General features: G+C 43.0%; 8 protein-coding genes across 26 annotated transcripts in view; 6 read left to right on the top strand and 2 right to left on the bottom strand.

Moving 5' to 3' along the window:
• fhit (fragile histidine triad diadenosine triphosphatase) overlaps nt 1-31,708 on the top strand; it is a 296,326-nt gene extending 264,618 nt beyond the window's left edge. For both annotated transcript variants that reach the window (XM_061688132.1, XM_061688131.1), the window contains 3 exons: nt 8,637-8,705; nt 31,442-31,549; nt 31,629-31,708. In XM_061688132.1, coding sequence (XP_061544116.1) covers nt 8,637-8,705; nt 31,442-31,546 — 174 coding nt within the window. In that variant the 3' untranslated portion in view covers nt 31,547-31,549; nt 31,629-31,708. The remainder of the gene's footprint in view (nt 1-8,636; nt 8,706-31,441; nt 31,550-31,628) is intronic.
• Nucleotides 31,709-40,783: 9,075 nt separating this feature from the next.
• Nucleotides 40,784-43,479, top strand: apobec2a (apolipoprotein B mRNA editing enzyme, catalytic polypeptide-like 2a). The gene is made up of 3 exons (XM_061688130.1): nt 40,784-41,105; nt 41,865-42,089; nt 42,918-43,479. The coding sequence occupies exons 1-3, from the start codon at nt 40,879-40,881 to the stop codon at nt 43,219-43,221; spliced, it is 756 nt and encodes a 251-aa protein (XP_061544114.1). The 5' UTR covers nt 40,784-40,878; the 3' UTR covers nt 43,222-43,479.
• A 21,985-nt stretch (nt 43,480-65,464) lies between these two features.
• Nucleotides 65,465-68,823, bottom strand: elf3 (E74-like factor 3 (ets domain transcription factor, epithelial-specific)). Its single transcript, XM_061687781.1, has 9 exons — nt 68,669-68,823; nt 68,368-68,515; nt 67,550-67,783; nt 67,289-67,414; nt 67,070-67,213; nt 66,896-66,982; nt 66,690-66,806; nt 66,335-66,530; nt 65,465-65,995 (listed from the first exon to the last, which is right to left on the bottom strand). The coding sequence occupies exons 2-9, from the start codon at nt 68,504-68,506 to the stop codon at nt 65,884-65,886; spliced, it is 1,155 nt and encodes a 384-aa protein (XP_061543765.1). The 5' UTR covers nt 68,507-68,515; nt 68,669-68,823; the 3' UTR covers nt 65,465-65,883.
• Nucleotides 68,824-76,005: 7,182 nt separating this feature from the next.
• LOC133408293 (zinc finger protein 135-like) lies at nt 76,006-79,555 on the bottom strand. 2 transcript variants are annotated; one of them, XM_061686980.1, is made up of 2 exons: nt 79,302-79,555; nt 76,006-77,379 (listed from the first exon to the last, which is right to left on the bottom strand). In XM_061686980.1, exons 1-2 carry the CDS (start codon nt 79,381-79,383, stop codon nt 76,580-76,582), a joined length of 882 nt encoding a protein of 293 aa, XP_061542964.1. In that variant the 5' UTR covers nt 79,384-79,555; the 3' UTR covers nt 76,006-76,579. The 2 variants fall into 2 exon arrangements, with proteins under 2 accessions (XP_061542964.1, XP_061542962.1); XM_061686978.1 differs by lacking the exon at nt 79,302-79,555 and adding an exon at nt 78,157-78,484.
• plekha6 (pleckstrin homology domain containing, family A member 6) lies at nt 78,891-188,105 on the top strand. Of its 14 annotated transcripts, XM_061686967.1 has the most exons (27): nt 78,891-79,153; nt 89,710-89,819; nt 130,522-130,605; nt 133,422-133,536; nt 134,137-134,241; nt 135,880-135,952; nt 147,052-147,152; nt 160,243-160,430; nt 160,987-161,523; nt 163,462-163,942; nt 164,229-164,315; nt 165,965-166,018; nt 168,988-169,056; nt 169,508-169,588; nt 169,766-169,915; nt 170,107-170,202; nt 170,454-170,565; nt 170,647-170,786; nt 172,176-172,343; nt 175,613-175,688; nt 175,969-176,072; nt 177,288-177,446; nt 182,183-182,335; nt 182,726-182,859; nt 183,702-183,850; nt 184,225-184,328; nt 186,012-188,103. In XM_061686967.1, the coding sequence occupies exons 3-26, from the start codon at nt 130,556-130,558 to the stop codon at nt 184,308-184,310; spliced, it is 3,468 nt and encodes a 1,155-aa protein (XP_061542951.1). In that variant the 5' UTR covers nt 78,891-79,153; nt 89,710-89,819; nt 130,522-130,555; the 3' UTR covers nt 184,311-184,328; nt 186,012-188,103. The 14 variants fall into 14 exon arrangements, with proteins under 14 accessions (XP_061542951.1, XP_061542953.1, XP_061542957.1 ...); XM_061686969.1 differs by lacking the exon at nt 89,710-89,819; XM_061686970.1 differs by lacking the exons at nt 78,891-79,153; nt 89,710-89,819 and adding an exon at nt 89,870-90,069.
• A 1,020-nt stretch (nt 188,106-189,125) lies between these two features.
• On the top strand, nt 189,126-195,279 carry golt1a (golgi transport 1A). Its single transcript, XM_061686981.1, has 5 exons — nt 189,126-189,192; nt 194,551-194,642; nt 194,768-194,946; nt 195,078-195,141; nt 195,250-195,279. The coding sequence occupies exons 1-5, from the start codon at nt 189,168-189,170 to the stop codon at nt 195,277-195,279; spliced, it is 390 nt and encodes a 129-aa protein (XP_061542965.1). The 5' UTR covers nt 189,126-189,167.
• Nucleotides 195,280-209,761: 14,482 nt separating this feature from the next.
• LOC133408737 (uncharacterized) lies at nt 209,762-262,214 on the top strand. 4 transcript variants are annotated; one of them, XR_009769318.1, is made up of 7 exons: nt 209,762-210,044; nt 227,999-228,112; nt 228,506-228,568; nt 240,693-240,863; nt 242,601-242,793; nt 261,535-261,729; nt 261,839-261,872. XR_009769318.1 is itself a non-coding variant. In XM_061687915.1 (6 exons), the coding sequence occupies exons 1-6, from the start codon at nt 209,790-209,792 to the stop codon at nt 261,564-261,566; spliced, it is 828 nt and encodes a 275-aa protein (XP_061543899.1). In that variant the 5' UTR covers nt 209,762-209,789; the 3' UTR covers nt 261,567-262,214. The 4 variants fall into 4 exon arrangements, 3 of the variants coding, with proteins under 3 accessions (XP_061543899.1, XP_061543900.1, XP_061543901.1); XM_061687915.1 differs by having other exon boundaries at nt 261,535-262,214; XM_061687916.1 differs by lacking the exons at nt 261,535-261,729; nt 261,839-261,872 and adding an exon at nt 244,788-245,290.
• Nucleotides 262,215-272,072: 9,858 nt separating this feature from the next.
• optc (opticin) lies at nt 272,073-284,685 on the top strand. Its single transcript, XM_061688817.1, has 7 exons — nt 272,073-272,215; nt 274,440-274,661; nt 276,120-276,276; nt 276,398-276,556; nt 276,653-276,855; nt 278,516-278,611; nt 281,649-284,685. Exons 2-7 carry the CDS (start codon nt 274,458-274,460, stop codon nt 281,814-281,816), a joined length of 987 nt encoding a protein of 328 aa, XP_061544801.1. The 5' UTR covers nt 272,073-272,215; nt 274,440-274,457; the 3' UTR covers nt 281,817-284,685.
• Nucleotides 284,686-288,358: the final 3,673 nt, after the last annotated feature.

Below are 288,358 nucleotides of genomic sequence, written 5' to 3'. Positions count from 1 at the left end.
AAGAAAATGAGAGAGAAGGAAGAGTAGAAGAGGCAAGTGTGGTTGACCAGGAAGTAGCAATGATTAGCCAGGGAGGGGTTAGAAAGGCACTGAAGAGTATGAAAAACGGAAAGGCAGTTGGTCCTGATGTGCCGCTACTCCATTCACCAGTTGACTAACATGCATGTGATATGGTGTTCATTCACTAATAAGCTCAATAAAAACACTATAGACTTTAATTACTTATGCTGGAATCACTTAGAACAACACAGGTTATACTAACATATCACCTCACAGGTTCTTACAGGTGTGTTTAGACACTAAAAAAAGAATCCCACCACACCACTCAACAGTAGCACTGCCTCCCTCATTTTACCACATCCTGTCCTGCCCTCTTATCTGTTCCTCTTGGTTAGTTATTGCATGTCCTCACCAAGTGTGCCTCCCCACGAATCTACAAATAACTGTTGCAATATTACTTATGTTCAAATATGTAGACTGTCTCACTATTGTTCTGCTGTGGTTTTCACCCCTCGTCCCTTTGTACCTCTGTCTGTCCCCTAAACCCCTTTTCTGTCCGGCTGCATTGTCAATAAACATCATCATAATAATAAAAATTAGCAGAGGGAGTATTTCAAACTCCCCTGTTGCACAGCAAAACTGTTGCAGCACAAAGGCATACAGTTCCACCATTCTGCAAGGCCATGCAGCTGACAGGTTTAAAATAAAGAAAGAAAAGGACGTGTGATGGCAGCAAAACAGTGATGAAGTGTGCTGTAGGTGTGACAGAGGAGTTGAAGGTGGAGGTGAGACTGCATCAGGGATCAACCCTGATCCCCTTCCTGTTGGCAGTGGTAATGGATAGGTTGACAGATGAGGTTAGACTGGAATCCCCGTGGACCACGATGTTCGCAGATGTCCTTGTGATCTGCAGTGAAAGCAGAGAGCAGGTGGAGGAACAGTTGGAATGAAGGAGGCATGCGATGGAAAGGAGAGGAATGAAGATTAGCCTATGTCAAACAGAATATATGTGCATGAATGAGAGGGGTGGTGGGGGAAGAGTGAGGCTACAGGGAGAAGAGATAGCAAGGGTGGAGGACTTTAAATACTTGGGGTCAACCCTCCAGAGCAATGGTGAGTGTGGTCAGGAAGTGAAGAAACGGGTCCAAGCAGGTTGGAACGTGTGGAGGAACGTGTCAGGTGTGTTATGTGACAGAAAAGTCTGTGCTCGGATGAAGGGCAAAGTTTATAAAACAGTGGTGAGGCCAGCCATGATGGACGGATTTGAGACAGTGGCACTGAAGAGACAACGGGAAGCAGAGCTGGGGGTGGCGAAAATGAAGATGTTGAGTTTCTCTCTAGGAATGACCACGTTTGACAGCATTAGAAATAAGCTCATCAGAGGGATGGCCAAGGTTAGATGTTTTGGAGACAAAATTAGAGATAGCAGACTTTGGACACATCCAGAGGAGAGATCGTGAGTTCATTGGTAGAAAGATGATGGGATCATTGCACTTGCATCACTTTAAAATTGAAAAATTCTAATTGTAAAAAAACTATGGTCGCGGGCGTGCTGGACCCTATCCCAGCTATCTTCGGGCGAGAGGGGGAGTACATCCTGAACTGGTCGCCAGCCATTCACAGGGCACACAGAAACAAACAACCATTCACACTCACATTCACACCCACGTCCAATTTAGTCTTCAATCAACCTACCACCTATGTTCATGGGATGTGGGAGGAAACCGGAATATCTGGAGAAAACCCACGCAGGCACGGGGAGAACATGCAAACTCCACACAGGCGGGGCCAGGATTTGAACCCCAGTCCTCAGAACTGCAAGGGAGATGTGCTAACCAGTCGTCCACCGTGCCTTATTATTATTATTGTATAAAATGATACTATATATATATATATATATATATATATATATATATATATATATATATATATATATAGTATCATATATATATATATATATATATATATATATATATATATATATATATATATATATATATATATATATATAGTATTTATTTATTTATTTATTGGTTTATTTTTGGGGTGTCTGGAAATACGGTCATATTACAGCGGGCGAACCCAACCAACGCTAAAGCTATGGTCTTCTAACTTGTATTTTTTGCACTAAGTTGGTGTATGAGTTGTCCATTGTCAATGAATGTAGATTATTATATAATATATTATCAATGTATGTAATCTACGTAGGTTGTCATCATTTGAAGATACCAAATAAATAGAACAAAATAATCGTATTATAAAGGTTTTTTTCTAGCTGCTCTGAAAACATGGAACATATAGAAGATGGATAGAGAGATCATTATGTGATTTTAATCACAATGAATAGTTATTATGCACAGGCAAGTACATCATTATCATGGAGACAGCTTTCGTTTTAAAGCCTTTTCACGTCATAGTACAGTACAAGCAATTCAGTCACCATGATAAATAATCGTACATCGTACATATGCAGTACAAATAAAAAATACAAATATTGTCATGTACTGCCCTGCAGTATAATTTTTGGCGCCTAGATGGCTCTTTGCGCCCTCTCGCTCTCCCCTCTCTCTTTGAGCACCCTCCTCAAGCCGCACACCTGTCTCCAACTAGCCCTCATCTCCACCTACATATAAGCCTGCCTGTTCCTGGAAATCCTCGCCAAAGTATTGCAGTTACTTCCACGGCCCATTGACCTCACGTAAACCACTCTATTCCTCGTTCCCTTTTTGACTCCTGTGTCTCTCCTTGTTCTCAGTGTTTTTACCCCGTGTTCCTGACAGCCACCTGTCCTCACCACTGCCTGCTACCTGTCCGCGCCGCTGCTTGCCAACCCACCTAGGACCACCTCCATTACCTTTCCTAAATATACTGTTCATCATAGTCTATCTGCCTCCGCCTGCTCTTGGGTCCAGCTCCTCTCCATACATGAAAAATAGTACATTAATTTAGGTTTAATTTTAATTTAGACGTGTTCTATCTGCCAAATTGGTATGTTGTGGCTGGAATATTGAATGAGAATCATTAATAATTTTCTTTCTTTCTTGTTGTCAACCGAGCCTAATCTGTGGGCTGTTTGCGAGAGAGAGTCATGACTTCTAAAAATTTTCATAAAAAAAGATAATCCCAAAACATGGGCCTTTCGTGGGTATAGGGTTCCTACATGTGCATGGGTTCTGGGTGCAAATCTTGGCTCGGACCACTCTATGTACCCTTTGCAGTTTATGAGAAAGTGTACTTGATTGCTTGTCATGCAAGAGTCCACCTATGTTCCTTAAGATTATGTGGCGGTTTGATTTTGACATTTGTTTCTGGTGCTACGGCATTGCAGTTGTGCCTTGAGATACGAGTTTAATTTGTTCCGTGACCATGCTAGTAATTCAAAACAATGTTATCTCAAATCATCTTTTCCCATTGAAATAAATGGTAATGTCACTCATCAGTTTCAGCTTTCCCCCAAAAAAACAAACATGTTTGTAGTGTGTAGTTTAATTACGAAAAAGCGCACTCCATAACATTGTATTAAATATACACTAATGACATAATCTGGTTGAATTAAAAAGAAGTGAACAGTTTTTGTCAAATTCTATGAAATGAATGCTGCTCCTTCCGGTGTGTGTGCTTTGACCACATGGAAGCAGTATAAGACAGACAGAAGAATATAAGGAAAAGCAGGAAAAGCCTGGTTCCAATACAACTGGCCTCTGCATGCAGTACTACCTGGATCTAGGATCTTGGGCAAAAGGGTGGAGTACACTCTGGACTGATCGCCAGTCAATCACAGGGCATATTAAATAAAGTTTGTGTTAAAAGATAAAGTGCTTCGAACAAAGCATCCGAGAATGCCAGGAAATGGGGAAAATAGAATACTGTGACTTTTAAAGAAAGCGTAAGGTGAACTTTTGATTTTTAACATCATGTCTTCAGTTTAAAAGAACCTCGTGTGAAAAAACTTCATTATTAATGAATTTATTTTTAGCAGATGACTGACAAAGGGTGTCAGGCGACCCAAGTCTCATGTTTGGAGATCAAAATTGGGTGGCTATGGTCCCTATTAAATGCATTTTTTATCCTAATGTTGGCAGGAGGCATCATCCAAAGAATGCCATGTGTCACATGTGGGGAGTAGCTGGACCCAAGACCAGGTGGGGGCAGATGTAAAATGATGAACTGTTTATTGAGGAACGGTTATGGAGGTGGCCCTGGATGCGGCGGCATGGACAGGTGGCAGGCAGTGGACAGAGCAGGCGGCTGGCTTGGTGGCAGGAATGACGTGGGTCAGGAGCACTGGGAACAAGGAGACAGAAGAGTTAACAAGGGAAGCGAGGAAGAGCATAGCTTACTTGACATAAGGTGGGCCGTAGTACCGCTAGGAGAGGCTGCTATACTTTGTCGAGGATTTCCGGAAACGGGCAGGCTTATATACCCCGGTGGTGATGAGGCTGATTGAAGACAGGTGCTGAAAACAGAGAGGGGAGGGGGGAGAGAGAGGACACAAAGCGCCCTCCTACCTCCAATAATGGAACTGCAGGGCAGTATATGACAGTACCCCCCTTCTCAATGCACGCCTCCCGGCGTGTTGCCAGTCTTCCCTGGGTGAGCCGCGTAGAAGTTGTCCAAAAGAGTAGGATCGAGGATGAGCTTCCGGGAAATCGGGCAGGTGTGAAGACTTCCCTCGGGCACAGACAGAGAAGGCTTGGACAAACTCCTTGGTGTCTTTAAGAAGGCTGGGCCACCAGAAGTGCTGCTGGAAGTGAATGGTGCGGGTGATGCCAGAATGACAGGTGAGTTTGGAGTTGTGGGCCCACTGAAGGACGTCAGAGCGTGCAGAATCGGGTACGAACGGGTGGTTTGGAGGCCCGGTCTTGGGATCTTGTCAGGGCTGGAGGGGGGTGAGTAAATTTGAGACAGGCCATCTGGTTTGCTGTTTTTGGAGCCAGGACGGAAGGAGAGACTGAAATTAAACCTGCTCAAAAGAGAGCCCAGCGAGCTTGTTGCGGGTTAAGGCGTTTGGGGGAGCGGAGGTAAGAGAGATTCTTGTCGTCTGTCCAAATGATGAATGGTAGTTCAGTCCCCTCCAGCCAGTGCCTCCACTCTTCTAAGGCCCATACAACGGCCAGCAGCTCTCGGTTGCCGACGTCGTAGTTCCTCTTAGCAGGGGACAAACGACAGAAATAAAAGGCACAGGGGTGAAGTTTCTGGGTTGTGGGGTCCCGCGGTGAGAGGACAGCCCCTGCCCCCGTGTCCGAGGCGTCAACCTCGACCACGAACTGGAGGAATGGGTCGGGGTGGCGAAGAATGGGCGCACTGATCAACAGGGTCTTGAGTTGACTAAATGCTTGGGATGCTGCTGGGGTCCACTGAAAGGGGGATCTGGTGGATGTGAGGCTAGTGAGGGGAATTGCGACCTTGCTGTAATTACGGATGAATCGACTGGGTCGAAATTGTTTTGAACTTTGCAGTTCTTTGCGGGTGGTGGGAGTGGGCCAGTTAACGACGGCTTGGATCTTGGATCTTGGTTCACGGAGGACGTCGTTAATGAAGGTCTGGAAGACAGCGGGGGCATTAGTCAATCCAAACGATTTATCAGAGGGCGGTATAGCTAAGAGCAGGCAGTGTGAGTGGCAGTGAGGGCTCCATCCGGTGATGGCTAAGTGTGTCCAGTCGATGGTGGGGTTGTGTTTTTTGAGCCAGGGAATTCCAAGGACTAATGGGGTATCAATGGAAGGGACAACAAAAAGTGAGATGTTCTCACAGAGATTAGCCGAAATGAGCAAGGTGAATGGCACAGTTTGGTGGGTAACGGGGAAGATGATTTGCCCATCCAGGGCTGTGACTTTCTTCGGGAACGGAAATGGTTGGAGAGGGATTTGGAGCTGGTGAATTATTGCTTCATGAATGAAGTTGTCATCAGCACCGTAATCTACAAGGGCAGTAACGGGGGTGTTCTGAGCAGAAACTATAATGCAAGCGGGAACAGTCATGCGAGAGGGAGAGCTTGAGGGAATGGAGGTTTGGCTGCAATACTTTATCTAGGATTTCCGGAAACAGGCAGGCTTATATACACCGGTGGTGATGAGGCTGATTGAAGACAGGTGCTGAAAACAGAGAGGGGAGTGGGGAGAGCGAGGACACAAAGCGCCCTTCCGGCTCCAATAATGGAACTGCTGGGCAGTATATGACACCATGTTCGACAAAAAAGATCGGAACGTTGTCATTTAAATCGTGTCTTGTAAATCCTAATTTCCGAATATCATCTCTACAATAGCCATACATTCACCACTTCATTCACACACATAAAGGCAGCCTCTGAGAAGAATCACTTTTTTCTGATTCAGAAGGTTTTTTTCAAGGTTGGTCAATGCAACAATGCAGATTTCATGCAAATGATCTCATTAAATAGAAAATGCACATGAAAAGGCAGATGTCGCCAACATGATATCTTTTTTTATAGCATTTATAAATATTGTTTCAGCCCGCCTCGCAAATTCATCATCTTGTCGCAATGACAAACAATGCTTACATTTTTTTTTAGAATGTCCTCGGTGATGAATACACCCACCGAAAATGTTTTATATGACCACATTACGTTAGGAAATGTAAAGCATGCAGTGCAGGTGATGTTCAAAATATATTTTGTGAATATCCTGAATCATAGCCAGATTATCATACAGTACATTGGTGATGCTATATAATAATATATATAAAGAAGAAAAAAACAGCCAAATCTTTATGTAATGTCCTGTTGATGGTTTGCGCAGATGTTTAACCTTTCTTTGTGATAAATGAAATATATTTCAGGGGTAGTTATTCAAATCAACCTTATTTGATATTCTATCTTTTATTTCTATTAAGACAAATATTGTCTGTCGACAGTGCCAATATGGATGTCAAATTAGCAATGCAATCACAGTAATTCTTTTTCCTTGTAAAATCAATGTAAACTGCCGTTATTACGCTCAAAGTTACCTGACTAATGACGGTAACGACTTCTTTTCAAAAATGTTTGTGTCAATCATCTGCTGCATAAATCATGTTGACAAAACCACGTGATCAAGTAATTTAGCACCGTCAGGTTGATGTTTTGGCAGCACGGTGACCGAGTGGTCCCCATCTTGTCCAAAGTGAGCTGCGATGGTGTCCAGCTTACTCATGCATGACAAGCGGTATAGAAAATGGATGGATAGATGGATGGAAGTAGCTGTTTGGACTACTAATTAAAGCACAAGAGCAGAAAATATTCAGTCTTATGCATATCCACACACTGTACCAAATGTGACTGTAGTGAGACTCTACAAGGGGTAGCAGCTATTAATTTAAAAGATCAACAAATGAAAATTTGTGAGGAAGAAAAGTGACATTTAAATAAATGCTCGGTGCGACCTAATCTCTTGAATTCAAAACAGGCAGACAACAGCAAGACACCTTGCTTACTTGTCATTTTCTTTCTTACTGTATCTTCATCATGGCTTTATTCCCTGTACTGCCAAGCACTGACTGTAGAAATGTGTTCCGTAGAATATAGTCTCAGTAACCCCCTTTTTTTTTCTTTAGTGACTTTTATATTGTATGTGCCATTTCTACACAAACGTCGACAACCCCCCTCCCCCACCCAGAAAACAACAACAACAAAAACATGCCCTTTGGCATTTTTGTATGTTTTGGGGCGAAGAAATCTCTGTCTAGTGTCTGCAGATGAGGAAATATGTGTGTGTGTTCGTGTTTTTAGCTTGTGTCACATATTGTGGGTGCTGAGTTCCTTTTTTGCAATGATAGAATCGAGTGCAGCTTATGACATGCATGGGAAAACACATATTACATCGTTAAAATGGTAACACACAGCGACGCTATTAAACAGTGGCCAGAAAAAGAAAAATGCGACTTGTCAGTGTCACTGCTTCAACTCTCAGTTTTTTTTTTTTTGTATTCCCAATACGAGTTCCAATACGTTAATTTATTTTGTCTAAGTGGCTCAACATAGAAGAACACTGTATGTATACATACACCCCGAAATAATAAAAAAACAGAAGCATCATATGCCACAAGCTGCTGATGTTGCTTTTTCAATTGTCGGATTGACTAACGTGCTCAACAGCCAATGAATGTGTTTTCATGTGGACAGAATCCCATTATGTGTGGGCATTGCATACGTTTTCACCCTGGAGGTAGGAAGATCTAAGTTTTGGAAAATATACATGTACTGGTGGGCTTAACCTCAGTATTTAGTCAATTAAAATGGTGTCTTGAGGACATTATCATACCATCCATGCAGAGAAGCAAATCACAGTTAATCATACAGGCTGCCAGGTTTTTGACAGCAAGGGAATTGTCACCGGAAACAGTTGGATAGGAGCGTTCTGGTGAAAGAAAGTCAATTACATCCTTAAAAGTGGAAGATTAAGGAGTCTCTGTGGTGTCCACACAGCATGCATGGTAGAATTTACGGTTACTCTCCTGTGATTTGTGGCAAAGCCGTACCGCTGTTTTGCTTGTCTAACATTCTGTGAATTAATGACGAGTCTCTACGGAAACACTCTGTCATATCAGTCAGTCAAACAACTCCCAGGTGTTAAAAATGTCTCCCTCTAAACACAGCACAGCACCTAACCAGTTGGCTTTTCTTTTTTGTTTGCTTTCAGCATGTCCATGTCCATGTGCTTCCAAGGAAAGCAGGCGACTTTGAACACAATGATAATGTCTATGATGAGGTATGGCATTTCTGTTTTGTGCTTTTAGATTTGCATGTCTGTATCGTATGTTTGATGGACAACTCTAAATTGCCCATAGGTGTGAAAAATGTTTATAGAAAATGCAGAAAAGGGTTTTAGAGTACAGACAGGGACAGAACGGACAAGGGGGATAAGGGTGTGAAGCACAGCTGAACGATAATTAGACAGTCGAGATAATTGACTAAAATGAACTGTAGCAAGCCATGAATGGGGTTATACCGGTAGCAGAGCTAGTGAGGGAGTTGTGAACGTATTCGATCCACGGGAGGAATGTACACCATGAGGAGGGGTTGCATGCAGCCACACAGTGGAGAGCCGATTCCAGGCATTAATTGGCCTGCTCCGTCTGGCCGTTGGTCTTCGGATGATACCCCGAGGATAAGCTGGCTGCTACGCCTGCCGTCTTGCAGAATTCCTTCCAGACCTGAGAAGAAAACTGGGGACCTCGATCGGAGACAATGTCAATGGGAATACCATGGAGTTTAAACACATGCAAGACAAGGAGGTTAGCAGTTTCCAGGGCGGACGGGAGTTTGGGGAGGGGCACATAATGGACACATTTGGAAAAGCGATCGATGATAGTGAGAATGACTGAGTTACCTTCTGAGGGGGGCAGGCCGGTAATGAAGTCCACGGCGATGTGAGACCGAGGGCGACTTGGAATCGGCAAGGGGTGCAACAGACCAGCTGGGGGCAGGTGTGACGACTTCCCTTGGGCGCAGACGGAGCAGGCCTGGACGAATTCACGGGTGTCTTTGATGAGGCTGGGCCACCAGAAGTGCTGCTGGATGAACTCGGTAGTACGGGTGATGCCAGGGTGACAGGTGAGTTTAGAGTTGTGGGCCCACTGTAGGACTTCAGAATGTGCAGAATCCGCTACAAACAGGCAGTTTGGAGGCCCGGTCTTGGGATCAGGTTGGTTCTTTTGCGCCTCCTTGACCACCTGCTCGATCTTCCATGTGGCTGCTCCAATGAAACAGGATGACGGGAGAATGGGTTTGGGTTCTGCTGAGCTGGAGGGTGGTGAGTGAATACGGGATAGGGCATCTGCCTTGGTGTTACAGGAACCGGGATGGAAGGAGAGACTGAAATTGAACCTACTAAGGAATAGTGCCAAGCGAGCTTGTCGGGGGTTGAGACATTTAGCGGAACGGAGGTAAGCAAGGTTTTTGTGGTCGGTCCAAATGTGAACTGGGTGTTCAGTCCCTTCCAGCCAGTGCCTCCATTCCTCCAGGGTCCATATTATGGCTAGTAGCTCTCGGTTGTCGACGTCATAATTCCTCTCCGCAGGGAATAGGCAACGGGGGTGTAGTTTCTTGGTCGTGGGGTCCCGCTGCAAGAGGACAGCTCCAGCTCCGGAGTCTGAGGCCTCAACCTCCACCACGAACTGGAGGGAGGGGTCAGGGTGGCGCAGAATGGGAGCATTGGTGAACAGGGATTTGAGTTTGCTGAATGCTTGGGAGGCTGCTGGGGTCCACTGAAAGGGGGAGCGGGTGGATGTGAGTTCTGGTGAGCGGGATTGCGGCCTTGCTGTAGTTGCGGATAAATCGATGGTAGAAGTTGACAAATACGAGGAATTCTTCCATTCATCCCCCTCTCGGATACGGATGAGATGGTGTTTGGAGGTCCAATTTGGTGAAAATCTGAGCTTTCCAGAGGGGTTCGAAGGACGGGTCAATCAGGGGTAGCAGTGACATATAGTTATGTTGTTGAGTCCACGGTAGTCTATGCATGGGCAGTGGTGTCTTTTTGTTCCACGAAGAACCCGGCCCCGACTGGAGAAGAGGAGGGGCGTATGAGTCCAGCAGCCAGTGAGTCCCTGATGTAATCCTAGATTGCTTTTTTTCTCCGGACGGGAGAGATTGGACAGTCGGCTGGTGGGAAGTGGTGCTCCCAGCAAGAGGTCAATGGGACAGTTGTACGGGCGGTGGGGGGGTGGAGATTGCCAAGTCCTTGTTGAATACTGGGGAGAGGTCATAATACTCTTCAGGGACTCGGGAGAGGTCAACGGGCGTGGCAGAGGGTGTTAGGTTTCCAGAGGGGGGTGTAGCAGAATGCAGGCAGTGTGAGTGGTAGCGAGGGCTCCATCCGGTTATAGCTAAACGTGTCCAGTCTGTGTGTTGTGAGCGGAATCTAGAATGCAAGCAGGGATAGTCATACGGGAGGGAGAGCTAGAGGAAGTAGAGGTGTGGCTCACGACGGTGCTCTCGGTTCGTGGTCTTTTAGGCCGCAGGGGACATGTGACAATGAAGTGACCTGATTTACCACAATAGATGCGCAGCCGCTGGATGACACGGCGCTGGCGTTCCTGGGGGTCTAGCCGGGTGTTACCAATTTGCATGGGATCATCAGGTGTAATCGGGGGTCACGGAGGGGCAGTACGTGGTGCCGAAGGCGGGTGAGATGCTGCCGGCGCGGAGCTCACGGTGGGAGTGAGCTTGCACGCACGAACCCCTCTCTCTCTCATGCTCTCTCACATAGTCTGTTATCTAGGCGGATGGCGAGTGCTACGAGAGCCTCGAGAGAGGAGGGCTGGTACTGGGCAACAAGCTCATCCTTGAGTTGCTGGGAAAGTCCATTAAGAAAGATGTTCCTAACCGCCGCATCATCCCACCCGCATTCTCCCATCATCCCACCCGCATTCTCCCACAAGGATCCGAAATTCGATGGAATATGCTGCTATGGAACTTGCGCCCTGAGTGAGCGTAAGGAGACGGCGAGTGGCTCCTCTGCCCTGAACGGGGTGATCGAATACTTTTTTGAGTTCAGCGGAAAACGAATCGAATGACTGGAGTACCAGGGAGGAGTTGTGCCATAGCGCCATGGACCATTTGGCTGCTTTGCCGCAGAGAAGGTTAGTGACAAATGCAGCCTTTGATTGTTCGGTGGCATAACTGTATGGTTGGAGGTTGAATACGAGTGAGCAATATAGTAAAAATTGGTTACATGTACCTAGGTCCCTGGAGTAGGGCTCGGGCAGAGGGACATGAGATTCTTTGTACGGGAGGCGGGGTGGCTCGGAGGCTGCGGGCTCGGAAGGAGTATTTACGGGACGAAGGTTGGATTGCATTTTAGAAGACAGGAGGGAGACTTGTTGCGTGACGGAGTGTAGAGATTCTATGACATGCACTCACCCTCCAAGGTGAGTGCATGTCAATGCATGTGAATCGCCTCCGAGGTTGCTGGGTCCATTTGTGGCCAAAGTATTCTGTCACGTATGGAGAAGAGCTGGACCCAAGAGCAGGCGGAGGCAGATAGATAGTGATGAACAGTTTATTTAGGAAGGTAATGGACGTGGTCCTGGGTGCGTTGGTATGCAGTGGTCTGGACAGGTGGCAGGCAGTGGAGAGGACAGGCGGCAGGAATGACATGGATCAGGAACACAGGGAAATACTGGGAACGAGGAAAGACACAGGAGTCAAAAAAGGGAAACAAGGAACAGTGTGGCTTACATGAGGTAAGTGGGTCGTGGTACCGCTGGAATAAGCTGCAATACTTTGGCGAGGCTTATATGTAGGTGGTGACGAGGGCTGATTGGAGACAGGTGTGCGGTTTGAGGAAGGTGCTGAAAGAGAAAGTGGAGGGGAGCGAGAGAGATGACGCAAAGCGCCATCCAGGATCCAGAAACGGTACTGCAGGCCAGTACATGACAAGTGGTTCGATAAATAGTGCGAATAGCAGGGGTGAGAATGGGCATCCTTGTCTTGTTCCTCTTTGTAAAGTGAAACTTTGTGATGTGACCCCATTTGTGGTGAAAGTTGCTTTGGGTGAGTTGTATAACGTTGTGATCCAGTGAACCAATGAGTAACCAAAACCAAATTTATGAAATATTGCAAAAAGAAAAGACCAGTTAACTTTGTATTGCTTTTTCTGCATCTTGAGAGATGACAATTGCTTTTATGTTATTACGCAGAGACATACTTATTATGTTTATTAGTTGCCTGACATTACTCCACCAATAGTCTGACCTTTAATGAAGCCTGTTTGGTCACAGTGTATTATCGATGGGGGAATTTTTTTTCTAGTCTGTTGGCCAGGGTCTTAGAAATCAATTTGATATCCTTATTAATTAGTAACAACGGTCGGTAATTCGCGAGGTGAGAGGAGTCTTTCCCTGGTTTCCATAGTAACGAGGCCTCTTTTTCTCCGTCACCATTCTGAAAAAATAGTGGCTCTAGTATAGACCAGAAATGTTCATAAAACTGCGGAAAATCCGTCATTGCCTGAAGCTCTACCCATTGGCAAAGCCTCATGCAATTCTGCAAGAGTTAATGGGGCGACTTTTTACTTTCTGAAGTTACTTGACGGATGTCTAGGTTATTGATAAAAGTTCCAATGTCCTTTTTATTTGGCTTATTGGGAGATGAATATAAGTTTCTGTCGTAGTTGTCCAATATATTTATTTCCTGAGGTGATTGAGTAAATTTGCCATTTAAATCTTGTATGGTTGTGATTAGTGTTTTTTCTTTCTTCAAATCTAGAAAATCTTTCCATTCTTTCTTTTCAAATGTATCAAACTGGAAAAAAGAGACAAATTGGGGCATGATTGCTGATTGTTATTGGATTTATTTTGAGGTATGGCAGTTTCTGTCTTGTGCTTTTAGATTTGCATCTGTATGTTACGAAAAGCTACATCTGACTTGCAGGTGATCTTCAGCCTCCACTATTTGTTATAAAGGCATCAAAACACTTAATTTATTGATGTATTATTATGGTGCAAATGTAATGATTATATCTTAATTTATGGCACTCAAATCATCCGATTAAAATCTAATTACTGGCAAAAAGGCCCAATAGGACTCCTTCTTCAGCTTGACGGCATGCCCGACCGCTGGTGTCCAGTTCTGCCAAAGGTGGGAGTTAAAACTCCTTTTGACGGGACTCTGCCAGACATTCCCAGCAGACCATCACAATAAATTTGGGTCTGCCAGGTCGGACTGGCATTTTACTCCACCATCGGAGCCAACTTGCCACCAGGTAGTGATCGGTTGACAGCTCCACCCCGCTCTTCACCCGAGTGTGCAAGACATGCGGCTGCAAGTCCGATGACACAACCACAAAGTCGATCAACTGCGGCCTAGAGTGTCTTGGTACCAAGTGCACATGTGAACACCCTTATGTCTGAACATGGTGTTCGTTATGGACAGTCCAATAACAGAACACTGCTCAGGTTCCGATCAGGGGGGCCATTTTTTGCAATCACGCCCCTTCATGGTCACTGTCATTGCCCACATGACCGTTGAAGTCCCCCCAGCAGACCGAGGGAGTCCCCAATGGGAGCACTCTCCAGCACCCCTCCAAGGACTCCAAAAAGGATGGGTACTCTGAGCTCTTGTTTGGTGCATAGGCACAAACAACATTCAGGACCAGTCCTCCCACCCGAAGGCGGAGAGAGGAGTTGTGTAAATTGCCTCATTTGCAATCTTGTCTCAACATACTAAGAAGGACAGCCAATATTTTCCCTGAAGTACAGCCTTCTTTTTCATGGCAGTTTTATGCTCTTTTTATGTCTTATTCTTTGGCCTATTCCCCTTTTCAAAGAAGCTCTCCAAACCCTTTTTTTTTTACTGATTTTTGCTAGCTTGTGGGCTTACTTTTTACCCTTCTCATGTGACCGAGATGAGCATTTTGAACGAGGTACAGGCAGATAGACGTTATTTTCTAAATAAAACTGTTATGAGAGTTTGATGATCGATACAATATTTTTTCTTCAATCTCTCTGTGCTGCTCGGTACCAAATGGTCTGGGCTCGGCACCGGTCCACATCCCAGTGGTTGGCGTCCCATGACGCAGATGACATGTTGCTTTCTTCAATGTAATGTCTTGCTTCCTCTCTGTGGTCTGAACAATTGTTTTATCCAAGGTCATAGCACTAAATTCTGGGGCCCCATACCATACATAAGCCTTCTGAATGGCCCTCCACACACGCACACATGATCACACACACACACACACACACACACACACACACGCACACTCTCACACACATATTCTATCCTAAAGTTGTTTTACTTTGGATTTTTAATTGTGTTGTTTTCTGTTTGAGCTTAAAGTATTGGCTTAAAGTATTGGCATTAAAATGATCAGCATCAATATTATCAATAATAACTAATACTGCAAGCTTGTGTTTAATGATGTTAGTCATTTCACATAATTTCTATTTCGCCTTCCCCAAAAGGGGCTGTTAGATGCGTTAATGGGTTCAAAGCAGTGTTTTAAAATCAGACCTCACTCTTCTCACCGCTGACCAGGTGGGGTGGGGGTTGGGAATGGGGTCAGTTATTGGTCAACAACAGCAAGTGTCCGAATTTGATCAAAAGGGCTTATTGTTATTATTTCTATTTTTTTTTATCTATTATATTCTCTCATGTATCTTGTTTTGAGTGGTTTTCTTCATTTTTGCTTATTTGTTTTTCTTTTTAGCCAAAACAATAATAATAATAATTTTATTTACATTTAAATACCAACTTAAAAATTGGAAGGTGGGTTTACGTCGTCATGTATTTGACCCTTTTTGTTGAATAAACTGGAGTTGTTTTTGGGGAGTTAAAATTTCCTTGACTCTGCATTGTGCTGTTTTTTTTTGGTTTTTTTCTTTTGTTTTTTTTTAAATAAATGATCGACGGGATACTTGATGGGCCTGGACTCATTTGTTGTACTTCCTGAGGAAATAGGGCATCTACGGGTCATTACAATTGGGCGCTTATCGACACACTCTAGAGAATAAAACGTTAAATTACCATCGTGGCTAATTAGCAAGTAGAAAGAGGCTCCCCAACTCACACATGAAGTGGCGGCCCCGGTGACACACACTTTTGAGCCATGAAATAAACTCATTTAAATAAATGGAATCACCCATGTACTACAATAACCCGATACTCAGTGACAGTCGTAATTTGAATTAAGCAACCTTATAATTGAAGTTTCACAGCAAAATGCATTTTATCTGAATATTTATGATGTTTGGTTGTTTAACTGACATATTTGATTAAAAGAAAAAATAAATAAATCTTCAAAACTTTCCAAAAGCCCAGGGTCCCCCTGTGCTTGGGGGACCCTGGTACCCTGGTACAATTCACTACTCATGAAGTAATACACCTGTGGTACCTAATAATTTTAATTAAACATCTGACTTTGAACAAATATGATAGGTGCTATACAGCCTTGAGGAACAAGACTCTCCAAACCAATGAACCACAACATTTCAATAAGAAAATAATGAACATGCCTTTCAGGGTGTTTTAAATTTCAGTGTGACATTTTGAATTTGTAACAAGAGTCTGCAGCAAATGAATATCAATGACTTGCAAGTTTGATATGAATATTCTAATAACCGTGGCTTACAAAAAAAAAAATGATTCTGCTATACTCGCTTATTGTGCCCGAGGGGAGATATTAAATGTGCCATTCCACGGAAGTCCCAGTTGAAAATGGGTTTGTTTTTAATTTGCATGTGATCATAAGGGTTATCGGGGGAACAGTGGCCCGTTTACCATTTATATTTTTTATGTCGTGCCTTCTAAATGAGAGTATTTTTCTTTAGTATGAATAATTGTCTCATGTTTGGAGCGCTCGTACCTGATCAAGTGTTCTAAAGCCCACATTCACCATGTTTCATGTAATTTGTTTATGAAGACTACTGAAGAGGTTAATGAGAGAGTGGATCATTTGTCTACCCACTGTGAACAAATGGAATTGGGGATTTTGGGGGTGTTAATACCTATGTCAGTGTATAAGCTGTATGCACACTGCTCTTGCACAAGAAGACAATTGTTTGTCTCCATGTATGATTATCACAAGCTTTCTTGACAGTTCTAAAAATGCCTTAACTCAATAGCCCGCTCTTGTGGAGCAACTTGGCTAATGTGGAGTGATATCTATCTATTGCATTACCTTGTCCTCTTCCCTGAACGCTGCCTTTTTTTGATTGAGGAGTCTTTTGATGTTGCAGCTGATCTAGGGCTTATTGTTTGAAAAAACAACAACAACCCATGACCGGTACAACCAAATCCTGCAGACGGTCATATGGCCAGTGAAAGAGTCACCCTTCCTGTAAGAGATTGGGGCTCTCAACCCAAACGTTATGTGCTTGATCTTGTCAAATTATCCTTGAAGAAGATATTGAAGCCCCAGTTCCTCCTGTTGCTGGGTCATTCATGTTATTAATATTTCTTCCATTAGAAAATAGTCCATTAATTTTTCCTCTCGTTAGGTTACACTTTAAAGTGCTTTGAGTGCATAAAAAGGTAGAAAAGCACTATCGACTGTAATTGGAATCTGTTTACCATTCTGGTATTTTGGAACAATTGCTTTTTTTTTTCTTCTTCTCTCTCTCCTCTCTCTCAACACCACCGCTCAAGTTGAAAACCACTCTAGATATTGACTGATACCTAAAAAGTACCCACTACTGCCACTGCCGCAGTTACAAACATGAGACGTATTGTGGCTCAGTCGGTGGTCACTGACATCTGTAGCACAGCATAGCATGTATGTTAAACCTTTGCTGGCAATCTAAAATTGTGAGTTTGAGATATCTACTGAACAAAGATACAGTAAAGTGGTTCATATTTGATTATGCAGTAATTCATATCATGCAAGAAAGTCCAAACATGTTTTCCAGTTGCTCCATCAATGTTTTTGGCAGATGTATGGATGCTAAGCACATCAAGAGCACTCAAGAATTTATTTATATATTTTTTTTAAAAACTGCCTGCATCACACATGAAGCTTGTGCTTGCCTGTATTGCACTCTTTCACGTCAACACTGAGTGGTGCTGTTTTCACAAAGCACGAGCAATCATTTGAAGAGTAAGTATGACATGAGCTCAAAATGAAGGCGGAATGGAATTTATTTCCCAACTGAAGTCAAGATGTGCCTGTTTAATGCGCGAGGAAGCCGTTGCATGAATGAAAGAGTATGTTTGAAGAAAATTTGGAAACAAACCTTGGGCAACACGTCCTACGCTGGTGACGTTCAAGCGCATCGTCGGTTTTTTATAGCACGTCCACTTCAAGATTGATATATCTTCAATGTGTGAATTTTAATCCTTTCTGCCTTAAACTGAACTGCAGCTGTAGCTTAGGTGCAGCAGAAGTGCTTTGGAATAACTACATTGTCTCTGAAGATGCAGATTCATCGGGTCATTACAGGGCATTCTTGGTTTACGATGGCGACGTAACCTGAAATTGCACGCAAGTCGGAACCCGTTATAGTCTGTCACTAAATTATGTTAAATGCAGTAGTAAAGTAAAAATGACAGGAAATATTTTGATGAAAACTCTAGGTCATAAATATACCAATCAAATGAAAACAGTAAGTACCGCCTGAACCTGCCTTCTTGGGCTGCGTGATGACGTACAGTATTTTTACAACGCTGCACAAACTAGTTCATTTTACGTCATTCACAACCTCAAAACCTCCTGTGTGCCGGGATTGTCACTGATAACTCCCTGTATTGGCCAAACTTTAGTATGTATCATAGAATCCTTGGTCTCTGTCAAGGTAAAGCCACAATTTTGAAATCAGTAATTACTCAATCACTGTAAAAGCCCTACGATTGGCTGGCAACCAGTTCAGGGTGCACCCCGCCTCCTGCCGGATGATAGCTGGGATAGGATCCAGCACGCCCGCGGCCCTAGTGAGGAGAAGCGGCTCAGAAAATGGATGGATGGACTGCAAAAGACTGGACTGTCTGGGTTTCATTCTCCCGAAAATCACAAATTACCTTCATCTCTCATCTGATGGAAAATTAGGCATCAGACAATATTTTACTTCTGGTAAGAAAAAAACACGTGAAAATTTGTGTCAACAAACATAAATTAAGTTAACGTGACCTACAAATAAAATCTCAAATTAGTGACTTCAACACTGCAAAATCAAACAACCTTAGCTCCCTTTCTTATGTAATGCTGCTATATTTCTCATTCCCCCCCCCCCCCCCCCCCCAGTCGAGTTCCTCGTGAGAGTGTCCACATTTCCATCCCTCAATGTGTAGTATTGTGAACTTTAAAAGCATCCATGTATGTCATTGTCCAGTGGGGACTGTCACACTTGCACAGGAGCATGGATGAGGACATGATCATTATTTATTTGATTTTATTTCTTCAGGGAATCTGGAGGCAACATGCTGAATCAGGGGGGTATTTTAAACACGTCTTTCCCCCATTTTATAACATATCTATGGATTGCAAAATGACTTTGATCACGTACAAAAGGTAGCTGGGAGAAAGGCTTTGGGAAAATCTTCCGTCTTTGGTCCCAAATGGGAGTGGAAATAGAATAGTAAACAGTGGGACAGCGAGAGGGATGTCCTGGGATGGGTTGTTGAAGACAGTGACAAACTCCCGAGCTGATCACTGTCCTCTCCGTATTCTCAAATAGCAATACTCCTGTGGTGTAATTGGGAAAATTCAAGGGAACGAGTATGATACAGAGAAAGCCCCCACATATAGCAAGATAGTAGATTCAAGAAGAAAGTCATACAACAAAGGGAAAGTGAAGGTCAAAAGTATTTTTGTAAAGTCAAATTCCAAGCGGTTTAAAAAAAAAACCAAAAAAACTTACGATCAAGATTTGATTTCATGGTTTCTGGTTCGAGAACCAATTTTAAATTTAACTTTAATCACGGGTTTCATAATTTGAGGTTAATTCACATTGACCTCAAGATTGTGTCCCGAGAGTGGTGGGAAAGTCATTTAATAATCTGAACCTTACTTAGCAGAACTTTGCATTTCCCCATCATCAAGATATGGAAAAAGATCTCACAGTCTGACTCATTCCCACACGAATACATATTTGAATAATTTACTAATAAAAAGTATAGTTGCAGGCTAGAGTATTTTGAAAAAATACATTGATTGTATTCATGGATAAGTGATGTAATTGGGATTTTGTTCATCTGATTGAATAAGGTTTCTTCAAAAAAGGAGCTAAAATTTGGTTAAGCATTATAAGGACACTGGTCTGTAGAGATGTGTCTTCCCTTGAATTAAAAAAAATAAATAACAATAACTAACTGTATTATCAGTGAGAACAACAGTATGTTTATGATAAACATCCATCCATCCATCCATTTTCTACCGCTTAGGGTAAATAACGGGTCGCGGGGGCAGTAGCTTTAGCAGGGACGCCCAGACTTCCCTCTCCCCAGCCACTTCATCCAGCTCTTCCGGGGGGATCCCGAGGCGTTCCCAGGCCAGCCGAAGGACATAGTCTCTCCAGCATGCCCTGGGTCGTCCCCGGGGTCTCCCGGAACACCTCACCAGGGAGCCGTCCGGGAGGCATCTGAGATCCTCCCGGATGACCGAGCTTCACACCCTATCTCTAAGGGAGAGCCCGGACACCTTGCGGAGGAAACCCATTTCGGCCGCTTGTATCCGGGATCTTGCTCTTTCGGTCACGACACACAGCTCGTGATCATAGGTGAGAGTAGGAACGTCGATCGACCGGTAAATCGAGAGCGTCGGCTTCCGGCTTAGCTCCTTCTTTACCACAACGGATCAATACAAAGTCCGCATCACTGCAGACACTGCACAGATCCGCCTGTCGATCTCCCGTTCCATTCTTCCCTCACTCGTGAACAAGACCCCAAGATACTCGAACTTGAACACCCATTTCCGACTGAGGACCCCCGTCTCAGATTTGGAGGTGCTGATTCTCATCCCAGCCGCTTCACACTCGGGTGCGAACTGCTCCAGTGAGAGTTGGAGGTCACGGCTTGATGAAGGCAACAGAACCACATCATCTGCAAAAAGCAGAGATGCAATACTGAGGGACCAAACCGGACGCCCTTGGCTGCGCCTATAAATTCTGTCCATAAAAGTTATGAACAGAATCGGTGACAAAGGGCACCTTGGCGGAGTCCAACCTTCACCGGGAACGAGTCCAACTTACTGCCGGATATGCGGACCAAACTCTGACTCCGGTCGCACAGGGGCCGAACAGCCCGTATCAGGGGGTTCGGTACCCCATACTCCCGAAGCACCCTCCACAGGACTCCCCGAGGGACACGGTCAAACACCTTCTCCAAGTCCACAAAACACATGTAGACTGGTTGGGCGAACTCCCATGCACCCTCGAGGACCCTGCCGAGGGTGTAGAGCTGGTCCACTGTTCCACGGCCAGGACGAAAACCACACTGCTCCTCCTGAATCTGAGATTTGACTTCCCGACGGACCCTCCTCTCCAGCACCCCTGAATAGACCTTACCAGGGAGGCTGAGGAGTGTGATCCCCCTGTAGTTGGAACACACCCCCTTCTTAAAAAGGGGGACCACCACCCCAGTCTGCCAATCCAGAGGCACTGTCCCCGATGTCCACGCGATGTTGTAGAGGCTTGTAAACCAGGACAGCCCCACAACATCCAGAGCCTTTAAGAACTCCGGGAGAATCTCATCCACCCCCGGGGCCCTGCCGCCGAGGACCTTTTTAACTACCTCGGTGACCTCAAACCCAGAGATAGGAGAGCCCGCCTGAGAGAACCCAGACTCTGCTTCCTCATCGGAAGGCGTGTCAGTGAAATTGAGGAGGTCTTCAAAGTATTCTCCCCACCAACTCACAACGTCCCGAGTCGAGGTCAGCAGCGCCCCATTCCCACTATACACAGTGTTGATGGTGCACTGCTTCCCCATCCTGAGACGCTGGATGGTGGACCAGAATTTCCTCGAAGCCGTCCGGAAGTCTTTCTCCATGGCCTCACCGAACTCCTCCCATACCCGAGTTTTTGCTTCAGCGACCACCAGAGCTGCATTCTGCTTGGCCAGCCGGTATCCATCAGCTTCCTCAGAAGTCCCACAGGCCAAAAAGGCCCGATAGGACTCCTTCTTCAGCTTGACGGCACACCAACGGGTTGACGGCACACCAACGGGTTCGGGGATTGCCTCCACGACAGGCACCGACCACCTTACGGCCACACACAGTCGGCCGCCTCAGCAATGGAGGCGCGGTACATGGTCCACTCGGACTCGATATACCCCGCCTCACCCGGAACATGAAAAGTTCTGTCGGAGGTGGGAGTTGAAACTCCTTCTGACAGGGAATTCTGCCAGACGTTCCCAGCAGACCCTCACAATACGTTTGGGCCTGCCACGTCGGACCGGCATCTTCCCCCACCATCGGAGCAAACTCACCACCAGGTGGTGATCAGTTGACAGCTCCCCCCCTCTCTTCACCCGAGTGTCCAAGACATGCGGCCGCAAGTCCGATGACATGACCACAAAGTCGCTCATCGAACTGCGACCTACGGTGTCCTGGTGCCAAGTGCACGTGTGGACACCCTTATGCTTGAAGATGGTGTTCGTTATGGACAATCCGTGATGAGCACAGAAGTCCAATAACAGAACAGCGCTCGGGTTCTGATGGGGGGGGGGCTGTTCCTCCCAATCACGCCCTTCCAGGTCTCACTGTCATTGCCCACGTGAGCATTGAAGTCCCCCAGAAGGACGATGGAGTCCCCAGCGGGAGCGCTCTCCAGCACCCCTTCCAAGGACTCCAAAAAGGGTGGGTACTCTGAACTACTGTTTGGTGCACAGGGACAAACAACAGTCAGGACCCGTCCCCCCACCCGAAGGCAGAGGGAGGCTACCCTCTCGTCCACCGGGGTGAACCCCATCGTACTGGCGCCAAGCCGGGGGGCAAGAAGTATACCCACACCTGCTCTGCACCTCTCACCGTGGGCAACTCCAGAGTGGAAGAGAGTCCAACCCCTCTCGAGAGGACTGGTACCAGAGCCCAAGCTGTGTGTGGAGGCGGGTCCGACTGTATCTAGTCTGAACTTCTCGACCTCACACACCAGCTCGGGCTCCTTCCCTACCAGAGAGGTGACATTCCATGTCCCGAGAGCCAGCTTCTGTAGCCGGGGATCGGATCACCAAGGTCCCTGTCTTCGGCCACCGCCCAGCTCACACTGTACCCGACCCCTATGGCCCACAGGTGGTGAGCCCATGGGAAGGGGGGCCCACGTTACCCTTTCAGGCTGTGCCCAGTCGGGCCCCATGGGTGCAGGCTCGGCCACCAGGCGCTCGCCTTCGAGCCCCACCACCAGACCTGGCTCCAGTGGGGGACCCCTGTGACACGCGTCCGGGCAAGGGAAAACGAAGTCCATTGTTTGTCGTCATCATTCGGGGTCTTTGAGCCGTGCTTTGTCTGGTCCCTCACCTAGGACCTGTTTGCCATGGGTGACCCTGCCAGGGGCATAAAGCCCCAGACAACATAGCTCCTAGGATCACTGGGACACACAAACCCCTCCACCACGACAAGGTGACGGCTCAAGGAGGGGATGATAAATATATATATTTTTAAAATGTCTCCAGGTATCGCCTCATACAGTAGCTTTGCATGTGCTCCCAAGGCGAATAGTGCATCATAATTTCTCAGTGAGGTCTTGCACTTCTGTTAAAGATCAGGAAACTGAGAAATTATTAATTTCCGTAAATACCCACCTACCAGCTGTGTTTTTACAAATTGAATTAGTCTTTTGGTATTAGATAGGTCTTGGCCCTGTTTCTAATCTCGACAGAAATATTTAATATTATTTCCAACTGTTTTTACTGTAGTTGTCAAACTACTAGAATTTCAGACTGCCTGTTTCTTTTATTTTATTTTAAGACAGAGTAGGTATATAGTTCGAGCCAGAAGTATTTCAGAAGTAGAATCACCTTAATTGTCATTGCCTCTAAAAAAAATGTCAAGACGAACTTTCCTTGTACAGCTCACACAATGTATCAATAAATAATACCAAAAACAACAACGTGTCAATACACAAAATCAATAAGTATCTATAATAGTGCCCGTAAAGTGATCCTTGCTCTTCTCCTTGTGGGCCATTTTCACCTGTCGGATGACTTTTTCAGGTTTTGTCTGGCTGCGCTGTACCGTGTACAGTCCTGTCACCTCATTCGAAAGGCATGTCCTGTTCCTCTATAGAATATATAAGTTTCACTTTTTAAATTGAACTACTGAGGTAAATTGATAACTGCTGTCAAGGTAGCTTGCCTTGATGAAACAATAATACAGACAGTATGTTTTTAGTTATTTATTTGTCGCTTATTCGCATTTGAGCTGATGAGTTACTCACAAAAATTCTTAAATAAGGATAAAGTGGGTGGCGTTAGCTCATCTGTAATGACTTGAGGCTCTCGGTTTAAGTTCCGCTACGGCCAAATGAAAATGGAAATTTGTTGGAGAGATCCTTGTCTGCTTTCTGACTACCAAGTGCCCTTGAGCAAGGCACCGACCCCATCATCTATAGCTCAAGAGGTTCAGCTCTCTTCGTGTGCCCGTTTCTGACATCTCTCCTTACATGCCTGCATGTGTGGGATCTGGTTCACTGTGTGGTCTGCAAAACAAATATAGAGCAGAGTATAAGCTATTTTGGGGGGAGATTTGAATAAGTCATTAAATTAGCTTGCTGCTACATGGAGACCACTTGGAAGATGATGAATAAACCACACAGGGTCCTCGGTTTGCGTCACATTTCTTTTCCTATAACGGCAGCATAATGTGAATTTATACATGTCTGATTCCGTAGTCTATTGCTATTCTACACTAAGGCAGTAGTACAGTCATAATTACAGTAAATATTTGCATGAAAAACAATAAATATTAAACAATCAACAGCAATGCTCACCGTCTGGAACCTTGCACCTTATATGTCGGGACCGTCATAAACTAAGGACCCCCTGTAATTGCTTTTATGTTTATGCCAAGAGCGTTGTGTATTAAAAGCAAGAAGGCTTAAATGTAGCTGTATACATCGCTGTTTTCACCACCTTAAAGATTTTATCCTGCATAAGCAAAATGTCAGCAACTGTTGTGTGTTCACTGAATCCCACAGCACCTTGTGGTAATCCAGTGATTAATATGGAGGAAGACATTGACCATGCAATTACTCATAGTGTAGTTCGAAGGACAGGGGTGGGGTTGGTTTGGGCCTTGTCCAAATGTTGTGTCATTCGGGATTCCTGCAAATAGGGATTTTCTACTCAACCCCTCCACCATGTTTGTTACCAGTATATTGATCGTTGACCACAATGCCGTGGAGACTTTTTATCTGCTTCGGTTGTAGATGGTACAGAGGTCAAGCCGACCCCTGGGTCACCATGTGGGGTCAATGCTTAATGAAAGCATATCCTGTTTGATGTATGATTGTAGTCTGGGGACTATCCAACACCCAAGCAGCAGAAGAGAAAATGGGGCTACCAAAGGTTAATCAACTGCAATTTCTTTCTCTTTCTCCTGCCTGATATTGCGTTTGCAACTGTGAACGATTGGTGCTGAGAGGGCTCCATTGCTCCATAAAGTGTGGGTATGAAATCCTGTCATTCCAATCCCAAACTACTTTGTTTTATTTTTTTTACATTGTCCTGTAAGTACCGTATTTTCACGACCATAGGGTGCACCGTATTAAAAGGCGCAGTCTCATTTACGGGGTCTTTTTCTGTATTTAACACATACATAAGGCGCACCGCATTATTGGGCGCAGGCATGGTAAAACATACGCTAGCTTAAAACATATGGTAGCATGCATTCACGCTAAAACAATGTTTTTAAAAAGGCAGCAGGAGCAAAACTGAGTTCGGTTGTACTTTATTGAAGTATTTAACAATGTACTCACGTTATTTTTTGATCAATCCTCATCCACAAATCCATTAAAGTCCTCATCTTCTGTATCCGAAATGAACAGCTGGGCAAGTTCTCCATCAAACGCGCAAGGTTCCCTCTCGTCATTGTCGGAGTCAGTCTCGTTGCCGTGCGGCTCCTCAGAAATGATGCCGCCTTTTACGAAAGCTCGAACAACAGTGCAAGCAGACATGTTAGCCCAAGCATCCACAATCCATTCACATATGGTGGCGTAACTCGCCCGGTGTTGCCTCCCAGTCTTAGTAAAGCTGTGTTCGCCATCTGTCATCCATGGCTCCAACGCCAGCTTTTCCTTGTAATCCGCCGGAAGTTGCTGCGCCACGGTAGTCCTTGCCCGGATGGATAAATGGCGCCGTTTCATAAAACGAAAGCACCAAGATGGACGTCCCTGTTAAATTTTCATTTTCTTCTGCAAGCGTTATTGCCCTCAGTCGAAACTGTCGAGACGCTTCTCCCGGCTGTTCTTTGCTCATTAATCCATTCATTAAAGCCGCCTCGCCTTGTTTCCGTGGAAACACAGCTTCGTCTTCTTGACTTGGCGAAGCTCGTTTTCTTGCTTCCTGAACCATGGATTCGTTGATCTTGAATTTTCTCGTGGCTGCTCGATTCCCATGTTCCTCCGCGTAACTGACAGCTTGCAGTTTAAACTGTGCTTGGTAAGCGTGTCTCTTCGTAGGTGCCATTTTCGGGAGTGTCATTAGCCAAACCGATGTTGTTTTACACAATGCACACCCCGGCGCTATATACCTACTGGGGGCGTGGCTTTAGCGTCCTCCTTCACGCACCCTTCCCCCTTTACGTCCGCATGCTGTCCTCAGCCACGTCCGCTTTTCCTCTGTATAAGCAGCGTGTCGGCAGGAAATGAACTGTTTCATCAGATATATGAAATATATATATATATCAGAATTTTCAGCACAAGTCCTGAAAAGTAGATTTTTAAACGTTTCGGGGGCTTCTTTGCAATGAAAATATTTTAAGAGAAAATTGCAAAAATAATTGCAACATGTACAATGGCTGTTACAGCCGGTACTAGCTCTGCTTGTATCCGAGGTGGGTAGTAACGCGTTACATTTACTCTGTTATATTTGCTTGAATAACTTTTTGGAAAAGGCGGCACGGTGGCCGACTGGTTAGAGCGTCAGCCTCACAGTTCTGAGGACCCGGGTTCAATCCCCGGTCCCGCCTGTGTGGAGTTTGCATGTTTTCTCCGGGCACTCCGGTTTCCTCCCACATCCCAAAAACATGCATTAATTGGAGACTCTAAATTACCCGTAGGTGTGAATGTGAGTGTGTATGGTTGTTTGTATGTGCCCTGCGATTGGCTGGCAACCAGTTCGGCAACCCCGCCTCCTGCCCGATGACAGCTGGGATAGGCTCCAGCGCGCCCGCGACCCTAGTGAGGAGAAGCGGCTCAGAAAATGGATGGATGGACATAGCCAAGAGGAGGGGCCTCTAAGATGAAAAGAATATGAATATACTGTGTAGTATATTAAATATTTATAATATTAGTAATTTTATTTGTTTGCACAATATAGTGCTGAGGTTTTTTTAATGAGTATTTTTTGTTATAGTCAGATGTTATGTTTTTACAAATTACAAATTAATACAAATTAATACATACATACTAGTACACGTTTACATCACCAGATATAGATAAGTACATTGTATTGACATGTACTTATTCATTCATTCAAGTGTAATCAAGTACGTATGCATTTGAAGGAGCTTTTCTGGTGTTGTGTTTGTTTTGGCTGAGACGCAAATGTTCCTGAAAAAAATCCAAATGTGATCGGGATTGGCACCTCTGGGCTCGCGCTCGTGGCTCAGCTCAGCCGAACTGAGAAAGGGAGAAATCAGTTCATAAAGTGATTCCATTCATTATTTTCCCTCCAAAGATCTGTTTGTTTGAGCACGTCATTCAGGAACAACACAACAATACTCAAGCCCATTTGATCGCTCTGCTCCCCACCCAAAAAGAAAATGCAAAAACAGAATTTTCATTCTGACTTCATGCACTGTGACTTTTTTTTCTGTGCAATACGTGGGAGGTGTTCAATTCCATGAGTGATTAAAATCCAATCCTTCAGATTGGATACGATTGCTGAAAGGTGGGAATGGTTTCACAAATAAAGTGTGAAAAAGGGCTGCTGAGGAATTACCTGCTGTTGTAGCAGCAGGAGGAGGAGGAAGATGGAGAAAAGAATAAATTAGTCCAAGACGCTTTTGAAAAGGAATTGTCGCCCTCTAAAACACACACCTCCCCCTAGGTTAATACTTTGCCGGCAGCCACAACCCATAACTGTAAAAGTATTTACATGATGATGATCGAAATGATGGGTGTAGATGGCCCATCCTCAACTCACAATAACTAGCCCTTCAACAGTATTTGTATCATGTATGCAGCCCATAGTTCAAGCCAGCCACTACACCACCAGTGACGAATGGGTGTTTTAATTTCTTTGGATTTATGTTGTCACACTGTGATTGACTGATGACCAGCCTAGGGTGTACCTTCACCTCTCGAGCAGGACAGTACTTATTCATTCATTCAAGTGTACATATGTCCTGTATGTAAAACAGGACAGTCTCAAAATTTTATTGATATTATTGGATGTGTTCAGAATGTCCACAGCACTGTTCTGTTATTTGCTAAACAATTCAGGAATCGATTATTATTCTATTTACTAAGTCCATCGAATTAATTGATTTTACCACCTCCCGTGTGTATACACATATACTGTATTCACGCAGCCATGCATTTGTTTATTTATAAAAAAAAAAATTATGTTTTTTTTATATATACATGCGTCATTTAATTATGTGAGGGGAAAAAGGCAAACAAATATACAAACAAAAACCAAAGAAAACAACAATTCGAAAGGGAGTAGGAAGAAGTATACATCATCAACATTGCAAAAGTATTGCATCATTTTCCATGTACTATTGCCATAATATATGTAATATTATATACAACGTACAATACACTATAGGCAATACACTTTGCAATCTACTAACCATATTTATATATGTATAATTATGGAAAGCATATTATTAGACTTTATGCAATAAATACAATTAGATTTAGCTGTAAGATATTTTATATATTTATTAAAAATAATAAACAATATTGTATAAGGATATACAATGGACTTTTCTCTAAGATTTTCCTAACGCCTTATTAAAGAATTTCTAAAAGAAAATATTTAAAATGGGATTGGCCAACCCGGGCCTATGTACTCAAGATAAGACTGATAATGATCTTCATGCCACTTGGTCCTGTCAACCAGTTCCTTTCTTCCCTTAAAGTCCAGAACCTATTACTTATCAAAGAGGATTTTATATGCAGTGACTTGAGTGGCAAAAATACCAAATCATGCATAATTGAGGGCCTCGGGTGGTCTGCTATCTGTCTGAGTTGCACAAAGGTTCCTGGTGCATCTGTGGCCCATTATTGTTTTGTGAATAATACACAGCAGTCCCCTGAACATTTACAGGAACAGGTGTGTCAAACTCATTTTTGTTGCAGGCCACATTGTAGTTACGGTTTCCCTTAGAGGGCCATTATGAATATGAAACCATAAATATGTTTAATTGTCTCATTATAGTATAGTATAGACCCAACAAATTGATGGATAACTAGTTTTTAAATAAGAAGTTAAGAATAATATTTTGTTCAGCTATTGTTCAAGTTCCTGTGAAAAGTTGTTTGGAGCCAAAAAAATGCTTGTTATATCTCAAAGTTATCATTTATTAGTGTAGAGTTAGTGTAGAGTTTTGGATTAAAAACAAAAATTTAGGACAAGAATACGCCGAAAGTGACACCTGCGTTGCTTCCGGTTTAGCTCGATTTTACGTTTAACGTTATAATCAAACTATTTTTGTCACCTAAAGGGGCACCACATCTCTTTTTATATTCAGAAATTTTGGAAAAAGTGACGAAAAACCTCTATGTGTCGTAATCTGTAGGTTGCTACAGGATTGAAATATGAGTTCTCGATTTCAGCAGTTTCACTGTTTCACTCAAACACACAAAAATTACGCAGGAAGTGGAATTTTATAGAAAATGTAATACTATCTAAGGGGGAAAACTACAGGGAAACAATACAGAAGGACTGGACTACAAAGATTACGAGTAAACGTACGCAAAGAATAAAATGTAGGGCGAATGACTGAACTCGTGATGTGAGGGTGGAATGAGCATGCGCAGTGACAATGCCGGAGTTGCGAACCTCTGTTACCGTTATTATAATCCAATTATGCACCAATTTGTGCTTTGGAAACCACAAGCTGTACTCGCGTTGTGTTGAATAGAATTGACCAACCAGGCTGGTTGGTCTTCCAGATAGCTGGGCCGGGTAGGCGAACAGGTGTATTTGAAGAAAAAGGAGGAAAAAAAAGAAAAACAGAACAGCAGGGGTAGGGTGGCCAAACCGCCTTGGTGACGGTGTTCGTCACAGGCTCAGAGGAAACTTGCACCGCCATTCCTTCCGGACGGATCATTTATCCGCAACTTAGCTACCCCACACACACAGAATTGTTGTTTCGGGGCGCGGTCAGACTGCTTCTGCCCTCCGCACTCGTCGACGCAGTGAGGAAGGTTACGTGCGTCTACGCAGCCTTGTGGTGAGAGGCGGGTATGCCAGTTTTTTGGGAGGTTGAAAAAAAACGAGAGGCCCAGAACAAAGGGGCTTCTGACTTTTATGCACAGGAGAGAGGGCTGGCCCAGGGACCAAAAGAAAGACAGACCGACATTAGACTAACAGACATTTAAATTTGTTCAAGTCTGTGGTACAGCTCGCGGCTTGCAGTAACTCTCCAACTCCAGCGGTCGGCATTTTAGTACTGCCCACCAAAAGGGGCTTTCTCGGTGAGCTGTTAATTAGTTTAAGGTCCGGGTGACATAAACCAGGCTCCCTGAGACCGTCTGGCTCAGCGGGGCAGCAGGGAAGAATGCAGAGTTTGTCATGGCCCTGTGTTTCAAGTTGTTTTTCTTTGTGTTGCAGTGTCTGGGTGGGCGTGGACATCGGCGACGCACCTGTCATGCATTGTAATCATCAGCCTTTTTAGGGGCCACCGTGACAGTGTGTGGGCGTCGGAATAGTCACTCGTTTTTGCCGCCGTTCTGACCGCTGTCCAAATTTAGGCTCAATACGTTTATACCACACGGACCGTTTGTCGTATCTCCCTGCGTTATCTGTTTTTGATTCTCTATGGTGGTGAGTTCCTTTAGTTTCATATGTCTCGCCATCACATGCTCTGCCATTTAAGTAAAATTGTTTGGACCTCTGACCTGGAGTCTATTTTTTTAGATCTGCCCTTACGGCATTGCCGATCGTGACAGAGTTTTAACGGCTGTGGGGCTTTAATGCTGGTACCTTGTTCTGTCAGGGCGTATTCGCTACATTAGCTTCATATGACTATTTGAAATTTGGATACAGATTTTAGCAAGAATCATGGAAGTTAATACACATGATTTGCTTTTACGGGCCACATAAAATGATGAGGCGGGTTGGATTTGGACCAAGGGCTTTGAGTTTGACCCCTGTGGACTAGACTAATGATGAGACAGAAGTAACTGCACTACACCTTTAATTTAAAATTAAAACAACTGACAACATCAAACCAATTGAGCAAATGATATGACGTTCCGGATTGTTGAGTTACTTCTCTTTGTCTTGAGAAGGGAGGATTGGGTGTGCCGGTATGCCTGACAGCCATTTTGTCCTTTGATGGAAGGTTTGGAGTTCTCTCTTTTTGGACTTGGCGATATTTTTCACAAGGATTTCCTGATCAGTTTTGTTGTATCCCTCTTTGATTTTGCAGACAAAATGTTTCTGGTGACTTCTGAGCTAATTTTGTTTATCACAAAGATTGGTCCAAGATGATTCTAAATATTGTATAAAATTGCATCTATACATAGTTTCTATTACCACTAAAGGTTCCATCTATTGGTCTCATTTTGTGACTTGAAGAGGGAACATTTTTTTCATGCCATGTGATATTTAATTTGTGGAAAATAAAACAAATCTCATTTGAAAGCAAATGTTCCAATGCTGCTCTGTCATTTGCATTTGCAGCTCCAAAAACATGACCAAGATGAACATGTGCCCTCAAAGTGGAGATCAGAGGAAGAAATGGCAGCAGAAGCCTCCATTTTGAGAAATCAAATCGAGAACTCTTAGACGGTAAATATTTAAACAATTATTTGTTTTTCATATTTTGTTTAACTCTATCACTAATTGCAAAAAATGCATTTCTCTATAGGACAGCATGTAAGGTCAGCAGGGATTGGGAAAAAACATCACATGAAGTTGAACAATGTTGGAGGAGTTTTGTTTTGGTACACAGCTTGTATGTATTTCTTCAACAAAATAAAATGCATGTAAGCTGATTGAACTCTAGCAGCTATTTAACATAATACCAATTACCTTGCCACCTGTGTATACATCAGTACGTATTTAAAGGTAAAGGTACATTATTTGCTCCGATTGCCTGGCAACCAGTCAAGCGTGCATGGACCCTAACAGCTGGGATAGGCTCCAGCTCACCAGCGACCCTCGTGAGGGCAAGCGCGAGAGAAAATGGATAGATGGTACTTTATTTGTCATATGTACAATGAACAGCAAGAAATGTTAACTACAGTTAACCCATCCCTGAGGAGCAGTGGGCAGCAGCTCGCATTAACACCGATGTACCAAATCCTTGCATCAGCATCTTGGTCAAAACAACTGGCTGGGAATTAACTTACACCTGGGGAAAAAAAAAAAAAAAAACATGTATGGTGAGAACATGTTAACGCCAAACACAAAGGCAGCCAAGTTGCGTGTTCAAAAACTGCTGACCAGTCTGTCACCATGCTGCCATGTTCTATGAGTTATTATTGTATCTCACAAGGGGACATTCATAGTTGCCTATCACCTGGTTCAGAATGTATTTTTTTCTGTCCATAACACAGGTCACAGTTTGATTTAGATCGCAATTACAGTTTTGAAATCTCAAAAGAACGTTCATTCTTCAATTTTTCTAATAGTCCTTTATCCCCCATCAATTTAAAATCCATAGTGCTTTCATTTAGCAAACAATTTTGAAATATGTGTGCAAACACTTCGAGAAGCACTGACCTTACAACCTAAATTCTAATAACTATCAATTTTCCACACCGCTTATCCTTTTCAGGGTCGCGTGTTGCTGGAGCCTATCTCAGCTAACGTCGGGCGAAAGGCGGACTACACCCTGAACTGGTCGCCAGTCAGTCGCAGGGCACATTTAAAGGTGGACAACCATTCAGACTCAAATTCACACCGTCACTGAGTGGGAACTGAACCCACACTGTCAAGCGACTGCACCACTACACCATCAATGACTAAATTCGAATATTTTCTCACACACAAAAAAAAAAAAAAACTATTCCCAACAGTCTGTTCTCTTCTATTGTTTCTCTTGGCTGCACGGTTTCCTGTAAATGTATGTGTATGTTAGGTTTCTGTCCAATCAGATTTCCGCCTCTTTGTGCTGCCATCTCACTCTTATCTGCCCAGGGGCCTCACTCATCAAACACTGCGCAGGATTCTTACTAAATGTGTACGTATGCACAAAAACTGAAAATGATGTAAGGGCAAAAACAAATCAGTCCTATCTTACCGTGCGTATGCTCACCTGTGGGAAGTCTTACCTTGATAAGTCACAGTCCACTTTGAAAAGTGTGCAGTTGGATCCCACACTTTACATGACGAAATTCAACCATATATGGGCAATATAAAGCCCCAGATGAATATAAATGAGCCAGAGATCAAAATTAAGGTGCTTACCGGCGAGGTGGAACGCGAGGAAAGGGATATTGCTCGGTAGCCGAGGCAGCACCACAACAAACAAAAAACAATCCAAGGTGTAACAGGAAGTCACTGGTGATGTGAATATGTAGTGCAGGTGTGGGCCACATCCAATCTTTGGCGGGCCGGATTGATCATTTCAATCCGGCCCGCCAAAGATTGGTGCAGAATCACCCAAATCATATCAAAATCATGACTGCGTTCATTTGACCTTGTCCTGTAATGTCGAGTGGTTCCACCAGGTTGTGCTTTAATGCCCGTGGTTCCACCAGGTGGCGCAGTCGGTACAGTGATACATTAACTTGCCTTTGGCTGTTCTGTTTTTACTCTGCTACTGCTCTGAAACCTTCTCCAACCATGAGTGGGCCAAAGAAAAGAAAGGTCGACAGTGAGGGCCGAGTGTTTAGTGTAGAATGGACTCCGAAATACTTTTTCACTGAAGTCCGGTCAAAGGCTGTATGTCTAATTTGTTATGAAACCATTGCGGTTTTAGAGGAATATGACATCAGCTCTCACTTTTCTACCAAGCATGCTGATTATGCCAATCAACAGCCAATCAATGCAGGAACTGATGACAACGGCTCAGCGGTTAAAATCAAGCTCGCAGGCTTAGCAAAACACCTTTATCTGACAAACTGCCATCCAAGATTCAGTCACACAAGATCCTGAAACAGCACCACGGGAGCTGCAGATAGAATTGATGGATCTCCAATGTGATACTGCCTTAAAAGAGAAGTTCAACTCTCAAACTGGGTGAGTTTAATGCTTCATGAAGCGCAGACTAATTTCCCAAAATCCAGAAGATGTCACAGATGATGCTGGTGGTGTTTGACTCTACATATGTGTGTGAACAGACTTTTAGTGTGATGAACACCAACAAAAGATCCTAAAGATCCTAGCTGAGTGATTAACACCTCAGATGTGTTCTGAGAACTGCCACAACAAAACTAACACCAGACTTTGATGCACTAGCAAAAACAAGGTGATCAACAAAACAACACAAAGTAAATCTAAGTATTAACACTACAATGCCTTTTTTAATTATTATTTATTTATTTATTTATTTTATATGTAAGCATTTGGTCATGGCTTGGGCCACCTGTCAAATTTTAAAAGTCAATGTGGCCCCTGAGCCAAAAAACGTGCCCACCCCTGATGTAGTGCATTCAACAAGGGAGGGCAGTAGGAATTAAATAAAAGAAAGTGGTCGGGGGACACACAAATATTGTCCATCATTAGGAATGCAAGTGTTGCTGGCGTGAAGTCTCCGATGGAAGGAGACACCAACATGGATAAGAATATCACAGACGACCCCGGTAAAGCACTGTTCAATATTTAATTGCAAACAAAAAACAATACAACATGGGGAAAAAAACATTATTAAAAAAAGAAGTAGTCTAATGTGTCCTTCGTTTCTTCCTGTATAGTGTAGGAAGCAGTGGGTGGCATGGAGCTACACGGCAATGAGCGCTCTGAAGAAGCTGCTGTGGCAGCACAGCGCCCACCTGTCCCAACCACCAGTGTGCACGGCGTGTTTGTAGGTGATTGTGGGGTTCATGAAATCATGAGGTCAAAAGAACTGCCTGAAGAGCTCTGAGACAGAATTGTGGCAAGGCACAGATCTGGCCAAGGTTACGAAAGCATTTCTGCTGCACTTAAGGTTCCTAAGAGCAGAGTGACCTCCATAATCCTTAAATGGAAGACGTTTCGGACGACCACAACCCTTCCTAGAGCTGGCCGTCCGGCCAAGCTGGGCAATTGGGCGAGAGCGGTAAGGAGGAATCCAAAGATCACTGTGGCTGACCTCCAGAGATGCAGTCGGGAGATGGGAGAAAGTTCTAGAAAGCCAACCATCACTGCAGCCCTCCACCAGTCGGGGCTTTATGGCACAGTGGCCCAATGGAAGCCACTCCTCAGTGCAAGACACATGAAAGCCCACATGGAGTTTGCTAAAGAAAACCCCTGAAGGGGTCTGATGAGACTAAGACAGAACATTTTGACCTTAAATTCTAAGCGGTATGTGTGGGGAAAACCAGGCACTGCTCTTCACCTGTCCAATACAGTCCCGACAGTGAAGCATGGTGGTGGAAGCATCATGCTGTGGGGATGTTTTTCAGCTGCAGCGACAGGGAGACTGGTTGCAATCGAAGAAAAGATTAATGCGGCCAAGTACAGGGATATCCTGGACGAAAATCTTCTCCAGAGTGCTCAGGACCTCAGACTGGGCCAAAGGTTCACGTTCCAACAAGACAATGACACTAAGCACACAACTAAAATAACGAAGGAGTGGCTTCAGAACAACTCCGTGACTTGAATGGCCCAGCCAGAGACCTGACTTAAACCCATTTGAGCATCGCTGGAGAGACCTGAAAATGGCTGTCCACCAATGTTCACCATCCAACCTGACAGAACTGGAGAGGATTTGCAAGGAGGAATGGCAGAGGATCCCCAAATCCAGGTGTGAAAAACTTGTTGCATCATTCCCAAAAAGACTCATGGTTGTATTAGCTCAAAAGGGTGCTTCTGCTAAATACTGAGCCAAGGGTCTGAATACTTACGGCCATGTGATATTTAAGTTTTTCTTTTTTAATAAATCTGCAAAAATTACAACAATTCTGTTTTTTTCTGTCAATATGGGGTGCTGTGTGTACATTAATGAGGGGGAAAAGAACTTAAATGATTTTAGCAAATGGCTGCAATATAACGCGGTGGCGGTGGCATTTTGGAATGAAAGTGTACACTTTTCTCATAACATCTAGATGGTGACATAGATTTATAAAATAAAGTATTTTTTCCCATTTTCCCCTATACCTATGTATAATGCGCACTATTGACTTCTGACAAGTTTTTTTTGGGGGGGGGGGGTGCGCCTTATACATGAGAAATCACGGTAAATGAATGCATTGTCATGACGCCTTTGTGACCATTTCTGCGATAGAGGTGGAGTGGGGCTTGATTGTCTTTTATATTTTCAAAATTTATTTGCATTTTAAGCATGAATGTTTTTCTTTACATTTATAAAAGCAAGACGAACTTGAAGCACATTTTGATCCAGACAGCTGGATTCTTCTATCAAGAAGTGTTGAGCCACCCAAAGCCAAAGAACAGAGGAACATTTCAACTCCAGTAGAGCCATCAGTCTGGCTGCATTTTCTGTGAAAGAATCACTCCAGTGGTTAGCGCATCTGACTTCACCGTCATTCTCGATTTGAATCTCAGCTCAGGCCCTCCTGTGTTAGGTTTGCATGTTCTTCCCATGCCTGTGTGTTGTTGTTTTTTTTTGTGGTACAGCTTCCTCCCACACACACACCAAAAATGCATGATAGGTTAGTTGAAGTCTACATTGTCATAGGTGTGAAAGTATCATTGTTTGTCTGTATGCGCCCCTCAGGGCCATGGGTGGGCCTAACATTATGTGCACAATTTTTGAAGTGAATCCGAGAGTATTTTGATAATTATGGCTATACGCAAGTGGTTGAAAACTCAACCACCCCTAATTGTATTAGCGGAGACTGATGTGGTTGAATCGGAATACACTCTGGCTTGTCGTTTTATTCAATCTGATTAGAAGGATGTATTGATGAGAAGGGTCAAGAAGGAGACGCCGCCTCATGCTATTTTGACATACTTCCCAAAGTGTGTTTTTAATGCATGTCCCTTTGTTGAGCCCTTAAACTGCTTTTTCAGTTCCAGAGATGCTTCTGGCGTTACATTTCTTAAGTTGAACAGTCAAAGAGTTTTGTGGATATGCATATCGTTGCCTTAAATGATGAGGATTCGTGTTGTAGCTGATCATACCTACTATTGGGTAAGTTTAACATGATTACTGTGGGTCAGTGCTTTGTGAATTGAATAGGATATAGGATTATCAAAAATATATACTGTCTGTAGTTCAATAATAACAGTGCCCCCCATGAATTTGATGTGTCCCCATTAAAACTGAGGTCTGGCAATTGGTCTGGTTAGGACCCCGGGTCACTTTGGTTGTGCTGCTGCTTGTTGCTGTCAGAGTATTTCACAGGCTGGCAGTTAATTGGTGGTGAAAAAGTATAAAATGGCTGCTGCCGGAGCTGCTCTTTATCCTCTTCTCTGGCCCTACTCCCAATTGCAACATAGGTCCTGGTTTTCTGTCGAGTTATGTTTTGGTTTGTGATTGTATTTTAGGACTGTTAACCTTAAGTGGATATTTGTCTGGGGTTGTGTCGTCTTGGATTTACGAGTGCACATTTTGTGTTTATTCAGAATCTACAACTGGGGATTTTGACGTGTTTCCGTACACCTGTCCTGGCTGAAATACTGTATTGTAAGAAACTGTTGAAATGTAAATTACACAAAACTGGCGCCTTGTATTCCATTCTGTTTTGAAAGGATGCCGTCCCACATGCAAATTGTTCGTATTGATGAAATCTAAGTTTTAGAGTAAAACAAACAAAAGAAATCTGTGAATCGGTGGATTTGATGTATTATGTTGAAAAGTTATTTTATTATGAATATTATTATTGTGAATTATGATGTTTACAATACTGATATTCATGCATGCTAATGTTTGTGATATTTTTGTTTTGTTTTTATAATTATCAAGAAAGTCGTGTAGATATGGAGAGTCAAACTGTAATACCATAGATGGCCAGCAGAGAGTCCTATCTACTAGTGAATGTCAGCAACGTATGGAAGAAGGCACACAAGGGCGTCTCCGAAGCTGTGTCTCCGTCTCGGGAATATTACAACGCGCGCTGTGCACATATGTTACAGTACACTTACTATTTACCACATACCGTTTCGTCAAATACTGTAAAGTGGTTATATGTCAATCAAATATGAAATATAGTTTCCACTGCATCATGGGAATTTAATTAAACATCAATAAACATATAAACAGAGTTACTCTATACTGTATTTTATTTTATTTTATAATTTTTTTTTTTACACTTCACTTAGCTTACAGTGTCACTCTGTCGCACTCAACCCACAGTCGGGGTTTCATGGAAACAAAATGCTCTATAAATGCAGAGATCATTTGCATTTACAATGCACATGTCATGGAAACAATGAGTCCCAGCCCTGCTCCTACTCTCTCAATATATGTTTAGGCCTGCCAAGATAGCACATTTTATATTTTCCCCAAAACGTTCAGAATAAACAATAGTGTCAATGTTTTTTTTTTTTTTAATGCCACTGTTATAATGATATTAGAGCATAATAAAGAATTGTGCACGTCTTACAAATTCTGCCCTGGTAATCAAACACCAGCAAAAATGGTGCACCCGGGAATTCAAGTGGGGTGTGTATAACTGTAAAGTGCAATGTTCTCTCATTCACAATATTTCGCAATAAGAGCACGTAAATAAATATAGGAAGTTACACGTGTTCGAATAAAGTGCTAAACTTAAGAAAAATAAAGTTGGGAGTTTGCCTTTTTCTCTTTGGCGTCTTGACACAACAGTGGAGTCTCCAACAATCGCATGTTAGAATTTAACAAATCATAGCTGAACCGTTATGGTTATGTTTGTTCAAACCCTTTGTTTTTGTTCATAATGGTGTTTCATATATTATATGTACTTTTAATAAGAGCTCCCAGTGCACTTCCCATTGGGAAGGACAAACAAAAATGACTGCCTGTTCCATTTTAATTGCCTTTTGTTCCAAATCTCTCTCTCTCTCTCTCTCTCTCTCCACTTGTCTCTGTCTGGTCTGTGCACCGTCAGTAATTACCACCTGATTGGCTGAAAGGGTGGCGGAAATCGCATACGATTGGTCGGATATAATATAATATATATTATAACCTATATAATATGTGACAATATAATGGGGGATGTGAATGTAGGGCTGGAGCTAATGAATATTTTAGTGCTGAATTATTCGACTCAAACACTCAATTATTTGGATAAACTATATTTTTGCTTGGTTAAAGGGCAATTTTGAACACAAAAGAGAAAATAAGACCTTTCACTTCATAACGTACGACTAATTGGTTTTCTTTTTTTGATATAACCAACAGTTTTTAGTTTTTGAATTCCCATTGTTCATAAAAGATAAGGCGTTTTTATGCATGAACGGCTTTTGCGTTTCAGCATTTTGTGACAAATTAATACATGAGGTTCATGGCTGTGCATTTATGAGCTTTGACTGGGAATAAGACGAATGTTCTTTTCTACTACTACACGTTTTGGAAGTGTTCAATTTGTTCAAACGAAAGGGAAGAAACCTTGAGAAAGAAAATATTTTCCTCCATCTGCGCTACGTTAACTTCATCTCTGTGTGTGTGTGTGCGTTTCGATGCCCAAAATGCGAATTTTGACCAGCAAACTGCGATGCAAGACGGCTTTATTACCAGCCTTGCAAACATACGTAAGTAAGCAACGTCGCGCGTTACTGGAAAGCAGATTCACCGTGCTTTTTTGCGCCCCTGATCATTTTTGTGCATCTTGGACGCGGGGACGCACATCAAACAAACTGTAAATGTAATGTGAGAGCTAAATAAGACGCACGTAAACACAGATTATTCATGTTACGTTAATCTTGATCGTTCATAAACGTTCATGATTAACGTCTTTATTATGGCAACAATTTAACATTTCATGACGCAATCCGTGCTGGGAGCCACGCGGCTTCTGCTAGGAAATACAATAACTCTCCGTGTAACCTTAGCCAAAATCCCATGATGCATTGGGAGCTGCAGTTAATTACTCTATAATCACTAAAGTATTTTACTGCGTGGTATGTCTTCAATAAGTGAAGCATTTACAGTCTGACAGTGTGCTACTAGTGCATAAATGGATATGTGCACAGCATTGTGTTTTTTTTTTTTACCTTTCTTCACTCAACACTTAGCAATATGATCTGGGCTAAACGGAATATTTAATTTAGAAACATGATAAATACTCATTTAGAGGTTTGTTTTATTTTTTTGGGGGGGGGGGGGGGGGGTTCCCCTAGAGAAAATAATTATTCAAATTCGTTAGTTGGAGAGATAAAAATGTAACTTTCTCGCATATGGGGGTTCCAATTTTTAGCAAGGGTAAACAAGTGTTTACAATCTGTTTTGGGGATGTTGTTCGGTACTCTTAAAACTAACGCTGTCTCCATTGTTTCCTCCCCAAAACACGACATGTAATTAACATGCAGCCGTACAGAGACACATAGTTTAAAAGGCCTACGGTCCTCACGTGGCGGACACTCTCATTACAGGCACAGGGGCTGGTCCTCTCATCTCATCTCAAATCTTTTATTAGACATGCTTGCTCTGTAGGCCGCAGCTGCTTGAGTGTCTCTACTAGTGTTTGACCCTTAGGGACCTTTAAAGGGCAATGCTATATTTTTAGACTAAAGCTGCTATAGATATTAATTTCGACTTTGCATATTTGAAGGCTTTTATTTGCGTGCCAAAATTCAACATTTAGTATCTAGAATCCTCTTTTAGTTGATATTAACTATAATGTTACAAAGAAACTGTCAAATTGCCACACCCCCAACTCAGACCCTTTACCATCCCACCTTGCCCCTCCTTTCTCCCCTGTATCTCTGTTTTTAGTTAGTCCATTGCACTGCAGACTTCCCTTTCTTGCTCTCTCCGCCATTCCACAGCTTACTTCTCACTGCCCGCATCGCGAAATTGTGTATTTTGTGCTTCTCGTCATTTGATCTTTGATTGGATTCATTCTTGAGGCCACAAGAAATCTGACACCATGGCCGACAGAAGTCGTATGCTGCGAAAAAAGGACAGACAAGAAAAAGAAGCCGGTGAAAAGACCAGGGATGGAAATGAAGTGAAGAATGAAGAAGAAAATGCTCAAGATAATAGAGGGGGGCCATCAGCTGAGCAATCCTCCACCAATGATGTAACAGCTGATGGTAAAAATGGAGATCTTCAGGTCGAGCCAATGGAACTCCCTCCGTTTGAAATCATTGCAGGGTGAGTCCATAGGAGTGAAACGTGTTTAGTGCTCGGTTAAGCTATTCATTGTTGAAATTACTGTAATTTACATTTATTAATCCAGTGCTCCAGTCACATCCAGTGATCAAAACTCCTTGTGACATGAATGTCAACAGCATTAAAAAGTGCAATCTTTTTTTTTTTTTTTTTTTAAATTGACGGTTAAAGCTTTAAAACATCACAGCTTAGGGTGAAGCTGAATAATAATAGTCTTGTCGACTGGCTTTCCTCGTAACTGATATCCTGGATAAGGACATGGGAAATGTTTAGAAAAACCTAAAATAATACCATTTGTCTGAAACATTGAGATGATGTAAAATTGGTTTGCCTACAGCAGGGTAAAAAAATAAAAACAAAAAACAAACACATGAAGTCATAGGTAAACACCCCATTTTCAATGAGGTCATTCAGCAGAACAAGTGTGGCTATCGTATCCTTTCTCTCTGCATGTTAACTGTCGTAGGCTATTGCCGCGACCACTATTGACGGTTAGTTAGTCTTAACACAAGTATACATCTGTAAATTAGAGTACAGAAGCATTTCTTTGTCTCTATCGTCATTCATGCTATTGACAATTTCGAGTCTTCAACTCTTCCACTCTACCACCGTTGAAAACAGGCCCTCAAATGATCTTTTGTGTTCCACTCATGCAAGCAGGAAACCAGTCAAACTACTAAAACAACACAGCTTGTGAAGTTTTGAGAATTTAACCTCAGAATCATTTGCTTTGTTTCGCAGTGATCGAATTGATCCTTTCGCATTCAAGTTCCAGTTCAAGAATGTGGAATACTCCTCGGGCCGCAATAAGACGTTCTTGTGTTACCTGGTGGATCAAGGGAAAACAGCTGATGGGGTCCTGAGAGGCTTTCTGGAGGATGAACACGCCGGAACTCACGCTGAAGAAGCCTTCTTCGCACAGTGCCTGTCTGACTACGACCCTTCACTCAAATACACAGTCACCTGGTGAATTGACTTTATTATCTTCGGGAAATTCAATTTGATAAGAGTGTAAACATTTCATTCTCAGGCGTTGTATACGAGGTGGGTCAACCAAAACAAACAAAATGACAATCACAGTCCATCCACGGCTTGCCGTATTGCCAAAATAGCTGAAGCAGACGGTCGTTCAACTTGTGTGAGGCCTGTTCTATCGTCATGCTATGTGGCACCGCCGCGAGGAATGTTGAGTATGAAGTGTGCTCCTCCAAGTGTGCAATGACATCATGGTTTAGATCGAAAGTTGGACATGGACAGAGCATTTATTCTGACAGCTGTGTTTTGTTATGCTCATGAGTTGAGGTAATGTTTAAATGGTATGCAATTTAACAAGAGGACTATGCAATAACCACTCTGTCTTGATGACAGCAATGCGTGCCATTGACACATTTGTCAGTGTCTACTCCCTTCCAGCTTTTTTTTTTTTTTTTTTTTTGCTCTTCAAATCATAGGGATAATTGTAGAATGCGTATCTATACGGGGCAGCAGTAGCTTACATGTAAGGACTTGGGCTTTCGAATGGGATTGTCAAGATTCAAGTTCCACTCCAGACAAATGTACGAAAAAAAATTCAATAAAAATAGCAACTAGTTGTTGTCGAAATGCTAGTTTGCTTCCTGGCTACTGTTGACGCTCCCTTTAGCAAGGCACACAGAGCTTCCAAAAGTGTATGCGCAATATTGTCTCTGACAGGTAGGTGACTAACTTTTACGATCAATTGTAATCACCATGAACTAACTGCGTCATTGGCACTGAAAGCATAAACGTAATGATATTCTCCCCTGTTTATTTCAGGTATGTGTCATCTAGTCCCTGCTCTGCTTGTGCAGCAAAGATAGCCGATGTGTTAAACGCCAAGAAAAACATCAAATTGAGCATCTTTGCTGCTCGGCTGTTTGAGTTTGAGGAAGCAGAGATTCAGGCTGGGCTAAAGGCTCTGCATACGGCCGGATGTAAGCTGAGGATGATGAAGCCTCTGGACTTTTCCTATACCTGGGATACATTTGTGGAGAATGAGGATCAACCTCTTAACCTGTGGGAAGACTGCAAAGACAACTATGAGTATTATCATGAGAAGCTGTCTGACATTCTGCAGTGAACACAGTAAACATGAGTTAAAAGAGAGAAGGGTATCTTTTTTGACAACAGGAGTCCATGGAATTTTTAGAGCGGGAAAGTTCCGAAAGGGCAATTCACAGCTGTGGAAGTGACTGCCAGATGATCTATTTCGTGTCGTAATCTGAACCTTGCAGTAGAGCAGATGTGCAACTGTGCCACATGAATTGCAACCCTATTATATGACACAAAAAGAAACCCAAATACAGAGGTGGGAAGTAACCTTCATGACTGCACTTGAGTATTTATTGTTCTGCCGACTTTTTTACTTTTACTCCTCGCTTTTTAAACACAAGCACCTGTACTGTCTACACCTCACATTCTAAAAATGAGCTCGTTACTTTTAAAACCTTCTAAAGTTAGCAATGACGTGAAACAAAAAGCAGAGCGCCGAAAAAAACGGACGTAACCTCGTTCAGCGAATTGATCATAGCTAGTGGGGGCAAAGTGTCTGCGCATTCCAAGCAGTGTTGGGAAAGTTCATTTTCTTCTCAAGCTAGTTCAAAGTTCAGTTCACCGTTTCAAAAATGAACTCGTTCATTGTTCCCTCCCCCTTGCCCCAATATGGCTATTACCTTGAAAATACTGGCATTTTGTTTCTTCATTATTGCCACCCATTCAGTCCACATAAATAGCTATCTGCAGCTTTCACCCTACAATATTCAAAACATGAGCACAAACTTGTGACTTGAATGGTCTTTATATACAACAAAAACGGGGCTTTTCTCCCGAATGTGAAAATAAATAAAATAAAATGTTAAAAAAAACACTCTACACAGTATTATAGGAATGAAGTAAAACAACATTAATAACTGAATTTCTCGCAGTTCTGGCTGACTACACGAACAAAATATTTTATCTTATCTATTATCTATACGTCCATTTCCCATACTGCTTATCCTCACTAGGGTCACGGGCGTGCTGGAGCCTATCCCAGCTATCTTCGGGCGAGAGGTACACCCCGAACTGGTCGCCAGCCAATCGCAGGGCACATATCAACAAGCAACCATTCACACTCACATTCATACCTACGGGCAATTTAGTCTTCAATTAACATACGATGCATGTTTTTGGACTATGGGAGGAAACCGGTGTACCCGGAGAAGAAGCACGCAGGCACAGGGAGAACATGCGAACTCCACACAGGCGGGGCCGGGATTTGAACCCCAGTCCTCAGAACTGTGAGGCTGATGCGCTAAGCAGTCATCCATCGTGCCGCCCATTCATATTTCCATCCATTTTCAACACCGCTTATCCTGGTTAGGGTCGCGGGACGCTGGAGCCTAGCCCAGCTGACTTCGGGCGAAAGGCGGACTACACCCTGAACTGGTCGCCAGTCAGTCGCAGGGCACATATAGACACGGACAACCATTCGCACTCACATTCACAACGTCACTGAGTGGGAACTGAGCCCACGCTGCCTGCACCAAAGTCAGGCGAGTGGACCACTACACCATCAGTGACTCCCATTCATATTTCATTTAGCTATTTTTATTTTATTTTACTTTCATGCTCTGATTTAAAAAAATAAATCAGAAGTTACTAGTTACTCAGTACTTTAGTATTTTTTTTTCATCGTGTACTTACTACTACTACTACTTTCTCATACTAAGTAATTATTTGGACTACTTTTTACTTTTAATTGAGTCATATAATTGTAAATGTCATGTACGGTACAGAGGATAGGACCCAAAAATGCACGATTCCAAAACAAATGGACAGTTTCAAAAGGAGAGGTTTAATATACAGGCAGAGGTCGGTACACAGGCAGGCAATCCAAAAAAGGCAACAGTATCCAAAAACTTGAGGCAAAAAGGCGAGGTTGATAATCGGAACAGGGTCTGGTCTTACTGTGAGTCTGTGACGTGGAAACATGGAATGCTGGAACGCGACGACAAGGTGCAACAAACTGGCGACGAGAAAGAATGAGACACGAGTTTAAATGCAAGGAGTAATTAGGGTGAACGAGGCACAGGTGGTGAAGATGCTCTCAGGAGCAGGTGTGTATGAGACAGGGGGAAGACAAAAACCGGAACACACACCCATGACAGTATTCCCCCCCCCCCCCCCCCCCTTAACGGCCGGCCCCAGATGACCCCGGAGCCCCTGGAAGCGCAACGTGGAAGTCCCGAATGAGCGAGTCATCCACGATAAAGGCATACGGCACCCATGAACGTTCCTCAGGCCCGTAGCCCTCCCAGTCCACCAGCTATTGAAACCCCCTCCCCCTCTGACGTGACGACAACAGTCGCCTCACAGTGAAGACAGGGCCCCATGCACGAACCGGGGGGTAGGAGGGGGCCTGGAAGGCGGGACCAGAGGGGACTCCCGGGCGGGCTTGAGCAGGCTGACGTGAAATGCAGGGTGGATCCGCATCGACTGAGGTCGCCTAAGCTTCACAGTGACAGGGTTGATGGTCTTTGTGATGGGGAAGGGCCCAACGAACCTGGGAGCGAGCTTCCGGGACTCCACGCGGAGTGGAATATGTTTGATAGAGAGCCAAACTCGCTGACCCACTTTGTAGTTCGGGGCCGGTGTCCTCCTACGATCAGCTGCGGTCTTGTAGGACCATCCCTGGTGCAGCAGCATCTGCCAGGCTCGCTCCCAGGTCCTCCTGCAGCGTCTCACCAATGTCAATGCCGCTGGAACTGTAGACTCTGGGGCTATGGCAGGAAATAGAGATGGTTGGTAACCATGCACAACGTGAAAAGGCGATAGACCAGTGGATGCAGAGGGGAGGGAATTGTGAGAGAACTCGACCCAAACCAGCTTCTGAGACCAGGATTGTGGCTCCTGTGAAGCGAGACATCAGAGCCCAGTCTCCAGGTCCTGGTTCAGCCTCTCGGTTTGGCTGTTGGTTTCAGGATGAAACCCGGATGACAGACTGACGGTAGCACCTATTAGACTGCAAAACTCCTTCCAAAATCGTGAAATGAATTGGGGGCCCCTATCAGATACCACATTTTTGGGAAAACCATGAAACTTGAATACCTGGTTAATCATCAACTCGGCAGTGTCTTTAGCTGAGGGGAGTTTCGGAAGTGCAATGAAGTGTGCCATCTTAGAGAACCTGTCAACAACTGTGAGAATGGTGGTATTTCCTTTAGAGGCCGGTAATCCCATCACAAAGTCTAACGGAGATGTCTGACCAAGGACGTTGTGGTATTGGCAGAGGTTGCAACTCCCCAGAAGGGCGTTGATGAGAGGGCTTGTTAGCAGCACATACCTGGCAAGCATTGACGTAATCGATAACATCCCCCCTAACATTAGGCCACCAAAAGTGCTGTTCGACCACAGATTGCGTTTTGGCAATGCCTGGGTAACATACGGTACAGTTAGTGTGAGCCCAGTGGATGACTCTTCCCCTTAAGGCCGGAACCACATAAAAGCCTGTTTTCAAGGCAATCTTAAGGGCTAAGAGTGTTCTTGAGAGCCTCTTTAACCGCAGTTTCAACGTCACAAACAAAAGCAGAAATGAAGCATGACTGAAATGAAGCAAAATAGTCTTAGGGTCGGACAAAGAATTCTCTTCCAAGAAAATACATGACAAAGCATCTGGCTTACCATTTTTAGAGCCAGGTCGGTAGGATAACATGAAATTAAATCTAGTGAAGAACAGAGCCCATCTAGCCTGCCTCGCATTTAATCTTTTAGGAGATTTAATATACTCAAGGTTCTTGTGATCTGTCCATACTAAAAACTGAGTCTGTGCCCCCTCTAGCCAGTGCCTCCACTCCACCAAAGCCACCTTGAAAAATATACATCGAGTAGTGCCCTGTTGTTCCACTGACTCTCAGCTGCGAGAATGCGAAACTAAATCGCGTCATCTGACACCCTGCGCTTGACTTGTTGTAAGGTGACAAGAGAGCGAGCTGCCTCACGATCTGGTGTGGAATACTGAAAAACTTGCTCCATCGTCTTTACGAAAGAAGCCCAAGAGTGACAACTGGCGGAATTGCGGCTCCATTCAGCAGTAGCCCACGCCTCCGCACGACCAGTCAGGTGGGAAATGACGAAAGCGATCTTTGCTTTTTGGGGAAAGCAGCTGCCTGCAGCTCAAAGTGGAGTTCGCACTGAATGATAAATGGCTTAATGTTCCCAGAATCTCCAGAGAACATCTCCGGTCGAGAGAGCTGTGGGCAGTCAGCAGCGGAGGCGGCAGGTGGCTGCATGGTGACTGCTTCACCTAGAAACGGTGTTACAGTGGCGCCATCGGGTGCTGTGTCAGCTGGTTCCTTCTTCTGAAGCATATTCATTAGCACTTCAAACTGTGAGCCCACGTGTCTCATCATAGTGTCCTGATGCTCTGACAGTCCCTTTAGATGAAGGTGGAGGGCAGCAAGCTGCTCATCCTGCTTCGAGATGCGTTGACCTTGCGCTTGAAGGGCTTTGTGCACCGGGTCTGAGTCTGCTGGGTCCATGTTATGGCCAGTTCGTTCTGTCATGAACGGAACAGAGGATAGGACCCAAAAATGCACGGCTCCAAAATAAATGGACAGTTTCAAAAAGAGAGGTTTAATATACAGGCAGAGGTCGGTACACAGGCAGGCAATCCAAAAAAGGTAACAGTATCCAAAAACGTGAGGCAAAAAGGCGAGGTCGATCATCGGAACAGGGTCTTGTCTTACTGTGAGTCTGTGACGTTCAAACATGGAATGCTGGAACGCAACGACAAGGTACAACGAATTGGTGACAAGAAAGAATGAGACACAAGGTTAAATGAAAGGGGTAATTAGGATGAGCGAGGCACAGGTGGTGAAGATGCTCTCAGGAGCAGGTTTGTATGAAACGGGGAAGACAAAAACCGGAACCCATGACAGTAAAGTAACAGAACTCTTACTTGAGTATAATATTTGGCTTTTCTACCCACCTCTGGGACTGACGTATTTCTGGGTCACAGATACAGTATGACGAGATCCAATTCCAAAAGACGTGTCTAGGGGGCCTACGTGGCAACCATAATGTCTATTATGCATAGAGGGTTGGCAGAGAGAGCGGCACAGCTGCAGTTTTTCTTTGGAGTGTGGAACATGCTGTTTTGGTACAGTAACTTTTTTTTTTTTTTGTCAAGCCATTCTTGGGAAACAGATTTAGAACTAGGATGCACACTAATTCCTCGTGGCTCATAAAAGTGATTCGCCTATGATGAGTACTGTACATCAAAATTGCCTCCATGACCAAGCACATCAGCGTGGTGAGATTGGATAAAATGTGAGACGTTCAAACATTTTAAAGCTTTTTTAAAATATATATTTACAATAACTTTGTACTGTACTTTGTACTAGGTGTTTTATGCCGCAAAAAAAAAAAAAAAAAAAAAAAAAAACACAATACTTTTTTTACTCTACAGTAATATGGGTGCATATGGCCTAAAAAAAAAGTGCTTCAATGTAACGGACAATCGGCTGCAGTATATCGGATGACACAACCCGCCCCGATTAGTCCATTCTATCAAGATTCCAGTGTAATCCATTTTTACAATTATGTAGCAAAGAACACATTCTCTCCCATTTACGCAGTATACCTGAATGCACCTTGCGCACTCACACAACTGCGATGTAAACATGAATGGCGGTCACACTGAATGGGTTGCCAAATACGGCGTTGGTCCCCTGACATACTGTATGAAGGTTCGTATATAATGTGTTCAGCCGGGTTTTGTCCAGTAAGTCCCTAACAAAACCTGGTAATCTTGAATGAAAATGAACTTTTGCTTGAAATCTGTTCACAGACGCCAGAATGAGCACGACCTCAATAATGTTCATCAGGAAGAAATTAACTAAGTTAAGTTCACGTTCGCCCAAAACATGAACTCGTTCATGAACTTTCATTCATTGAACACGTTCAGGTACAACACTGATTCCAAGTTTGTGGACGGCACTGTCGAAAACCCAAAAAACAAGGACGCCTGCACATTGTAGAATCACAACAAGGGAACTCAGACCTGGGATTAACCTTTCATGTACTTTTTTAAAGTGCATGAATGAACCATGTTAGTGTTTTAGAAAGCTTGCTTGTTCTAGTCTGGCTCCCTGGCAGTAAATTATGTCACGTTTGAGCGTTATTATTTGCCTACTGCCAAAACAAAAACATTAAAAGAAAAAAAAAAAAGAAAAACTGAAAATAGCATTAATTTGCTCATTTTCTACTAGTTTCAGTCAATCCCCACAAAAACATAGCAGCTTTCACTTACATCTTAATAATGGCTGTGGAAAATACCCTGGTTGGTGTTTAGGCATTTCAAGCAAAGCTGTCATTTAACATCAATCAGTTTATAAACAATACATTGTCATCTTCAGTACTACACCTCCACCACAAAAATGTTCAAAAGTCACAGAGAGGACACTTGAACAGGAGTTTGACCGATTTAATGACTTGGAGAAACTTGAGAACTGTGTGACATTCATTCACAAGCCCTTGATGGAGCTCGACATCTTGTAGGTTACAATTCAATACCCTCAAAAGCATGAACACACATGCTTTCGAGCACATAACTGCAGTTTTGGTGTGCTTTGTTCTTCATCAGTGCATTACAAGATTAGTGTAAATAAAAATGTAGCTTCTAAAATGGTTAGTTGTTTGATTGTGTGTAAAAGGACATCCTCCAGTCCCAATTGTTATTAGTCATATCATCACTTGTACTTAGAGAGCTAAACATGTTTTATGTTCAGATCATCCCGTTTTTTTTCAACTCCTAGTTTCTTTAACAAGAGATTCACAGCGATTCCAAATACATACTTTGTCTTTTCGGATGCTGCGTCCACAACTCGTGAGTCTTCTGTCTTCAGAGCATTTGTTTAGCCATGTGAAGCTTGACAGCATATCTCTTTTTGGGTGTTGTAACCCCATAAATAAATCAAAGCACAGTTTACCACAGGACTGTCTTTTATTTTGATGGATGTAAGTGACCATGATTTTGGCATTGCAAAAATATGTGGATTTGTCAAGTGCAATTTTGTGACAACTCATTAGTTTCATCTGAGATTGCCCTTGGGTCACTGCCATAGTCAGTGTTTTGCTTACCTTTTCGTGCTGGAAGATCCTCTTTAGGTGAGCTGCATTGTTTCATGGTACCATATTGCTGATCTGTCTTGAATGTCTGACTAAAGAAGGTTACATATCCCTGCTTACACGATAACCTGTTCTTCTCAGTGCATGTTCTCATTGTGCTATCACTCTGCGTTCCTCACACAGTCTGAAAGCATGTATGCTAAGAATTTTAACTGAAGACTAAAAAGCTTTTTGGTGTCAATGTGAATGGATTTAAGCTTCTGCTTCAGCTATTTTTCTTTTGCCATGATAAAGCAACATCAATGTAAAATATTTGACATAGATTTGACCTACGAATTCACTCATACAATGCATTACGATTTATCCATCGATCCATTTTCTATACCGCTTAGGGTCGCGGGTGAGATGTAGCTGGAGCAGAGGTTGAATGTAGACCCTGCAACCGTCGGGTCGCCAGTTCGTAAACAGCTTAACGCACGGTCAGGGAGGGAAGAATAACATTCTACAGGCTGCAAAGTATGAGCTGCTGTATGAGGCTAGCACCGTTAGGTTCAGTTGGGCTATCATATTGAGGCTAACCCGAATGTGTGCCCGATTATCCAGACAGGCGGCGCTGGTCGCGATTTCTCCTTGCGTTATCACAACATCCTGTCTTGGATGGGATCTTTCGGTGATAAAAGTATTTCAGTTCGACATTGAAAATTCAGTTTTGGGCCATTTTCAATGGGTGAAAACCTTCGGTGACTAAGAAATTTGTACTGGCCCGAGTGGGACAGTGTCTATACGTACGTAGGTGGTGGCCCGAGACAGCGGCCTAGTGGCCTGGGCCACCATTAAATTAAACCCTGTTAAACCAGATTACATAACAGATGTGTCCAATAATCCGCAGACGGCTGCTTTTGAACTAAAAGCCCATTTTCCCATTGATGTTCCTGCAAAATTACACTGTTATGACTTTTGCTGGAGGGTCTGATCAAAGATTTAAACCTAGAACATCTTGACTGTGAGGTGCTAAACCACTACCCCACTGTGGTGCATTTAACATTAACCAGGAAAAAGTTCATTTGCTCTATTTTGTTGCACCTGCAGCTTGTTAAAATGAACTGTCAGTGGGAAAATGTTATAATGAGTCATCTACACACGCTATGAAGTGAATTCAGAGATTTGTTCCGAAATACATTATGGGCTACATCTTTGTAATTATTTGTTCAAAACGTGCAAAGACTGAGAACTGTGTAGTACTCATTTGTGGATATACAGCATTTAACCATTTTTCATAATTTCAGTTTTCCTGATTATTTAGGCGTGGCTAAAACGGAGCCCAGCGACACACGTCCAGCGTCCAGCATGAGTCGCCCCTCCCCACAATATAACAACTAAGCACCGTTGTTCCATCATTGGCTATCATGCCCACTCGCAAGTTATTTAGTTCTAATTATTTGACCCATTTCTACCACTACAGCGTGCAGTTAGCTAGCTAGCTATGCCTACAACCCCAAAAAATCTTCGCCACTATTTACAGAACAGCTTGGTGTTGTTATTTAAATTGAATAAGAGTCAAGTAATAAGTGTAAAGTAAGTAAATAAAGTGTTATGTAGTTTGTGTTATTAAGGCTACCATATGTTGGAATGCAGAGCATTGTGAGGTTTATGACCAGCAAGAATTATGTCCTCAAATGTCTGTAGCGTTAGGCCTAGTACACACACAAATTTTCCACTCTTAAAACTTTTTTTTTTTATCTGCTACAGACCCCACACATAAAAATAAATAAATAGGGCATTCAACAGTATTTTCTTTTTTGTCATTAGTGTGGTGTGCAACAAACAACACATCCGATACCACACTGATAAAGATTCTATTGCACCGCCGATCTCAAAGTCTTGCATGGTCACACGTAATCTCACAAAACCAAAGGAGAAAAAAACACTTTCCCGAGTGTTTCTGAAGGTTGCCGGAGCCGAGAGCCTTGTAAAATGGTGATGTTCTGAAAAAAACGACTTGCTTTGGAAAAAATAATTCTTACTATCTGAGGAACCCAATTCGATACATAAACTGATATCGGGGCAGACATTTTTGTTTTCATTTACGGTGGCCTCCTTGTTTGTCAGTCCTGGGTGCTTCTTTGATTGGCTACATTCTGATCCACCTCACAATTCTCAGCGTCATGATTCAGGAGAAGTCGGCATTCCCCCCAAAAATGAAGAGTTTTCGTCGTAAATATTGAAAACGTTCACTGTTTAAGATTGTCGGTCCCTACCTTCTTCAGATCCTAAAAAAGAGATCCTAAAAAAAATGATGTGGATCCACACGCGCACACACCACCAAGCAACCTCGAAGTGGTCTGCGGTGCCCGGAAGCCTGTTAGCCTATGAGCGAGCTGGTGGCTAGTGGCTCTCGGCGCGGCCTGGAAAAGCCCCGCGACGAGTCGGCGGGATAGATTCCAGCCACCGGAGGCTTTAAGTGGATTTATTTTCACGGCTCAAGCATATAGGGATAGGCATATGCTCGGGCTGAGAGAACGTCTTGATATTTCACCATTTTGAAGCTTCATTTAAAATACGTTTTTTTATTCATTCAAATTTGGCAGGCTTGTTAACAAAACTCTTCTCTGTGATGTGTCCAAGACATGACATTTTATATTCACTTTACACATAGTTTAATACATTTTACTAATAAAAAAAAACATCCAAAACAATCACATAAGAAATTTATAGAAAGGATTTATGGGGTTCTTATGGAGCCTACCCGTGTGGTTGGAACCTAACACCACTATGTAATGATATGGCAATGGTATTGTTAATAGTTTCATGTTTGAATTGTGTTCATTTTCTTGGCTTGACCTCATGTGACGTGTGCTTGCAGGACATGGTTGCGATATGAATGTTTGCTTTTGTTTGCTGTTGCTACATATAGGAGGCTGCTACAATAACCATCCTCCACTGAAACATTGCCTTGTCTGGCAATCTTGTCTCGTTATTGATACAGGTGGTCCTCAGTTTACGATTGTCCCCACTTACAACATGTTGTGCTTATGCTTATCCATCCCAGAGTGCTATACAACCACAGATATAAAGGTGAATTTTATTTTTATTTTTTGGTAACTGCTTTTCTTTTGATCATTTTATATTATTGCATCTTATTCATACAAATATTTACTGTAATTATAAATTTGCCATTGCATTAGCATAGGTTAGTGGTAGAGATTACGTGTGAGCCTACGTACAAAATCGCATTAGGTCACAAACAAGGAGCCCTTCGAGCTACATTGATATTGAAAGTCTACACACCCCTGCTCAAATGAGACAAAACAATGAGGCCATTATAAGCAATTTAAAACCTTTTTCTACCATTAATTTGAACTCAGCTTCATCGTCTTGACTTGGCAAAGCTCGTTTTCCTGGTTCCTCCACTTGCGAACCATGGATTCGTTGATCTTGAATTCTCTCGCGGCTGCTCGATTCCCATGTTCCTCCGCGTAACTGATAGCTTGCAGTTTAAACTGTGGTTCGTAAGCGTGTCTCTTCATAGGTTCCATTTTCGGAGGTGCTTAGCCAAACCAATGGGCTGTCCGCCTGAGTAGACTGGATAAGCCCCATGTGCTTGGTGTTTCAGCCATTCTCCTTACTGGATTAGCCGAGCACCTTACATCTGGCAATCCAGATGCCCACCACCAGACTGGCCCTGATGTGTCTTCTCCTCCTGTTGTTCTGGAGGCTACCCAGAATAATGTGTACAAGCCCTCATTCATAAAGAGGGCCGTTATGTCATGATAATTTTTAGGGGTGTGACACTGGAACAGATCATTTATTTTTCTTTTTGTTTTGATCACGTTTTTGGATTATCTCTTTTGTGTGTCTCTGACTCTTGTCTTCATATGCTGTAAATTACTTTGCAACGATCATCACAATGATACATTCTTCAGGAAACTTTAACGGTACATATTAACTTATGGGAATTCTTCAATGTTTTGGCAAGATGACGATGCCACCTGCTCTCTGTGCACGTGCAAATTCACTCACATGGTTGCGATTTGTTTCCAGCCCAAACAAGTGTTGCTTGTTGTGACTTATTGCGTATTGTTGTTACATATTGCCAAATTCTCTGCCTTCGAAATGATCTGTGTAATATTACCTCTGTCAGTTCTATGAGAACAAAGGACAAGAAAGATGAAACTCGTTTTGAAAATTTTAGGACCAAGTTCTAAGTTTACTGCCAGTAAATGTAGTGTCCACACCTGCAATTGTCTGGCATTTTATTCACAAATGCAGTCATAGTTTCAGATTCTAGGAAGATGTAGATGATTCAGCTTCAGCCAACCAGCTAATATGTTTGGTGTACATGTGCAAGTTCATTGAAATAGATCAATAAATGTTGAGCAGGAGTTTTCTTGTAATTGTGTGGAATGTAAAATGATACTTTGTCAGGAACTTTATTCAATAATAATAGAGCATTCTGTTCCTTCACTGTGAACAATTATATTAATAATTATAAGAAACGTGCGGCCTCACGGTTCTGAGGACCAGGCTTACATTCCAGAAGTAGCGACCATATATTTGTTTATTTGTGCATAATACCAATGTGAGGTGCAGCAATCATTTTTGTCCACTTGGGGTAACCATCATCACATCATAACATCATACGGTGTACCATGTATCTTTGAATACACGCGGCTTTAAAAGTCAGGGCCTGTCCTGTTGAGTGACACGGGAGTCAGCGAATGACAGTGGAAAGTTGGCTGTTGTTGGCTCAGGATAGCGGCTAGCTGGTAACTGGTTAACCAATAGCCAGTCTGCATGTTCAGTGCGTCTTTGTGTCAGTTCTGACGGTGCAGCTAGTTTAAGAATGTTCTTCTTACGTGTTTATTTTCTTACCATTTTTCAAAAATGCGATTGAAACCACTCCAGCACGTGTGTCTATCCTTGGCCACCAGTGAAGGGATTACAATTAGCTTATGATGTTCACTTTACCATATATGTGCAGCTGTCTAAGCCAACTCTGCTTTGCAGTAGACACATTTCACTTTATCTTCTTTTTTTGAGAGAAGCAAGACAGTGGGACCACAAAAAGTAAACCACAATTTGGAGACGAATGACTGTACATGAAAAACACCTTGGAGATATTTACTATATACTTTTATTATATTTACTTTAAGTACTTAAAATATACATACAAAATAGATTTTAAAGACTGAAACCATTAAAAAAATTAATAGCATGAAGAGTAAAGAAACATATCAGCAATCTAGATAATTATTATCCAGATTGGGTACCCTGGTTTCCTCCCACGTCCCAAACACATGCGTGGTAGGTTGATTGAAGACTCTAAATTGCCCATAGGTGTGAATGTGAGTGTGAATGGTTGTATGCTTATATGTGCCCTGTGATTGGCTGGCGACCAGTTCAGGGTGTACCCCACCTCTCGCCCAAAGATAGCTGGGATAGGCTCCAGCACGCCCGCGACCCTCGTGAGGAGAAGCGGTACAGAAAATGGATAGATAGCACAGGTGTCACACAGTGTCAAAATTCTCAGTGTTTAGCCTGAAGTACACATTGAAGTGGTCTTCATGGAGCTAAACTAAGGTAAACACCACAGTATCTTATGTCTTACAAGATTATCGTATTTGATCATCCTGTGGTCTGAGATGTGTTAAGAGTGAATCTGTCCCCATAATCGGGTCCGAAATGGGTTAGAGTCGATAATCTTAAATATTAAAGGTGTTCAATATTTACGACCAAAAATCTTCATATGTGTGGGGAAAGATGACAACTCCTTTCTCATTATCCATCCATCCATCCATCGATCCATCCATTTTCTGAGCCGCTTCTCCTCACTAGGGTCGCGGGCGTGCTGGAGCCTATCCCAGCTATCATCGGGCAGGAGGCGGGGTACACCCTGAACTGGTCGCCAGCCAATCGCAGCCTTTCTCATTACTCCATGAATTGTCGTTAAACGGAATGTTGTCAATCAAAGAAGACCACTGACTGAGGAACAACAAAGTATATGTACAATAACCAAACAAACATGACATAAAAACAAATGTCCTACCCAATAGTTGTTTTGTATAAAACTGGGTTTCTCAGATGGGAATAAGTAGGCTATCATTTTTGACGACAGCGCCATTCTACAACTCTTCTACCTCCGGTCCCTTTGGAAACACTCTGGAAAAATCAGCCCAACATATCCAAAAGTGTTTTTTCTTCTTTTTGTTTGTTAGGTCACAAGGGATCAGACAAGATTTCTGCCTTGGAGGACTTGTTTCTCGCTTGGTGGTGTAACAAAATCTTTCTGTGTGTGGTGTTCTGTGTTGAGATTATCGGCGAACACCACACACAACATGACCAAAACTATTAATTTTATCTTCATGTGTGGAGTCTGTAAGAGACAAACATGATTTCAAGATTTGAGAAAGAGAGGTCAGAGTGGTGACATTCCACGTCCCTAGAGCCTGCTTCTGTAGCCGGGGATTGGATCGCCAAGGTCAGAGACTATGTCTCTCGGCTGGCCTGTGAACGCCTCGGTATCCCCCCGGAAGAGCTGGATGAAATGGCTGGGGAGAGGGAAGTCTGGGCCTCCCTACTAAAGGTACTGCTCCCGTAACTCGACCTCGGATAAACGGTAAAAAATGGATGGATGGATGGGGTGCCAGTATTTTTTAGCGCAACTATACGTATGATATATTCATATATGTTTCAGTGAAAACGGCACAAGCTTTTACATAGGATGCAGTATTCCTATATATTGTGTGCCCCTGACTCGAGTGGCGTTATAACACGCTGCACAGAAAGTCTGTTGGCTTGTCATATAGGCAAAGGTACAGACAACAGAACTGAAAAGTATTGCGTGTTTTTTTTCCCCCTACTCCCCAGTGCATAGTAACCATAATCGAGTTGTAGGTATATACAAGGAAATGCTCACCTCCCGTCTGCGCCGCTTCGCTGGTGCACCGTGGTGGCTGCGAGATTTAGTTCTCTTGCTGGCGGTTGAGGTCCCGATGGCCGTAGGAAAATTAGTTTGCACCGCAGCTGGTTTCAGCTTCTACCTCTGTATCCAACACTTTCTGGTGTGAATGTGAGTGTGAATGGTTGTTTTTTTACATGTGCCCTGCGATTGCCTGGCGGCCAGTTCAGGGTGTACCCTACTTCTCAGAGGCCCTGTGTCTTTTTTTCCCCATGTTCTTCCTCGTAAGGTTTTCATTTCCACCTGTTCTTTTGCCCCTCTTCCTTGTGTCTACCAATCAGATCCCTCCAGCTACTCGTGTCTTGTCCAGGTGTGCCTCTTTGTCTCATCAGTTTGTTTGTATTTAGTTTCCTGCTTTTATTCAGTACGTGTTGATGCATTGTCGTCAGATATGTTTCTTTCTTCCCGCCGTGTTTATTGCAGTTTGTGTTTAATTGTTACTTTGAATTTCGATTTTTGAACTTTGTTAATTTAGTGTTTGCCTTTTTGTCTATTTGAAAATAAATCCAGAGTAAATCTTGGTCCAATGTTTGCCTCAACAACACATAAACCTGCAACTGTGACAATATATACCATTAAGACCCTCAGTCCCTTTAACATTGATGTAGCCAGATGAATATTACACTATACTCTATGTTCCATTACCTTGACTGAAGTGCCCCATTGAATGTCCTTTATTGTTTCAGTAGTCATGACTGTACTGATAAGACCAAATAGTTTTATCCTATATTATGAGAGAGGCCACTCCTTGGACATAACCTGCATTATCTAGTCATTGTCGGGAAGTGTTTATAAACTTTCCTTCCAACAATAAATGATGTGTCTGTATATTTACAAGTGACCTGGCACAATGAGGCAAAATAGGTCAACCTCTATTTCAATATATCGCTGTAATTACAATGACAAAACGTAACAGCTACACATAATAGCACCTCCATCTGGGTCTCCACTGAGATCCTCAAAACAATGACGGTTATGTCGAGGGAAATAAGATGCAGCTGTATAACCTTAAGTTATTTATACTCTGCCTGTCAAACAACAATATTGTACGAGTGTAGAAAAAGTTTGTTTTTTTTGTTTTTGTTTTTTACGAATATTTTTTAAATGAATTAGTTTTTAAGTGTGTCAGAATTGAGTATTAAGGCAAGCATACGATGGTGTATTTACAGTTTCACTGGAATGGATTTGTGGTTTTCAAACCGAAAGTATTACCTTTTAGCTTAATAAGTAACTCTGGTGAAGGGCATAATGCGTCTCTTTGTGTTTATCTTGTGACAATGCAGTGAGATCACAGCAGTAAAAATCCACCCCTCCCGTCCGTCCCTTCCTGTATTTCTCTGGCACAGACTAAAACGTTTCCCGTAAAGTCACCCGCCAGACAGGTATGTTGACCTTGAAGGAGGCCTCACGTTGTGTGTATGTGCATGTGTGGTTTTGGTTGGGAGCGCTTAACACAGCAGGTGGATTAACTGGTCTAACAATGGCAGTGAATTAGAGCTATTTCTGGTGTTTTCATCAGCACTGAACAGCACTTTTTGCCAGCTATTATTGTTCCTTATGACGCTGTATCAAGTATTGATCTGACCAAATATTTGATCTGACACCTCTTTTCATGAGACATTTCAATCCAGAAGGGTGGCAAGATAAATGCAAAAGCATATGAATGAGTGACTGTGTAAATCAATACCATAAGAAGGAGCCTTATGCAGCCAAGTCGAATTGAGTGTTCAAATATTCATTTAATACTGTATACAAAGTAAAAAGGTTATAAAAATATTACCTCATATGTAAAAAAAATGTATACAGTATTATCAGGGTGAAATGTAGAAGAATAACTTTTAGGAGCGCTTCATGAACAGGAACTACATTTATTTAGTGATATACTGATAGATATCAATGGTGTGTTGACAGTTCTCAGTCCCAATATCAAGTATTTCTCTGTGTGCAGTGACATTTCAATCATCCACCCATCGATTCACAGAAAAGGTGGGGGTTAGCGACATCCTGAACGTGCAAAGTTAAGTTAAGGTTCAAGTCTTAACCTTAAATTTCAAGCACATTGCAGTAAAAAAAAAAAAAAAAAAAAAAAAAAAGCCCCCACTAAATTTCAAGTAAGTCAAGTCATCACATGGGCTCAGCAAGTCAGAAGTCTTACAGTCATACAATCTTGTTCAGTCACAACACATGTAGTGATAATAACATGTTTTATTATATTTTTTTAACTAATCATAACTCATCCCCAGACTTCCCTCTCCCCAGCCACTTCATCCAGCTTTTCTGGGGGGACACCGAGGCGTTTACAGGCCAGCCGAGAGGCATAGTCTCTCCAGCGTGTCCTGGGTCGTTCCCGGGATCTCCTCCTGGTGGGACGTGCTCGGAACACCTCACCAGGAAGGCGTCCGGGAGGCATCCGAATCAGATGCCCCAGCCACCTCATCTGTCTCCTCACGATGTGGAGGAGCAGAGGCTCTACTCTGAGATCCTCCCGTATGACCGAGCTTCTCACCCTATCTCTAAGGGAGTGCCCGGACACCCTGTGGGGGAAACTAATTTCGCCCGCTTGTATCTGGGACAAAAGCAAAAAGCAGAGATGCAATACTGAGGCCACCAAACCGGACCCCCTCTATGCCTCGGCTGTGCCTTGAGATTCAGTCCATAAAAGTTATGAACAGAATCGGTGACAAAGGGCAGCCTTGGCGGTGTCCAACCCTCACCGGGAACAGGTCCGAATTACTGCCGGATATGCGGACCAAACTCTAACTCTGGTCATACGGGGACCGAACAGCCCGTATCAAGGGGTTTGGTACCCCATACTCCGGAAGCACCACCCACAGGACAACCCAAGGGACACGGTCGAACGCCTTCTCCAAGTCCACAAAACACATGTAGACTGGTTGGGCGAACTCCCATGCACCCTTTGCCGAGGGTGTAGAGCTGGTCCACTGTTCCACGGCCAGGATAAAAAACAAAGCAATGTTGCAGAGGCGTGTCAACCAGGACAGCCCCACAACATCCAGAGCCTTTAGGAACTCTGGGGGAATCACATCCACCCTTGCCTTGCCACCGAGGAGCTTTTTAACCACCTCGGTGACCTCAACCCCAGAGATAGTAGAGCCCGCCTCAGAGAACCCAGACTCTGCTTCCTCATGGGAAGGCGTGTCGGTGGAATTGAGGAGGTCTTCGAAGTATTCTCCCCACCGGCTCACAACGTCCCGAGTCGAGGTCAGCAGCGCCCCCATCTCCACTATACACAGTGTTGATGGTGCACTGCTTCCCTCTCCTGAGACGCCGGATGGTGGACCAAAATCCCCAAACTCCTATCCGCCCTGGAAACTGCTAACCTCCTTGTCTTACATGTCTTCAAACTCCATGGTATCCCCATAGACATAGTCTCCGATCGAGGTACCCAGTTTTCCTCTTGGGTCTGGAAGGAATTCTGTAAGGCGGTGGGCGCAGCAGCCAGTTTATCTGCTGTATTCAAATTTAAATGTCCTTATTAACACAGTTCAATTAACAATTTTGACTGTTAAACATAAAATAAGACTTACATTTTACAATTCTTTAACCTCAGTCAATGGGTTTTTCTGAACATGGCTTCTCTTGCCTACTTTCTACTGCTAGAGACCTGGCAGCGCTTCCTCTCACGTAGCTGAGCCACATTTGTTTCGAGGGAGGAAGCAGCTGAGACCCTCAGTATGGCTTGAAGATGATTGTCAGTAAGTCTGGACCTGCACTTGGACTTACTGCTGTTCAAGGTGGAAAAGAGCTTTGTTGTACATAAAAAAAAGTATGTGCTCCCAAAAAGGCACATGGTCCACTTGAACATTCGAGAAATCTCAGGGAAGCTGGGAGGCAATTCTCTCAAAAATTGCCCAAGCATGTCTGGGTTTCCACTCACCTCCCTGAAGTTGGCTTTGAGGTCAGAGTTGCACTGCAGGTCAATGAGCTCTATTTGAAGCACAGGAGGGGCATCTTGCACATCAAAGGAGAAGGGGTCTGTAAAAATTTGAAGTGTGGCTCTGTGCGTCTTGAAGTCTGCGAATCTGTGATCAAATTCCTCCTGTAGATTCAAAATGGCATCAACATACTTCTTACCACTGAATGGTGTGCCTGCATCCATGAGTGCCTTGCAAGCTGGGAAATGGCAAAGGTTTGCCTGAGAGAGGTGGGCTTTCCGTAACACAAGTTTTGTGGAGAATGCTCTCACGTTGTCATAGGCAGCACTGACGAGTTGCCGCTGGCCCTAACTCCTTCAGTACATTTAGCTCATGTGTGATATCAACAAGAAAAGCTAAGTCCATGGTTCTCCATAAAATCTTTCACTTCTGCTCTCAACTCATAAAATCTCTTCAAGGCCCCTCCCCTGCTGAGCCAATGCACCTGTGAAGTACAGCTCATCCCCATATTCTGACTCCTTTTCATCTAAAAAAAAAAAAGCACGGAAGCTTCGGTGCTTTAAGCCCTTGGATCTGATTTGGTTGATGCATCACATTGTCAAACCTCAGTCATTTGCTGCAAAGGGCCTGCTGATGGATAATGCAGTGCAGAGCAATGGCCTCCTCAACACCCTCCTCCTCCAGTTTTTTTTTTCAACAAGGTTCTACCTGTCCATTTTTCCTCCCTATCATTGATGGCGCTCCATCGGTTGTTATTCCAACAAACTTCTTCCATGGCAAACCAGCATTCTCAAAGGCATCACACAGCTGGTGAAATATCTCCTGAGCAGGTGTCTGGCCATGCATTGGACTTACTGTGAGAAACTCCTCTGTCACTTCAAAATTGTCATCAATACCACGGACAAATATTGTGAGCTGGGCAGTGACTGTGGTCTCATCAAGAGCGACTGAGTATCCCCTAAAATATTTGGCTTTCTCACACATCCATCCATCCATCCATTTTCTGAGCCGCTTCTCCTGACTAGGGTCACAGGCGTGCTGCAGCCTATCCCAGCTATCGTCGGGCAGGAGGCGGGGTACACCCTGAACTGGTTGCCAGCCAAGCGCAGGCCACATACAAACAAACAACCATTCGCGCACACATTCACACCTAAGGGCAATTTAGAGTCTTCAATTTACCTACCACGCGTGTTATTGGGATGTAGGAGGAAACCGGAGTGCCTGGACAAAACCCGCGCAGGCACGGGGAGAACATGCGAACCCCACACAAGCGGGGCCAGGGATTGAACCCCGGTCCTCAGAACTGTGAGGCAGACACTCTAACCAGTCGCACACCTTGACGCCTCTTTCTCAGACAGTTGATCATAAATGTTATGTGACAGGTCAGAAATGCGCTCTGCCACGGTGTTGGCAGAAAGACTGATGTTGCGAAACTGACCTTTCTTTTACGGACAGACTCTACAACCTCCAATATGCAGTTTTTGACAAATACACCTGTGAATGGCTTTCCTGCCTTAGCAATCATCTCACTGACCACGTAGCTTGCTTTGACTGCTACATTATTCTCTTTCTTCTTGTATGCGTACAAGAAGTACATTTCACAAAATAGAAACCAAAACTATTGTCCATCCACAAACTGTCCAGTTCAGTCTATTATTTATTCATTTATTTATTAGTCTGTTACTTGTTTCTTTGCAAAATAAAGTGCTGAGTTTTAATTTTGACATTTGAGAGCTGATAAATCTGTTTTACTAGACTTGAGGTTTTTTTTTTTTTGGTTAGTTTTTTTTCTTACCAGGGTTGAAAACAAAATTTACTTCAGGCGAAAGGCAGACTACACCCTGAACTGGTCGCCAGTCAGTCGCAGGGCACATATAGACACGAATCTACCACGACACCATCAGTGACTGTTTTCCAGCTACTCATGACCATAAAATAGAGCCAATGTTGCACAGCCAAAACAAAAATATCTGCAACTTACTGCAAGGTGTCTTCTCAAGTGTAGGCTGAAATATCCAAGTTTGGGCGGTCACAACTTAAGACTAGCTGCATGAAAAAGGTGTTATACTTCGAAGTCTGTCATGTAAACACAAGTCACGCGGCAGAGTTTTCTCCCTAATATGAGTCGCTTTGATTGGCCCGCGAAGGCTTTGCGTGCGGTCATGTGGCTGCCTTGTGCCGTTTGATTGGTGAACTGGGTTCAAATGAAACTCGTGATCACGGTGGATCCGCGCAACGGCGCCCTATGCGGAAGTCGACGGCAAAGTCTAAAAATAGATCGCGCACACAATAATAGATAAAGAAATAAAAGTAGCGACTGGCATATAGATCCCTGTAATGGAGTAAAAGTCCCTTTTCTTCTTAACGTAAATACTCAAGTAAAAGTAAAACGTATGATGCAGTAAAACTACTCTGACAAGTACAATTAGTCCAAAATGCTACTTGGCTAAATATAACCGAGTAAATGTAGCACATTCCTACTGTCCTCTGATAAAAAACATGAAAATGACAAATATTAGAGCTATAATTTATTCGCAGTTATGATTCTGACTGTCGCATGGGAATGTGCTTGAGAGAATTTTGAAAATATGGAAATTCAGACGAATTTGGACTAATTGTTCTGGAAGGGAATTTCTATAGGTTGGCAACTCGTACGTTGGCAAGACATCAACTACATTTCTTTCTGCAGCATTCTCGACAAATTTGTATGCCAGTGCTTGTCTATTTGGTTTAAAATATTTAATTAGGGTAACACTTTGATGTCATCCTAATTTTGGGACTTTTTTTTTATTTTATTTTTTTTATTAAACCAAAGCTGAACTAAAAACTATTTTGCAAACCTGATTCGGCATAGTCTCCTGTGTACAACCTGGACATAACTTGAAGTTAGTAATAGTTAAATATTACCATGCAAGATTCTTTTGCAATGTCCTGGATAAATGTCCTGGGAAGCAAGTGGAAATTGACACCATTTTATAAAAATGTTTTTACAGGATATCGTCAAATTATCGTTATCGTAAAATAGAAAAAAATATGGAGATATTTTTATTTGCCCATATCGCCCACCCCCAGGCAGCATGACATATTTCACACCGCTCAGCAATACTTGGGCAACATCAGCAGTAACACAAAATTTAGCGAGTAGTCAGGCCTTCAAAACAAAAGCACGCCAGTAAAATAATAAAATAATTTTGAAAATCACCAGAGTGAAGTATTCGAACTCTGAATGTGGTACTTGCTGCTGCGAGTCTTTCAAAACTCTCCCGCTACTCCAGAATGCTACTGCTGAGTCCTGACTAAAAGTACAGGAAGACAAAAGTTTCCCTTTACTAAATATGAAATTAAATAAAAGGGAAAATTGCCAAAACATGGACCTTGTGTATGGATTGTGAAAAAAATTATTAATTTAAGCGGATTCAAAACTTTATTTTGATTTATTTGACGGCATATCCAGAGATGCTGAGATGACATCATTGTGTTCCCCCTCTTTTCCCCCGATTCTTTTCACACTGTAGCATTAGTGTGAAGATTATTATTATTATTATATATATTTTTTTAATGTACAACAGCAAAGTAAGTGTCACACGAAGTATTTGGGCAGAAGCATTAGCTTGATTATCAACCAAAGCAAAAAAACAACAAAAAAAATGAAATTCTTAAATATTGTAAATGAATCTGTTAATTTAATGAATTAATAACTAATTCCACACGATTTCGGTCCCATGATTCTGGCCCTCACATTGAGCGCGTTTACACTTTTTGTAGCCACAGAACGACAATACCATCTTCACACCAAAACGGTTAATAATTGATCCATAATTAACACGTGGGACAGGATTGTCCCCCAAATGGTCCTCGCCCTCATTTACGTTACCAAATAAAGAAAAGTTACTTCGTTGTCAACAAATCAGGCAATCATTTAATTCATTCAAGCATTCATTATTTTCATTCTTCTGCAAATTGACAGCTTGAAGAAAAAAAAAAAAAAAAAAAAAAAAAAAAAATAGATATATACATGATATAAATACAAAATTCCATTCATGAAGAGACAATATATGAAAAAGGTTTGCCCCTTATAGTACAGGTTCGGTGGATGAATCACTCTATGACAATGATAAAAATTGTACCATATGACAGATTCTTTTTTTTTTTTTTTTATGGAAGATTAGCCCCATAGAAATTGTGCGATATAATTACCAGTTAGTTTCTATTTAAAACATTGTGTAAAGCACTTTAGAATAAGTGATACCAAAAGATGTACAGTAGTGCACATCGCTAGACTCATTGCATCCATTTTCTATGCCACTTGTTCTCATTAGGGTGGCGAGTGCGCTGCAGCTATCCCAGCTACACATTGCAACAAGCTTCTGTTTTTTGGGGTTTTTTTTTTTTTTTTTTTTCATGAACAGTTTTCTTTGCTATAAGTTCAACATAAGGGAATTTAATAGAAGGCAGATTCTCCAGTTATAAACATGGAAAACAGCACATTTAGAGTCTTGAAACACGAATAAATGCAAGAGAAAAAAACTATCCATTTCGGTTACTTCAAACATCTCTGTGATGACAATCAATCACACAACAAAGTTACATTAAAATTGGTTCATAAAACCTACTAGAGCCAAAATCATTGGCAGACATTTTCTGGAACACCTTCCGTCAAAAAGGAAGTTAGTGTCTTAAAATTTGGGCAGCAAGATTTTCTCCTTGACAGGATAAGCAGGTAATTCGAGTTCTGAACTACTTTGGCCTTTTCATTTCAACTGCCATGGAAAATGAAACTTCACATGCTTATCCCAATCTCTTCAACTTTCCAGCCGCTGGAATTCTTTCCGAACTTGTATACCAGCCGCCGTCCATCAACCCGCTCCAGGATTTCCCGTTTGTAGTAATACCTGTGGATGGAGGACATCAATTAATCCATGTTTAAGATCGACAGAAAGCAGCCCACTTCATCTAAAATATGCTTTTTTTTTCATACTATTTATAGAATTGGGACAGTGATGACTAGCCACAGCAGTGCAAGGGATCTTGAACAGTATTAGCCTTCAATAACAGATTCATTTCGTTAAGAAAATGTGTGAATGTAAAACTCAATCCAAGATCAATCATTGTTTGGATCTAAGACAATACATTAATCATAAAACTGGATTGGCCAAATAATAAGTAATGTGGCAGTATAGATATTTCATTCGAATGGTTAAATGTTGCTGCTGCCTTTCACACGTACTGACCTCATAGCACGGCTGAGTTTCTCATACGTCATGCTGCTGTTCTTCTTCTTCTGTCCCCACATCTGAGCCACAGCCTCAGACTTCAGGAACTTAAAAACACCCTCACGGCGATCTTCCCACTTCATTAGGCCTTGGTTCTTCTCTGGGTGGATCAGAATATCCCTGATAAACTCCCAAAGATGAGTGCCCCGAGGTGCTGCAGCCAAGACACAAGGCACTGTGAGCTTCATGTGTATACAATTGGATGGAGTATTTCTTAATTGTACTGGTAAAATGTGAGATAAACCAAATCTGATATCTGTCTAATTAGAATCTAAAAATTATATTCTGTTCAATTTCCCAATCATCTTCTTACCATGTTTGTTCTTCTTCGACGGGTCATAAATATTGCTATGTTCTCTGCTGACTTTAGGTGGTCGCCCCCGAGGTCGTTTAATTTGTGACTCTGTTCTCTCCTTCTTAATCAGCGTCTCTGTCAACAAAACAGTTCATGTTCAGATGTTGACTGAAAACTACTCACGCTACGGAGGAATTCAAAGAATCTCACAATTTTCCACTCACTTGAAATCACGGGGTAGGAGAACTCTGGGTCAGATTCTCCACTGACAGACTCTGGTGAGCCAAGGTTTGAGAAGCCGAACAGACCACCTGATGTAATAAAACAAGAGTAACATTTTAAGTCCTTCAATTTCTTTTCACAGGTAGATGGGCAAATAAAAATAATGAAATACTGACTATTGGATGAGGAGCTGCACTCGCTATCAGACAGATTATCAGACAGATACTCGTCTTGCAGAGGTGTCACGGCCCCCATGGTCAGGCTGAGCAGATCATAATTATCCTCGCTGTCAAACTCCATTTTGCTAACTGCGTCTGGACCTGTTTAAGATAAGTAGCAACCTTAGGATTTCACTTCCAGACGGTGTTTCGTCAACTCTTTTGAAACTCTTGTACCTTGACCAAATTTGACGGTGCTGATCAAAGGAAAGGTGAGGTTGTCTGGAAGGTTTAGGTTGTGTAGGAACCTATCCAGAAGCTGGCAGGTCTCATTTAGCTCTGGTCCTGATAGACTCGTCAGTTCTGGGAAGGGGAAAAAAGCCCGTTTGCTGTTAAGGTATGCACTTTTGACGAAAACAGTTGACTCGGTTAGAGGTTATAGAAAGTGCCGGGAATCATACTTTGGCACTCATTAGAATTTGATGAATGCAGCTTTACCATATTTAGCTTTGAGTTCTTGCAGGTTTTGGTGGAGGTGCGGGCCAAGCTGAGGTCCAAACACCATGATCATCTGGTCTAGGTTCATCTGGCAGAAGGTGTGACCGTCCATGGCACAGTAGGACAGAATCAGGGTACTTGCATCAAACTTGGTGCTGTCGGCATGGCCGCTGATCCACTCCATAACGTTTTCAGCTGTCCAAAAGAGGGGATTCATCTGACCATACCACAGACCTGTACAGAGAGGGAGCAATTATTTCAGCAGTTCAGCAGTGTAAAGGTGGCACATTGAAGGGAGGATCCCTCTCTGCACCTGCTGCACTAGTTATCATTCCATATTTAAATGTAAATCTAAATTTCAGTAAGACAGAGATTAAGAACAATTGAAGTTTTATATAACCTTTCAAACTACATCTCATAACTTCTGCAATGCGGCGCTATCTTGGGTATAGATTAATACCAGTCTGCCTCACTCCCGGGTGGGGCTTTATTTCTCTCGGGTCAGAAAAACAAAGACCGAGTTGTTTTACCAATGAGGTGGTACCGCTTGACGATTATGGTGAGTTAAACATTGACTCTCTAGTAAATGATTTGTCCCGCGGTGTCTAATTGAGGTCAAAGCAAAGTTCCATGAAGTAATGGTCTGGCTTCATAAATCTCGAAAATAAGGGATGAGCTTTCGTATGCGGTAAAGAGTCAGGTGAAAGTACCAAATATATTTTGCTGAACAATGGTCTCGGAGCCCAGGCGCACAAAAAAACTATTTCCATTTGATACATTCCGGTGCACTGTACATGTGCAGATAGTGTTTCTCTCACCAGTGTTGGAGCTATAGCTGAGGTTGCCGTTCTGCTGGGTGTTGATGATGGGTTGATGGGACAGAACATCAGGAAGACCATTCTGGTACATGGTGAGGTTCGCGTTTGTCAGCACACTGCTGAGGCACTGAGATGCCATCGAAAAGAGCTGGGAATCATGTAAAAATTCAAACACATTTCAATTTTATATCGGAAGATATTGCATTTTAAATTCATTCAAATTCCAAATACATTTCTTTTCTGCCTTGACGTATACTAACATTAAACCGAACACAACACCAATTGAAAATATCTTTTTTACCTGGTTAGATCCACAGGATGATGTAAAACAACTATGATCCAAGACAATGCGACAAATATGTATTTTGGGGGGTGTCTTCTTGATATCTTGTCTGCCGGGTTTCTGTGTAACCTCTCCCTCTTTGCCAAAGATGCACCTGCTGCCTCATTCAGTCTCTTCCCAGTTTTAATACTCTTGTTCGAGGGCGGGGGTGGTCTCAGGTGAGTTCAGGGGAATTCCAGTTGAAGTTAGCCACACCTCCAATCCTCCTCACCTCATCCTCCGCTCTAAGCACGCTCATCAACGAAAATGGAATGATGGATGTTTAAAAATGTTGATGATGTTCATTTTCACACACGTCACGTACATCTTTTCTATCATATGACTTATTCAGAGTGAAAATGTCACTACTCCGTTGTATTTGGCAATATGCTGCTCAGCGATGCCTGAATGTGGTTAGTTTGGATAGTTCCAACACATTTAAACAAAAACAATGTAATCTAGACTGTTATTCTCAGCATGTAATACAAGTATTGTAGTCTAAGAAAAATCCTAATGAAGACAACGAGTGTATTCATTGTTTATATTGATTGCCACGCATACCTTTGTCTCAGCGTGCAAACAAAACTGATCTCTTCTGATTGTGAATGGGGGCAGAATGTGTGCTCAATGCTGTCATGTTCAACTTGAGATTGTGATGTACAGTTTCTAAATTACTCTGTTTTGAGACGTGCGCCAAGTTTGGTCGGCATGACCAAAACAAGCCATACCAGTGCAACAGCTCTCGGCTCAATCATCAATCCAAAGTGCGCTGGAAATGTCATGTTTCTGAGAAATGTAATATTAAACTTCAACTGTTGAATGTTATTTCGCATGTATGTCCGATGAGTATGTTACTGATACTATGGAGCCTACAAACATTTTGTTTTATACATAGACCCAACATTTGACACTTCAATTCTTGCAGTAATAAGTTGATTGGAAACTCTGAATGGCCCTGAGGTGTGAATGTGTTCAGGGTGTACCCCGTCTCCAAGCCCGAAGATAGCTGGGATAGGCTCCAGCACGCTCGGGACCCTCGTGAGGATAAAGCGGTACAGGAAATGGATGTATTGATGAATTCTTACAGTATATGAAGCTGGGCGAGGCTAAATTGAAAAACAGGGAGCAAACTCAAGGCAAAGGTAGAAAATGCAACGTCATTATTTATTGTCTCTTAACAGTGTAGCAGACTGAGGTGTGTTCTATGTTATGCATAGTTGAAGGCTTCTGGTAGGGTTCTGTACACTCCGGAGCTTTATGTTGCTCTTTGGTGATGCCTAGTGGTGACTGATCAACGACATACACCTCCACGACACCTTCCTCCGCTCATGATGTCAACATTTGTTGGTTGATGATCACTTTATCATCATCTATTATGCAGTTCACCTATCTGATTAGAGAACATGGGTGAAAGAAACCATGTTGCCTGGCATGCCCTCTTGGTTCGTTCAGGTTTTAAAACCTCGATACTGTGATTTGGGACCATTCAGAGCATAATAAAGCAATTATTGCTGCTAAAAATATGTCAAGTTGTTCCACACCCCACAGGAACTTCCGACTTTCTATTTTTTCCATCACAGCGGAAATGCAATGAAGAGCATCTACCTACCTACCTACCCACCCACCCGAAGAGCTCTGAGAAAGAATTGTGGCAAGGCACAGATCTGGCCAAGGTTCCCAAAAAAATTCTGCTGCACTTAAGGCTCCTAAGAGCACAGTGGCCTCCATAAATCCTTAAATGGAAGACATTTGGGATGACCAGAACCCTTCCCAGAGCTGGCCGTCCGGCCAAACTGAGGAATCGGGGGACAACAACCTTGGTGAAAGAGTTAATGAAGAATCCAAAGATCACTGTGGCTGAGCTCCAGAGATGCAGTCGGGAGATGGGAGAAAGTTCTAGAAAGTCAACCATCACTGCAGCCCTCCACCAGTCCGGGGCTTTACAGCAGAGTGGCCTGACCGAAGCCTCTCCTCAATGCAAGGCACATGAAAGCCCGCATGGAGTTTGCTAAAAAACACCTGAATGACTCCAAGATGGTGAGAAATAAGATTCCCCGGTCTGATGAGACCAAGATAGAACTTTTTGGCCTTGTGTGGAGAAAACCAGACACTGCTCATCACCTGCCCAATACAGTCCCAACAGTGAAGCATGGTGGTGGCATCATCATATTGTGGGGGTGTGTTTCAGCTGCAGGGACAGGACAACTGGTTGCAATCGAAGGAAAGATGATTGCAGCTAAGTACAGGTATATCCTGGATGAAAACCTTGTCCAGAGTGCTCAGGACCTCAGACTGGGCCGAAGGTTTACCTTCCAACAAGACAATGACCCGAAGCACACAGCTAAAATAACGAAGGAGTGGCTTCAGAACAACTCCGTGACTGTTATTGAATGGCCCAGCCAGAGCCCTGACTTAAACCCAATTGACACATGTCTGGAGAGACGTGAAAATGGCTGTCCACCAACGTTCACCATCCAACCTGACAGAACTGGAGAGGATCTGCAAGGAGGAATGGCAAAGGATCCCCAAATCCAGGTATGAAAAACTTGTTGCATCATTCCCCAAAAGACTCATGGCTGAACCTGAACCTCAAAACGGTGCTTCTACTAAATACTGAGTCTGCATTTTCTTTTTTCATAAATCTGAAAAAAAAAATCAAAAATTCTGTTTTTTTTCTGTCAATATGGAGTGCTGTGTTTACATAAATGTGTTTACTTAAATCATTTTTAGCAAATTGTTGCAATACAACAAAGAGTGAAAAACTTAAGGGGGTCTGAATACTGTCCGTACGCACTGCATAATCAAATCGTATGTATGTAAGTGTACGCAGCTTTGAGACAGAGCTAAAACAACAGAGGTTTATAGAGGATATGTGTAAACACTGTTTTACGTAGGTCTTTTGACAGACAAGCCAGTGGAAAAAACATCTTCAAGTCTTCTCCCAAATTTCACAACATCATTCACACCCTTTTTCCCCTGCACGTTAAGAAAAGCGTAGTTTGGAATGCAGCCCTGCAGGTTTTTGCTCTGATGAGGCGCAAGCTTTCATGACCTGGGGGCAAACAGCCAAACAATTTCATCACTTGCCGCCTTCATTCTCTTCCGCTCATTATGCTTCACTGCCTGCATTATAATGACGGGGGCTTTCCACAGATACAACAAGTGTATAGATGTGAAGAGTGACCATACGAGCGTGCAGCGTGACATCATCACAGAGGAAGTGCAATAGCTACCCTGAAGGGTGTGATGAGTCAGACCACAATGGTTGGTTATTTGACAGTTGACTGCTTCAAACAACAACTTCAGACTACAAATACTGTACATCTGATTGGCATATGCAACACCAGGCACCAGGCAGTCCAACAAAAATATTGAACCTTTGAATACTGCATTTCGTATATCTCGCTAAATCGTATCTCTGGACCAACTGTACACTTGACAGTAAGTTTGGCAGTGTGAATCTAATTACAGTTTTCCTTTCCTTTAATCTTGTGGCGGGGGACAGTGGCGCTCCTAGGTGGGGGACAAGTGGCCAGTGCCCCCTCAACACTGTACCTGGCCCCTCCATACAGTGACTAGACAGTACCGTCCTAAGACAGCAGCATCAACAGCTGGTGCCCACTCACTACACACTGGCCGCACAATGAAAATGAGCAAGGAGTCATCGCACAGAGCACAACCTCCACTTACGGTACCAAAACACTGCAAAAAAACGAAAACCAGGAGGTGAGTAAACCACACAACTAGAATTATGGGAAAACACAAGAAACTTCTAACGTTACAACTTGCACATAAGGTATGTACAACATGTCGCTAGGCATGGTGGGAAGTCTGCTACAATATATGCTGGCGATATTAAAATTGCGATATTGCACACATGGCGAAAGGAGCGCGTGTTGCTCAAGTTCAATATTCTCGTCGGATCCTTTCGTGCGTTTTGTTGAAACCCCCAGCAACGAAGTTGCCATCCACCTGGCAGGAGGAAATCAGAACCGAGAAGCAATTACTATGAACTGCAGAGGAGATACCGCCGATCAAAGATTGTTGTTCGTCCACTTCATGAATTACAATAGCAGCCTGTCAATGTCAACTCGAGTTAATGTTGCTTCTAGCTAACATGAGTTAAGTTTACCAGAAAAACCAAGCAAACCCGCAACTGTAGCCTATTATAATAAATGTTGTGTATTCCTTTCCACTGCTCTTTGTTGCCTTCAAAAAGTGGAAGATGTCGAGCTTCAGCTAAATTTCAGTCTTAGTCCCCATGGTCAGACTTAGAATACAATTAAAGAAGGTACTGAATACAATTAACGAATACAATTTAAAAAATACCATGAATAAATCCATTCGGACAATGCGTGTGTGTGCACGTTCGTGCGCGTGTGTTGAAAATTGTGCCCCTGGTCCCAACCCCCACCCCTCAGTAAAATTGGCCTAAAAACACCACTGGTGTGAATATTTGGCTTAGTACTTATTATTTGTAATTAACAGAGTGTACTATATCATTTATTTTTGTAAACTGATTTCAGAAAGATAATATCAGTTGCTTAATATTACAACCCCAATTCCAATGAAGTTGGGACGTTGTGTTAAACATCAATAAAAACACAATACAATGATTTGCAAATCTTGTTCAACCTATATTTAATTTAATACACGACAAATACAAGATATGTAATGTTCAAACTGATAAACTTGATTGTTTTTAGCAGATAATCATTAACTTTTTAATTTTATGGCTGCAACACGTTCCAAAAAAGCCGGGACATGTGGCAAAAAGGACTGAGAAAGTTGAGGAACGCTCATCAAACACCTGTTTGGAACATCCCACAGGTGAACAGGCTCATTGGGAACAGGTGGGTAGAAAAGGAGTTTCCCTGAATTGCTCAGTCATTTACAAGCAAAGATGGGGTGCGTGAGAAAACAGTCGAAGAGTTGAAGGACAATGTTCCTCAACGTACAATTGCACGGAATTTAGGGATTTCGTCATCTACGGTCCATAATATCAACAAAAGGTTCTGAAAATCTGGAGAAATCGCTGCAAGTAAGCGGCAAGGCCGAAAAACCAACAAGAATGCCCGTGACCTTCGACCGCTCAAGCGGCACTGCATCAAAAACCGACATCAATGTGCAAAGAATATCACCGCATGGGCTCAGGAACACTTCAGAAAACCAATGTGAGTAAATACAGTTCAGCGCTACATCTGTAAGTGCAACTTGAAACTCTACTATGCATAGCAAAAGCCATTGATCAACAACACCCAGAAACGCCGCCGGCTTCTCTGGCTCCGAGCTCATCTAAGACGGACTGATGCAAAGAGGAAAAGTGTTCTGTGGTCCGACGAGTCCACATTTCAAATTGTTTTTGGAAATTGTGGACGTCGTGTCCTCCGGGCCAAAGAGGAAAAGAACGCAAACGCAAAGTTCAAAAGCCAGCATCTGTGATTGTATGGGGCTGTGTTAGTACCAATGGCATGGGTGACTTACACATCTGTGAAGGCCCTATTAATGCTGAAAGGTACATACAGGTTTTGGAGAAACATATGCTGCCATCCAAGCAACATCTTTTTCATGGACGCCCCCGCTTATTTCAGCAAGACAATGCCAAACCACATTCTGCACGTGTTACAACAGCGTGGCTTCGTAGTCAAAGAGTGCGGGTACGAGACTGGCCTGCCTGGAGTCCAGACCTGTCTCCCATTGAAAATGGCGCATTATGAAGTGTAAAATACGACAAGGGAGACCCCGGACTGTTGAACAGCTGAAGCTGTACATCGAGCAAGAATGGGAAAGAATTCCACCTGCAAAGCTTCAACAATTAGTGTCCTCAGTTCCCAAATGTTTATTGAATGTTGTTAAAAGAAATGCGATGTAACACAGTGGCAAACTCCTCAATTCCTTGCAATTGTACGTTGAGGAACATTGTCCTTAAACTGTTCGACCATTTTCTCACGCACTTGTTCACAAAGAGGTGAAACTCGACCCACCTTTGCTTCAGGGAAGCTCCTTTTCTACCCACCTGTTCCCAATGAGCCTGGGATGTTCCAAGCAGGTGTTGGATGAGCATTCCTCAACGTTTTTGCCACCTGTCCCAGCTTTTTTGGAAGTTAATGATTATTTGCTAAAAACAATCAAGTTTATCAGTTTGAACATTACACATCTTGTCTTTGTAGTGTATTCAATTCAATATCGGGTTGAACAAGATTTGCAAATCATTGTATTCTGTTTTTATTTATGTTTAACACAACGTCCCAACTTCATTTGGAATTGGGGTTGTAATATGTGAGCGTGTCCATAAACTGTTCACAAATCCCCAAAGATGGATCACTATATATACAGAAAAGGATTATATTTTATTATTAAGGTAGGTATTGTTTAGTTGAAAATCTCTGATTAGGCAGCTGATATTATCTTTCTGAAATCAGGTTAAAAACACACAAAAAAAAGATATAGTACACTCTTTAAGAATTACACATTTCATTGCTTCCCTTTTAATCATTTTATTGACCAACTTTTCAGCTAGCAATCAGTACACAAATGACAAACACTGAGCATCATTTGTATTTACATATGTATTTTTAATGATGCCATAAACTTGCAGGCCATGCAAACATGTTCATTGTCGCGATAACGGTTGGCCCCCTTACCTTTCATCCCAAACTTGGAGCAAATGATTTCATGTGGCACCAAACACGCCCAAAAAACTGTCATGTAAAGACTTCCAGACTTCCAACATTAGACCCGATTGCAGCAAATACAATCGGGTCTAATATGTCGTTTTGTCTTCTATTTGTGTGTCTTTTTCCTCAACATTTAATTCAAAGGTTTATCAAGTATGCATTTTTAAATATACTGCATGTATTAATGATAATTCACCAACATAGATCCTGTAACTTCGACTTAACTGGTCATATTTAGTCGAAGAAAAAAAAACTGATAGCATCTCCTGTGCATGCGTGCGTGTGGATGCACTATTGCCACCTGCTGGTTAAGATTTCTAACTACACCTAAAAAAGGAAACTAAAATGAGCAACGTTATGTTTGGGGCGCAGCTTGATTGGCCACGTTCAATTATTAATGATAATTGTAAATAATAGGCATCTATAAAAACAAGTGAATAATGAATTATATCACATTTACTCTTCCCTCTCATTCACACGACTGAAACGCTCTCACGCGCAATACTGAAACGGTCGCAAAAGCAAATTTATTTATGTCGCGCGTTTCCTACATGTCTACAATGTGCTTTACACGATTAAAAGCATTTAAAAAACAAAAGGAAGGAAGAAAAAAAAAAAACAGTTAATAAACATCTAAAACAAAGAGGGGGGGGGGGAAAAGAACAAAATCTTTCTATCCTATCTGTGTGTTTCATTGTGTCGTGAAAAATCAGTGGACCCCCCACATACTCAAGGTTTGGCATTGCAGAGTTTCAATTTTATTTTTTTATTTTTTCAATTGTCTTAAAATAATTTTTCAATTCTTTCCATTTTTTTTTTTTTTCCATTTTTCCCCAAATGGGGCATCAGTCACCCGCAAAGTTTTGCTCGTCATGGTCCCACACGACTATTTGAAAACAGAAGTCAGGAATCGGTGTTTGTTCAACCACTGAGCAAGTTACTGTAAAACAATGGGTTTGGTAACCCCAAAAAAAAAAAAAAAAAAAATGCTTCGATTATACCTGTAATATTCTCGACGTTGTTATGAAATCCAACAATTTGGAATGTTGGTGCGGAGTGGAGCGAGAATCATACAAGGTTTCGCTGCCTTGAGTTTGACACTCGTGGTCTAAAGCATTACAAATAAAGTAACGTTTGAATTATTATCACTTGCCATGGTTCAATCATTCCCCCGCAGTAATGGTAGCAATAATGAAATCGCAATCGTAAAGCCCTACATCGTCCACGTTTCCAATCGATTGTTTATCTCCTGGCTTGACCTCGCGTGATTCTCATGCGCTCGCATGTGCTTGACCAGCGTCCCTCTGTTATTGTAACTTTTCTTGCATAGGGAGCAGCTGAACGGCTTCTCCCCCGTATGAAATCTCATGTGCGAAGTTAATGAGCCCCTCCGAGTGAAGTTTTTCCCACAAAACACGCAACTAAAAGGTTTCTCTCCTGTGTGCACTCTCTTGTGTCTGTCCAAACTTGCCTTTTGATTAAACTTTCTGCCGCATTCAATACAGCCAAATGGTTTCTCTCCTGTGTGACATGCCATGTGTCTCTGCAAATTGTGGTTGTATTTGAATATTTTGCCACACTCTGGGCACTCGAAGCACTTGGCCTGATTATGGGAGCTAAGATGAGGTTCGGGGTCGCTGTATTGCCCCGAGTCGGAAAAGGGCCGGCGATTGTTGCGAGTTGCTTTTATGACACTGGCTGCAGCCGAGTCAAAAACCGCATCGGTGCCTCCACAGTCTTCTTCATTGAGGTCACTTTCAACTGGTTCACATAAGATGCAAGTTGGAGAAGCTTCCTGTCTGTGCTCAACACTTTCTCTTTGTTGAATTGTAGACGCAAGAGATTTCTCTTTCACGTCTTCCTTTTCCAACGAGGCAGTCACCTCTTCCGATTTTTGACAGTGACTTGTCCAGACTTCTTGCAGTTCCTCTTTGACGAATGGGGCCATTGGAGCCTCTCGTTCCAGACTTGGTCTCCTCCCGTCATGCACAGAGGGGATGCGCTGGGATGCATCTGAAATACAAAACACGAAAGGAAACAATTCGGGGATTGAGTCGCTGATAACTGTATGTAGCGGTGTGCATTCGCCCGACTTGAAACAAAATCTAAACCAATCAAAGTGTTGAAAATGGCTTGTTCTCTTTGACGATGCGCGATTTTTATTTTTTTTTTTGCATTCCTGAAAAATGATGGCTTTGGAGATGCGAGGTTTCCATTGTCAAGACACTTCCGAACATTGGCCAGTGCCAGGATTCGCCGCGTTGCTCAATACGTGTAGCTGTATTTGTATTTTTAGGTCAAAGATGTCATAGTTTAGCGCTTTAGTAGTCGTTAATTCATCTACGTAAGAGAACACAATACAGCAAAATCTGACGACTGTTGGCGGAGGCTTGAAATGAACTCTCCACATCCACACCTTATTTGGCATTGATATTACCACAGCAGATATTGAACTACAGTGGGGTTCAAAAGTCTCCACACCCCTGTTATAATACCAGGTTTTTGTGATATAAAAGCCGAAACCAAGACGTTGTCCACCATTAATGGTGGAAAACCTGTTTCCTGTACAACTAAATTGAAAATAAAGAAATATATATATATATATTTTTTTTTTTTTTGAGAGGGGGGGGGGGGAATAACAAACAAACAACAACAATAAGCAATTGAGATAATGTGGTTGCACAAGCGAGCACGCCTCTTATAACTGAGAATTTTGATTTGATTTGATGTTTTTTTTTTTTTTTTTGGGGTGTGTGTGTCAATGTCTTTATGTCCATCTGCAAAGCAGACCTGATCCGCGCTCCTCGATCGTCGTGCCGCACGGCTGAGCGGCTCCCCGCGGCCTGCTGCGACGGTGCCGGAGCTCGTCCTCAAACTCGGCCAGCGCTTTTTCAAATATCGCCATAATCTCGTCAACGGCCACGGTCAGTCTCTCGCTGACAAGTGCTCTTAATAAGTGAACGGAAGGCATCCTAAAGTCATCGGCAGCCCAAGTTGATGCCTGGTTTTCTGCTGTTTTTGTTGTTGTTGTTGTTGTTTTTTCTCCGCCCCACTTTCTTCTTCTTCTACTTCTTCTTCTTCTTCTTCTTCTTCTCTTCTTCTTCTTCTACTACTACTCCTCCTCTTTCTTCTTCTCCTTCTCCTTCTTCTCGTCTCGCTGGTTGCACCAATCATTTGTCGGGGTGCCCACCGCCATCTAGCGTTCATCACCTACATTACAGCAAAACGCAGATTCCCCCCCGCCCCCCCCCCCCAAAAAATGGAAGGTCGCACCAGGAAGAAATGTGATCAGATCATCAAAATCGAAATGGTTTCAGTTGTCAACAAGTGTGTGCAGTGAGGCAGACAGAGCGGCTGCTGTATTTCTTTTTCTTTTTTTTTTTGCATCCCGACTGAGCGCGACAAAGAACACGGTGCACTGTGACATCTCCAACAACCCCACCCCCCCACACACACACACACCCCCACCCTGCCCCTGCCGCCTCCCATTCACTCTTGTCTTCTCCCTGCATCCCTCCCATTGCTTTTCTCCTCTCCACTTGTTCTCCCCACTGTCGGTGGCGACGGGCGGTCATGTGATGTTTTAATACCCTGGGATTTTCTTCTGGGCACGCTCCGAACGGCCTCAGTCCAGACCTTATTTATCGCCCGTTGCATGTTTAACATGGCTCCACCTGGCCGTAGGACGACGTGTTAGAGCGCCGCCCTTTTATGCCTTTGATGGACTCTATATGCGGTGAAAAAAGGCAGAAGCAAGGCGTGGCGGCATCAGTCGTGCAGGTGGCTGGTAGGTGACGCGCTCCCGTTTGATTGCCATGCCGTGTTTCTGCTTAGGAATAAGGGATGTTTCTACGATACGAAGGACAAACGGGCCAAATGCATCTCTCGGACGATTCGCGCTTGTCCCGCTTTCATCCGATGAGCAGGATCCTTACCGCACACGCATGGTACCGATGGAGACTGTGACGTGTCCAGGTTTTCATCGGAAGCCAGTCCCACCCTGAATTCTGCTTCCATCGTTTCCCGGATCTGAATTTAACGAAACATGGGCCTACTCGATGTCACACCTCCACTGCCCTTGAGGGTGATGGACAGGTTCTGGCTCCCCATCACCATGGTTACCGCTGCCAAACGGCACACGCTAGTGCAATCAGCCAGTGTCTCCGAACCTTTCTTGAGCCAGATCAAAACAGTCCACTGCTGTTGAAAAAAATGCCCTCAAACAAGCCCATGAGCCCTTTTCCTAAATAATCATGACTGTTGGCCACGTAGCGGCTAAAAATAGAGGGATTTTACTGCGGGTGTGTCTTTAGTGCCGATGGCCACATGGCTGCGTTAAACTAATCCAAGCCAATTCTACTCCAATCCTCCCAGTAGAGCTGATCAGACGCAAAGCAGGATGAGGAGGATTTGATTCAAGCTTTTCAGTACCACTGTAATCAGCGTGTTTCTCAATGGTGTTTTTAAGAGAAGATTATTATTATTATTATTTTTTTTTTTTTAAGAGATGGAAAGAACGTCTTTATTAAAAGTGCGCTTAGCCAACTGTCTGCATATCCATCATTGCGTACCTCGAGTATTTTCCAGCTTCAGATTCTTGGATGCCGGACTGGATGTCAGGATGGAGTCACTCAACTGTGACAGACGGCCGTTAATGACTCTGAGCGGAGTCACACGGAGCGACAAAGACCACGAGCAAATTCCCCAAGGTGACGAGAGAGGGAGAAAATTATGCGGATTCCTGCCTAGTAGACCTCCAAGAAATTTTAAAAAGAAATGTAAAAATATAAGATAGCCGATCTTGCCTCTTTGGAACCAAAACACTTTCCACTCTTTTGGAAGCACTTTGCACAAGATTTTGCTTTTTTTTTTTTTTTTTTTGTGGTCCATCTATGTTGCATCGGAAAAATTGATCCCCCCCAACCTGTTTCCATAATTTGAGCCCGTCTCGTTAAGATGAAGGAATTTAAATCGGGGGGGAAACTGAGAAGTCCAGCACGTTTGATTGAGACTATCTCGCTCGCGTGGCCGCTACTCCGACGATAACTCAGTTGACACGGAGACAAATTCGAGGGTCGGAATCGAAAACCGGTTCTGACATAGAACCGCGTCCAATTGACCAATCCCATTGGAATTGTACACCTCCAACAATGCCGGTTCGCCTTAACAATGGTTTCATTTCCCAGCCTTGCGGTTCGTTGCATTTACGACGCGTACTTTGCGACACAGACCTCCACCTTTCAAGCTACGACAGTTTACGACATTAGTCTGGTGTCAGTTTCGTTGTGGCAATTCTCAGAACACATCTGAAGTGTTCATCACTCAGCTAGGATCTGTAGGATGTTTTGGTCGTGGTCATCACACTATAAGTCTGTTCACACACATATGTCGAGCCGAACACCACCAGCATCCTCTGTGCCATCTTCTGGATTTTTGGAAATTTGTCTGTGCTTCAAGAAGCATAAAACTCATCCAGTTTGAGAGTTGATCTTCTCTATTAAGACAGTATCGCAATGGAGATCCATCAGTTCCATCGGCAGCTCCCGTGGTGCTGTTTCAGGGTCTTGTGTGACTGAATCTTGGGGGGCGGTTTGTCAGATAAAGGTGTTTTGCTGAGCCTGCAAGCTTGATTTTAACTGCTGAGCCGTAGCCACCAGTTCCTGTGTTGATTGGCTGTTTGCATAATCAGCATGCTTGGTAGAAAGGTGACGGCTGATGTTATATTCCTCTAAAATTGCAATGGTTTCTTAACAAAGTAGACATACAGTTTTTGACCGGACTTCAGTGAAAAGCTATTTCGTAGTCCATTCTATATTAAACACTCAGCACTCACTGTCGACTTTTCTTTTCTTTGGCCCACTTATGGTTGAAGAAGGGTTCGGAGCAGTAGCAGAGTAAAAACAGAACAGACAAAGTCAAGTCAATGTATCACTGTACCTACTGCGCTACCTGGTGGAACCACTGGGCATAACAGCACAACCTGGTGGAACCACTGGGCAAAACAGCACAACCTGGTGGAACCACTCGGTATTAAAGGAAATGAATGCAGTCATGATTTTGATATGATTTGGGCGATTCTGTACCAATCTGTGGCGGGCCGGATTGAAATGATCAACGGGCCGGATGTGGCCCGCGGGGCCGTAGTTTCCCCATCACTGGTCGAAAGGGTCCAGCGTTGTCGCCGAGGCGTCTCTGCGAAGTCTCCTCAGTCTTGTTGGTCTCCAGCAGGTCACAGAAACGTTCCCCGTGTCAGGTCGCCAACTGGTCTCCAGGCCAGTGCGATAAGCCCTTGAATTAGAACGACTGCCATGAATTTTGTGACAGTGGAGTGTGACAGCTTTTTGTATCACGCAGCGTCAACTGATTTGAGCTAAGATGACACTACGAATGGACGATGAGATGACAAGAAGGCCGCTCAGAGAACTCTTTGCATGTTTCGTACGATCTGTTTTACGTTCGCCTCTTTACAGCTGCACAACAAATCTGCAACATCATTAGTTCTGGAGACTATGAGTGTGCGGTCCTCCTGCATCACCCATGCCACCCAATTGATATAACTCTCAGTCTCTCACCCTAACCCGCTGTCGTGTATTCATCCCTCAGTACACTTGGGAATGCAGATGTTGCTCTTTCATCAAATGGGGGCAGACTAACCCACCACAACAGCTATAAAGCAATTTGTAGCCATCCATGTACATATATGTTTTTCTACTGCACGAAACCAGTGGGTGGGGTATACAGACTTGCTTTTTTTCTTGAGCACAAACTGACTTGTATTCCGCCCCCACGAGTCCTTCATATTCACTCTGTATCACAGTCGCACGGTCCTCTCGACTGGTGAACTCTGGCAAGTTCAAATCTAATTACAGTGCCCAGTGCGTCGTCTCTCCAGCCGGGCCACGTGATTTGTTTCTGCTTATTTCGCGACGTCGGGTAGCGTGAAGCCCCCGTCTGCCTCATTTGCGTGTTTATAAGAATCACCACATGTGATTATGCGCCGTAGGTTTAAGAAAACCATAATAATAATGCATGTTTGAAACCTACAAACTGCGTTTCCCACATCGGATTACGTAAATTAGTCGAGTCAGAAACTCTCTTCATGTGGCAAGTCCTTGTTTTTATTTTAGATAGTTCTGATTGCATATTACAAAACCCTTCTTGATAGAATTTGTAAAGTTCATTTAAATGTCTTTCTTTCGACAGTTACACTTTAGTATGCTTCTAGGAATGATATGGGGAAGCAATGATATGGAAACAAGTAGGCTATCGATATTGTACAGTAGCTTAGAGTTGCATTTCAGTGACCCATCCAACAATTCTTGTGTTGAGGTCAAGATTTTGGGGAGTTAATTTCCAAATCTTAATGTCAGCCTGGTCTATACATTCCTTGGATGTGTGTTTGAGGTTTGTGTCATCCGGGAAGACCCATTTGTAAATTTCAACCATCTGGTTTGAGGTTTGCCGAAGAATTTTGAGGCCTGTATCCCTTTTCATTACTCCCATGTACTTTGTCTAAATTTATAAGGATGCTTGATGCTTGAGTGTGTTGTAGCGTGTTTGGCAGCGGGGCATAGCCATCATATCAAAAGTGGGAGGGAAAAATTATTCAGGCGTAAGCCAACTTTTGTCAGCAAAACATCCACTAAATGGAAACGAAATAGACATTTCTAAACATTCAAACAAACAAAAGTATATAAAAAGTCAAAACCTTTTGAATTGATTTGAATACTTTCTGATGTCCTTAGTCCTCTATGAAATCAGACAAATTGTCTTTGTGTTTTAAGCAAAACAAGACATTCAAGGACATCGATCTTGACTGAAAACTGCTCAGCATTTTTTCATACTTTCTAATGTGTTTTGAATCAAACACTACGCACGGAGTCACTGCAGTGCTGAGGCTCAATTTGAAATCTGAAAATCCTCTGAAGCCCACCAATACCTCAACACAAAAGATCGTTAATTCCCAAATAGATAGTTTTCATAAACAAAGTTAGTATATGTGAACAATGACCATGAGGATGAAATGCAAATGAATATTCAGTCCAATTCAGTCGTTCTGAACTTGTAACTACGTTTTTTTTTTTTTTCTGCTAACATTAACGTCAGGGCTCTGACTCACACTACTGTCCCACAAGAAAAAAAAACAAACAAAAAAAAACATAAAAACTAACCAATAGAAGCTTCACAGATTACAGTTTTTACCCTTTGACACATGGAGACCTATTTTCATGAACGCTGTAAATCCACCACGACAGGTGGAGCAATTGGGCGCCAGAAGCAGGTTAGATTCGTGTTGGTAATTTCGTGGATGAGCAGATCTGCGGTGGGCAGTCTGAGCCACCCTGATAGTTTACAGTCGACTTAAGTCACAACTAATCAAGGCTCCTCTCATTCCCTTTAAATGTGACGCACTCACAATCTCTGTGTAATCACATCGATCCGTGTGTGACTGAAGCATTGTCACTGCTCTAGACAAGATATGGCAAAAGACAAAGCAGGTACACAGAATGAGCTGGTGACGTAAATAGGTCCGTGCACCTTATTTGTCTACCTGAGCCCTGATCAAATACGTTAAAAGTCACGTGAGGCCAGCAGTCTACCCTGCGCCAATATTTAGATGTGGTCTGAGCAGGCGTCAATTTAAAGCAACTTCCTGCCACCAAATTGTCACTCTGCGAGGCTAGCGGTAGACGGTTGGCATAGTGCCTGCGGACTTGTCTGGAATGATGCCATGGTTGTCACATTATAGAGAGGCAGCCATTTAATCTGTTCTTGCCTCCCCTGCCACGTTGCCATTGAATCTCTCTAGCATGTGCACACTTTGTTGTTGTAATAGCAAAATTGAGTTTCACAGACTCCAGTTGTTCTGACCACAGCCTCGTCATTGGACTTGACATTGCCATTTTGTACTTGTTTGCTTTCCCATACTTCCTGTGTCATCCAAGTTTTGTCATTGGCCCGGAGGAGATTTATTTAGTGACACAGATGTGCACTTACAAATATAGGCACACAGGTGCTGCATACTCTGTTACATTGGTGTGCTTATTGGCAGTGACTCATTCTCATTCTCTGCGTTCAAAACAATCCCGCAGGGCTTTATTTTGAACCATTTACACCATGAGTTTTCAATGGTAAACAGGCTTTGGAAGCTGGCATTGGCATCAATAGATGGTCTGAGGCGTCAAGGGTGAGCAGAACTGTCGTCATTACTAATGTTTGTGAAGGCCAAGTCTAATGTTATGTCCACATATTGCTGGAAATGGGGGGAAAAAACTGTTTTCATATCAGCCTGATTGAAATCTAACTGCAAATCAACTAAAATGAAAAGGTTCCCTAGATGTGTATTAAACTACTTCTGGACTGTCTACGAAAGAACTTTCAGGGCATGCCTTCCAGCCTTCCACAGAGCAATTGAGAGATATACCCAAGAAGCCAGTCTTACTGCAAATTATGATGGGAACGCATTGATTATAGACTGGATTTACATGCAAGAGTTATTTTGGGGACTGCACTTACATCAACACAAACATATGAATGTATGCATGCATGCACGTGGACCTTCACGAGCCATGAAAAAAGAAGCATAGACACATTTTGTAAATCATACATACGAGTTCTAGAGCCACTACACATGCATTGTGTTAAAACTGCATCTCATTACAAAAATGTTGTTTTGAGCATGAGCGTGGGAAACCCTACAGAGCATTTGCGAGCAAGCAAAGAAAAATCATAACAAATGACCATCAACTACGCAAGTCACAGCCCTTTAAGTATCCCTCCATTTTCTATACTGCTTACACTCTTTGGGGTTTCAGGTGTGCCGGAGCCTATCCCAGCTGTCGGGCGAGAGGCAGGGTACACCCTGGATCGGTTACCAGCCAATCGCTGTGCACATAGAGAAACAACAATTCACACCTATCTACAATTTAGGGACAGTCTCATTTCTTAATTTGCAACTTTCTAGGTCCTGGCTTCTCGCTCCTCTGTTTACATGTTCCCATCGAGGAGACAAGGTGGGAGGAGGAAGAAATGTCGGCAGAAACGAGACAATCATTCCTCGATGACATCCTTTCATGGAGACGGCAACTAAAGATGATGTCACGTCATTGACGTTTCTCACCAATCAGTGATCTCTGTGGCTGAATTATTACTATCACCACACGTCCACTTTATGTTGTATGTTTCAAGTGGGATTCAATTAAAGTCAAATATTGTTAGACCACTTCGCTAGCAGCAAAAAAAACCCAAAAAACTTCCTTTGGGAATGTTAGAGGACGCTTGAGTAAATCCCACGTAAGCGCAGGAAGAACATGCAAACTTCATAAAGATTTGAACCCTCAACCTAAGGACTGGGAGGGGAATATGCTAAGCAGTTGGGCACCTTGCCACTCGCTGTTTTTCAATTTAACTTTCTAAAATATTTGTCTTGTCTGTTTAGAAGGGATGGAGGTATTTGAGAGACTTGTGTGGACATGCAACTCAGATAAATGATGAGGAGGAGCGAGTGAGTTCCGACCTGTCAAGCATCAGTCATGCAGTCCTCTACAATTCCCGTAGATCATTCTATGCCAGCTCTGTGGGTTCATCCAGGTGCCCTTCTCTACACCCTACACCTATAATCATTCACCTGACGTTACTCTTGGGTTTCTCTTTACACCCCAAACGATCTTCATGGCAGCTGTGGCTCAAATCTTTGTTGGGCTACCTGACCGTGGCTTGGTCTCAACAGAACCACTATATTTTCCACTTTTGTATCACAGTTTGAACACTTCCGATAGGCATTTTCAAGCCTTAACATAGCTTTTCATATGTTTTTTATTTTTAGATTTCTAAAGTTGAACTAGCTTTTCTCACAGGCCCTTTGAGAGTTTTGTTTCTTTTCCCATGGCTCAATATCCAGCAAAGTCAGTGCAGCACTGGACGAAATGTGCATGGGACTCTCAAGAGTTTAGAAACTCATTGACTATTTATAAACAGAAACTAATTACAAGCAAACTAGTCATCTGCATGGAAACTTACCCTTAAGGTCATTTAAACCTGTGTGTGTCAACCAATGTGTATATTATCAGAGCAAACATTCAAGGGTATGTAGACCTTTGATCGGGGGCATTTGGGTGATTTCAGTTGTCATTATGGAAAAAGGCCACACACACGTATAATGTAACGCCAAATGGGGGCGACAGGGAAAGTGAATTTACGAGCACAACTACAGGTGGTTATCTTCTTGTTATCTCAAATTGGCTTCTCGATGAGAATAGAATAAAGCTTTTACTGTCCAGTATGTCGTTGTTACAGGAACAATGAAAATCAGTTAAGCAGCTCCCAATTTGCAGCATTTACGTAAACGAAGAAGTCGACGTTTCCAGGTACATCTCAAGATATTAGAAGATGTGAGGAAAGTCCATTTATTTTTCATTACATAGATTCATTGCATTTTTTTACAAATACTTTTCAGAGGGCAAAACCCAACCTAATTTCAACATTTAACTTCATTTTCACTGTTTCGTGACCTTTTTTTTTTTTTTTTATGGTCCTCGTTTCTAGAGATGGTGGATTTGGGGTTTTTGTTTGCTGTAAGCTAAAATCATCAAAAATATACATTTATATTTCCAAATTAAATACAGTGGGCACGGAAAGTATTCAGACCCCTTAAATGTTTCACTCTTTGTTGTATTGCAACCATTTGCTAAAAATGATTTTAGTTCATTTTTCCCCCCATTAATGTACACACAGCACCCCATATTGACAGAAAAAAACAAACAGAATTTTTGAAATGTTCGCAGATTTATGAAAAAAGAAAAACTGAAATATCACACAGCCATCAGTATTCAGACCCTTTGCTCAGTATTTAGTAGAAGCACCCTTTTGAGCTAATACAGCCATGAGTCTTTTTGGGAATGATGTTTTTCACACCTGGATTTGGGGGTCCTCTGCCATTCCTCCTTGCAAATCCTCTCCAGTTCTGTCAGGTTGGATGGTGAACATTGGTGGGCAGCCAGGTCTCTCCAGAGATGCTCAATTGGGTTTAACTCGGGGCTCTGGCTGGGCCATTCAAAAACAGTCACAGAGTTGTTCTGAAGCTACTCGTTCAGTATTGTAGCTGTGTGCTGTCTGTTTTGAAGGTGACCCTTCGGCCAAGTCTTAGGTTCTGAGCACTCTGGAGAAGATTTTCCTCCAGGGTATCCCTGTACTTGGCCACATTCATCTTTTCTTTGATTGCAACCAGTCTCCCAGTCCCTGCAGCTGCAAAACACCCCCACAGCATGATGCTGCCACCACCATGCTTCACTGTTGGGACTGTATTGGACAGGTGATGAACAGTGCCTGGTTTTCCCCACACATGCCACTTAGGATTAACTGCAAAAATTTCTACCTTAGGTCTCATCAGACCATAGACTCTTATTGCTCACCGTCTTGGAGTACTTCAGGCGTTTTTTAGCGAACTCCATGCGGGCTTTCATATGTCTCGCACTGAGGAGATGCTTCCGTCGGGCCACTCTGCCATCAAGCCCCGACTGGTGGAGGGGTGCAGTGATAGTTGACTTTGTAGAACTTTCTCCCATCTCCCGACTGCATCTCTGGAGCTCAGCCACAGTGATCTTTGGGTTCTTCTTTACCTCTCTCACCAAGGCTCCTCTCCCCCAATTGTTCAGTTTGGCCAGGCAGCCAACTCTAGGAAGGGTTCCGATCATCCCAAACATCTTCCGGTTAAGGATTATGGAAGCCAATGTGCTCTTCGGAACCTTAAGTGCAGCAGAATTTGTTTTTGTAACCCTGGCCAGATCTGTGCCCTGCCGCAATTCTGTCTCTGAGCTCTTCAGGCAGTTCCTTTGACCTCACGATTCTCATTTTCTCTGACATGCACTGTGAGCTGTAAGGTCTTATATAGACAGGTGTGGCTTTCCTAATCAAGTCCAATCAGTATAATCAAACACAGCTGGACTCCTATGAAGGTGTAGAACCATCTCAAGGATGGTCAGAAGAAATGGACATGTGAGTGTCACAGCAAATGGTCTGAATTCTTGTGGCTGTGTGATAGTTCAGTTTTTCTTTTTTAATAAATCAGTAAAAAATTCAACAATTATTTTTTTTTCTGTAAACATGGGGTGCTGTGTGTACATTGAGGAAGAAAAATACTTACATGATTTTAACAAATGGCTGCAATATAACATAGAGTGAAAATTCTACCCAGTGTATTTCACTCTATGCGTAATGCATTTCTATATGAGTTTCACTTTTCAAATTGAACTTGAATTGAATTGAAATTGAATTAAGCTTTTGAACTATTCTAATTCATTGAGACACACCTGTAAACACAGTTATCAAAAGACATTTACAGAATATATAATTGTACAATTAGTTTCCACCAATTTTCCCAGTTTGTCAGTCCCAACATTCGAGGTCCAGTTCAGCATCATTTTGATTGTTTAGAGTTCTACTTATACAGTATAGGACTTTGCGTACTTAGCAAAATGCAGCATCCTGAATTAAATTCGACTCTCTCACTGTACTAGCTTGAGCACCACAGAGGTTTCTTCTCATTTGTTATTCTTTGAATTTTGGAGAGATTTTCAGCCAAGTCCACCCCTATTTGACTGTAATATCGGGGAAATGCCATCCAACAACAAACATTTGCCATGATTGAGGATAGTGCATGATTTTACTATTTTGAAATTCCAAAGCATCTCCAGCACTTGGAACCTTACAAATTCATGCAACTGACCTCAGTATCAACATATTTTCAATGTTATTCATTCACCATTGTTTTTTTATTATGAATCCCGGGGGGGGGGGGGGGGGGGGGGGGGGGGGGGTGTCCGGCTTTACTGCACATTTTTTTCAATATGTAGCAAATGATACTAAAAGTTTGTATAAGCTTGGTGTGATTAGCATTTTCCAGCCAAAGGTTTTAAATGCTTTTGGTGATGTTACTGCAGGCTATTAATTTTTTATCTATCGGGATACCTGCCATGCACACTGAATAAAACACACGAGCAGAATGCATTTTCTTTTTAATGTGTCCTAACTACACTCCCTTGAACATTCAGGGGAGAAAAGGACAAAGTAAAATGAACAAACAAAATAAAATAAGCGGGAAACAAATGACCATCGACTTCTGAAATTATTCAATGGGTGTTGAGGGTGATGAGGAGAACGGGAGGGAAGCAGGGAGTGAGATGGAGGTCGCACAGAAGAGGAAGGGTGGGGGGTGATTGTTTCTGGAGAGTTGGTGGTTTCAAATTACTCTTCTCTTTCATTTCTGGACTCACATGCATTGCACCTCTCTCACTTTCTCTTTCCCTCATATTCTCTCCTGACCACTGGGCTTTTTCTGCAAACCAGCCCATTCAGCCCCAGCATGTTGTAGGCGGTTGCTCCAGACAGGAAGACAGGAGTGTAGCAAACAACAAAGAAGAGACGTGACGTGAAGTGAAGGGGAGAAACAGAGGAAGGTAAGCACCGCAGCACATTTATATTTGAGAGTTGAAGGAAGGGAGCATACATTTTGCTTTTAGCCTTTTGGTTGTGTGTATTAGGGTTGGATCATGCGTGCGCATGTAAGTGCATGTGTGTGTGCTCAGGCTCGACATGGCTGCTGATGGGACTAATGGGATTACAGAGTCGTTCTAAGAAGTTGCAGAAAATCCTAGGAAATGAAAAGATTCATCCTTTACTGTGATAGCTGTGGTTCGAGAATTGAAGGTTTGAAGTTCCAGAATCATTAAGAGCGCAGTGCATCTGTTCCACATCAACTCAATGGAATAGCTCGGGAAGACTTCTCTGGACGCTGGCAAGCAGCAGGTGGACATCAAGCGTTGGTCAATTTGTCAGTTAGCCATCTTGTGAAACTGCTGAAAACCTGCATGAGTCAGTGTTTGGGATTCTAAAATATATACAGTAGGGTTGCACAATTATGATCAAAAAAATATCCATGATTATTTTGATCAATATTGAAATCACGATTATTAGTTACAAGTATTTTGCATGTTTTTCCCTAAAAAAAAAAACAACTTTATTTTTATTGCATTAGTTTTCAATAAAGAATATTTGTTTTCAGTGCAAAATTAATCTTTAAATAAGAATAAATGATCGATAATTTCAAAAAATAGGCATCACGGTGTGCGACTGGTTAGCACATCTGCCTCACAGTTCTGAGGACCCAGGTTCAAATCCGGGCTCGCCAGTTACAGGACAAGAAAATGAAAAGCTAATCTCAATGAACAGGTGTGTTTTTATAGTTATATCCTTATTTTCTAGAGTTGTCAGTTCTTAGATCTTAGACTGATCTTTGCCTGTGGTTGATATGATCGGCCACACATTGTGTGCCCAGGACATTCTTATCATTTGCAAGTATGTCAATTTCAATAGGACAATGTACCGTACAATTTATGCCCAACAGGCTTTCCAACTACAAACAATGATTGTAAAGCTCAAAATAAGCTTGTCCTCAGTGCCCGAGCTCTGGATTCAGCGTGAGGATTTCCTCACACGCTCCATCAAAAATATATTATTGTATACCGTATGTATTCTCTGTTGTCACATGTATATTTGGGAGTTTAAGGAAAGGAGCATGGATTTTTTTGTGTGTGTATGGGTTGTGTGTATTAGGGTTGGGTCATGTGCGTGCATGTAAGTGCATGTACAGTATGTATGCCCAGGCTAGACATGGCTGCTGATGTGACTAATGGCATAACAGAGTAGTTCTCAGATGTTTAAAAAAATCAGAATACATGAAAAGATATCTTGACAGATTCATCTTCATCCGTGTGGACTGTGTGGTTAGAAAATTGATGGTTTAAGGTTTCAGGATCACTATAAGCTCAGTGCATCTGTTCTACACTGACTCGAAATAGTTACGGCAGCCCTCTCTGGTTGTAGGTAGACATAAAACATTAGTCAATATTTCTGTTAGCCATGGTATGTGGCTATTGAAAACCTGCACATAAGTCAGTGTTTGTGACGGTCTGGATGTGGTCGAGCATTAAGTTTCAATTCTACTATTTTCCTTCAGATTCAGGTTTGACAAACACCAAGCAAGGTGCAAAAAAAGAAATATATGAATAGGTCATATCAGTGGAGATGTTTTTTGTTTGTTTGTTTGTTTTTTACCCCAATAATTACAGTACCGCATGTCATTTCTTTATCTGGAGTTGTAAGTTCTTATACCGATCTTTGCCTGTAGCGGTTATGACCATCCAAAGATTGTGTCGCCAGCACCCTCTTTTCACTTGCCAGCATGTCGATTTTAATAGGACAATGTACTGTAGAATGTTTACCCAACCAGCTTTCCAACTACAAACAATGATGGTGAAACTCAAAAGACATTTGTGGTGGCTGTGGACCGGTGATGATGCCGTAAGGTGGTCGGTGTCTGTCATGGCGGCCATCCCCGTGGACACCAGTGGTAAGTGATGCTGTCAAGCTGAAGAAGGAGTCCTATTGGGATTTTTTGGCCTGTGGAACTCTGGATGCAGCTGATAGATACTGGCAGGCCAAGCGGAATGCAGCTTTGGTGGTGGCTGAGGCAAAAACTTGGCGTGGGAGGAGTTCGGTGAGGCCATGTAGAATGACTTCCTGATGGCTTCAGGGGAATTCTGGTCCATCATCCGGCATCTGAGCAGGGGGAAGCAGTGTAGCATCAACATTATGTATAGTGGAGACAGGATGCTGCTGACCTCGATTTGGTGAGGAAAATACCTCCTCAATTCCACCGACACACCTTCCTCTGAGGAAGCAGAGTCTGGGGACTTGGAGGTAGGCTCTCCTATGGGGTTGAGGTCACTGAGGTGGTTAAAAAGCTACTCGGTGGCAAGGCCCCGGGGTTGGATGAGATTCGCCCAGAGTTCCTAAAGGCTCTGGATGTTGTGGGGCTGTCCTGGTTGACACACCTTTGCAACATCATGGGCAGTGCCTCTGGATTGGCAGGTCGGGGTGATGGTCCCCCTTTTTTAAGAAGGGGGTCCAGAGGGTGTGTTCCAACTACAGGGGGATCACACTCCTCAGCCTCGTGGGTAGGGTCTATTCAGAGGTCCTGGAAAGGAGGGTACGTTGGGAAGTCGAATATCTAATTTAGGAGGAGCAGTGTGGTTTTCATCCTGGCTGTGGAACAGTGGACCACCTCTACACCCTCAGCAAGGTCTTCAAGGGTGCATGGGAGTTTGCCCAACCAATCTACATGTGCTTTGTGGACGAAGGAGAAGGCGTTCGACCGTGTCCCTTGGGGAATCCTGTGGAGGGTACTCAGGGAGTATGGGGTACTTGACCCCCTAATAACGGCTGTATCAGAGTTTGGTCTACATTGCCATTCGTTTCCAGTGAGCTTTGGACTGCGTCAAGGCTGTCCTTTGTCACCGATTGTGTTCATTGCCTTTATGGACAAAATTTCTAGGTGCTGCTGAGGCATTGAGGGAGTCTGGTTTGGTGACATCAGTATTACATCTCTGCTTTTTGTAGATGATGTGGTTCTGATGGCTTCACCATGCTTTGATATTCAACTCTCGCTGTAGCAATTCACAGCCAAGTGTGAAGTGGCTGGGGTGAAAATGATCCTCTCCAAATCTAAGGCCATTGTCGTCAGTCTCCAAAGCGTGGAGTGGCCTCTCTGGGTCGAGGAAGAGATTCGAGTATCTCCGGGTCTTGTTCACAAGTGAGGGAAAAATGGAGTGGGACAACAACAGGCAGATTGGGGCAGAGAAGCTCGGTCATCCTGGAGGGGTTCATTGTCGAGTTGGTGCTGCTCCGTATCGAGAGGCGCCAGATGCGGTGGCTAACCCCAGATAAGTGGAAGAAAATGGCTGGCTAGATGAATGGATGTTGTTTGTTGTCATGTAAAACGTTGGCCGTGTAGTAGTTTACATACTGTCGATAACTTTCATGCAGCTGGTGTGGGATTAACTCAAGCTCAGTAATGAAAAGGAATAAAAGAATATTGAACACAATCTTGTTTACATCTTTAAAAGATCTGTTGCAGCAATGTTGTAACTTGTATTGTTAAGCCCAGATTTATTTAAGGTTTACGTGTGAAAAAACAGGCGCAAACCTGATTGCTTAAATACTCAGATGATCTACAAACCGGGTCAAGGCTGTGAGCTCAGCCATCGTCACAGCCCGAGAGGGTCGGCGCCACTTGTGTGCCACAGGCTCGCAGCTGAGCTCAACTAAACTTGAAAGGAATGTCGTGATTCCATTTAGTACATTCACTTAAAAGATTTGTTCGTTTGAACGAGTTGTTCATGCACGACAACACTACTTGAGCCAGGTCTCTCTGATGAGAGACCTGGCTCAATGATCATATATAAAACCAACACACACACACACACACAAAAACAGAGAAGCTCCAGGCAAGAACCCAACCTACTCAACACAGACCAAGAGGGTTGATAAATACTAGAGATGCACGATAACTGTTTTTTTGGCACCAATAGTGCATATTATGTTTGTGGTAAAATTGTCAGAGTGAGTCATCTTCACATTAGAGATTTGTTTTTTTGTTTTTTGGTTTGCCAGCAATGTAAGAGCATTTACCGCTCATAGACGATCTTGGACGTATAACTTTCTCGGTGTAAGTCAAGCTGGTCGTCTGAAAGCGGCTCACAACACGTTGAATTGTGCGCTCAATGTTTCAGCCTTGGGAAACTTTCGTCTTTTTACTATAGCTATCTAGCTATCAACACAAAAGACCTGCATAAAAGCAAGAAAGAATGCCTTGTTGTACGGAGCTTTCTTTCATACATGCAAATCAGTCACCTTTCGGCAAAATTCGTCGTTTTGAACAAAATAGGCCATTTACGTGAATCGTATAGATACAATGAGTTTTTCTTGGGTGGGGGGGGGGGGGGGGGGGGGGCGTGGGGTCGTCATAGTCTGTTTCGTACTCCTTGAACGCTGGCAGCTCGATCCATTTGACACATCCACCATCCACACACAGATGTAATTTCTGAATATTACTCCACGGCGGACTAATATGCGAGCGCATCGGCCTGAGGTTCCGCCTGTGCGCTCGGGACCTAAGTCACAGGAGTTGACAAGACCAGAAAAAAAACACTTCTGCTGCTTCTGCAGTTAAGAAGTAACGGTACTTTTACTCTGTTACAATGATCAAAATGTAATTCGCTACTTTTAGTGATCAATTATTGCTTATTTATCAACAATTCCGTGCGAGAGACTACGACTTCGACTTCCGCATTGGGCGCTGTTTGCTCAAATCCAATTTAAGCACTAGTGATGTTTAAGTCTAGTTCACCAATCAAACGACACAAGAAAGTCCCATGACCTCACGAAATGTCTTCTCCTGGGTTTCCCGGGCATAGGTATTTATACTAGATAAACCACCCCGGCTGATCATCGTGACTACGTGGCCACAATGTCGGGATGGTCGTCGTTACCATGAAGACAACGGCGCGCTACTCATGTTTACATTCAGACAAACAAAAACAACAGCTTTTATGTATTGTAGTATTTGTCTGTCATTGTCTGCCCAAACGTGACTATTTCAGCCCACTTATAACTTGAGAAAAAAACCTTGCATTAAATAACAGATGTTGTAGTTTTGGCTGTGTATACACACACACACACACACATGCACGCACGCACACACAGCGATATCAGAATTTGCACAATCACAATTTTATTTTGTTATTTTTATTTTAATGATGTTCATGCTGTGGTTAAAAAAAATCAGAAGATACTCACTATTTACTCAGTACTTGAGTAATTATTTCACGGTGTACTTTTTACTCTTACTTGAGTAATTTTTTTGCAGGACTACTTTTTACTTTTACTTGAGTCGCATTATTGTCAAGTAGCTGTAGTCTTACTTGAGTACAATATTTGGCTACTCTACCTACCTCTGTAGCAGACATTCTCTATTGCTACTCTTACGTTCAAACATTTTTGCTCAGTGTCGTAGTTGTTGTGAATGGTTGTTTGTTTATAGTGTGCCCTGCGATTGGCTGGCAACCAGTTCCGGGTGTACCCCGCCTCTCATCCAGAGTCAGCTGGGATTGGCTCCAGCACGCCCGCGACCCTAGTGAGGATAAGCGGTCTGGAAAATGGATAGATGGAACTTGGGAACAACCAGAAGGCCCTCACCCGAAGGAAAAAAAAGTTTGCTAATATACTATAGCTCGGAGCCAGGCTCGTACATTCTTTAAAAGGAATCAGTAAAACCTTAAAATCAATTTACAAAATAAAACAGAATGGAAGCCAATGAAGTGAGGATACAATTGGGGTGATATGATGTCGTCCGTTTGATTCAGTGAGAAGCTTAGCCGCAGCATTCTGAACAAGCTGTAGGCGAGAAAGTGATTTTTGATTGATACCGGAGAGGACTTCGTTGCAGTCATCGAACCTGGGAAAATTGAGTGCATGGATTAATCACCGCTGGTCGGATTAGCGATTATTGATTTTATTTTGGCGATGATGTATATGTGGAAGAAGCGTGACTGGACATTTGTATTGATATGGGTTGTGAAGATGCAAACCGAATCAAAAGTGACTCCTAAAAGTGACTCCTGTTTGTGATATTGTCTGAAAAGAAAGACAAAGTGTCAGCTGATACATATTGCATTGGTGGTGAATGAGATGTAATTGAGAGGGGAAAAAAAGATCATTCCTGTGAATGTACATTGTTTCTTTCACTCCCTCTTGTTTAAATTCCTCTCATTCTGGCCTCACAGACATTGGCATCCACTCAACTGACTGCTGGAGCGAATTGGAGGGGGTATGCAGCGGGAAAATGTGAACTAAATTTCAAAGTGATGGAGGGCAGGGTTGTTTCATGTAGAGAGGGGCAGTGAGGGGAGGAGTGTGGGAGCCCGGGCAAGGGAACTTTGGAAGGGGAAGAGAGTGAACAGATGTGGGTGTGTTTGTGTCAGTTTGGGTTTGTGCTGGCTCGCCTGGAAGAATTGTAAACACACAAAGGAACGCATTCCTTTTCTTTAGACACACCAGTATTTGCAAGGGGACACATACACAAGTGTAAAATGTAAAGTGCAGAGTTGTGAATGAGTTGTGTAGAGCAGTTTTTGTGTTTCTTTGATAATAGTGTACCTGGAACATTAATACAGAAGTCAGTCACAGTTCAGTGAGCTAATACAAACAAAAACAAACAAAAACAAAAACACTTTAGAGATCAGATGTAAAGTCTTAATCTTGAAGCTCCTGTAACGTGGAGGTTTGTCACAACATTTTTTTTAAGGCTGCACAGGTGTGAGTAAAGGTATGTAAACACTCCCGTCTGATTCATAGCTGCTCCATGAATACACAAGCAAACTATGCTCCGACTTCAAGAATGAATGTTTTCTGTACAACAGCTTACTTTAAAGGGGGAAGGTTGAACAAAAACCACTCACTTTTTAAAGCATGGACCAGTCTAAAAGTTAACCCTAATGTAAATGAAATGCTATGCATTCCAACATTTTAAATGGTAATGGTCAAAAATTACCACCTTACCATTTCATTTGAACCCTAATTGACAATTCTTAGTGTTTTGACTTATTCCAAAATGTCTATTATTATCATTCCGTTTAAATGTAAAGTTAATGATACTAATAATATATTTCTATAAGCTCAAAACTGCAAACAATTTTCTGTTCATTACATAAATATATGTATGCAATATGGTCTAAAAATTGAATCACTGTTTGAAGTAAAGTCAAATATAATTAGTCTTATTTTGTTTTGGAGAGTAACCCAACGTATTTGTGCACAGTGTGATGGAAATTGTCAAAATAGTCATAAATGCTGATTATCCTTCTCTACGATTCGGAACTTACACTCCCTGAGGAATTATTACCACACATCACATCTCATGGTAGAACACTAACTTCCTCCAAACCAATGGTTCAGCGAGCTCTCTGCTCAGACTTGTAATACCATTTAACAAGTTCCATTTAAGGCAGAGCTCAAGATCTTGTGGGTGCATCACATCGGATGAACCCATAGTCCTGTCGTGACAGGCAGATGTGCTCGTAAGGAGGTTAATACCCTTGGACTATAGAATTAGTTGCCATCACGGCTCTTCTTGCCTCCAGGAGGAAGGTTTACTTACAGCAGAGCTCTTTACACGATTGCTAGTCACGCGTTGCTTATTGATGTGGTCGCTGCTCCTGTGCTGTGCCAGCACGGAGTAAATGAAGACCCATGGTACTGTGGATCTGCAATCTGTCTTTCTGTCACAACATGCACAGGACAGACTCTACAGTATACACTTCCCTGAAAAAGTATAGTGTAGTGTAAGAGGGGCGCCACATTCTTCATTTGCTTGCCAGTTGAAAACGTTTGGATTTGACATAAAATATTATGAGAAAAGAGCTCATTCAGCTTTGATTTCCAAGTTTTTACATTTGGATCTGATGTACAACTTAGAAGACTTTGTACATTTTAAGTGAACAGAAGTATTGGAACAGATACACTTCAAATAGATTCAAGTGAATAAGAATATTTAGTTAAAAATCCTTTGCTGACAACAACCACATCATTGGACACATTGCCATCACCAAACTTTTGCATTCGCCAGCCTTTTTCTGTTGTTGTTGTATTTGGTGGGTAACTACCTTCAGTCTCCTAGTTAGCAAGTAAAAAAGGGGTACTCTACAAATCATAAAGGGCCTCAAATGTATTTTTCAACAAAAATATCAGTATCAGAATCATCTTTATTTGACAAGTATGTCCAAAACACACAAGGAATTTGTCTCCGGTAGTTGGAGCCGCTCTAGTACAACAGACAGTCAATTTACAGAACATTTTGGGGACATAAAGACATTGACAAAAAACAATTGTGCAAAAAGATGCAGAGTCCTCTCGCACTTAGAGCATTTCGAACGACTAATATTGCAATAGTCCGGTGCAATGACCATTGTGCAAAGGGCGCTGAGACTTCAAGGAGTGTATCCGGTTTAAAGTGACGAGTAGTGCGATCATCTGGGACAATGTTGGTTGTGCAAATGTTACAGATACTCCTCAATCAGTGTGCAAATGGAGCAGATGCTACTCTGGCATGAGTGGCCAGTATATGCAAATAGTGCAGCATGGCGAGACAACTACAGTGAGTGCACGAGTAATACGTAATTGGCCCTACAGAAATGTGGCAACGAACTCAAGTAAAAACATTTCCAGCTTGTTGTAATGGAATTATAGGTTAGATGTTTAAGAAGTTGATCGCAAGAGGGAAGAAGCTGTTGGAATGTCTACTAGTTCTAGTTTGCGTTGATCGGTATCGCCTACCTGAGGGAAGGAGCTGGAAGAGCTGGTGACCGGGGTGCAGACGGTCCGAGAGGATTTTGCACGCCCTTGTCTTAGTTCTGGCAGCGTGCAAGTCCTCAATGGTGGGTAGGGGGGTACCGACAATCCTTTCAGCAGTTTTGATTGTCCGTTGCAGTCGGAGTTTGTCCTTTTTTGTAGCAGCACCAAACCAGACTGTGATGGAAGAACACAGGACCGATTCGATGACCGCTGTGTAGAACTGTCTCAGCAGCTCCGGTGGCAGGCCGTGCTTTCTCAGAAGCCGCAGGAAGTACATCCTCTGCTGGGCCTTTTTGAGGACGGAGTTGATGTTGTTCGCCCACTTCAGGTCCTGAGAGATTGTAATTCCCAGGAACTTGAAGGTCTCGACGGTTGACACAAAGCAGCTGGACAACGTGAGGGGCGGCTGTGGCGAAGGATGCCGACTGAAGTCCACGATCATCTCTACCGTCTTGAGCGTGTTCAGCTCCAGGTTGTGTCGGCCGCACCACAGCTCCAGCCGCTCCGCTTCCTGTCGATATGCAGACTCGTCACCGTCCTTAATGAGGCCGATGACAGTGGTGTCATCTGCAAACTTCAGGAGCTTGACAGTCGGGTTCGCTGAGGTGCAGTCGTTCGTGTAGAGAGAGAAGAGCAGCGGAGAGAGGACACAACCTTGGGGCGCCCCAGTGCTGATGCTGCGTGTGGATGAGGTGGCCTCCCCCAGTCTGACCTGCTGTGTCCTGCCCGTCAGAAAGCTGTAAATCCACTGGCAGATGGCAGGTGAGACGCTGAGCTGGAGAAGCTTGGTTGAAAGGAGTTCAGGGATGATGGTGTTGAACGCTGATCTGAAGTCCACGAACAGGATCCTTGCGTAGGTCCCTGCACTGTCGAGGTGTTCTAGGATGAAGTGCAGTCCCATGTTGACTGCATCATCCGCAGACCTGTTCGCTTGGTAGGCAAACTGCAGGGGGTCCAGCAGGGGACCTGTGACACTCTTGAGGTGGTCCAGCACGAGACGTTCAAAGGACTTCATGACCACAGATGTCAAAGCGACAGGCCTGTAGTCATTCAGACCAGAGATTGCAGGTTTCTTGGGGACTGGAATGATGGTGGAGCGTTTGAAACAGGATGGAACTTCGCATATTTCCAAAGATCTGTTAAAGATCTGAGTGAAGACTGGAGCGAGCTGGTCCGCGCAGACTTTGAGGCAGGATGGGGACACATGGTCCGGTCCTGCCGCTTTGTTAATCTTCTGTTGTTTGAAGATGCGTCTCACATCCTGTTCATGGATGGTTAACGCAGAAGTCAGAGGTGCGGTTGTGGTCGCGGGTGCGGCCGGGCGGGTGTGTGGAGTGAAACTGTCCTTTTCAAATCTGCAATAGAAGGTATTCAAGTCGTTTGCTAGTGTGCTATTGTTCTCAGCTTGGGGGGATCGTCGCTTGTAATTAGTCAGCGATTGGAATGCATGCCAGACTGTTTTTGAGTCGTTCGCGCTAAACTGTTTTTCCAACTTTACTGCATAGATCCTCTTTGCAATGTTAATTTCTTTAGTAAGCTGGTTTCTAGCTCGATTATACAGGGCCCTGTCCCCGCTCTGATATGCATCTTCCTTAGCTTGGCGAAGCTGCTTAAGTTTAGCAGTGAACCACGGCTTGTTGTTGTTGAATGTCCGAAATGATTTTGTTGGTACACAAACCTCTTCACAGAAACTGATATAGGATGTGACAGTGTCCGTATATTCATCCAGGCTGCCAGATGAATTTTCAAAGACACTCCAGTCTGTGCAGTCTAAACAGCTTTGAAGTTCCATCTTGGCTTCATTGGTCCACTTTTTGACTGTTTTCACTGTTGGCTTCGCACATTTAAGTTCTTGCTTGTACGTCGGTATTAAGTGAATTAAGACGAGCCCAGGGCTGCACGAGGTATAGCACGGTATGCGTTTTTTACCGTAGCAGTGGTCTAAAGTATTATTTTCCCTGGTAGGACAGTCGATCTGCTGCTTGTATTTAGGGAGTTCGTGGTTGAGTTTAGCTTTGTTAAAGTCCCCGAGAATAATGAGGGGTGAGTCCGGGTGTTTTTTTTAAATTTCGTTGACTTGTTCGGCGAGCGTTAGCAATGCGGCGTTCGTGTTAGCTTGCGGTGTAATATAGACTCCAGCCAGTATAAACGATGCAAACTCACGTGGCGAGTAAAATGGTTTACAGTTCAAAAACAGCGACTCCAAATGCGGGCTACAGTGTGTGCTGAGCACCGTGACGTCCGTACACCATTTTTCGTTTATATGGAGGCATATCCCGCCGCCCTTCGTTTTCCCCGATGATTCCATGTCGCGGTCCGCTCGATGAATGTTGAAGCCGGGAAGCATGACGGCGCCATCGGGTACGGCGTCGCAAAGCCAGGTCTCCGTGAAGCACATGGCCGCGGAACGTCCGAAGTCTTTACTGGTCTTTAACAGAAGATGAAGCTCGTCCATTTTGTTGGGTAGGGAGCGTACATTCGCGAGGTGGATCGACGGGAACGCCAATCTGTGTCCTCTCAAATATGAGCTGAAATCAAATGGAAAATTAAATACGAACTGAAAAACAAATAATTTCCATTTTGGCATAGATCAAAATAAATTGTTGAATAAAACAAAATTAAAACAAATATTTCAAGGAGGTATAAAGCAATTTTGTTTTTAGATATAAACACAAAGAACCACCTTTTTCCCCCCACTTTTTCGTCCTGTTCGGCTGTGAGGTCAGGAGAATGGCGAATCTGTATCCCTTTTATGCCGGAAGAGTTTTACTGTGCCACAGTGGAGTTTTTAAGATGCCACTATGGTTCTTTGTATTCTGATGGATATTGTATTGAAAATTTCAGGTGTAGAGCACAATGTTTTAAAGGGGAGTGACAGGGGGAAAAAAGGAGAGAGTAAAATGATAAATAATATAGGAAGAGAAGACAACAGAATACAGGACATTAGCTGTAATAAAGATGGAGAAAGTAAATCATGATATGACGAGTACAATGACACATTAGATTCGAGTGTTATATGGGTTAGTAGTAGTATGGGGTAGTAGTAGTACTTCACAGTCAACGGCCCTGTGAGGGAAACCGTGACTACAATGTGGCCCGTGACAAAAATGAGTTTGACACACCTGCTGTAAAGGAAGGACAAGACAATATAGGACAGGACTGGACAGGACTGGACAGGACAAGGACAGGAGGGGAAGCATGGAGGACAGAGGTAGTGGACCCGGCTGTACAACTGAAGTATGGTGAGCGTGGATATGTACCGGTAAATTCTAAACATCAATAGAAACAGAACGGAAGTGATGGGATACCCAGGAAGTTTGCATCGTTATAAAAGTTATATATAGCATTGAGTAACTGGCTCCACACCAAGCAGTTAAGTCCCAGGTGTGTGTGTCTGGGCGGCACAGCGGCCGACTGGTTAGCCTCACAGTTCTGAGGACCCGGGTTCAAATCCGGCCACGCCTGTGTGGAGTTTGCATGTTCTCCCTGTGCCTAAGTGGGTTTTCTCCGGATACGACGTGTTCCTCCCACATCCCAAAAACATGCATGGTAGGTTAATTGAAGACTCTAAATTGCCCGAATGTCTGGATGTGAGTGCGAATGGTTATTTGTTTATACCCGATGTGCTCTGTGACTGGCTGGCGACCAGTTCACGGTATACCCCGCCTCTCACCCAAAGATTGCTGGGATAGGTTCAAGCACGCCTGCGACCCTAGTGAGGATAAGCGATACTGAAAATGGATGGATAGATGGGTGTGTGTCTGCAGACACACGCAAGAGAATTGACACTGTCTCACATGCACAATAACCATCAGAAGTGTCCTGTAATTGCACTGCGGGCTGAGGACCCAACCACAAACCCGAGAAGTGGACTCAGGCCCAGGGGGCAACCTGAGAATGGCCCGCTGGATGGGACACAGAGGCACCTTGGTGGAAAGGAGGGCAGATAGGGGTGCCCAAAAGGGGAACAATTAAGTGGGGTACCCAGGAGAGCAGCCACGGGGCATGATAGGGATGTGATTAGTGAAAAAATATTTTCAGTGAATGGTGTGAGTCTGTGTTAAGTGAGCGATTTAAGAGGTATGGCTCCTGCAGGCCTGACATTTCAGGCAACCACAACCACAGGGAGAGCGGACCGCCACACCCATCCCCGCAGTGCCACCCCCTGGAACACCCCCCCCCCCCTCATCCCCCCGCCCCACCCCAACACAGCAGCGCCCAATACCCGCACCAGAGTGCGGGAGGTGGACCTTCCCCCAGAACAGGTAGCAACAAAACCCCACAGCCGGCAGAGAAGAGGGACAGGCTACCGCAGGTGACCGCAGCCGACACCAGCCGAACGCAACGACCAGAGGCCTCACCCCTGTCTTATAAACTTTGCAACCTAGCAGAGACTCTTCTGTCACATAACACACCTGACACCTTCCTCCACCAGAACCACAGTTCCTCTCTGGGTATTCTGTCACAGCCTTTCTCTATATCAACAAAGACACAATGCAGCTCCTTCTGACCTTCTCTGAACTTCTCCATCAACACCCTCAAGGCAAATAATGCATCTGTGGTACTCTTTCTAGGCATGAAAGCATACTGTTGCTTGCAATTACTCACTTCTGTCCAAAGTCTAGCCTCCACTACTCTTTCCCATAACTTCATTGTGTGGCTCATCAACTTTATTCCTCAATAGTTTCCACTGCTCTGAACATCACCTTTGTTCTTAAAAATGGGCACCAGTACACTTTTCCTCCATTCCTCAGGCATCTTCTCACCCGCTAGAATTCTGTTGAACAAGTTGGTTAAAAACTCACAGCCACCTCTCCAAGATCTTTCCATACCTCCACAGGTATGTCATCAGCACCACCTGCCTTTCCATTTGTCATCCTCTTGAGTGCCTTTCTACCTTCCCCCTTACTAATCATTGCTACTTCCTGGTCCACCACACTTCCTTCTTCTACTCTTCTTTCTCTCTCATTTTCCTCATTCATCAACTCCTCAAAGAATTATTTCCATCTACCCAGCAGTCTACTGGCACCAGTCAACATATTTCCATCTCTATCCTTAATCACCCTAATCTGCTGCACATTCTTTACATCTCTATCCCTCTGTCTGGCCAACCTGTATAGATCTTTTTCTCCTTCTTTAGTATCCAACCTGGCATACATCATCATATCGTTTGGCCTTTGCCACCTTCGCCCTACATCGCGTCTCCATTTATTCCTTTCTCCTCTCCTCAGTCCTTTCAGTGTCCCACTTCTTTTTAGCTATCATCTTTCGTTGTATGATTTCCTGTACTTTGAGGTTCCACCGCCAAGTCTCCTTCTCCCCTTTCCTACCAGAAGATACACCAAGTATTCTCCTGCCTGTTTCTCTGATCACCTTGGCTGTAGTGGTCCAGTCTTCTGGAACCTCCTCCTGTCCATCCATCCATTTTCTGAGCCGCTTCTCCTCACTCGGGTCGCAGGCGTGCTGGAGCTTATCCCAGCTGTCATCGGACAGGAAGCGGGGTACACCCCGAACTGGTTGCCAGCCAATCGCAGGGCACATACAAACAAACAACCATTCGCACTCACAGTCACACCTACGGGCAATTTAGAGTCTCCAATGCATGTTTTTGGGATGTCGGAGGTAACCATAGTGCCCGGAGAAAACCCACGCAGGTGCGGAGACAACATGCAAACTCCACACAGGCGGGGCCGGGGATTGAACCCATGTCCTCAGAACTGTGAGGCTGATGCTCTAACCAGTCTAACACTGTGCCGCCCTCCTCCTGTCCCCCATGAGCCATTCTCACCTCTTCCTGAAAAGCCCTACAACACTCTTCCTTTCTCAGCTTCCATCACATGGTTCACTGCTTTGCCTTTGTCTTCTTAATCTTTGAGAATTCTAGACACCTACCACTACCTTACAGTCAGTAACCTCCTTCAGATTACATCGTTCTCAAAAGATGTAATCCACCTGCACGCTTCTACCTCCACTCTTGTAGGTCACCCTATGTTCCTGCCTCTTCTGAAAGAAGGTGTTCACTTGAGCCATTTCCATCCTTTTTGCAAAGTCTCCCACCATCTGTCCCTCAAGTTTCCTTACCTGGATGCCGAACATACCCATTACTTCTTCATCACCCCTTTTCCCTACACCAACATCTCCATTAAAATCTGCTCCAATCACGACTCTCTCTCTGTCTGGAATGCTCAGAACTACTTCGTCCAGCTCCTTCCAGAATTTCTCTTTCACCTCTAAGTCACATCCTACCTGTGGGGCATAGCCGCTAATCACATATCCAGAACACCCTCAATTTCAAGTTTCAGCCTCATCACTCGATCTGATACTCTTTTCACCTCCAAGACATTCTTAGCTAATTCTTCCTTTAAAATAACCTCTACTCAATTTATCTTCCCAGTTACACTATGGTAAAATAATTTTACCCCTGCCCCTAAATATCTAGCCTCACTGGCTTTCCATCTGCTCTCCTGGACACCCAATATGTCAACCTTTCTCCTAATCATCATGTCAACAAACTCCCGAGCTTTTCCTGTCATACTCCCAACATTTAGTTCTAGGCTCTGTGCTTTCCTTTTATCTTTCTGCCGAAGAACCCGCTTTCCGCCTCTTCTTCGTCTTCGACCCACAGGAGCTGAAATTTGACCGTTGCCTTGTAGGTTAACGGGCCGGTGGTGGACCCTGTTTATCCGGGCCACGACCGATGCGGTATGAAATTCTTTGGACGAACGCTCATATTTGTTTGGCAAAGTTTTAAGCCGGGTGCCCATCCTGACGCAACCCTCTGTATTTATCTGGGCTACAGTTTGCACTGGCTGGTGCACCCCATAGGGCTGCATTCTTTTTTGAAGAGTGGATACACTAATTCTACTTTTCTTATTCTTTGAGTAAAAAACAAATTATTATGGCAGAAGCTACAGTTTGCAACCATTTTAATTTGGTTTTAAATTGAATAATCGAGAATAAATAGTTTATTTAAGGTAAGGGTTTCATTTTTATTGTAGCATGTTTCCCAGGAGTGATATCGGTAAATTATTCCAGCCTTTTAAATCAGATGAGATTTTTTTCCAGAAGTTGTGTTTAATTTAGACTGGTTAGCTCTGTGAGTTTTGGCAAAATAATAATACCCAAATACTTCATGTTTTCTACGGTAATGGCGTAATCTGGGATTTGATCTGCAGGATTCCACAAATTTGCTGTTATTGGGAGTTTTGTCGATTCTGATAATTGTAAAAATTTCTTAATGAGAATGAACACAAAGAACCACAATAAAGAAGGAAATATGCAGTATAATTGTAGTTACTTCCAGTAACTTCCAGTATGCTCTTATTATCTTATTATTATTATTAGCAGGACAGTACACGAGTTGTAAGAAACATGATGGAACTAAATCATTATATGCGCCCTAGCACAATGACACATTAGATTTCAGTGTTGTATTGTGCAGGAGCGCTACACCCTGTGAAATAAGGACAGGACAATATAGGACACGACTGCACAGGATAAGGACAGGAGGAGAAGCATGCAGGAGAGAAGTCGTGGATCTGGCTGCATAACTGAAGTGTGGTGGGAATGGTTGAGTAAATTCTAAACATCTTTAGAAACAGAGTGCAAGTGAAGGGATAGCCAGGAAGTTCGCATAGTTATTTATCGCAATGAGTGACCCCAAACCAAGCAAATAAGTCCCAGAAAGAGGTGTGTGTCTGTGGACACATGCAAGTGAATTGACACCATCTTGTATGCATAATAACGGTGTCAATTCACATGCATGTGTCTGCAGACACACACATTCTCATCCAAACTTACCACGCTGGTGTGCTTGGTCATGGTGACATTGTCGACGTACAGTACTCATCATAGGCGAGTCACTTTACATGAGCCGCAATGAATTAGTGTGCTTCCTAGTTCCAAATCTGTTGCCAAAGGTGAACGGCTTCAAAAAAAAAAAAAAAGTCACTGTACCAAAAATAGCATGTTCCAGACTCCAGAGACTTGTTTTGTATTTCTCAGAGTTAACACTGCCGCCATGCCGCTCTCTCTCTCTTTGCGCTGCGGTCAATGCACTAGAGAAAATTGATCCATCCATAACAATCATGACATGGCCGCCACGTCAATGCGCCAGATTCAACATGGCCGCCACATATGCACGGCAGGAACGTCTTTTGAAACTGGATCTATTTTTTATTTATTTATTTTTTTTGTATACCTGTAACCCGCAAATCCGTCAGTCCCATTCTCGGGCTGCAGTGTGCCACAGTGCCAATAAACAACAGTGGCCACTTCTGGAACTAACAGACTTTGTCAATGGCAGTTTAAGTGACATATCTCAAGCTAACATACGCATGATTTAAGCACTAGTCTGCTCACACACAGTTAATGAATGAGGCCCCTTGACTTTTGAACAGTTTCAGTTTCATAATTGTGGCTTTTTTTAATGGAACACTCACTTATCTGGGTTGTCATATGAAGCATTGCTGTGCAAAGTTTTGTACATTTGTCATTAGCTCAACATGGTATGGTATTGTGGTTTTCCACTTACTGTATACATATAAGGCAACAAACACATTCTTTGCTAGGGATTTACATTTTGTCATATTTTGTTATCAGTTTATTATTTGTGTAAAGAACAAATGTGTGGTTAATTCTAAAATAATGATCTATGGTTTTAAACCAATTTTTAGAGTAAACATTCAAGGGTCCCATTGATGCTTTCATTCAAAGTAATTAGTTACAGTACATTACTTTGAGAAAGTAATTTAGATAGCGACAGTACTGTAACATTTTCAACAGGGTAACTTTTAATTGTAACCAACTACATTTCCACAGTAATCCTCCTAACACTGTAAATGGCCAGTATTTATTATGTGATATGGCTCTGAGTGTTATATTTCGACTGAAAAAAAAATGCTAATATGAAATTATCAGTATAGATGAAATGGCAAGAAAAAGTATGTTTTGTATTGAAACCAAAAAATGTGGTATCGCCCATCCCTACTGGCGGCAACAAGGGGCGGCAACCTTTACAGAGGTGATGCCACATGTGGGCGACAAAAAGAAAAACAACTACAGTACATTGCTCACACATCTATTACAAGACTGATTTTACAGTAGCTGTTTACAGTAAATGATCATTAACCAATATTATTAACAGAAATAGAGGGCCCCAAAATAATATTTTGCATGCCCATGGAGGCATGGGCCGGCTCTGCATGCAGCCCACTCTCACAGTTTGGTGGATGCCACACGATGTGATTCAGGTTGAACGTGTTCTGTAGCTAATCAAATTGCACAGTGCAGGACATTTTTGATCTGGTTCAGAGGCAAAAACGCTTTGGACGAGAGTCTTTAGGGCAATGTGCATGCGGCCACAATGCCTCGGTCCAGTTTTCCAACCACTGAATCGTTTCGGATCATATCGTTCTAAATGAACCAATATCGTCCTTAAATCGAATTAGTAACCGCAAATTGTGATACAAATCCAATCATTGCTAAAGCAAATCATTAGACCCCATGTTATTGATAGTTCTTTTGAAGTCAATATCTTTACAGTTATCAGTTCAGTGGTGATGTTCGGAAAAAGATCACTCATTATCAGCATATCATGTGGAAAATGTGGTCTATTCATGAGGAAATTAATAGAAAGAAGCATTGTGTACTTGTAATGTTCATTCCCACCCCTGATTTAAGCACACCAAACATTTCTGAATATGTCTCAAGCTAATGCCCCCAGCAGAGAGAAGCTTTTTAATATTGAAAAAGAGGCTTCTAGAAAGCTATCAAATGTATTTAAACTAGACACTGTCAATTTCTTTTCTTTTTTCTTTCTCTTATGCAGTATGCCCATGTTGGCAATGTATACAGCTACATGAAGTGTCAGCTCTCCGTCCACACCCATCATCTCCGGTGCTTATGATTTCAATAATCTTGAGCAGGGGTTCCTAACCACGGTGAGTGGGGGGAGACTGAACAATAAAATACAAATAATTGGATTAACTTGATGTGTTGTGAGTCGGTGATTACAGTGTTTTAGTTGTGATATTTTTAGGCGGAGAGTTTCGGTGCCAGCAGACTTTATTTCGGCATTTGCTTACAATGCTCACCTGCAACTACAAGCATTTAAAACAATATTTTCAAAAATAAAGGAAGTTTGTAAAACACATCGATTCTCGTGCCACTCTACAAACTATATCATTGCACCCCGTTTGTAAAGTCGTAATGTCGTATCGTATGTCATTACCGCCACACACCGAGGACCATCTGATCATCCATAATGGGTCCACGACCCAGGTTTGGGTCCTGACCCAGTTGAGAGTTATCGCACCAAAAACCACCAAAGATCAATAATAGCACCAGCAAAAAAAAAACACTGACAGTGACAATATGCCCCATTTTACATTGGCACAATGCAGATACTCCATTTCAGATGCACAGTGCTGCTTGTCCCACAAATTAAATGTAAAGGCTTTTCAATGGAATAAGATTTAATGGGAAGCAGCATAATTACATTCAAGAAGCAATAATAATAATAAAAATAACAAACACAAATTCGGAACTTTCTTAGTATGAAGTTACCATAACATGTTGTGAGACCAGTAGACAGCAGTTGGAAATGTTATTATTGTTGCAACAGACTCTCAATTAATAATACAATTTTGAGGGGTAAAAAAAAACCAATATAGAGTTAGGTAAAGAAACAATCACTAAGAGTTAGGCTGGCAGGAAAGGAAAAGATGAAATGTAAAGCATCACACTGTAGTATGTCCTATCTGTGCTTGTGATTACTGACACATACTGTCCTCATAATCCTGTGACACCAACCGCTACAATTACTATCTATGCCACTGAAAAGTGTGTGCCTCTGTCGCTTTGCTGAGGAAAAAAATGCTTCAGAATCATTTTGGCGGAAACAATTAGTAAATATTGACAACTCCCAAATTATCAGTAATGAAAACAATTTGAAATGCAAGTTGTGGGAATATATTAGTCTGCAAGGAATCAGGGACTGTTCCAGGAGATTTGCCAGTTCTCTCCTTGAGGAATGAAAGCGATAAAGGAGGACATTCACATTGGTACCTCTATCAGAACAGAGGCAACAGTCACGATCTCCAAATTTTCCCAACCACCTGATCCAAGTTGAGCCTCTGCACCATGTGATGTCTCTGAAAGTCTCCTATCAGTAGACTGATATGGCTGGGGGCAAGCGGCCAGCTCAGACTTGCTGTATTTATGCAAGCAGACCCTTGAGTCTCTGCTATAACAAGGCTAAGTCATATGAGTTCATGATCTTCATCGAGAAAAAATAAACATAAAGTTATTTTCCAAAAAAAGTCCTTCAGCTTAATTAGTTGTTGAAAGTGCATGCCAGGACACATGCAGGATGTTGAACTGCAGTATAGTGTAAATAATCTCTCTTCCCTGGGAAACGATGCAAACATAATTGCCTATTAGAAAAGTGCTACAGTATATAAATATGATGATGTTGTTTTTATTGTTGTTGATGATTTATTTGAGTTCAAAGCCAAAATGCAGTCCAACCGAATTTGGATTTGAAGAGAAGGAAGATACCATTTCTCTATACTCTGTTTTAGAATTGTGCTTAATACAGTTTGTAAAATATTTTGTACAATACGTATTAATAGACTACTGTGTGTCTACAACATGCACACATTTTCCATTACAATTCTTTTCCATTAGCGTCGCACCTGAGAAATCCTGGTACGATACAGTAACCCCATTACTCATACTTCCTTTTAAAAAGGAAATTGTCATAACAGCAGATGCTCAAATGCTCCAGTTCGCACGTAAGTCCTTTTTAATATGACTGGACTTACGTGCTTTTCATCTATGTATGTTCTCCCATCCAGACCTCTGACACACCCACTGTGCGCAAGCTTGGAATTAACGCGAGACACCAAAGAAACTTTATTTATTGACATCTGAGGCTACGAAGAAATCCTGGAACATGTACCTTTCCACAGACAAAGATAAAGCATACTTAAACATTTTAAATACCTTCTGTAGCAAATGTGGAGTTGGCCAGTAAGGACATGTGGACCGCTCCAGCTAATTTTTTAAATGATAAAAAGTAAAAAACTTGTCAGTCGAGTATTAAAAAATAACTTACTTCCCTGGCAAACTTGTTGTCAACTTATTTCAATTAAAAATGACCTTGAAACAAGTGCAAATTGTTTGAAAACAAGGTTATGAGTCTTATTTTTTGCAGTGTGGGTGTTTATTTTTCAAAAAATAAAACAAACAAACAAACAAACCCTTGGCAGTATTAGGTCACTTTCATAGCCATAGCAGGTACAGGTGAGCGACTGTCAAAAAAAATACATTATTGCATGATAATAATTTTGGCATTGTGTTTTTTTTTTCTCTATTTGTTATACTAGATTTCCAACATTGTTGTGTATTCCTCAAATCAGAAGGTGACCTTAGAAACAACTTATTTCTTCTTTAATAGAGCTGGAGGCTACCTAAAATGTTTTTAATATTCCTTTTGTCTGTATTCATACTGTTACAAAAGGTCTGACAATAAACCATACTTGTATAATGGATTGAATACATAATTAAATATAATAATAATAATAATATATCAAGATGGATATAATAAATGGTGGAGGGGTTTTGTGTGTCCCAATTATCCTAGGAGCTAAGTTGTCAGGGGCTTTATGCCCCTGGTAGGGTCACCGATGACAAACAGGTCCGAGGTGAGGGACCAGACAGAGCACGGCTCCAAAGACCCCGATGATGAGAAAAATTATTGGATTGCATTTTCCCTTGCCTGGATGTGGGTCACCGGGGCCCCCCTCTGGAGCCAGGCCTGGAGGTGGGGCTCGAAGACGAGCGCCTGGTGGCTGGGCCTGCACCCATGGGGCCCGGCCGGGCACAGCCCGAAAGGGTAACGTGGGTCCCTCTTCCCATGGGCCCACCACCTGTGGGAGGGGCCATAGGGGTCAGGTACATTGTGAGCTGGGCGGTGACCGAAGGCAGGGACCTTGGCGATCCAATCCCCGGCTACAGAAGCTGGCTCGAGGAACATGGAACGTCACCTCTTTGGCATGGAAGGAGGCCGAGCTGGTGTGCAAGGTTGAGAAGTTCCGACTAGATATAGTTGGGCTCGCTTCCACACACGGCTTGGGCTGTGGTACCAGTCCTCGAGAGAGGGGTTGGACTTCCACTATAGAGTTGCCCACGGTGAGAGGCTTATTGTCCCCCGGCTCGGCGCCTGGACATCGAGGTTCACCCCGGTGGACGAGAGGGTAGCCTCCCTCCACCTTCGAATGGGTGGACATGTCCTGACTGTTGTTTGTGCCTATGCACCAAACAACAGTTCAGAGTACCTACCCTTTTTGGAGTGCTTAGAGGGGGTGCTGGAGAGCGCTCCCGCTGGGGACTCCATTGTTCTGCTGGGGGACTTCAATGCTCATGTGGGCAATGACAGTGAGACCTGGAGGGGTAACAGTCCCCCCAATCAGAACCCGAGTGGTGCTGTGTTATTGGACTTCTGTGCTCACCACGGATTGTCCATAATGAACACCATGTTCAAGCATAAGGGTGTCCACATGTGCACTTGGCACCAGGACACCCTAGGTTGCAGTTCGATGATTGACTTTGTGGTCGTGTCATCAGACTTGCGGCCGCATGTCTTGGACACTCGGGTGAAGAGAGTGGTGGAGCTGTCAACTGATCACCACCTGGTGGTGAGTTGGCTCCAATGGTGGGGGTTGCCGTCAAGCTGAAGAAGGAGTCCTATTTGGCTTTTTTAGCCTGTGGGACTCCTGAGACAGCTGATGGGTACTGGCTAGCCAGGAGAACGATTTCCGAACGGCTTTGAGGAAATTCTGGTCCGTCATCCGGCGTCTCGGGAGGGGGAAGCAGTGCACCATCAACACTGTGTATAGTGGGGATGGGGCACTGCTGACCTCGACTTGGGACCTTGTGAGTCGGTGGGGAGAATACTTCGAACACCTCAATTCCACCGACACGCCTTCCGATGAGGAAGCAGAGTCTGGGGTCTCTGAGGCTTTCCTATCTCTGGGGTTGAGGTCACCAAGGTGGTTAAAAAGCTCCTCGGTGGCAAGGCCCCGGGAGTGGATGAGATTCACCAGGAGTTCCTACAGGCTCTGGATGTTGTGGGGCTGTCCTGGTTGACATGCCTCTGCAACATCGCATGGAAATCGTGGACGGTGCCTCTCGACTGACAGACTGGGGTGGTGGTCCCCCTTTTTAAAAAGGGGTACCAGAGGGTGTGTTCCAACTACAGGGAGATCACACTCCTCAGCCTTTCTGGTGAGGAGGGTCCGTCGGGAAGTCGAATCTCAGATTCAGGATGAGCAGTGTTGTTTTCGTCCTATCCGTGGAACAATTGACCAGCTCTACACCCTCGGCAGGGTCCTCAAGGGTGCATCGGAGTTCGCCTAACCAGTCTACATGTGTTTTGTGGATTTGGAGAAGGCATTCGACCGTGTCCCTCGGGGAGTTCTGTGGGGGTTGCTTTGGGAGTATGGAGTACCCGTCCCTGTACGACCAATGTCAGAGTTTGTTCCGCATTGCCGGCAGTAAGTCGGTTTCCCGTGAGGGTTGGACTCCACCAAGGCTGCCCTTTGTCACCGATTCTGTTCATAACTTTTATGGACAGAATTTCGCAGTGCAGCCGAGGAGTAGAGGGGGTCCGGTTTTATTGCCTCAGTATTGCATCTCTGCTTTTTGCAGATGATGTGGTTCTGTTGGCTTCATCGACTCTCACTGGAGCGGTTCGCAGCCAAAGGTGAAGCGGCTGGGATGAGAATCAGCACCTCAAAATCTGAGACCACGGTCCTCAGTCGGAAAAGGGTGGAGTGCCCACTCCGGGTCGGGGATGAGATCCTGCCCCAAGTGGAGGAATTCAAATATCTTGGGGTCTTGTTCACGAGTGAGGGAAGAATGGAACGAGAGATCGATAGGCGGATCGGATCGGTGCAGTGTCTGCAGTGATGCAGACTTTGTATCGTGGTGAAGAAGGAGCTAAGCCGAAAAGACGAAGTGCTCGATTTTCCGGTCGATCTACGTTCCTACCCTCACCTATGGTCACGCGCTGTGGGTCGTGACCGAAAGAACAAGATCCCGGATATAAGCGGCTGAAATGAGTTTCCTCCGCAGGGTGTCCGGGCTCTCCCTTAGAGATAGGGTGAGAAGTTCGGTCATCCGGGAGGGGCTCAGAGTAGAGCCGCTGCTCCTCCGCATTGAGATGAGCCAGATGAGGTGGCTGGGGCATCTGATTAGGATGCGTCCCGGACCTCTCCCTGGTGAGGTGTTCCGTACACATCTCACTGGGAGGAGACCCTGGTGCCGACCCAGGACACACTGGAGAGACTATGTCTCTCGGCTGGGCTGGGAACGCCTCAAAATCCCCTCAGAAGTGCTGGAGGAAGTGCCTGGGGATAGTTTAGTCTGGGCTCCGACCTCAGCTAAGCGTAGGAAAATGGATGGATTGATGGAATAATAATAATAATATCCATCCATCCATCCATTTTCTACCGCTTATCCGATGTCGGCTCATGGAGGCAGTAGCTTTAGCAGGGACGCCCAGACTTCTCTCTCCCCAGCCACTTCATCCAGCTCTTCCGGGGGGATCCCGAGGCGTTCCCAGGCCAGCCGAAGGATGTAGTCTCTCCAGCGTGTCCTGGGTCGTCCCCCAGTGGGACGTGCCCGGTACACCTCGCCAGGGAGGCATCCGAATCATATGCCCCAGCCACCTCGTCTGGCTCCTCTCGATTTGAAGGAGCAGCGGTTCTACCCTGAGATCCTCCCGGATGACCGAGCTTCTCACCCTATCTCTAAGGGAGAGCCCGGACACCCTGCGGTGGAAACTCATTTCCACAGTTCGTGACCATAGGTGACGGTAGGAACGTAGATCGGAGCTAAGGAGCTAATAATAATAATCATTATTATTTTTATTTATTTATTTGGAATGGTGGGCGACTGGTGAGAGCCTCTGCCTCACATTTCTGAGGACCGGAGTTCAATCCCTGGCCCTGCCTGTGTGGAGTTTGCATGTTCTCCCCGTGCCTGCGTGGGTTTTCTCTGGGCCCTCCGGTTTCCACCCACATCCCCAAAACATGCATGGTAGGTTAATTGAAGACTCTAAATTGCCCGTAGGTGTGAATGTGAGTGCAAATGGTTGTTTGTTTATATATGGCCTGCGATTGGCTGGCAACCAGTTCAGGGTGTGCCCCGCCACCTGCCCGATGATAGCTGGGATAGGCTACTTCACTCCCGAGACCCTAGTGAGGATAAGCGGCTCAGAAAATGGATGGATGGAGGGATTTTTTATTTTTTTTGTCTTGTTCGGCTGTTAGGTCAAGCAGAATGGAGGATCTGTGTCCGTTTTATGCCGGAACAGTTTTATTGTGTCACAGTAGAGTTTTTAAGATACCGCTGTGGTTTCTTCGTATTATAATGGATATTTATTGAGAATCAGAGTTGATCAGTCGAACAGAACAAGGTTTCTAGAGGGGAGTGAGAAAAGATGAAAAAAGTAAATCCTTATAAATCTAGAACAATGACACATTAGATATGAGTGTTGTATGGTGCAGTAGTGCTCCACCCAATGACAGGACAAGGACAGGAGAGGAAGCATACAGTACAAAGGTCGTGAACCCAGCTGTACAACTGAAATGTGGTAAGAGTGGCGATGTAAATTATAAACACCTATAGGACCAAAGTGTGAGTGAGGGGATACACAAGCAATTTGCATATTCATAAGTTATTTGTCGCAATAAGTGAGAAGCCCCACACCCAGCGAAAAAGTCCCAGGGGTGTGGGCCTGTGGACACATGCAAGTGAATTGACACCGTTTCGCATGCACAATGACTGCCAGAAGTGTCCTGTAATTGCTGTGCTTGCACCGCGGAGGCGGAGGACCCCACCCAATCATTCGAGAGACGAGATCGGGCCCAGGAGTCAACCCAAGAGCCACCCGGCGGACGGGACACGTCCCACACCGAGGGACCCAGGACGGTCCGCCGGCCCGACCGAGGCACCACGACACCCAGCCACCCGGAGGAGGGCACAGGGACCCAATGCCCACTGCCCCGCGCACCCCACCACCACCCACTTTGTGAACAACTGCATGAGGTCATAGTTCAACAGTTTAAAGATGTTTCTCAATGTACAATTGCAAGGATTTTAAGGATTTCATCATCTATAGCCCATAATATCATCAAAACAGTCAGAGAATCTGGAGAAATCTACACCTAAGCTGCAAGGCCAAAAACCAACATTGAATGCCAGTGACCTTCGATCGATGCGTTAAAAAACTGGCATCATTATGTCAATGATATTGCCACGTGGGCTCAGGAACACTTCAGAAAACCATTGTCAGTTAAAGCTATTCGTCCCTACATCTACAAATGCAAGTTAAAACTAACACACAAAGTGGAAGCCATACATCAACAACACCCAGAAACACCGCTGGCTTCTTTGGGCTGAGCTTATCTGAAGCCCAGTGGAAAAGTGTGCTGTGGTCTGATAAGTCCACTTTTCAAATTGTTTTGGGAAATCGAGGACGTCATGTCGTCCGGACCAAACAGGAAAATGAGCATTGATTTTTATCAGCACAAAGTTCAAAAGTATCTGTGATGGTATGGGGGTGTGTTTGTCCCCATGGCATGAGTGACTTGCACATTTTTGAAGACATCTTTCCTGCTTAAAATATGCTGCCATCCAAGCAACGTCTTTTTCAGGAATGTCCCTGCTTAATTTAGCAAGAAAATGTCAAGCTCCATTCTGCATGTGTTACAACAGTCTTGCTTCATAATACCAGAGTGTGAATACTAGACAGGCCTGCCACCAGTCCAGACCTGTCTCCCATTGAAAATGTGTAGCACATTATGAAGCGCAAAATACGACAGAGACCTTGGATTGTTGAGCAACTGAAGTTGTACATCAAGCAAGAATGAGAAGTACTGTAATTCTCCCTACAACGCTTCAACAATTAGTGTTCTCAGTTCCCAGACACTAACTGAGTGTTGTTAAAAGAAAGTTGATATAACACATTTGTAAACATGCCCCTGTCCTAGATTTTTTGGAATGTGTTACAGACACCAAATTCAAAATAAGTGAATATTTGTAAAAAAAAAACAAACAAAAAAAACAAAAACACAATAACATTCATCACTTTGAACAATAAATATATTGTCTTTGTAGTGTATTTAATTGAATATAAGTTGAAAAGGATTTGCAAATTATTATATTCTGTCTTTATTTACGTTTTACAAGACGTCCCAGCTACACTGGAATTGTTGTGTGTGTGCGTGTGTGTGTGTGTGCGTGTGTGTGTGTAAGTGTGCGTGCTTGTGTGCATATACAGTGTAGACATATTAACACAGACAGACAGCCATCAATGAGAGCAAAACACATTAAGAGAGAGAAGCCGTAATACAACATGTATCAGCTATGGGAGGAATGAATAAGCTGAGTGTTGCCTTTCTTTGCCAGAAGGCAGGGAGTATGTATGTGTGTGTTTGTGTGACAGTAACACACAGACGAGGGGGCTAAAGAGAGAGAAAGGAGACGGTGAGACAGGTGAGGAAACAAGCAGCAAGAGGGAGAGGCATGCGGTCTGAAGGAGAAAGTGGGTGGCAGCAATGTGACTCCCCCCCCCCTTCTCAATTTTTTCAGCAGCTCTCCCCCTTTCTGCTCCTATCTCCATTTGTCATCCTTCTGTCCATCTGTTTGTGTTGTCTCTCATACTGTCCGTACATGAGTCATCCAGGGGAGGATGCTGAAGTTCCGCGTGGACAGGAGAGTCAGGTAGGTGGAAGCAGAATGGAGGAGGTAACACTGGGTGCTGAGGTTGGGACAAAATGTAAAGGGGATAGGGGATGAGGGGAGGTTGATAGAGGAGTGGATGGCCAGATGCTTGTAGGTCAGAGATGACTGCAATGCAGTACCAATCAGAAACATCGCACAACGATAAACTGTTGCGAGTGGTGTGCTTTGTGTTGCGCGATATAAGTGTTGTGTAGCATATAGAAAGCATCTTGGTAAATGAATTTGTGGCGGTTTGCTGACCTACTGTAGCTCAGTCTCCTCCTCTAAGGTGGGTTGCTATGACACTGGCTTTGTCAAGGGTCCTGTAAGAAAGACTACTGTACAGTCTTATTTTTGAATCTATTTGGTGAGGGATTTATGAGTTTGACTTGTTGGTGTGTTATCTGAGAGTCGTGGTCAGTGAAAGTTTTGAAACTCGGGAGATGTCAGTTCAAATCCCGGCTTTGGTTAAGACTTCTCTCCGTTTCTTTTGCAATGGCAGTGGTTTGATAGAGTGTTTTTACCCAGTTTTAAATTGATCTCTTACACCTGCGGTCGGATTTCAAGAAAAGGCAATGCCGATATGCATCAAGATGCCGAATAGTGGCACTGATAATTGGCTTGGCTACTAAAAATATGCATATTTTACATTTTCTTTCTTTTTTTTCTTTTCTTTTTAACAAAGGTGAAAGGCATGGTGATTTAGTGGTTAGCATATATGCTTCACAGCTGGGAGGCGTTGTGGTTGAATGTGTTTGAACTTTTGTTTTTCCCTTGTTTGCTTGTTTTCTCCGGGTGTTCTGGATTCAGCCAACATCCCTAAAAATAATGCATGATAGGTTAATTTAAGTATTTTAAATGCCCATAGCTGTGAATGTGAGTGTGACTGGATGTTTGGGCACTGTGACTGCCTGGTGACCAGGGCAGGGTGTACCTTGCCCCCTCACCCAAAAATCAGTTGGGACAAACACCAGCTCACCCATGGCCCTATAGAGGTCAAGAACTATAGAAAATGAATGGTTTGAATGGATATGATTTACATTTTCATTTTTTAAAAAGTCCATCCATAAAATAAAACAAAAAACAACTACCTGCATGTTATATCCAATGTTCTACGATGTGAGAGCTAATGCCAAGAGATTTCAAGATCTGTTACCTCAAAATTGACAGGGATGTGAATAATTTTCATAATCTGTAAAATAATTTCCTACAATCTTTGACCATTTATGTCCAGATAACACAGTAACTAAAAATGTTTAATTCATGAATTAAGTAATCAATTGCCGGAACGCCATGACTGGTTAGCACATCGGAATGTGTGTGCGAATGTTTGTTTGTTTATTTGTGCCCTGCGATTGGCTGACGACCACTTCAGGGTGTACCCCGCCTCACGCCCAGATTCGGATGGGAGAGGCTCCAGCACGCCCGCAACCCTAGTGAGGAGAAGCGGTTCAAAACATGAATGAATTAATTAATTCAAATTACAGTAGTTTGGGGTTAAATGGACAGGTACATGTGGAGTAAAAGTAACTATATTGAACAGTAAATTTTTCAATTTAGGTTCTGATCATACAATTACATTTCCATGCTTAATGTGTGCTTAGTTTCTTTTTCATATACAACCATTATTTTTATTTTTATATCATAATGGAAACTCAGATCGCATGGGAATGGTGGACGTCTTCCTCTTGGTTTTCTGGGCTGTTGGCAGCCAGTTTTCTAATGTTCACCGCATCTTAACTTGGTTGTTTAGCCTTTTATATTGAATGACATACTGATAATTAGTATTGCCATTGACATGCTGAGTGCCAAGGATTTATTTTTCTGTTGGGGTAGCAGCTGATCTGCCTACGCCAGGCTATAGAACTGCTTTATAGTTAAGTCCCACTACTGGACTTGTCCCCAACTCCATCTCAATAACATTGCTTGTCGGAAGGTTTATTTAATGTTGTAATTCAATGAAATGTTTGTGCTGTTTTTGAATGTTTGATTATTCAAAAGGAAACAAAACAAAAACATAACACAAAAAATAGCATACTTGGGATACTTGGGACAAATAACATAGACCATACATCATTGCCAATGGTTTATTTTATCTTGAATAAGTCTAATTTATCACAAGCGATAGTTAAGTGAAATGTCTCGTCAAGTTTTGTCACATTCTGCTGCGTTTGGAGCCATATTCTAACGTTCGTGTGAGTCTTTTTTTATGCGCTTGGCTTGGAGACCTTTCACCTACGCGCATTCTCCCATCCAGACTTCTAACACACCCATCATGTGTAAACTGGCAATTTGTGCGCAATCACCAAAGAGTTGTAACTCATTGAAGTCTGCGGCTTGCTTTAAATCATGGAGCATTGAGTTTGCCTAAAACTTGTGAATGTCATAGAAATCAATTTAGAAATTATAGCACACTTTAAATATGGAAATACCCTCTGTAGCAGATGTGTCATCGCCATTGCAACGTGTCTAATACTTTGAAGAAAAGCATGTATTTTTTTATTCTGGATGAAATATATCCAATAAAATCAATGTAATGAGAGTACTGTGCTTATGACTGAACCCATATTTTTAGGTCCATCAGTACAAAAAAGGGTGTGTGTCTGCTGTTCTACAGATCAGCGGTTCCCCGCAACTTTCCTCACGTCACAGTTAGGGTAAGTCTCTTTTACGTATTTGACGACCGATATAGAAGCAAATAACAACAAATGATTCAACAACTCCCGATTGTCCCATTATGATGACTGTAGTTGTAATAGTGAGCCCTGCGCTTTCAAAAAACTCTAAGCTGCCGGCAGCATGTTTGAAGCGGAAAAGCTCTGCGATCACACAGGTGACAAAAAAGTTAGCTGTCGCGAGGCCTTTCACGATAATTACAATATCAACTTATCGTTCTATAAATAAAATGGACACAATAGTTTTTCCAGACTCGATAAATTGTCGTTGTGGTGAGCTGGCCTGCGAAGCTGAAAGTTAGACGGCTGTGTCATTAGCCGCTAGTGCACTCATGGAACACTGGCGGACCAGGAGACTCTTGACGGTGTTGGGTCCATCCAATACTCCACAGCCTTGGTCCAAGTACAGCGCTTAGAATCACACAACAGAGATACTTAAGGGAACGTTAACTTTCTGTTGTGTTCACCAGCCCGAGAGAGCTAATGTGCTACCCTGCGAGCTAGCGAGTTAAGGAACTAAACAGCTCGCTCCACCGCGGCGATGTCGTTTAAAACATCAGCGCTTCACTCTGAGTTGTTGTGTGTGTTAGTCCCCAATTAACACAAACACAGAAATGTTAACTGTTTAGTAAGCATAACCTCAGTGGCACACATTCAGCCAGTAGTTGCCCACCGTGAACCTCGCATATATTTGATTGACAGGTGAAGGGCTTGTCTTCGGGCGGACCAACAACACAGTAGTCGGGTTTACATGTAGACGTTTTTGTCATTCCGATTGAATTCATTCTGATTGAAGATCTCTGGTCAACTGTTTACATGGGATGTGATCTATTATAATCGAGCGTATACATGACGTGCTTATATTGAGCATTTTCATCTAGCTTTGGCCTTCTAAACTTATTATAATTGGAATACAAGGCTCCATGTAAACCAGGCTTGTCTTGCAGCTCTTTATTCATTATTTCAGACCCAAGGGGAGCCATATCACAGAGTAAAGAAAAACAATTTATTAAAGCAGAACAAAGCAAATATATTTGTATAGTGCATTTCATACACAAGGTAACTCAATGTGCTTTATATGATTAAAAGCATTTAAAAACAAAGAAAAAAAAAGCTTATAAACATTTAAAACAAAGAGAAAAATAAAGGTACAGTTAAAACAGTGAGGAGTACAAGAAATACAAGTATAATTTATAAGTGGAAATGCTCTAAGAAGCATGAGAAAAAAGAACCTGCACTTAAAAACATTCATATTTGGGGCTAACGTCACTTCTGTTGGCAACTTATTCCATTTGTGTGCAGCATAATAGCTAAATGCTGCTTCACCATGTTTACTTTGGACTCTGTGCTCCACGATTTGTAGATCTCAGAGCCCTTCTGGGTTTATATTCCATGAGCATTTCTTTCATGTATTCAGGACCGAAAACATTTAGTTATAGACCAGTAGCAGAACTTTAAAATCTATTCTAAAGCTGACTGGGAGCCAGTGTAGAGACTTTAGAATTGGAGTAACATGCTCCGACCTCTTTGTTCTGGTCAGAACCTGAGCTGCAGCATTCTGAATGAGCTGCAGCTGTTTAATGCTCTTTTGGGGGAGTCCAGTCAGAAGACCATTACAATTGTCAAGTCCACTTGAGATAAACGCATGGATGAACATCTGTTGGTCTGCTTCGCACATGCAAGCCTTCACTCTGGATATGTTCTTCGGATGATAGAAGGCAGTTTTAGTAATTGATTTGATATGACTGTTGAAAGTCAGGTCAGAATATATCAGTACACCAAAGTTTCGGACTTGGGCTTTGGTTTTTAAAGGGAGTGACTCCAGGTATTTACCAACAGCAATCCTCTTTTCTTTATTGCCAAAAACAATTATCTCAGTTTTGTTGTGGTTTAATTGAAGAAAAATTTGGCTCATCCAGTTATTCATGTTTTAGAGAGTGACACAACACCTCAGTTGAACTTTAGTCATCTGGAGACACGGCTAGATATAACTGAGTTTCATCTGCATAGCTATGATAGTCAAAATTAAAGTTTTGAAGAATTTGACCCAAGGGTAGCATATACAGGCTGAACAGGAGGGGTCCAAGAACTGACCCTTGCGGGACCCCATTGGTCATTGCTATTTGATGAGATTGAAAACTTCCAATGGTTATCATGGTAGGATTTGAACCATTTAAGTACTGTTCCATTTAGTCCTACCCACGTTTCCAACCTGTTCAGCAGTATATTATGATCTACCGTATCAAAAGCCGCACTGAGATCCCACAAGGCCAGAATTGACAGCTATTTTTTAGAAGAGGCTCAATGGCAGCTACTGTAAGAGCTTTAGGAAACTCACTTGACTGAAGTGAGCAATTGATTATTTGCTGCAAATCAGCTAGCACAGACTTCGCAATAGCTTTGAGAAAGTCAGATGGTATTGGGTCAAGACAGCTCGTTGATGGTTTCAGCTGCTGAACCATTTTCTCGACAGTTTTTTGGTCAACTGTATCAAATTCTGGGTGGCTTCAGATGTAGTATCATTTTATCATTTTGTTGATTTGTGCTGATGTTTAACCTGATGGATTGTATTTATTCACTACATAAGCAAATTCATTACATTTATCTGCTGTTAGGAGTTCTGGAGCTATCTGATTCGGGGGGGTGAGCTTGTCAACCACAGTAAACAGAGAGCGAGTATTGTTGAAGTTCTGACTGATGATTTCAGAAAAACATTCCTGTCTAGCCCAGACTAACTCTTGGTTTCAAATTCCAAAGACTTTGTCAGTAGAGGTCAGAGTCAATTGGGAGTTTAGTTTTTGTCCACTTACGTTCTGGTTTCCTACACTTTGATTTTGAGGTCTTTACCATCATTGTGCTCCTCCACGATGTTCTAGGTCGCCTCAAGATTGTCTTAGTTCGAATAGGAACGACAGCATTCATGACATTTGAGATATTCCAGGTGAAATTATCCAAAAGTTCATCAACTCAAGGGTCCCAGCATTCACAGTTCGTGGCACAGCTATGGTCTCCATAAACTCACATTTATGTACCTTTTCTGAATTGACATAGGGGTTATATAAACTTTTGGGAGAATCTGTAATTCAAAGAATACACAAAAATGGTCAGAAATAGCCATATCCTTAATGGCAATAAATTTAATTTCAACATCCTTTGAGATGACTAGGTCAAAGATGTGACCTTGAGTAGGGGCTTGACACTTAATACTGTATGTTGTCAAATTTGTCCAGTATAGCAGAGAGTTCTTTAGATTTTTTTTTCATGTTATTGTCAACATGAATGTTAAAGTCTCCCGTTATGACAAAATAGTTGGGGTCAGTACAAACAACTGACAGCAGTTCGGAAAAATCCTCCATAAATTTTCCATTGTATCTTGGAGGTCTAAAAATTGTTAAAATGATAACCTTTAGGTCATGTTTGACTAGAAAACAGAGAGCTTAATAGAGTTCAAATCAACGAGTATAGTTTCATTCCACTGAAATAAAAAAATGAAAAATAACAGCAATGCCACAACCTTTTTTTCCTATTTGACACTTGTTCATAAAATTTTAATTTGTCGGTGTTGATCAACTTGCTGTCCCTAGTAATTACAGGGATGAAAAATGTCTGAGCTCCATCAGGGTCTGACTCATTCTGGAAAAGACCCCGTAGATCTCAGTCAGATTTGGAGATAAGATTCTTCATGTGTGGAGGCGGGGCCCTTCGCATCTTAGTGGACGTTGGCTTCAGGTGAAGGGGGATGGGAGGAAGCTCTTGGTGTGGTGTGCGTTGGATTCCAATATTGACCTCCATCTTGTCCATTTCATCGCACAGGGCATTTAGGCTAGTAGAGAGTGAGTTTTGCGTTGGGTTTTGCTCCAACGGAGAAGGGAGGGGTGTGGGATATTTAGAATCAGAATCAGAGTCAGAATAATCTTTTATTTGACAAGTATGTCAAAACCACACAAGGAATTTGTCTTTGGTAGTTGGAGGCGCTCTAATGCGGCCTCATCTCATTCCTCATTCGTTCCTCCGATTGTTTGAGTGACGCTAGTGACTCCATCTGCACCTCGTATCACCTAGAGATACAACAAGAAAGAAAATAATAATAATAAAAACAATAATAATAATAACACTAACAATATTGATTCAAAAGCAAAATAAATAAATACATTAATAATAAGGGTGCTTTACAAAATAACATTATTATCGTTTATCGTAATAGTTTGGGTGAAAAATATATTGTCTTACTTTTATTTTTATACTTTCGCAAATTTAAAATATGATTTAATATGTCAATGTTCGTCGGCACGGTGAAGGACTAGTTAGAGCGTCAGCCTCACAGTTCTGAGGACCGGGGTTCAATCCCCGGCCCCGCCTGTGTGGAGTTTGCATCTTCTCCCCGTGCGTACGTGGGTCTTCTCCGGGCACTCTGGTTTCTCCCACATCCCAAAAACATGCATTAATTGGAGACTCTAAATTGCCCGTAGGTGTGACTGTGAGTGCGAATGGTTGTTTGTTTGTATGTGCCCTGCGATCGGCTGGCAACCAGTTCAGGGTATACCCCGCCTCCTGCCCGATGATAGCTGGGATAGGCTCCAACACGCCCGCGACCCGCGTGAGGAGAAGCGGCTCAGAAAATGGATGGATGGATGGATGGATGGATGGATATCAATGTTCAACAATCGGCGTGATGCGATATGGCCGTTGGACACTGGGTGGAGCGATGAGCGTTATGTGCCAGCTGTGTCCCACACAGCACGAGTCAACCTCCGCCAGGAGTTTAACTGAATCAAAATGAGCAATATGATGTTTCACCTTCACGGGGCGCTGCACTTACTACAGCCACAAGAGTGCGGAAGAGGAAAAGTATGCAGCATGGGCTATATTGTCCCATATGCTTAAGTCTGAGGAGTTTGTCTGAAAGCGCTGCTTAAAAGAACTGCAGTCATCGTGATGGCGTAATGGTGGGTTAGATATGCAATACTTCTTTTTTTATTTGATCTGCAGTATGTCATCGTCATTTAAGTGACCTGCTCACGTGTGCGGCGCCAGTATGGTTGCTGGGCAACGCTGATCAACAGCTGGCTCACTCATGAGCAAAGTATTATGATTCAATTATGAATTATTATTATAATGTATTGTACAATATGTAGAGATTAGAGAACACAAAAACACATGCCCCTGAGCCTTTTAGATGGGCAAGTGCTGACGTCTCACAGGCGACCATTAACTTCCATTTCCTCTACGAGGTTTAATTTCACATTAAAAGTGTGACATAGTCTTCGAGTGGATTTCAAAGGCTTTCACGTCTCAGGAAAACTCCACATTCTGGGAATTCTACCCACCTGCAGACTTCAATGAGTCACGGCTCTCATGCGCAAACTGGCCGTGTATGGGTGAGGGGTGTGTCTGAAGTCAATATGGCAGAATCGGCGTAACTTGAAAACGCGCAAGCCAGATGCTTTAAAATACTGACTGACACCCCAATGAGAAAGTATGGATGAGGGCCAGATTAGATAGGGAATGCCCACATTTTAAGGTTTCTCCATGCATACCTGGCATGAGGGTGCATAAATGTCAGATTTGACTGGACGGGAGAATGCATGCAGAAAAAAAAGCGGACTGGTGTGCCAAGATTCAAACCCCTAGGCAGGGCAGTATGATGATACTGCCCTGTTGCAATTCGATTCTGAAATATGCTATTATATAATTTTTTCTCAGGGGTGGAGCTGGCTTGTTTGGCTTAGCATCTGGCAGTTGTTATTAGCTGTTTCTGCTCACTAAAAAGAGGAAGAAGTGCGTATTTATCTACTCATCTACTGAATCAGCAGCTGCCTCTATATAGGTTTGTAGGTTAACAAGCACACGCACACATTTTCGTCATAAAGATATTTCTGTTGCTCAGGGAGTATGGTGTCCTAGATAAGTGTTGTGTTGTTTGACAACTGTATAAGCATATACATATATGAACTGTATGAATTCAACAATGAAAGAATTGTGCATACAGGCAGATGAACTTTTTGTCATGACACTCACAGAGATTTTTGGTGTAATTTTATGTATGCGTCTTGAACTTGTCCGTTTTGAACTCAAAATAGGCCATTTACGTGGATCGTATAGAGCCAATGAGTTTTTCCTGTGGTGCGGGGGGAGTCGCCGTCGCAGCCGTCATAGGCTGTTTCGTACTCCTTGACGTTTAAGTCTAGTTCAGCAATCGAACGTCACAATAAAGTCACATGACCTCACACAACGTCTGCCATTGGGCTTCCAGGGCATAGGTATTAATACTAGATAAGCCAGCCCGGCTGATCGTCGTTCTGACGTGGCGGCCATGTTGGGCAGGTCTTCGTTACGATGAAGGCAACAGCACGCTACTCATGTTTACATTTAGACGAACAAAAACTTTCATGAATTGCAGTATTTGTCTGGCACCGTCTGCCCAAACGTGAATAGTTCAGCCCACTTATAACTTGAGAAAACACCTTGCAGTAGATTGCAGATGTTTTGTTGTAGTTTTGGCTGTACACACACACACACACACGCACGCGCGCACACCTGCACAATATCAGAATTTGCACATTCACATTTTATTTTGTTATTTTTATTTTATTGATGTTCATGCTGTGGTTAAAAACATCAGAAGTTACTCATTTACTCAGTACTTGATTATTTCACTGTGTACTTTTTACTCTTTTTGGAGGACTACTTTTTACTTTTACTTGAGTCACATTATTGTCAAGTAACAGTACTCTTACTCAGAGGTGGGTAGAGTAGCCAAATATTGTACTCAAGTAAGAGTACTGTTACTTTAGAATAATTAGAATAATGAATACTCAATTAAAACTAAAAAGTAGGCATCCAAATATTTACTTGAGTAAGAGTAAGAAAGTACTCAATGTATAAAAATACTCAAGTAAAGAGTAACTGGTGAATAACTTCAGATTTCTTTTTTCCAATCAGCGCATGAACATCAAATAAATTACCCAAAAATAATAATAGCTGGGAGTCGACACAGACCTGCCACCATTTAAATTTTTAACCGCCCAAAAACCAACAACACATGCATCGGGCCCTTCTGAAACATTATTTGCTTTATTCACTGAAATGACTTGATGAAGAAGCTGTTTGCTGAACAAACATAGTGATTGTGTGCGGGTGTGCGACACCATAGGATAGGGCTAATTTCCGGTGTTGCAGTACCTGGTAATATAGAGACACGTATACCTTTCCGGGTTCCCCCGAACCATTCAAATAATTCGCATTATAAAGTAAACATATTTTTGTGTTTTACAACAATAATTAACTATATTTATCCGCGTACATCAGGCTTCACTTTTTTTATCTAAAAACGTGAAGCCTGATGTACGCGGGCGGTATACGTACGTACATTTGGGCCGTTAAACCCGCTTCTTCCAACTATGAATCTATCTTTTTATGGTTTAATATATGTGATAAAGTACAACATACTATTTGTGCAGCAACCAATGCGTGTCCACATATCCACTACAGTGAGATAGTGGATAAGAGAGACAACTACAGTGAGTGCACGAGTAATACATAATTGGCCCCACAGAAATGTGACAACGAACGCAAGTCAAAAAATTTCCAGCTTGTTGTAATGGAATTATAGGTTAGGTGTTTAAGAAGTTGATCGCAAGAGGGAAGAAGCTGTTGGAATGTCTACTAGTTCTAGTTTGCGTTGATCGGTAGCGCCTACCTGAGGGAAGGAGCTGGAAGAGCTGGTGACCGGGGTGCAGACGGTCCGAGAGGATTTTGTACGCCCTTGTCTTAGTTCTGGCAGCGTGCAAGTCCTCAAGGGTGGGTACGGACAATCCTTTCAGCAGTTTTGATTGTCCGTTGCAGTCGGAGTTTGTCCTTTTTTGTAGCAGCACCAAACCAGACTGTGATGGAAGAACACAGGACTGATTCGATGACCGCTGTGTAGAACTGTCTCAGCAGCTCCGGTGGCAGGCCGTGCTTTCTCAGAAGCCGCAGGAAGTACATCCTCTGCTGGGCCTTTTTGAGGACGGAGTTGATGTTGGTCGCCCACTTCAGGTCCTGAGAGATTGTAATTCCCAGGAACCTGAAGGTCCCGACGGTTGACACAAGGCAGCTGGACAACGTGAGGGGCAGCTGTGGCGAAGGATTCCTCCTGAAGTCCACGATCATCTCTACCGTCTTGAGCGTGTTCAGCTCTAGGTTGTGTCGGCCGCACCACAGCTCCAGCCGCTCCGCTTCCTGTCGATATGCAGACTCATCACCGTCCTTGATGAGGCCGATGACAGTGGTGTCATCTTCAAACTTCAGGAGCTTGACAGTCGGGTTCGCTGAGGTGCAGTCGTTCGTGTAGAGAGAGAAGAGCAGCGGAGAGAGGACACAACCTTGGGGCGCCCCAGTGCTGATGCTGCGTGTGGATGAGGTGGCCTCCCCCAGCCTGACCTGCTGTGTCCTGCCCGTCGGAAAGCTGTAAATCCACTGGCAGATGGCAGGTGAGACGCTGAGCTGGAGAAGCTTGGTTGAAAGGAGTTCAGGGATGATGGTGTTGAACGCTGAGCTGAAGTCCACGAACAGGATCCTCGCGTAGGTCCCTGCACTGTCGAGGTGTTCTAGGATGAAGTGCAGTCCCATGTTGACTGCATCATCCGCAGACCTGTTCGCTTGGTAGGCAAACTGCAGGGGGTCCAGCAGGGGACCTGTGACACTCTTGAGGTGATCCAGCACTATCATTATCAACTATTCAGCTTTTCAGCTATTTCTAGCTTTCTCACAAACTTAAAAAGGAGTCTGGACAGTTGTTTGTTGCCATTTGTAGCTAGCCTTTATTTGTATGTTTAATTTTTTTTTTTTTTTTTTTTTGCAAAAACCTCCAGACTCTACCTTTAATTAACAAACACAATGTTCGTTTATTAATACATGTTGAACATAATACTTGCACATCCGCACGTAGTCCGTGAAAAGTCGACCTGTCCTCCCCAAAGAATGTGTGTGTTTCGGGAACAGCATTCTCAACTTGTCAGGCTCCGCTGAGTTCATGAGAGTCAGAGACAGCTGTTTTTTTTTTTAGAAACCGTTTAGTCGCTCTGCAAGATTTATGACGAAGGAACATTTCACGGTCCTTAATTGTTTCAATTTTTAAGTTGCTTGTCCTGACCACAAAAGACTTACCACCTTCTTTCTATGTCTGACCCGCTTTCAGCAGTGATGTCACCGAAAGGCTTCATGAATGGACCAATGAGTAAACACTATGTGCAGACGGTGCTCATGGGAGTTGTGGTATCGTAGTCTCACATTGCAGTTGGTGTATTATTACAGATGCCATTTGAGAAAACGACTTAAATCCATCCATTTTCTGTACCGCTTCTCCTCACTAGGGTCGCGGGCGTGCTGGAGCCTATCCCAGCTATCTTTGAGCGAGAGGCGGGGTACACCCTGAACCGGTCACCAGCCAATTGCAGGACTCATATAAAGAAACAACCATTAGCACTTGGCGGGTGCTAATATCAAGCCCTGATTGGAAAAGATATATAGCCAATTTAAGTGATTTGTGATGCACCTTTTTTTTTTTTTTTTTTTTTTTTTTTTTTTTTTACTATAAAAACTACAGTGGGTTGTGCGTGTGCATGTGGTTGTACTATATCTGTGCCATTGATAGCGTGTCAGAAAAATGGAAACACTAGTGCTGTACAGTATGTGTGTTCGGTGGTCATAGTGATACCTCATGCAGAAATTGGCACTGGCATGAGGGTGAAGCATTCACTGTTAAACATTTCGTAGGGTTTGTATAGTAACTCACTGACAACGCTATTCCCAGTAAGTTACTATAAAGTTGTTTAGCTTACCTGAATCAGGTGACACTCCTGCCTCTTGACCTCTACAAAGAGCTTCCTGCAACGGAAGCATAATGCTACTACGGGCCTTGGTTGTTCGTAGTTGCATTTGGGGGGTCTGTAAAAAACAGCCCAAAAACATTTTTCAGACAGAAATTCCAACAGCATGTCGTGCCCTTGGAGCAGCAGATTCAGAGTAGCATCAGATCCATCTTATTGTCAAGTAGCTGAACGTTAGCTAGGAATAATAGATGTTCAACCCACTCCTTTGTTAATCCCATATCCTCGTAGAAAGTTGATCCAGTAATTATCCAGTCTCGTTAGTCTTTGTGCTTTTCTGCTCTTTTCCCCTTTCCACACTGACTAGTGCTGCTTATATCTCTGTTTGAATCGCTATTGTCATATCGGTCAGCTGTGAGAGTTTAGTATGAACCGCATTTACGACACATTTTCAAGATTGTTCAGAAAAAAGTATGAGTAATATGCTTACCAATGGAACTTGTTAACTCTTGTATTGCCTCATTCTGTTGTCTTTATTTGGAATTACAATTGTAAAGAAACAAATGAATCATGAATGTATTTATTTTTGTATTATTTTACATTTATTTGAATTCTGTGCATCTGTCTGTTCGCAGTCAACATGACACCGGTAGACCAGCTGGAGCAGTAATGAACACAATCCAGCTGCAAGGAACAGCACCAATACACACCAATCTGCAGTGAGAAAACACACTCTGTAGTTCTCGGCATGCTAAATCCATCACAGTGTTGAAGCTCTTCAGACGCAAAACATTCTTCAAGCTATTTGGTTAAGAAATGAGCAATAACAGGACAATGAATCACTTCGAGAATCTGCACCGCAGGACTTTTCCACCTTTCCATTCATCCAACTGATTTGCATTAGATGCTGAAGGAATAAGCAAGCTGTTCATCAGCTATCTTGTAAAGATACAATAGCTCCGCAGTGCACTGGACTTTGCATTACCAATGAAGTACTGTCATACTGTATATACATACATATATACATACATACTGTACATACATACATACATTCTGGAATTCCAGAGAATGCCTGTGGTAGTGCCGGGCTACAACAGAAATGTCTCTAAAGCCAAGGACTTTATTTAAGTCTGTCATAGGCCTATTGGCAACCAGTAACAAATGCAGCAGAAATAAGTTACATTTACCTTGCCAGTATACTACATAATGTATGTATGTATGTACAACCCCAATTCCAATGAAGTTGGGATGTTGTGTTAAACATAAATACAAACAGAATACTTAATTAATTATATTTAATTGAATATACTACGGCGGCACGGTGGACGACTGGTTAGAGCGTCAGCCTCACAGTTCTGAGGACCGGGGTTCGATCCCCGGACCCACCTGTGTGGAGTTTGCATCTTCTCCCTGTGCCTGCGGGGGTTTTCTCCGGGCACTCCGGTTTCCTCCCACATGCCAAAAACATGCATTAATTGGAGACTCTAAATTGCCCGTAGGTGTGAATGTGAGTGCGGATGGTTGTTTGTTTGTATGTGCCCTGCGATGGGCTGGCAACCAGTTCAGGGTGTACCCCGCCTCCTGCCCGATGACAGCTGGGATAGGCTCCAGCACGCCCGCGACCCAAGTGAGGAGAAGCGGCTCAGAAAATGGATGGATGGATGAATACACTACAAAGACCAGATAGTTAATGTTCAAACTGATAAACTTTATTCTTTTTCTGAATTACTCATTAACTTAGAATTTTATGGCTGCAACACATCATGTTTACCACTGTGTTACATCACCTTTTCTTTTAACAACATTCAATAAACATTTGGGAACTGAGGACACTCATTGTTGAAGCTTTGTAGGTGGAATTCTTTCCCATTCTTGCTCGATGTACAGCTTCAGCTCTTCAACAGTCCAGGATCTCCGTTGTCGTATTTTACGCTTCATAATGCGCCACGCATTTTCAATGGGAGACAGGTCTAGACTGCTGCCAGGCCAGTCTAGTACTCTTTTACAACGAAGCCACGCTGTTGTAACACGTGCAGAATGTGGTTTGGCATTGTCTTGTTGAAATAAGCAGGGGCGTTCACGAAAAAGACGTTGCTCGGATGGCAGCATATGTTTCTCCAAAACCTGTATTTACCTTCCAGCATGAATGGTGCCTTCACAGATGTGTAAGTTACTTATGCCATTGGCACTAACACAGCCCCATACCATCACAGATGCTGGCTTTTGAACTTTGCGTCCATAACAGTCCGGACGATTCTTTTCCTCTTTGGCCCGGAGGACACGACGTCCACAATTTCCAACAACAATTTGAAATGTGGACTCGTCGGACCGCAGAACACTTTTCCACTTTGCATCAGTCCATCTTAGATGAGCTCGGGCCCAGAGAAGCGGCGTTTATGGATGTTGTTGATTAATGGGTTTTGCTTTGCATCGTAGTGTTTCAAGTTGCACTTACGGATGTAGCGCCAAACTATATTTACTGACATTGGTTTTCTGAAATGTTTCTGAGCCCATGTGGTGATATCCTTTACACATGGATGTCGGTTTTTGATGCAGTGCCGCCTGAGGGATCGAAGGTCACGGGCATTCACTGTTGGTTTTCGGCTTTGCCGCTTACATGCAGTGATTTCTCCACATTCTCTTCACCTTTTGATAATATTATGGACCGTAGATGATAAAATCCCGAAATTCCTTGCAATTGTATGTTGAGGAACATTGTCCTTAAACTGTTTGAATATTTTCTCACGCACTTGTACACAAAGAGGTGAACCTCGCCTCATCTTTGCTTGTGAATGACTGAGCAATTCAGGGAAGCTCCTTTTATACCCAATCATGGCACCCACCTGTTCCCAATTAGCCTGTTCACCTGTGGGATGTTCCAAACAGGTGTTTGATGAGCATTCCTCAACTTTCTCAGCCATAAAATTCTAACTTAATGATTATTTGCTAAAAACAATAAAGTTTATCAGTTTGAACATTAATTCAATAGGTTGCCCATAGGCCTATGACAGACTTAAATAAAGTCCTTGGCTTTAGAGACATTTCTGTGTTGTAGCCCAGCACTACCACAGGCATTCTCAGGAATTCCAGTCAACGCAGAAGATGGGTCAGTGACATTTTGACCATGTCTCACAAAAAAATTTGGCCTGTAAGGATTGATCTAGTGCCCTGCGATTGGCTGGCAACCAGTTCAGGGTGTACCCCGCCTCCTGCCCGATGATAGCCTGGTTAGGCTCCAGCACTCCCTTGACCCTTGTGAGGATAAGCGGCTCAGAAAATGGATGGATGGATGGATTGACCTTGTATCACACGTTTGAGATCATTTGCAGACAAATCAGAGTTGCAGGGGTCTCTTTAGGAAAGGCAGTCGCCATTTGCAAATAACCAAAACACAGACTGACGTCTCTCCTCAACTGTCATCATGAAAGATGAATCTTGCACCTTGAGCTGATGCTGCAAACTGTTTGAAAAAAAAACATTCCTAAAAACTTGAGGCAATGTTCGACATCATTGATTTTTTTTTTATCTCTGTCAGGGGCTGTGATTTGATGATGAAAGGGAAGGTGAACACTGCTGCTGAGAAGAACAGTCACACTAAAAGTACAAACATGGTGTCAGACCAGTTTCAAGACGTCCAACCTTGTGCACGGGTAAGAACTACACATTCATAATGTATACACACAAACCATAAGCACTGCAGGGAAATATTATTTTTCTTTTGACATTACAGTGTTACCATACTTACAGAGATAAAGTTTAAATATTACTGTTAAATATAATGTATATGATCATCTTCATTGATTTACTGTCTAATTTATGTGAATTAATTTGTGTGAGGCAGTGCCAATCATAGAAATCTACATCACCTCGCATATAATATTTTTTTCACTGACTGACATTACAAATGCTTATGATAGAATAGCCTCACTTACTTATTGTACAAACAAAATGTCCTGATGCAGAGTGTGAACTTTGCCAGTATGGCAGCGCTTGAGGACGAGTCGCACGAATGCTACCTGAATGTACTGTGTTTTATCACCAGAATAAGCATCAAAAACACTAAAGAAGTGTTTTTTATTATCTTTTTTATTTATAGTTATGAAACTTTATCCAATTTCCACATCACAGTTAGTTGTGAATAGGTGGCAAGGTGGACTCGTGGTTGCTGCGGCACCCTCAGCACCCCTACTTTGCTATACTGTGTAGCACACATAGCAGTTAGTCTTTTCTATTCTTCTCCTGACTTGCAGACGTCCCGAACACCGAGAAAGGCAGCTACATTTGGGAAGCGCTCCAACTCCATGCGCAGGAATCCTAAAGCAGAAGTCAGCAAAGCAGGATGGCTGTACAAGCAGGTACATGTTCTGATCAATTGTCAACATTTAATTAATTGGTCAAGTTTTGTACAACCTGTAGGACAGTGACATGCGGTGAGGGTCATGGCTGGTGAGGCCATGATAGAGTCAGATTTACAAGTGCATGTGCCAAACAGAGTGGTATATTTGCCATTACAGTGTATTAGCAGCTTGACATTCAGAACTGGTCTTACTCAGTGGTTCTTAACCTTGCTGGAGGTACTGAACCCCGCAAATTTCATACGCCCCTTCACGGAACCCTTTGCAATTGGAAAAATAAAATATGGTTTATTTCGAACGGTATAAAACAAGTGTATATTTTATTCATGCACAAAAAGAACCACGTATCAGATGCACACAAAATCACTGTTTTCAGAGAACAAAACCACCAAAACTTGAATTTCACACAGAAAACAAAAACATAATTCAATTCAAAGAAAATTTACTGTAAATTTATGTGAGTTTGGCCGTTGCCTTTCACCTTGGCAAGTGCCACTCGAATATAATTTTCACAACAAAGTCTGTTCCATTTCTTTGATTTTATGTCTACAACCCTTGAAATGGATTGTTCACCAAGATAAGTCTGGTGCGAGCTTGCTCATATTAGGAAGTGGTTGAAGTAGACATAAGTTGAAATTTCGGGGATGAATCTTGGCTTGTCAAGTTGATTAAGAATGAGAGAAATGCCAACACGTTGGAAGTAGGATGAGTTTAAGCACCTGACACGCAAACAGAGTATGCATATGGTACAAACAGACCCTGTGTCGTGGTATGTAATAGAAAGTGTGTGTCGCCATCAAGAGAGTAGATGATGCAGTTCATGGAGTGAATAGTGAATGCTTTGTAAAAACGCTACACTTAAGCCATGCGGTGTGTGTCAAGGTCGCTCACGGTGCCTTTTCTTAGTTGTGTATCTGCAAAACCAAAAATATTATTTTGCAATCAAAAGCCCTTTCTCAGTTTGTGGTTAATGTTTTATAGTTTAAAGTGTCACAAAAAGCAAGAAATATTCGCTTCTTGTTCATTTAAAAGGGCTTACTTTATTCATCATGATCCTTTGCAGTGGCCAAGTTCTGTTTAAGCAGGTCTCTGTGCCGAAACATACGTACACCACGCTGGCCGGCAACATTTTCTACTACCAGCTAGTTAGCTTAGCTGCTAGTTAGCAGTAGCTTTCGTCAGTCATCTGCCACGCGGTGTTGAATCAATCTAGCATAACTTCATTGATGACAATGCTATTTTTCCCCCCAATCTTAAGCAGCCTAATCATTAACATAACCTGATACTGATCCATGTGTTTCTCCAAGTTTTTGTTTGACAAAAAATCACCCTTATCTGGCCAAACAAAATAGCTGGCCTCTCTGTTTCACGTAATTGCCATTGGAAATGCCTACTGAAAAATAGTCCGTTTTTGTTTGTTGACAAGTTGACATTGTTTCACCAATCCATCACTTCCCTGTCCTACAGAGAATATGGTCATAAGGTTGAAAACTGTTCTTTGCTTTGGTTATAATTACTGTTACAACCGCAGTATGTGTCTCAAACAGATTATACAGTATAATTGGTGCTGACACAGTTTAAAGAGCATTATGATCTGATATGATAATAATCATTGTATGTGATGTGTGTCCCCACCAGGCCAGTAGCGGAGTGAAGCAGTGGAACAAGAGATGGTTTGTACTATCTGACAGATGTCTGTTCTACTATAAAGGTGTGTGCTTCTCATTCTCAAGTTTGAAATTCATCCTCAATGACATGTAGCTATTAATGGTGAACCTATTTCTAGCCAGCAGGAGAGATCACAAATTTAGCATCTTTCTTCACCTATAACAACCAAAACATGCAGCACTGAATAATTTTCATCGTGAAAGCCGTATATATCAGTGAACATGAAGTCCAACAGCTACAATTTTGTTCATTTGTTTTGGTCCAATGATAGAGGTTTAAAACATGGCACTTTATAAATGATTAACCCGAGTGTGTCAATTGCTTTAGCTGGGTTACGGTCTTATCTACCTTTGTGCTGCTGTAACGTTCGTACCATCTAATCAAATGTGAATGCTACAAGACATTTGGAAAGTCACTGTGCACTAATTTTTTAATTAACTGACATGTTTCAATATACAATACAGGAGGTACATAAATTTATACTGAAACAGGTTGGTTAGTAAAAATGTAAGTGCACAGTGACGTTCCAAATACTCGGTATTTTACAGGTTATAGCACCAGGTTCTTGCTAGTTTTTCGTCCGTCTTTTCTATTGTTGTACAACACTTTGCTAAAAGTAACTGTTTTAATTTATGGTGATAACAATATAATTGATCCAGGACAGGCGGCACGGTGGACGACTGGTTAGACAGTCTGCCTCACGGTTCTGAGGTCCGGGGTTCCATTCCCTGCCCTGCTTTTGTGGAGTTTGCATGTTCTCCGGGCACTGCGGTTTACCTTGTGTCACCTTTTTCATTTCTTTATTGTGTTGAAAAAAAAATCTGCACACTTGTTGGGGCCCCCTTAATGGTCAACATGAAAAAAGATTATTTAGCAAATAGATGTTCTAGTGGCGTAAAGAGTTGGTGACTCTAAATGTGTGAATTGTTCTCGGGGACTTTAACAAAGCTAAACTCAACCACGAACTCCCTAAATACAAGCAGCACATCGACTGTCCTACCAGGGAAAATAATACTTTAGACCACTGCTACACTACGGTAAAAAACGCATACCGTGCTATACCTCGTGCAGCCCTGGGCTCATCTGATCACTGCTTAATTCACTTAATACCGACGTACAGGCAAGAACTTAAATGTGCGAAGCCTACAGTGAAAACAGTCAAAAAGTGGACCAATGAAGCCAAGATGGAACTTCAAAGCTGTTTAGACTGCACAGACTGGAGTGTCTTTGAAAATTCAGCTGGCAGCCTGGATGAATATACGGACACTGTCACATCCTATATCAGTTTCTGTGAAGAGGTTTGTGTACCAACAAAATCATTTCGGACATTCAACAACAACAAGCCGTGGTTCACTGCTCAACTTAAGCAGCTTCGCCAAGCTAAGGAAGATGCATATCAGAGCGGGGACAGGGCCCTGTATAATCGAGCTAGAAACCAGCTTACTAAAGAAATTAACATTGCAAAGAGGATCTATGCAGCAAAGTTGGAAAAACAGTTTAGCGTGAACGACTCTAAATCAGTCTGGCATGCATTCCAATCGCTGACTAATTACAAGCGACGATCCCCCCCAAGCTGAGAACAATAGCACACTAGCCAACGACTTGAATACCTTCTACTGCAGATTTGAAAAGGACAATTTCACACCACACACCCACCCGGCCGCACCCGCGACCACAACCACACCTCTGACTTCTGCGTTAACCATCCATGAACAGGATGTGAGACGCATCTTCAAACAACAGAAGATTAACAAAGCGGCAGGCCCGGACCATGTATCCCCATCCTGCCTCAAAGTCTGCGCGGACCAGCTCGCTCCAGTCTTCACTCAGATCTTCAACAGATCTTTGGAAATGTGCGAAGTTCCATCCTGTTTCAAACGCTCCACCATCATTCCAGTCCCCAAGAAACCTGCAATCTCGGGTCTGAATGACTACAGGCCTGTCGCTTTGACATCTGTGGTCATGAAGTCCTTTGAACGTCTCGTGCTGGACCACCTCAAGAGTGTCACAGGTCCCCTGCTGGACCCCCTGCAGTTTGCCTACCAAGCGAACAGGTCTGCGGATGATGCAGTCAACATGGGACTGCACTTCATCCTAGAACACCTCGACAGTGCAGGGACCTACGCGAGGATCCTGTTCGTGGACTTCAGCTCAGCGTTCAACACCATCATCCCTGAACTCCTTTCAACCAAGCTTCTCCAGCTCAGCGTCTCACCTGCCATCTGCCAGTGGATTTACAGCTTTCTGACGGGCAGGACACAGCAGGTCAGGCTGGGGGAGGCCACCTCATCCACACGCAGCATCAGCACTGGGGCGCCCCAAGGTTGTGTCCTCTCTCCGCTGCTCTTCTCTCTCTACACGAACGACTGCACCTCAGCGAACCCGACTGTCAAGCTCCTGAAGTTTGCAGATGACACCACTGTCATCGGCCTCATCAAGGACAGTGACGAGTCTGCATATCGACAGGAAGCGGAGCGGCTGGAGCTGTGGTGCGGCCGACACAACCTGGAGCTGAACACGCTCAAGACTGTAGAGATGATCGTGGACTTCAGGAGACATCCTTCACCACAGCTGCCCCTCACGTTGTCCAGCTGCCTTGTGTCAACCGTCGAGACTTTCAAGTTCCTGGGAATTACAATCTCTCAGGACCTGAAGTGGGCGACCAACATCAACTCCGTCCTCAAAAAGGCCCAGCAGAGGATGTACTTCCTGCAGCTTCTGAGAAAGCACGGCCTGCCACCGGAGCTGCTGAGACAGTTCTACACAGCGGTCATCGAATCAGTCCTGTGTTCTTCCATCACAGTCTGGTTTGGTGCTGCTACAAAAAAGGACAAACTCCGACTGCAACGGACAATCAAAACTGCTGAAAGGATTGTCCGTACCCACCCTTGAGGACTTGCACGCTGCCAGAACTAAGACAAGGGCGTGCAAAATCCTCTCGGACCGTCTGCACCCCGGTCACCAGCTCTTCCAGCTCCTTCCCTCAGGTAGGCGCTACCGATCAACGCAAACTAGAACTAGTAGACATTCCAACAGCTTCTTCCCTCTTGCGATCAACTTCTTAAACACCTAACCTATAATTCCATTACAACAAGCTGGAAATTTTTTGACTTGCGTTCGTTGTCACATTTCTGTGGGGCCAATTATGTATTACTCGTGCACTCACTGTAGTTGTCTCGCCATGCTGCACTATTTGCATACTGGCCACTCATGCCAGAGTAGCATCTGCTCCATTTGCACACTGATTGAGGAGTATCTGTAACATTCATGCAGGTTGATTCAGTGAGCTAACTTGGCTCGGCTCCCATGATAGTAGTTCTTCTCAATCAACGCAGCAATACAAGCATTAATATTTACTCAATTGTCATTTTAAGACAAAACAGGGAAACAAATGCAGCTGTTTTAGTTGAATGCGGAGACCAGTCTTTCATCCATCGATGGAAGAGTGAGGCGTGATGTATATGTTTTCTACCAATGTAAACTGAATAATAAAACCTAAGCTACACAGAATCTGGTAAGAATCAAGCAGTTGTCAAAGACCTTTGTCTTTAGCAGTTTTTCTGCATCTGTAAAATAATCCACATTGTACAATTTGTTATTGTATATATTTGTTTATATAGCAGCTACCAAACTGAAATGTACAACCCCAATTCCAATGAAAGTGGGACGTTGTGTTAAACATAAATAAAAACAGAATACAATGATTTGCAACTCATGTTTGACCTATATTTAATTGAATACACAAAGACAATTTAATGTTCAAACTGAGACATATTTAATGTTCAAACTGATAAACGTTTTTGTTTTTAGCAAATAATCATTAACTTGGAATTTTATGGCTGCAATACGTTCCAGAAAAGCTGCGACAGAGTCATGTTTAACACTGTGTTACATCACCTTTTCTTTTAACAACATTCAATAAACATTTGGGAACTGAGGACACTAATTGTTGAAGCTTTGTAGGTGGAATTCTTTTTACGCTTCATAATGCACCACACATTTTCAATGGCAGACAGGTCTGGACTGCAGGCAGGCTAGTCTAGTACCCGCACTCTTTTACAACGAAGCCACGCTTTTGTAACACATGCAGAATGTGGTTTGGCATTGTCTTGCTGAAATAAGCAGGGACGTCCATGAAAAAGATGTTGCTTGGATGGCAGCATATGTTTCTCCAAAACCTGTATGTACCTTTCAGCATTCACAGATGTGTAAGTTACCCATGCCATTGGCACTAACACAGCCCCATACCATCACAGATGCTGGCTTTTGAACTTTGCGTCCATCACAGTCCGGATGGTTCTTTTCCTCTTTGGCTCGGAGGACACAACGTCCACAATTTCCAAAAACTATTTGAAATGCGGACTCGTTGGACCACGGAACACTTTTCCACTTTGCATCAATCCATCTTCGATGAGCTCGGGCCCAGAGAATCCTGCAGTGTTTCTGGGTGTTGTTGATTAATGGCTTTTGCTTTGCATAGTAGAGTTTCTAGTTGCACTTACGGATGTAGCGCCGAACTGTATTTACTGAAATTGGTTTTCTGAAGTGTTCCTGAGCCCATGTGGTGATATCCTTTATACATTGATGTCGGTTTTTGATGCAGTGCCGCCCGAGGGATCGAAGGTCACAGGCATTCAATGTTAGTTTTCGGCCTTGCTGCTTACATGCAGTGATTTCTCCAGATTCTCTGAACCTTGTGATGATATTATGGACCGTAGATGATGAAATCCCTAAATTCCTTGCAATTGTACGTCGAGGAACATTGTCCTTAAACTGTTCGACTATTTTCTCACGCACTTGTTCACAAAGAGGTGAACCTCGCCCCATCTTTGTTTGTGAATGACTGAGCGATTCAGGGAAGCTCCTTTTCTACCCAATCATGGCACCCACGTGTTCCCAATTAGCCTGTTCACCTGTGGGATGTTCCAAACAGGTGTTTGATGAGCATTCCTCAACTTTCTCAGTCTTTTTTGCCACCTGTCGCAGCTTTTTTGGAAACCCGTTGCAGCCATAAAATTCTAAATTCATGATTATTTGCTAAAAACAATAAAGTTTATCATTTGAACATTAAATATCTTGTCTTTGTAGTGTATTCAATTAAATATAGGTTGAAAATGATCTGCAAATCATTGTATTCTGTTTTTACTTATGTTTAACACAACGTCCCAACTTCATTGGAATTGGGGTTGTAATTTCAAATTGTAGTTGTTGATTAGTAATACGGATTAAAAATAAACATGTTAGTAAATGTCGTAAAATTGCATCGGATAATTTACCAGAAAATAATGGTATCAACCTGTTTCATAAAAAATTATCTGTTCCCATGAATATCAATTTAACATATAAAACGGTGGTATTAACTAATACGGGTAAGATGAATCTTAGTGCATCATGTGTAAAAGAAATCAATATGGGAGTGTCATGTCTAAAAGAGGTAAGGTTTTTTTTTAGACTTCTGTATGTGCTGCTCTTCCCTGCATGATGCTAACCAATTCAACGATATAACTCCCATTGCACATTGCATTTTGTGTTGTACATAACATATATGCAGAGTGATAATTAAGAGATGGTAGTAAAATTGGTTTACTTTCAGCACTAGGTACTATGGGACTAATACTCTACTGTATCATAATGTTGGTCATATGGTGGTACTTGCAGAGTTAAGTATTTTTTGATGTGCTACTTGGTGTAAAACGTTTGAGAACCGCTGATGTAGATGATAAAAACAACAACACCGTGATGATTTCACCAAGTTGTAATTATAAATTCGGTCAAGCTGATTTGTTCTCTTTTCCTGAATTTCTCCAACTCCTGTGCTTGGTGATTCTCTCTTCATTCTGACCACGTCTCTTTTTTCCCTGCTCTCTTTTGCGTGGCCCAGCTGTATTATGGAAAAGAGGGCCTGGTGAGAGGGAGCAATGGATGCAGTAATGTGGCCAGTGCAAATGAAGCAATGTGATAGCTATGCCAGCAAAGACCAAACCTTAAAGAACGGGTGAAAGAAAAGCACTTTGTGGTCTGTGCTGTGATTTATAAAGCTGCCTCTGCGCCTCCTCGAAAGCACAGTGCCGTGGTTGGTACCTCTTTGTGTGTTTACACATCTACTTAGCCAGCAGTGACGTTTCATTCAATTTAAACTATGCCTACTGCCTACATTGGGCGCTGTCAACAAAGTTTCTGTGTTGAGTACCCCGTTTGAGATAAATATCACACTGCACCAAAACCACAAATGCATCCATTTTCCATACCGCTTATCCTCGCTTGGGTCGCTGGCATGCTGGAGCCTACCCCGGCTGACTCTGGGCGAGAGGCGGGTTACATCCTGAACAGGTCGCCAGCCAATCGCAGGGCACATACAAACAAACAACCATTCACACCCACATTCACACCTATGGGCAATTTAGTCTTCAATCAACCTACCCTGCATGTTTTTGGGATGTGGGAGGAAACCGAAGTACCCGGAAAAAGAACACGCAGGCACGGGGAGAACATGCAATGCGCCACAGCATAACCAATCACATTTGATCTATGATAGTTATACAAAGAGAACCATTAAGCACTGACAAGCGCCAATATTCTTAGGGCCTGATTTCACGAGATCCCAAATACTGGGCGCTAAATTGCATGTGCGGTGGAACAGATTGCGCGCGCAGTTGGTGCGCGTGTAGTCGGATTTACTACGGATTACGAACGCTTACTAAGATCCTAAATAGCGTGCGCTAAATTACATGCTCACTCACTCGAATAGATGTTGCGCGCGATTGACAACCGGTGTAAAAGAGCGTTTTTGTGCTTTAGGTATCTCTGATGGTTTTTACCATGGACCACTTGGAAGACCTCCAAAGGCACAAAATGAAGATTGAAGTAATGAAATTAGAAGTGTTAGTGGAGGCAAAGAGGCAAACAAACACATTACTAAGTTCCAGAAAATAGTTAGCTCCAATCATTTTGGGGAAGCCAGCAAAAGCGTCGTGTTTTTTTGCGTGTGTGTGTATGCGTGTGTGCATGTGCGTGTGTGTGTGTATATGGCGGAAGGGTGGACGACTGTTTAGCACATCTGCCTCACAGTTCTGAGGACCGGGGTTCAATCCCCGGTCCCGCCTGTGTGGAGTTTGCATGTTCTCCCCATGCCTGCGTGGGTTTTCTCCGGGCACTCCGGTTTCCTCCCACATCCCAAAAACATGCATGGTAGGTTCATTGAAAAACTCTAAATTGCCCGTAGGTGTGAATGTGAGTGTGAATGGTTGTTTGTTTGTATGTGCCCTGCAATTGGCTGGCAACCAGTTGAGGGTGTACCCCGCGTCCTGCCCGATGATAGCTGGGATAGGCTCCAGCACACCCGCGACCCTAGTGAGGAGAAGCGGCTCAGAAGATGGATGGATGGATGGATGGATGGATATATATCATCATCATCATCAGCAGCCATTATCTATCTACTGCAAGATGAAGGCCTCTTCTTCACGTTTCCAACGACTCTGACATTTTGCAATTTGTTGCCAGTGTGTTCCGGCGGGTTTAATGATTTAATCTATCCATCTACATTTAGGTCTTCGCCGTGGCCGCTTTGTGTCCAGTGGTATCCAATTGATAGTTTATGTGGTCCACCTTTTGTCAGGTCTTCGCGCAATGTGGTCAGCCCATTTCCATTTAAGGCTTTATTTTTTACGTCGGTAACTCGCGTCTGCTGTCTGATCCAACTGCATCTTTTCTTGTCGCGAATGTTTATTTTCAACATTTGGTGTTCCGTGTTCCTTTGGGTTACACGAAGTCTTTGTATAACTTTGGCATTCGTAGTCCAGGTTTCACTACCGTAAGTGAGGACTGGTAAAATACATTGATCGAAAACTTTTCTTTTCAAGCAAATGGGAAGATTGTTCTTGAATATAACCCGAAGCCTTCCATAAGCCTGCCAGGCAAGCTTTATGCGGCGTTCAACTTCAGTGCTTGTATTTCCATCCATTGTTACAAGTTGGCCTAAATAGATGTAGTTGTCGACGGCGTCTCAGACATAGCCCTCCATTTTGATATCTTTGTGTGACAGTAACGATTGAACATGACCTTCGTTTACCTTTTGTTCATTTTCAGACCTGAGAGACGGCTTTCTAATTCTAATTCCTGAATACGACGCTGTAGTTGTTCAGCATCGTAGGAGAATAAAATGATGTCGTCTGCAAAACGAAGATGGCTCAAATAAGCGCTGTTAATGTTTCGTCCTTCTTTTCCCCAATTGAGCTTTTTAAATATTTCTTCAAGGCAAGCTGTAAATAGCTTCGGAGACAGTGTGTCACCTTGCCTGACCCCTTTTCCTGGACTTATTCGCACTCTTTCATCATCTGTTAGTATTGAACCTGAAGAATCGTTGTATATTGATTGTAGAATCTTGATATTGGTCGGCTCTATCCCTTGATTTACTAGCGCCTCCAGTATCGAAGTGGTGGTGACTGAGTCAAACGCTTTTTCATAGTCGATGAAGGCTACACACAGAGGCATTTCATACTCGTTGTGTCGTTCGATTATTTGTTGAACTGTCTGTATGTGGCCCATAGTATTAAAACCACTACGAAAACCCGCTGGTTCTACCGGCTGTGCTTCACTGAGTTTGATTCCAATTCGTTTGTCCAATATCTTTGCAAAGACTTTATAAATCGTTGAGAGCAGGCTTATTGGGCGATAATTTCTTCTTCTCCATGAGCCTGCGTGGGGTTTCTCTTGGGTACTCCGGTTTCCTCCCACATTCCAAAAACATGCATTGTAGGGCGGACTTTGTATCGGTCCATTGTTGTAAAGAAGGAGCTAAGCCGAAAGGCGAAGCTCTCAATTTACCGGTCGATCTACGTTCCTACCCTCACCTATAGCCACGAGCTGTGGGTCGTGACCGAAAGAACAAGATCCCGGATACAAGCTGCCAAAATGAGTTTCCTCCGCAGGGTGTCCGGGCTCTCCCTTAGAGATAGGGTGAGAAGCTCGGTCATCCGGGAGGATCTCAGAGTAGAGCCGCTGCTCCTTCACATCGAGAGGAGCCAGATGAGGTGGCTGGGGCATCTGATTCGGATGCCTCCCGGAAGCCTCCCCGGTGAGGTGTTCTAGGCATGTCCCACAGGAAGGAGAGCCCGGGGACGACCCAGGACACGCTGGAGAGACTACGTCTTTCGGCTGGCCTGGGAACGCCTCGGGATCCCCCCGGAAGCGCTGGATGAAGTGGCTGGGTAGAGGGAAGTCTTGGCGTCCCTGCTAAAGCTACTGCCCCCGCGACCCCACATCGGATAAGCGGTAGAAAATGGATGGATGGATGCATTGTAGGTTAATTGAAGAGACTAAATTTTCCGTCGGTGTGAGTGCGAATGATTGTCTATTTTGTGCCCTCCGATTGGCTGGCGACCTGTTCAGGGTGTATCCCGCCTCTCGCCCGAAGGCAGTTGGGATAGGCTCCAGCACGCCCGCGATCCTAGTGAGGATAAGCGGTACGCAAAATTGACGAATGGATGGATGGTCCAGTAACCACATCATGTTTTCAGTATTGCAACAATATTTTCTGAAGTAGTTTTGTTAATTTTGCACAAACATTCCTTCCATAACTGTACGTCTGAGTTGCAGGAGAGCCAGTACTCAACTGTGTGCATGATATGAGAGCCAAGAGGAGAGTGGTTGGAGGGGCAAGGGGCACGCTTCTCTTAAAGACATGTTAAGTTCCATCTGAAGTTCCGCTGGAGCTTTTTCTTTCGTGTCTGCTATACTAACATTGTCATTAACTACCAGAGGACTGTATTTTCTCAGTTCAGGATGTTTAATGCCAGAGTTACTGGCTCGTTACTGAAAGTAAAGTAAAAAACGGCTTCCGGAAATGGCCCAAAAAATGCAGAGGAAACTCCACCCTGTGGTGTCCTAGCCCATACCAGCCGTAGCGACACCCCCGACGTGGAGATTAACTGCAGTACATTTTCAAAATTGGGTGGGATGCGCTCAAGCATAAAGGCAAACTCCACGCCGGATAGCCGCAGTGACGTCAGCGCGGCCGCCGTCCGCGCGAGTATAAAGAAGCCTTAAGACTCAGGCCTGAATCAAAGCTACTACGTGTGTGCCTGGAGAAGACCTATCCTAACAGACTCTAATAAATACCCATCAGATATCAGAACACTTTGAGATGGAATTGATGACAGAGGGTATTTTGTTGATTTAATATTGATGCATAAAGAAAGAAAAAGGGTTCCAGGCAAAAGGGCACTTTTCTCATCCAGGGCAAAAGGGCTAATGCCGTAGCACCATTCGGGGTTTATCTATGCACATACCTGTTCATTAAACAAAACAATTCCATGGCTTTATTTTCTAATGTAGAGGCCAGTAATTGATCTTATTGTGGCAGACACAAGGAAGAAAGAGGCAGAGGTGTGTCTGCTGTCCCAAGATCATGCATGTACTCACGTGTACATGACGCCGAGTTGGGCGGGCGAGCAGCAGGTACAGTTGGCTGGTGCCCGAAATTCCTGCTGCACTGACTCACAAGGGCTGATCCTTATCTTGTGTGTGCGCAATTACCCCCCCAACACACACACACACACACACACACATGCGTGCGCACACACGCGCACACACACATACACACACACACACACAGAGGAGGGATCAGTGTATTGTATGATTGCACAAACCCTTCCCCCTCCTTTAGATCTCTCTCTCTCTCTCTCTCGCTCTCTCTCTCCCTCAACACCCACACAAACACACACACCGTCAGCAGCAGGACGATTAGCCATGCAGAGATATACATTCACAGAATAAAAGGTAGGAGAAAATATATGTCCATTTTTAGACCTCTTAAAAGAATCATGCTCACATTCATTATTCATTCAACATGAGTGGTTTTCTTCTGCAGTGGTCCTATTTATGACCACTCGATTCTGGTGTGTGGGAGCCATTATAAGCGCTTATCACAGAGACCATTTTTGATAGGACCATAATGGATACCTATTCTAGGAAGCTGTCACCATGGGTAAAACTCTATGTTTCAGGAGTAGAGCCAGTCCAATAACGCCTTGTCCTGACTTTTCAAAATCCTCAATGTTTTGCTGCAGACTTCCAGTGTACTTCTGATCCACTTCCTGTGGCACTCATTGAGATGTTTTTACACTATCGTTTTCCTCTTGACAGATGAGAAGGAGGACGCTGTGCTAGGGAGTTTGCCTCTGCTCAGTTTCCGGATTGGAGGAGTGCAGCCTTTGGATAACATCACCCGCAAGTTTGCCTTTAAGGTCAGTAACATCCAGGCAAAGGGACAGATGATGCCAAGAGATCTACATTAATTGCAATTCCCTGTCAGGGAGCTGGTACAACACCATTTTTTGCAACACTTAATTTTGAACTCGTCGGAAAGATATACTTTGCATTCTTCTTATTTATATAACTATACAGTATGTAGGAATATGTTTTTCCCACAGCATGTGATCCAAATTTAGAAGAAAAAAACAAACATTAAGTGCATATTGCACAAGAAGCATTTACTGATGTCTAAGCGTGTTTGTTGGTTGCATTGCTGTGTTTGAAAGAAGGGGGATGATTTGGTTCTGATTGACAAATAGATGCTGAGATGGCTAAGTCACATGGTGTTATTTATGGTTGAAAAATACCCACTTTGGAACCAGCTGTTGAAGCCTTGGTCTCAGAGTGCAGGTGCTTAACAGTAACGCATGACCTTGAATTTTTCTTTTTTTGGGCGGGGGGGTTCCAGCAGGGTCAAATTTTACCAGTGTAGAATAGTATCTGATCTAATAAGAGCTGATCAGTGAAAATATGGGTTTGTCATCTTTTCTCAGCGCAAGAACTTTAATGATGATGACATTGATTTTTATATTGCTATATGGATGCGTGATCTCAAGAAACTCTAGGTGCTTCACGAGTACTTTTATGAAAAGTATTAAAGTTTAATTAGTCATAGGTAGATGACTTCAAATCTCTCTGATGTTAGACATCCCTTTAAAATAATATGCACTGATCCAAACACCGGACCCATACTGTGTTGAGATTTTGCCAACGTACATAGCAGTAAAAAAAAGAAAAAAAATCATAAAAAAGACATATCCAACAAGTTTGTGTGGTGTGCTATTGCAGGGTTTGCACATACTTGCATGTTATTTGGTCATATTTAGGGGTGCACATAAGTGATGCCCAGGTGTGCATGCACACTGAAAAAAATAAAAGCGCACCAGATTCAAGCGTGTCACTACACATTTGCGTACCAAGTATTTTACATTTCCATTTTTTTGGGAGTGAAGCGGTAGACTGCGCTCCAGTTGTGTTGTGCCGTCCGCGAACGGCTTGTTCAAACGAACAAATCTTTCGAGTAAAATACACTGAATGTAATTACTTAGTGAATTGATTCGTTACTTTCTCAGTTCAGTTGAGCTTGTGAGTGTGAAACCTCCCTGAAAACGGTGTCACTCACAGGTTGGTGATGGCGGCTGACCGCGCAAGGACAGCCGAAGAGGTGGCGGGCTAGGACGGTCCGTCAAATTGTGTCTTTACTGGACTTTACACCGATTTCATCGGGCTGATCGGTATCGCCCGATGTTGAGCATTTTATGCTGATCGGCTGATCGGCTTTAATGTCATTATTCGCCGATCCGATCAATGACGTCATTGATCGGCTCCGCAAAAGACATTTACTCTGCGTCAGTGTATTTGAATCCAAAAGCTTGTTTATTTTTAGCCTTGTCGCGCGTCTTTTGACGTAGTATTGGTAATATCTGACGGCCAATAAAGTTGTTAAAAAAAACAAAACATGTCAGCGGTGTGGAACAGACAACACGCCTGAGACAGACAACATGTAATGACTGCATTTGTCAGACTACAGGACAAATTTGCTCTTTCACGATTGCACTATGCCAGACTACTGCAATGAAATCTTGGATTCCGATACCACCGCATCCTGTTTTTTTTTTTTTACGATCATTAGGCTTTATCTTGTCAACTCGAATGCGACCGGATACAGCCGTTACCGTGGCGACGACAACAAGAGTGGCGCGCGTCGAATTTGTATTATCAGGACAAAATGGGGAAAAACGTGAGCACCAGGCAACAACCTCTGGTCTTCCTTTAAGAACCAGACCAAAATTGTTATGTGCACCCCTGGTCACGTCTCGCCAACCTTCTACATTTGTTGCATTGTTTTTTTCGCTCACGCTCTATTCGTGATACAGGTACAATCACTGTGATTATGAGTTTCCTTAAGCTTTCAGGACATTCGGTTCTTTCTGTTGACTCTTTCATTGCATATCCAGCATGGGAGCAAAGTCTAGTTCTTGTAGGCAATGTGTACACACACACACACACACACACACACACACACACTTCCTTGTACACCTGCAGCCGCTATGGCAAATACACTTAGCTTTGACTGCCTGCCATGGGGTTCATTTCATCAATATTTCAGATTGGACACTTAGTACTGTTTACTGTCTCGTCTCACTGTGTAGTGCCGTTAATATTAACAGGTATCAACTGTATTTGACTCTTTTAAAAGTCTTTCAATTTTAATGGCATTAGCCGCGAAGTAAAATATAAATGCATCGGAGTACAATTTTGTAAGGGGTTTTAGATCTCAGAAAAAAATTAAATATAGCAAAAATATGAGAAGGTATTTTGAAGTCGTGTAAGTCCAAATAAAGCTGAGCAGAGCTGAGTGTGACAGTTACATCTTACTCACAGAACAGGTCGTCTAATTTTAACCAAACACATACAGTGAATCATCACTATTCCCAGGGCTTAGGGACCAAGACCAACCATGAATAGCTAAAATTCGCAAATAATAGACACCCCACTTAAAAATGTTTAGAATTACATTCATTAATATTTTATCCCATAAATATACGCAAAACTATTATTCCAAAACTTGTTCATATAATTTCAAACTCATGTCACAACATTATCCATTAAAGAAATGTCTCACAGATATATATATATATATATATGTATTTTTTTTTTAAATGGACCAGAAGTGCAGGGACGCTGGCATGGCATTGTGTGTGTCGCAACCGCACTGTAAAAAAGAACTTCTAGAATTTACCCAACTACCCCAATTTCGTGTAACAATTTGCAGCCACTTTAATTTGGTAAATTTAAACCACATTTTGGGTGAAGAATAGTGATAAAACTCAGACAAAGTTGACCACACATTTGTGATAACATTCCAACCACAACGGCCAAGTTGGAGTGGGGGAGCACGTGACCCCCACATTATCTCTTGTACACTTTGTGTTCCTCAATATTCGTGTTCTCATCCATCTATTTTCTGTACCGCTTCTCCTCACTAGCGTCGCAGGCATGCCGGAGCCCATGCCAGCTATCTTCGGGGCGAGAGGCGGGGTACACCATGAACCGGTCGCCAGCCAATCGCAGGGCACATATAAACAAACAAGCATTCACGCTGACAGTCGCAGTCACGCCGACGGCCAATTTAAAGTCTTCAATTAAACTAGCGTGCATGTATTTGGGATGAGGGAGGAAAACTCGGGGAAAAGCCACACAGGCACGGGGGAACATGCAAACTCCACACAGGCGGGGCCGGGATTTGAACCCGGGACTAGACTAATTGAACAGAAAAAAATTGCCTTTCCTTCTAGTCGTCAACAGCTATGCAATTAAACTGTATTTTAAAATGAATCTGCACACAGTAAATACAAAGTTCTACTTCCGCAGCCCTGCAGCATTGGGAGCGTCATTGATTTTTCCTTCGACAATGATACAAACATGATCGGAAATGTGCACCGCAGCGGAAGAGTGGCCAGCGCTGTTGCCAGCAAGAATATTTCATTTTATATTTGTTTTTCCTCTAGTACACGGAGTCCCATTTTCTCTCCTCGCTTATGTTGGCACTCTCCTCGTAGTCATGCCTACTTCCGCAATCCAAAATGTGCCTTTGATTAATTGCAAACTCTCCATTTGTGTGAATGTGAAGAAAATGGTCGCCTGTCTGTATGCATCAGCATTGTGTTTGACTGGTGACCAGTCCGGGGTGTTTTCCGCCTGTCACCTTCAGTCAGCTTGTGTTTTAAAACTTTAAATGAACATGCGCGGCGCGGTGTGCGACTGGTTAGGACATCTGCCTCACAGTTCCGAGGACCGGGGTTCGACTCCCGACCCCGCCTGTGTGGAGTTTGCATGTTCTGTCCGAGCCTGCGTGGGTTTCCTCCGGGTCCTCCGGTTTTCTCCCACATTCCAAAAACATGCAGGTTAGGTTAATTGAAGACTCTAAATAGCCCGTAGGTATGAATGTGAGTGCGAATGGTTGTTTTGTTGTGCATACTTTTAAATGCTAAACTAGTCATAAAATATTTATTTCAAGGATTGGTGTTACCATGCTGACGGACTTTTTAGCCAGCAAATTGGCTCAGAAATTATTTGCACTTCACAACTACCAACAGAACCCTGAAGGACAAATCAAATTGATTCTTCAACGCAATACTAATTGTAATGCCAGTCATTAATCCTGCCTAAAAGATTACAAATTGCCCTTACTGGGGGGGGCGGGGTTATGTTTTCGCCAGCATGTTTTTCCACTTGCTTCAGTCAAATTAGTGGCCGGACAACAATAGCCACATGGCAGAGCTGTGCTGACTGCAGATGACCAGCTACTGTATGTTGTAAATAAAGTTTGTCAAACCTTTTTGTGACTCATGCTGGTGAAGCAAAGGTTAATGAGTCACAAATATTATACTTTTACAATAAACTAGAGAAGGCATTGATATTCGTGCTAAATTTTATGTCAACGTGTCATGCCAGGATACCACACAAAATGTTTTAGTGGTACTTATTTTACACCGAACGGAACAAAGTTCATAGGATTGGACACCAACTATTACAATCTATCCGGTGGATCTTGAAAGGTGCAAATTACAAAGACTCTTTTGTTTTTTAACCAAATGTCAAAAGAAGGAAAGGAATCAGGTTTATTTTTATTTTTTTTAAACAGACAAAAGTGACAATGTAACAATCGACATCATACACAAATCTTGAATGAAATATGGGTTCAGGTTATATGTACTAAACAATGTCCAACGCTATTTCCACAGGTGCGTGACTTTGGTACTCTGAGTTGTTTTATTTCTGCTGTTTTTTTGTTTTTTTTACAGCGTTCTCAAAACCTGTTGTACCTGCAACTTTACAACCTGGCTTTACAGACTGAGGTGTGTCCATCGCCAGAGGACATTTTGTCAGCAGAAAACTGTCTAAGGAGGACATTTTATGAAAAAAATCAATAAATAACTAAAATGATTTATAATTTTATACAAATAATTGGGTCTGGAGTCACCCATTATGTGTAAAATTACAAAACCCAGTAAATCTTACATTAGCTGCCTATTTCTTAAAATGTGTCTGGAAGCAAAGCAAAGCAAATTTATTCATATTGCACATTTCATACACAAGGTAACACAATGTGCTTGACATGATTAAAAGCATTCAAAAACAAAGGGAAAAAATAAATAAATTCATAAAAATACAATTAAAACAGCGTACAGTGCAAGAAATATCATTTAAAAGTGCAAATGCTCTAAAAAGCAAGGGAAAAAAGAAAAGGACTTAAAAACATGCACACTTGGGGCTGACGTCACTTCTGTTGGCAACTTATTCCATTTGTGTGCAGCATAATAGCTAAATGCTGCTTCACCTTGTTTTCTTTGGACTCTGTGCTCCACTATTTGACCTGAGTCTGTCGATCTCAGAGCCCTACTGGGTTTATATTCAGGACTTAAACGTTCAGTGATTTATAGACCAGTAGCAGAACTTTAAAATCTATTCTAAAGCTGACTGGAAGCCAGTGTACCGACTTTAGAATTGGAGTAATGTGCTCTGACCTCTTTGTTCTGGTCAGAACCCGAGCTGCAGCATTCTGAATGAGCTGCAGCTGTTTAGTGCTCTTTTTAGGGAGTCCAGTCAGAAGAACATTACAATAGGCAAGTCGACTTCAGATAAAAGCATGCATGAGCTTCTCCTTGTCTGCTTGACACATGCAAACCTTCACTCTGGATATGTTCTTCAGATGGTAGAAGCCAGTTTTAGTAATTGATATGATATGACTGTTGAAAGTCAAGTCGGAATCTATCAGAACACCAAGGTTTTCGGACTTGGTCTTTGGTTTTTAAAGAGAGTGACTCCAGGTATTTACTAACAGCAATTCTCTTTTCTTTATTGCCAAAAACAATTATCTCAGTTTTATTGTGGTTTAATTGAAGAATATTTGGGCTCATCCAGTTATTTAAGTATAAGTAAGCGAACCGTTCTGGATTTTCCAGATTAGTGACGTTGCCTCCAGTACAATGTACTGAATGTGTGAGTGTGGGTACATATCTCTGTGTGTCTGGCGCACATTACACCATCATAGTGTGAAACCTACGGGTGTGTTTGTGTGATTTGTGTGGCCAGTGCAGGTATGCCTCACCCTCACAGCCTACAGGTCACGAGAAGTGTCGCCTGTGGAAAAAAAAAAGTAGTCACACCTTTGTTTGTTTTTAGGATTCCCCCCATCTACTGGGATTGGCTGGTGACAATAAATCAGATGGGATATGCTCCAGCTCACCCGCGACCCTAATGAGAATGGATTTTTATCTCTTTTCATTGTCCTACTATAAAAAAAAAAACAACAACAAAAAAACACATGCTAAAGTTAGCCTACTTTGTTTGCTACAGATCTGCAGGTGCTGCTTTGTTACAGTATAAGCTTGACTCTTCACTTCGCAGCAGTGATGTGTTACTGTGTTTTATTATACTGATTTGAATAGAGATAGGCGGCACGGTGGGGAGTGAGGAGAAGCGGTACAGAAAATGGATGGATGGGTGAATGGATGAATAGAGATGTAAAAACAGTGGGGTCTTGACATACAGATACATGAATTTCAGTTAAACTCCAGCTTATCTTTTTGAGCTTTTGTTATTGGATGACGCTCACATTGCCCTCTAACAACACACCGAACATATTTTATATTTTTGCTGCCACAACCATGCTTCATTGTGGGTATAGTGTTCTTTTGGTGATGAGCAGTGTTGTGTTCATCACACCATATTTTGCTTTAGCAAACATTTTTAAATCAACATTGAACTTTTGGTACATAATTCCAAAAGGTATGTTTGATGCAAACACAACACCAAAAGAACCGTATCCCCACAGTGCAGCATCTTGCTTTCGGGCTGTTTTTGTTCAGATGGAACTCGGGCCTTAGTCAAGTTAAAGGGAATTATGGACAGTTCCAAATACCAGTGGTGTTAAAGCAATAAAATGTCAGGAAAGGCCTATTAGAACAGCTGAACTTCGTTTGTGGTTAATCAGACACACTTTCAATCATGTCAAGTGTGTGCCGAGTCCCATTTCAGTTTTGAAGTAAGAGTTTGAATGTGATTGTTGCATTATATATTTCCGTACTACCTCAAAAAATTTATTTAAAAAAATAATAATTGAGTTCTACAGATTATAGGTGACATTAATTGTGGAAAAAGGTTTTAAAATCTTGGTTTTATTTTTTTCGGTTGCAGAAACCTGGCATTCGAACAGGAGTGTGTCGCCTTTTTAGAACCACCGTAGGCTTTCATGGTCTTCACTAGATGAATGTCACTGACACTGAACACAAGTATTATGCCATTATATTTAATGACAACAAAGGAGTAGCCAAACCATTGTGTATTGTTACCGCGATGGATGAAACGATTGCTCGGTAAATCATCTTGTGTTTTTCAATTGTGCCGTTTAATTTGTCAGTTTCAGGAATAATCCAATGATTTCCATAAAACTACGCAAGGAACACGAGTCAAGTCATATCAAGTCATCATATCATCACTGAGCATTTAAAATAACCCACATTGACCACAGCAAAAATTCTGTCTTCGATTGTGCGCACCTGGGGCCTCCCTATCTAAAGTCTTGGGCTGAATTACGGGCCCAATACGTCCCTGAATATACCCACTACAAACTTCTGCTTGTCAATTTCACAGATTATTTCTCCGACCTAGTCCATTAGCGCCATTGAGGTTGATCTATTTGTTCTCAAACCATTTTGGTTTTTTGGTTGGTGAGTAACTCGGGTTTGTCCAGAAAACTGTCTAATCTTGCAACAAAGAGTTTTTCCAGGATTTTTTAAAACTGGGAGAGCGGTTTTCAAATATCCTGATCAGATCTCTTTAATAACTACCGGCCTGTAGTTATTAAAGAGATCTTTTTCTCCTGCCTCGAATATCGGTATCACTTTAGCAGTTTTCATTTTGGTGGGATAGGAAGCCAATTTGAATGATAAATTACAGTTATGTGACAGTGGTTCGGCAATAGCTATAATAATTTGCTCAATTAAAGTCATATCAATACGGTTGTAATCCAAAGATGTTTTTGTTCTTAAATTAGTTTACAACATCTATAATTTCATATCTGTCTGTGTCTCTTTTGAAGATGTGGCAGTATTTCTTTCGCCATAAAATTGGCTGAGCCTTCCACCTTGAAAAGTTATTTTATCTCGTTTGCAAACTTTGGCCCCAAACTTGGGGTGGGTATTGTTCGAATTTGAGCAATTCCGGTTCCGATTCCGGTTCCTTAGTTCAATTCCGGTTCCAAACAATTCCCGATTCCGATTCTTTTAGGCCGTGGGTCAAAAAAGGTTTGCATGGTTTAAATGAAGGGTGTCCAAATTATGAACATCCATCTTCTTAGCAGTCCGCATAATAGACTAAAATGAACGTTTGACTCGAGGTTCTTCATAACCAGTATCAATAGGAAACCTATGAACTAAAAGGCAACGTGTGGAACTAACCCAATTGACTTAATATTCATTAATTAATATTTCAGCTAAAAGTTAAATTTAGTACACATCGTGATGGCCTCCGTTGCACAATATAATCGTATTCCAAGTGTTGCACTGAGGCGACGTGCTTGTTCTTCTCCGTTGGTTTTTGCCGTTTCTTCGTTGCTTTTCGCCACTTCTTCTTCGCGGCTGGAGGACTAGGCATCGAAACTGGGCAGCAACATTTTTCAATTTGAACGTTTCCGGGAGAACCAGAACGCTGGTCCCGGTTCCAATCGGTTCTTGATTCTCGATGCCCAACCCTACCCCACACCCACAAAGGTCTTTGAAGGTCTTTTTATCACAGCACTTAATCTGATTCATACATAGGGGATACTTAGAAAAACCCTGATTCTGATCTAAGGATCTTCAATTTCATGCATTTATTTTTCCCCTGACCTTGCAATGACGCAGAACAGAATTGTGTCACTTGGGAGTAAAACAATGTGAATTGTGTCACTTGAACTATGCATTATAAAACCAACCTAAATGCAACTTTATCTGAGGTTTATTTTGAATTAAATTCTCACAATAAATTGTCATCAATACTTATTACACTTTTTATATTGTATATTCCAATGTATTATTACTTTCCCATGGCTTTGTAAATCGGATGATAGTGGAAGTATGGCTGCGAGGTGCACCGCCTGGTGACCTGCTCTGTTCTACTGACAGCGCTTTGCCTAAAATAGAATGTTCTTCACACATAATTGGAAGGATTAAAAATACCTCATACTTTTGGATTTAAACTGCCTTATACTTTAATTTTATACATGGTGGTAAGATATCTGCTCTTCCCTGTTTCTCTGCAACCCAGCGTTATGGTGGGTGGCACTTCGGACAGTACGCAGTCACTCCATCTCTGTATATACTACATAATTTAAGTACAATATTTCATGTCATGATAATTTGTATTTGTCGTGTTTACTACTTCTCCACATATCCCTTCATTTTTCCTGAAAACAATAATTCTAACAATTATAACGAATAAGTGTCGCAGTGTCAAGGACTAATTCTTACTCGTTGCCTTCCTTCTGCATTAACTGAAGGTTAACGCAAGGAACAATGAGGAACAAAGGACACACACACACGTATATGTACACATCCGCACAAACGCGCGCAGACACGCACACACATCAATAGCCCCTCCTCTGTTGCTAGGTGACTACAGGGTGGTACTGTGTAGTCAGTCAGCCCAGTGAATCACGCATCACTGTCACTGCAGTAGGCGGGACATTTCTGTGTTCAAAGCTAGATGGAAACGCGTCCTGTTTATTGGTGACATAATTTCCTCCTGATGCTATTGCTGTACACATAAACAGACCCTTGACAATCGTATTGTTAAAAGGCGAATGTGTAATAATTGCTATTCTACATAATTTCAAGCGCATGCATTCTACCTCCTGAAGAGGAGACTCAAGGGAGAAACCCCCATAAGCAAACAAGAACTGAAAGAAGCTGCAGTAAAGGCCTGGAAAAGCAATTCAAATGAAGAATACAAGAAGACGTCTGGTGAAGTCAACGGGTCGCAGGCTTGAAGCAGTTAAGGGTGATGCCACCGAATATTCAATGTTACTCACTTTAAGCTAATGGAATAATGCCTGCTGCAATCCCTTTGCTCACTTGAAAAGCGGGTGGCTTCAAACAAAAGGTGCTCTGTCCTGAGTTGTTTAACACAGCTAAATGTAAATACCCTGAAATGAAAGTTGGAATTCTGAACCTTTGTCTCATCTTTTGATCTGAAACCCAAATGTCTTCAGTATACAACAAAGGAATTGACCTTGCCGTCCCAACACTTTTGGAGCGGACGATGTATGTGTGTACAGACCCTTTCCCCAAAAAATTTAATGTCACGGAAGTTTCATTATTTCCATAATTCCATTCATTGATTATGGATTCAGGGCCCACCATTTAAATAATTTAAAGTGCTTATATGTTTATTTTTACATCAAATCAATCAAAACATGGTACTTTCAAAACGATTTGTTAATCTTCATTCTCTTCTTCTTCATCTTCTTTACTTGGTTGGGAATCCCTTTGCTTGAATCACTGCCTCGATGCGCCGTGGCATTGAGGCAATCAGCCTTTGGCAGTTATGGAAGCCCAGATTTCCTGGATGCTTGCTGTCAGTTCTTTGTTTTTGGGTCTGGTGCCCCTTATTTTCCTCTTGATAATACCCCATCGATTCTGAATGGGGTTTAGATCCGGCGAGTTGGCTGGCCAGTCAAGCACTGTGATGGCATGGGCTTCAAACCAGGTTTTGGTGCTTCTGGCGGTATGGGCAGGGGTCCAGGTCCTGCTGGAAGATGAAATCTGCATCTCCATACAGATCCTCAGCAGAAGGAATCATGAAGTCCTCTAAAATATTCTGGTAGAATGTTGCGGCGACCTTGGATTTAAGAAAGCAGAGTTTACCAACACCTGCACTGGACATTGCACCCCAAATCATGACTGACTGTGGATATTTCACACTGGACCTCAAGCAGCTTGAGTTCTGTTCTTCACCCGTCTTTCTCCAAACCCTTGGACTTTGAGTCCTGAATGAAAGGCACACTTTACTTTCATCGGAAACGAGGACCTTGGACCACTGGCCAACAGTCCAGTCCGTCTTCTCCTTGGCCCAGTTGAGACGCTTCCTACGTTGGCTTTGGCTCAGAAGTGGCTTGACCCGAGGCACCAGACAGTTGTAGCCCATCTCCCGGATGTGTCGGTGGTCTTTGGAGCTGTGACTCCCGCCTCATTCCACTCTTTCTGGATCTCTGCTAGAGTTTTTAATCTTCTCTGTTGGATAATCCGCTGAAGCCCACGGACATCTCTTTTGCTGGTGCATCTTCTGCTGCCACATTTTGTCCTTCCAGTAGACTTTCCATTAATATGCTTGGATTACAGTCCTCTGTGAACAGCCAGCCTCCTTAGCTATGAACCTTTGTGGCTTACCCACCCTATGGAGGATATCAATGATGGTCTTCTGGCCAGTTGTCAAGTCTGCAGTCTTCCCCATATTGAAGCCAAATGAGACAATTGAACCAAACTGAAGCAATTTAATGACACCTGGGGAAACCTGTGCCGGTGCTTTGAGTTTAGTAGATGATTAGTCTGTGACACTCAGTTTAAAACATTTACGGCCTGCAAAATTTGGGCTGATTTCTTTACAGTATTTAAATATTTTGAATTTCTGATTTTGCTGGAAGCCCAAATTATGTAAAAATAAACAGATAAATACTTGTAATTGTTTAAATTGTGGGCCCTGAATCTATAATCTATGAAAGTTTAACTTTTTGAATGAAATTATGGAAATAAACTTTTGCATGATATTAAAATTGTTTTGTAAAGCGCCTGTGTATATTCATTCATGAATTTTCCGTACCGCTTATCCCCACTATGGTCGCGGGCGTGCTGGAGCCTATCACAGCTATCTTTGGGCAAGAGGCGGGGTACACCCTGAACTGGTCGCCAGCCAATCGCAGGGTACATATAAACAAACAACCATTAGCACTCACATTCACACCTACGGACAATTTAGAGTTATCAATTAACCTACCATGCATGTTTTTGGGACGTGGGAGGAAACCGGAGTACCCGGAGAAAACCCATGCAGGCACAGGGAGAACATGCAAACTGCACACATGCAAGGCCGGATTTGAACTCGGGTCCTCAGAACTATGAGTCAGCTGTGCTAACCAGTCGTCCACCGTGCAGCCTATATGCTTCTGCTTATGCTACGTCTCTAGTAAATTCATATCTTCTTTGGTTCTGCTGCCCTCTGGCGGTAATAGCAACAATTACTCGTGTGAGTGATTTCAAATAAACTGGAAGTTATTGTTGACTTCAGAATACAATGTTCTTTTCTGTAGGCAGGAATTATAGTTTAGTGTTCGTGTTCTGTTTTTCCAATGATTTTTTTTTTTCAAATTTAAATTCAAAGCTATTCCACTTTTTTTTTTCAACACACAAACACACACACACGCAAACACACGAACAAATCGTTTAAATTTAAGACTCAACATGACCTTTGCAATTCCAAACCGTAACCATGACCCCTCCTTGTCTCTTCTTCCTTCCACATTGTATTTACCCACCCTCCTGAGCTCTCCCGGCCTTCACTCCTTGTTTCCTGTTTGGGTTTAAAAGTAAAGTAGGTACACGTGGTGAATGTTTCTCTTATTAAAGATTCTGTGTGCAAATATGCATGCCTATTTTCATATTCCAAATATTCCAATAATATTCCAAACATGCATGCAACAACAACAAAAAAGCACATTTGCAAAACGGATTTTTTTTTTATGCATATATTGTCTTTGTTCATCTTGAAGCAATTGGTCTAATGTTTCAAAATGCTTGTGTTGTATCACTCATCACGCCATAGCACATTTCAGCACCTTCACGTAAATCAAATATGACTTACACAAAGGCAGAAGAACCTTTGCATATGGACAGACATCTCCCATGCATGAGGAGATGACATTTTTGCAAAGCGTTCTAAGATTTTTTTTATTCTTATGTGTTCTTGTTCTGTCTACATCTGCAGGTGTGGTTGGAAGAGGCAGAGGAACAGCAAGAGAATGGGGAGTTGAAAGCTCCTGTTGTGTTTTGCGTACAGGCGGAACATGCTGGAACCAGAACATATTACTTCAGTACAGACAGCTATGAAGAGCAGAAGGAGTGGATCACAGCCATGAGTGAGGCTGCAGAGGTCAACGTTCATCCATCACAGAGGTGTTGCACCTACACGTACACAGAACCAACAAATTGTTTTCTCCACTATCTGTTCAGTGTCAAGGTCAGTTTAGTACAGATTGCTTTTCTTTTGGTTTCCAATGTGGAGCTCCAGCCAGAATTTTTGAAAAATCCTGAATTTTTTTGCTTGGCTATTTTTTTTACATTTATTTTACATGACATTTTTTTTTTTTTAAATCGATTGGTTTTAGTGTGTAAAGTAAATTAAACGTGAAGATTGTCAAAGTGGCGCTTGCCTTTCTTCAATGTTTCTCTGTGCGGCCCTTGGAAGAAAAACATTTGGACACCCCTGCTCTACATCCATCGGTGTGAATGCAAGTGTCAATGGTTGTTTCTCTTGATGTGCTCTGCCTCTGTGATTGGTTGGTGACCAGTCCAGAGCGTACCCCACCTCTCGCCCAAAGTACGCTGTGCTCCAGCTCACCCGTGACCCTAATGAGGACAAGTAGTATAGAAAATGTATACAAATATTTATGCATGTGTACATGTAATGTTATGAAATGTATTTATTTTAAGTATGTTTTGTTCTTTTTAGATCAACCAGGGCTGTCACAGCTGACCAGGCCATGGTTACTAGAGACACTGACCTGCAAATAGAACTCAAACAACAGACAGAACCTAACGAAAATGACATTACAGTAGACACGTTGGAAACACCCCCATTGTCAACCCCTTGCTCTGGTCATGGCACAGTTCATAAGAATGGGAGACACAGAGATGGTGGAGGACAAACTGAAGATGAAGGTGGAGGGCCTGGTTGTGGCAATGCTCAAACAAACCAGAATCCAAATGGTTGGAGCAATCATTTCCCCCCCGGCTCCATGCTCCAAAACTACAACAGCAAACCTGCTCAGTCCCAAAGTCACAGCACTTGTACACCTCAAAGACAACCAGAAAGAGTTGTCCACCCACCAAAAGACTTAAGGGAACAGCACCACAATGTTGTCCTGAGGAGGGGTTTTGTTCCCAGAACTGCCCCTGAGAGAGCGGCCCAAAGGAAAAGCTCAATGGCACAGCTGCAGCATTGGGTCAACCAGCGGCGGGTCATGGTGTCCCAGGAGGACATCAACAGGTATACATACCTTGCAGTCAAAAGTATGGTGACCTGGCAATGTGTGGTTTTCAAATTTCCCAATCACTTCCTGAGATATCGAACTACGAATAATCATAGATATACAGTATAATATAATCAGGTTTTCAAAATGCTTGTCCGCTTTGAATCTAGCCTCATTTCAGTTTCAATCTCAGAGAAGTTACACCAGAGCCATGGAACAATAAAAGAATACATTATAAAGGAAATGCATTAAACCTTATAAATGTTAATAGAAGTTGTCTGACATGACAAAATGAGTCTTTCACATTCTCTGTGGAGATATTTTGACCCACGCTTCCTTGCAGAATTGTTTGAATTCAAGCCAAAATTGAGGGTTTTCGAGCATGAACAGCCTTTTAAAGGTCCTGTCATCGCATTTCAATGAGATTCAAGTCTGGACTTTGACGAGGCCACTCTAAAACCTTCATTTTTTTTTTTTTTTTTTTTTTTAAGCCATTCAGAAGTTGACTTGCTGGTGTGTTTTGGATCGTTATCCTGCTGCAGAACCGTTGCAGCAGGAGGTCACAAACTGATGGCTGAAAATTCTCCTTCAGGATGTTATGTTAAGAAGCAGAATTCATAGTTCCCTCAATCACAGCAAGTTGTCCAGGTCCTGAAGGAACTAAGCAGCCCAAGACCGTCACACTCCCACCACCATGTTTGACTATTGATAAGATGTTCTTTTTCTGAAATGCTGTGCAACATTTCCCCCAAATACAGTATAAGGAGACACACACCTTCCAAAATGCTAAACTTTCATCTCGTCAGTCCATGTAATATTCTCCCAAAAGTCTTGGGAGTCATTCAGATTCGTTATTATTTTTTTTACTTAATTTTTTTTCCCCTTAATAAATGAAATCACCATTTAAAAACAGCATTTTAAGTTCACTTGGGTTAGAGTTATCTGATATTTACATTTGTTTGATGATTTTAAACAGGAAAGTGGGGAAACTGCAAAAATGTAAGAATTTTAGAAGGGGCCAATACTTCTTCTATATGACAAAAAGTGTTTGGGATTTTTAAACTGCAAACTTCAGTTAGATAAGCTTTTGAATTCTAGTTTTTAGGTAGGTTTTTGCACGTTGTTTCTCCTGTCTATTTCGATCACTAGTATTCATTTTAGACAGGTTTGATAATTAGCTCACCAGGTGAGACTAATGAAAGGGAAATTACATCAGGAGTTTGTTCCACTTTATAAGTCAGAGTTTTAATGCAGTATGGGGAGAAAAAAAAATAACATTTATGCTGATGAAAATTCCAACACCTTGCAAAAGGAATAAAAACACAAAAGAAAATGTAAGCGGAACCATCATACTGTTCGATCATTTGTGTGTGAAGCAACATGTTAACGTTCTTAACAGTCATATAAATGTATACGCAAAGCTTACTTTACGGTACCCTGTATCATACATTCTTTCTCATTATTATTGTCGACCAATTGTTCAGTTTGCAGTGTGCTGAGTCGTCTGGACTGCATTGTTAGATATGTTTGAGTTGACATTTCAAGGCAACGTTGCATCGTCTTCTGTATAATGAATAGAATTGAAAAACGTACTCTTATTTGTTTCAATTCCCCTGACCCAGCTACAGTGTAAGATTAAAATAAGGAGTTATATTCCAAGGGCAATTTGGTTTTGATATTTTTTTGGACAAAATAAAAAACTGCGACATCGTTGCTGTCGTCACATTTCATAAATTGTATGTGGGGATTTAACTTCTATTCCCTGCTAACAGATTCAGTGAACTAAAATGTTTCTGAACAGACTGATGCCGTATACTGCAGTGTTTAATTACTGCTAAATAATCAGTTGCAACCGTGTTATTATTGCAGTATTTTTATAGCTGGTAGAAAAAACAATGTCACACATCATCAAAGGCTAAAATCTGATCAGATTTTGTTTTTCCCTGTTCTTCCAGTCCATGCCATTATTACCCAGCGAGTCAAGGGTTGAACTACTATGGCTACGCTAGTGGCCCCCACTATTTGGAGGAGTACCCGCTGTACCCACCAGGAGTCCGGCCTGATAGCATTTGCTCTGTCTCTGCCGTGGGGGGCTATGACAACCGCTGGGCTATTGAGGAAAAGCGACGCTCATTGAGGGATGGGCCTCACCAGTTGTACGGTCCGCCCACCCCGAGGGACTCATGGGGACCACAGTACTACAGTGGAGTTGAGAAGTCTATGAGACGTCTTTCCATCCAGCCGCGTTCCAGGTCTGTGCCCAGGTCACCATCCTTGTCCTCTCGGGGGGCCTACTCACCAGTGTCAAATAACTTTGCCTCACCGGCTCGATCACCATCTGCACATTTTGACCGTTTTTCGGGGAGGATGAGGGATGACGTGATCTATGCTGATCCGTCTGTCTATAACCTAAGGAGATCACTCAGCTCGCCAAAGGTAAGAAACTGCGATTGTGGACGATCAAACCGAAATTTCAATATACCTACTGAAAAGCAAAATCAACTGGCGTTTGTTTGGAATTTTAGGTTGCAATTTTAGAAGGGGAGTGAACAATCAAGCCTTAACATTGAAACAAATTACAGTAAATGTCAAATATGTCTGTTTTTTGTTGGAAGTAACCATACAAAGAGTTGGAAGAAAGAATGAAAGACTCGTGTTGTGACCATTTTCACTTTTCCCCTCCGTCTTACTCGTCGCTCATTATCGTCTTCCTTCCCTTCAGTATGACTACTCTGGTGATAGGAGGTCCATAAATCAAGGACTATACCACCACAACTACCCTGTTTCCCCTTCCATCCACAATAAAATGGTATGTCCTGCCTATGTGCTGTAATGCATTTCAATCTAGATAACGGAACGGAACAAAATAGTCATGTGGTGTTAGGCCCGTTGTTTGGAATATAGTGTAGCTTTGTTTTAACAGTACTAACTCTGAACTGTGCTTACAGTGCTGTACATTGCTCTGTCCTAACTATCGACACAACACATTCTTCCGAGACATTTTCCGACTAGTTTTACTAGCTACTGGTTCGATGCACTCTGTTTCCAACCATATGATCATTTGTGTGTGTGTGTGTGTGTTTACCCACTACTGTCGAGAATGGCAACAAACAAGATCTGATACATGATGAAGTAAGATGGAGTGTTTCCTTTTACACTGAAACGTTGAGGAGCTGCTTGCCAAGTTGCCGTAATGGCTGTAGGCGCATTTGATCTGAAGATCAGGTGCTAACAGAAACTATTTGTAGTAGCTGGTTAGTCAGCCGGGTTTCCAACCATGCCAATAACATACCGTACGGCTGGCGCAAACCATTTTTCTGTGGGGTATATAACTCATAGTGTTGTCCGGACAACACTATGAGCGACTATTGTCGCTTCATCGCATCTTCGATCTTCTTCATTTTGTAGCCACTTGATGTTGTTGCAAATCTGGAAGGCGACGTGCCACCATTAATTGTTATGCTTACTGAAGCTGAACCAGTGCAACAGTACGAGAAATCTGGATGGATTCCTCATGCCACATTTGTTTGTTGCATAGCTCATCGTTCTGTCCACTGACATACGCACCTAATGGAAATGTCAGTCTAATAGGAAGCACATTGTGGAACACCATTGCGCACTTCGTGATGTAACTGTCATTTTTATGAGTAGCAAAACATTAGCCAGCTTCTTTGTGTGAATTGTATGCATCTCTTAATTTTCACATAACAAGTTTGAAAAATGGATAATACCAATCACACTGATGCTTTGCTTCAAGCGAAATTATCTTCCTCAAATTAAGACAAAAAAAAAAGTGTCAGTTGTTTACATGGACATGAATAAGATGACGATTTCTTCAAGGTAAAACCATATTTGGATTACAGTTTTCCTTATAGAATAGTTAATTCGTAATCCTGTTTACAGAGCATAGATGGAGTGGAGGGTAATGTGTCGCTGCATGGTCCAAATTTATGAGCTCTTTTTTAGTGTCACCTTATCTTGGGCTCTTTTACAAATTATTTTTCGCCTGCATAAAATGGTGGTTGCATGGCAGCCAAGTACTGTACACGTAAAATATTTCATTAGGTTAGGTTAACTCTTCCTTTAAAGGTAGCAAGTGTTTTTAAACTATCCATCCATCCATCCATTTTGTGAGCCGCTTCTCCTCACGCGGGTCGCGGGCGTGCCGGAGCCTATCCCAGCAGTCATCGGGGAGGAGGCGGGGTACACCCTGAACTGGTTGCCAGCCAATCGCGGGGCACATACAAACAAACAACCATTCGCATTCACATTCACACCTACGGGGTTTTTAAACTATAATAATTCATTTCAAAGACCAAACAACAAAATGAAATCATCTGTCCAATGAAGTTGATTGGGTGCTTTGTTCTGGTTCTGTCTGATCTGAAAAACATCTGTCAATGCTGCATGTGTCTGTGTGTTCGCCATATTTGTCGCCGTCGCTGCTGCTTGGTTCAGGACGACATATTAGATCTCCAGCTCCAACGCAACTTGGATTATTTAGACCAGCAGGTAGGCGCACACATCTGCATTCTTTGCAAAATCACATGTCATACGCAGTGTCTTTCACTGTCAATGCAGACATTATCAATACGTCATTACACCAGCTCCTATTTTCCCTATTACCTTCTGAGGATTACTTGAACAATCAATCTTAATATAGTTAGTTGTTCCACTTGCCTTCCAGACAAGGTTGTTGTTACTGTGAGGTGTTTGTAATTTGAGCTGAATCTTCAGGTGCTGGAGGGAAGCCGGTTAATTGGTACGGTTACCCGAAGGGCGGAGAGGTCCTCCTCTGCAGCAAAGCTCTGTATACAAGTAAGAGAGGAGAGAGAGTGCAGCAGGGAGGCAGGCTTCAGCTAGGACAACTGCTTTGTTTAGCAGCTTCGAACTTAACCAATGATCAACCAGACGGGCTGGTAGGATAACACCTTTGACCTTGACACCATTTTGGAAGTGCAGCGTTAACGTTGACAGCAACAGAATCAATTGCATTCCTGATTCAAGGCCAAACTACCTTCCAAATCATCAGATAATCCACTCTTCCCTAAGCCTGCCTCTCTTTTCTTCGTATTTCTTGTCTGCATGCGGTGTTCGCTTCATAACCTCACGCACATTTCTTTCCGTTTTCCATCCCTTTTTAGAAAACCCACAACCTTCTGTTTCGATGGCCGAGGAAATTCTCTCTGTATAACAATTTATGAAGTGAACAAGAATGGGAAGGGAAATATTTAAATGTCTATAGCCATATAGTATGGCTTTGTGAATCCAAAAAGTACTAACATTTTCCAAGAATGTTAAAGACTTTCGATATTGTGGCATTGTCCTTGTGATGAGTCTTTGTTACATCTGGCCTATGCTTTTTAAGGAGGGTCATGCAAAGAGTTTCTCAAGAAAACAATCTTCATTTAATCTCATATAGTGTATAAAAAATTATGAGTTGGACACTTTTTAATGCATATACAGTACATGTACCTGTAGCATGTTGATAAATCGGTTTCAACCTTAAATCGAAATTGCATTTGAGTCACTTTTCTGGTATCACTTGAAAAAAACTGCGAAGGGCTGCCTCACTGGCCGAGACTGGCAGCATTCAGAATGTGCATTTATTTCGAACTTACTCTGCGACAGATGTTCTCTCTCTCTCTCTCTCTCTCTCTCGCTCTGCTCTCGGTCATTTTACTCAGAGCTGGGAATGCGACTTTTTCACTCAAAATGAGACGAGTTGATTCCTCATCAACCCACAGCTCTAGAGCCATGCAAATTCTGCTCCTTCGTGTACTGTATTGGATTATTACAATTTAGTCTCGAGATGAAAATCATTTTCCTTGAGATTATGGCCCTGAATCTTATAGGTCTGTACACAGACATACATACAGTACAGTATACAGTATGGAATACATTATAACATAACCACTTGTAACCAAGTCCATGGTCATCTTGACTCATTTTATTAGCCCTTCATTTTACGTTACATAGTCCGCTTTAAGTAGTTTTGTGTTGTTTTGCTGTTGTGACGGTTGGTTTCAGAAAAAGTTGCTTTCCGTAATAGCACTCGCAATCAAGTATCCTGGAAAGTTTTGTAACTCATTTTTAACCACAAAACAAAGTTATTTAACTCATTACATTTATTTTGTGCCAGTAAATGTATTCTTAATTTGATGTCTGCAACAAAAACCTGTTGACGACCAATGCTACATTACACTGTGCGCACTTAGCTTCTTTAATTATGTCTGTTTTAATCAACAATTCATTGGTGGAATGTTACAAGTCACGAAATGTTTGCTTAGCGTGTTTGCTTTTTGTTCATTTTTATTTGCTTGTGATTTTAAAAATTCTATATTTTTTAAGTTACAATAATTGGTGTTGAAAATGAGTGGCTCTTGAATATGATGAGGACGTCAAATTGAGATTTATCACTAATAATAGATACAGAGGTGCCTTGAGATACGAATTTAATTTTTTCCATGGCCACCCTCATCATTACTCAGTTCCAGCCCCCCCCCCCCACCCGAAAGAAAGTTTGTTTGTTTTTTAATTAGGACATTTCACTCCAAAATATTGCACTTTATATAAACATAGAGTAATAACATAATTAGATAGACTAAAGAAATAAACATTTTGTGTATCATGATTCATCCATCCATCCATTTTCTGTATGCTGCATTTGAATTCATTGTGTTGCTCCTTCCGGTGTGTGCCCGCCGTGGCCACCGGGGGCAGTATAATACAGTCATGGAGACACAAACGAAGGAGATGAATTTCACGTCTACTGTAAAGTGACTTAGTAAGATGTTGGAATATTATTCATTTTCCATAAAGGATAAATGCCTGAATAATGTCATATTATCTTTCTGCATGTGTTGCTCCACTGCTTGTATTCAAATGTCTATTGTTTTAAAACTGCAGCTATTGATGCTAATCGTTACAATGTCAATGGCGTTTTCCATTCTATGTCAGCATTAAGCTTGCAGGGCCTTTCTTTAGGCAGCTGCTGACTGCTACTTATAGTTTTTCTCAATTGCTAAAACACATTTCTTGAAACCCTCCACCCATTTTGTCAATACGTTAACACACCAAAAGGATGATCAATTAAATAAGTGGGTTCAGGGCACGGGGCATTTGATTCAGACAATAGAGTTATGTGTTTTAGCAATTGAGAAATATTGTTTTGTGAGGTGAGTTGAATGAGTTAATTGCCATCGGACAGTTCTTGTGTCTCAAGTTTGCGCTCGCAAGTCAAAGCAAAAAAAAATCAACCAGATGGTAGCTCATACCTCGCTAAAACTCCTAAGTCGGGTCCCCCGTATCTCAAGGCACCACTGTAGCATGGTTTAGAACCGAGAAAATAGTTACTACGTTGCTGTGTTGCTATTTATGTTTTACACAGCATCCCATCTTTTTGGAACCAGGGTTTATAATATAAATGCCTTCCTTTCATGTTGGGTATTAAAATATTTGGTATGTCTTTGTTTTCACAGGTGCCTCCTTTCCATGATGTCTACAGAGAGTTACACCCAACACTGAAGCTAAATGAAATTGAAACAAGCGTAAGTGACTTCACTCTTACACAGTAAATGAGTTTGCACTTTTTCAAAAAGGGTTTTTGGACAAAACAAAAGATTTTGGTTCACAATCTCGGTTTCATTTCACCCCAAAGGTGTTTTGTTGGATGACTGTCAGGGCTCTTTGTGGTCTAGTTATCCCACACGAATCATCCCCGGGCCATGCTTTTTCAATAGACAGGTCGTTCTGAAACATAAACTGGCCATATTCCCAAATTAATCAAACAGATTTGAAGCATAGAATTGTTAAAAGTTGAAGAATAAAGATACATACTTGTTCAACTAGAAGATGTGCCTCAGTACTATCCATATTGACACTACAGTGCATAATGTATATGTTGACACTATGGTGTAAACGTTTTATTTTGGCAGTATTCTACATTATTTGTTTTCATCGTAGCTTTTGTTTGTTTGTTTGACATAATGTCCGACACAGAAACTCTTGGGGCGGCTGTGTGAGCAAAATCACATTGTGAAAGATCACGAAGCAGTGGTCCACAGACTCCGAATGGACAAGGTAAAAAAACAAAAGAAAAATATAACATAAGTTTGAACTTTCCAAATACTTTTATGATCCACAGTAACACTGGATATTTTGTCTCTGATTTGGTGGCTTTCTTACCGGTTACCATTTCAAATTACAACCTTTTTCTATACCTGAATATCATGTCGCTGTTGTGGTTGCTGTTGACAGGACAGCCTCGAGGAGGCATTGGTGGCTACCCATCAGGAGATGGAGAAGTACCATAACCAGCCTGTCGCCGTGGAAAAGCTACATATCAAAAAGGAAACCCTCCAAAACCAGCTAATCAACATCAGAGGGGAGCTGTCCCAGGCCTCAAATGTAAGACAAACCTGACATGCCAGATTGTTCGTTTTACACAATAATTTGTTTGGAAAATTTTCTGGTTTCAGCAATGGTTTTCATTAATTTCATATCCCTAACTGAGTAGTGAATAAATATTATAGTGAAGAACAAATGCCCCAACTGCATAAACAATGCAATCAGGGAGTATAAATAAACTGTACTTCCAGGCTTTAACTACCACTCGTATGGAATTTGAAGCATTAGAGGATGAGGCTCACGCTATTCACGGAGATCTATGGGAACAACTTAATGGCGGCTTGCAGGTAAATGGTAGCCCCTTCTGTTTTGATGTTGAAGATGTTATTTACTCTGAATTTTGACTGGAAAGGATGAGGCCCTCTTTGTATTGGTGTTCGTTTCCTTTCATTCGGTATTGTTTATGCAATATTATACACAGTCATGTCATCCATACAGATTGACAGATAATATTTTGTAGTTTCACTGTAGTTTAAATGTCTTGGATGATATTTGTTTTATTTATTTATTTATTTATATTTGGGTGGGGGGGGGGCAGAGTGAATTGGTTCGAAGGCACATCCAGAAAGAGTTTTGGAGAGTCCAGGATATATTAGAGGGCCTACACAAGAATCACTCATCCAGAGGCACTGATACAGCAAAGCACAGAGGTACCATCAAAAATAAAATGATATGGCTTAATACAAATGCACGTCTCTCAGTATCACCTTTCACACGCTCTTCTTCTGCAGTGGCCAGTGGTGCTTCGGGCTCCTTTAGCACCAATAGTCCAGCCAGTCCCCTCAGCTCAGTAAGCCTCACCAGTCCTCTCAGCCCCTACTCCCCAGTGCCCGGCTCCCAGGTCTCCCCCTCTAAACACCTGGGCCCGGAGGTAAGCACCGGACACACCCAGCAAGGGGTCAACCCTTTTTCAATACCTGTCTCTCACACTAGAACTAGCTCCATCCCTAAACCTCGTCCCAAATCTTGTACAATGCCTCAATTCAACACTGAACCCAGGCCCAACTCAAGACCAAAAAGTTATAGAGAACCTGACAAAAGCATGAATGCAGATAACATGAATAAAAATAGTTGTGAAACCCACGAATGCACATTTCCTCGTTTACAGAGTTTAAATGAGTCCTTGGGTAGATTGGATACTGTGATTGAGGAAACGGAGCAAATTATTACATGCAGAAACAACTCACACTTAAATACGTTTGTAAACCCTTCCAAATCCAGAGGTACTGATTTTCTCCAAGTACAATGCCAGGACTCTATGTCCAATCAAAATTTTGACTTGATCCCAGCTCACACCACGCAACTCCAAGATTTTGGTTGGTTAACCTCAAATATTTGCAGCCAAGAGGTCAAGGTTGGCCTAAGAAAAGATGTATTTCCGGACTCTGACCATGCATCTTCCTTCTTAGTAGCATACCCAAATGGTCACAGAAACCTCCTATCCAACAGGCGTTTTTCAATGCCTGAATCCCAGATCCTGCTTTTCCAGGACATCTTTCAAACTAATCTTTTAACATCATGCCATGGCCCGGATCTTTACACACCCTCTGTTTCTTATTTTAGAAGCGATCGCACTGAAACGCAACATGACCAACGACAATCCCATACATGTAATGCCAGTGTAGATGCTAAGATGCTCACTCTCCCTTATAATCAAAAGGAACATAACACTGATCCAATTATTTGTATGGTAACAAAATCTGACTCACCCAATAAGCATTCAGATAAAGTGTTTATGCAGACTCATCTTTAGAAAGTTATTGAAGCTAATTATTCTTCGATTCTGATCATAGTTATTCCAATTGCATCCCATCTTTCCAAAAATATCATCAATATAAAATTTACTACTGTTTTTTGTATTGGGTATAATCAATCAATGAAATACATTTGCATTTTTTTGAATAAACAAGTATTTGGTGTCAGTTTATACAAGAGAAGTTTAGGTAAAACCCAATAGAGTATTGTGTTTAAATTGTATATGCATAAATCTAATAAGAACAATTTATTCATAAAATGTGCCTGCATTTCTGGTTTTTAAATACTATTAGAAGGTAATAGGAATTAAAGGCCAGGTTTTCTATTGTGATTAGGGAATGTTCATCATGATCCTTTGGAATATACCCGTTTCCTTCCGCTTTCCTGCTTTGCATTTAGCTGGCTTGTGATCACTCCCCCTGATTCGCAAAATTCTCTTGCTTCAACCCTATGTATTTTTTGCCTCCTTTCTTCACTGCTATCCCCTGGCCTTCTGATGATCTAGGAAAGTGCACCCCCAAGGCCCCCCCTCCCCAAGTCCTATTTCGCTTTGGAACCTTCTACTTCCTTTCCCCCCTCTATTCCCCCCTTGCCCTTTGACAGCACCATCTGGCTACACAGCTTGGGAATCGATGATGGTTTCTTTGATGTTGAAGATTCTCACATCAGAAAGGTATTTTGTAGATTTTGTAGATTCTATCTCTGCTGTGCCCCATCCTTAAATTGTGTCCAGTATCATCTTTTAAATCCATCAATCCTAATCTGACAGCAGAACCATATATCAAAATTCTAGGTTTCTGTCTGTCGATTCAACCTATTGCTTGATATTGAACCCTTTGGTCTCAGTAGATCACCCAAAACACTTTTTTGCTGATCACCTATTAGATCATGTTAACCATTGCATTTGAAATACAAATGCCATGCAATTTCATATGAAGGGTCTCTGCCATTGAAGGTAGAATACCTAAATATGCTGTTATATTCACTATGTAGAGCTGATGCGGCAAATTCATTACTCACCGACACCTAATACATTTGTACAGAAACATATGATGTGTGGTCATACCAAGTAAAAGAAATGCATACATTCTCATTTAATGTACTTTCTAATCAAGAAGGTACACTAAATTGCCAAAAGTATTGGGTCACCAGCTTTGACTCAGATATGAATTTTAAGTGACATCTCATTCTTAATCCAAAGGTCCACCCTCTGCAATTATTACATCTTAAAGTCTTCTGGAAAAGCTTTACACAAGTTTTAGGAGTGTGTTTATGGGAATTTATGATCATTTTTACAGAAGCGCATTTGTGAGGTGAGACATTTATGTTGGACGAGAAGGCCTCGCTCTCAGTCTCCGCTCTAATTCATCCAAAAGTGTTCTATAGGGTTGCGGTCATAATTATGCAGGCCAATCGAGGTCATCCACATCAAACTCTCTCATCCGTGTCTTTACGAACCTTGATTTGTGCACTGATGCACACATTTTGTAACAGGAAGGGGCCACCTCAAAACTGTTCCCACAAAGTTGGAAATAGGTTGGTCCAAAAAGTTGGTCCAAAATATTAGCCCCTAAACTCCAGTGAAAGGAACTCTAAATGCTTCAGCATACCAAGAGATTTTGGACAGTCAAACAGTTGGAGATGACCCCTTCCTGTTCCAAAATGTCTGTACATCGGTGCACAAAGCAAGGTCCATAAAAACATAGATGAGACAATTTGGTCTGGATGAACTTGACTGGCCTGTTTTCAACCTGATAGAATAGCTTGGGGTTGATTTCGAGTGGACAGTGAGCCTCACAAATATGCTCCTGGAAGAATGGGCAAAAATTCCCATAAACTAACTCCTAAACCTTGTTGAAAGCCTTCCCACAAGACTGGAAGCTGTTACAGCTGCAAAGGGTAACCTGACATCAATATTAAACCATATGGTTTACAACTCCAATTCCAATGTAGTTGGGACATTGTGTTAAACATAAATAAAAACAGAATACAATAATTTGCAAATCATGTTCAACCTCTATTGAATTGAATACACTACAAAGACAAAGATATTTAATGTTCAAACTGATGAACTTTATTGTTTTTAGCAAATAATCATTAACCTAAAATGTTATGGTTGCAACACGTTCCAAAAAGCTGGGACAGTTGGCAAAAAAGACTGAGAAAGTTGAGGAATGCTCATCAAACACCTGTTTGGAACATCCCACAGGTGAACAGGCTAATTGGGAACAGGTGGGTGCCATGATTGGCTATAAAAGGAGCTTCCCTGAATTGCTCAGTCATTCACAAGCAAAGATGGGACGAGGTTCACTTCTTTGTGAACAAGTGCGTGAGAAAATAGTCGAACAGTTTAAGGACAATGTTCCTCGACGTACAATTGCAAGGAATTTAGGGATTTCATCATCTACGATCCATAATATCATCATAAGGTTCAGAGAATCTGGAGAAATCATTGCATGTAAGCGACAAGGCTGAAAACCATCATTGAATGCCCGTGACCTTCAATACCTCAAGTGGCACTGCATCAAAAACCGACATCAAACACTTCAGAAAACCAATGTCAGTAAATACAGTTCGGCGTAAGTGCAACTTGAAATTCTACTATGCAAAGCAAAAGCCATTTATCAACAACACCCAGAAACGCAGATGGCTTCTCTGGGCCCGAGCTCATCTAAGATGGACTGATACAAAGTGGAAAAGTGTTCTGTGGTCCGACGAGTGCACATTTCAAATGGTTTTAGGAAATTGTGAAAGTCATATCCTACGGGCCAAAGAGGAAAAGAACGATCCGGACTGTTATGGACGCAAAGTTCAAAAGCCAGCATCTGTGATTGTATGTGGCTGTATTAGTGCCAATGGCATGGGTAACTTACACATCTGTGAAGGCACCATTAATGCTGCAAGGTACATACAGGTTTTGGAGAAACATATGCTGCCATCCAAGCAACGTCTTTTTCATGGACGCCCCTGCTTAGGACAAGACAAAGCCAAACCACGCTTCTTAGTAAAAGAGTGCTGCTACTGGACTGGCCTACCTGCAGTCCAGACCTGTCTCCCATTGAAAATGTGTGGCGCATTCCATCCATCCATTTTCTGAGCCGCTTCTCCTCACTAGAGTCGCGCGTGTGCTGGAGCCTATCCCAGCTGTCATCGGGCAGGAGGCGGGGTACACCCTGAACTGGTTGCCAGCCAATCACAGGGCACATAGAAACAAACAACCATTCGCACTCACAGTCATGCCTACGGGCAATTTAGAGTCTCCAATTAATGCATGTTTTTGGGATGTGGGAGGAAACCGGAGTGCCCGGAGAAAACCCACGCTGGCACGGGTAGAACATGCAAACTCCACACAGGCGGGGACGGGGATTGAACCCCGCACCTCAGAACTGTGAGGCTGACGCTCTAACCAGTCGGCCACCGTGCCGCCGTGTGGCGCATTATGAAGCGTAAAATATGACAACAGATACCCTGGACTGTTGAACAGCTGAAGCTGTACATCAAGCAAGAATGGGAAAGAATTTCACCTACAAAGCTTCAACAATGAGTGTCCTCAGTTCCCAAACGTTTATTGAATGTTGTTAAAAGAAAAGGTGATGTAACACAGTGGTAAACATGACCCTGTCCCAGCTTTTTTGGAACATGTTGCAGCCATAAAATTCCAAGTTAATGATTATCTGCTAAAACAATAAAGTTTATCAGTTTGAACATTAAATATCTGGTCTTTGTAGTGTTTTCAATTAAATATAGGTTGAACATGATTCGCAAATCATTGTATTCTGTTTTTATTTATGTTTAACACAACGTCCCAACTTCATTGGAATTGGGGTTGTAGAATGGGAGATCACATCAAATCATATGTGAGTCAAGGCAGGTGAGCAAATACATTTGGCAATATAGTGTATGTTTAAGTACATTTCGGTATATCAATCTTCTCTCTTACAGATTAAGTTCGGAGAACAGAATAATATTGGTGCTCCACAAGACCAAGGCCCAGAAAGGCAATCCGCCATGAATAAAGGTACAACAACAAAAGTGCAATGGAGGTTTTCATGTGATAACCTAAATTATTAACTCAACTGATGATTATTATCCAAAGCTTGCTACAGAGTAACTCATGGGACATGGGTCACTGCTAACATGCCCTCTGACATGTTTTAATGCCAGATGAAAGAGAAGTCCTAACCCGATGCATAATAAATGTGCTTTGTCAAACATGAGACTATCATTATCAGGGTTAGTTTTGAGAAGCACATAATCTCCTTTCCCACGGTTGTGACCAAATCTCATATTGCTTTCAGTTGGTATTGTCCCTCCAAGAACCAAGTCACCTGCTGACGACTCACCGAGCTGGTCTGCTAGAGTTTCCCATCATAATGGGAGAATGCCTAATGGGATTACTAGGGTAGGTCAACCATCACTATCAGCAATTAAAGCTATGTTTTCCTTAAAGCCACAAATACATTCTGTTGTGTGGAAATCAATCCATGGATTCAATTGGAAACAATACAGTTGGGTATGAACCAATATGTTTATGTGTGCTGGTTTCTATCCCAGCTGACTTTGGGGGGGTGGGAGCGTTACACCTTGGACTGGTCGACAGCCAATTGCAGGTCAACTGAAAATTAAAATGAGAAAATGTCATAACTGTCCATCAACATCAAAATAGGTTGGAGAAGTAATGCTAGAGAACAAGATTACTGTATGTTGTACCTGACCGCTAAAGAGAAGGAGCCTATATATAACCTATACTATATTAGCTATAACCTTAACACATGAAAATATAGTGTAAGACCTTCTCTAAATTATTGAATTCACATGCCCAATTGTTCAATGTCTCAGTACTTGGCCGCTGAGCTTCGAGTGTCACAGACGGTCATCAGCTGGTTGCAAAAGAGATACACACAGACTGGAAGAGTCACAGAAAGGCAAAGAAGTGGTCATCGTTGAGAAAAGAAAGAACCTATGAATTTTTTCCATTCAGCTGGTTGTTAGAGAACAGATTAAAATTAAATTCCCCTGAAAGTTAACCCAAAAGCCGAATATCCCGAACCTTTTTTTACATTTTCATCAAAGCTGGATAATTTCTGTTGTACTTAAATGTGCACAAAAGCAGCATACTGTAGATGTATGAAAACTGCATATTAACAGGCATCGGTTAGTTCGTTCAATGAAGGATAAAAGTTATTTTAGCTAGCCTTAAATTAAATGTTTGCCCTCTTTTTACACCTTAGTTTATTTCAGTCCTGCACAGTGTGCGCCCTTCCTTTAATGTTTATAAATAAATGGCCTTACTGTTTCACTAACTTAGGAGGGACATAAGAGTGTTATTATTGCAGTTTTTAACATTTATTTTCCGAAAATGTCGCAAATGTTTCTACATTTCCTTTTACAATTGAGGGTTTTTTTTCCACATGTAATAATGCTAAAATTAATATAATCTCAGTACTTCAAAATAAAACAATATTCAATAATTCTTATAGTCTAATACTCTGAATGATTTCTGACTCCACCACTCGTGGTGGCATTTGGGCACTAAAAATAATTGTGAGCTTTGGGACATCAAAATTCAAGTGCAGCTCTCATCAATATGTGTTTTCACTCCGCTTCTTTGACACAGGAGCGTCCAAAGAGTGCTGTGTTTCCATCTGAGCTTAGGTCCAAGATGAGTGTGGAGGAACAAAACGAAAGGATCCGTCGCAACCAGAGCACCTCTGTACGGGACAAAAGAAGGAGTCTTAATCTTTCAGGCGGGCAGTCTCCAGCGAGCTACAGAGTGGTATATACAACAATTTTGCATGTCCCATGTGTACGAAGAACACTACCAACTGTGAAATGTGGAGGAAGCTCAGTTATGTTCTTGGACTGCATTGCTCTATCTACTGTCTGGTACAGGGTATCTTTAATCTGTGAAGGGTCCAGTGAAAGGCATTACAAGGCTACAAGGCATTCTAGAGCTAAATGTGCTGCCCAATGTGTGAAAGCTTGATATCATCCGCAGGACAGAAGTCCTTCAACAGGATAATAACCCAAAACACACAGCAAAAAATATCCAAGAAAGGTTAAGAACAAAACATTAAGACTATTCGAAAGAGCCCTGATCAGAATTGTATTGAACTTCAGTGAAAGGAGCTAAAACATGCAGTCTGGAGAAGACCATCCATCCATACATACATTTTCTTCCGCTTATCCGAGGTCAGGTCTTTGTGGCAGTAGCTTTAGCAGGGAAGCCCAGCCTTCCCTCTCCCCAGCCAGCCGGGAGACATAGCCTCTCCAGCGTGTCCTGGGTCGTCTCCTCCCGGTGGGATATGCCCGGAACACCTCACCAGGGAGGCGTCCAGGAGGTATCCTAATCAGATGACCGAGCCACCTCATCTGGCTCCTCTCAAAGCTCTACATGAGCCCCTCCCGGATGACCAAGATTTTCAACCTATCTCTACGGGAGAGCCCGGACACCATCACTGCAGATACTGCACCGATCCGCCTGTCGATCTCCCGTTCTATTCTTCCCTCACTCGTGAACAAGACCCCAAGATACTTGAACTCCTCCACTTGGAGCAGAATCTCATCCCCGAACTGGAGAGGGCACTCCACCCTTTTCCAACTGAGGACCATTGGTCTCAGATTTGGAGGTGCTGATTTTCATCTCAACTGCTTCACACTCGGCTGCGAAGTGTTCCAGTGAGAGCTGGAGATCACGGCTAAATGAAGCCAACAAAACCACATCATATGCAAAAAGCAGAGATACAATACTGCGGCCACCAAACCGCACCCCCTCTTCAGGTCGGCTGCGCCAAGAAATTCTGTCTATAAACTTTATGAAAAGAATCGGTGACAAAGGGCAGCCTTGGCAAAGTCCAACCCTCACCGGAAACAAATCGGACTTACTGCCAACAATGCAGACCAAACTCTGACACTAGTCGTACAGGGACCGAACAGCCCAGATCAGAGGGTTCTGTAACCCATACTCCCAAAGGACCCCCCAGAGGACTCCCTGAAGGACACGGTCGAACACATTCTCCAAGTCCACAAAACACATGACTGGTTGGAGGAACTCCCATGCACCTTCGAGGACCTTGCCGAGGGTGTAGAGCTTGTCCTCTGTTCCACTGATCCCCCTGTAGTTGCAACACACCCTCTGGTCCCCCTTTTTAAAAAGGCGGACCACCACCCCAGTCAGCCAATCCAGAAGCACTGTCCCCAATGTCCACGCGATGTTGCAGAGGCGTGTAAACTAGGACAGCCCAACAACATCCAGGGCCTTTAGGAAGGTCCGAGCGAATCTCATCCACCCCCGGGGCCTTGCCACCGAGAAGCTTTTTAACAACCTCGGTGACCTCAACCCCAGAGATAGAAAAGCCCAGAGATAGACCCCAGACTCTGTTTCCTCATGGGAAGGTGTGTCGGTAGAATTGAGGAGGTCTTCGAAGTATTCTCTTCACCAACTGACAACATCCCAGGTCGAGGTCAGAGGAGGTGGAGGTGGGAGGGGGAACCTCCTTCTGACAGAGGATTCTGCCAGACGTTCCAAGCAGACCCTCACAATACGTTTGGGCCTGCCAGGTCGGACCGGCATCTTCCCCCACCATCGGAGCCAACACAACACCAGGGGGTGATCAGTTGACAGCTCCGGTCCTCTCTTCATCTGAGTCTCCAAGACATGCGGCCGTAAGTCCGATGACACGACCACAAAGTTGATCATCGAACTGCAGCCTGGGGTCTCTTGGTGCCAAGTGCACGTTTGGACACCCTTATGCTTGAACATGGTATTCATTATGCTCAATCCATGATGAGCGCAGAAGTCCAATAACAGAACACCGCTCGGGTTCTGATCGGGGGTCCGTTCCTCCCAGTCACGCCTTTCCAGGTCTCACTGTCATTGCCCACGTGAGCATTGAAGTCCCCAAGCAGAACAATGGAGTCCACAGCGAGAGCGCTCGCCAGCACTCCCTCCAAGGACTCCAAGAATGGTGGGTACTCTGAACTGCTGTTTGGTGCACAGGCACAAACAACAGTCAGGACCCGTCCCCTCACCCGAAGGCAGAGGGAGGCTACCCTCTCGTCCACCGTAGTGAACCCCAATGTACAGGCGCTGAGCCGGGGGGCAATATGTATACCCACACCTACTCTGCGCTCCAGAGTGGAAGAGAGTCCAACCCCTCTCAAGAGAATTGGTATCAAGCTGTGTGTGGAGGTGAGGCCGAATATATCTAATCGGAACTTCTCGGGCTCCTTCACTGCCAGAGAGGTGACGTTCCACGTCCTTAGAGCCAGCTTCTGTAGCTGGGGATCAGATTGCCAAGGTCCCTGCCTTCGACCACTGCCCAGCTCACACTGCACCTGACCCCTTTGGCCCCTCCCACAGGTGGTGAGCCTATGTCAATCATCATAAGGGTTCATTTGTCTTTGTCTGGTCCCTCACCTAGGACCTGTTTGCCACGGGTGACCCTGCCAGGGGCATAATGCCTCAGACAACTTAGCTCCTCGGATCATTGGGAGACACAAACCCCTCCACCACTATAAGGTGACGGCTCAAGGAGGGGCAGTTTGGAGAACACACATTTCAAAATTGAGACTACTGCAGCGGTTTGTTCCACAAACAGTCCAAAATAACTGTCAACAGGTACCAATGTATGTCAGTATGTCAGAGGCTGCCATGAACTATAAATGTCCAGGAGCTAGACGGTGACTATGCCTTCCAAACGACAATATACTGCTGTTTGAATGTGAAATGCCCGATGACAGCTGGGATAGGCTTCCAGCACGCCCGCCACCCTAGTGAGGAGAAGCGGCTCAGAAAATGAATGGATGGATGGATGGATGAATGTGAAATGCGGAACATTGTTTGAATCTTTTAGTGGGTTGTTAACTCAAACTAAAAACAATAAGATGAGCAATTATACAGTGGCTGAAATAAGTATTTAACACGTCACCATTTTTCTCATTCAATATATTTTAAAAGGTGCTATTGATGTGAAAAATTCACCAGACCTTGGGAACAACCCAAGTAATCCATACATACAAAGAACGTAGAACAAATAAGATCAGAAATTAAGTTCTGTGTAATAATGTGAAATTACACAGGGGAAAAGTATTTAACATGCCATCTAGTGTTTATTTAATACTTTGTACAAAAGCCTTTGTTTGCAATGAGAGCTTCAAAATGCCTCCTGTACGGAGAAACTAGTCGCATGTGTTGATCTGGTGTGATTTTGGCCCATTCTGCCACACAAGCAGTCTTCAAATCTTGAAGGTTTTGTGGGCTTCTTTTGTGGCCCTTGAGTTTCATTTTTTTCCCCATAGATTTTTGATTGGATTCAAGTCAGGTGATTGGCTGGGACATTCCAACAGCTTTATTTTTTTTCTTTGAAATCAATTGTTGAGTTTCCTTGGGAGTATGTTTTGGATCATTATCCTGCTGAAATGTCCACGCTCATTTCATTTTCATCATCCTTGTCGATGGCAGCAGATTTTTGTCAAGAATGTCTGTACATTTGCCCATTCATCCTTCCTTCAATAATGTGAGGTTTACCAGTACCATTTGCTGAAAATCAGCCCCACACCATCATGTTCCCATCTCCGAAGTTCACTGTTGGTATGGTGTTTTCAGGGTGACGTGCAGTGCCATTTCTCCTCCAAACGTAATGTGCATTGTGGCATCCAAACAGTTAAATTTTGCTCTCATCCGATCAGACTATATTCCCCCAGTATTTTAACTGGCTTGTCCAAATGTTGTTCAGCAAACTTTAAACAAGCTTTGGTAGTTTTTTTTTTTTTTTTTTTTTAGCAATGGGGTTATAGTAAGCAGGCATACAGGCCATGGCGGCGGAGTACAAGTACATTACTCACTCTTTTCCTTGTGCCAACATTACCTGCTTATTCCAGGTCTTTTAGAAGCTCTCCACAGTTGATCCTCGGCAATTGGACAACTCTTCTGATTATTCTTTGCACTCCTCTGTCAAAAATCTTGCGAGGAAAACCTGATCGAGGCAAATTTATGGTGGTATGATTGGCTGTACACTTTCGTATTATGGCGCCAACCGTGCTCACTGGAATGCTCAGCAGCTTAGATTTGTGTCTGTGACCAATGCCATCGTTATGTTTTGATCTTACCCTTCATGAGATGTGTCTTGACTCACACCTTGGCAATGAGACCTTTTTGAAGGCCGTCAATTAGGACTGAACCAGCTGATATTCATTTGCACTGACGAGGGGCTGGATTGCTGTTCGATTATTGATAGATTTTAGGTGTTGTCTTGGTTTTCCATGCCTTTTTGCACCTCCCTTTCTTCACGTGTTCAATACTTTTTCCCTGTGTCATTTCACATTTTTACACACGACCAAATTTCTGAATTCATTTGTTCTGCTTTCTTTGTATGTATGGATTACTTGGGTTGTTCCCAACTTCTGGTGATATTTTGAGGCCAATGGCACTTTTGGAAGTATATTTAGTGAGAAAAATGGTGACGTATGAAATACTTATTTCAGCAGCTGTACAAACAACAATGTGTTCAGATTCGACGGCGGCAAACGGCTCATGAGATTGACATCAAGGATTTAGAGGCAGCAGTCAGAGGACAGGGACTGGAGTCACCTCGTGAGGAAATCGCCCGTTTGAGACGGTTACAGATTGAACCAGAACACTATGACCTTGACATTAACAAAGAGGTAATGCCACCTATTTCCTTTTTAATAATTGAATATATTATTTTTTTTACATTTCATATGGTCTTTTTTATTACCGTGAAAAACACTTCTCAATATTATTATCATTATTATTAGTTATTGCAATTGTACACCTCTGAAATGACGACCTCAATAATGAACATAATTCTAATTATAAAACAATATATATTTTTAAACCGCTCTTTCTGTTTGACTTTTAGTTCATCATACAATTAGTAAATTAAAAATAGACATTAAACAATTTGTACGTTCTCTCTGATGTACAGTGCATATGTCTGCCTTGCATGCATTAAAGGAAATGCATTTTTAAAAATAGAAATTGTGCAATTACAGTACAGTACTTTTTATGATGTATTATATTGTATCTCCTAGCTAATGGCTCCTGACAAGGTTGTTATCCCAGAGCGCTACTTGGATATGGAAGATAACACCCCTCTGAGCCCCGAGGAGCAGAAGGAAAAGCAGAAGAAACTCGAGCGGATCAAGACCTTAATTGCCAAATCCAAGTATGTTTGTAACATACAGAATTTAAAAATTCATTGAAAATTAGCACAACAACAAAAAACTGCTTGCCATGAAAAAAAAAACTGCTTTCTGTTGTGCAATTACATTTGAAGCAGGTAGTAAGGGCTGCATGATATTGGGGCCATTTTTAGTAACCCTGCGATATACTGTATATTGCAATGTGAAAAAATATAGGATAACATGCTCATGAAATGTGAAAACCAGCAGACATTTTTCTTTTTCCCTCTTATGTATTTTTGGGACAGTTTATAATAGCTTCAGCAGAAAATAAACCATGCTTGACAGAGCACAGAACAATACGGAGTTAGCCGTGTCGTATTGAGCAGTTACGTGCCCAGCCAGACATGAAGCTATTTGCTATTTCCCAGATTAGACATATTTTGTCAAGAACGACAAAACTCCTTTTAGTGGGACCAGTGCGGCGCATTGTCAACCTTTATTCGCCACACGCAAAACAATGTTGACTGAATCTTTAGGGCGTGACTCGACAGAACGCTGGCATATTTATGCGCACTTTAGTGCTAGCGCTAGCTAGCTACATAACGTTACGTTTGCCTGCTCGCAAGCGGTAAAGTGTGTCAATGTTACATCAAGACGTGACCAAACGATACATCGCGCAGCCCTACCAGGTAGGTATTGACGATCATAGAATGAAAATAGCATGGCGTAAGCTTTATTCATTCATGATGCTGTATCACAGTAAACATAGGAGAATAAAATGTTTCCATTGTGTTGGTTATTGTACAGTAACATTCTGACACACGCAAACATGTAGACGTTTCAGGCCTTCTTTTTTGTTCTCACTTTGCTCACCGTATGGCAGTCTGCAAAATGTGGTTCCTGTCCTGGACGGCCCCGTCGAGGGCGGAGCCTCAGTCAATTCCCAGCAGCAATTGCAGGAGCAGCAGAAGCGCATTGAGATCTCCTGCGCGCTGGCTGCCGAAGCCTCTCGTCGCAGCCGCCTCCTCTCGGGTGAGGACACTCTTCCCGCTTCACCGATCCTAATGACTGCTCTCCATAAACATATTGCTAAGGCCAAAGATGAAAAAAAACAAAAAAACGTCTGAGATTTCTGTTTCCGGAAGAATTTAAGACTAGCTGTCTGTGCAGAGATAACGCTATGTTTGTTTTTTTTTCAAATATTAGACCCGTAAAACAAGCTTCCTAAAGTTTAATTTGTATACAAGTCGGCATCGCATAAAAAGAAATATCGAGTAACAGTTGTTGGAACGGCGTGTCACAATAAGGGAGTTGCTCCGCTCAAAATGATCCGGCCTTTTGATTTGCTGATGTGTTTTTTGGGTTGCGTTGTCTTTCTTTTTATGCCTACCTTCATTTCACTCCAGCCCAGTGTGCCCCAGAACCCCCCACATCCCCAACCAGCCTGCACCCTCCCCCTTCCTCTGCTGACTTCCCCACCTCCTCATTATGAATGCCTGACTAGGACCAGGTAAGTGACGGTTCACCACAACCGACCTTTGGTCTCCCTTATTCCGTCTCACAGCTTGACTCGCTTTCTTACCGGAAGCGAAGAAGTGGAACACTAAAAAAAAAAAAAAAAATGGATTAAGATCATGCGCTTTTCCACTTTCACTTTCTTTTGTGTTCAATGAAAACCTAGCAGTATAGACAAGCGCGGAGCTGCCTGTGGATTTGATTTCAATGCTTTGCGCTTGCATTATAAAAGCCTGTGTCTTCTTTGATAGGATCCTCTTTATTGTTGCACACGATTGACATTTTGCCATTCGATCATAAATAACCAACACACCTACCTGAGCAGCTCAATTCAATTAAGACAGATATTTGAAAAAAAAGGTTGTTGTTGTTTTTTTTCCAAGCGTGGCCCCTTGTCTTTTGTAAAAAAAAAAATAATAATAATTTAAAAAAAACCTCACGAAACATATTCTTTTGCATTTTTGTAGCAGAAAATAATCATCCAATAAAAACAAGAATAACAGTAACTGCTGCAAACGAACAAAACCTCTTTCCCATGACCCCTTAGCTGCCCGACAAGGTGCCTGACGTTAAATACACATTTGGAACAATGCATGCACAAACGAAGCAATATTAAAACATTTATTAGACACTCATGTGTAAATTATTTTCCCGAGGTTTTCAAAAACAAAGCTCTTTTGTGAAAGTGCAACCTACGCTCAACTCCGATGAAACGAAAATCCATCCATAGACATTGAAGTTCATCGTTTTTATATTAATACCGGCTAAGAATAACCCTGTGAAAAAGTCGTAGTTAAATTCGTAAAAAAAGCAAAAACGTCGATAGAATTAAAAAAAAATCAACGAAAACGTGAATAGGATTTACTACACAAAGAACTGGTTAGCTTCTTCATTTAAACCCTGGATGTCCAAACCTTTTCTTCAAAGGCCCCAAAAAAATAATCGAAACAAATTGAAGGATGCAATTCAGCACCAAATTTACATCTTCAATTTATTTAACACAATAAACAGGGGGTGCACATGCTGTAAGTAACGTGCAGGTGAAAGTGCTAAAAGTGCACTGGATTTGAGTGCAGCAGTGCGATTTGCATTTGTGTACCGCCAAGCATTTTCTTTTTCTTTTTTTTTTGTGTGGGTGGGCTTCGCAGCAGTAGACGGGGCTCGGTAAAGTATCTGCAAAAAGACCTTCAAGGGAAACAAACAAAACAAAAAAAAACAGTCATAAGATTATGGCCAGCGGCACCACTGAATGATGTGTGATTGGTTGAAAACAAGGACGTGAGAGACGAGAACAGACTTCTTCTCTTCTCCTGTTTTGCCATCCAGTGGCGAAAGCAAATACTGCAGTACCAATCAGGCCCATGACCTGAGCTGTGTCAAATGTTCATTTGACTCTATGCTGTGAGCTGCTAAAAAAAAAAAAAAAAAAAAAAAAATGGATGGACACCCCTTATTTAAAACATGCAAACTCTTTTGACCCTGCCACCTATACGAATCGGAATCGAGAATCGTTCCCAAACGGAATCGGAAACGAGCAGCCAAACTCGGAACTGGAATCGTTCAAATTCAAATGATGCCAAACCCTAGTACCGATGGACACAGAGGTCATCTGAAAATGGATTCCTTTTCATGAATAAAAAAAAAAGTTTTTTTTCTTTTAACCTCTTGCTTCCTACAGCTCAAGCCCTGTCTGCTGTCAAGTTTGATGGAGCATCTTTTTGAGGACTTACTGTGTGAAACTGACAATGCTGATTTACCTCAAACAAAAAAGTGACATGAACTTTTTAAAGCACCTTGATCCAACGAAATCAAGGCGAGTTGTCGGCATCCCAGCGAGGAAACAGAGCGCCTCCACTTGGAAGAAAGCGACACAGACTAAACGAGCAACTCCGCAACATTCAATTCATCCTGCGCTGTAACCCTGCAACCCAGTGGCCAGTATCGACTGTATGTTTCCTACCAGAGCGCTCAAGTGTAATATATCTCGTGCTTCAAAATATGTAAAACGGCAACATCATTTAGCTCAGGACAAAGTAGAGATTACTGATGGACTGTGAATGAAAGTAAGATTCTTGGATTCCATTTTCATTTAAAGCAAGGTAATAATAACAACCTGTTCTGGGTTTTAAAGAGCTCACTGACACGTGGCACCTTCAGTGAGAACACACCAGTGCTTTCAGACCCAATGAGTTCCCAATGAGGTTGGGTTTTGAACCGCGATGGCAGTCATGGGAACATTGACTACTGACTGGACAAAAAAGCCTTTTATTCAGTCTGAAAAATAAAATACCTGATCCAATCCCATCCTAACAGTTTAAACCGAATTAAGAAAAAAATTAAAACAAATAAAAATGCCATTTATATAAAGCCTTTCAAGAGACCCAAAGACAGTGAACATGAATTTTTTTTCTGGGCAACATGTTTACCTGTAGCGTTGGCTTGGATAATAGGATTGGGCTGCTCATACTGTATATACACAGTAATTGCACTAAAAAAAAAAAAAAAAAAAAAAAAAAATTAAACACGTTTGCATTTCTGTTTCGACCAAAAATATTTGGGGAAAAAACGTGCGCGGAAATGAAACAGTTATGTGTTCCAGATACACGAACTTTCGACCACAACTCTGTCCAAAAAGCAAGCCTTTGTCAATGGTTGTCATTTCCAGAAGCCAAATCATAACAAGGCAAAAAGGATGAGATCAAGACAAAAACTCACCTGGCCATCATGTGCAGCTCATCCACATATTTATTCAAACATATATTACGTACGTTTAATATTGCTCAAGAAATGAACCCACTGATTGTCTACACGTCTACTGTACGTTTAGAATGTTTGATATGTGTTTAATAGTAGCAGGCGACACAAGTTCAGTGAAAATAGAAGTGACCTTAGAGGTGGAACTCAAAAATTGTCTGGGGGGCGGGGTTAGCTTGGAGGAAATACAGTCGCTACGAAATACTGTCTCATAAAATAATGGTTATCTTTCATTCAAACATGTAGTGCAATATGTCGAAAATGGGTGAGCATTTGATACTTTTTTATTTTTTATTTGTATGGTGACATTCATGATAATATCCATGCCGCGAGTTAATATTCAAAAACCTCCAAAATGGCCGGCATAATTCAATTTATTCCTCGGATTTAACGGAATCAATACAGGTCCGAAAAAAAACAAACACATATCTGGTCAAATATAACTAGAACTACTTATAAATAATCTTTCGCTGTACATTTCAGGAGTTTATTTCTATTCAACATGGACGTTATTTCTTGTCAGTTTATAGCTTTAAGAGGACCAACCAAAACAAACAAATTCCAGAAATTCTTTTATTATTATTATTGTTTTAAAGACATACACACATTTCAAATGCAATGTTGAATTCAACGTGTTGTTGTTGTTTGTGTTTGTGTGTCAAGCTGCTACTTAATTGCAGATGCGTGGATGCTTCGCAGCCGTGCGAAGGCTCAATCACGTTAGTATTTGTTAATATTGACACAAAACATCAAATGTTACTACTACTCAATATGACTCGACTCCAAACTACCTTTATTAAGCAGGATAAAACAATGATAAAATCAAGTTGAAACTTTGAAACATGCGCCTTTTTTTTTTTTTTTTTCGTCTTGTGTATCGCCACGCATAACATTTTCCTTTTCTTGCGCCTCGATGTCCATGTGGCCTGTCTTTGTGAAACCGGATTTCAAGTAAATGTTAGAAAATGCTCCTCACTATAGCAAAAACAAAACAAAGATTTATTCGATTGTCTATTTTTTTTTTTTCTTTTTCTATTTTTCTTTTTTTTTTTTTTTTTTAAAGAAAGGGAATATGCTCAAAAAGTGGCAGTACTTCTATTTTTTAGATGCATGAAAAGACATGAACAAGATGTCATTTTTACACTTTTCGTCAATGAAAGCTTTGTTTTAATTTTGGATTGCACAGAGAATATTTTTCAACAAATGGAATCTGACGCGTGAAGATGATAGCAGCCAGCGAGCGGTTTTCAACGCTGGTAGCATTTGTCGCACTCACGGGTGAAAATAAAGAGTTTGTATTTTGGCCCAATTGTTAAATAATAATTGGCTGGTTTATATGGTATTTGCCGCTTCAGTTGTCTTTCTATGTCATGTACAAAATGAACTACTACTTTGAGGGGAAAACTCTACAAACTGCTGAAACTATGCAAATGATCAAAAAGAGACGATATGCTTTGCTTTCAGAAAACCTTGCAATAAATTGAATGTATTCAAATAATGTCTTTTTTTTTTTTTTTTTCTCCCCCCCCCCCCCCCCCCACATGCTTTGGAACTCAACACAGTATTTTGTATGCTAAAATATGTCTTGTTTGGAATGAATATACAGTACATAATTTAATCCGTAACCCACTTGCCATTTTAGGTATTTTCACTGCCCAGAAACTCTTGACACTGCTGAGGTGAAACCTGCTTGTCATCATTAAGATCACTGATCACGACGATAATGATGATGATGCTCGTCAGTCTTGCTGTATGTCTGAATAAAGAGCTAAACTAAAGGTCTTTTCATGTCATGTTTAAGATGACGAGTCGAACGCTCAGATACACAAACTGGCTATTATAGCTATTCGAGGTCAGAAACATGCGATCAGTCGACAAAAGATGAAACGAACCACCGAGCCCGGACAAAAATAGCGACAGCCGCCATACGCTGCGAGGGAGACGCTGCGTGCTTCTAGTTAATCTTCATCTCGCATACTGACACAATCAGCAGTCAAAGGTCAGACGAGAAAAAGGAAGCACTCAGTCATAGTAAAGCAAAGCCGACAAAATTGGAAGAGGAACGACAAAAAGGATTACCATGGTTGCCGTTACTGAGTTTCAGAGTAAGTATTCCCCCAGTTTTGTTTTTTTTTCTTCTTCTTTCTTTTTCATTATAATGTTCAGAATTAGAACAAATCGCCAATTCAATTGTGTGTGGAACGGGCAGACTCGCGGCTTGCTTCTGAACGCAAACATACTTTTGGCCTCAGAATTTCATTTTGAAAATCAATTCATTTTACTCATATGAGCATTTGAATTATTGCCAGTTGTCACTCAAATGGCAGTTTCTAAGAAAACAAAAAAAATATGTTCCCCAAATTTATGTTTTTCATACTTTCAGTACCAAAATGTCTTGGCTGTTATGTGTCCCAAATGAAATGTCATGATTTGTAACATGTTTTCTGAAGATGCCAATTACATTTTTGGATATACAGACATTGATATGGTTTCACAGTCAACGGCCCTCTGGGGGAAAGCGTGACGACAATATGGCCCGCGACAAAAACCAGTTTGACACACCTGTGTTCGAAAGGATTGGCTGTCTTATACACACTGTATTTCTAGTTTACACAGGTAAGTTACAGAATGACTTTGTCAGCTGTTCAAAGTATGAAGCTTAACACAAATATGTAAAGTTTGGTCAAAGTTCAGAACAAGAGCACCAAAATTAAAAATATACACAACTAAATTTAAAAAAAAAAAAAAAAACAGTGTTATGAAGTATTGAATTATTTCAACATTTATTTCATTTATTTTTGTATGTCACTGTTTGTGCATGTCCGTATGTATTTAATGATTCCAATATTTATTTTCATTAATTGTTTTAATATTTAATTAGGTCAATGTTTATTTATGATTTCATGGGCGTGCCGCATGGTAGGCTGATTGAAGACTCTAAATTGCCCGTAGGCGTGAATGTGAGTGCGACTGGTTGTTTGTTTGTTTGTGCCCTGCGATTGTCTGGCGACCAGTTCAGGGTGTACCCCGCCTCCTGCCCGATGATAGCTGGGATGGGCTCCAGCACGCCCGCGACCCTTGTGAGGATAAAGCGGTATGGAAAATGGATGGATTATTTCATGGTCCTCAACTAGTGCATCATGGCAATAATTCTATGTGTTATTCTCACCCACTAACCTCAGTGGGCGGGCACTTGGCGGGACTAGACTGATCCACCTCCAACCAGTTGCTTGTTCCTGCCCTTGCATGAGTTAATCACAGACATTTTAAGAAAAGCCATGGGTTTAACTGTAATTACTTAGATCCGGACCAAGGCATGATGCTAATACGTGCGTTACAAGATATCCTGGAAAAGCAGCTTCTGGAATTCAGGCATCCAAAAACTTCTGGTGGGTAGGAGGTTTCTGTGACCGTTTGGATAGCCTACTAACAAGGGAGGTGCATGGACAGGGTCAGGAAATAAATATTGTCTGAGGCCAACCTTGACCGTGCTGCAGACACAGCATTTGAGGTTAAACAACCAAAATCTTGGCGTTGCACGCCGTTGTGTGGTATCAAGTCTGAATGTTGATTGGATGTAGAGTCCTGGCATTGTACTTGGAGAAAGTCAGTAGCTCTGGGCTTGAGGGGACTGGCTGGACTATTTTTTTCTGAAGGAATATGAGGCACCAGTGGCACCAGTGGCCACTGCAGAAGAAGAGAGTGTGAAAGGTGATACTGAGACACTTGCATTTGTAATAAGTCATATAATTGTATTTTTGTTGATACATCTGTGCTTTGCTTTATTTGTGCCTCTGGATGAGGGATTCTCGTGTAGGCCCTCTAATACATAATGGACTCTCCAAAAGTCTTTCTGAATCTGCCTTCGAACCAATTCACTCTGCCCCCCGCCATATATATATATTTATGTCATGCAAGACATTTAAAACTAATTATGTCTGTCAATATGTATAGATTAAATAATTGTGTACAATATTGCATAAACACTACTTAGTAATACTATTATTAGTAATAATAATAATAATGAATACAGTAATTCCTATGATCACAATAGGTCCCTTGCAGCGGTCGCTGCTCAGGCCTAGGAAATCAACACAGCTACAAAAAGGCCATCCACTTGTACAGTCAACATTCATAGTAAATAGCATCTGAAATGTCAAAACAGAAGGGGTTACCAATTTTCATATTTTTTGATCAATATAAGTAAAGACATGTCCCACTGAATTTCCTTTTGAAAATCTATGACTTTTACTGATACTCTATGAGTGTATGAGAGAGGCATGGAGCTGTCAACTGTGTTGATCTGATGATCTGGGACAATGAGTCCGAGTGGGTCATGTTCCATGCTTCCATTGTTGATGTGGCCGCCCGGAGCAGTGGCCGTAAGGGGGACATTCCTGTTGTGGTGCCAGTCCCTGAACCCGTCTGTGAACACCAGAGGTAACGGATGCTATCAAGCTGAAGAAAGAGTCCTACTGAGCCTTTTTGGCCTGTGGGACTCTGGAGGCAGCTGATGGGTACCAATAGGCCAAGCGGAAAGCAGCTTTGGTGGTCGCTGAGGCAAAAACTGGGAAGAGTTTTGTGAGGCCATGGGGAATGACTTCTGGACAACATTTAAGAAATTGTCGTCCAACATCTGGCATTTCAAGTGGTGGAAGCAATGCACCATTAACACTCTATATAATGCAGAGTCTGAGGACGCTGAGGCGTACTCTCTTATCTCTGGTGTTTAAGTCACCAAGGTGGTTGAAAAGCTTCTCGGTGGCAGGGCCTCGGGAGTGGATGACTTCCACCCAGAGTTCCTAAAGGCTCTGGATGTTGTGGGGCTGTCCTTGTTGACACGTCTCTGCAACATCACGAGGACATCATGGACAGTGCCTCAGGATTGACAGACCGGGGTGGTGCTGTGTGTGCGGTGTGTTTGTACTAAAGGGGATGCAGCTTCTCAGCCATCCTGTTAAGGTCTGTTCAGGGATGCTGGAGCGGAGAACCCATCAAGATTCAAGAATCTCATATTCAATAGGAGCAGTGTGGGTTTTCGTCCTGGCCGTGTAACAGTGGACCAACGCTAAACCCTCAGCAGGGTTTGGAGGGTGCATAAGAATTTGCCAAACCAGTCTGCACATGCTTTTTGGATGATATGGAGAAGGCATTTGACCGTGTCCCTTGGGGGGGCCCTATGGAGGGTGCTCTGGGAGTATAGGGTAATGGTCCACCTGATACAGGTTGTTCGGTCCCTGTATGACCGGTGTCAGAGTCTGGTCTGCATTGCCCGCAGTTAAGTCAGATTTGTTTCCAGTGAGAGTTGGACAAAATTTCTAGGCATAGCCTAGGCGTTGAAAGGTTCCGGTTTGTTGGCCTCAATATTGCATCCTTGTTTTTTGTGGGTTTTTTTTTTTGTTTTTTTTTGCAGATGGTGGTTCTATTGGCGCTATCAAGCTGAGATCTTGAACTCTCGCTGCAGCAGTTCGCAGTCAAGTGTGAAGCAGTTGGAATGATAATCAGTGTCTAAAAATCAGAGTCCTTGGTCCTCAGTCGTAAAATCGTGAAGTGCTCTCTCCGGGTCAGGAATGAGATCCTGCTCAAATTGGATGAGTTCAAGTATATTGGGGTCTGGTAAGGATCCCTCCTGGACACCTACCTGGTGAGGGATTCTGGGCATGTCCCACCATGAGTAGGCCCTGACACAGGACACGCTGGAGAAACTATGTCTCCCGGCTGGCCTGGGAAGGCCTAAGAATTCTCCCAGGAGAGCTGGAGGAAGTAGCTGGAGAGAGGGAAGTCTGGGCTTCCCTGCTAAAGCTGCTGCCCCCGCAGCCTGACCCTGGATAAGCAGAGGACAATGGACGGATGGATGGATGGATGGATGGATGGACGGACGGACGGATGGATGAGTATTAGCATTAATTGCAGTTGTTAATCATTCCGAAGGTAATAACTGTTTCTAAGAAAAGAAAATCTGTAATCTATTTATTTCTAGTTTGCATAGCTAAATTGTACAATTACTTTGTCAGTTGTTCAAAGTATAATGGTAGAAAGTCTTAACACGAACAACACTGCTTTTAAGTTCACTGCTGATTTTGTTTTGTTATTGAATAAAATTGTTCATAAATAAAGGTTATCAGTGTTTATGAGTTTTCCCATACATGTCTAAGAAATTGTGTGGTTTAGATCACATTTGCATTGGACTGCTATGAAATGTATGTATGTATTTAGCACTTGGTTGTCTTTATCATTATGGCCTAAAATTTAAAAACATCAATACCATTTTGAAAATAGGACTTGAAGCATGGCTTTTTTGGCATGGGAGGTATTTACCCATATAAAAACAAGGCAGCATAATAAAATTGCTATATTAGAAAGAATTTACACGTGTTTTGTCCTGTATATGCACTGAGACTGATGACCAGTCCAGCCTAATGTCTGTTTGGGTAGGCTCTAGCTTACCTGCGACCCTATCGAGAACAAATGGTATAGAAAATGCATGAACAAATTCATCCATCCATCCATTTTACGAACCTCTTATCCTCACTAGGGTCGCGGGCGTGATGGAGCCTATCCCAGCTATCTTCGGGCGAGAGGAGGGGTACACCCTGAACTGGTCGCCACCCAATCGCAGGGCACATAGAAACAAACAAGCATTCAGGCTCACATTTACACCTATGGGAAATTTAGAGTCTTCAATTAACCTACCATGCATGTTTTTGGGATGTGGGAGGAAACCGGAGTACCCGGAGAAAACCCACACAGGCACGGGGAGAAAATGCGAACTCCACACACGCGAGGCTGGATTTGAACCCGGGGCCTCAGAACTGTGAGGCAGACGTGCTAACCAGTCATGCTTTCCCATGAACAAATTGATAGTGCTTAACATTTTTTTTTAGACCACCACCTAATTAAATACAGAACTGACATGAAGCTCACGTAGGCGGCGCCCCCTGTATTCACCACTCGAGGCTCACAAGCAAAGTCAGTAATACCATTTGGTTTGCTGAAACAAACAGCCATGGGGAAACTTTTGCATTCCCCTGAGACAAAGTGTTGTTGCAGTTGTTGGAGCCACATGGGTCAAAATTTGAATGGGCTTTAAATCCTTCCGGGAGAATACTGGAGGAGGGGGTGGTGTTTTCTCCTTCGGTGATGGTCCATCCATCCATCCATTTTGTGAGCCGCTTCTCCTCACTGGGGTCGCGGGCGTGCTGGAGCCTATCCCAGCTCTCATCGGGCAGGAGGCGGGGTACACCCTGAACTGGTTGCCAGCCAGTCGCAGGGTCAGTGATGGTCACTTTATATAATCGTCTTCCATGAGTGCTACTTCAAGTCATTTTTTTTGTTCATCTTCAAAATGTGTATGTTTATGTGATCATGAACTACCACTTTTACCACATTGTAAAGAATGTGATCCTTGAATAAACTGGCTAATGCTTTAATGTTCGTAATTTATCTGTGCATTTGTCTTCCAGAGGTAGGAATTGGTCTGGTGGGATTTGGTTTATTTTTTCTGCTCTTTGGTGTGTTGCTGTACTTTGATTCTGTCTTGCTGGCCTTTGGGAATGTAAGTAGGGTTTTATTTAATACCTTCTGTCATTTAAAACATCACTTACGGATAACAACTGCAAAATGTCTTTTAATATGGCTTCAGTCCACAGTTGGTTTTCATCTTTTATTTTCTCCCGGCAGATTTTGTTTTTGACAGGTTTAACATTCATCATTGGCTTCAGGAGGACATCTCACTTCTTTTTCCAAAGACATAAGTTCCGAGGCTCGTTCTTCTTCCTGGGAGGTGTGTCCCTGGTGCTGTGCCGGTGGCCAGTTATTGGTATGCTGCTGGAGGGTTACGGCTTCATCCTTTTATTCAGGTCAGCTTCAAACATGAACAAATTACGGTAATTAACACTTTTAATGATCAAATGTTTGCACCTCATTAATGGAATAAAGTGTTTAAGGACCAACCTTATATTGTATCAGTGCAGTGACTTTCTATTCATAGGTCTTTCTTTCCAATGGCCCTGGGATTTGTGCTGTCAGTGGTAAACATCCCTTTCCTCAATGCTGTAAGAATGTTTTCACAGTAGCTCTCAATACACAATAGTCTTCGTCTCACATTTCTAATACGTTGTGCTTTCGGCACTCAATCACATCCATTATTTCTTTCTTCCCAGTTTTTGCAGAGTGGCTCCAGCATGGTCTGAGAGCACATTTCAGCAGACTGGACAGTTTAACAAGTGTGACAGACAGTTGAGCAAAGACTGGAGAAGATACTATCAACCCCTTGTTAAAAGCCAACATATAAAAACATTCTCGAGAGGTGTACTTTTCTATTTTTTTTCCTTATTTGAAACTACAGTCAATGCATTCACCACACTGACACATTACAACTTATTATTTATTTCATGGTAAGAGTTGAGCTACAGCAACACATTGTATTATGTTTACTATTCACTGTTAGAATCTGCTATATGAAATTCCATAGCACATTGTGATAGATTTGCCTTTTTTAAAATGTTTTATATTCATTTTATCTTAGGACATTAAATTTACCGTCTTTTGCAGCCAAACTAATCCATTGGATCTTTGTGAGAGGAAATAACAGTAGTGTTCATCACATTTAAATAAATCGCAGAAGCAGGACCTCCAAGTAACGCAAACCCAAACCCAGAGTTGATGTATTGTTTAGAGAATTTCTAGAATGGACAACAGGGCCAAGATATTTTGCATGAATTTCAAGGTTGGGTTTCATTACCACAGTCTTCTATGGTTTGCATTTCTCCCTGCAGGCCGCTCAATGGAGGCACTCTGTACCATTGTTGTCTTTTCAGTCACTGTTAATTTAATCATTGAAACCAGAATGTATTCTCCACACCATTTTTTACATGTTTACAATAGCACATGACACCAAGCAAGTTATGTTCTATTTGTTGTTTTAGTTGTTGTATTTTTCAAGCAAAACATTGACGAGAGCAAAGATGACAATTAGATTTGTTCATGCTATGACTATCATGAGTTCAGATGTGAGCTCAACAGAATTAAATTACCACAGACTGCTGGCAATTTCAAGTTTGGTGCACATACACATAGAGTATACTGATTATTCCCTTTTCAACTGTGACAACTATTTTTAATAAATAGGACAATTTGTATATTTGATTATCTGCTTGCTATCATATTCATTGATTGGTTTCTCAAATCCATTATAATTGATTGCATAGGCAGTTGTGTGAAATTAAAAGGAAGAAATGTGTAGTCAGGTATGGTTACAGCCTGCCGTCAGGTGACGTTAATGGTCCTCAATAAACTTCTGTAACTAACACTGATCTGTCTTCAAAGCCATATGTGTTGTACATTTACATTCACCTTTTGATATTTTCAAGAGAATATACTGACATATCACGGTCAATGATCGACATGCCGTTCACTACTTTTATTTATGCAGTCATGCATGTGCGCATGTATTTTTAGACTCCATCTTCGACTTCCGCATAGGCCATTACCTGTTGCGCCAATCAAACGGGATCACTAGTGTCATTTGACTTCAATTCACCAATCGGACGACACAAGTGACCGTACACATAGCCTTTGCGAGCCAATCAAATGACTCATTTTGGGGGAGGGAACAGCCATAAGAGTGTGTGTTTACTGACCAAAAAGCGACAGCTTTGTCATGCAGGTCTTCGATTGTGACTCCCCAAACTTGGATATTTCAGCCCACTTCTAGCTTGAGAAAATACCTTGCGGTAAATTGCAGATGTTTCTATTGTTGTATTTGCTTGATGTGGAAAAATCATATGGTGTCACACAAGCACACACAGTCACTAAGTCAGTTCAGCAAACAGCATTCTTCATCAAGCCATTTCAGTGAATATAGCAAATAATGTTTCTGTAGGGCCCAATGTATGTGTTGTTGGTTTTTGGGCAGAATAACTACATTTTAATGGTGGCAGGTCTGTCTCGACTCCCATATATTATTATTTTTATTATTGTATTTGATGTGCCATGCTCTAATTAAACAAATAAAATAAAATAGTATTTAAAAAAATTCAAAGTTGGGCCCAATGCATGTGTTGTTGGTTTTTGGGCACTTAAAAATTTTAATGGTGGCAGGTGTGTGTCGACTCCAATGTATGATTTTTTTTAATTTGATGTTCATACTCTGAGTTAAAAAAAAAAAAAAATCAGAAGTTAATCACAAATTACGCTTTACTTGAGTAGTTTTTTCATTGAGAACTTTCTTACTCTTACTCAAATATCGTAATTTACCATATAATGCGCACCCATGTATAATACGCACCCCCAAAGTTGACCTCAAAATTCCTTTGGTCACCGTGACCAACTCGTCGACGACCGCGCCAGGCAGGACGCTCACCTCGCCCGAGGTGGAAAGGACACAGCGGACAATCCCCGGCTGCAGCGCTTCCTGCAAGCGCTCCGAGCCACCCTGCTTGGGGGCCCGAACTCAGTCTGAGGGAACGGAGGCGGACACAACGCTCCCGCTCCGAACGTCACCCGAGAGACGTCCTGCATGAGAACTCGTTGGTCTTCTCTTTTTCCTCCCTCCCTTCCGTCGAATCCACCTGCTCCCGGGCCAGCCGAATACTCGGGAGCCTGACTCGCCTGCCTCGCCTGCCTAAAACGTGTTCCAGACATGTAAGTCCAACATTGCGGTCTACTAAAAGTACGGATTAGTGCATATTTGGGTTTATATTAACGAGACCAGGAGTCCTCAGCGATATGCATTCACTACATGCCCATTCTGCTCATCTCGCGTCACAAATCCCTTCCTTCGCCAATGTTCGTAGATATCTTGTTTGTTTTGTGTTTGTCTGTGTTTTAGTCTGGAGAAACCCCTTTTCATTATTACATTTTCTATAAAATTCACCCCTTGCATTGATTATGTGTGTGTTTGGGCTCGGAACGAAACCTCTAGAAAGTTTAGAACTCAAAGTATCTAAAATGTAGCCACCTTCCGATAAGAGACTGATTAGAAAGGTTTGTGATAAAGCTGATAAAGCAAAGCACAGATGTATAATCAAAAATACAATTATATGAGTTATGACAAATGCAAGTGTCTCAGTATCACCTTTCACACTCTCTTCTTCTGCAGTGGCCACTGGTGCCTCATATTCCTTTAGAACAAACTAGTCCAGCCAGTCCCCTCAGCTCAGTAAGCTTCACCAGTCCTCTCAGCCCCTACTCCTCAGTGCCTGGCTCCCAAGTGTCGCCATCTAAACAGCTCTGCCCATAGGTAAGCACTGGACACACCCAGCAAGGGGTCAACCCTTTCTCACACTCTAGAACTAGATCCATCCCTAAACCTTGTCCCAAATCTTGTACAATGCCTCAATTCAACACTACCGGAGACAAATTCCTTGTGTGTTTTTTTTGTGTGTTTTTGTGTGTTTTGGACATACTTGGCAAATAAAGATGATTCTGATTCTGAACCCAGGCCCAAATCAAGACCAAAACGTTATAGAGAACGTGACGTATGGTAAGTATGAATGCAGATAATATGAATAAAAATAGCTGTGAAACCCATGAATGCACATGTCCTCATTATGCCTTCGATTTGCAGAGTTTGAATGAGTTCTTGTGTAGATTGCCTACTGGTGATTGAGGCAACGGAGCAAATTATTACATGAGGAAACCACTTAAACACTTAAATACTTTTGTAAACCCTTCCAAGCCCAGAGGTACTGACTTTCTCCAAGTACAATGCCAGGACTCTACATCCAATCAACATTCCGACTTGATACCACACAACGGCGTGCAACTCCAAGATTTTGGTTGTTTAACCTCAAATGCTGTATATGCAGCAAGGTCAAGGTTGGCCTAAGAAAATATTTTTTTTCTGACTCTGTCCATGCACTTCCCTTGTTAGTAGGATATCCAAACGGTCACAGAAACCTCCTATCCACCAGAAGGTTTTAGATGCCTGAATTCCAGAAGCTGCTTTTCCAGGATATCTTTGAACTCATGTGTTAACATCATGCCTTGGTCCGGATCTAAGTAATTACAGTTAAACCCATGGCCTTTCTTAAAATGTCTGTGATTAACTCATCGAAGGGCAGGAACAAGCAACTGGTTGGAGGTGGATCAGTCTAGTCCCGCCTTGTGCCCACCCACTGAGGTTGACAATTATTTTATGATGCACTAGTTGAGGACCATAAAATAATCCATCCATCCATCCATTTTCCGTACCGCTTTATCCTCACAAGGGTTGCGGGCATGCTGGTGCCTATCCCACCCATCTACCGGCGAGAGGCGGGGTACACCCTGAACTGGTTGCCAGACAATCGCAGGGCACGTACAAATAAACAACAATTCGCGAACACATTCACACCTACGGGCAATTTAGAGTCTTCAATCAACCTACCATGCATGTTTTTGGGATGCGGGAGGAAATGGGAGTACCCGGAGAAAACCCACGCAGGAACAGGGAGAACTTGCAAACTCCACACAGGTGGGGCCAGGATTTGAACCCCAGTCCTCAGAACTGTGAGGCAGATGTGCTCACCTGTCGGTCACTGTTCCACAGCCACAAATTAATGTATCCCTCCATTTTCAACACCGCTTATCCTGGTTAGGGTCGCGGGGCGCTGGAGCCTATCCCAGATGACTTCGGGCGAAAGGCGTACTACCCTCTGAACTGGTCGCCAGTCAGTCGCAGGGCACATATAGACACGAACAACCATTTTCGCACTCACATTTGCACCGTCACTGAGTGGGAACTGAACCCACGCTGCCCGCACCAAAGTCAGGCAAGTGTACCACTACACCATCAGTGACTCCAATTCATTTATGTTAACGTGTATTACGTGTATGTGCTTTAAACTAGTATTAATTTTGTATGCATGTGTGTAAATTGAATTGTCTTCTAGTTTTAATGTGCATTGTTCGATAGTGGGTAAATGGCTCAGAAAATGGATGGATGGATGTTCGATAGTGCCACCCAAATAATTGTACCTAGTGAATTTTGCCTTGCCTTTTCTTAGTTCTCGCAGTGTACAATTCCCCAAGAGTGGGTGCACTGAAAAAAAGTAACTTGAATTTACTTAATTCGATCATATAGTATATATTGGTTGTTCATGAATAAAATGTACCAGTGATACTCCTGGCCGTTCTGTCAGTTGCAGTCTAATTTTGTACTCCTAGCAGCACATGTAAAATATAAATTGCTGCAATGCTTTTTGTCGTGATTATTGCACAGTTAAGAACTACACACAATACTACCTTACAATTCTAACATGTTCAGTTCTTTCATTCAACACAATTCACAGATGACACATGTTTACGATTAGAATTCTAACAGCAAAAATGTCCACAAAAGTTGTGAATGCTCCTCTCAGATTAATGCCAGATGGCAGGCAGCTGGGATAGAAGTTTACTGATGATGAATATTCTGTTGAGAGTAGCCCTTTGTGGTTGTGGGTTATGGGAGTGATCACAAAATTTTTTTCTGTAATAGTTAGTTGTTTGCTGTCAAATACCAACCACAACAAAATGCAATAACGTTCACCATTTACAATTTAACCATCATAATCTGATATGTAATGCTTGTATTGTAATGGTTTTGTGGCCTCAGTATTGCAGCTCTACTTTTTGCAGATGATGTGGTTCTGTTGGCTTCATCAAGCCGTCACATCCAACTCTCACTGAAGCAGTTTGCAGCCGAGTGTGAAGCGGCTGGGATGAGAATCAGCACCTCCAAATTTTAGACCATGGTCCTCAGTCAGAAAAGGGTGGCGTGCCCTCCCCAGGTCGAGGATGAGATCCTGCCCCAAGTGGAGGAGTTCAAGTATCTTGGGGTCTTGTTCACGAGTGAAGAAAGAATGGAACGGGAGATCGACAGGCGGATCGGTGCAGCGTCTGCAGCGATACGGACTTTGTATCGCTCCGTTGTGGTAAAGAAGGAGCTAAGCCGAAAGGCGAAGCTCTCAATTTACCGGTCGATCTACGTTCCTACCTCACCTATGGACACGAGCTGTGGGAAAGAACAAGATCCCAGATACAAGCGGTTGAAATGAGTTTCCTCCGCAGGGTGTCCGGGCTCTCCCTTAGAGATAGGGTGAGAAGCTCGGTCATCCGGGAGGATCTCAGAGTAGAGCCGCTGCTCCTCCACATCGAGAGGAGCCAGATGAGGTGGCTGGGGCATCTGATTCGGATGCCTCCTGGACGACTCCCCGGTGAGGTGTTCCGGGCACGTCCCACCGGGAGGAGACCCCGGGGACGACCCAGGACACGCTGGAGAGACTACGTCCTTCGGTTGGCCTGGGAACGCCTCGGGATCACCCCGGAAGAGCTGGATGAAGTGGCTGGGGAGAGGGAAGTCTGGGCGTCCCTGCTAAAGCTACTGCCCCCTGCGAACCGACCTCGGATAAGCGAGAGAAGATGGATGGATGGATGGATGGATATATCGTAATGTATGTATGTATTATACAAATTCATTTTTGACAATGCCATTATCCAATGAATATCTGAATATGAATATACATTGCTGGAACTAGCCCTCAAAACAGAAGAAGAAGAAGAGCAATGACAGAACATACTGAAAAGGAAAGGCATCACTTATTTTGAATTATGAGTGTAGTGTTTTGAGCAGCATAAACACTTGGGGATGGTACATCTGTCCAATGTCCCAGAAGCATTTGACCCACCCTTCACATATAACGTCTGGAAGGAAATCATGCAATGGCCCCTCACTCGTATTGGCTTGTTATACAGAGCCATTAGGGGCTTTCCCACTGCAGGAAACTTTGGAGGAACTTCCCTAGGCACCCTGGTAGCTTGAGTTCCCCCTGTGTCCCCACCGAAAAAAACTACCATGTTACTCAGGTCCCCCCGGGATTATTTAATTCCTCCTGTCGGGTAGGGTCTTCATAGAGCTACCAGGAACTCTTTGAAGGGGCGGGCTGTGCTGACGAACGCTGATTAGTTGACAGACCTCTGTAGGCGTTTATTTTTTCCATTCACAGAGCCGCCATTGTGCCGCGTTACGCAATCCTTAAAAGGATTAAAGATGTGCCGCGGCCTCACCGCCAAGGTCCACCACTGGCTGCCTCCGTTCCACTAAGGAGCGGAGCTCCGAACCCAAGGGGCCGTGTGCGTCTTCCTGGGGCGCGTGGTTTCCAAACACCGATCTTTATGTTTTCCCGCTGAGCCGCACTTGGTGGACAAGGGGCAGGCTGGACAAATTCTGTGGTTGCCAAGCTTATGTCGCTGGGCCGAAGCCGGGCTTGGAGGCGAGTACTGCACTACACTGCTGTATTTAAAAACTGACTAAGTGCTGTCCATGAACTCATGTGTTTTTTATTTACCTTATCCAGGTTAGGTATTTGCAATGCCAACCTGGCTGTAGACAGCAGAGTAAAACAAAGTGAAATAGAAGCAAATGCATATACAAACTGTACAATCTGATATAGGTTAAATCAGTCAAATATTAAATTACATCATTGCACATGGAGAATAAAAGGTCCAAAAAAGGCAAATGAATGAACGTTCTCTAAAGCTGGAGAACTTGCATGAAGAAAAATGTGTTTGCCTGAATTGCCAACACAGTAGAATTTTTTTTTCTTTTTGAATAGATAAATATATAAATAAATGTAGAAGCCTGGCACGGTGGAGGACTGGTTAGCACATATGCCTCACAGTTCTGAGGACCCCGGTTCAAATCTGGCTTCGTCTGTGTGGAGTTTGCATGTTCTCCCCGTACCTGCGTGGGTTTCATCTGGGTACTCCGGTTTCCTCCCACATCCCCAAAAAATATGCATGGAAGGTTAATTGAAGACTCTAAGTTGCCCGTAGGTGTGACTGTGAGTGTAAATGGTTGTTGTTTATATGTGGCTTGCGATTGGTTGGTGACCAGTTCCGGGTGTACACCGCTCCTTACCCAGAGTCAGCCGGGATAGGCTCCAGCACGCCCTAGTGACGAAAAGCGATATGGAAAATGGATAGATGGATGCAGAAGCCTGCACATGACTACATGTGATTTATTCTTCTCATGTTTCTTTTGCATTTTCCGGCTGATAAATCACATACATAGTCATCTGCAGGCTTCTGTTGCGCAATCTGTTTAGGTATGTCGATCCAGTAAGTGTCAGTAATGAGCAACATAAGCCTAATTTCCTTAAACTACTCTGAAATAATAAATTCAATGGGAACACAAACCACATGGGCCACAGGAACCTTTTGCTTTTTGCAGAGGAACTCAAAGTTCCTGGGCTGGTTGGTGGAAAAGCCCTATTATGTGAATGGAAAGTTATCAGTATGTCTGCTCAACAGACAACTTGTGATATGGTGTTCATTCACTAATAAGTTCGATAGAAAAAAGTATAGACTTTAATTACTTGTGCTGGGAACAACACCGTTACTGTTATACTAACATATCAACTCACAGGTTCTTACAGGTGTTTAGACACTAAAAAAGAATCCCACCGCACCATTCGTCATTAGCTCTGCCTTGCTCATTTTCCCACATCCTTTTCTGTCCTCTCTTATCTTGTTCTCTTGGTTAGTTATTACATGTCCTCATTGGGTGTCCCCCCTCCAACCCCCAGACCCACCCCCCACCACCAATCTACAAACAACTGTTGTAATGTTACAGTACTTGTGTTTAAATATCTGTCTCACTATTGTTCTGTTGTGGTTCTCACCGCTAATCTGCTTGAGCCCTCTGTCCCCCTGTCTGTCCCCTAAAAACATTTTCTGTCCGGCTGAATTTTCAATAAACACCACATAAAAGCCATGTTTTGTTTGATTTTGTTTCCCAAGTGTGTGCGAATTAGATGTTCCCATCCTGGGTAGCATTGCATTTAAAACTTGGGACAGCACGCCCCCACAGATGCCAACACCAATTTTCTCAGTGCCCTGAAATGACCCACACCCAAGATGAGAAGAGTTGAATGGATGTTTTTTTTTTTTTTTTTTTTTGGAGGTGATATTATGACAAGACATCAAACTCATGGCTCGGGGGCCTAATCTGGCCCACCACATCATTTTATGTGGCCCACGAAAGCAAATCAAGTGCATCTACTTCCATGATTCTTACTAAAATCCTTACTAAAACATCAAATTGTCATATGTAATAAATGTTGAGATATTCCAAAAACATTTTAGTGATTGAACCCTTTTTACAGTAACTTGACCAATAGTTAAACTATTATCCTTGACTTCTGATTTCACAACTACATATCCATCAACTTACTGTATGTAATATACTGTCTGTAATAATATAAGGAGGCAAGTAAACATTTAACAAGTAAACATGACAGGGGTATGACTGTGTATATCCACAGTTGTGCTCATAAGTTTACATACCCTGGCAGAATTTGTGAAATATATATATTATTTTTTTAACTATGACTGATGACTGAACAACAACCATCATTAATGTCTTTATGTTTATGGTTTGTTTAATGATAATGCTTTTCTGAAATGCTTGACCGTTTAATTTGAATCCCTTTAAAATAACATTTAATGTGTTTCCCCTGGTCCTGTATGTTTTCTTTAAATAATTGTACCCATCTTACAAAATCTGCCTGGGTAATAAAATATTAGCACAAATGTAGCGTATATTAGTCAAATAAAAATGGAATTAATTTAGGAGAAGCGGCACAGTGACCGACTTTTTAGCACATCTGCCTCACAGTTCTGAGGACTTGGGTTCAAATCACGGCCCCGCCTGTGTGGAGTTTGCATGTTCTCACCGTGCCTGGGTGGGTGTTCTCCAGTCACTCCGGTTTCCTCCCACATCCCCAAAACATGCATTAATTGAGGACTCTAAATTGCCCGTATGTGTGAATGTGAGTGTGAATGGTTGTTTGTTTCTATGTGCCCTGCGATTGGCTGGTGACCAGTTCAGGGTGTACCCCGCCTCCCGCCCGGAGATAGCTGGGATAGGCTCCAGCACCCCCGCAACCCGAGTGAGGATAAGCGGAATGGAAGATGAATGAATTTAGGAGAAAATAATAAGCCGAAAGCGACGCTTTGCGTTACTTCCGGTTTACCGTAATTTTAAGTTTCATTGTTAAAATCAAACTAATTTTACCTATTAAAGGGGACCCATGTCACTTTTTACATGGATACAATTTAGGGAAAGTGATAAGAAACCTTTTTATCAGTCTGGTAATCTGAAAGTTGCTACACTTTTTGAATTTTTTATTTCTTGATGACAGAGGTTTACTTAAACTCAGAACACACAAAATACAACCAAGAGTGTAATTTAATAGTATATTTAATGACAGCTACAAAGGATCGAGAGGGAAACACACAAAGTGGTCTAAGTAAAGGAAAAGAACACTAATAATGATAAAACGATGGAAAATAGGGGTACGAATAGGGAAATAGAACATCGTGTGTTGGACTAAAGTTGGAAACGTGAGCGTGCGGATGGGAGAGAGAAAGAGAGAGGACAAAGTTGAGCTGTTGTCTGAAGCTTGTAATTTCCCTGAAATTATTAGGCACTAATATTATACAGTCTGGCAAAAGTTTTGCCGCATCGACTCACGACTGCAGGCTCAAGATGGTGGGTGGTAGTCTCTCTCTGGAAGCGGCTCCGGAAGCAAGGCAACAGATTTTGTTGCAGCAAAAAAAGATGTAGAAAAATGCAAAACGGAAGATGAAAAATGATTGTTCGTCACACCTTCTTGGGAGAGTATGCCCGTGTCTCTTCCTGCCTTTTTTGTGGCTCGCTGGCAATTTTATAGAGATTACGCTTGGCTGGAAGCGTACGTGCTACCTTAGTAGCAGCTACTCTGATCGCCTAGCAGTGGCCCATGGAGAGGCTGGGAAGCCGGGTCTCTATGTCCAAGGCCCACGGTTACTGAGCCGTGTGTCCGAACAAAGAAAGGGCAGGGGGGAGGGGGGACGAAGGCCAGCCCGTCTGGCGAGCTGCCAGCAAGACTCGAGGAGAGAAAAAACACAAGAGCGAGAAAATACACGAGCGCCAGGGTTAAGTACCCCCAGGGGGTGTCAAAGAGGGACGGAGAAGACCACACCCATCAGCTTGAATCTTGTCTACAAATTTGATAAAATGGGTTTAAAATAATAGCCATCCATCCATTTTCTGAGCCGCTTCTCCTCACTAGGGTCGCAGGCGTGGTGGAGCCTATCCCAGCTATCATCGGGCAGGAGGCAGGGTACACCCTGAACTGGTTGCCAGCCAATCGCAGGGCACATAGAAACAAACAACCATTTGCACTCACATTCACACCTACAGGCAATTTAGAGTTGTCAATTAACCTAGCATGCATGTTTTTGGGATGTGGGAGGAAACCGGAGTGCCCGGAGAAAAGCCAGGCAGGCACGGGGAGAACATGCAAACTCCACACAGGCGGGGCTGGGGATTGAACCCAGGTCCTCAGAACTGTGAGGCAGACGCTCTAACCAGTCGTCTTCCGTACCGCCTTAAAATAATATATTTATATGAAATAACCTCAACTTGGTACTTTCTGTAATCACAGGTCAAGCACATGGAATGTTTATACTTTAGTTTTGCAAAATCAACTGCTTGTGATTCAAATCACATTTCATGCTGCTGGGAATCAAATCAAGACAAAGAATTTTCAAAATCTCACAGCTGCATTTGTAAATTTGACACAGACATCAACATGCATTTGGAATAATTCGAGTTCGTGAAATATCAAAACAGACATTTTCTTTGGTTAAACATCAAATCCCCTCCTTGAGCCGTCACCTTATCGTGCTGGAGGGGTTTGTGTGTCCCAATGATCATAGGAGCTAAGTTGTCTGGGGCTTTATGCCCCTGGCAGGGTCACCCAGGACAAACAGGTCCTAGGTGAGGGACCAGACAAAGCACGCCTCAAAGACCCCTTATGATGACGACAAACAATGGACTTGGTTTTCCCTTGCCCGGACGCGGGTCACCAGGGCCCCCCAATGGAGCCAGGCATGGTGGTGGGGCTCGTAGGCGAGCGCCTGGTGGCCACGCCTGCACGTATGGGTCCCAGCCGGGCACAGCCCGAAAGGGTAACGTGGGTCCCCCTACCCATGGGCTCACCACCTGTGGGAGGGACCATTGGGGTTGGGTGCAGTTTGAGCTGGGCGGTGGCCGAAGGTGGGGACCTTGGCGATCCGATCCCCGGCTGCAGAAGATGGCTCTAGGGACGTGGAATGTCACCTCTCTGGCAGCGAAGGAGCCCAAGCTGGTGTGTGAGGTCGAGAAGTTCCGACTGGATATAGTCGCACTCGCCTCCACACACAGCTTGGGCTCTGGTACCAGTCCTCTCGAGAAGGGTTGGACTCTCTTTCACTCTGGAGTTGCCCACAGTGAGAGGCGCCAAGCAGGTGTGGGTATACTGATTGCCCCCCGGCTTGGCGCCTGTACGTTGGGGTTCGCCTCGGTGGACGAGAGGGTAGCCTCCCTCCGCCTTCGGGTGGGGGGGACGGGTCCTGACTGTTGTTTGTGCCTATGCACCAAACGGCAGTTCAGAGTACCCACCCTTTTTGGAGTCCTTGGAGAGGGTGCTGGAGAGCGCTCCCACTGGGGACTCCGTCGTTCTGCTGGGGGACTTGAACTTGGACCTGGAAGGGCGTGATTGGGAGGAACGGCCCCCCCGATCAGAACCCGAGCGGTGTTCTGTTATTGAACTTCTGTACTCATCACAGATTGTCCATAACGAACACCATGTTTAAACATAAGGGTGTCCATACATACACTTGTCACCAGGACACCCTAGGTCGCAGTTCGATGATCGACTTTGTGGTCGTGTCATCGGACTTGCGGCCGCATGTCTTGGACACTCGGGTGAAGAGAGGGGTGGAGCTGTCAACTGATCACCACCTGGTGGTGAGTTGGCTCCGATGGTGGGGGAAGATGCCGGTCCCACGTGGCAGCCCCAAACTTATTGTGAGGGTCTGCTGGGAACGTCTGGCAGAATCCCCTGTCAGAAGGAGTTTCAACTCCCACCTCCGATAGAACTTTGCTCATGTTCCGGGGGAGGCGGGGGATATCGAGTCCGAGTGGACCATGATCCGCGCCTCCATTGCTGAGGCGGCCGACCGGAGCTGTGGCCGTAAGGTGGTCGGTGCCTGTCGTGGGGGCAATCCCCGAACCCGTTGGTAGACACCAATGGTGAAGGATGCCGTCAAGCTAAAGAAGGAGTCCTATCGGGCCTTTTTGGCCTGTGGGACTTCTGAGGCACCTGATGGGTATCGGCTGGCCAACCGGAATGCAGCTCTGGTGGTCACTGAAGCAAAAACTGGGAGGAGGAGTTTGGTGAGTCCAGGGAGAAAGACTTCCGGTCGGACCGTTACAGATCTCTCTGTAGCGGGAGATCAACAGGCGGATCGGTGCAGCGTCTGCAGTGATGCGGACATTGTATCGGGCCATTGTGGTAAAGAAGGAGCTAAGCCGAAAGGCGAAGCTCTCAATTTACCGGTCGATCTACGTTCCTACCAATGGTCACGAGCTGTGACCGAAAGAACAAGATCCTGGATACATGTGGCCGAAATGAGTTTCCTCCGCAGGGTGTCCGGGTTCTTCCTTAGAGATAGGGTGAGAAGCTCGGTCATCCGGGAGGATCTCAGAGTAGAATCGCTGCTCCTCCACATCGAGAGGAGCCAGATGAGGTGGCTGGGGCATTTGATTCGGATGCCTCCCGGACACCTCCCTGGTGAGGTGTTCCGGGCACGTCCCACCGGGAGGAGACCCAGGGGACGACCCAGGACACTCTGGAGAGACTACGTCCTTCGGCTGGCCTGGGAGCGCCTCGGGATCCCCCCGGAAGAGCTGGATGAAGTGGCTGGGGTGAGGGAAGTCTGGGCGTCCCTGCTAAAGCTACTGCCCCCGCAACCCGACCCGGATAAGCGGTAGAAAATGGATGGATGGATGGATAAACATCAAATGAGAGTCCGCCCGGATCAGCTTTGCAGTTCCCATCGACACCTGCGGGTGGCGCCTAGCGCGCATGTTGGGATCCATCCATCCATTTTCTGAACGCCTTATTCTCACAAGGGTCGCGGGAGTGCTGGAACCAATCCCAGCTATCAGGAGGAGGCTGGGTACACCCTGAACTGGTTGCCAGCCAATCGCAGGGCAAAACATATCAACAAACAACCATTCGCACTCACATTCGCATCTACAGGCAATTTAGAGTCTTCAATTAACCTACCATGCATGTTGTTTGGGATGTGGGAGGAAAACCGGTGTGCCCGGAAAAAAACCACGCAGGCACGGGAAGAACATGCAAACTCCACACAGGCGGAACCCTGAACCTCAGAACTGTGAGCCAGACGCTCTAACCAGTCGCCCACCATGCCGCCGCGCACGTTGGGATATTACGCAAATAATTTGTTGCTGTATTTGCATCCCATCGTCTCACAGCTTTGAAGGATTAATATAAGGAGTCGCTATGACAGCCAGGGATAGTCAGTAGTTCCAGATAAATAAAGCATTGGGAACAAACAATGGAGCCTATGACTTTTTATCAAAGCTGTTATTCTTCTTCCAGTGCTTCCATGTCTTATTGTGTGTCACATTGCATATGTAGTTTGTGTTTGAAAGCAGAAAGTTATGAGTTATAATGAGTTTTTTTTTTTTTTCTCTGAGCTCATTCAAAGACTTTAGTTCACCAACCAATCGCAGTCCAATATCGACAAGATGTATGTTGAATTAGCATGTATATTGAAAAGTGATTTCTCCATTTGCAGGATTTGGTTGCATTTGCTGAACTTTCTCATCAGTGAGTGAATGGGAGGAGGTGCTCAAAAGGCAGAGGCGGTGAGAAATTCTCAGCCACCCTCCCACCCATGCTGTCTGTGGATGGATGGCGGTGGCAACAAGCAGCAGAGATCAATGTCTCTTCAGGTCAATCTCAAAGTGTCTGGAGAAAGATTCTACAAGGCTGCACAACAACCAGGGCCCCATCGTTGGGCAAACGCTGAAACTTGCTTGCCTTTTCACCTCAGCCAGATGAACACACACGTGCTAGACTTTATAACGAAGGTAAGACTCAAGATTCAACAATTTCCTCAGCATAGTGAGTTAAACAGTGTGCACCTTGCTTCATTTGAAGCAATGGAATTTTGCCTCAGAGGCACAGGTATTTTTGAGATTGTAAGTACAAACAACAGTTGCAAGACAGATATGATCATTTTCAGCAACCGGCATCTCTCCTCACCCAGTACAGAAATGTGAAAGTAATGATTACTGGAGACTTTTCATTTGCCTCCCTATTTAATGTCAAATATAATTGTTTTCACTTGGTTTATTCAAGAGGTCAACCTACAAAGTATTGCTTCTTAAATCACAAATATTATGCATCTGGTCTAAACAGTTTTCTGTGAGTTTCTTCTCTGTTGTTGTTTTTTTACATTCCTGTCATCTGTGGCTTGCTTTGATGAGCTTTTAGCCTCAGACGTTCATTTGTGTGAAACTTAACAGGGGATAAAAGTAAAACTAGAGCTTGAAGCTTGACCCCCCCCCCCCCCCCCCCCCCCCCGGGGGGGAAAATAATACAAGGATATTGTTAGCTTTGATTTCAAGAAAAAACAGACAGTGTTGAATAATGTCCACATTAGAAGTGCCTCAAAGATAAAGTAGATCTGTATTTTCAATTGACACATGAACTCCACAAGGCCTTTGAAGATGTATGAAGCACACTTATCTATTATGCTCATTGGGAAAGTTGATGAAGCACTTGAATTTAGTACTGCTTCACCCCCCCCCCCCCCCAAAAAAAAATCAGGCATGAGGACAAAATGTTTTAGAGTAGGACGTCCTCCTTTAAATTACATTTAGATCCTCTGAGTAACCTTGATGCAGTATATATTACTACAGTAGGTCATTTTCATATAATTTGATAAATAACGGTAAAGAGTCTAAAAAAAAAAAAAAAAAGTACATAATGTGGCAAATTTTTTTATGCCGCTTTGGTTTTATATGGGTAAATGTCTCCCATGCTGAATCAGCCACGCTTAAAGTCCTCTTTTCAAAAAGCGATTGATTCAAAATGTTCGGCTTTCATGGTAAAGGTAATCCTTATCGACAGAGCACATGGTCGTGGCTCATTGAAATACACTTCTTTTTACAACGGCAAAGACAAAAGTGTATCACGGTAAAGACATAATCAGCTTCATAAACGTCATGTCAGTTGCACAATATACCTGTGTTGCCCTGCAAACTCTGCGGATACAAGAGCATTATTCATCCCGACTACTCATTAAACTCATACTTCAGATCCCTCTGGTGTATTGGAACAAAATAAATAATCTCCAGTTCTATTCACGGTAAAAATAGCTGAAGTGACAAACAACTCGGATGTGTTTACATGTTGACTGAGGCACCATAGAGACAATATTATTTCCCAAACACTAGAAAGATTGGGCGGCACGGTGGACGACTGGTTAGAGCGTCTGCCTCACAGTTCTGAGGACCGGGGTTCAATCCCCGTTCTCCCCGTGCCTGCGTGGGTTTTCTCCGGGCACTCCGGTTTCCTCCCACATCCCAAAAACATGCGTGGTAGGTTAATTGAAGACTCTGAATTGCCCGTAGGTGTGAATGTGAGTGCGAATGATTGTTTGTTTCTATGTGCCCTGTGATTGGCTGGCAACCAGTTCAGGGTGTACCAGCACCCCCGCAACCCGTGTGAAGATAAGCGGCTCAGAAAATGGATGGATGGATGGATGGACGACAAAATTTTGGTTTGATCAAATATGGCCCCTTTAAAATACACGTGTCATGGAAATGGCATATAGTAAGCAATAGGAGAAAAATCCTATAGAGCCCCAAATTTAATTAGCATTTTCAGAAAACATGTAAATCATGGAATTTAATTCCGGACATCTCACGGTAAAGACATTTGGGATTAACAGAACTATTGAACTATTTTACTTTTGAATAATTTTCTTTCTTCGAAACATTTATGACCTTTTGTTAGATAACAACTGCCATAAATTCAAGCACTCATATCAGTAATTGATTTTCAATAGGAAATTCAGTGGGCCATGACTTTAACATTTTTAGATCAAAAGGACCCTCATGCCGATTATTTCAGTTTTTATTGTTTTATTTGTAATGAAATGCCTGATAAGGATACCTTTGTACCTCTCTCCTAATTTCTGCACTTAACTGGCAACAGCATGGCAATATGGCCATGAGTAAGTCAACTTCATCAAGTTATCTGCTGTATTTGCTCCTTCTACTCTCAGTATTTCTCTTGCACTTCCGTTCGGATGTCACGCTTGGTTTGGATTGACACATTACCCGCCACATTGTGCAGTTTATTATTCAACTAATTTTTGGAATTGGAACTGAAATCACGGCAGGATTGCGGCTTTGTTGTTGTTGTGTTTGTTTGTTTTTTCCCTTCTGTGGTTGATAGTTTTCAGGACTTTCTCATGCATAGTTGGTACTGATGTTGCTGTACACTATTCCAATGTATGCCTCAGATTAAGCCTGCACTGTACAACCTGCTACTATGTGGAGGACTATCTCAGGCACCTATTTGCAAAGCCTCGCTCAGCTGCCTGTTCTAGTCTACAGTGTTGGCGCTTAGTAGCTGCTCTTATGCTGTCATGCTCAAGGCTGGGCCTTGTCTAATCACTGATGGAGTATCTGTCTCTGTATCATTACTAGGTGTGATAATGCGTCATTGTTTGAAGTATAGATTTTAAGTTGGTTTCTATAGGTGCCAATTGTTGCGTTAAAAAAACAAGACACTTATCTAACGAGTATTCTTTTAATGAAAAACATTTTTCAACGTGAAAAGTTGACAGCAGGGTCTGTTATTGTTTATCAGCTAAACCACTCCTCATATTGATATCCTTCTTTCATCAAGGATCCATGTGGTCACTTCATTTTTTTTTTGAAGGCCCAAAATTGTGTCGGTTTCAGACCATTTTTCTCGTTCATTTATTTTGACAGTTGTATAAATCCTAGACTGAGAATGATAAAAAGAGGCCACATTTATTTTTTAGATTAAGGACAGCACAGACAGTGGATGTCAAATAATACCATCACTCTTTTAAATTCCACAGATGAAAATAGGTCAGCACTGTAACCCTGTTTATTACATATTTTCAGCACATTATACTGTGGCAAGTGAGCAGTAAAGGGCAGAATAGAAGCAGTCTAATTGGATGCATTGTCAACACTATGCTCAAGAGACCCTGCATCACATAATTCTTGCGTCGTTGATTGTGTGATTCAATGCAGCAATGCAAGCCCCTGAATGACCGATCAGATGTCTGAAAGAAATTATCTCATTTATTTTTAGCCCTTTATCTTCTCTCTCAAACACCTGTTAGGAACATCCCACAGGTGAACATGCTAATTGGGAACAGGTGGGTGCCATGATTGGGTAGAGAAAGTAGAAAAGGAGCTGCCCTGAATTGCTCAGTCATTCAGAAGCAAGGATGGGGCTAGGTTCACCTCTTTGTGAACAAGTGCGTGAGAAAATAGTCGAACAGTTTAACAGAACAGAGGGAAGTCTGGGCGTCCCTGCTAAAGCTACTGCCCCCGCGACCCGACCTCGGATAAGCTGCAGAAAATGGATGGATGAATGGATAATTCCATCGATATGCAGCATAACAGCTAAATGCTGCTTCACCGTGTTTTCTTTTGACTCTATGCTCTTCTATCTGACCTGAGTCTGCAGATCGGAGCTCTACTGGGTGTATATTCCATGAACATTTATGTAATGTAGTCAGGACCTAGTGATTTATAGACCAGTAGCAGAACTTTAAAGTTCATTCTATAGCTAACTGGGAGCCAGTTTAGAGACTTTAGAAGTAGAGTTATATGCTCTGATCTCTTGGTTCTGGTCGGAACCCGAGCTGCAGGGTTCTGAATGAGCTGCAGCTGTTTAATGCTCTTTCGGGGAAGTCCAGTTAGAAGACCATTACAATAGTCAAATCAAATCAAACTTAATTTATAGAGCACTTTTCATACAATGATAGGTAGGTAATGGAGAGGATCTGCAAGGAGGAATGGCAGTGTATCCGTAAATCCAGGTGTGAAAAACTTGTTGCATCATTTCCAAAAAGTATTAGCTCAAAAGGGTGCTTCTACTAAATACTGAGCAAAGGGTCTGAATACTTATGGCTGTGTGATATTTCAGTTTTTTTTTTTAATAAATCTGAAAAGATTTCAACAATTACGTTCATTCGGTCAATATGGCTGCTGTGTGTACATTAATGAGGAAAAACATGGACTTAAATGATTTTAGCAAATGGCTGCAATACAACAAAGTGAAAAATTTAAGGGGGTCTGACCAGTTCAGGATGTACTCTTGCCCGATATAAAGCTGGGAAGCACACCCGCAACCCTAGTGAGTATAAGCGGTTCAGTCTGCCTCACAGTTCTGAGGACCCAGGTTCAAATTTGGCCTCGCCAGTGTGGCGTTTGCATGGTCTCCCCTTGCCTGCGTGGGTTTTCGCCAGGTATGCCAGTTTCCTCCCACATCCCCCCAAAAAACATACATGGTAGTTATTTGAAGACTCTAAATTGCCCAAACATGATTTTGACATTAATGGAAGGCTCTAAATTGTACAAAGGTGTGAACGTGAGTGTGAATGGTTGTTTGTTTATACAGTATGTGCCCTGCAATTGACTGGCAACTAGTTCAGGGTGTACCCATCCTCTCGCCCAGAATCAGCTGGGATAGGCTCCAGCTCGCCTGCGACCCTTGTGAATTCATATGAGTAGTTAACTTTTACTTATTCAGGAAAGATAATAGTTACCCCCCAAAAAAGTATTTTCTGACAAACAGGGATAATGTCAGTGGTTTCAATCAACAAATGTTAGAAAACAAATCAAGGTACAGAGAGAACCTTCTTCAATTGTTTTACAATTCAACAGGATTGGTATTCAGTGAACTCATAGAACTCATATGGAAGACAGTCGTGAGGTATCTCCTCGGTCTAGGTCACGGGTGATCACTGTTTCTTTCTTATCACTTACACAGTGGCCTTGTGTTGGCTGGGCATTGAGGTCACACTGGAAGTTTGGTTACATTCCACAATTTTTGTCTTTGTATAATAGTCCAAATTCTTCATCAAATTGTGGTTTTTAATAACTACTGAAACAAGATCCTCTATTGTATTAATAATTTCTATGTCCTATGTCCTTAGGGCCTTCTATTTTGACTCGTAACTGTACCACTATTGTTGTTTGGGGTGTATTGCCCTCAGCGCTCGGGATAGAGAGAAAATACATTGCGAAAGTTTGTGAAGTGCTCATAAGTTTACTTACTTAATTCGTTTACTTACCAAAGGCTCACTACATCTATCAACACCTGATGAGCTCATTTCTAATCTTTTTTTTTTTTTTTTTTTTTTAAACCTGTCCTGTTCAGCTGCTTGGCTTTGCAGAATGGTGGATCTGTATGCCTATGTGCTGGAACAGTTTTGCTGCGCAACAGGGAAGTTTTAAATACTCCCTCTGCTTATTTTATTATTATTATTTTTATTTTTATTCTGATGTTTATTGAAAATGCAGCCAGACAGAAAAGGGTTTTTGGGGACAGAGAGAGGGATAGAGTGGACAAGGGGAGTAGAGGTGGGAACAAAAGAAAAACAATAGTGAGACAGTCTAGATATTTGAACACAAGTAACCTTACAACAGTCATTTCTAGATGGGGGGGAATAAGAGGAGACACCCGGTGAGGACATGTTATAACTCACCAAGAAAACTGCTGCTTGGCTTTGCCATTCTGCTTGGCTTTGCAGAATGGTGGATCTGTATGCCTTTGTGCTGGAACAGTTTTGCTGTGCAACAGGGAAGTTTGAAATACTCCCTCTGCTTATTTTTTTATTTTATTTTTTTTATTCTGATGTTTATTGAAAATGCAGACCGGACCGGAAACCAGCACAGATGTGCCAGTGAAGTAAGAGGCTAGACTCCTGCGGGTCCGGCCCGGCCCGACAGGCCGGCAGACCACAGAGAAAAGGGGGGAAGCCCTTCCCCACCCTCGGGCTAATTCCGACCCCCCAAAACAACCATAGCCCAGTGACCAGAACAGAGCCAGAAGACGGGCCGGACCAAGGCGGGAGGCGCTGACACCCACCATGAGCCCCAAGTCAGCTGGGGACCCCACACAGCCTGAGGGAGAGAAAGGCGACGACCATGGTGGCACGCCCCGGGGAGAGGGAAGAGGAGGGCACAGGTCCGGGACGCAGTAGCATGGCCCTCAAGTCCCCACCCGGAGACCAGGACGAGAGTGTGGCCAACGGGCACCACACCGGCACCCGGAGACGGAGAGCAGCCCCAGGATCAGCATCCCCCAGGAGGGCAACATGGACACAAACATACCCAAGAGGAGGATGGGGGTAGATGCCCAGCATCCCCATAGGCCAACCTCGCAGATCCAGAAGGATAGGAGTTAAAATGCATCCAAGTGACCCTATGGCCTGCACAGGGGTCTGAAAAGACAATAAATTATTTGGTCACTCTTTGGTCATTTCTAGTCCTATCCAACAATTCTTCTGTCACAGAATACACCTAACACCTTCCTCCACCTGTTCCAACGTGTTTGGACCCATGTCTTTACTTGCTCATCACACTTCCCATTGCTCTGGACTGTTGACCCTAAGTATTTTAAGTCCTCCACCCTCACTATCTCTTCTCCCTTTACCATCACTCTTCCCCTTCCACCCCTCTCATTCATGCACATACTGTATATTGGCTTACTTCTTCATTCCTCTCCTTTCCAGTGCATGCCTCCACCTTTCTATGTTTCGCCACCTGCTCACTATAAGGATAATTCAAAATGTGTAGGTTCATGGTTAATAACAGTCTATGTAGCTTCCACCTTAGAGAGCCATTGGTTGTGGGGATGCTTGGATGTGTTAATTCATTTTGGGGTTGGAAGTTTTCTTCTTGTGTCCAAGTCTTATTTTTGTTGCTGCTGTATTTTAAATTTCACACCGGTGTTTCAGATTCAGAGGGAGAGCGAGAACGTTTTTGATGTAGCTTCTGGGTGGGATGTGTGTGGAAGTTTATTTGTTCTGTTGAAAGTAACCGCTGTGAAACAATCATTAAATACGTTATTGATTAGTATACCTGCCTTACAGATTGACAACTTGTCAGTAGGTGTGAATGTGAGTCTGAATGGTTGTTTGTCTATATGTGGCCTGCAATTGGTTGGCGACCAGTTGAGGATCTACACCACCTCTCACCCAAAGTCAGCTGGGATAGGCTCCAGCACAACCACGACTCTACTGAGGGTAAACGGTACAGAGAATGGATGGATGGATGAATTATCTGATTCACCACTTCCTTCCTTCATTTGCTTCACCTCAGCAAACACAGCAGCACTCTGTATGCTAGCTGCTTATTCACAGAGCTACTGTGTCCCCCTGTATGTGGTCATTTACCACATGACATTGAGGAGGAATAGTTATATCGAGCATTGAAAAGACTCAGTCTGAAAACAAAGGAGAGAGCAACGAGAGAAAGAATTCACAGGAAACAGCAGCAGCAGCAGAGGCCAATGTTGTCTGCTCTGTACCAAACACACCCTCACACCAAACTATCCTTTTTTGTTGTTAGCAGCCTGCTCTTATCCTTCTTTCTCTCTCCCTTCTTTCTCTTCTGGCAGTCTGATTTGTCTTTGCTGGGAAAATGATGCTTCATTGCTCACATTCTTCTGTTTGTCTTATTTACATGCCTGACCTGCCCACCCTCAAGGTGTGCGGATTCTCCCACAATGACTTCTGCCACCAACCCCTGTGTGTACCCGGCTAGTTTGCGAGTAACAGTTTGAGAGTCATGGCTCATTGACGTCTGCAGGAGGGTTGGAATTCCCGCAATGTGGAGTTTTGTTGAGTAACGCGAATGCCATTGAAATCCACCTGGAAGAAGAAGAAGAAGAATCACCTTTTATTGTCATGAACATGCATGCATGCACACGAAATTTGTTCTCTGCATTTTACCCATCACAGTGAACACATACACATATTGGTGGAACACACTGGAGCAGGGGGCAGCTGAAAGCGCCCGGGGAAACATGTCACACTCCAAATGTGAAATTAACCTTTGTAGCGGATACAGATGTTCATCATCGCTGCAATTTTGATGACGTGTCCACCGTTGCAGCAATACTGTGCTCACGCCTCAGTGCTGATGATACGTCTTCAACAGCATATTACACGTTTTTGATTTTTGACAGTGTGTCAAAAATCAAAGCGATAGTGTGACACGAAATGAGCGGGAGGAGCTCATGCTCAACCAGTTCAGCGCACCAGCTGGAGCACGTACTGTGGGGCACGCTTATGCACCTCAACGCCACAAGGGGAAGACATGGCAAATAATTACTGAACAGTATATTCAATAAAACATACATTCTGTGGTGACATTGTCTGTTGACAAGTCAGCCAATCAGTGTATTTCTTGTGACGTTGTCATATGTCAAATGGGTTACGCGGCCAATCAGGTGCTTAAATACTGTAACACCAATTATGGCCCACGCGCCGATAGTTGCCGACCTCTGATGTAGGTAGTCTCAGGCACTGATCTAGTACGAATGACATCTCCATGTCATTGTGGGATATCCTTGTGAGGTGAATCAGGGCGGCGATATCATGCTCGTTCTGGGCATACAGCTCGATGTCATCCATTTAGAAGAGGTGACTGATCATTGTTTAACTTCTCCAAAACCACTTTTGGTTATGATCTGACTGAGGGGGTTCAGGGTTAGGGTTAGGGTTAGGACAGCAGCGGGAACAGATCTCCTTAGAATATGCCACATTTGATGTTCACCTGTGCAACTGGCTTTGAGTTGTCCCCCACAGCCTTGTTGAGTTTCTTAGGATCCTGTTGATTTTATACAGTTCTAGGCACTCCTGTATCCTTGTGTGTGGCATCACGTCGGAGACTTTCTTGTAGTACATCCAGGCACTGCACAGGTTGCTGCTTCTGGTTTTACAGTATTTGACGATTACCCATGTGCAGAGATGAAGAAGGCATTTAAGGACAAGGAGCGAGAATACCTGCAGGAGATCTCAAACTTCAACTGTGGTTTCAGTCTTTGGGGGAAAGAGAGGACCCATATGCCGACTCATTTTGGGTGCTCTAATGCTTCCACGTGGTGCTGAGGGAGATGTTAGGGCAGACGCTTTGATTGTCTTCTGGGGGTTCTTGACTGTCTGACCTTGGGTTAGCCATTCTGGCTGGGTCCCAGATAAGAGCAGCTTTTTCATTTGTGCTGCCAGACGTTCACGGAGAGGAATTAGCTTCTTTAGTCAGCATGAATCATGTTGGGCCCTGGGGTTGTCCAGCGCTTCATCTTTGACACTTTTGCTTGGATATCTGCTGCTGTTATGCTGTGCTGTTTGTTCTGGGAGGTTGCTGTGCTCTGCTTGTACGTCTGCCAGTCATTGGGTGTTGGTATTGTGAGAGATCTCCATCTCCCAGACACTCTTGCAGTATTTCTGTGTCTCAACATTGGCTGGGTCTGTTTCAGTCATGCTACGTTGCCACTGAGACTAGACCTTAGCTGGGTTGTTGGAGAACATTGTATTTATTCTCCTGGCCTTTACCTCTCTCATGTACCTTTTCAAGCAGGCAGCTGAGGCTGTGAGTCTCTCTCTCTCTCTCTCTCTCTCGCTCTGTCTCTGTCTCTCTCTCTCTCTCTCTCTGTCTCGCTGGTTATTTTAATTTTCTAATGGAATTGCAAGGGCACATTAGACAAAATATTATAACAATCAAAATAAAGACGATAAAGAGACACACAGAAGAACGGAAATTTGTCACTGATTTCATTCAAGGCATATGCACATACTTCTTCGAAATGGATTTAACACATGGTCCCTCATCATGTCCATGCACTCAGTAGGGGTCAAAGGATGTTGACTTTGAGAAGTCATGGAAAATTTTCTCCATGACACGAGAATAATGACACATGTATCCATGCCTGTGCAGCTGTGAAGAATTTCATGTCCTCAAAAAACCTGATCTTGAAATATTCAATCTGCTAGGACAACACACATAAAATATATATATATATATATATATATGTGTGTGTGTGTGTGTGAACAAAACTGAAGCCATAGCTAACAAGTGATGTATGGAAGACATTCCATGTAGCATCAATTGAAATGATAAAAGCTTTACTGGTGGTCCGAAGCTTTCTTTTTAATCTTTTTAAGTCTCCAACATAACCACTGCCCTCATGGCTTCTCTCACTAAATCTATCAACACCTGATGAGCTCATTTCTAATCTTTTTTTTTTTTTTTTTTTTTTTAAACCTTTCCTGTTCAGCTGCTTGGCTTTACAGAATGGTGGATCTGTATGCCTTTGTGCTGGAACAGTTTTGCTGTGCAACAGGGAAGTTTGAAATACTCCCTCTGCTTATTTTATTATTATTATTTTTATTTTTATTCTGATGTTTATTGAAAATGCAGCCAGACAGAAAATGTTTTTTGGGGACAGACAGAGGGATAGAGTGGACAAGGGGAGTAGAGGTGGGAACCAAAGCAAAAAAATAGTGAGACAGTCTAGATATTTGAACACAAGTAACCTTAGAACAGTCATTTGTAGATGGCGGGAATGGGAGGAGACACCCGGTGAGGTCATGCAATAACTAACCAAGAGAACAAGATAAGAGAGGACAGAAAAGGGCAGGACAGGATGTGGGAAAATGAGCAAAGCAGTGCAACTGATGAGTGGTGCGGTGGGATTATTTTTTCGTGTCCGAAAACCTGTAACAACCTGTGAGTGGATATGTTAGTATAACCTGTGTTGTTGTTAGTGATCCTAGCACAAGTAATTAAAGACTATTGTGTGTCTATCAAATTTATTAGTGAATGAACGCCATATCACATGCATGTTAGTCAACGGGTGTATGGAGTTGCTGAGCCGGCATGTCGAGGAAGGGTGAGCCCGCCAAGCCCCACCCACAAGGGGGACGCCACCGATCCCCCAGGACCCATGTAGGTCCTGAGCCCAACTGAAGCGCCCTGACGTGTCGCAAAGGGAGGGGCAAGGGCATTGGACCATCGCCCCCAACACCCAACCCCACACCCCACCCAGCCTTGGCAGCTAGAGACAGCCCGACTGGCCGGCAGGCCACAGAGAAAAGGGGGGAAGTTCCTCACCATCCTACAGCTAATTCCGACCCCCTCCCCCTCAAACCAACCATAGCCCAGTGACTAGAATAGAGCTAGAAGGCGGGCCGGACCAAAGTGGGAGGACTGACACCCACCATGAGCCCCAAGTCAGCTGGGGACCCCACATAGCCCGAGGGAGAGAAGGGCGACGACCATGGCGGCGCGCCCCGGGGAGAGGGAAGTGGAGGGCACAGTCTCAGTAGCACGGCCCCCAAGTCCCCGCCCAGAGACCAGGATGAGACCCCTGGAGTGGGCCCGCCGGGCACCACCCCGGCAGCTGGGAACAGAGAGCAGCCCCACGATCGACATCCCCCAGGAGGGCAACATGGACACAACCATACCCAAGAGGAGGAGGGGAGAACAGGCCCAGCATCCCCAGAGGCCAACCTCGTAGATCCAGAAGGATAGGGGTTAAAATGCATGCAAGTGACCGTATGCCGTGCACAGGGGTCTAAAAAGACAAGAAATTATTTGGTCACTCTTTGCTCATTTCTTATCTTATCCAACAATTCTTCTTTCACAGAATACACCTGACACCTTCCTCCACCTGTTCCAACTTGTTTGGACCCATGTCTTTACTTCCTTATCACACTTCCCATTGCACATACTGTATTGTATATCATATCATATAACTCAAATTTGGCCCACGATGTAATTATATTTGGCCCGCAAGACCATATCAAATGTGTACTAGAGCTGGCCCGCCAGTATATAGCACATGTGCCACTAATATTACAAATCCCAGAATGCTTTGCTAGTGTGTTGGCCCATCAGTCTAGACCGGCGAGCGCCCCTTCCCTTTTTGTTGCAGTCTTTAGCGACTATGCTACCAGCGTCCTCGAGAAAATTTACACTTCCCCTTCCCAAAAATGGCCAAACAAAAGATGGAAAACAGTTAACTTCCAAGACAGGCGGGAGGCAGAAGAGATGTTCACTAAAGTAAAAGACAGACCTGTTTGTCATGTGCGAAGCAACATGGCTATAACAAAGAATAAAACAAAATTAATTTTATGTTTTTTTAAAGCCCTTTTGTCAACTCCTCGGCAGGGACTGTTAATAGTTTGAAGTTTGGATTTTTATTGAAGCACATTCTTATTTTTTTGGGTTGTTTTGTTGTTGGCCTTTGAAAAAGAAGAAAGAAAATAAAAAAGATTTACATAAAAAAGAATAGTTGGAGAGAGATAAACAGAAGATAGAGAGACAGAAGAATTCATGTTATCTATCCATCCCATCCATTTTCTGAGCCGCTTATCCTCACAAGGGTCACGGGAGTGCCTATCCCAGCTATCTTCAGGCAGGAGGCAGGGTACACCCTGAACCGGTTGCCAGCCAATCGCAGGGCAAACATATAAACAAACAACCATTCGCACTCACATTCAAACCTACAGGCAATTTAGAGTCTTCAATCAACCTACCATGCATGTTTTTGGGATGTGGGAGGAAACCAGAGAGCCCGGAGAAAACCCACGCAGCCACGGGGGGAACATGCAAACTCCACACAGGCGGGGCTGGGGATGGAACCCCAGTCCTCAGAACTGTGAGGCTGACGCTCTAACCAGTCGTCCACCATGCCGCTCATGTTATCTATTTAAATACAAAACAACAAACAAATACCACTGATGTTTTGATTTCTCGTGGTGATAATATTAAAGTTTGTTTATTTCAGATTCAGTGTTTAAGCAAAATTTAAGTTTGTTGTCATGATAAACTGTAACGTTACATTACATAATGCTTCCTACAGAAGGGAAACATGCACATCGCAGTGATTTTTAATTAAATATTGAGTTTGGCCCGCGATGTTGTCCCAATGTTTTATTTTGGCCCACTGTGAATTTGAGTTTGCCAACCCTGCTGTATATTGTCTTACTTCAGGTAATCTTCATTCCTCTCCTTTCCAGTGCAGGCCTCCACCTTTCTATGTTTCTCCACCTGCTCCTTGCTTTCACTGCAGATCACAAGGTCATCTGTGAACATCATGGTCCCTGTGGATTCCAGTCTAACCTCGTCTGTCAGCTTATCCAGTACAACTGCAAAGAGGGAGGGCCTCAAGGCTTCTTTATACTCGCACGGACCGCAGTGATGTCACTGCGGCAGTCCCTCGCGGAGTTTGCCTTTATACTCGAGCGCAACCCACGCGTGCTGTTTTGAAAGTGTGCTGCAGTTCTCCTCCAAGTCGGGGGTGTCGCTACGGCTGGTATTGGATAGTACACCACAGGGTGGAGTTTCCTCGGCCTTTCCTTTCAGTAACAAGGAACAAAACAACAACAATGGCGACCGCGACATAACAAATGGACCTAGGATGACCAGATGATATGTTTAATTATGCTGCCCTGATGCAGTCCCACCTCCACCTTAAACTCCTCTGTCACACCTACAGCACACCTCACTGCTGGTCAACCACTCTGGCCTCTTCTACTCTTCTTTCTCTCCCATTTTCCTTATTCATCAACACCTCAAAGTATTCTTTCCATCTATCCAGCACACTACTGGCACTGGTCAACACATTCCAATCTCTATCCCTAACCACCCAAACCTGCTGCACATCACTGTCACATCTCCATGTATTCTTGTCTCATCTCCTCGGTCCTCTCAGTGTCCCACTTCTTCTTAGCTAACCTCTTTCCTTGTATGATTTCCTGTACTTCAAGGTTCCACCAGCAAGTCTCCTTCTCCCGTTTTCTACCAGAAGACACACACAGTATTCTCCTGCCTGTCTCTCTAATCATCTTGGCTGTAGTGGTCCAGTCTCATGAAAGCTCTTCCTGTCCACGAAGAGCCTGTCTCACCTCTTGAAAAGCCATACAAAACTCTTCCTTTCTCAGCTTCCACCACATGGTTCTCTGCTCTGACTTTGTCTTCCTCATCTTCCTCCCCACAACCAGAGTCATTTTACACACCGCCATCCTATGCTGTCTAGCCACACTCTCCCTTACCACTACCTTACAGTCAGTAACCTCCTTCAGATTACATCGTCTGGACAAGATGTAATTCACCTGCATGCTTCTACTTCCGTTCTTGTAGGTCGCCCTATGTTCCTGCTTCTTCTGGAAGAAAATGTTCACGATAGCCATTTCCATCCTTTTGGCAAAGTCTCCCACCATCTGTCCCTCCAAGTTCCTGTCCTGGATGGTGAACTTATCCCTCACTGTTTGGTTACATTATACATTATATGACACCCTCAATTTCAAGTTTCAGCCTTGTCATTTGATCTGTCAGTCTTTTCGCCTCCAAGACATTCTTAGTTAACTCTTCCTTTAAAATTACCCTGAATCCATTTCTCTTCCCATCTACACCATAGTAAATTAATTTTAATCCTGCCCCTAAGCTTCTAGCCTTATTGCCTTTCCACCTGCTCTCCGGGACGCCCAATATATTTAACTTTCTCCGAATCATCACGTCAACTAACTACCTAGCTTTTCCTGTCAGTCCCAACATTCAAAGTCCCCACATTCAGTTTTAGGCTCTGTGCTTTCCTCTTCACTTTCTGCCCAAGAATCGGTTTTCCACCTCTCCTTCGTCTTCGACCCACAGTAGCTGAATTTCCACCAGTGCCCTGTAGGTTAATGGCGCAGGAGACATCTCACATCTTTACACCGTAAGAGCTGAAAAATAAAACAAAACACGGTATCAGTGTATACAGAGTTACATTTAGCATTTAGCTTCATACAAGTTAGGCGTCATAATTTAAACAAATTATTCACAAACATAACTGAATAAACAGATGAACATAATTATTTACCTTGTTGCCCCTTTCAACTGGGCTATGTAGTTTTAAACCGTATATGCCGTCGTGAGTCATCCTTCCACTTGTACAAAACTTTATTGTTATGGGCAGCACGGTGGGCGACTGGTTAGAGCGTCTGCCTCACAGTTCTGAGGAGCGGGGTTCAATACCCGGCCCCGCCTGCGTGGGTTTTCTCCGGGCACTCCAGTTTCCTCCCACATCCCCAAACATGCATGGTAGGTTAATTCACAACTCTAAATTGCCCATAGGTGTGAATGTGTGTGCGGACGGTTGTTTGTTTGTATGTGCCCTGCGATTGGCTGGCAACCAGTTCAGGGTGTACCCCGCCTCCTGCCCGATGATAGCTGGGATACGCTCCAGCACACCCGCGACCCTAGTGAGGAGAAGCGGCTCAGAAAATGGATGGATGGATTGATGTATTGATATGTGCTGTTGAATTAACATGAAATCGTCCGTTACCCTGTTCTGTATGCCTTCAAAATAAAGCTTCCGCCCAACAGGAAGCGAGAAAATAGAAATTTCAAGATTATGGCAAACAGCAAAAAAAAAAGAAAAAAGGAAAGAGAATATTCCTTCCCTTATAATATATAATATATTTTTTAATATATAATATAATATATATGGCATCCTTTACACGCCATAATCATTACAATTGAATTGCAATGGCCACTTCAGTTTTGAAAATCAGATGATGGTTTGCGGAGAAAACCGATTTTTCTTTTTGTATCAGAAAAAAATTACCTTTTTGGGGACCGTTTTTGTTTTATATTGCCAACAGATAATCTAGGAAACAACAAAAAAAACACCTTCAAATTACAGTAAACCATTATAACTTCATTATCTCTTAACATAGCTCCACCTTTTTTGTCTGCAACTCAGGGAACCCCTACTCCAATTGGCTGACAAGTTTCAGTTAAAAATATCCGCCAATAAGCTTGTATAGGATTCTGAGGGGTTCTCTAAAATGATGTGTCAAAATTACTTTGACGTTTCAAATGGTGCCTTTTGGCCTAAAAACTTATGAAACATTTTGTGTGAAGAGCAGTGTGGGCAGTAGAATAGGTAATGCACTTGTGTAATAAATGCAATTATTGAATTGATTTCTTTAGGGGAGATATTAGAGGCGTTTGAAGTGTTCATCCCATGTTGTTTTAGTTTGTTTTTGTTTTTTTACAAAATTCTACAAGAAAATGGCAGCCTCTTGTCATGTTGCTAATTCAACATTGGTTTGTGAGTGCTTGATATGTGATGTTGCAGGCATTTGGTTATATTACAACTGTAACTGAACTGCTGCCACCTTTATTTCCTAAAAATATGCTGATTTGTGGGACCCAGTTGTCTTTGACTGGTGAAAAAAACAACAACAAAAATTATATTCAAGCAAGCAGGTGTTTTACAGGTTAACAACACATGATCACGCCAAAGGATAGTCTTACCAAGAGCTCTGAGAATGAATGTTGCTGTACTTTGCTTTGATTAATCTGTGCATAACTAATTAATTATTTTTTCATTCAGTCATTCATTCTCTTCCGCTCTATCCAGGATCAACTTAGAATTTTTATTGTCCGAAAAAGTTGGAAATCTCCATTTCGCTCTCGTAATTGTCGGCTGGCAGGTGGTAAAGGACAAGGTCCTCAATATGCAAAATGGCATCTCTGGCATTTCTCGAGCCACATGGTTTGATTGGGCAGGGAGAGCCTCGTTGTGCTATCATGGTGGTCGTAAACTCAGAGTTGAGCTTAGGGCTGGTGTGTTGACGAGCAATTTGGTACCAAAAATGTCCGCGTGTAGTTGTGACCTGGTAGTGAGGTGTAGCTTCTCCTCTACACCGCGACCCATCCTTCATGAGCTTCAGGCCACAGATCCAATCCGCAACATCTCAAATGAACGGCTTACTGGGACACAAGTAATGAATGTCTTTTGTGAGGATGCACAGATGCAAATTTGGCGCTAGATACAGATCAGAATTGCTATCATGATAGGCGACCACTGCGGGAGTATGGAATCAGTCGTAAATGTCGTCCTGCCGGATGCCAACCGTAATTACGTTTAAGCGATAGATGTTTTGAGAGTCGATAATTGGGAGAGTAACAAGGAAGGCTATTTCTCGGAAGTCAGGGTTCACATACAAAATGGTGGAATCCCCGAGAGAAAAAGCCAAGTGGGCTTGGACAGTATTGATGGGGCTTGCTAGAGCTTTAGAAAAGATGCTTTCGACAAATTTCGTGTGCATGCATGCATGTTCATGACAATAAAAGGTGATTCTTCTTCTTCTTCATTGTTCAGTTGTCTCTGGAGGGGAAAAAAATTGCATAGCATGTCATTCATCAATGTGGTAACAATTTGTGTGGGAGCGTAATCCTTTTGGACCACCGACAGCCGTTCGCTTATGCTCTGTCTAGTTTGTTTCATTATGACGCTGTGAGTATTGAGGACCAGGATAGTGCCTTTGACTGTCTCGTCTAAGGGTACTGGAGGTTAGCGGTTTGTCTTTCCATGCTGCATTGGATGGTAGGAATTTCAGCTTGGAGTTCCCCAATCTGTTTTTTAACGGTGTTTAAGCTAATGCTGTTAACCGTGGCGGTTCATATGCTGAATAATGTGCCAAGGGATGCGGCAGCCATGAGTAGGGCCCCTACAAAACGTTTTGAGCGTCTGGGGATTCCGCTGAGGTCAGCCTGAATGACGACAAATTTCAAATATTTTTGGAGCATGTGTGTAGTGTCGAAGCTGGCGGGTGGATCGCGTTGTGGGACCAAGTAGCTCCGGCATAACCAGTCATGCACCGTGCTGCCTGAATGATTGTTATTTTCATTAAAAATATCTAAACATTTTCAACATATTCGATTTATTCTTGTGATTTAGATTACATTTAGACCACATTTTATTACCAATTTAGACAGAAATTTCCATAGGGTTCACATTATTTTCCCTCACACTGTAATTAATTACATACTGTATAATTAAAGGTAATTTAAGCAAATTTGTGATTTCAGAAGCATACCTTGTGTTATAGTAATGGTATAATAGGCTAAGAAGAATGTACAGAATCATATTTTGATAGGCTTCTGGTATTCAACTTACAATTTGTCTTTTCCTCCTCTAGGCTTGGCATCTGTGCTTGTTTCTCATACTATACTTCCACCTGGCATTGGGTGGTGTACCTGGTCCATGCCGACACTCTGTAACACAGGAGCACCTTCGGAGCCTCAATCGCCTGGTGAGAATTATTGTGCAATATGACCTGGCAAAACCTTCAATAGGCTAATCTGAGACATTATGCTGTTTTGAAATATTATTGTTTTGTGCAGAGTACATGAACACGTTACTCCAACGTTTCATATTTAATCACCAAAAAACACCATTGTGTTCATTGGTGCTTACAAAGCAGGGCATATACTGTAACCTTGTTGATAGTGATGACCCATAACTAGATTTAAACCAGACCAAGCTATTAGCAGGTTGTTTTACAAACAGTTTTTCCATGACAATGCAGCGTAGCAAACAATAACACGAACTGGAAATGCATCTTCTAAATTTATTATGATATCTGTGAAATTATAAGAAGATTGTATATTTAAAAGAACACTAACACCCTCTTATCCTTTTATAGATTGACAATCAGTTGGACCACAGATGTTTTATATTTTATCAGTTTACTGAGCATTTGAATTTGGTAAGTGGAAATTATTTTAACCTTTTCTGAGTTTTGGGCAATTCCCATTAATTTCAATACCAAATTAGGTGAGATCATGTTTTTGAAAATTTGTCATAATTATTACCATTTTTATACAGTGATGACACAATATCCAATAATGTTTAGTAAATTGAGATTGTTGGGTTTTCACTCCGGCACAAGAAAAACGATTTTAAGCAAAGCTATAAAATGAGTTAAAGCTATCAGGCAAAATCTTTGGAGAGTACCACTTCTTCTTTACTTTTCGGCTTGTCCCGTTAGAGGTTCGCCACAGTGTTTCATCCTTTTCCATGTAAGCCTATCTCTTACATGCTCCTCTCTAACACCAACTGCGCTCATGTCTTCCTTCACGACATCCATCAATCCTTCTCTTTGGTCTTCCTCTCGCTCTCTTGCCTGGCAGCTCCATCCTCGTCATCGTTCTACCAATATACTCACTATGGCTCCTCTGGACGTGTCCAGACCATCAAAGTCAGCTCTCTCTAACTTTGTCGCTAAAACATCTAACCTTGACCATCCCTCTGATGACCTCATTTCTAATCCTATCCAACCTGGTCACTCGTAGACAGAACCTCAACATCTTCATTGCCGCCACGTCCAGCTCTGCTTCCTGTTGTCTCTTCATTGCCACTGTCTCTAATCCATAGTACATCATGGCTGGCCTCACCCCTGTCTTATACACTTTGCCCTTCATCCTAGCAGAGACTCTGTCTTCTGTTACATAGCACACCTGACACCTTCCTCCACCAGTTCCAACCTGCTTGAACTCATTACTTCACTTCCTGACCACACTTCCTTACCACACTCACCATTGCTCTGGACTGTTGACCCAAAGTATTTACAGGAAGGGGCTCAGGGCTGATCCCTGATGCAGTCCCACCTCCACCTTAAATTCCTCTGTCACACTTACACCACACCTCACCAATGTTTTGCACGTTTTACATGTCCTTTACGATTCTATCATACGTCACTGCCACTCCAGACTTGCGCATGCAGTACCACAGTTTCTCGCTGGGTACTCTGTGATAAGCTTTCTCTAGATCTCCAAAGACAAAATGGAGCGCCTTCTGAGCTTCTCTGTACTTTTCCATCAATATCGTTAAGGAAAATAATGCATCTGTGGCACTCTTTCTAGGCATGAAACCATACTGTTGCTCGCAAAATACTCACCTCTGTCCTGAGTCTAGCCTCCACTACTCTTTCCCATAACTTCATTGTGTGGCTCATCCACTTTATTCCTCTCTAGTTCCCACAGCTCTGCAAATCACCCTTGTTCTTAAAAATGGGCACCAGCCCACTTTTCCTCCATTCGTCAAGCATCTTCTCACCTGCTAAAATCCTGTTGAACAAGCAGGTCAAAAAGATGCTTCCATACCTCCACAGGTATGTCATCAGGACCAACTGCCTTCCCATTATTCATCCTCATTTGTGCCTTTCTAACTTCCCCCTTACAAATCATTGCCACCACACTTGCCTCTTCTACTCTTCCTTCTCCCTCAATTTCCTCATTCATCAGCTCCTCAAAGTATTCTTTCCATCTATCCAGCACACTCCTGCCTCCAGTCAACACATTTCCATCTCGATCCTTAATCGCCCTAACGTGGTGCACAGCCTTCCCATCTCTATCCCTCTGACTGGCCAACATATAGAGATCATTTTCTCCTTCTTTAGTGTCTGACCTGGCATACATGTCATCATATGCCTCTTGTTTGGCCTTTGCCTCCTCTACCTTTGCCCTACGCCGCATCTCAATGTCTTCCTTTCTCCTCTCTTCAGTCCTCTCAGTGTCCCACTTCTTCTTAGCTAACCTCTTTCCTTGTATGATTTCCTGTATGTTGAAGTTCCACCACCAATTCTCCTTCTCCCCTTTCCTACAAGAAGATATGCCAAATAATCTCCTGCCTGTCTCTCTAATCACCTTGGCTGTAGTGGTCCAGCTCCTCCTGTCCACCGAGAGCCTGTCTCATCTCTTCTCTAAAAGCTGCTCTACCTTTCTCAGCTTCCACCACAAGGTTCTCTGCTCTACCTTTGTCTTCTAAATCTTCCTCCCCACCATCAGAGTAATTTTACACACCACCATCCTATGCTTTCTAGCCACACTCTCCCCTCCCACTACCTAACAGTCAGTAATGTAATCCACCTGCGTGGTTCTACCTCCGCTCTTGTAGGTCACCCTATGTTCCTGCCTTTTCTGGAAGAAAGTGTTCACGACATCCATTTCCATCCTTTTTTGCGAAGTCTACAACCATCTGTCCCTCCAGTTTTTTTTCCTGGATGCCAAATTTACCCATCACTTCTTCATCACCCCTGTTTCCTTCACCAACATGTCCTTGACAATCTGCACCAATCACGACTCGCTCTCTCTCTCTGAGATGCTCAGAACTACTTTGTCTAGCTTCTTCCAGAATTTCTATTTCACCTCTATGTTACATCCTACCTGTGGGACATGGCCACTAATTGTAATATACATAACACCCTCAATTTCAAGTTACAGCCTCATCAATCTGATACTCTTTTCACCTCCAAGACATTCTTAACCAACTCTTCCTTTAAAATAACCCCGACTCCATTTCTCTTTGCATCTACACCATGGTAAAATTGTTTTAACCCTGCTCCTAAACTTCTAGCCTTACTGCCTTTCCACCGACTCTCCTGGACACTGGACAAACAACATATCAACCTTTCTTCGACTCATCATGTCAACAAACTCCCAAGATCTTCCTGTCATAGTCCCAACATTCAAAATCCCCACATTCAGTTCTAGGCTCTGTGCTTTCATCTTCTCTTTCTGCCTAAGAACCCGCTTTCCACCTCTCCTTCGTCTTCGACCCACAGTAGCTGAATTTCCACCGGCGACCTGCAGGTTAACGGTGCCGGTGGCGGACGTTGTTATCCCGGGCCACAACCAATCCGGTATGGATTTTTTTGGATGAACACTCATCAAACATTTGGCAAAGTTTTAAGTCGGATGCCATTCCTGACAAAGCCATCTGCATTTATCCGGCTTGGGACCGGCCTACAGTTTGTACTGGCTTCTGCCCCCCATAAGGCTGCATTTTTGGAAAGTACCACCATATGTCCAATTTGTATGATTTGTTAATGCTTAATTTCATGTTAGCTCACTCTAACAGACTGCTAAGACTGTTGGCAACAGGTGGAAAAGTGGTGTAGACCACTTTATTTAAAAGACAGTTTTTCACTTTGATGGTTTTCACTCTAGGAAATTTGTGAGAGCACCCCAAGTGTAAACGGAAGTTTGAAGTGATGGAATTGGAAGTACTAGTGGAAGACAAACACAGTTAGAGTAAAGAAATATATCGTTTCGATAGGCGGCACGGTGGACGACTGGTTAGAGTGTCTGCCTCACAGTTCTGAGGACTGGGGTTCAATCCCCAGCGCCCCCTATGTGGAGTTTGCATGTTCTCCCTGTGCCTGTGTGGATTTTCTACGGGCACTCCGGTTTCCTCCCACATCCCAAAAATATGCATGGTAGGTTAATTGAAGTCTCTAAATTGCCCCTTGGTGTGAATGTAAGTGCGAATGGTTGTTTGTTTATGTGTGCCCTGCGATTGGCTGGCAACCAGTTCAGGGTGTACCCCGCCTCCTGCCCAATGATAGCTGGGATAGGCTCCGGCACTCCCACGACCCTTGTAAGGATAAGCGGCTCAGTAAATGGATGGATGGATGGATCGTTTTGATAGTTTGGGGATAACCAGCAACATCATAAAAGCCATCTTCTTTGATTTACCTCAACTTGAGAATCAGTCAGAGACATCTTTATTTGCCAAGTACATCAAAAACACACAAGGAATTTATCTCCGGTAGTTGGAGCTTCTCTAGTACAGACAACAGACAGCCATTTTGACAAAAAAATACTGCTGAGATAGAAAAACGTAAAGAAAACACGACAGAGAGTCACTGAGCAATGAAAGTTTACCCGTAATGTGGTAATACTGATACAATGACAATTGTGAAATGTCTCTCTTACTACTTACACTTATTCGCACTATCATATTTTCTCTTGTTATTTTTGGAGATATTTCTCAAAATGCTAAATATAATTAAAATGCATATACCGATACACTTAAGGCACCTCATTACTAGAGACAAATGTAAGGAATGAAACTTCTTGATCAACTGTCAAACTAATGGATACTAAAATAAAATGAGACAAAAGGAAAATGTTTCTTGTTCATTGAGTGAAATCACTGGATCAATCTCTTTCAAGTGGGGAAGCTGCACATTCAGTATTTGCAATAACTTGACAACTAGGTTTTAACATGGAAAACATACAGTAGATTCACATTTAAAGAAATGCCCAATTAATATTGTAATAACACAATAACACAATAATTGATATGTTACTAACATCTTTAAGCAAAGCAAACTAAATCAGCACAACATGCTCTTGTTTTTTTGTTTTTTTTTTGTGTTGTTCTTTCATGGTGACTTTTTCAGGGCATTGAATCAATCGCTTGTTCTGCTGATCTCTGAAGACATTTCGCCTTTCATCCGAGGAGGCTTCATCAGTTCATGGCCACAAGGCCACGGATGGTATCATTCTTTTATAATGCAAAAAAGGAGAGTCACAAGGCCATCTGGCCAAGAGGCCATTTGCAGTCCACAAGAGTCATTAGATAGAAAATCTGTCATTAATATTCCTTTTGTAAAGTAACAGTGGAAATGAATTACAGTCCAAGAGGCCGGGCTATTTGTTTGCGGCTGAATTATTGAGTTTCTTTGGAATGTACGAAAGGATGATGTTGTAAGTGGAAGATACTGTAGGTCAGTTTTCCCCAACCTTTTTTGCACTGCGGACCGATTTAAAGGAGGCATTTTGTCTCATAGACCAGCTGTCAGGGTGTGGCATATATATATGCACACAAATATATATATATATATATATATATATATATATATATATATATATATATATATATATGTATGTATGTATGCCCTAATCTGCGTGGCATTCATTCTTCATAGCAGTACAACAAAAAATGAGAATCACCGGGTTAATTATGGCTGCTTACGGACAACGGACTTGGTTATGCTAGACCAGAATAGGCTTACTCCTCCAAACATTTTAAGTCAAACCAAAGGACAATCTTTAGAAGTGCCAAGAAAGAAGAAAAAAAGACATAACGCACGAAATCTTATTTTTGGGACACTCAACGTGCGAACACCAAGGGACGATTCTCGATTAGAAGAGCTACAACATGAGCTAGAAGCCATCGAATGGGATATAATTGGACTTGGTGAAATACGTCGGAAAGATGAAGCTATGTTGATTCTCGATAATGCCCATCTAATTTTTTACAGAGGATCAGAAAGCGGACGCAAAGGTGGAGTTGGTTTCATTATTAATTAAAGTATCGCCAATTACGTTACCAGCATCAAAAGTGTTACCGATAGAATCGCCACCTGTACCATCTCTATTAGAAAGCGTTACTCGCTTCAATTGATACAAATATATACACCGACCATCAGCCACACGGACGATGAGGTGGAAGCATTTTACAAGGATTTAGCCTGTCTTTATAGTCAATCGAAGCACACATTTTGAATAGTCATTGGTGACTTTAACGCCAGGATTGGCCTTAACTCTGGCGAGAAATCAATTGGATCCTACGGAATGGGATCAAGAGACGAAAGAGGAGAACGCTTAATAGAATTTGCTGAACAAGGTGTTGTGTATTTTTAATTCGGACTTGAAAGAGAGACATTTTTATATTATAGCAGGATGCCTGCAGAAGTGTTTCCTGCTTCAGAGATCTCTCTTTCAACTTTCAGCTTCAAAGAGGGAAATTGCATTACTGAGACCAAATCCTTATTCGTAAATACCCCCTGCAGTTTACAGGACAATATGTCTCCTGGGTAAACAATTAACGGAGGCTGCTGGTGAAAACATCAAAGGTTAGGACTGCCATTTGATGTGTCAAATCCTGTCTCATTCATTACTTTGGGTTTCGGTTGATTCAATGACAAGAGGGCCACCTGAGGGACAAAAAGTGACACCAAGAGGAAGTAGTTGTACAATTCAAACCTTAGTGAACCAATCAGGCTCAAGGGTACCTACGAGTACACCCACAGATGCGAAACCTATTAGCTTGTGACCGAAATTTTCGGGCCGGGGGGCTGATTTGTTTTCTGATTTGTCTCATTCCCTCTCGTCGCCAGTTTGTTGTACCTTGTCGTCGCGTTCCAGCATTCATTGTTTCCACGTCACAGACTCACAGTAAGACTTGACCCTGTTCCGATTGTCGACCTCGCCTCTTTGCCTCATGTTTTTGGATACTGTTACCTTTCTTGGATTGCCTGCCTGTGTACCGACCTAAGCCCGAATATTAAACCTCTCTTTTTGGAAACTGTCCATTTGTTTTGGAGTCGTGCATTTTTGGGTCCTATCCTCTGTTCCGTTCATGACAGAAAGAACTGGCCATAACATGGACCCAGCAGACTCAGACCTGGTGCGCAAAGCCCTTCAAGCGCAGGGTCAACGCCTCTCAAAGCAGGATGAGCAGCTTGCTGCCCTCCACCTTCATCTAGAGGGACTGTCAAGGCATCAGGACAATATGATGAGACAGGTGGCCTCGCAGTTTGAACTTATGAAAATTATTCAAGAGAAGGAACCAGTTGGCACCACACCCGATACCGCCACGGTACCAACATTTCCATGTGAAGAAGTCACCATTCTGCCACCTGCCACCTCCGCTGCTGTCTGCCCACAGCTCTCTCGACCGGAGAGGTTCTCTGGAGATTCTGGGAACATTAAGCCGTTCATCACGCAGTGCGAACTCCACTTTGAGCTGCAGGCAGCTGCCTTCCCCAGCCCGCTCGCCATTTCCCCCCTGACTGGTCGTGCGGAGGCGTGGGCTACTGCTGAATGGAGCCGCAATTCCTCCGCGTGTCATTCATGGGCTTTTTTTTAAAAGACTATGGAGCAAATTTTTTAATTTTCCACACCAGTTCTTGAGGCAGCTCGCTCCCTTGTCACCTTACAACAAGCCAAGCGCAGGGTGTCAGATTACGCGATTGAGTTTCGCATTGTCAATGATGTCCTGTGTGACATGTTGAATGTTTATGTTTTTGTCTATTTGGGCCACATTTTGATATTCTCCCCGGATGAGGAGACTCACATTATTCATGTCCGCTCTGTATTGCAGCAGTTACTGCAGAATCAACTATATGTCAAGGCTCAGAAATGTGAGTTCCACAAGGCGTCAGTTTTTTTTCTGGGTTTCGTCCTGGCTCAAGGTGAAGTCAAAATGGACCCTTGCAAAGTCGATGCAGTTATTAATTGGCCTGCCCCCACGTCACGCAAAGATGTACAAAGGTTCTTAGGGTTCGCAAACTTCAACAGAAAATTCATCCGAAATTTCAGTTCTATAGCCTCTCCTTTGCATGATCTTACCTCGCCACACAAACCTTTTGTATGGAACCCGCTTTGTCAGGCAGCTTTTCAAAAAACTTAAATCGAGCTTTACCTCTGCTCCCATCCTTACTTTGCCAGATCTCAAACAGCAGTTTGTGGTTGAAGTCGATGCGTCTGATGCCGGAATAGGAGCAGTGCTCTCCCAGAAATCTCTCAAGGATGATAAATTACATCCTTGTGCTTTTCTCTCCAAAAAACTGATCCCAGCTGAGAAAAATTATGACATTGGTGACCGTGAACTGCTGGCAGTCAAGGTGGCTTTGAGAGAGTGGAGGCACTGGCTAGAGGGGGCACAGACTCCGTTTTTAGTATGGACAGATCACAAGAACCTCGAGTATATTAAAACTGCTAAAAGATTAAATGCTAGGCAGGCTAGATGGGCTCCGATGTCTCGCTTCACAGGAGCCGCGATCCTGGTCTCAGAAACTGGGTTTGGGTCGAATTCTCCCACAATTCCCTCCCCTCTGCATCCACTGGTCTATCACCTTTTCACATTGTGCATGGTTACCAACCATCTCTGTTTCCTGCCATAGCCCCAGAGTCCACAGTTCCAGCGGCATTGACCTTGGTGAGACGCTGCAGGAGGACCTGGGAGCGAGCCCGCCAGATGCTGCTGCGCCAGGGACGGTCCTACAAAGCCGCTGCTGACCGCCGGAGGACACCGGACCCCGAACTACAAAGTGGGTCAGTGAGTTTGGCTCTCGACCAAACATATTCCACTCCGGGTGGAGTCCTAGAAGCTCGCTCCCAGGTTCGTTGGGCCCTTCCCCATCACAATGATCATCAACCCTGTCACTGTGAAGCTGAGGCTCCCAAGGTCGATGCGGGTCCACCCTGCTTTTCACGTCAGCCTACTCAAGCCCCTCTGGTCCCGCCTTAGAGGCCCCCTCCTCCCCCCCGGTTTGTGGATGGGGGCCCTGTCTTCTCTGTGAAGCGGCTGTTGTCGTCTCGTCGGAGGGGGTTTCAATATCTGGTGGACTGGGAGGGCTATGCGCCTGAGGAACGTTCATGGGTGCCATCTGCGTTTATCATGGATGATTCGCTCATTCGGGACTTCCACGTTGCACATCCAGGGGCCCCGGGGCCGGCCGTTAAGGGGGGGGGGGGGGGTACTGTCATGGGTGTGTGTTCTGGGTTTTGTCTTCCCCGTTTCACACACACCTGCTCCTGTGAGCATCTTCACCACCTGTGCCTTGTTCACCCTAATTACCCATTGTATTTAACCTCGTGTCTCATTCCCTCTCGTCGCCAGTTCATTGTACCTTGTCATCGCGTTCCAGCATTCCTTGTTTCCATGTTACAGACTCACAGTAAGATTTGACCCTGTTCCGATTATCGACCTCGCCTCTTTGCCTCATGTTTTTGGATACTGTTGCCTTTCTTGGATTGCCTGCCTGTGTACCAACCTATGCCCGTATATTAAACCTCTCTTTTTGGAAACTGTCCATCTGTTTTGGAGTCGTGCATTTTTGGGTCCTATCCTTTGTTCCGTTCATGACAGAAAGAAACTTCAAAAGAGCAACCTCACCAAATTAAACTTAATTCAAGAAATAAGTTCCAAATCGGAAGAAACCAAGGTGGCAACGTCACGATGACGTCACCTAGAGTCTCGAAATGACCAAATGGCATTCAGTGAGAGGCTCGTGAGTTTAACACAAAGCGAACATGGCGACCGTCGTGGGTGCCACGAATGTGTTTTCTTTTTTTTTTTTTTCCACACACAAAGAGCTAGCACTCTAGCTCAGAGTTCGACTGACGTGTAACAGGATTCTTGGTATAGAACACGTTTCTTGTGACCAGTGACTTCCCAAACCTCCTATTTACACAGTGAAACTCAGAATAACATTCCCCAAACCACAACGGGCATGTAGCTAGTCCGGTTAGCAACTCCAGATCAGAGCGGGAAGAAGACGGGCACCGTGCGAACGCTCAGGATTCGTGACCCGTTCGCGATCCTCGAAGGCCTTTTCAACAGAACTTTACGTAGGGAATCTCCCCACAGTTCAAAGCATGCAGTGCATAAAACTGATATCCAAATAACATTTGCAATGCAACACACTAGTTTCACAAGGGCTAACCTTAGTTTCTCTCGTTAACAAGTGCTCGGACCTTGGTCGCTATGGTAAAGGAATGTGCTCACACATCGATAACATAGCCACAATCTCAGTTTTGTGGTTGGGTTAGGTCAAACTTCGTATCTCCTCACTCGGGGCCACCACTCTGTAGCGGTTATGGAATGAAATAAGAATTGTGCTTAATTTAGAAGAAAACAATGAGTTGGAAGCGGCGCCTGCGTCACTTCCGGGTTATCGTATTTTTAAATTACAACTTTATAGATCAAGATATTTGATATATATGAGGGACACCACGTCATAGTTTAACTTCAGGCGAAATGACGACAAACCTTTTTAATCAGTCTCTTATCGGAAGGTGGCTACATTTTAGAAACTGGATTTGTGATGATGAGCAGAATGGGGGTGTAGTCAATGCGTATAGTCTCGTTAATATAAACCCAAATATGCACTAATCCGTACTTTTAGTAGACCGCATTGTTGGACTTTGTGTCTGGAACACGTTTGAGGCAGGCGAGTCAGGCTTCCGAGTGTTCGGCCGGCCTGGTCCGCTCTCCCGCTGGGGACTCCATCGTTCTGCTGGGGGACTTCAATGTTCACGTGAGCAATGACAGTGAGACCTGGAAGGGCGTGATTAGGAGGAACGGCCCCCCCGATCAGAACCCGAGCGGTGTTCTGTTATTGGACTTCTGTGCTCATCACATATTGTCCATAACAAACACCATGTTCAAGCATAAGGGTGTCCACACGTGCACTTAGCACCAGGACACCCTCAGTCGCAGTTCGATGATCGACTTTGTGGTTGTGTCATCGGACTTGCGGCCGCATGTCTTGGACACTTGGGTAAAGAGAGAGGTGGAGCTGTCAACTGATCACCACCTGGTGGTGAGTTGGCTCCGATGGTGGGGGAAGATGCCGGTCCGACGTGGCAGGCCCAAACGTATTGTGAGGGTCTGCTGGGAACATCTGGCAGAATCCCCTGTCAGAAGGAGTTTCAACTCCCACCTCCAAGAGAACTTTGCTCATGTTCCGGGGGAGGCGGGGGACATCGAGTCTGAGTGAACCATGTTCCGCGCCTCCATTGCTGAGGCGGCCGACCGGAGCTGTGGCCGTAAGGTGGTTGGTGCCTGTCGTGGTGGCAATCCCCAAACCCGTTGGTGGACACCAACAGTGAGGGATGCCGGCAAGCTGAAGAAGGAGTCCTATCGGGCCTTTTTGGCCTGTGGGACTCCTGAGGCAGCTGATGGGTACCGGCTGGCCAAGCGGAATGCAGCTTTGGTGGTCGCTGAAGCAAAAACTTGGGCATGGGAGGAGTTCGGTGAGGCCATGGAGAAAGACTTCCGGACGGCTTCGAGGAAATTCTGGTCCACCATCCGGCGTCTCAGGAGGGGAAAGCAGTGCACCATCAACACTGTGTATAGTGGGGATGGGGCGCTGCTGACCTCGACTCGGGACGTTGTTGGCGTAGATGGGGTCTGATTTGGTGGCCTCAGTATTGCATCTCTGTTTTTTGCAGATGATGTGGTTCTGTTGGCTTCATCAAGCCGTGACCTCCAACTCTCACTGGAGCAGTTTGCAGCCGAGTGTGAAGCGGCTGAGATTAGAATCAGCACCTCCCAATCTGAGACCATGGTCCTTAGTCGGAAAAGGGTGGCGTGCCCTCTCCAGGTCAGGGATGAGATCCTGCTTTAAGTGGAGGAGTTCAAGTTATCTTGGGGTCTTGTTCACGAGTGAGGGAAGAATGGAACGGTGCAGCATCTGCAGTGATGCGGACTTTGTATCGATCCGTTGTGGTAAAGAAGGAGCTAAGCCGAAAGGCAACGCTCTCGATTTACCGGTCGATCGACGTTCCTACCCTCACCTATGATCACGAGCTGTGGGTCGTGACCGAAAGAACAAGATCCCGGGTACAAGCGGCCGAAATGAGTTTCCTCCGCAGGGTGTCCGGGCTCTCCCTTAGAGATAGGGTGAGAAGCTTAGTCATCCGGGAGGATCTCAGAGTAGAGCTGCTGCTCCTTCACATCGAGAGGAGCCAGATGAGGTGCCAGATGCCTCCCGGACGCCTCCTTGGTGAGGTGTTCCGGGCACGTCCCACCGGGAGGAGACCCCGGGGACGACCCAGGAAACGCCATCCTTCGGCTGGCCTGGGAATGCCTCGGGATCCCCCCGAAAGAGATGGATGATGTGGCTGGGGTGAGGGAAGTCTGGGCGTCACCTGCTAAAGCTACTGCCCCCGCGACCCGACCTCAGATAAGCGGTAGAAAATGGATGGATGGATGGATGGATCATTATTATGATTATTACTTATTTTTTTCTCTTAATGTTGCAGGTGAGGCTCTGCCTCCCCTACATACCCTGTATGTATGACTAAGCTACAGAGCAAATCAAATTACTGTATTGGTGGATTAAATGTAATGGCTAATTGGTTTTATATTTCATAATCCTTTCAATTTCTGTTTCATGAAATGTCTGTTTCATTGAAACTTAGATTGTTCATGTCTTCAGATAACTTGCCAAATGTTTTCAAAGATGGTGCCTTTTAATATTTTTTCATAAGAATACATTGTTGTTCTTATTTTTTCATTATGTGTTACAGAGTAAAGTCTGTTATGTCAAAGCAGCCCTACCACAAGTACTTGAGCTCCTGAAAACACAATTCCATTATGGTCGGAATTCAGACAACAGAAGATATGTCAACATTTTGGAAAAGGCTATCTACCATCTTTACTCCCAAGGATGTATATCTGAAATAAATGAAGAGATTGAGGTAAGAAACAGATTTGAGAAATTACAGTAAGTATTAAATAAAAAAGGGGCAAACCCTTATATATATATATATATATATATATATATATATATATATATATATATATATATAATTGAACAAACAATATTTACATGACAGGTGTTATGCCCAATTTTGGCATCTGGCCCAGGTGATACGCAATTATGATGAACATCATTGAAATTAAAATATATTGGATCAATGACAGAAATGACGGATATTAGTTAAAAAAAAAACATATCATTGGCATGCCTTGAGGTGACTACTGCATTGCCTCCAATTCTGCTATCTTCTTATAATGTAATTTTTAATGCCACCACTATGGCCACTTTTGTTGACTTGACTATCTTTTTTCATATTTGAGGAACATTTTCATTCAGAATTGCACTCTGTGTCAGATTAAAAGCGGAAGAAAGAATTCCACCCCCAAAGCTTCAACAATCAGTGTCCTCAGTTCCCAAACGTTTATTGAATGTTGTTAAAAGAAAAGGTGACGTAACATCGTGGTAAACATGACCCTGTCCCAGCTTTTTTGGAACATGTTGCAGCCATAAAATTCTAAGTTCATGATTATTTGCTAAAAACAATAAAGTTTATCAGTTTGAACATTAAATATATTGTCTCTGTAGTGTATTCAATTCAATATAGGTTGAACATGATTTGAAAATCATTGTATTCTGGTTTTATTTATGTTTAACACAACATCACAACTTCATTGGAATTTGGGTGGTATATATATATATATATATATATATATATATATATATATATACACACACACACACACACACACACACACACACACACTTAGTGCCAAAAGTATTCCCTCGCCCATTTGAAGAATCGGAATCAGGCATTCCAATCACTTCCGTGGACACAGGTGTATAAAACCAAGCACCGAGGCAGTTAGTTAGTTCCAGTGAAAGGAATTCTGAATGCTTCAGCATACCAAGAGATTTTGGACAATTCCATGCTCCCAACTTTGTGGTTAACAGTTTGGCGCTGGCTTCTTCCTCTTCCAGAGTCTGGGGTGGATGAATTTAACTTGCCTGCAGAGAGTCCTGACTTTAACCCGATAGATCACTGAGATCAAGGCCTTCTTGTCTGACATCAGTGTGTAACCTCACAAATGGGCTTTCAATAGTCAAACGTTCCCACAAACAGACTCCTAAACCCTGTGGACAGTGTTCCCAGAAGAGTTGAAGCTGTTTTAGCTGCAAAGGGTGGACTGACATCATAATGAACCCTATGGATTAGGAATGGGATGTCACTTCCTGTGTTATAATTTTGTTTTGACAAAAGATGCGGCCCGTAAACCCCCAGTTGCCCCTCCCTGATGCAGTGTCTCATGCATTTGTACTATTCTTCAGATTTCTTGGTCACTTGAGAAATATCACTAGCCATCTACTGTATAAATCTGTACACTTATATATACTCACTTTAATCCAAGAGGGTTCAACACGGCAAATACAAGTCGCCCGAATAAGAGGATACGACAAGGGGTGCACGAGTGGTGCGCAGGTGCGCATGCACACTGACAATTTTGTACTCATAAAACGGAATTGTTAACCCCTTAAATTTAAATGTATTCACACAGATGTTTTTTTTTAAATATTTAATCAGAACTTGAATTGTATTGATTATTGTATACTGTCATGTTAAGCAGCTTTTTGTGTCTGATTTAATATTGCTTGTTGGCATTGGTGTGCTTCTGTTTAGGACACTCCATCAAGGTTAATAATGATGGTAGAAAGCACCCCGAAGGAAGCTCTGCAAAAAGCCCAACACGTGATGCAGATGTATATGAGACTGATGGCATTAAGCACTCGTCCTGTGGACTGGAATTGTCAATCCGAATATTCTCTTGGAGATGATTTAAATACCACACAAGTTGGTGTTACCAGCACCACAGGTAAGAAAACAACATCTTGACTGGTATAACAAATATGGTACAGTGGTGCTTTTAAGTTCGTCCATGAATTGTTCCATGACGCCGGTCGAACTTTGATTTAGTCGACTTTCATAGTGAAATTCACTATCGTATTATTACTATTACTAAAGCCGTTATTATTATATTTTAATAATTTCTTGCAATCTACCACCTTCATAAAACCTTTATTAACTTCATGAATATGTTTTTTTGGATAACATTATAGTAATATATTAATTGTCATGCCTACGTATGAGAAATGAAACCAGTTTTTAATGAATCCATTAAAAAAAAAACAGAAAAAGAAAAATGAGAGTCCCCTCAAGCCAAGTCAATGGAAGCAAATTAGGAAGTAGAAAACCAACAGAAATAAAAGTGATAACCTGGTAAACATTACTTAAAAGAACCAACACTTCTGTTCAGTAATACACTTGACTACAAGTGATCAGCCCTGCTTTAACCTGGACAATAGTACTTGGACACACTGGATTCTATTCTGTGTGTCTCCTTCTTCAGTAACTTCCCAGTTGTTATTCTTTTCTTACCACCATCAACTGTTCAGAAAAAGCTGAAAACAAAAGTAAATAAAGGGCACAAATACCCCCCCCCCACACACACACACGCACAATCAATCATTTGATGATGACTTATGCGGGGTTTACACCTAGCGATTTTCACAGTCACAGACTAAAAACTGAAATTCAGAAGGAAATGTTAAGAGTATACTGGAGTCACGGTGCGCTCCTGTCATCTCGATCGTTTAGTATAAGGTAGTAATCTCGAGGTCTTTTAGATCAGTCTTTTCCGAGTCTTGGCCTTACGATAACATCAAATGTGTTTGATATTATCACAAGTCTTTCAGTCTTTGCGGTGAGGTGACACAACCGACAACCAACAGATGAACTCTTAACAAAACCGGAAAAAGGAAACTTTCCAAACAAACAATCACTGCAGCGACATGGATGAACGGGAAACACCGTCGAATCGGAGAAGGGCACGAACGAGGAGCGGTGGTAGAGAACAGTCCGGCTTGTTTGACGTAAACTCTCCACTTTGTCGTGGTACAGTAGAGAGTTTACGTCAAACGGGGAAAAAGATGGACTGACATCGCGCGGACCCTGCAAATAATAAAAAGTCAAAGTCCACGGATGTCATTTCTGTCATTTGCCTGGTTAAAAATGACAAAAACGGAAACAAAGTAAAGCAAAAACACATTGTTCCGTTTTTCCATGTGAATGCTATATTATACATTTATAGGCCTAAATGGGCATTGTCGTCAAGGCTGGGCAGGATTGCAAAACATAATTGGTTCAACCTCTGGCAGTGTAGTCAACGTATGCTGGTTCTTAATGTCCATCACCTCTTCTGATATTACATGGACTAAATAAATTGCAATTGAAAAAAAAGACAGTTTTCAAGTCCCTGTCCAGATAACCAGGGCCACGCCCCCACATTCTGTGGCGTCTTTTCTTCTTGCTGACGTCAGTTTTTTTTCTGCACAAACTGCTGCACACACTGGACCAGCTGTAGCCAAAAGCTTTTGCTTCTCCATTTTGTGTCTCCCGAGAGCATGATGGGGGAAAATTGCATCGTGGGAAAGAAAATGCCCAAAGAATCTAGTTGTAGTCTTGTAAATAGTGACCCTGCAAGATTCACAGTCTTTGTAAAATCTCAGTGTGTGACCAGGCTGTGACTAAAGATTCTACAGTTTGTGAGATGATAGTTTTTCAAGAATCTTTTCATAGTCTTCTGATGTGAACGTAGCATAAAATGAATTCTGCTGACAGCTAGAAAACTATTGAACACAAAAACAGAAAACAACCTTTGGCGCGTTCGAACTCTCAGGTGCCACTGTACATTTTAACTGCTATGCAATAATGTGTTTAATCATTATTTTATCATTAATTTTTATGTGAATCCAGATTCCTAAATATGTCTAGTTGGATAGGTGAGATTTGTTGCATTCTTTATTTCAGGGGAAGCGGATGGAGGCCACAAATAAAGCTAGTCTCCTCCATTACCTGGTAATGAAGGTGGCATTTCTCAGTGTCATATTTCAGAGTGAAAAAAACCAAAATCATCACCGCATTTGAGTACAATTTATGAGACCACCAACCAAAGGTTTATGCCACAGTCTCACAACTCAACTCAACTCAGCTCAACTCAACCTTGTCTATATAGCACGTAAACAACTGCAGCTGTAACAAAGTGCTGTATATAAAATATAAAAGGCTATCATTTAAAAATAAATGTTTTTCTTTTCAAACTAGCAAGTCAAATATTCTTTTCTAATTAAAATATACAATAGCTCCCTTTTCATTAGAATTTAGCATAAAGAAAATGCAGAGTTGTGTTTCCTCTTGTTGCACCTTGCAAGCTGTGAGTCGATGAGCGAGAGAAGTGTCAGTCCAGTTTGACCAGTATGATGTTGATCATTGGGACACTGACATTGTCATCTCGCAATCTCTGCATGAATGACATCACCAATGTTTGCTACAAGATGTGTTTGTCAATAAACAAGCAAGTGTAGTTTTCTAACAGCTGATAGTTCATCTGTTGGCGAATAAAACACAGACAGAAAGATTGGTTCATTCCTTCTGTCCCATTTAATCGACTCTCTCACTTCACTTTAGTACATTTTAGTGTCGGCTCTCATTCCACTAGGCATCTCCTCCGGGATTTTAATTTCCCTTAATTTTTCCTTAAAAGGACACTGTGTCGGAATTACTCCCATCTCGCATTGAATTTGTGCATCGCATCCAAAAAAAATAGTGCACTCTAGACCCTCAATTTTAAAACACTTATTGCAACAATGTTAGCAATTGTACATAAAAGAAAAACAACAACAAAAAACACAAAAAACGACAACACTGCCGAACAAAACCGAATGAAAAAAGTTAGCTTTAGGCTAATTTAGGCAGTGTTGACTTACTGGTCGAGGAGAAAGCTGGCAACTTCAGCTTCAAAATGGCACACTGTCATGGTGCTACCCTTACTGGGTCACCATTCTTATGTATAAATAAATCTAGAAATCTGTGTTTACGAGAATGTATCAGATTATTAGCAGAGGTCATAACAAACCAGTTCAGCTCACACTGCACCCGACCCCTATGGTCCCTCCCACAGGTGGTGAGACCATGGGAAGGGGGACCCACGTTACCCTTTCGGGCTGTTCACCATGGGTGCAGACCCGGCCACCAGGCGCTCGCCTTCAAACCCCAACTCTAGGCCTGTTTCCAGAGGGGGGTCCCGGCGACCCGCATCCGGGCAAGGGAAACCTTAATCCATTTATTTTAATGTTAAGCAGTATCGACAGATGGATCCGCGCAGTGTCTGCGGACTTTGTATCGGTCCGTTGTGGTGAAGAAGGAGCTAAACCGAAAGGTGAAGCTCGCAATTTCCCAGTCGATCTATGTTCCTACCCTCGCCTATGATCATGAGCTTTGGGTCGTGACCGAAATATTAAGATTCCAGACACAAGCGGCCAAAATGAGTTTCCTCCGCAGGGTTTCCGGGCTCTCCCTTAGATATAGGGTGAGAAGCCTGGTCCTCCGCGAGGGGCTCAAAGTTGAGAGGAGCATTGAGAGGAGCCAGATGAGGTGGCTTAGGCATCTGATTAGGATGCCTCCTGGACGCCTCCCTGGTGAGGTGTTCTTGGCATGTCCCACCTGGAGGAGACCCCGGGGACGACCCATGACACGCTGGAGACATTATGTCTCCCAGATGGCCTGGGAACACCTCGTAGTCCCCCTGAAAGAGCTGGACGAGACAGAAGTCTGGGCTTCCCTTATAAAGCTACTGACCCCGCGACCCGTTCTCGGATAAGCGGAAGAAAATGGATGGATCGATAACAAACTAGTGATAACACTTATATAAATACAGAACTTGATTTTAGATGTTATTGATGTTACACAGTATCCCTTTAAGGCATTAAATTGTAAAATGTAACTTACTCTCTCATTCAAGAGTTGTTTTCATGCCATTTCTGGGATTTTGTCTGTCCCGTATCCTCTTATGGTGGAGCATTAGCAGAGACTTGTGGTTATGAAGCTGTTTTATCTGCATCTCAGATTAAACCTGAGATGTTTTCTGTAATTTACAACTTTCTGAGACACCCATTCATATTCCTACACCAGGGTTTGAGGGTGTCAAACCCAAAATGTTCAGAAACATGCCTGTGAATATTCTCATTGTATTCTCAGGACATTTAATAAATCGTAACTGGACTGCTCAGGTTGTCTTAGAAGACATATGGTCTCTCCTCTGAGCAGTTCATGCTCAAAGATTAGCAGGGATAGCGCTAAAATAAGGGCTTTGTGTTGGAAGTATTTAGCCTCGAAGGTAGAGGCACGCGGCACGCCGCAACCATTTGGGTTGCAAAACAACAGTTAAGATACAACAGGGAAAAGCCTCTAATATCAAACAACAGCCATAAGGGTGGAACTACACTTGTTAGTATTCCATTCAATTACAGCAATGGTCATAGAGGCACCTAAAAAAACAAACGTCGTTTGTCGTCGTTTGTTACATATTTGCTGGAGGTTTAATTATTGAATCTCTCAAGAAGGGATGAAAGGACAGAATTGTATGTGGAAGAAAGAATAGGAAAGGATTGTGTTAGTGCTGGGCAATTTATTGTGAAGCTCAATTAGATTGTGATTTTATTAGTGCTCGACATGGAAAAAGGGGCTCATCAATTTTATCTTCTATACTTTTCTGTCATGGTCTGTGCCCTGCAGTTCCTTTTTTGGAACTTGGCTGGTGCTTTGTGCATCGCCTTTCCCTCTCTCTCTCTCTCTCTCTCCCCAGCGATCATCACCTCCTCACCCGCGCACCTGTTCTCAATCAGTACTCATCACTGCCTGCATATAAGCCTGCCAGATCCACGAATCCAGTGCCAGAGTATTTACGCTCGTTCGTGTGCTCTTTCCGTTTTCAGTACTCTGAGAGATTTCGACCCCCCACGAGACTTCCGCAGCAGCTCTTGTTGCGTGGAGACAAGAATATGAAGAGGCTATTGACTAGCAAGTCAGAAATAGTCCAAAAAGGGCACGTAATGGTTATCATTTGGAAACAATCATAGCCTGCAAAATGTGTATGAAAGATGTTGCGACGAAGACGAAGTGTGTAATATCACCTGAAGATAAAGCACGTTATCCAGTGTGATGCATGTCACGCGACTCCTATAACCTAACCATAACAAACTAAACAGGATCTATGGTCTCCTCCTCTCGTTATGAGAGGTCGAGCACCAAATGGAGGGAGGTAACATCAACAATCTCATTCTACATATTGCAGCCAAGAACATGATTCCTATTTATATGTTGGAAAATGATGATGCTTTCAAAAAGTTGATGAAAACATTGGATATGAAAACAATGGATCCCAGATATGAGTTGTCCAGTAGGAAGTGTTTTGCGGCGGTAGCATTGCCTGAAGTTTACAATAACATCAGGGAGAAAATTCAATTCTAGGACGCTGGAATCACGTCAGGTTGCTACAGTGGCTTCTCTTAATTTTTAGATCATTATATATTGAAATACCTGCAGGTAAAAGTAGTTTATTTCTTTGTGATGTTTATAATTGTGAAATAAACCTTCGATTTTTTTTCAATTTACATCAATATGGTCCGGTCTGGCTTTATGACCCAAAAAACACCATACCAACAGTGACGTTCAGAGGTTGGAACATGATGGTATGGGGCTGCTTCTCAGCAAACGGTACTGGTAAACTTCACATTATTGAAGGAAGGATGAATGGGCAAATGTACAGAGACATTCTTGACAAAAATCTGGTGCCATCTAGGAGGAGGATGAAAATGACATGGACATTTCAGCAGGATAATGATCAAAAACATACTGCCATGGAAACTCTCAATTGGTTTCAAAGAAAAAAAATAAAAGCTGCTAGAATGGCCCAGCCAAGCACCAGACTTGAATCCAATCGAACATCTATGGAAAGAACTGAAACTCAAGGTCCATTAAAGAAGCCCACGGAACCTTCAGGATTTGAGGACTGCTTGTGTGGAGGAATGGGCCAAAATCACACCAGAGCAATAAATGCGACGGGTTTCTCCATACTGGAGGCGTCTTGAAGCAAACAAAGGCGTTTGTACAAAGTGTTAAATAAATACCAATTGGGTATTCAATACTTTTCCCCTGTGTCACTGACAAGGGGCTTTATTGCTGTTTGATTATTAATAGATTTTAGTTGTTGTCTTGGCTTTCCATGCCTTTTTGCACCTCATCAAACTCAAAACCTACTTTGGGTCTTCATAAAGATGTCTGACCCAGTTGACTCCTCTTTGGTGATAGTTGACTAAGTCGTACATTATCTTTTTTTCCTGAGTGCACGGTGGCTTAGCTCCACCTTACCTTGGCTCTGGGGAAGATATGGCAAGCTCTGAATTATTTTCATCTGAATGGATTCCATGAGGTTTTTCACTGCATCTTTGATTTCCTTTCCATGATCATGCCTTACGTGGGCCATGCTCAATGTAAATGTCCTCAAGATGTCTGGCAAACTCCATGCTACGTTTCGTCTTCAGTGGTCTGAACCAGGTGTATCTGCTGAATACCTCTATTATGGTGAGGTTGTACCAACATGTAGCTCTAGTGTGCTTAACTCGCCATTTCCCCATGTCAAGCAGGTCTATCTGGCGACGAACTTGAACTGCTTTGGCTGTAATGGATTTTGGAATGGGTTTGTTTTCAAAAGTAGCCTTATGCAGTTGGTAGCATTTTGATCTGTCCAATGTGTCTTAAATACAAGCTCAACTGATTATTCTTCTCCATGGCGTATGTTCACTCCCGTGACCCTTGTGAGGATAAGCGGCTCAGAAAATGGATGGATGGATGTAATTGCCTGGCCATCCTCACCGAGAGCATAAGGTTGTTTACTCCGCCAAAGTCAAACAAGTGCAGAACGCTAGAACCTTGATCTCTCTGCTACAGAAATATTAAATTTAGCCTTGAGTGTCTTGAGTACGATGGACGACTGGTTAGAGTGTCTGCCTCACAGTTCTGAGGACCGGGGTTCCCCGGCCCCGCCTGTGTGGAGTTTGCATGTTCTCCCCGTGCCTGCGTGGGTTTTCTCCGGGCACTCCGGTTTCCTCCCACATCCCAAAAACATGCATGGTAGGATGATTGAAGACTCTAAATTGCCCGTAGGTGTGCATGTGAGTGCGAATGGTTGTTTGTTTATATGTGCCCTGCGATTGGCTGGCAACCAGTTCAGGGTGTACCCCGCCTCCTGCCTGATGATAGCTGGGATAGGCTCCAGTGCTCCCGCGACCCTTGTTGGCATAAGCGGCTCAGATAATGGATGGATGGATGGATGCCTTGAGTATCACATACTATAAATCTCATCTGACATTTGTTTCTGTGCACGTCCTGTACATTCCCAGATGACACAGGAGAGGGCAAAGAATGTTTGTAGTATTCTCATCGTTTCAGATCTGTGAAATACTGTACATGCAATTGTGTTTCAGATTATTGTATATCATTCTCTTCTTTAAACTATAAACTCAGATTATATGGCCTAGCAGGCCAGATCCAGTATGGACAAACACAAAATGCAGTTGTTAAATGAAGGTTTTTATTATTAAGGGAGAAAAAAATACCCTACATGTGAAAAAGTTATTGCTCCCCTAAAACCTGGTTGGGCCACGCTAAGCAGCAACAACTAATTGAGACAAGCCTTCATGTTCTTTTTGCTCAGCAGTGGTTTCCGTCTTGGAACTCTGCCATATAGGCCATTTCTGCCCAGTCTCTTTCTTATGGTGGAATCATGAACACTGACCTTAACTGAGGCAAGCGAAGCCTGCAGTTCCTTGGATGTTGTTGTGGGGTCTTTCGTGACCTCTTGGATGAGTTGTTGCTGCGCTCTTGGGGTAATTTTGGTCAGCCGGTCACTCTTGGGAAGGTTCACCATTGTTATGTTTTCCCCATTTGTGGATAATAGCTCTCACTGTGTTTCGCTGGAGTCCCACAGCTTTAGAAATGGCTTTGTAACCTTTTCCACACTGATATTCTATAATTGCTTGCTTTCTCATTTGTTCCTGAATTTCCTTAGAGCTCGTCATGATGTCTAGCTTTTAAGAATTTTTTGGTCTACTTCACTTTGTCAGGCAGGTCCTATTTAAGTGAGTTCTGGATTGAGAGCAGGTGTGGCGGTATCGGGCTTGGGTGTGGCTAGAGAAAGTGAACTCAGGTATGATAAAACACAGTTACTGTATGTTTTAACCACTTTAACCAATCACTTTTTCACACAGGGCCGTGTAGGTCTGGATTTTTTTTGTCTCCCTTAATAATAAAAACCTTTATTTAAAAATTGCATTTTGTGTTTACTTGTGTTGTCTTTGTCTTTGTTTGACAATGGGAAACTTTTAAGTGTGACTTACAAAATGCAAAAAAAAAAAAAAAAAAAGACATCAGGAAGGGGACAAACACTTTTTTTTACATCACTTTTTGACGCAACTATATATAGTTTAATTACACAAAAAAACTCCCTAATCTCAGGGCAGAGGTCACGAAATGTTTGCTGGTATTTCCCTCGAGTAATCTATCTCACATCAGTGTGACACTGACAGATGAGGCAAGCGCACTTTAAAAACAACATTGGGAAAATAAATCCTCCTCCCACTCTGTATGGAAGTGGAAAGTTTTTGGCTTCTTCCTTCGTCCCCCCCACTAGAAGACGAAATCAATTGGAGGCTCAAAGACAACTCACTCGTCTGCTGGAATTTTGCGGCATGCAGCACCGTTGTATACACGTTCGCTTTGACCCATGTGTCAGAAAAGTCAGAAGTCTCACTGACTGACCTGTATGTCAATCCAGTGACAGATTTCACAGTGAGGACGGATGATCCTGCAACGTCTAAAAAACAAAACAAAAAAACAAAAACAAAAAAACAAAAGTCATGCCACGGGATCGACCCACGCTCCCTTTGCGATCGACCGGTCCATCGCGATTGACCTATTGGGCACCCAGGTGTTAGCTAGTCTTCTGCCCAGTTGTTAGCTATATTGTGCCATAGTTTCAACAAAGCTCCTTAAAGACCGAAGGTGACCAACCAGTAAGTGTGCCTGCGAGAGCACGCAAATGAATGACACCTCGTTGGTCATGCATTCTGTCTCTGGTTGTTTGATTTACCTTGGCCGCGGTGGTTTCCTTAAAATAACATTAGAGGTACACGATTGGGCCAGAGAGGACTGATTTTTTCAAAGATCATTTTCCTAATGCACTACTGCAAGATTTATACTGACAGTTTTACCAACTATGCTTTTTTTTTATATTGCAAACTCCACTTTGTACTGTAAAGGAAATATTTTAAATTACAGTTTAGCCTTTTAAAATGTCATACAAGTGTACAATAAGCATTTAGCATCAAATACAAAAGCAATAAAATACAACCCACTATGCGACCCTACCTTTAGTCTGTGTAATGTGATGCTTAAAGTGACGTGATGAACAATAAATTCCGGTGTATATTCTTCTCAATTTGTTCGGAACTTTTTTTTTTTTTTTTTTGCTTAAATTGGCTCTTCCTTTGGAATAAATTATGCAAATAACGCAAAACAAAATCTAAAGTAGAGATGTGCTGTATATATGTTTTTTTTAAATAAAGTCTATTCTGACCGAAGAACATACTGGATCTGGCATCTGCCAATCAAGTTACAGTAACATAGAGCCGGTTTCAATATCACCTTAAAAACTCTCATACTCTTGAAAATATAAATCCAACTATAGCTTTTGCCTGTATTTGAGTATGTATTTGCGTATGCAATAATGAGCTTCCAGTGTTGCTGTTTGGCTGTACTGCTCCCTTTGAAGTCAGGGGGATTATGGTTGCCACACCATGAGATTTTCTCCCGTTATACCAATAAGAGCTAAACTTCCAAGCTATTTTTTTTGTCATGTGGTACTGGTGATTTTCGGGTTTAATTCTCACCTCTGGACGGTGGGGTTTACAAGTTTGCAATTGGGTTTTCTCGGTGTACTCAGACTTCCTCCCACGTTTCCTAAAACATGCATGTTAAATTGAAGACTCGAAACTGTCTATAAGTGTGAATGTGAGTGTGAATGGTTGTTTGGCTATGCAGTTCACGGCCTGTGGTTGGCTCGCAACCAGTCCAGGTTGTACCCCATTGCCCAAAGTCAACTGGGATAGGTTCAGCATAGAACAGCATAGAAAATGGATGGATGGATGAGATGGCTTAATACCTAAAATACAGTTAAGAAGGGTATCAATCAGGAGACAGAACGATGTAAAGCTGTGTGCCATCTGCGTAACTGTGGAAGCTGATGACGTACGTCCCCCAGGGGAAGCATGTATAGATTAAAGAGAAGCCTTTAGTCTGACAAAGTAAAAGGACCTATAGGTGACCAAGCATATACAGTAGGTGTCTGCATAGATTCATAGAAGAACAGCACCAACGTGATCCTGTGTGCTCTCATGCGCTGTGGCTGAAGGGGGAGGAGAAACATTGGTGTTAGAAGGGGACCTGCCACAGTGTGGTGGCAGAATAGTGTCTGCCTCGCAGCAAGCATTATTAGCGGTTTTACAGTCTGCGATCAGGAAAACTAAATACAAAACACACAAATATTAAAAAAAAAAAAAAGCCTGACTGAAAATCAGAATGCATATTAGTGTCTGAACACATTATATTTGAGAAGTGAATCAAATCAGAGCAGAAACTTTCTAAAAGCCTCCACTGCTGTAGTACAGAGATTTTACCAATATATGATACTGTGATGCTGTAACATTTCTGCTTTTTTTTTTTTTTTTTTTTTTTGTGAGATTGTGCAATCTGAGATGGGGCTGGCTGATTGCTGCCTCAGGTGAGGTGTGCTGTAGGTGTGACAGATGAATTTAAGGTGGAGGTGGGACTGCATCAGGGATCAGCCCTGAGCTCCTTCCTGTTTGCAGTGGTAATGGATTGGCTGACAGATGAGGTTAGACTGGAATCTCCGTGGAACATGATGTTTGCAGATGACATTGTGATGTGCAGTGAAAGCTGGGAGCAGGTGTATGAACAGTTGGAAAGATGGAGGCATGCACTGGAAAGCAGAGGAATGAAGATTAGCCGAAGCAAGACAGAATATATGTGCATGAATGAGAGGGGTGGTGGGGGAAGAGTGAGGCTACAGGGAGAAGAGATAGCAAGGGTGGAGGACTTTAGATACTTGGGGTCAACTGTCCAGAGCAATGGTGAGTGTGGGCATGAAGTGAAGAAACGGGTCCAAGCAGGTTGGAACGGGTGGAGGAAGGTGTCAGGTGTGTTATGTGACAGAAGAGTCTCTGCTAGGATGAAGGGCAAAGTTTATAAAACAGTAGTGAGGCCAGCCATGATGTACGGATTAGAGACAGTGGCACTGAAGAGACAACAGGAAGCAGAGCTGGAGGTAGCGGAAATGAAGATGTTGAGGTTCGCTCTCGGAGTGACCAGGATGGATAAAATTAGAAATGAGCTCATCAGAGGGACAGCCAAGGTTCGATGTTTTGGAGACAAAGAGGAGAAATAGTGAGTATATTGGTAGAACGATGATGAGGATGGAGCTGCCAGGCAAGAGAGCAAGAGGAAGACCAAAGAGAAGGTTGATGGATGTCGTGAGGGAAGACCTGAGGGCACTTGGTGTTCGAGAGGAGGCTTTTATGGAAAAGGATGACGCGCTGTGGCGACCCCTAAAGGGACAAGCCCAAAGGAAAAGAAGAAGAAGACAGTGAGTAAAGGTTTTATGAATAATATAAATTTGGACTCCGTAACAAATTAATCCAGATATAACTGATTTTAGGGAGAATTTTATTTTGAAAGGCTACCAAATCCAAGTTGAATTGTGGTCAAACTTATCAGTCATGCAATAAATTAGTCTTAATATATATCTATACATATACATGAATGCTTATGGCTGTGTGATATTTCAGTTTTTCTTTTTTAATAAATCTGCAAAAATTTCAACAATTCCATTTTTTTCTGTCAATATGGGGTGCTGTGTGTACATTATTGAGGGAAGAAAATTAACTACAATGATTTTAGCAAATGGCTGCAATATAACAAAGAGTGAAAAATCTAAGGGGTCTGAATACTTTCCGTACCCACTGTGTATATATATATATATAGTGCAATCCATCTCGCATTTACCATTTAAAAGTTTTCGAGTAATTGTACAGTAGTAAAAAGTATTTCCTCAGTTCTTCTTGCATTGTTGACCTACAAGCATAGAGCGCACACTGTTTCAGTGCTGGATTGAACACATGATATCAACAAATGGATGTATTGTTGTTCTTATGTACATGTTATCGTAAGTTAGGCTGTCGCATGCCAGCAATGGCCCTCAGGATGCATTTTGATACAATGGAATGTCTCACAATATCACATGATAAATAAAGCGGCATTTTGTCATAATTTTCATTTAAATACTATCAGTAGTTTTCAAACATCTACTTATAACAAACCACACAAATGGAAGGTTTTTTTGGTTGAGGTAGCACCTTTTACCTGAACTCACTATAGACAAAGTGGGAGCCAGTTCGCAGAAACCATTTCCAAGTGTGGGCTGACTTTGTCTCCTCCTCTTTGCCAAAGGACACTGTCGCGATCAAATAGAGTTTGGGAATTCCCGGCTCTTGGAATTTGTTGTTCTTGTCATTTTTCCATAAAAGGGAGGTGGTAAGGTGATAGTGAATGTGAATGTCACAAACAGGGTCTAGACTTGACTGGCTCGACAAGGATTTTTTGGATCTTTTTTGTTGACTTGATCCGATACAATACTCAAGGTTAGAATGGTCTCAAAACCACGTATCGCTTCGATGCTGCCTCCAGCCAGTGCCGCCACTCCTGCTGGCAGTAAAGAGTTTAGCTTTCGGGGCCCGATGAAAGATTGACGCTGTCATAATTAGGTTACGGTCATTGCTTTACTGCGGGTGTTCTTAACCTTGTTGGAGGTACTGAACCCCACAGGTTTCATACACTCGTTCGTTCACAGGACCCTAATTAGATATATAAAATATGGTTTGTTTCAAATTCAAAACAGGTATATATTTTATGGTCTGTATCGATTCCATCCAAGTCATGGTAATTCGCAAAGATTGAAATAGTTTTTCTTCATAGCTCACCCTCCAGATAAGCAAAATACCACTGATTAGCTGTACTAAGACTTGCCAGTTGATTATCTACAGGTACGTGGCAACTTGTTTGCGCAGTCACAATTGAGACAGTGCGGTGAGAGATGTGTGCAGCTCCCAATAGGTCAGTACTATCAATACCTAACCAAAATGGCTCTGTGTTTTTCGTTCATCTTTGAAGAAATTACGCGACTCACTTACACAAGGAAGGGTAGGGAAGACTTCCTAAACATAAGGGAGTCTACTCCGGACTTTCTTTAACAACTTTCGGATTTTAAGTCTTAAACGCCATAAATGTTTCAAGAACCCAGTCATCACATCAACATTAACGGCTTGGTGGAAAAGTTTAGAATCTACAGGATCTCAATTAGTTCCCAATCTGTCATAATCCAGATTTCGAAATAAATAATATATGCCTTCATTTTAGTACATGGGAACAACATGGAATTGACCACCTAGAACAATTATTTGACAATAATGTTTTTAGGACACGCGATGAACTGTTCCAAGAATTCCAAATCAAAGGCCGAAACTTTTTTCAATACAATAAATTAAAAGCAGCAATAAATAAAAAGAATACCAACACTCCAAAGCACCCTCGAACTGCCGGAGTTTGTCAAGCAAATGGTGAAGCTTCACCCGCAAAGTGAAATAAATCTATGCATAAAATGGGCTTCTCTTTATCTAATATATGTGTGCAATGCACCAAAAATACTCCAAACACCTATTTTCATGCTATATGGGAATCCACACCAATTCAATGCGTTTGGTCTTCGGTTATAGAAAAACTCTCGTATATTTTAAACTGTAGGATTCCACTTTCCTCAAGATTGTGCATACTTGGCGACTTAAGAATAATCGACCTCCCTAATAAATATTTACAATCATTACTTGTCGCGTTAGCTACCGCAAAGAACACAATTCTATTAAACTGGAAAAACAAACAAGCTATTAACATCAATCAGCGGCTAAATCTCATCATAGAATATATTGCGTCAGAAAAAATATCAGCATAACGAAAAAATCAATTACATATATACGTAAATAGCTGGTCACCTTTCCTCAACATGCTAAATCTAGACTTGATTCCTTTGACTGGGTAGGGTGCCATTTGACAATAACAACACTATGTGAAAGTGTGAATGTAAACTTTAGAATTTTGTACTTTGTTGTCGTGGTTGTTGTTGTTGTTTTATTATTATTATATTTATTTTACTTTTCCCACACATTTTAAATCGGTTTGCATGGTGAGAGGAGACATGACACATGGTCCACCGCCCACACTTGGGGTCGGGTAGTAGGTCCTGGTGGAAGTGTGGTGGGAGAGGGGTGGTCCCGGGGTAGGTGCTGCGGGTATGGGTGGGGCAGCCCTCTTCGTCGGTTGTTGTCCGGCCTGATTGGCCCGACCTGCAGGAGCCATGCCTCTTAATCACTCACTTAGCACACACTCACACCACTCACTGTATATATTTTTCTCACTAATCACATCTGTGCACATATACATATCAAAAAGGGATTCCTGGGGGACTGGTTTGGGGGCGGGAGGGTGTGGGTCTCGGACCGGTAGGCAGCAGTGCCTGGCGTCTTTGTCGGAGGAAGGTCAGAATGAAGCTGCTCTGGCTATCCAAAAGGGGGTTCACTCTCTGACGATTCCGGATCCCATTTATTCAAATCCTGGGCCGGCATTTTGCGCTTTGATGCAAAGCGATCAGCTCGGAACGTCATCCTTTATTCCCTGCATGATCTAAGGCACTGGTGTCAAACTGGTGGCACGGGGGCCAGATCTGGCCCTTCACATCATTTTATGTGGCCCGCGAAAGCAAATACAAATTGCTCATTGTGTTCTGGTGTAATACCATTGAGATATTTGCAAGCATTTTTTTTTTTTACCAATCCCACTTTGAGAAGAAATGTAATAGTCGAAAAACATGTTTTTATAGGCTTCTGATTTCAAAACTGGTTATTCATCAATGTGTTGTATATACTGTATGTAATTACAGTATCTGAGGTAATCTTTCATTTATATGGGTTCACAGTTGTAGCGGCCCTCTGAGGGAAGTCATAACTATGATGTGGCCCGTGAGAAAAAATGAGTTTGATGCATTCTGACGGTCGCAATTATGTTTGTCTCTTCTCATTGTCTCTTGGACCCCGCTGGCCTGCCCCCTCCTTCTTCTTCCTCTGAGGGAGGGACGTTCAACTGAAGGCATTGTTGCCCTCTACCGGGTGCCAATCCTCATTGCAGTTATCCAGAGGCTTGATAATCACAAATCAGAATCAGAATCAGAATCATCTTTATTTGCCAAGTATGTCCAAAACACACAAGAAATGTGTCTGTTTTGGACATACTTGGCAAAAATAAACTGCACAAGACCCTCCCCCACCCATCCCCGTTAAAAAACGCCATTGACGTCTTTCGACGGCATTGGCAGGGAATGAGTTAATGCCTTCATCTGTATATGTGATGTGTATTGCATTCGAGATGTTCTCTCAGCGGGTCTGTCCTAAAGATGACTTTGTGAATGCTGATGAAGTCACATATGCCATTACACCATGTGTCGTGAGTACTGTCAACGGGTGTGACATCACAATGTGTGAAGTCTTTTGTAGTATCTTGGCCAATCCAGCCACATATCTAGTATATGGTGAGTGTCGTTTTTCAGTCTGGTCCAACTGTACAGTTATGTACATAAGGATATGTCTTTCACCATCCCCCTTCTGAAAAAGCACACCACAGATTGTGGTTGAGTTTTCAGAAACTTCCAAATGAAAAGGTTTGGAATAGTCAGGTCGGCGTAACCAATGGCAAACAAAAGAAAGCATTCGGTCAGTCAGTAACAGTGAAAAATATTTGTGTGTGGTCATTTGCACTCAAAACAGTAAAAGGATTTGCGACCAGAATAGTAGGCGTTGTGACAATAGAATGAATGCGTTTGATAGCGTGTGCCATGCGATACTTTCCCACCACCTTCACCACAGGCAAAATTGGAGTGTTCCAGGAAGACGACGAGGGCTCCAAGACCAGTGATTCCTTCAAACCTGCGATGGTGTCCCAGATGCCCTCCTCGGTCTCGGGACTGCATCGATACTGCTTCTGCTAGATGGGCTTTGGGGAGACAGAAAAAATAATGGGAGGCAGAGTGGAGCAGAAACCAACATCAGTTGGACCCTGAGTCCACAGTGCCTCAGTCAACTGCGCCAGAACCCTCTCAGCCTCAGGATGATCTGTCGGTCATCTACCATGGTCATGTGAAATTTGGTGATGTTATACAATCGAGGAATTTGTAAACAAAATGCCAAAATGTGATACCCTGACATAGATGATGAAAACTCGACATCGGGAATGGCGATCAGTGGTTTCTAATCATGGGACCCAAATCTTTCAATTGATGGTTGGCTCTGACAGCCAACGTGATGTGTGGCACAGCTGTCGCGTCCATCTCATACCATTCACTCTGATCCTGCGTGAGAGACACATGTGAGGCAATGGCAGTTGACATACAAATAGTCAGAAAAAAGTGACCACTGATGACCTTTAATTTCCATCCATCCATTTTCTGAACCGCTTATCCTCACAGGGTCGCGGGAGTGCTGGAGCCTATCCCAGCTAACTTTGGGCGAGAGGTGGTTGCCAGCCAATCGCAGGGCACACATAAACAAACAACCATTCGCACACACATTCACAGTTACGGGCAATTTAGAGTCAATGAACCTACCATGCATGTTTTTGGGATGTGGGAGGAAACCGGATGGCCCGGAGAAAACCCACGCAGGCACGGGGCAAACATGCAAACTCCACACAGGCGGGGCCGGGATTTGAATCCCGGTCCTCAGAACTGTGAGGCAGACGCTCTAACCAGTCGCTCATGGATCACCACCTGAAGCTTCAGTCCAATCTCGGCGCGAGCGTGACAAATAAGCAAGGCCTGTCTCCTCCTCGCCATCCAAAAAACACAGTTGGAGTGAGAGAGACCTGGGTGGGGCCCTGAACTCGCTCACATATAACACCATTCACTGTGTGGCATTTCAGAAATGAATTGGGGAGGACGTTTTTCACTTAAGCATGTGCGATAAGACATTGAAAGGAATATACATAAGTGTATGAACAGAACAAGGCAGGAGGGCCCCAAGAATTTCCTGTTTTATGTTTTTATTCTTTGTCTTACCTGACCTCCTCTACTCCAACTGGAGATTCCCCTCAGGGCACTCATCTGCTTCCTGCTCACAATCTGCCACCTCGTTTACCGATGCCGGACCAGTCATATAAACAATCTCACAAACACACACAAACTCTGAAACAAACTCACACACTTACACTCTAATCTCAAATGGGCCGCACTCATAAACCATCCAAGTCGAAAATATCATGAAATTTAATTTAGTCCAACTCCCTTTTCACAGAGTCATACGCCGAGGTTGACTTCTTTAGCAAGCTGAATGCTCTCCCAGCCAGCCACCAGATTGGCTTCCTGTATTGTCAATCCGGTCGTGTTCCCATGGCTGTCCGGGACCGGGCCTGAAGGAGACACCACACTAGAGAGCATATCGGTGCGACCCCGAGAGGGCCTGCCACCTACAGTTTGATAACCATTGATTTCAACCATTACTGTCCCTCTACTTAGCTCTACTACCGGCGTCTGCACAGCGGGACCAGGGGGTGTGAGGAGCGGAGGGTCGCTCAGTCCCCCTCCCCTCTGTTCTTCTCTGTACTTCTCCTCTTTTGCTCTTTTTTTTACTGTCTGCTGCAGTTTGGGGGAGTCCGCCAGTTGATACATTCTGTCTGATCATTTTATATGCTCCTTAAATGCATTTTTTGTTCTTTTCACATTCTTTCGTCAAACCTTGTTCTTGCGTCGCAAAGGCATCACAAATTCGGACCAAAGCCTGTAATAAATTGGTTTTCTCGTCCTTCTTAGGGAAGAAGCCAGGATCCTGACATTCTTCCACATGCTTTTCATCTTTTAGATGGCCTTCGACCTTCCCTCCTTATCCCCGGGGATTGTTTCCTTAAAATACAACCACATCAACATAATTTGTTCTCCGACTGTAATTTCACCATCTCCAATACCCTCAAGGTCAATATTAATATTTTCTCCTTTCCACGTAAACTCCATTATAACAAATCAAAACACAAAAAAAGATAAAGTAAAAATGTTTGTTATTGTCTGCTTGATTTATTTTTATTTTTATTTATTTTCTGTAATTTTCAATTGGGTTCCCAAGCCTTAGTCAAACCGGGCGGTCCAACCACCCCTGTCTCTGGGGTGGTATATTGGACTCAACGATAAGGGAGACTCGCCTCCACCCTACGGAATAACTCAATGTAGGGGAGTGTGCCAAATCCGTCACGGAGACCCGCACCACCACACAAAAGGACCTCTATTGAGTTCGACTTCGGCCGCAGTTGGCTGTCCAACTATTTCCTTTGTGCCCCTTGCACGAGGTCCCGACCCGGGTCCTCAGAACTGTGAGGCTGACGCTCTAACCAGTCGGTCACTGTGCCGCACACCTCATTATACAATATCCCAATTTAAATTAGCAGCAAACCAGGAGAATTTGAATAAACAAGTTTCTCCCTTACCTCTTTTTTTTTCCAGCATGCCTTGGATATTGCAGAAGAATGGTGTAGCCACGGAGGTCCCAAGAAACAACCTTTCCGAGACCACGTCGGGAGTCACCAATTTGTTGGAGAGTTGGCGTTATATCCTACGCAGGGCCAAAGGCCCAAATTACACATTAATAAACTACCACCACCCTCACCAATTTTGCGTGTTCGTTTTCTCTCAGGAAAGGTAAACCAATCAAGAAACTCGCACAGATCAAATTTTGAGCCGTTTATAATTCTTAAGCGTTTAGCAAAAATATGTTGACAGAATTCTGGGCGTTTTCTCTCCTCCCTAGAACCAAGCCTTGCATTTGCGTAGAGAAAATGGCGAATCTTTCCCCGGTTGCCCCACAATTACAACACAAGTAATGGGAGGACCTGGAAAGCTTCAGTTGACGCCAAGCCATCCTGCTCTGGCATTCTCTCCTTATTTTAGCTTGTGTTGATCGCAGCCGTCTGAGATAGGAATGACTAGTTCCTCTCCCACTATCAACAAGAACATTCCGTACCTTCTCTCCCAGCACCGCTGGGTGAATAATCCAAAACTGATCTGTTTTTCTCTAGCACGTCAAGTTTTTTAACTATAGAGCCCCGTTTTCTTCAAAAATATGAAAAATATTGTACTTAACAGATTCTGTATGTGCTTGTTTTATAAAACATTTCAAATATTGACATACAATGAAATATGAAAGACACAGGCATCACTGCAATGTTTATTTAACACTATTATGTTTCACAAAGGATATGGCACAAATGCTCTTCATTCCTACTATGCTAGCTTTGTGTTTGCAGATATTGATAGTACTGACCTATTTGGGAGCTGCACACACCTCTCCCCGCACTGTCTCAATTGTGACTGCACAAACAAGTTGCCACGTAGCTGTAGATGAGTCCAATCATAATCAGCTGCCAAGTATTACTACAGCTAATCACTGGAATTTTGCTGATCTGGAGGGTAAACTGTGGAGAAAAAACTTGACGTGCTCGAAAAAAACTGACTACAATTTTGGAATCAGCATACCAATTTTAGTTTTAATCAGCATAAAAATCGAACTCAACAGAATTTTTTTTTTTCAAATTGTTCCCCAGTGTAATCGACCTCCCAAATAAATATTCACAATCATTTCTCGTCAGGTCAGGTTTAATTTTATTAAACTGGAAAAATAAAAAAAATATATGAACAGCAATCACTGGCTAAATTTCATCAGAGAAAATATTGCGTTAGGAAAAATATCAGCAAGAACGAAAAAATCAATTACATATACACGCAGACAGCTGGTCACCCTTCCGCAACATGCTAAATCTAGATTTTGGATTCATTTGCCATCTGACAATAACAAGACGATACTGCACGTATAAAAGTATACTTTTGATTTCTGTATTCTTTGTTGTCAAGGTTGCTGTTGTTGCTTTATTAGTATATTATTTTTTGTTCACTTTATTTTCTCTTATTCATGAATGTACTTGTTTTGTTGTTGTTGTTTGTTTAGTTTTTTTCTCACACTTTAGACTGATTTGCATGATGAAAGGACACATGCACGGGGTGGGGGTCTTCTCTTCTTGACCCTGTGTTTGCGGTTTCGGCGTCTGTGGGGGCGGGACTTTCTTTACTCCTTCCTGATCTTGGGGGCCGGATGACTAGATAGACCTCCCGGAGGGCATTGCTGGTGGACTCGCTCATGTTCCACAGGTGCGGTGCCAGCTGGCTACTGGTGGGGAGTGGTGGGGCCCCCACCAGTAGCCAGCCCCACCACACACTGGTGGGGAGTGGTGGGGCCCCCATGTCGCTCCTGGGGCCTGCTTCCTCCTCTTCTACACGGTGAAGCAGCAGTTAGCTATTATGCTTAACACAAATGAAATAAGTTGCCAACAGAAGTGACATCAGCCCCAAGTGTGCATGTTTTTAAGTCCAGGGTACTTTTTTTCCACTGTTAAATGATATTTTTTGCACTGTATGCTATTTTAATTGTTGTACTTTGTTTTAAATGTTTACAAGCTGTTTTTTTTATTTGTTTTTGAATGCTTTTGATCATGTAAAGCACATTGAGTTACCTTGCGTATGAAATGCACTATATAAATAAATTTGCTTTGCTTTGCTTTGCTTCTTTTCATTCCTTGCGTACCACTGTGGTCGCCTCCTCCTCTTCTCGTGGGGGTGGGGGGAGTTAAGGCTGCGGGCTGTGTGGCCTGCTGTGGGGCTTTTGTCCCTGCCTGGTCTGGGGGGTTGGGTCCACCTCCCACACTCGGGGCGGGTCGTGGGTGCTTGCTGGAATGCGGGGAGATTCCTGGGTGCTGCGGGGCTGGGTGGGGCAGCCCTCTCTGTCTGTGGCTGTCCTGCCTGATGGGCTCAACCTACAGGAGCCATGCCTCTTAATCACTCACTCTTACACCATTAATTCATCTTCCGTTCCGCTGAACCTTACTGGAGTCGCAGGCGTGCTGCAGCCTATCCCAGCTACCTTTGGGCGAGAGGCGGGGTACACCCTGAACTGGTCGTCAGCCAATTGCAGGGCACATATAAACCAACAACCATTCGTACACACTTTCACACCTATGGGCAATTTAGAGTCTTCAATTCACCTACCACGCATGTTTTTGGGATGTGGGAGGAAACCGGAGTACCCGGAGAAAACCCACGCAGGAGAACATGCAGACTCCACACGGCGGGGCCGGGATTTGAACCCCAGTCCTCAGAACTGTGAGGCAGATGTGCTAACCAGTTGCACACTGTGCCGCCCACTCTTACAACACTCACTGTAAATATTTTTTCTTTTTTTTTTTTTTCCGTTGGTCACATCCGGGCACATACACATATTCAGGCTTTCTTGGGGGCTAGTGTAGGATCGGGGGGGTGCAGGTGTCAGACCGGGTTTCAGGACGTCAATACTGTTTCCCGGTCCAGGCACCCTGCCCCTCCGCCCTGACTTCCCCCCAGAATTTTGACTTCCAGCCGGGGACCTGGGAGTCATAGTAACAGGGGTGAGGTGGGTTTTCACTAGCCTCATGGCGGTGCTTCTGAGGCCAGGTCCCCCGGGCTGGATGGCTGCTTGGCATATGGGTGCTCCTCTCATGCCCCAAGGCTGCTCCCTGCCCCTCCCCCCCTATTGTTCCCTTGTCGGGCGCCCCTATCCGCCCTCCTTTCCATCAAACAAGGGACGCTGTCATACCCTCAGGCTGGGCGAAGACTGGCTGCATTGTGGTTCCTGCGGGATGGTCTTGCTCTCCTGGGGTTGGGGGGGGGCGTGACAGCGTGGCACGTGAGGTGGTGAGGGGGGTCAGGGTTGGTTGGGGAGGTGGCATTGGGTCGCTGCGGCCTCCTCTGAGTGGCCGGTTGTCGGGGCGCCTCGCTGGGGCCGGCGGACCGCCCTGGGTCCCTGTGGACCGCCCTGGGTCCCTGTGGGACTTGTCCCGTCCGCCAGACTGCCCCTCAGGTGGACTCCTGGGCCCGACTCCGCCTATCGATTGATTGGGTTGGGTCCTCCGCCTTCAAAGTGCAGTCACATTAATTACAGGACACGTCTGTCAAGATGTACCGCTTTGATGGACAAACACTTGAATATGACTAACCCTTATGATGTATGTGGAGGTGTCTATGACAGGTGTCGGTGTGAGCAGTCAACTTGCAGGTGACACGGGCTTCCCTGCTGACAGCTGAGCACAATGCTGCCAGGTGTTAGATGTTCCGCACTGCAGACTGAAAATGTCAAGTGAGGTGACTTTGGACAAGTGAGGTGAATGTGGACATACTGAAGGTGACCTTGCTCAGTTCTGCTGAATTGTCCAGTGGATTAGAGAGGGGCTCTTCTGGCCAGGTGTTTGGTCACTGAAGGAGGAAGGGGGCCCTTTTGACCATCGGTTGGGCTCCAAAAGGGATACTAATGTCTTCCTTCTGGTCAAGTCATCAGCAGGATTATTCTGTTAGCTCCTGGATCTCAGCTACTCTTAAATGTGGCTTTAGGGTTAGCTGGATAGGAGACACAGAATGACAACGTATGGCCATGGAGTAACTGAATGTCCTGGCAGGCTGTGTGCACGTGGAGGTACTCGGGGATGCCTTTCATGGCTGTTGTTGAGGATCGCAAATGTGTCCAATTTCCTGTCTCCATAGTGCACATGCACACGTACCACCTTCAGCATGATGGCCTGTCCATGCCCCCCGGGCCACTTTTTCCCCCCAGTCTGCCCCTGCCTGCAACCAACGTGGTGGGGTACCTTTCATGGGCACCTACAGATTCCTCATATGTTCTGATGCTGGGGCAGGAGCGCGATTATTCCCGAGCTTTTGTGGTTATAAATGGGAGCGCTTTGGAGCAGCCGTTCTTCTTCGTCAGCCTTCTTGGAGCTGTTGACGTACTGTATGCTTCAAGGCATACTTTGTTTTTTATCTTCTCTACCCGAAAGCATGCACTCAGATTTGAGAATTAATTGAGTCAATTGTTTTTGAAATGCCAGGTCCATTTAAGCCTCTATATATTCAGTTCAACAAATGTCTGAGATTCGACTCTACTTATTTTTTTTATGACGTTTTTGTGGTAACTTGGGTCCCCCTTCCCATGGCCTCACCACCTGTGGGAGGGGCCATAGGGGTCGGGTGCAGTGTGAGCTGGGCGGTGGCCGAAGGCAGGGACGTTGGCGAACCGATCCCCAGCTATAGAAGCTAGGTACGTGGAATGTCTCCTCTCTGGAAGGGAAGGGGCCCGAGTTGGTGTATGAGGTCTAGAAGTTCCGACTAGATATAGTCGGGCTCGCCTCCACAGACAGCTCGGGCTCTGGTACCAGTCGTCTCGAGAGGGGTTGGACTCTCTTCCACTCTGGAGTTGCTCACGGTGAGAGTCGCCGAGCAGGTGTGGGTATACTTATTGCCCCTCGACTCGGCGCCTGTACGTTGGAGTTCATCCTGGTGGACGAGAGGGTAGCCTCCCTCCGCCTTTGGGTGGGGGGATGGGTCCTGACTGTTGTTTGTGCCTATGCACCAAACAGCAGTTCAGAGTACTCACCCATTTTGGAGTCCTTGGAAGGGGTGCTGGAGAGCGTTCCCGCTGGAGACTCCATCATTCTGCTAGGGGACTTCAATGCTCACGTGGGCAATGACAGTAAGACCTGGAAAGGCGTGATTGGGAGGAACGGCCCCCCGGATCAGAAACCGAGCGGTGTTCTGTTATTGGACTTCTGTGGACTTCCATGTTCAAGCGTAAGGGTGTCCCCACACGCACTTGGCACCAGGACAACCTAGGTCCTCAGTTCGATGGTGGACTTTGTGGTGGTGTCATCGGACTTGCGGCCGCATGTCTTGGACAGTCGGGTGAAGAGAGGGGCGAAGCTGTCAATTGATCAGCACCTGGTGGTGAGTTGGCTCCGATGGTGGGAGAAGATGCCGGTCCGACCTGGCAGGCCCAAACGTACAGTGAGGGTCTGCTGGGAACGTCTGGCAGAATGGCTGGACAAACCAAAAGTTGCAACAACTTGACCTGTCATTCTCCCATTCCCCCTTTTTTTTTCTTCTTCTTGCCTGTGTTCTGGACAGTTTTGGTCGTTTTGAGGTTTGGAGAGTTCTCTGGGGTGACGTCAATAAAATTTGCCCCTACCCCAACAGAGAGCGAGCAGTATACCAATCAGCCAGTAGAGGGTGTATTTGCTATTATCATTTGTAAATATATTATTTGGGCATTTCTGGACATTTCAATATATGTTGTCTATGTTTTTCCTAGTTTAAAATTTCGGCCGGACACATTTTTAGGTCTCAAAAAAGAGGACATGTCCGGCTAAAAGTGGACGTCTGGTCACCCGCCATCAGCGTGTTAAGCTAATGCTTGCTTTATTTCAAGCTAGCTAGCTCAAACATGTTCTTTACACAAAGCGATAAAATATGTTGACATACCGTTTTTCTTCTTTTGCGGAACTGTGCGCCCGAGAGCTTAGGTGTCCATTTCATGATGCAAAAATATTGTAACTAAATTCACCTGATCGCTCGTTCGCTGACTTGAGATGCACCCCCGCGTCATGTGACGTGACTTGCCAACTTAGTTACTTTAGTTTATTTTGTAATGTTATTTTTTATTTTCAAGACAGAAATGTAAAGGGGGCGCCAGTGGGCGTCACAAATTATTTTATGATTTTATTGAAATACTTTTCCTGAGGAGGAGGGTGCTGGCAGTACGCCCCTCCGGCAGATGGCGCCCTAGGCAACCGCGTATGTCGCTGGCCCTGCGCACAGTATGTGTGTTTATTCCCCTTCTGCAGCTTTTGTTGTGTCTAAATAATTTGTTTATTATTATTATCTTGGACCAGGTCTTGTTATCTGGACACATTACATCTCTAGCTTGCAGTATTGTACGTTGTGCAGGCCGGCAGGAGATTGAAAATAGCTCTGTAAAGCTGCAGTGTTACAACAAAACACTAGGGTGCGCCACAGTAATACATAAATTACTGAAGACCGAGTAAACCTTAGAATTAATAATAATACTGCAGTGTCACAACTATACACTAGGTTTCATCCCAGCTTCAATTCTTACATATAATAAAGGAGTAGATTAATTATAACATTTAAAATGTGAACCTAAATATGAACTGAACAAATTGATGGCTTTTCTCAAACACATACCTACTCATATACCTCAATTCAATGTGAAGGAATTTTCTAACTTTTACTATACTTATGTATAATGCGCACTATTGACTTTTGAAGGTTTTGGGTTGGAAAATGCTCAGTATGCATGAGAAATTACAGTACGTACAACCGATGATATAATTCAGGGCTTTTTTTCAATGTGGTGGCGTAATGTGCAAATCGAGACAGCAACAATGGCTAGGAGACGAAACAGAAAAGCGCTGTTCAATCTTTTATTGCAAATAAAATACAACACGTGAACAAATAAAATAAAAGAAGTGGTTCGATTGTGTCCTTCGTTTATTCCAGCTGGGAATAGGGGTCGCTGAGCACTGGTGGAATGCAGCCAGCCACCCCTCTTCGCTCACTCGCGCACAAACAAATGCCAAATGCAAATTCGGAAAAAATACACATATTATGCATTATGTAGGGAATTATTGTGATATGCACACTAACAGTCACAGTTCCACTTAAGAAAGTACACATGTTGATCCCACAGTAAAATCAAACATACAAAATTAGCTCACCAAATCATTAGTTCCGTGTAAAGAAATTATACTGGTTGATTTTAGCTCTTTTGAATATCTCTGTTTTTTAGTTAAAGGTGACCCAAAGGTCATTTTTTTTTAAGTAATTTATAGGCCTCCAAGATACAATTGAAAATGTATGGAGTATTTTTCAGAACTACTGTCAGTTATTTGTACTGACTACAACAATTTTGTCATAATGGGAGACTTTAACATTCATGTTGACAATAACATGGAAAAAAAAATCTAAAGAACTCTCTGCTATACGAGACACATTTGACCTCTCTCAACATATTAAGAGTCCAGCCCAAACTCAAGGTCAGATCTTAGACCCGGTCATCTCTAGGCATGTTGAAATTCTATCAATTGACATTCAGGATATGGCTATTTCTGACCATTTTTGTGTATTCTTTGAATTACAGATTCTTCCAAAAACTTCAGACAAACTCTATGTCTATTAAGAAAAGGTACAGAAATGAGAGTACCACCACTAAGTTTCTGGAGACCATAGCTGTGCCACAAACTGTGAATGCTGAGACAGTTGATGAACTTTTGGATAATTTCACCTTTAAAATCTCAAATGTCATGAATGCTCGCCCTCCTATTAAAACTAAGACAATCTGGAGGTGACTGAGAACACCGTGGAGGAGCACCATGACGGTAAAGACCTATAATTCAAAGTGTAGGAAAGCAGAACGTAAGTGGAGAAAAGTTAAACTCCAAATTGACTATGATCTGTACAGAAAAAGTCTTTGTAATTTTAACCAAGAGTTAGTCGGGGCTAGACAGCAACACTCTTCTGAAATCATCAGTAATAAATTCAACAATACTCGCATTCTGTTTGGTTGACAAGCTCACAACCCCCCCTGAATCGGATAGCTCCAGAACTCCTGATAGCAGATAAATGCAATGAATTTGCTTGTTATTTTAGTGAAAAAAATACAATCCATCACATTAAATATCAGCACAAATGAGCAAAATGATAAAACTTTACTACATCTGAAGCCACCCAGGAAAAACTCTTTTACCATATCAGAATTTGATACAGTTGACCAAAAAACTGCAGAGAAAACGGTTCAGCAGCTGAAACCATCAACGAGCTGTCTTGACTCAATAACATCTGACTTTTTCAAAGCTATTGCGAAGTCTGTGCTCGCTAATTTGCAGCAAATAATTGCTCACTTCAGTCAGGCGAGTTTCCTAAAGCTCTTAAAGTAGCTGTCATGGAGCCTCTGCTAAAAAAAAAATAAAAAATAGAACGCTGGACGCTTCCATGTTAGCAAGCTATAGACCCATCTCAAATCTCCCTTTCATAGCCAAGATTGTTGAGAAACTTAAGAATCTTTAACTTAAATGGACTCTGTGACAAATTTGAATCAGGTTTCCGAACTCATCACAGTACACAATCTGCTCTTATCAAATTTCTTGGACCCATCCTGTTCAGCCTGTATATGCTACCCTTGGGTCAAATTCTTCAGAATTTTAATTTGACTATCATAGCTATGCAGATGGCACACAGTTATAGCTAGCAGTGACTCCAGATATCTACAGTTCAATTGAGGTGTTGTGTCACTGTCTAAATAAGATAAATAACTGGATCAGCCAAAATTTTCTTCAATTAAACCACAACAAAACTGACTTAATTGTTTTTGACAATAAAGAAAAGAGGATTTCTGTTAGTAAATACCTGGAGTCACTTGCTTTAAAAAAAAAAAAAAAAAAAAAAAAAAAACGACCTAACTTTCAACAGTCATATCAAATCAATTACTAAAACTGTCTTCTACCATCTGAAGAACATATCCAGAGTGAAGGCTTGCATGTGTCAAGCAGACCAGGAGAAGCTCATCCATGCTTTTATCTCAAGTGGACTTGACTATTGTAATGGTCTTCTGACTGGACTCCCCAAAAAGAGCAATGAGAGTGCAATTTTTTTTTTTTAATGATAGCTCAAATAACAAATCTTTCAGGCCCCATTTTGTGTGTATGCATCATTGATGAGTGAGGCCTGCGTGCTTTCTCCGATCAAGTTTGGATAGGTCTCATACCACGTGCAGGAACTTGTGTACGCATGTGTCAGTCCCCATTTTGTGCATACGCAACATTGATAAGTGAGGCCCCCGATGTGCCGATGCTGTGCGCTCTGAGGTTCAGGAGCAAAAATGACATAACCAGGTAAAAAAATGTAATTGGCTATTATTTTCCAAAATGTATTTTACATTGTTAATGCTTAGATCAGACTACAGGATTTTAGCCCCGATATTGGCCCGATTTGCTATCGTGGGTGATTTCCCAGATCGGTCCTGACATATTTTGTCGGGAACAGCAAAACTTCTTGTAGTGTGACATAATCCACGTCCAACGATTTGGCCCTGCGATAGCCCTACGACGAAAAGTCGTAGGGCTATCGAAATGAAAAGTCTAGCATGTTTGATTTTTTGCTCTTCCATGTAACGTGACATATCAACGGCAAGTCTCCGACACCGCACCTTGATGTCGACCAATAGGATTGTGACCTCCCGCATGGCCTCCCGTGCTTGCCGTTGTCAGCATTTATTCAGATGCACAAACCAATGTTTACCGAAGCTTTAAGAATAGACAGAACTGCGGGATGTTTATGCACAACTGTTAGTGCTAGCACTAGCTTTCTAGGCTACATAAAGTTTTGTTGCCTGCTTGCGAGCCATAAGTACGTGAACATACCTCAAGACCTCCTTGAATGGACAGTCCAAAACATCTTCTCCCGCGCATCGGTGACGAGCAGCACACGTTTTTCCTTATTTTGTTCTTTTTTTCCCCACACAAATACATTTGAGCGAACCATTGTTGTTGTTGTCGCTGTGGTAACGGGTGCATCGTAATAAATCTCGTGTATTGTTGCCAGTGGCTGACGGAGATACGGCAGGCTTTTAAGGCAGTAGTCTGGCAATTGTGAAAGACCAAATTTGTCTTGTAGTCTGATCCAGGCATAAATGAAGTACCGCTAGTCCCTTTTAATTCAAGTTGACAGCTGACTGCATGATTAATTAATGATTAAAGTTTGAGGAAGACTCAAATAGACATTGAAAGTATTTTTGAAAGTTATTTGAAAGTAAGATTCAATCAAGCGTCTTTGTTTTCCTCTCAGGTCAAGAAATAATTCAACATACCCTAAGTCTCCTTTGAATCTTGTCTGTCTGTCCGAGTTAAAGTTAATATTGCAGAGTGCATCAATGTGATGAATAGTAAAGGGTTTTTAGTGTGTTTTTTTTTTATGTCCCTACATCTGTGTCTATTGTTGAGAACATGTTGACAGCTGAGTACACGTTGACTGAAATGACCTGCACAACCCCCTTTTTATTCTGCTGTGTCACCCCCCTTCCCCCATGCCTTCATAATGACGCATTGTTCAGAAGCAAAACTCTGGCCAAGGATACAGCAAGACCCGTCTGAATTCTGGGACCAGTCTGGGAATCCCCAAGGGTAGAAAAGGGAAATATAGCAATAAAAGTTGAAGAACTGAAGGTCCCAAACTTCAAGGTCGCACAGCGGGGGAAAAAACAGTAAGTTCTGAACTTTACTGATAGTTAATTGTACCCCATGGAAACCTTCAGGAATTAAAGAATAAATACACTGTAGCATTTATACAGTATATGTCAGTGTTTCATTTATTTATTTTTCCCTGGTGATTTACAGTATATAATCTGTGTTGGAATGTTTATCATTTTACTGTGAGCAAATTTTACAGGATTAAATCCTGCACTACTTTCAATGTATTTCCGCATAAAAAGTACTTTGGCAAAACATTATACATTGTCGAAGATTGCTCATTGCCAGCTAGTGTGGTGGAGCTGACATGAAAAATTATATAAGAATATTAAGCAATTTTAGTCTTCTGGCTCTATGCGCTCATACAAAGCCCATCTAAACACTTTGTCTCCTTGGCGACTCATGTAATTCCAATCCAGGAGCAACAAAGATTGATTTTATCAAATAAATTGCTCTGTTTTGATTAACACTGCCAGAAATGTATTAATTGAACAAATGCATTATTTGTTGTAGATATAAAAAACTCATTGTGTCATACTGAAAGATCAAAATGTTCGAATCAGTCTACAACAAGCACACTTAGCAAAGCAGAGCAAATTTATTTATGTAGCGCATTTCATACACAAGGTACCTCAATGTGCTTTACATGATTAAAAGCATTTAAAAACAAAGGGGGGGGGGGAAAGCTTATAAACATTTCAAACAAAAATAAAAAAAAAATAAAAAAAAATACTATTAAAACAGCGTGTGGCATATATATACAGCAAACAAATAATAATAACGCGACTGAGTTAAAAACTAATGTTGAATGCATGAAAAATACAACTCACCATAACACATAATGGATAAAAGAAGCTTTCTTTTTCTTTGAGGTAAAAGTCTCTTCTGGCTCCTCAGGTGGCCTTTTTCCTTTTGAAAAGAATCTCTCCGAAGACGTTTGTTTTTTACTCATTTTTGCTAGTTTGCGGACTTATTTTCAGTAAAATATCAAGTGACTGCGACGTGCAGTGTGGTGTTGTTTCGTTCGCGAACGTTCCGTTAAAAAAAAAAAAAAAAATCTTTTCAGTGAACGCAATGAACTGAATCCGTTCTGAAATGATTCGCTCTTTGAGCTTGGTCGCCGCCATGAGCGAGTCAGCTTGGAGCAGAAACAGAACTTCTGCAGCGTTCTGCGCAGTCTTGGCGTGTCAATTGCGACCTGAAAAATGATCCGGTCATTTTCCAAAAAAAATAAAACACGTTTGACACGCGAAAACGCAATACAACGGAAATTATATGAATTGGTCATGCCTTCTATGCGGCCTGGTAAGAAATGCCTCACGGACCGGCACCGGTCCGCAGAGACCAGTGTGTTTGTCCACCGTTCCACCATAATAAGCATTTTTTTTAAAAAATACTTTTCTGACAGTGCATCCTGGAAAATATTATTTTACAGTATACAGCTCTTGTACTGGATCTGAGTCGATATTGTAGTTTGTGTGCTAATTGTTCTGGCTATGGTATGCCAAGCAGAGATTTGTTTTACTCCTGCAGTCAACCAGCATTCACAGGCTCATGTCACTTTCCAAGTAAACATTCCTCTGGTATTCTGACCAAACAGCTAAAAATGCCCCTTTGGCTCACAAATTAAAACATAACTGGAAAGGTACTGCTTTGAACAGTTCTACAAGTAAACACTATAAATATCCCGCGGATTAATCAGAACTGAATCAAGTGCAGAAGAAAAGAAAATACCGAAACATGGCAAATCCCAGCCAATATATATATAGTTTTCATGAAGTTGTTTATTATAAGGAAATATTCTTCAAAGCTATTCACAATGGCGGTGCTACAAGAATGAATAACTATATGTATTTGGACACTCTTTGGACAAGGACTTTTATATTCATTATTTTTCTTTGTCCTCAACAGCAATGGACTAAAATGATCAGCGGTGAAGTGTCGAGATTCATCGCTAATTTCACAGGTTTTGTGAAAAAATGGCATTGAAGATATGCCTTTTATCTTCAATGCCATATTGAAGTGCCTCCATATTTGAGGGTTCAAAAGTATATGGTCAAAGTTAATAAATACACTTGTAAATGTATTTTTAGTAATGCTTGGAAGAAACTCTTTTGGAGTGAATGACTGCAAGAAGTCTCTAGCCACCAAATTATTACATTTGCATTTAATACTGTTCCTAACTATAGAAGCAAACACAGTCCCATTACGATATTTACACCTTTGTAATGCATGCAGGTGATCTCCAAATTTGAGATGAGGGTGTCTTTGGCATCTTTGATGGTGGGCTTTGCCTTGGCCCTGGTCTTCCTGGGTCCCTGCCCTGGTTTGACGGCCCCACTTGATGGATCAGATGATGATCGTTTTGACCTGGGAAACTATGACCTGAACAGTGTAACAGACTGGGACAACCTGGAACCCAACATTTATGGTGACAATTATGATTATGAGGACCAAGAGGTAAGAGGATGTTATCAATACAAAAAATATATTCTAAACCGGCGGGGTGGGGTGTGGGGAGCAAAGTATGACCCGAGGGCCACATATGGGCTTGCTCTCTTATTTAATCTGGCCGACCGAGCATTTATTTTACCAAGAATCCTACAATGTTTGTTGGAATAATTTTGACATTTCCCCCCGTAAAACGTGTTTATTAAAGGTCCCGTAATTTGCCAAACCAACGTTTTCTAGTATTTGGGATGTAATATTGGCTTTACGGTGCCTCAGTAAACAAGTGAAATAGGAATTAAAATCATCCACGAATTCCTGAGTTCCAGACGTTTTTCTGCCGAGAGGCCTGAAATCAGGTCATTCGAATTTCTGAAGTTGATCTACATCGGTAGCGAAGCGCTGCGCCTACCTCTCCGTTCCCAAGCCAGCAGCGCGATCGACATCACAAACACGTGCGCTCTACACGGAGGCAACCAATCAGAGGAAAGGGGGCGGTCTTAGCCAAATATGGACAAAGTGGATATAAAACGGAAATTGACATGTCCATGTTGAGTCCATGTCGGAAGGTGATTCTATGGAGGACGAAATAGCCAAAATAAGGGGACCTTGAACATGTATTTATTCATTTTATGAATTTGTTAGAATTATTTTTATCATCAACTCATTAGTTGAATCATTTTTGTATATCACACTATGAATATTAGTGAAATCAACAATTATATACTTTTAATATTTTGGTAGCAAGTGAGTGGTTAGCACGTTCTGCCTCACAGTTCTGAGGTTTAAGGCTTCGAATGTCGGCTTTTGTTTGTCTTCCTCTCCATGCTTGTATCGGTATTTGATATTTGAAGTAAAGTTTTTGTGACACCAGTCCTGAAACCTTTCTGACACCTCGTATGTAGGCAGACGTATACTGTACAACTGTTTAATATCCATCCATCCATCCATCCATCCATCCATTTTCTCTACCGCTTCTCCTCACTAGTGTCGCGGGCGTGCTGGAGCCTATCCCAGCTGTCTTCGGGCAAGAGGCGGGGTACACCCTGAACTGCTCGCCAGCCAATCGCAGGGCACAAACAAACAACCATTTGCACTCACATCCACACCTACGGGCAATTTAGAGTCTTCAATCAACCTACCATGTATGTTTTTGGCATGGGGGAGGAAACCGGAGTGTCCGGCGAAAACCCACAAAGGCACGGCGAGAACATGCAAACTCCACACAGGCGGGGCCCGGGATTTGAACTCCGGTCCTCAGAACTGTGAGGCAGATGTGCTAACCAGTCGTCCACCGTGCCGCCCACTGTTTAATATGTAATACAAAATTAATAATCAATATTATTTCTGGTACTGTTTTGAATACATTGCAAAACCACCTATTTACTTCAACGAAATCAAGTTAAACCACAGTTTAAAATATTTAACCGTACTAACAAATCACTAAATACAATTACACACGATTGACAGATTGAAGTAGAGACTGTAGCAGCAGATATCAACCGAATCGGCAGTCACCCAAAAGTTGACCACCATGAGGAAAAAGTGACCCTGCCTACTTTGCCGCCATTTCCTGTGACACTGGACTTCAGAGGATCCGGCCTATTTGGACCTGAGACTGGACTGGGTTTGTAAATACAGCACTCACTCTGCTTATTTAAAGACAAACAATGAACTGCACTTACCCGTATTTGACCTGCTACCAGTGATCCACTTGCTCTGTTCTAAAGCAGTCTTAATATGTGCAGGAATGCCTACCTGCCTTCTGTGTGTATGTATCGGAGGGAGTGTATACTGTGACGACACAGGCCTGGAACAGATACCACCCCTGCCCAAGGACACAAGCCATTTTTATGGACGTTTCAACAGCATCCGACATGTCAAGAACACTGACTTCATAAACCTCAGTGGGAAAGCAGTTTGGCAACAACCAAATCTATTGTAATGCTAATACAATTACACATTTAGAACAAAAACTTTTTTCTCGTTGTATTGGTTTACAGGTAGGCTTCAGTCTATTGACCTTACCGGAAACCAGATTTCTGAAATGGATGAAGATGTATTTCGCCCGCTACAGCAGCTCCATGACTTGTTGTTAGCTGAGAACAACCTGCAGGCCTTGCCAGAACTTCCACTTACCTTGAAGCACATTGATCTACGAAACAACAGACTGATCAGCCGAGGGATCCATTCAGAGTCCTTCAAGGTAGATTCTTGGTTATTCAACATAAAGATAATATTTACAGTCGACACACCCATGTCAAATGCAACAATTCGTTACAAAATTAAACGTTTGCAAAGTGACACAATGCCTATACATCTTCAAGGCAATAAACAATTACTAAAAAAAAAAATCTAGCAGATGTAATAGGAAGTCCCTAACATTTACAGTTGCACGCTGTACATTATGATGTTCTGAACCCAACTTTAAGAAATCTCCCTCAACTGGACATTTTATTTTTAATTGAGGACCTGTGCTATTTAGGACGACAAAATCAAATTAAAATTAAAGTACACTGCTGTACTCTTAACAATTCCTGGGTAGTTTTATGAAGTGGGGAAAATGTAGTTCTACGCAGTCTTCCACACCAAAGGCAATCATGCAGTTTTTTTTCAAAATGATGTCTGCACAAGACTTTCTAGCAAACAACAAAGCAGGGTCCGACGTTTAGCCTTTTTAAGTGGTGGCCCAAAAGTAATGCGCCAAGGATCATTGGGCCCCGTCAGAACCTGTACAGACCCCGTATACTGTATTCATGATATAATATCGTACGTTTGAGTGATTATTTCATATTTTGCATCTTTATACTGCATTATTTGAATGCAGCCCTATGGGGGGCACAAGCCAGTGCAAACCGTAGGCCGGTCCCAATCCCGGATAAATGCAGAGGGTTGCGTCAGGAAGGGCCTCCGGCTTAAAACCTTGCCAAACAAATATGAGCGTTCATCCAAAGAATTCCATACCGGATCGGTCGTGGCCCGGGTTAACAACGTCCGCCACCGGCGCCGTCAACCTGCGGGGCGCCGTTGGAAATTCAGCTACTGTGGGTCAAAGTCAAAGAGGTGGAAAGCGGGTTCTTCGGCAGAAAGAGAAGAGGAAAACACAGAGCCTAGAACTGAATGTGGGGACTTTGAATGTTGGGACTATGACAGGAAAATCTCGAGAGTTGGTTGGCATGATGATGAGGAGAAAGGTTGATATATTGTGTGTCCAGGTGTCAATAAACCTGAATGCAAAATACATTTGTATCCGATTATTTGATTAATCGATGCAATGATCGATTATGACAGCCCTAAGACATTGTGTACATACGTGATTGCCAACCTTTATTGAGCCAAGGCACATATTTTACATTTGAAAAATCTCAGGCGGCACGGTGGGTGACTGGTTAGACCGTCAGCCTCACAGTTCTGAGGACCCGGGTTCAATCCCCGGCCTCGCCTGTGTGGAGTTTGCATGTTCTCCCCGTGCCTGCGTGGGTTTTCTCCGGGCACTCCGGTTTCCTCCCACATCCCAAAAACATGCATGAATTGGAGACTCTAAATTGCCCGTAGGTGTGAATGTGAGTGCGGATGGTTGTTTGTTCTCCCCTGATTGCTCAGTTTGGAAGGGTTCTGGTCATCCCGAGCGTCTTCCATTTCAGGATTATGGAGGTCATTGTGCTCTTTGGAACCTGAAGTGCAGCATAATTTTTTTTGTAACCTTGGCCAGATCTTTGCATTGCCGCAATCCTGTACCGGAGCTCTTCAGCCATTTAGCAATGGCTGCAATATAACAAAGAGTGAAAAATTTCCAGGGATCTGAATACCATTGTATATTGTACTGTTGTATTGTTGTTATAAAGGAGTATTTCTCCTTTACACAGGATATGAGTCAGCTGGAATTCCTCTACCTATCTAATAATAAACTGGATTACATTCCAACACCGCTGCCATTAAGTCTCAGAGTGTTACACCTGCAGGTAAGTACACGTATAAAAGTGTCATGGTACTTTTGAGGTTATATATCATTTTATACTTTTACCTTGTGTTTGTACTGTGTATGATTGTTATCTGTGTACCTCAAACCTTAACTGATTCTTCATCGATTCCCACAGCATATTGTGAGGGGATGTAAAATTGTAGAAGAATTATATGAATGTGATTTCCCCTGATTACTCCCACCCCCTGTCTCTCACTGGCCCTTACTCACACTGCATTGCACTCATACATTGTATGACTTCGTGATACGAACTGTATATTTTACTGCAACTTCAACTGCAGAAAAAAATAATCGACCATGTCATTTTTTTGTATTTTAAAACAAAAACAAAGAATTGAACCAAATACCGGATGATTTACGTTTATTAATATTTTCATTTTAGGGGTAGAATTGCATGATTTTTTTCAACAGAGCATGTCAGCGATTTTAAAAGAGGTGGACAGCATCACAAAATGATTTAGGCAAAACAATCATCAACGATTTACATATGCTTACAAAAAATTTGTTGCATTGTCTTTACCACTGTTTTTAATTCATAAGATAACGTCATCCAATTTACATGCTTAACAAATTACAAAGAAAGTCTTAAAATCTAAAATACAAACCACAACCATTACCACAAAAAAAAAATATTTCAGTAAGTGAATAAATAACAGTGACAAAAAAATATATTCCCAAGGGCTCACTACCTGTAGGAGGGGCCATAGGGGCCGGGTGTAGTGCGAGTTGGGCGCTGGCCGAAGGCAGGGACCTTCGCTACAGAAGCTGGTTCTAGGTATGTGGAATGTCACCTCTCTGGCAGGGAAGGAGACTGAGCTGGTGTGTGAGGTCGAGAAGTTTCGACTAGATATAGTCGGGCTCGCCTCCACACACAGCTTGAGCTCTGGTACCAGTCCTCTCGAGAGGGGTTGGACTCTCTTCCAGTCTGGAGTTGCCCATGGTGAGAGGCGCAGAGCAGGTGTGGGTATACTTATTGCCCCCCGGCTTGGCGCCTGTACATTGGGGTTCACCCCAGTGGACGAGAGGGTAGCCTCCCTCCGCCTTCAGGTGGGGGGGATGGGTCCCGACTGTTGCTTGTGCCTACGCACCAAACAGCAGTTCAGAGTACCCACCATTTTGGAGTCCTTGGAAGGGGTGCTGGAGAGCACTCCCGCTGGAGACTCCATCGTTCTGCTGGGGGACTTCAATGCTCACGTGGGCAATGACAGTGAAACCTGGAAGGGCGTGATTGGGAGGAACGGCCCCCTCGATCAGAACCCGATCGGTGTTCTGTTATTGGACTTCTGTGCTCATCATGGACAGGTGAATAAGCATGCAGGGCAAGGGTTGTGAACCCCGCTGTACAACTGAAGTGTGGTGGGAGTAGCTATGTAAATTAAAAAAAAAACATCACAGTGAGGGGAGACCCAAGCTATTCGAATATTCATGGTTTAATTTGTCACAATAAGTGAGTGGCCCCACACCCAGCGAAAAAGTCCCAGGGCTGTGTGCCTGAGTACACATGCAAGTGAACAGACACCGGTTCGCATGCACAATGACTGCCAGAAGTGTCCTGTAATTGCTGTGCCTGCACCGCGGAGGCTGAGGACCACCCAAACAATTGAGAGGCGGGTTCGGCGGATGGGACACGTCCCACACCGAGGGACCCCAGGGCGGTCCACCGGCCCCACCAAGCTGCCCCATGCTCCCCGCCAAACTCTAGTTGTATCAGGCGTTTTCGGAGCAGATAAAGAACTTACTGTATGCTTTTGAGTATTATTACATTGTCTGCCTCCATGTGTTGCTGCATTATTTATGTTCAAATATCCATTGCGTAAAGGGTTATAATAATGACACCCATGCTATTCGTTGGCCTGTCTATGGCATTTTGCATAGATTGCTAGCATTGAGTTAAAGGGATTTTAACTTAATGTACTGGATTTTAGCGCTGTTATTAGCTCGATTTGATTCCTCAGATCGCACCTGACACATTTTGGCAGGAACAACAAAACTTCTGGTAGTGGGACATAATCCATGACCAACGATTTAGCCCTACAACGCCAAAATGAACAGTCTAGCATGTTTGATTTTTTGGGGAAATCTTCCATTTAGTGAGACATTTGAACGACAACTCTCCGACAGTGCACATTGACGTCAACCAATAGGGTTGCGAATTGTGACGGGGCATCGACTCCCATGCTCGCTGTTGTCACCATTTATTCTCGCGCACAAAACAATGTTTACCAAAGCTTTAGAACATGATTCAACCGAACACCAGAATGTTTACGTGCAAATTTGAGTGCTAGCATTATAGGCTTCATGAAGTTAGGCTGCCTGCTTACGAGCCGTATTAAAATTACGTGAATTTACCTCAAGCGCTCCTTGAATGGATAGCCCAAAACTCATCTCCCAAGCACCGGGTCGCTGTGTTTTCTGGTCCTGTCTCCCCGGCAATGTTTGATTTGACAAGATGAAGCCAAGTGATCGTGAAAGACGGGATACGATGATATAGTCAATGCCGTGTTGTGCTGCCACTGTCTGACCGAGAAACAGCAAGGTTTTATGGCAGTAGTCTGACATGGTGCCATCGTGAAAGACCAAATTTGTTTTGTAGTCTGATCCAGGCATAATCCAAAACGATGTAGTTTGTTTAACGCCACACTGTGGTATTTAGTTTGTCTGTTTAGTTTGACAGTAAACTTCTAACGATACTGGCAATAAACAGCTTGAAGCCTAATTTTTTGGGAGGGAAGAATCATTCACAATCTCCCAAACTGCTGCTTGCTGTGAAGTGAGTTGAGTTTAGTTCACTGCCACCATACAGCGCTTGTATCGCAAATTCTTGCTCGCAAGTCAAAGCAAAAAAAAATTGGCCCAAAGACGGCTCGTCTCTCGAACATCTCAGGCAGCAATGTATTGCTTAATAAGCCAGGTGGCTCTGGCCTGGGCAGATCACAAGCCAATCAAGGGAAGACACAGGTACAACTACACTTTTAAACGCACGAAAACAATAACTACTCTGTGTTAATTCCAATTAGGGCAACAACATCCAGTCCCTGCATGAAGACACCTTCTGCGACAGCCACGACCGTTACTTTATTCGGCGCAACCTGGAGGACATCCGCCTGGATGGCAATCCTTTGGACATGAATCTGTTTCCTCAGGCCTATGTCTGCCTGCCACGTCTACCTGTAGGAAGTCATTGATACTTACCATTAAAAAAGAAAAAAAAAAAACATCACTTTCATTTGTATGTGAAAATTGATAAAGGGTGTATGTAAGTCCTAAATATCATAATACAGTTGGCTGTGGATGTAGTTAGTTGGTTATTGATATTTGAGATTGACTGATGTGCCTCATGCGTTTTTTCGGGTACTCCAGTTTTCTCCCACATTCCAAAAACATAAAGGTTAACTGGAGACTAAATTGTCCGTAGGTGTGAATGTGGGTGTGAATGGTTGTTTGTCAGGCGACCAGTTCAAGGTGTACTCCGCCTCCCGCCAAAATGATCTGGGATAGGCTCCAGCACAGCCGCGACCCTCGTGAGCATAAGCGGTACAGAGAATAGATGGATGGATATTGACTGAATCTATCTGTTGCAGCTGACAATGTGCCATGTGAGTGAAGTCCCCATACATTAGTAAAGAGACCTTTAGAAGAACACCACTGTTTATTCCTTGGTTAATAGCCATAAGAAACCCTTCAAACAATTAACTCTTGATGTTATGCAAATAATAATTATCACTTAGCAGTTTTTCACTTTTTTAATTCTTATTTTTTTTTTTTTTATCGAGTTGTAAATCTGGCGGCACGGCGGACGACCGGTTAGAGCGTCAGCCTCACAGTTCTGAGGACCGGGGTTCGATCCTCTTTCCCATTCTTGCTTGATGTACAACTTTAGTTGTTTAACAGTCTGGCCTCTCAGTTGTCGTATTTTGCTCTTCATAATGCGATATGGTTGAATCGTGGCAACTGGACTCTTCTTGCTTGTTGAATTAGTTGTGTTTATTCTGGTTTCCTAAAAATGTTTAAAAAATTACTTGGGCAATTATTCTATTAGGCTAATGATATGTTGCTCCAAAACCTGTATGTACCTTCCAGTATTAATGGTGCCTTCACAGATGTGCATGTTACCCATGCCATGGATGCTAACACACCCCCATACCAAAACAGATGCTGATTTTTGAACTGCAAAGTTAAAAAAGAAAAGTTGTTCTTCGACTGTTGGACTATTTGCTCACACAGTTGTTCACAAAGTGATGAACCCCACCCCATCATTGCTTGTGAACAACTGAGGCTTTCGGGGATGCTCCTTTTTCACCCAATTATGACACTTTTTGTTATGTTTTACACAATGTCCCAACTTCATTGGAATTGGGGTTTGTAGTTAAGGTTATCTTTTAATCTGTTCCATATACACTGAACAAAAATATAAATGCAGCACTTTTGTTTTTGCTCCCATTTTTCGTGAGCTGGACTCCAAGATCTAAAACTTTTTCTACATACACAAAAGGCCATTTCCCTCAAATATTGTTTACAAATCTGTCAGGAATGTCCACCAGAGCTGCTGCGAGTGAAATGAATGTTCATTCCTCTACCATAAGTCGTCTCCAAAGGCGTTTCAGACAATTTGGCAGTACATTCAGCCGGCCTCACAACCGCAGACCACGTGTAACCACACCAGCCCAGGACCTCCACATCCAGCATGTTCACCTCCAAGATCGTCTGAGACAAAGCCACCCGGACAGCTGCTGCAACAATCGGTTTGCATAATCAAAGACTTTCTGCACAAACTCTCAGAAACTGTCTCAGGGAAGCTCACCTGCATGCTCGTCGTCCTCATCGGGGTCTCGACCTGACTGTAGTTCGTCGTCGTGACCGACTTGAGTGGGCGAATGCTCACATTCGATGGTGTCTGGCACGTTGGAGAGGTGTTATCTTCACGGATGAATCCCGGTATTCACTGTTAAAGGCAGAAGGCAGATAGTGTGTGTGGCGTCGTTTTGGCGGTGTGCTGATGTCAGCGTTGTGGATCGAGTGGCCCACGGTGGCGGTGGGGTTATGGTATCGGCAGACGTATGTTATGGGCAACGAGTACAGGTGCATTTTATTGATGGCATTTTGAATGCACAGAGATACTGTGACGAGATCCTGAGGCCCATTGTTGTGCCATTCATCCACGACCATCACCTCATGCTGCAGCATGATAATCCACGGCCCCATGTCGCAAGGATCTGTACACAATTCCTGGAAGCCGAAAACATCCCAGTTCTTGCATGGCCAGCATACACCCCGGACATGTCACCCATTGAGCATGTTTGGGATGCTCTGGATCGGCGGATACGACAGCGTGATCCAGTTCCTGCCAACATCCAGCAACTTCACACAGCCATTGAAGAGGAGTGGACCAACATTCCACAGGCCACAATCAACAACCTGATCAACTCTATCCAAAGGAGATATGTTGCACTGCGTGAGGCAAATGATGGTCACACCAGATACGGACTGGTTTTCTGACCCCCCCAGACCCCCATAATAAAGCAAAACTGCACATTTCAGAGTGGCCTTTTATTGTGGCCACCCTAAGGAACACCTGTGCAATAATCATGCTGTCTAATCTGCATCTTGATATGCCACACCCGTGAGGTGAGATGGATTATCTCTACAAAGGAGAAATGCTCACTAACACAGATTTAGACAGATTTGTGAACAATATTTGAGGGAAATGGCCTTTTGTGTATGAAGAAAAAAGGTTTAGATCTTTGAGTCCAGCTCAGGAAAAATGGGAGCAAAAACAAAAGTGTTGCGTTTATATTTTTGTTCAGTTACTAGTTTAAAGTGGGAGCTTGTATTTGAAGTGTATTCAATTGTGTATACGTTGAAAAGGATTTGCAAATCATTGTATTCTGTTTTCATTACGTTTCACACAATGTCCCAAATTTATGGGAATTGGGATTTGTAGTGAAGCTTATCTTTTAATCTGTTCCAAATATGTTACTAGTTTAAAGTGGCTGCATCATATCTGTAACACCATTCGATGAGTTGATTGTTTGAAATTAATAAAGACATCGTAACCTTCAATTTGTCACCTTCTGCATTTCTCTTATGATTTGTGAATAAATATAATGGCACATAATTATGCAAACTACATCTATAATGTGTCATGAATGCGAATGTATATGGAATCCATTTGAGCAGCAAGTGTCTCGCTCCTGAGCTGCCGCAGTTTGAGTGTCCCATTACTGAGGAGCAGCTAGCTATCTGAGGACTAACACCTCTGATGCAGCCATCCAAGGCCGTCCCTCAGAACTGTCCCAACAACCCCACTTGGTCTTGTGTCTGAGGCTTGATGTGCGCTTGATGGCTAAGCGAAACGGCTATCCTCCTGTGTAGTCTATTTTGTCTAATTAGAATAGTGTTAAGTGATAATGGTTTTCTGAAGTGTTCCCGAGCCCTCGTGGCAATATCCTTTCCACAATGATGCCGGTGTTTGTTGGGCTGCGTGAGCGATCGAAGGTCACCGGCATTCAATGTTGCTTTTCGAGCTTCCCGCTTACGTGCAGAGATTTCTACAGATCCCTTGAATCTTTTGACGATAATAAAGACCGTAGATATTGAAATAACTCAAAATTCTACATTGTACATTGAAAACGTTCTGAAACTGTTGGACTATTGTCTCACACAGTTGTTCAAAAAAGTGGTGAAACTCACCCCATCATTCCTTGTGAACAAATGAGCCTTCCGGGGATGCTCCATTTATACCTAATCATGTCACTCACCTATTTCTAATTAACCAGTTCAGCTGTTGTTGCCCTGTCCTAGCTTTTTTTGGGGAACTTGTTGCAGGCATTAAATTCAAAATGAGAGAATATTTGCAAAAAAAACTATGATGTTCATCAGTTTGAAAATGAATTGTGTTGTCTTTGTAGTGCATTCAATTGAATTTAGGTTGAAATGGATTTGCAAAGCGTTGTATTCTGTTTTTGTTTATGTTTTACACAATGTCTCAACTTCATTGGAATTTGGGTTTGCAGGATGCCAAGGAAGACACTGGAGCCATGTGGCACATTTATTTTTCATTGTAGAACTTTGAAAAGTTTGAAGCTGGTCGGTTCATCTCTGTCAAAGATAGACACTTCCAAACAATAACCTCCCACCAGACTATATCTGTACATATGTCCTGTCACCCCATGCTACCACTGCCAAATTCATTGTCTATATTTATTCTCTGGACCAACAGCTGTTCAGTCAAGCAGTCCTGTACAAGTAGAGGGGAGCGCTATTCCCCAGACTCGTGAAGATGAGTGGGAACGCTGCATGAACTTGGAGAATATCACTTTCAGTTTTCAGTAAATACTAAATTGTTGCAATGGCAGACAGTAACAGCGCCCCGTTATCGTCCTTCATCATGGATGAAGAAACTCTGAAGAGAAAACAGAAGGAGAAGTTAAAGAAACTGATGGCCACAGGAGGCAATCCCAGGCCTGCACGCTCTCTCCTCTTCTTGACGCTCAGGAATCCTTTCCGACGGGCTTGCATCAGTATTGTGGAGTGGAAGTATCCTCATTGAAAGGCAAATAGTTCAAAAAGATATGATGACATGTCGTTGGATAAGTAACATTTTGGAATGCAATTTTCATTGGTGATCTTTAATTGCTAATCATTCATTTTTGTGTAAACTAAAGACTGTGAGGAGACATTTTTGGAAGTTTATTTTGTAAGAAAATAATATTTTTCCTTACGACACCAAAAACAAAGTTCAGAGTACAACAACAATCAGAAAAGACATGATTCATAGTCCTTAATAAAAACTATTACAGTTGGCATTTTCCTATAAATGACTGTCAGACCTTTTGAAATCATTATCCTCCTGGCCATTTTTGCTAACTGTGTGGCCCTGGCTGTGTACTTACCCATGCCGGAGGAAGACAGCAACATCACCAACAGCAATCTGGTGAGTCGGAATGATTGTGTGTTTTGTGTGTGTGCTTGTTACATCAATGTGCATTTACTGTTTTTTCAAACAGTCACGATCTTGTTTTTTGAGTAGCTGAAGAAACATCACATTTTTAGGTAGTATGGTCTCCCGTTTTGCTCAGTCAGTTGGGATAGGCTTCATCTCCTACTTTACCCTGAACCTGATAATCATTCATTGGGCTGTTAGACTACTGGTTCCATAAATTATGTGCCAGTGGCTGGGTGACCATTCCAGATCAAGGAATTAAAAAGACGTTTGCTCGGCTTTCAATATAACATAGACGACGTATACTGCATGATAAGGGTACATCCCCTCTTACTTGTTAAGACAGAAAGGCAGAGACAGAGAAAACTCTGTCTCATCAGAAAACTGTTTATGACTGAAACAGTTTCCCTCTGTGAATAGAATTGGATTCAGATGAGAGATCAAATCCATCCATGTAAGGGTTTCAGGTGAGCTGGAGCTTATCCCAGCCAACTTCAGGCGAGAGGTGGGGTACACCCTGGACTGGTCGCCAGCCAATCGCAGGGCACATAGAAACAAAGAGTTGCGCCGCTGCTCCTCCGCATCGAGAGGACCCTGATGAGGTGGCTCAGGCTTCTGGTCAGGATGCCCCCCGGACTGGTTAAGTGTTCCTGGCACGTCCCACCGGGAGGAGGCCCCGGGGACGCGCTGTTTCCCGGCTGGCCTGAGAATGCCTCGGTATCCCCTGAAAGAGCTGGACGAAGTGGCCGGGGAGAGGGAAGTCTGGGCTTCCCTGCTTAAACTGCTGCCCTTGCGACCCGACCTCTGATAAGTGGAAGAAAATGGATGCATGTATATTTTCTAAGGATACTTTTTAACAATACTTTTTCTTTATTGTTCTTAATTTAGATTTTTTTAAAAATGTTGGTCGCGACTCAGCGACAATAGAAAAATGTGACAAAAGTTGAGAACCACTGATTTAGAGTCTTCAATTAACATGCATTGTTTTTCGTATGTGGGAGGAAACCGAATTACCCGGAGAAACCCCCTGATAGCACCAGGACAAGATGCAAACTCCACACAGGAAGGCCAGAGCACGGTGTCAATCCCACAACCTCTGAACTCTGAAGTTCTGTTCCCACTCACTGACAGTTTGAATGTGTATGTGAATGGTTATCTTTCTCTCTATGTGCCCTGTCATTAACTGGTAAACAGTCCAGGGTGTAGTCCACCTTTTGCCCCAAATCACAGAGAATAGGCTCGAGTTTCCCACACTGCTCTGAACAGGAAACGCGGAATAGAAAATGGATTGATGGGAGTCTTCATACACATCTTTTTTTTAAGTTGCGTTCCACCTGTGTCATGCCATTGTCATCATCACAACCAAATTATTTTGAACCCTTAAAATAAACGCCGCATGAAGGTTATGGGCGGTAATATCGGCTCTTAGGTTTCGTTTTTAGATGTTTACATGTTCTCCCTGTGCTTTTGTGGGTACTCTCATATTAGCCCAAAGATATGAGTGGTTGTCAGTGGAATGTGTCATTCCAAGGTCTACCCTGCCTCTTGCCCGAGGTCAGCTGGGATAGGCCTCAGCTTCCCTGTGACCCCAAATAGAGCAGTAAGGAAATGTATGACTAGGTGGATAACATTACATTCCACTGAACACAGAACATAGCAGTAATTAATGATATACCATATTTTCAAATTCTCCTTTGACCTTACACTTACTTAAAGAAGATAATAAATACTGGTTTCAGTACTAACATTTTACATCACCTGGAAAGCCTTTTCCTGTTTCTGTTG

The sequence above is a fragment of the Phycodurus eques genome, chromosome 10 (genome assembly GCF_024500275.1).
Source record: "Phycodurus eques isolate BA_2022a chromosome 10, UOR_Pequ_1.1, whole genome shotgun sequence".
Lineage (NCBI taxonomy): Eukaryota > Metazoa > Chordata > Actinopteri > Syngnathiformes > Syngnathidae > Phycodurus > Phycodurus eques.
The sequence above is the reverse complement of the archived record's forward strand: the minus strand, read 5'-3'. Positions and strand labels throughout refer to the sequence as shown.

Coding starts and splice junctions, on each gene's coding strand:
- golt1a (XM_061686981.1), top strand. CDS start 189,168: ATGGTTGCCGTTACTGAGTTTCAGA. Junction 194,643..194,767: donor TCTTGCTGGCCTTTGGGAAT/GTAAGTAGGGTT, acceptor TTCTCCCGGCAG/ATTTTGTTTTTGACAGGTTT. Junction 195,142..195,249: donor ACATCCCTTTCCTCAATGCT/GTAAGAATGTTT, acceptor CTTTCTTCCCAG/TTTTTGCAGAGTGGCTCCAG.
- LOC133408293 (XM_061686978.1), bottom strand. CDS start 78,337: ATGCCTTCCGTTCACTTATTAAGAGCACTTGTCAGCGAGAGACTGACC. Junction 77,380..78,156: donor GATCGAGGAGCGCGGATCAG/GTCTGCTTTGCA, acceptor TTTGTATTTCAG/ATGCATCCCAGCGCATCCCC.
- elf3 (XM_061687781.1), bottom strand. CDS start 68,506: ATGGCATCTCAGTGCCTCAGCAGTGTGCTGACAAACGCGAACCTCACC. Junction 67,784..68,367: donor CAGCTATAGCTCCAACACTG/GTGAGAGAAACA, acceptor CTCTCTGTACAG/GTCTGTGGTATGGTCAGATG. Junction 65,996..66,334: donor AAACTCAGCCGTGCTATGAG/GTCAGTACGTGT, acceptor CTCCATCCACAG/GTATTACTACAAACGGGAAA.
- optc (XM_061688817.1), top strand. CDS start 274,458: ATGAGGGTGTCTTTGGCATCTTTGATGGTGGGCTTTGCCTTGGCCCTG. Junction 276,557..276,652: donor CACTGACTTCATAAACCTCA/GTGGGAAAGCAG, acceptor ATTGGTTTACAG/GTAGGCTTCAGTCTATTGAC. Junction 278,612..281,648: donor TCAGAGTGTTACACCTGCAG/GTAAGTACACGT, acceptor AATTCCAATTAG/GGCAACAACATCCAGTCCCT.
- apobec2a (XM_061688130.1), top strand. CDS start 40,879: ATGGCCGACAGAAGTCGTATGCTGCGAAAAAAGGACAGACAAGAAAAA. Junction 41,106..41,864: donor CCGTTTGAAATCATTGCAGG/GTGAGTCCATAG, acceptor TTTGTTTCGCAG/TGATCGAATTGATCCTTTCG. Junction 42,090..42,917: donor CTCAAATACACAGTCACCTG/GTGAATTGACTT, acceptor TGTTTATTTCAG/GTATGTGTCATCTAGTCCCT.
- plekha6 (XM_061686963.1), top strand. CDS start 117,371: ATGCTGAAGTTCCGCGTGGACAGGAGAGTCAG. Junction 130,606..133,421: donor CCAATACACACCAATCTGCA/GTGAGAAAACAC, acceptor TATCTCTGTCAG/GGGCTGTGATTTGATGATGA. Junction 169,589..169,765: donor ACAGACTCCGAATGGACAAG/GTAAAAAAACAA, acceptor TGCTGTTGACAG/GACAGCCTCGAGGAGGCATT.
- LOC133408737 (XM_061687915.1), top strand. CDS start 209,790: ATGGGAGGAGGTGCTCAAAAGGCAGAGGCGGTGAGAAATTCTCAGCCA. Junction 228,113..228,505: donor TTCGGAGCCTCAATCGCCTG/GTGAGAATTATT, acceptor ATCCTTTTATAG/ATTGACAATCAGTTGGACCA. Junction 240,864..242,600: donor AAATAAATGAAGAGATTGAG/GTAAGAAACAGA, acceptor GCTTCTGTTTAG/GACACTCCATCAAGGTTAAT.